The sequence below is a fragment of the Canis lupus genome, chromosome 27 (genome assembly GCF_048164855.1).
Source record: "Canis lupus baileyi chromosome 27, mCanLup2.hap1, whole genome shotgun sequence".
NCBI classification, from domain to species: Eukaryota; Metazoa; Chordata; class Mammalia; order Carnivora; family Canidae; genus Canis; species Canis lupus.
The window spans coordinates 7,322,396-7,607,584 of record NC_132864.1 but is presented as its reverse complement, the minus strand read 5'-3'; the positions used below and the strand labels follow the sequence as shown (position 1 = coordinate 7,607,584).

The 285,189-nt window shown below is 51.6% G+C and overlaps 2 protein-coding genes, 4 long non-coding RNA genes and 1 other non-coding gene across 12 annotated transcripts; 4 read left to right on the top strand and 3 right to left on the bottom strand.

Moving 5' to 3' along the window:
• Positions 1 to 6,736: 6,736 nt before the first annotated feature.
• LOC140619140 (uncharacterized) lies at positions 6,737 to 12,003 on the top strand. The gene is made up of 4 exons (XR_012019073.1): positions 6,737 to 7,389; positions 9,230 to 9,430; positions 10,454 to 10,664; positions 10,928 to 12,003. It is a non-coding gene; the product is annotated as an uncharacterized lncRNA (long non-coding RNA).
• Positions 12,004 to 51,837: 39,834 nt separating this feature from the next.
• On the bottom strand, positions 51,838 to 55,675 carry LOC140619139 (uncharacterized). The gene is made up of 2 exons (XR_012019071.1): positions 52,287 to 55,675; positions 51,838 to 51,999 (listed from the first exon to the last, which is right to left on the bottom strand). It is a non-coding gene; the product is annotated as an uncharacterized lncRNA (long non-coding RNA).
• A 48,629-nt stretch (positions 55,676 to 104,304) lies between these two features.
• On the bottom strand, positions 104,305 to 115,641 carry LOC140619138 (uncharacterized). 2 transcript variants are annotated; one of them, XR_012019070.1, is made up of 3 exons: positions 115,368 to 115,641; positions 113,642 to 113,893; positions 104,305 to 104,723 (listed from the first exon to the last, which is right to left on the bottom strand). It is a non-coding gene; the product is annotated as an uncharacterized lncRNA (long non-coding RNA). The 2 variants fall into 2 exon arrangements; XR_012019069.1 differs by lacking the exon at positions 113,642 to 113,893.
• Positions 115,642 to 127,478: 11,837 nt separating this feature from the next.
• On the top strand, positions 127,479 to 127,583 carry LOC140619867 (U6 spliceosomal RNA). Its single transcript, XR_012019673.1, has one exon. It is a non-coding gene; the product is annotated as a U6 spliceosomal RNA (small nuclear RNA).
• Positions 127,584 to 158,883: 31,300 nt separating this feature from the next.
• LOC140619137 (uncharacterized) lies at positions 158,884 to 181,679 on the bottom strand. Its single transcript, XR_012019068.1, has 2 exons — positions 181,541 to 181,679; positions 158,884 to 159,101 (listed from the first exon to the last, which is right to left on the bottom strand). It is a non-coding gene; the product is annotated as an uncharacterized lncRNA (long non-coding RNA).
• On the top strand, positions 181,602 to 251,436 carry SFSWAP (splicing factor SWAP). Of its 3 annotated transcripts, none has more exons than XM_072802097.1 (18): positions 181,602 to 182,036; positions 184,520 to 184,689; positions 185,270 to 185,401; positions 189,494 to 189,579; positions 195,158 to 195,383; positions 196,347 to 196,453; positions 196,871 to 197,003; positions 211,845 to 212,082; positions 213,178 to 213,309; positions 214,093 to 214,186; positions 215,282 to 215,450; positions 221,069 to 221,299; positions 222,335 to 222,525; positions 232,384 to 232,649; positions 239,303 to 239,428; positions 249,672 to 249,836; positions 250,913 to 250,985; positions 251,123 to 251,436. In XM_072802097.1, the coding sequence occupies exons 1-18, from the start codon at positions 181,819 to 181,821 to the stop codon at positions 251,186 to 251,188; spliced, it is 2,823 nt and encodes a 940-aa protein (XP_072658198.1). In that variant the 5' UTR covers positions 181,602 to 181,818; the 3' UTR covers positions 251,189 to 251,436. The 3 variants fall into 3 exon arrangements, with proteins under 3 accessions (XP_072658198.1, XP_072658199.1, XP_072658200.1); XM_072802098.1 differs by having other exon boundaries at positions 251,066 to 251,436; XM_072802099.1 differs by having other exon boundaries at positions 181,680 to 182,036; positions 184,520 to 184,642.
• Positions 251,437 to 261,483: 10,047 nt separating this feature from the next.
• MMP17 (matrix metallopeptidase 17) lies at positions 261,484 to 280,211 on the top strand. Of its 3 annotated transcripts, XM_072802094.1 has the most exons (11): positions 261,484 to 261,648; positions 270,211 to 270,343; positions 271,132 to 271,261; positions 271,637 to 271,920; positions 272,485 to 272,661; positions 273,531 to 273,630; positions 274,168 to 274,250; positions 274,354 to 274,506; positions 274,938 to 275,064; positions 278,486 to 278,606; positions 279,214 to 280,211. In XM_072802094.1, the coding sequence occupies exons 1-11, from the start codon at positions 261,499 to 261,501 to the stop codon at positions 279,751 to 279,753; spliced, it is 1,998 nt and encodes a 665-aa protein (XP_072658195.1). In that variant the 5' UTR covers positions 261,484 to 261,498; the 3' UTR covers positions 279,754 to 280,211. The 3 variants fall into 3 exon arrangements, with proteins under 3 accessions (XP_072658195.1, XP_072658196.1, XP_072658197.1); XM_072802095.1 differs by lacking the exon at positions 274,938 to 275,064 and having other exon boundaries at positions 278,349 to 278,606; positions 279,214 to 279,682; XM_072802096.1 differs by lacking the exons at positions 274,938 to 275,064; positions 278,486 to 278,606; positions 279,214 to 280,211 and adding an exon at positions 276,395 to 276,881.
• Positions 280,212 to 285,189: the final 4,978 nt, after the last annotated feature.

Genomic DNA, 285,189 nt, shown 5'->3' with positions numbered 1-285,189 from the left:
GCTCATCAGGGCTTTGCTGACGGGCAAGTGCAGAGCAAATGCCCCCTCACTGGTCGGGCCGGATGCTCTGCCTCCATAGCCACCCCTGGCTTGGGGGAACGTGCCATCCTCTGACCAAGACGGCGGCCCAGCCTGGGGAGGGAAGGTCCACCGCGTGCAGGGCTGCCCCGCCCGGACCCAGACGCTGACCAGGCTGCGGGGGCTCAGGGGAGGGCAGCTCAGAGCAGAGGGAGCCCCCCCAAGCGGCATCCTCCTCTAAATGCACCCCCTCTAAATGCTGCCCTGTGCCCTGTTGATTCTTCAGAGCCCTCCCCCGGCGCCAGCCCCCCTGCCCCTCCCGCACCCTGGGAAGAGCTGGCCCCAGGTGACGGCCCCCCGCGGTGACGGCCACTCCACCCCTGACCTCTGGGCAGAAGTAAGTCAATCGGAGAAGGACAAACAGTGTATGTTCTCATTCATTTGGGGAATATAAATAATAGTGAAAGGGAATAGAAGGGAAGGGAGAAGAAATGTGTGGGAAATATCAGAAAGGGAGACAGAATGTAAAGACTGCTAACTCTGAGAAACGAACTGGGGGTGGTGGAAGGGGAGGAGGGTGGGGGGTGGGGGTGAATGGGTGATGGGCACTGAGGGGGGCACTTGATGGGATGAGCACTGGGTGTTATTCTGTATGTTGGCAAATTGAACACCAATAAAAAATAAATTTATTATTAAAAAAAGAAAAGAAAAGAAAAAAGAAAAAAGAAAATTGATGTGGGAAAAAAAAAAAAGAAGTCGGGCCTGGTCACAAAGGCCTCCCTCCGGCTTGACTCCATCTCCTGGGCAGGGCGTCCCAATGGAAACTCTGCCAGGAAAATGACTTTATTTAGACTTCCTCTCTCCTGCTGGGCGTCTGGTTTTACAAAGCTTTGTCCTGAAGTTGATGCGGCAGAGAAACGTCCCCTGGTTGTTGGGGGCAGCAGAGCGCACACGCGGGACAGAAAGTGATTTCAGAGCCTTGGGTTCACTGTGGGCTCCGCAGGGCAAGGCGCAGGGAGGGCAGAGGACGAAGGGCGGCCAAGGAGGAGGCCCGCCTGGTGTGTGACGGAGGAGGCGAGGTGTGTGCGCTGTGTGCGGAGCCCCCGCGACGGGGAAGTGCCCAGGCATCAGGACCAGGGATGTGTGAGGAAAGGTGAGAAAGGCCCATGGAACTTGAGAAAAGATGTCTCACCTTCCTAATAATCAGCAGGATCTGACCTTTCTGCCCTCCCAGTCCACACTGTTATAGTTGGAGTGTAGACAGGAGCCTGGGACACCAGACCCACCTCCCTTGCGGGGGCAGCTCCCGTGTCCCCCCAGAAATGCCCCAGGAGGTGGGCCTCTCCTGTGTCTGATGCTTGGAGGTTCTCCGTGTTCCTCTGGGCCCAGGGGGCTCTGCGGGACCACGGGGCAGCGACCTGCCCGCCCCTCTCTGAGCCCTCTGGCCCCTCCCCGCCCCCGCTGGCCCCTCTCCGCTGCGTCTGCCCTCCCGCCCCCTGCCCCCTCCCCTGCGCTGGACCCCCACAGCCCACTGGCCCCACCCCAAGCCTACTGCCCCTTCACCGCCCTCAGGCCCCTCCCCGCCCCCGCTGCCCCCCCTTCCCCCAGGTCTGAGCTGGAGCCAGAGAAGTGCACGGGAGTGTGATCTGAACGTTTCTAATGATCGCCCACCCAGAAAGCATCTTCGTCACTTCTCCCTGTTGCTCCAATTCCTCTATAGGGGCTTTAAAGGGAGGGAGGCACCTTGTCTTAAGTTTATGGGTTTTTGTATTTTCCCCAGAGCTGCTGGGAGCCGGAGCCGGCAGGAGGTGGACATGATGCCCCCACCCGGGGCGGGAGCCCCGTGCCCGGTTCCCCCGTCAGACCCCCTTTCCCCACTTTCTGAGGTAACTTGGGCCTCCTCCCTCTGCTTTCTGACCTGGGCAGCAGGCCTGAGGGACAGGTGCCCCCCCCCCTCCGCCCCAGGGCGACGACATCTGGGGTCTGGGCAAGAGAGTGGGGCTGTTACTGTAGAATTCCCCAGAGTGAAAACACCGATGAGGCCTCAGCCTCCTGCTCTGATCTGGCCCTGTCTGACCAGGGTCCACGCCTCCCGGGCGAAGGGGGTCAGCCCAGTCCACGTGGGGCCATCCTGGGTGGGTGGTGAGCTGCAGGCCTGCCTGGAGGGAATTATGCTGAGTGAAGCAAGTCAATCGGAGAAGGACAATCATCATGTGGTTTCACTCATACAGGGAATATAAGAAATAGTGAAAGGGATTATAGAAGGGAAAGGAGGGGAACTGAGTGGGAAAAATTAGAGAGGGAGACAAACCATGAGAGACACCTAACTCTGGGAAACGGACAAAGGGTAGTGGAAGGGGAGATGGGCAGGGGGTTGGGGTGACTGGGTGACGGGCACTGAGGGGGTCGCTTGATGGGTTGTGCACTGCGTGTTATCCTATATGTTGGCAAATTGAATTTAAACAAAAGTGACCGTCAAATGGTCCACGGATCTACATGTCTTAAATGTAAAAGTAAAATTCTTAAGAAAGAAAACGTGGGAGAAAGTTTTGTAATTGGTTAGGCAGGGCCTCAGGCACATTCATACCAGAGATACTGGCAAATTCACTTCATCAACATTGAAATCCTCTCTACAAATACGGTGCCGTACGAGCTGCCATGGGCTGGCAGTGAGCTCTGCCATTCAGAGACCTGGCAAGGTGCTTGCGTCTACAAGACATAAATAGCTCCTAAAGCTGCATAATAGCGAAACAAGGCACCCTATTTTTTAAAACTGGCAAAAGATCTACAGAGACATTGTAGCAAGGAAAGCACACAGTGACAAAGAAGCACAGGATGATGCCCAATGTCATGGGCCGCTAGGAAAATGCAAAGTAGACCACAGGAGACACCAGCGCACCCACTAGAATGGCCAAATATTACAAATATGTTCACAGGAAAAGGAAAAATGACAATGTCAAGTGTAGTTGGGGGTGTGGAGCCACAGGAGTTCAAATGCAGAGTGGCGCAGCCTCTGTGGCATAGAGCTGGGTGGTTTCCTACGCAGCGAAAGGCGCACTTAGGGAACGCCTGAGCCACCCCGGTCCTGGGTATCATTCAAGTGCAGCAGAAGCCTGTGTTTAGACAAACGCATGTGCGCCCACACCCGCGCGCGCACACACACAGACACACACACCCTGGACGTATGACACATCGTGTCACTGAACAAACTGGAAACAATCCAAGTGCCAGTGAGTGGACTGCAGACCGGGGGTCCCCATGCAGTGGACTATGCCACACACGAGAGCGTGGGACGAGTCTCAAGTGCGTTTGCTGTGTGGCCCCACTTACCTGAAGTTCTGGAGCTCCGGAGAGCTGTGAGCAGCTCCAGGAACCAGGGCTGAGAGGAGGTGTGCACACGGAGAAGCCAGGAGGGTCTGGGCAATTGATGAGACCCCCTGCCGGCGGTGCAGCGTCCCCGACACCCTGCGTGTGTTCAAACTCAGAAGGGCCCGGCACAGTGAGTGTGTGGATCAAAACATACTTCACGGTGCATGTCCTCCCCAGCCAAGCGGTTCCGGGGCCTGAGCCCCACAGAGCTGCCCACGTGTGCGCACACACTCATCACTGGAAAGGACTGAGTTCCGTGAAACATCTCCCAGTTGGGATGAGTTAAATGAGTTCTGCAGCATCCAGGCCGTGCAGCATACTATTCAGCTGCTAAAGAAGGAGGCTGATCTCTATTTACTGATAGGAAACACTTCCCAGTGTGTGTGGTTTTATGAGAAAGCAGGTGCAGGGAAGCATATATCATGCACTACCATTTGTATGGAGATAAGAGACGTATCTATGTACTTCCTTTGCAGACACAGAACTCTCCGGAAGGATAAGGAGCTGATTGATAAACTGATTGTCTGGGGAGAAACCGAGAGACGGAGGGACAGTGGAGGATGGGCGCTGCAGTGAGGGAGTCTGCGTCATGTGTTCAAACAGAAATGATTTTAAAGCTGCCACGGGGCATGTGAACAGTGAGGTCCTGTGAGACGTCTGGGGGCAATGTGGTCAAAGCAGGTCCTTCAGGGGCAGCGGGCAGGGGCCAGGCTGGGGCGGAGATGGAGGGGGGGCTGTCAGCAGGTGGCTCTGGAGGCTCGGGGGAGGGGCTGACCTGGGAGCCTGGTCTACCAGCGAGCGCATCAACATGCAGGACACCGTTTGCCTTGAATTTCAGATGAAGAGCACAGGACCCCTGGCATAGCTATGCCCCAGTGTTGCATGGGCTATACACATACAGAAGCTACTCTGGTTATCTGAAATTCGAGTGTACCTGGCCATCCTGTATTTTATCTGATAACCGCTGAGGAGAACACGTAAGGTGAGAAGAGACTGTGGGACTGAGCTCTAGGGAATTCAGGCAAGTGGGACCGGAGCTGACAATTCAGCCACACGGGTGGGGGTTGGGGACGCTCCCCCACCTTCTCCGCCTGAACCCCAGGACAGGATGGGGGCAAGGTGCCCCGAGGGGTATTTCTTAGGGTCCTAATCTTGGCACTCGGGACAGCAGCACAGAGCACAGGAGTCCCCGTGCCTCTGCAGATATGTTAAACACACGGGGATGTAAATACCTACATCACGTATGTCAGGACCTCATGCGCCGTATATACGGTTAGATCTATGTTCTATACTTCGTATACGATTTATGTACGATATAAATGCACACATTATACGAATATTTCATCTATTTATGTTGTTTTGAAGATGCGTCCGCTGAGACTGTGATTGTGACTCAATCGGGGAGAATGTTCTACCACTCGGAGCTTTTTAGACGCAGAATTTATTTCAGCGCCTCCCGTACACAGTCAGGGAGGACGGGGAGCAGTGGCTGAGGAGCCTGGAGCACCAGACACCGCCGGAGCAGGGGAGGCAGAAGGAGGGCTCAGAGGACAGGAGGGGAGGAAGAGCAGGTGGTCCTGCCACCTCCTGCCGCGGCTGGGGTTCAAGGGGGGGTCACTGAGGACAGGGAAGTCCCAGTTTCTTTGAGAAAGTCAGTGTTTGCAAGACCCAGAAGTAGATCAGCAGCAGGGTGTTTGCATTTGAAATCAAGTACTCCATCCGCGTGAGGGGCGGGTAGGGACGGAGTCTAGGAGAGGGGGTAGTTAACAGGGGGCACAGAGGACCCGGGGGGAGGGGAGGGGTGACAGAGAGGGGCGGGGAGGGCTCCGTGGAGGTGCAGGCCCCGCCCAGGGCAGCCAGCACCCCAGGGAGGTGCTGGGGGCAGCTGAGGACCAGGTCCTTTCTGCTACCTGGGAGGGGCAGGGGCATCCCAGGGTATCACCTCCTCCGGGAGCCCCCCACACCCCCCAGGAGGGGAAGGGCTGTCCTCATCCCCGTACCCACGGGGAGACTGAGGCTTGGGCCCACCTGGGGCCACAGGGCCCTGGGGAGCTGGGGTCCCCCGCTGCCTGGGCCCCCGCCCCTCAGCGAGCTGCAGGCAGGAGACAAGGAGCACAGGCTGCTCACAGGCACTCCGCACCCCGCTCTGCTCCTCCCTCGAAACAGCAGCGCTGCTGATGCTCCTGGCAGCTCCTGAACCAGATAAATTAACTTAATCTTCCCGAGATTCAGCGAACCTGCATTATCTCCGGTTTCCTCATAAAGTCTAACAGCTTCCATCCAATTAATTACCGGCACAAAACACAGACTCAGAAACAGGGTGGATTCCAAGACTTTGAGTTGCTCCCCACACCAGTTAACCCTTCCCCTCCTGCCGCACTTGGAAGTCTCGCCAGCAGCACAGCTTTGGCCCAGAAGCAGCTCATTACAGGGGAGTCTCCTCACTTCCAAGGGTCCTTGGGGCTGCGTCTGTCCTGCTGCCACTGGTGAGCAGAGCGGTCACTCAGATGGCAGCCCAGGTGACCTGCACAAAATGCACGGGCAGCCCGGATGGTGACGGGACAGGGTCCTTGCAGGTGGGTGAAGGCTGCTCAGCTCTGCCCCCCAGGGCGGGCGTCCATGAGGTCTGGCCTTGCCCCCTTGTCCTGGCATCTCCTTCATTAGGAACCTGCGGGCCCCCGAGGAGAGAAAGTCGCCGGCGTCTTGGGGGCTAAGAGGTGGCAGCCCCATTTCCGGAGACGAATTTAGACACCCAGTGTGACAGCTCCTGGGGACCCTGGAGGGCAGCTGAGTGAGCTGGTCCTTCTTCCTCAGGTAACAGCACCTGGTTTCCATCGGGGGGCTCTCCCCACACTGTCCGGGTGGTCTGGGTAGGGCTGATGGCACCCCCACCCCAGGTGCTCAGCCTCTGCAGACCAGAGCCTTCCGTTCCCAGGACAGGGTGATGGATGCAGGCGTGGCAGGTGGCTGCATCCGCTTGGAGAAGAGAATTTGTCTCGGTGGACGTGACACCGAGGAGATGCTGGTCTGGGACGACGTGGGCACAGGAAACGTGACCCACGAGATAGAGAGGTCAGGCCCTGCTGCCAGGGCTTGAGCTACTGGATCAAACTGCGCCTGAAGCTGCACCATCCTGAGCTTCTCATTACTTCCCCTTTGTGCCTGGGTCTGTTCTGTTTTTTTTTTTTTCTTTTTTCTTTTTTTTTCTTTTCTTTTCTTTCTTTCTTTCTTTCTTTCTTTCTTTCTTTCTTTCTTTCTTTCTTTCTTTCTTTCTTTCTTTCTTTTCTTTTCTTTCTTTTTTTTCATTCTGCTGGCTCACAAGCCCACCGGTGTGACATAGGACCCACTCCCCATTAGACATACACCTGGTCCCTGAAATCTCTAGGGGCTTTGGAACATTTCTCATGACTCATTAAGGGTCCTGCTGCTCTGAGCTGGCTCCGCCACAGCCCTGCAGACACCATGCTGGAGTCTGAGCCCCACAAACATCCTGCCCCTTCCTTTGCCACTCCCAGCCAAGGCCCCTGTCACCACTGGTCATGTCCCGCAGGGAGAGGCCCCTCCAGCCCGACCTCAGTGGCCCCCAAGCTCGGGGTGTGCAGAGGGTCCGAGGGGAAAAGCCCTGTTCAGCCTGTCGTGAGGAGGGGTCCGGCAAGCCTGCCCAGTGAAGGCAGAGGTGCCGTGGGCTCTGCCTCAGGGGCCTCGTCACAGCAGGTGGACAGGACACAGAGAAGCTCTCGGAGCAGGTGCAGCTGGGCACGGGGAGAAGGTGGCACCCACCCCCCGGTGTAAGAGGGTCTGCATCTGATCCCAGTCTTCAGAGGACGGGGGCCTGGGGGGTCAGGTCTGCGGTGACCCTGCGTCATGATGGGGGCTCATTTGCACCCCTCCTTCAGCCGCTCCCCAGCTGCGTGAGCACCTACCTCCTGCATCGACCCTGTACTACCGAAGCCTGAGCAACTTTGATCCCACACTGAGCCTGAGGCCGGCAGCAGCTGGACGGTCTGTGTGCACCGCGGTCCCGAGCTGGTGGTGGGGGGGTCTCAGTCTGCAGAGAGAACCTCTGTCCTGACCCATACTGACCCTGGCGAGAAGCCCTGGGCGCTCTGGGCCACCCCGTGCCGGCGGGGTCTTGGTGGGCCCCCGTGGTCACTGCCCCGACTGACCTCAGAGCAGCCCCTGAGGCTCTCTGCTGGGATTCCCAGTCCCACCTCACAGGCAGGGAAACTGAGGCCAGAGAAGCCTGGTGGACCCACCCGCTCCGGCCCCACACTGATCGGACCCATCAGGGCCGTGGACACCCCCACCTCCCCAGGGGCCAGGCTCCTTGACCAGCACCTTCCAGCGGGGAGGGCATGCGGTGCTCACCTCAGGCCTGGGGCCAGGTGTCACTGCGTACACCCCTGCGCCCGTCTCTGCTGAGTGGACTCTGTCCTGTCTTGCTGGGGGTGCCCGGGTTCAGACCGCGGTGCCCTGACCCTGCCTGTGGGGGGCTCCTGGCCTCACCAGGGGACAGAGGGAGGTGGGGGCACCGAGGGTGTGCATGCCAGGGACGACCTCGAGGAAGGAGGGGCCACGGGGAGCCGCGGAAGGTTGTAGGGGAAGGGCATCCTGCCCCCGGAGTCCCCAGGGAGCCTCTTCATTGGTGCTGAGGCCTTGGCCACGTCCACCCTCACAGCTGTGCCCCCCTGAGGTCGATGACCTCTGTGTCCCCTTAGCGAGGGGTCAGCTGCAGGAAGGCCATAGGGAGGGCGGATCCTGCTGCAAAGAGCTTCATTCAGTGCCCCAGTGTCGGGGGGAGCCGGGGCTGGAGCTAGAAATAGACCGGCAGTGGCCCCACGCGGTGCAGGGCACGGGACCGGGTCCCGGGGTCACCCTTCCTGCTTCTGTGGGAGGAAACCCCAGCCGGGGGAGGCTGTTCCCAACAAGGCCGCCTTGTGTGGCTCTCTGAGGACCTTTCACAGGGAAGCCCAGCTGCAGCCCCCTCCCCTCCAGCGACCCGGGGCCTTCCCTGTGGCCCAGGCCAGGAGGCCGGCAGACCCTGGGGGCCTGAGGAGGGCCTGGGAATGGGCCAGACCCACTGGGAGCCCCAGCGCCTCCTCCCAGGCAGAGACTTGGGGTGCTGACCCAGGGTTTCCCATGGCGCACACCAGGGGCTCCTCTGTCAGCCCACCAGGGCAGAGAAGTCCATCAGGGAAGAGTGGACCCTGCTGGTGGGCGAGTTGTGGGCGCACTGCTGGGGACACTCGGGATGCAGGGTGGGTGCAGATGCTCTTCCACCCAGATCCCACAGGGGACTGCGGTTCTGAGCACTCTGCCTGTGCAGGGGGACAGCCTGGATCCCCAGGCGAGCTCGTCCTCCCCGGGAGGGGCCCCTCTAGTGCTCCCCAGGGAGCCCAGGAGGCCGCAGACCCCAGGACCCAGCTGTCTCTCCAGTACCCCCTGCCCGCTCTCCCCGGGATCTGGAGAGCAGAGCTCTGTGGGCACCACGTCCCGTTGGGGCCGCACTCCACACCACCCTGCATGTCCTCACCAGACACACCCAGGGTCAAACGGACAGCAAGGCATTGACCCAATATTGACAGATTGATTGACTGAGTGACTGTGTGACCGGCGACAGGCTGGCCCAACTGTTGCTTGCTGTGAGCGTGGCCTGGAGCTCCCCAAGGAGGAGCAACTAGGGCACACATTGTAACTGTGCCCCCACGCGCCCCCAGAGCTTCCTTAGGTCATTACATCCCTTCCCGGGCCCGTCCAGCCTTATCGCCAGCATCAGCTGCCCCCAGGTCTGTGTCAAAGAAGGTTCCGGAACATCCCACTGAACCCTCCCTTTTCTGAAAAGGACGAGGACATATACTATGGCTGCAAATCTTCCGATTTTGGGAAAGGCAGGCTCCTGAATGTCTGAAGATGTGACCTGATGAGTTCTGGGTGACCGTGGGGAGCCCCTTCTCAGAGGCAGATGATCGGAGGTCTCCAGGATGGTGAGCTCTGCAGCTGTCCAGATGTTTGAGGGCGGATTCCTGCCCAGGAACCAGAGACGGTCAGCACCCAGAGGGCGGGCTTCTGCGAGGTTTGGGGCAGGTGGCAGATGTGGAAAAAGGCAGCGACAGGAGAAAGTCCTCTCACACAGGGTTATGCACATGGCACGGAGGTGGTGGTGTTTCCTGCACGGCCATGTGTGTGCCTGTGCGCATACGCATGTGTGAATGTCACTGTGCGCACCCATGCGTTCATGGGTGTGTGTGCATGCGTGTCATGTGCACATGCACATGCATGTGTGCATGGATGTGTATGTGTTCTGTGCGTGCATTCGCACGTGTATGTGGGTGTCTGTGCGTGTGCACATGCGTGTGTGTGCATGTGCTGGGGTGTGTATGCACGTGTGTGTCTGGGTCTGCTTGTGCACCCCTGAGCCAGGAGACAGCAGGTGGAGAGCTGGCTTGGGGGGAGTGCTCCGTTCTCTTTGTGGGCACTCTGCCCCACCCTGGCCTTGGGGTTGTCACACCAGTCCCTCCTGCGCCCAGATCCTCCCCATCTCCTCCCTGGGCCACATGCTGGAGCCGCACAGCAGGCCTGCTCTGAAGGAACCCTGAGCCCAGTGGATGCTGCAGTTTTGGGGCCCGGTCCTGAGACTGCCGGTCCCCCCGCCCCCCCCCCCCAGCCCTGATGAGGAAACAGCCTCGTGGACACAAATTAGTCCCCTGCGTGAGTCCCTGAGAACCTCTTCCTGGAGATGTTTTGTGTTCTCATGGGCTCTTCACAACCATCAGTGTGGAGACGAATCCTCCAGGGTCCAGAAGCAGCAGCATCCTCATTGTCCTCACTGGATCCTGATTGAGGAACGGGATGCGGACAGGGAGGGGAGTGGGAAAATGCTCCTGGGCCTTGGAGTGTACTGAGCCGTTTGCGGGGAGCCAGGCCTGCAGGAGGTGGAGCAGGATCCGGCTCTCCAGCTGGGCACACCCCTGTTCTGTTCTGTCAAGGTGGCGGGGGAGGCTGACCTGGCGGGGTCCCCACCTGGCGTCAGGCTAGAAGCCTCTAGAAGGCCTGGTTTGTGTTGCAGGTCCCACGTCCGAGCCCAGACTCTCAGGGAGACCCAGGCCCTTGTCTTTAACCGGCTCCCAGGTGACCCGTGTGGGTCCCACAGCGAGAGAAGCAGCGTGCTGGTGGGAGCGGACTGTGGCTGGCAGTTGAAGCGCCCAGCACCCGCTCACCCACCCACCCGCTCACTCAACAGCCTCTCTCGTGGGGACTCGCTGGCGCAGGGGCCTGTGGTGAGCGAGCGGACCCGGGCCCCGGGGGCATGGCCTTCACACTGAGCTGGGGGACATGGTGTGTGGCCGCGGGGGCCATGCGGGAAACGGTTGGCACCAAGGGGTTACCTGCAGAGGCCGAAAGGAAGGCCGAGGGCTGGAACCCAGGGCGCTCAGGCCAGACAGCAAAGCTCCGGCGGTCTGCGTGGGATGACTTTCGGGAATCCAGCAGCCACCAGGAGCTCCCGAGGCCTCAGTGACAGCACAACTGAATTGCTTTTCAGGCCACTGGTCCATGAACGCAAGATGCGGAGTGAAGCCTTGGAAGGCCTGGAAAGCCTAGAGGCTGTGTCTGCGCAGGAGACCGTTCTGAACGCCAAGTGCTGCCGCGTCAGCTGACACACCACAGTTATTAATTATGGATGCTGCTGGAATCTCTGCTGCACAGTTGGGACCATCAAATATACACAGCGGCACAAACCACCCAGCAAATGGGAGGCAACGGGGTAAAGGACCCGCCAAGAGGGGCGCACGGGACAAACTTGGTGCCAAGTGCCTGTGGGAAGAGCCACCCTTGCCGGTCCCTGTGACCTCCCCTCAGGATCCCAGGGGAGGAGATCCGTGTGTCGGTCACCCAGGGGACTCGCTGAGCGCCCGCTGTGTGCTAGGCCCCGTGCCAGGCCCAGGGGAACGGCAGTGCCAGGGCAGGCCCGCGTCCTAGAGCACCTGCGCTGGGCAGCAGGGGGCACTGGGGCATCTGGGAACAGTGGAGCGCCTGTGGCTGTGTCTTCCCTGCTGGGGCAGGCTCGGAGGAGACCTGCTGGGGATGGAGTCTTGAGTCTGCCTTGAGCTCAGTTTGCCGTCACTGGTCCCCACACAGGTTCGGCAGCTGTGGGTGGGTCCTTTGATGAGGCCCTGTGTCTTCTGGATGCAAAGCACTCGGGATTCCAGTCAGGTCCCCTCTGAATAATGCCGGGGGGTGGGGGCATAACATGTTCTAGGTCCTAGCTTCCGGGGAGCTGGGGGCTGCTGGGCGGAGCCCACAGAGTGCAGCTTCGAACCATCGTGTCATGATTCAGGGGGAAGAGAAGCGTGGGCAGAGCCTGGGCGGGGAGCCCCCTGTGCCCGGGCCACTGATGCTCAGAGGAGGGCCTGCCGCGGGTTGGCCCCCTACCTGTTTCTCTGAGGGCCAGCTCCAGAGCAGGTGCTGCCGGGGGCTTCCTCTCGGGGTCTGGAGCCCAGGAGATGCTCAGCAGCCCTGGGGAGGGAGGTGTTTATGGCTCCATTCACTTGCCCACCAGGAAGAGCCTGGCCTCCCAGAAAACCTGACAGTCCCATGTCTGCCCGCTTGCTTGTCCAGGAGAGGCTTGTTGGTTAAGAATAAGACAGGGTTGGGATCCCTGGGTGGCGCAGCGGTTTGGCGCCTGCCTTTGGCCCAGGGCGCGATCCTGGAGACCCGGGATCGAATCCCACGTCGGGCTCCCGGTGCATGGAGCCTGCTTCTCCCTCTGCCTGTGTCTCTGCCTCTCTCTCTCTCTCTCTCTCTCTGTGACTATCATAAATAAATAAATAAAATTAAAAAAAAAAAAAAGAATAAGACAGGGTTGTCCTCTGGTGCAGAAGGAGGAAACAACCAGAAACACCATCCTCTTCTCTGCTGTTGCTGGGTGTAAATGCCAATGAATCCCCTCTCGGAGGACAGTGCTGAGTAGAAGACCTGGAGGAAATTTCTTTTAATTTTTTGAATCCTGGGGAAACTCTGTGGCTAACCTGGAGTGCTCACACTAAATAGATGAAAGGGCTTTTCCTGCTCTCCTTCTTTACACAGAAATCACAAAGCAGTCGTGTTTTCATCCCTGGTACTAATTAGCTCAGTGTGCACACTCAGACAACAGTATGGCCATGGGATTTCCCTGCTTTGTGGGTCTGGAGTCTGCAGTCTGCGGGTGTGCAGTTCTGAGGTCTGTCGTCTGCGGGTCTGGGGTCTGCAGGACCCTTACTCCTCCCCTTTCCTGCTCTGCACTCAGGACATATGCCCCCTGGGCATGCCTTCTGCCTCTACTGTTAAGTTCTATGGCTCTTTCCAATAGTGTCCTATCCTGTTGCGGAGACAGGACCTCCTTCACCTCCCAGGGACATGAAGAGCCATGCTTTGGAAATTCCCTTCTTGTTCATTTGTGGTCTCTGCCTTCCTTCTGCATGTCTCTCTGTCAGGTGGGCCCACTGCCACCCTGCTGCTGGGGGAGCTGGCATGAGCCTGTGCTGGCACCATGTAAGGCCTCCACGATGGGGCAGAGGGAGCCCCCCCTGAGGGCACCTGGTCAGTCTCTCAGAGAGGGAAGGCTCCTCCGTCTCACCAGCAAGGTTTCCACTCCCAAGTGGGTCTGCTGGCTACTGTGCCTATGAACACCAGTCACCTGGAATGTGCTGTCTTCCCCACTTGGGTAACGCCTCTCCTGCTGTCCTCACTTTCTGGTGGGTGTCTAAGGGGACCCGAGGGCAGTGTGTTCAACCTGCATCTTCAACTGGGAGTTCTGACTCTTGAGAGATGGCGGTGTAGACCTTCACAGCTCACACCAGTGTCAGGAGGGAACAGGGGTGCCTGGCCGCTGGGTGGTGGTGCTCCTCAGCCTTGGGTCTTCATGTGAGTCCCCGGACCTTTTGGCAACTCAGCTGGACCAGTAGGTCCAGGGCGGCCTGAGGTTCTGCATTCCCCTAGGCCCCAGCCATGTTGCTGCTGCAGGCCCACAGACTGTGCTTCAGTACCAGGGACCTAAGAGATAGTGCCCAGGCCACAGCAGGCAGAGACTATCGGGCCGCACCATCAGGCTCAAGGTGGCTGCATGTCCTGGGCCTGGCACACATTTCTAAACAGTTCCCTCAGGCACCACTCAGGCCTCCCTTAGGGGCCACTCAGCTGTCATTCAGGCCTCACTCAGCCATTACTCAGGCATCCACACTCCTTCGCCTGCAGGAGTAGCTACACTAGCCTTCTCATCCATGTGCATAAGTGTCACATGGCTGGGTGGAGGCCATGCTGGTCATGGGCCTGGAGGACCTGCAGCCCCGTGCCCACTGCCCAGTGCCCAGGGCCTGTCCTCCTTACTTGCTCCACCCTTCCTGAGGGGCTTGTCACACCCACCACTGCTGATGACTCCCTGTGTACATATCGTCTGGAGCTGGAGCTCTGGTGCCTGTACCCAGCAGGAAGCAGAGGGAAGGAGCCTGGGCAGTACAAGCCACAGGTCAGCCTCAGCTGTCACAGTGCATACCTGGCAGCCTCTGGTGGGAGGTCACAGAGGGGTGCAGGAGAGGGGTGGGGAAACATTCCTTCAGAGTTCAGTGTGTTCATCATCAGGTTTAACTGACAATGAGGCTTTCTGGAGTCTGCCCAACAAGGTGGGACGTTTGGCAACACTGAACCGGCCTTTCCGTGTGGTCATCAGCAGCTGGAGGCCTTGGCAGCTGCCCCTGGAGAAGCCACGAGGTCTCTGACCCCACAGCCCACAGGAGGACTTCCTGTGGATGTGACATGCCTGCCTATGGCACGTGGCTGTATGACCTTGGCATTGGCATCTGTGTTATCAGCGCACCATGGATGAGCCATGTGGCCCTGAGCGTAATGAAAACATTTTCCCTCAAACAGGTGTGGTTGGTCTCTGCTCAAGTAGTGAGGGAGAAAACCTAAAGTGCTCCTGCCAGCAGTAAAGTAATAAGAAATAGAGACTGGAGCCCAGAGCAGGAAGTGCAGAGACAGGTGGTGTACATTCGGGCCTATGTGTCGATAGGACCTCGAGATATAGATATTTAATTTCTGCTACACCTTTGTCAAAGGCCTCTGTGAGGGGAGTATCAGATCAGATCCCAAAATGAGCAATTAGAGAAATTGCCTTTTAAGTGAAGAGCCTATAGCAAAGTAATTTAATTTTGGAAAATATAATTCAAGAGTCAGGCAGGAGGCAGGAGAGAATCAGTGGCCTCCTCTCCACAGTGGGGGAGGGGACGGTGGAGGCAGGACCTCTGGCAGTCAGGCCATCGGGGTGGAGCAGAGACAGGGCAGGTACACCGTCCCAGAGGATGATCCAGGGTTCCAGTGGCCCCTCAGTCCCCCCTCGGGTCCAGGAACACATGCTTTGGGTTTCTAGCAGGACTGGAGGACCACTTGGTTAGCCCAGAGCAGGGAGCATGTGGGACTGTGAGCAGACAACCCACATACAGGGCAGGTGGTGCTGACACCGGGTGGCCATGCCGAGGAGGACACGGGTCTGCAGCCCACATGGGGCCTTCTGGGACAGAAGCAGTAGCCACCACCTGCTGGGCTGACATATCAGCACCAAGGGTCCTTCGTGGGCTCAGCTTGCATTAGACGGCCATGGCCACATGGCCACATGCAGGCTGGACTTCTGTCTACATGTGCCCGGGCCTGGCCTACAGAGCACCCCTGATGGGGATCTGGTCTGGAAGACCCCCACCCAGCCCAGAGTCCCCAGCACAGCACAGCCCGGATAATGCAAGGAGTGGGCAGTGTACACTGAGCCAGCAGCCCCTCGGCCGGCTCTGCTGAGCCCCACACATCCAGACTTGCAGAAAACAGGCTCTTTTAGACAGCCCAGGGCACCAGACTTCTGTTGGCCACAGAGGAACTGAAACCCAGAATTACTCTTGGTGTGCACAACTGAAGAGGGGGCATTGTCGCTGTCCCCCACACTTCACACCCCTGTCCAGTCACGGCCCAACCCACTCCCTATGCAGCTCCCTAATGGTCTCCCCGGCCCACCATGACCCCTCCAGCCCTCTGCCTGTGTCCCCAGGAAGCTGCCTGTCTCTACACGAGCGTCGCGGGGCAGGGCCTGCGCTCATCCGGGGCCTGGGCCCCCACTTCTCTGTATGCCTGCAGGGGAGTCTCCCTTTCAGAAGAGACTAGAGACCTCTCCGCACCCTGTCCTGGGCAACCCCCTGTGGAGCTGGGCACTGGGATGGGCCGGACCTCTCCATAGGCTGAGCACCCTTCTGAGAGGGACACATGGTAGCAGATCGCGGGGACGCCCAGCCCTCGGTCTTCACGGTTCCAGAAAGCCTCAGGAGACCAGCTCAATCACCGAGGCTCACGGCCATGTGACTGTGCCAGCGGCCACCCCAGCTTGGGAGCCTGCAGCCCACAGCTCTCCCCACGAGGACAGCCACCCTAGGGTCAAATGAGTGGCCAGAAGGGCCACCCCAAGTGTGCGCAGCGGGAGAAGGCTGGAGTCACAGTTCTTCCTCAGACTAGACAATTTAGCTGTTACTTCAGTACTTGGGACTCCAAAGAGGGTCTTCAGTGTGCAGGGCACTGGGGGAAGAGAGTGAGCTGTTGGGAACTCATGGCAAGTGACTCACACAGGGCAGACACAGCCAGCAACAGTGTGACCCAAGCAGGGTGGGCGGGAGGCCCCAGGATGCAGCCCAGTGTGGCCTGATCCTGCTCCCATGTTGTGCACAGGGCAAAGGTGGGGGATGGGGTTCCCGGGGTGGCCTGTGGAAGATGAGGGGGACTGGGCCACATGGCAGAGGTGGCCCACTTGGGAAGGGCTCTAGAAGCACACTCATGGGTTCCGTGTTGGCTTAGAACCAAAGGTTTGTGTCCTGAGAAGGGAGGCAGGTGATGGTACTTGTGAGCTGGGAACACACCTAGAAGGGCAGGGGGTGAGGCAAGTGGATGCAAGGCTTCAGGGAGGAAGGAAGGGAGGGAGACGGAAGAAAGGAAGTTAGAGAGTCTGCATGAAGATGGGGCTGCACAGCAGGGAGTGAACTGACAGCTGGCACTGTGGAGCGTGGGTGCCCAAGAGGTGCTCAGTGTGAGCAGTGTGTGGGTGACATCCTGGTGGGGACACGGGAAGCCACTGGATGAACAGGGTGGGGGTCTGGGAAGGGAATGTCCTACACGTGGCTACGAGGAGCGCTGCACGCAGAGGGAACGGGGGGCCCAGGGCTGAGGCTTGAGGACCCTCTGCATTGGGATGTTGTTTAAAGAAGGAGGAGTAACATTGACATTTTCACAATATTAATTCTGCCAATCCATGAGCATGGGATATTTTTCCATCTCTTTGTGTCTTCCTCAATTTCTTTCAGAAGTTTTCTACGGTTTTTAGGGTATAGATCCTTTACCTCTTTGGTTAGGTTTATTCCTAGGTATCTTATGCTTTTGGGTGCAATTGTAAATGGGATTGACTCCTTAATTTCACTTTCTTCAGTCTCATTGTTAGTGTATAGAAATGCCACTGATTTCTGGGCATTGAGTTTGTATCCTGCCACGTTGTACTACAAAGTTGTGGTCATCAAGACAGTGTGGTACTGGCACAAAAACAGACACATAGATCGATGGAACAGAATAGAGAACCCAGAAGTGGACCCTCAACTTTATGGTCAACTAATATTCGATAAAGGAGGAAAGACTATCCACTGGAAGAAAGACTGTCTCTTCAATAGATGGTGCTGGGAAAATTGGACATCCACATGCAGAAGAATGAAACTAGACCACTCTCTTGCACCAGACACAAAGATAAACTCAAAATGGATGAAAGATCTAAATGTGAGACAAGATTCCATCAAAATCCTAGAGGAGAACACAGGCAACACCCTTTTTGAACTTGGCCACAGCAACTTCTTGCAAGATACATCCACGAAGGCAAAAGAAACAAAAGCAAAAATGAACTATTGGGACTTCATCAAGATAAGAAGCTTTTGCACAGCAAAGGATACAGTCAACAAAACTAAAAGACAACCTACAGAATGGGAGAAGATATTTGCAAATGATGTATCAGATAAAGGGCTAGTTTCCAAGATCTATAAAGAACTTCTTAAACTCAACACCAAAGAAACAAACAATCCAATCATGAAATGGGCAAAAGACATGAACAGAAATCTCACAGAGGAAGACATAGACATGGCCACCATGCATATGAGAAAATGCTCTGCATCACTTGCCATCAGGGAAATACAAATCAAAACCATCATGAGATACCACCTCACACCAGTGAGAATGGGGAAAATTAACAAGGCAGGAAACCACAAATGCTGGAGAGGATGCGGAGAAAAGGGAACCCTCTTACACTGTTGGTGGGAATGTGAACTGGTGCAGCCAGTCTGGAAAACTGTGTGGAGGTTCCTCAAAGAGTTAAAAATAGACCTGCCCTACGACCCAGCAATTGCACTGCTGGGGATTTACCCCAAAGATACAGATGCAATGAAACACCGGGACACCTGCACCCCGATGTTTCTAGCAGCAATGTCCACAATAGCCAAACTGTGGAAGGAGCCTCGGTGTCCATCGAAAGATGAATGGATAAAGAAGATGTGGTTTATGTATACAATGGAATATTCCTCAGCCATTAGAAACGACAAATACCCACCATTTGCTTCAATGTGGATGGAACTGGAGGGTATTACGCTGAGTGAAGTAAGTCAATCGGAGAAGGACAAACATTATATGTTCTCATTCATTTGGGGAATATAAATAATAGTGAAAGGGAATATAAGGGAAGGGAGAAGAAATGTGTGTGGGAAATATCAGAAAGGGAGACAGAACATAAAGACTCCTAACTCTGGGAAACGAACTAGGGGTGGTGGAAGGGGGGGGTGAATGGGTGACGGGCACTGACGGGGGCACTTGACGGGATGAGCCCTGGGTGTTATTCTGTATGTTGGCAAATTGAACACCAATAAAAAATAAATTTATTATAAAAAAAAAGATGGAGGAGGGAGGGATGACTTGGTGGCTCAGTGGTTGAGCATCTGCCTTTGGCTCAGGCATGATCCCAGGGACCAGGGATTGGGTCCCTCTTTGGGTTCCCCGCAGGGAGCCTGCTTCTCCCTCTGCCTGTGTCTCTGCCTCTCTGTGTTTCTCATGAATAAATAAATAAAATCTTTATATATATATAAAAAAAAGAAGGAGGAGGGAGAGCTGCCCAGGGGGTCACAGAAGACGGTCCAGAGACCGGGCACAAAACCAGGACAGTCTGATGATAAGGAAGTCAGAAGATGGAGGGTCCCGGGAAGAGAAGGGGCAGCTCACTCCTGCTTTTCTACACAGTTGCTCATTGCTGTTGGCTGCTGACCAGACTTCTCCAAGATCCCATCTGTGGACAGAAGACCCCACTCCCCAAGCCCACCCACCACACACATTGGCCTTGCGGTCAGACATCTCCTCCATCCGAGAAGCAGGTTAGTCTGAGGAAAGAATCTCTTGGCTCCAGGGCCAGTTCCCCGGGGAAGGGACTCAGGTTGGGCCAGGTTGTGTCGGGTGCCACCAAAGCCCTGATCAACTGCATCCTGGATGGTGGGGTCATGTCACAGACCCTTGACATCTGAGACATGCAGAGTGACTGCAGTTTCTGGCTCCTAACATCAAGCTACTCCGGCGACCAGATCCTCAGGCCCATGGTGGGGTGGAGGTGCAGGTCTTAAAGCCTAGATACGAAGCCTAGATGGAGACCCATTGTCTCCATCAATGGTGACACACTGTGGTTTTCTGCCTCAGGTCCCGCCGTCTTCCCTGGGAAGGAGAGCCACTGAGGCCACATAAAATACTGTTTATTTTTAACCACAGCCACTGAGGCCAACATAAAATACTGTGCCAACTTCCCCATGATGGAACTGCTATCTGAGTCCCTCTGTCAGACCCCACCCCCGTCCTGGTAACCTGTGCTACCCACACGGGGCCAAGGGGGAGGCTCAGGGCTGTCCCTGCCAGGCCCCACGGCCTGCCCCCCTCTCCAAGCATTCGAGCATGCTGGGCTGCAGCCTGCTGGGTCTCTGGCTTCAGTTTCTGTCCTCTGAGGCAACAGAGCCACCGTGTTGATGAGCTGCATTAACCCTGCTCAAACACGGTGCTGGTCATGCTGCTTTCTCTCTGGGGTCATTCTGAGCACAAACTGTTCAACCCCAACCTTGTCTGCCAGCACAGGGGATATCTTTAGCCGTTTGAATAAGAACAGACAGCTCCGACATCCCCTTGGAGACCAGTCATCGAAACTTGTATTTCTATTTGTGGCAAAGCCCCAAAATCCATGTGCCGATCGAACCCGGGGACCTCCAGCTCAGCTCATCCAAAGATTTTAAATGCAGAAGTTTCCAAAGCAAAACCTGCGCATCATCTACCATGGAACGTGGCCGGAAGGTTGCCTCCGCATCAGCTGCACGTGCTCTGTGCCAAACACAAAACAGCAGCAAGGAAGCATCTGCATACGTGAGGGCGATATCCAAAACGAGGCTTAAAAAGCAAATCACACATGATATTGCATTTTATCATAAATTATGTATGTTTCCTTAGAAACGACACAGAAATTAGAGGCAGTAAACAATGAACATGAAGTATGCATTTAATTCCATCATAAACAGACCCAGAACTATTCCCCGGATTGCTTAAAATGATCACACGGCAGAACAAATATCTCTAATCTGTTTTTATTTCTATCTCATTTGTCCACTGAACTGATTCCCTCTGAAATGCAAACAAAATAATTACAACAGAACCTGGATCATCCGCAGCTGAGGCAAGTAATAAGCTCAAGTCCCTGTGGTCTTTTAATTATGACGAGGGCATCTCAGATATGCAGTAAGGAAAAACCCACACCAGGACATTTATAGTTTACAGACACCTCCCCATCCATCGAGGTGGCCCACAAGCCTATTTAATATTAAATATTATCACAGCTTCTTACAACTGGCAGGAATCTCAGAGGACTGCTAACTCGACATGTCCAATAGTGTGTGACCGGTTGTCAGTGGATGGTGCCAACAGTCCTGCTTACCTTTGCTCCCAGGGGGCACCCACGTCCAAAAGATGGCTTGCCTGAGGACATCGCACAGCCCATGAGGAAGCCCAGGGCGAATCTGGATCCTGACACCAAGTTGGTGAGAAATGATGACTGGGAGCAACCTGATGAAGGAAGTTTGTGCAGGTGTAAGTGAGGGCACAAAGGTGCAGCTCCACAGCAGTGAGCTAGGCTGGTGCCACTGAGCTTCTGAGTCACAAATGCCCACAGGCCAGGAAATGTGAAACTAATCCCCTGAGTGCTTCCCAAAGCAGAGAGACCTATCGTGGCCCTGCAGGCATCCACCCCGAGAGACCTGGGGAAAGGCCTCAGGAAAAAAGGTAGGCAGTATTAGCTACATAAAGCTCCGAGAAAATTATGGAAAAAAGATATAACCCTGGAGATTACGGTGGTGGGGCAGAGAGAAGGAAGAGTGGTATGTTTGCAGGTAAGGGTTTTTACCATATTGTTAGCGGTGCTGGAAATTTGCTTTGTTGTAGACCTTTCACTCTTCCCCAAATCACAGAATGGGGGGAGGGGCAAACAGATAGAAACCGGGCTATAGGGCAGCCCTGGTGGCTCAGCGGGTTTAGCGCCCCCTTCGGCCCAGGGTGTGATCCTGGAGACCTGGGATCGAGTCCCGCGTCGGGCTCCCTGCATGGAGCCTGCTTCTCCCTCTGCCCGTGTCTCTGCCTCTCTCTTTCTCTCTCTGTGTCTCTATGAATAAATAAATAAAATGTTTTAAAAAAATCTTTAAAAAAAGAGTGGTCATCCTTGTTTAGAATCTTTTTTTTTTAATTTTTATTTATTTATGATAGTCACACACAGAGAAAGAGAGAGGCAGAGACACAGGCAGAGGGAGAAGCAGGCTCCATGCACCGGGAGCCCGACACGGGATTCGATCCCGGGTCTCCAGGATCGCGTCCTGGGCCAAAGGCAGGTGCCAAACCGCTGCGCCATCCAGGGATCCCGGTCACCCTTGTTTAAAAAAAAAAAAAAAAAGAAACCGGGCTATAGAGTTGGGGGTGGAGTGTAGGCATGAAAGGTGGGCTTCATGGGGGCTAGGAGGCATGGTGGGGGAGGGTTCATTGGGTGGGGTGGGGGGCTCACCCTCTCCTAACATTTAAAGCCCTGAGAGAGCACCAGTGACAAAACTCTGAGCCTTAAGCACAGAGGCTTCTGGTATTTTCTTCTGTGTACTAAGGATCCCTGAAGTGAGGGGAGCAGAGTTCCCAAGAAATCTAATCACAGCGCTGACTCTGAATATCTTCCCAGGCTGGAGCTGTGCACCCCGTTCCCCCCCACCCCCACCCGCCACCGCCTGCCCCAACAGAAGCAATTACACAGCAGTCTGGCTTGAGTGCAGCCAGCTCTGCCATGGACTCTGGAGCTTGCCTCCTGTCATTACCTAACTCCACAATTCATGTTTAAAATTTAATTTTTCTCCGTGGGCAGCAGCCTGTTTGGCCCGCACAGAATCTCACTTTGAATGGCATGAAAGGAATTCTTAAATGTAGCCGAGATATTTGGAAAATTTTTCTTCTCCAAATCTTGCTGAGAATTCTTTTCCTCAAAAATGTGCACCGGGAGCTGGGTTGGATCCCCACAGTGGGCAGTTTCTGAGCAGAGACGCGGGGGGAAGCACGGGGCTTTGCTATGGACACCGACTCTGCTGCACAGAGCTTGGAGCAGGAAGACCCGGGCCCACCAGGCAACCTCAGGCTCCCGCTGCAGAAACAGGTCAGGGACAGCTGAGCTGCCCAGCAGCGGTCTCTCCTGCAGTGCGGGGGTCCTGCCACCTTCTTCTCCTGTGCACGGGAGCTGGACTTGTAACGGTCTACAGTTGGTGCCGCCCTACTGCCAAAATGTCCCCAGAAGCTGTGCAGGACAAACCTGTCCTGGGCAGGACGGCAGAATGGCCCTCAGCTTCCCACTTCCCTGGGTACATGCCCTGCCACCTGTCCCCAAGTGGGGGAGAGACTTTGTATATGATAGAATTTCACTCCTGGAATTAGGTGACATTTTTTTGGCCAGAAGGGATTTTTCAGATATAATTAAGGTTGCAAATCAGTTGACTTGAGTTCACCACAGTGGAAGTTATCTGGGGTATGCTTGGTCTAATCAGGTGAGCTCTTTACAAGAGAATCCAATTCTTGTACTCTTGCCACTGAGCCTCCAGGCCATGTGGAGACCAAGGCCATAGGACAGGTCCATGTAGGTGCCTCACCCAACACACCAGCACTGACCACCAGACACCAGCCTGCAGAGGTCCCAGCACGGTCCTCACTCCAGCTGCTGTCTGACTACAACTGCATCAGAGGCTCAGGCCAGGAGCATCTGGCTGAGGCCAGGCAACCCGCAAGACCTTGGCAGGTGATACTAAATTAATAGTTGTCAGGGGAAAAAAAAGAAAAAAAGACAAACGGGTCCAGGCCTTCCCTAAATCAGAGCCTTGAGGCAATGGTCTCTTTCCACTGCCAGGTTTGAAAGGATGCTATGAAATCTACAGCCACAAGGAAATGAGCTCTGCCAATAACTGGAAGGGCCTTATCGGCAGCTCCATCCCCAGTTGAGTCTCCAGATGGGAGCAAGGCCAGGCAGCACTTTGGCTGCAGCCTTGTGAGACGCAGAGCAGCAGAGTGTCCAGAGCTGCAGAAACCAGATAATGTGTGTTGTTGCATGCCACTGAATCTTGACAACTTGTATAGGCACATGACCCTGACACAAAATCTGAGGCCTGGGCACAAAGAAATTTTGGAGTACTTTTATCACATATGAACTACACACGCCTTCCCCGAATGCAACAAGCCCTAAGCACTCACATTGTACTCCCTCCCCCAAGGCCCTTAGAGATGCTCTGTAATCTCTGCGGTGCACATTTTCTGGAGGACAGGAGATGCTGAGAGTACCGGGGACCCTCAACTCACATGAGATGACAAGGGCCTGGCACAGCCTTGACCCCTGGGTCAAGGGCAGGATGGACAATTCGGTGCAGAGGGCAACAGGGAACAATGGGTCATTAGATAACTGTCTCCTCACAACTAGTATGTGGACCCCACAAGATCAGACACCTTTGCTTTGCTCAATGCTGTCCTTCCAGCACATAGTAGGAATGCAAAAAGTATTTGATTGAGAGACTGAGCCATAAGCAAAGGAGAAACAGAAGCTTTATGCGTATTTCACATGGCTCTTCCAGAAGTGGTTCTTAACGTCCTACTCTCTTAATGTAAGCTCCGTGGGTCAAGTGTGACTGGCCTGAAATGACGTAATGTGTGGCACTCAGCTTTGATTGCAATCATGGACCTTGCTCCCAGTCAACAAGCCTAAACCTGCAGGCAGGGCAGTGAGAGAAGCTCCTGCAAACTCATTTTATTTTCTGCTAAAGCTGCCAAGTGTGTGTCTCCCAGGGAGAGATGAATTTGGCCCCAGAGCTACAGGTAGGATGTCTGACAAAGGCAAGACATGTCCTGGTAAATGTCAATTCTCTTTGGTCCCTCGGTTTCCAGACCACGGCAGGACCCCATGCTCCCATGCAGTGCTCTAGGTGGGCGTTTGCTCTTAAGGGGCTCAGGGAAAGACAGTGCCATGTGGTGGATGCCATGCTGGCCGTAAGCAAGAGGTGCCTGGCCATGTGTGAGGTCCAGCAAAGGCTTCCCGGAGGAGGACAGAGCCACCAGTGCCGAAGAGGACACAGCCCGGTGGAAGGAGGAATGGGCAGGTGGGAGGCCCCGGGGAGCAGGGCAGCAGGCACATACTAGCAGCTCTGAGCTGGGGAAGGCCAGGACACGAGCCAGCAGAACCCAGCTCCTCAGCACGTGGTCCCTGGACTGGCAGCACTGGTCTCACCAGGGTGATGCAAGCACGGCTCCTGGATAGCCCCCCACAGAGGTACCCAATCCCAGCCTGCACAGCACCAGCTCTCCGTTGACTCCTAAGTGCCTGGATGGGGAGAAGACACTAGCTGAGGCTGTCACAATGCTCGGGTCAGGGATGAGACTGGCTCTCCCCAAGGTGGTGGCAGGAGGGATGGACGAGAGGACAGAAAGAAATACCAGCACGTGGACCCATGGGACATGGTGTTAGATGGGGTGACTGTCAGATTTCTAGCCAGAGAACCCCATGGTCAAGCCTGAAAATTCCTGTTGGGTATAGGAATAAGGCAGCCCTGGGTGACTGTGCTTGAGGCGATCCAGGGCAAGGGGGCAGGCCAGGTAGGGTGCAGGAGGAAGCGCTCACAGGGCAGGGACACCACGAGGACATACCCCTTAAAGTAGCTGGGAGGTAAATAAGTATAGGGGGAGGAACAAGTGGGGGGCTACCCGATACGTGGCATCAGCGTGGGGACTCAGAGCGAGCTCAGGAAGCTCACACCTGACCAGGAAGGCTGGTGTGCAGGGAGTTGCTCACAGGAGGACAGATCTGTCCTCTGGTCTGGTCTCTCTGGGACATAGGGCCAGCCACCCACAGGGCCTGAGGTCAGGGAGGCTGGGGAAGCAGGGGGAGTAGGAGGTGCCCTCTATAACGGGTTAGGGGGAGCCACATTCCAGGTCAGGTTGAGGAGGCAGTGTTAACGAGCAGGAGAAAAACAAGCGCTAGATCCAAACCGCCAGGGTTTGGACTCCCACCCCCTGAGCATGTCAGCTGGGACCCTGGCCTTGCCTTGCTGATGAATCACACATACCGTATGCCGTGTAGAGCAGGGGTCAGTATCCCTGGTCTGGGACGGACACCCTCTGCAGATGGGTCTCGTGCCCCGATGCCACTGTAGTGCTACTTTTTTAATAGTGTTAAACACAAAAAATGAGGGGATTCCAGTTGAGAATCATGAATTTTTAGCTTTTCCTTGGAATAAGACAATGCGGTCTACAGGGTTTAGTCTTGTGTGGTAATGGGCTGAGTGCTTGCTGCCCCTCCTGTCAGCCATGTACCCTTCCACAGCCCGGTGGCCATGGAAACCACATCCTGGGATGTACCTTCCCTTGCTCCCTGTGCCCCAGGCTCTGAACCCTGGAACAAGGACATATTGAGTCCGGTCTGGTTTGTCAGTGCCATGCCTCGCCAAGCTGTCAAACATTTTGAGCATCACCTTTGCTTGGGGCATTTGAGTTGGTGCTTCTGTGTTAGGCGGCCAGGATTCTCTTTGAACTGCTCTTTGAGACTGTGGGATGTGGGTAAAATATAATTTCTGCACCTAAAGGAGGGAGGCAAGTCAGACCTATACCAGGTATTAGAACCCACCAAGGTTGATAGTGACCAAGTCTCTTAAGAAAGAGGTATCTGGGGGAGCCCTGGGTGGCTCAGTGGTTTAGCGCCTGCCTTTGGCCCCGGGCGCGATCCTGGAGTCCCGGAATCAAGTCCCGATCAGGCTCCCGGTGTGGAGCCTGCTACTCCTTCTGCCTGTGTCTCTGCCTCTCTCTATCTATCTATCTATCATGAATAAATAAATAAAGTCTTTGAAAAAAGAAAAAAAAAGAAAGAGGTATCTGCAGAGTATATGGATGGCTCAGTCGGTGAAGCGTCTGCCTTCAGCTCAGGTTGTGATCTCAGGGTCCTGCGATCAGCCCCACGTCAGGCTCCCTGCTCAGTGGGGAGTCTGCTTCTCCCTCTTCTGCTGCTCCCCTGCTTATGCTCTCTTTCTCGATGTCTTTCAAATAAATTAATAATAATAATAATAATAATAATAATAATAATAGAAAGATCTGCTTAAAAGTGGAAACAAGACTGCATGGAGAGTAGGTTCCACATCTCAGAATGGAGATCTTTGCTCTTTCCTAGCCCTAGCTGGAGTTGTGTGCTGATCACACAGAAATCCTCTAACTCCTCCAGTTTGTCTGAGAATCTATGTCCATGGGACCCTGAGCACCTCCAACCCAAGTGGCAAAGTGTCTCATGCCTACGGGGAGCCCAGCATCAACCTTGTGATAGGGTCTGAGCAGGATGAGACCAAGCATTATGAAGATGGAGCTTTTGGCAGATTCATCATCTGAGAACGGGCCCTGACTGTGACAAGGTCATGATGTACTTCACAGCTGCCATTGGTCAGTGGGCATGGCGGGGAGGGCTCAGGCCAGCTCTGCCCATCTCTGGAAGGGCAAGGCTCCTTCTGTCCACCTCCCTTACTAGCATTTCTCACTTCCCACTCTCCTGAGGTGGCCGTCTGTGCTGCAGGCTGCGAGGAATCCTAATGAACCTCATAAATACAGCCATTTCTCTAGAACACCTGTTCCCTAAGATAGAGGAACTGGCAACTTAGCAGAGACACACTGAGATGAATATTCTCTTGCTGATCATTATGGGGTTTTTGAGGTGTACATGATAGATGATTATAGAAAGTTTGGGGTAGCAATTACTCTGGGTTCATTAGTGCATTGAACAAATTTGATCAAGAATTTTATCACATGCCTCCTGCATGCCAGACTCTGCTGGGCTCTCTGAGAAGTGCAAGGACGCCCCCTTCCTGATCAGCACAGAGCGGTTGTTCAGAGCTGGGGCCGCCAGCAGGTGGCCCCAGATTCAGATCCCCCTGCTGTCAGGATAAGTTGTGAGATGGGAGACAGGATGTAAGAATTCACTCTTCACTTCTCCAGCTGTGAGTTCCCCCATCAGTGAGGTAGGCTTTAAAGGTGCCCAGTGCACGGGATCTACGAAACCAAACAGAACAGAGCACGTCAGGCCCCAACAGAGGCTCCCATGCTCAAGGAGGGCTTGTTGCTATCTGTTCATTCCTTCCACGTTCACATTTCCACTGTAATTTTGTTGGCACACAGTGAACATTCTCCTCTTGAAGACCTGCTATTGTTCATTAATTTCCACATGCAATCATCTGTCAGAAAGTCTTCTAAACAGTGGACATCCAGAACAACAAGAAAAGTGCAAGGCTAGGAGGTTAAAAGGTCTGGGTCCTGACCTTGATCCCTGGTTCTGACCTTGAGTCCCTCACTTGAGTCATGGCTCTTCTGATCTCAAGACAGAAAATCCATCTGCAGTAGGACTTAGGTAAGAAAGGAGGAGTAAGGGAGAAGTCACTTAGGGATGGCTCAATCCAGGGTTTCCAAAGACATGACCAAGGAGTCCTCACTTAGACTCTCCTTCTTTCCTGTGGGAGATCTCCCTTGTGGGTGTCAGAGTTACATCTCTACCTCTCTGACAACTTCCACACAAAGGTGGTCCCTTGTCTCCCGGGAGCCAACCACAGTGACTAGGAAGATAGAGGTGGGGGAAGGCATGTAGTAAGCTGACAGGCCTAAGCCAGGCTCACAAGCCACCTCCCTGCAATGGCAGCAGGGTCGGGCTCACCAAAATCATGTGAGACGGGACTCCAAGAAAACATCAATCCGGCTGGTCTCAAGGAAGAAACCAGTTTCATGCAGATGGAGAAAATGAAACGGCGTGTGTTCGTTATACCCTCTGATATTCCATCCTTAGCTTCCACTGTGAAAAGTGGCGTTGTCCTTCCACGGAAGCGACAGAAGGACTAGAGAGCCTGTCATGCAGGAGGGAAACTATCAATCTCCTGCATCTTATTGCCAAGGATTCCGAGTCGTTACTTTGAGAACAAAGATGCCATTTGTGTTTGTATTATCCAAAGCCCCACATAAATCCTGCCTTTCTTGGGCACCTGGGTGGCTAAGCTGGTTAAACATCACTCTTGATTTTGGCTCAGGTTATGATCTTAGGTCATGATCTCTGGGGCTGGGGGTGAGCGAGCCCCTAGTCGGCTCCTAACCAGCAGGGGGTCTGCCTGAGATTCTTACCCTCTCGCTATCTCTCCCCAGTGCTCATGCTCATGTGCTCCCTCTCTAAAATAAATAAATAAAATCTTTTTTTTAATCCCCCATTTCTGACAGTTCATTGTATTAATAACATTGGAAAGAGGTGCCGTGGTTTCTAGTAGCTGTCACAGCAAACCTTTGTCTGTAGGACATCTCTGAGCTCAGGACATCTCTGGGCTCAGCAGTGTGGAGCATCAGCTGCATGGAGCAGCACATCAGGGAGACTTCCGCCCTGCCCACCACCTAGGGAACAGTGACTGTGATGCTCTGGCAGGTTTGGGAGAGTTCTGTGAACTCTCGGGGGCCAGGGAGCACCCTACTAGGTGACTTTTGCCCGGAGTCCCAAACCTCCAAGGTTTACAGGCCTCAGAACTGGCCAAGTGGAACAGGATTGTCATGATGGATCAGCCAATCAAAAGCTAGGGGCAGGGCCAAGGCTGCCCCTATGTCAGCACTTCCTGTCTCCTCATAAGAAGTACTTCTGGAGCAGGTGTACAGTGAGAGGAATGTTCCAGAAGTCCCCATCCTGCCCCAGGGGCACCTCTGAGCCACACTATGAGGCCAAGCCCAGAACCACACCCTCCTGGTTTTGTGGTTCATTACCATGTGGACAGTGTCTCCTGTGGTCTGTGGAGACTGACGGAATGTAGTGATAGCCATTGGACCACAGAACCTAAGCTGCACATGAGGGGGTTGTGGAGAGTTGGGTGGAAGTGGGGACAGGACATGACAGGCAGGGGGATGGGGGAGGAGACTGGGCAGGACAGTTGGGGTGAGGGGGACAGGGGGACAGGGCAGGACAGATGGGATGGGGGGACAGGGGGATAGGCAGAGAGTGAGGGTGAGAATAGGGGGATAAGACAGGACAGAAGGGGTGAGGGGGAGGACAGGGGAACAGGGCAAGACAGGCAGGGACCAGGCAAATGCCAGATGTGTGTAGGACTCCACATGAAGCCAGGTGAGTGCAGGTATGCAGATGCTCACATGGCAGTGGCCACCCCGGAGGGTGGCGGGAGGCAGGACACCTCGTGCTGCCTCCTAGGAGGAGTGTCCCCCCCGGTGTCTGTGTTGGCGCTGGGGGTCCGAACGCAGAGTGCTTGGAAGCCCTTCATGTGTCCAACCTGCGAGCTCTCTCCCCTTTGTGGCTGCAGTGACAGCGCTGCCACCTTTCAGAGGCTCCACGCAGACGTCTGCTTCCCGCTGAGCAGGTTCCTTGTGGCCATGGGGGTGCCCTCCTTGCAGTGCCCCAGGTGTCCTGGCTCTGCCCACCATCCAGGGCTCCAGCCTCAGCTCGGGGCTGCGGGGTCAGGCCATGGCTGGGACCCACTCCTGACCCCGGTCTCCACATGGGTGGTCGGAGCATGGTAGCCTGGGGCTCACTCTGCAGCCCCCTTGGGTGACCTCTCTGGTCACTCCCCATTGGGGGAACAGGTGGTGACATCGCCCACATCCTGGGGCGGCTGTGAGGGCAGCCCAGGCCCGTAATGAACACACGGTGCGGCACGGTGCTGTATTTGAGAACCGGACCGTGGCGAGCACAGGCAGGGGTGTGTTTTGTGCAGCAGAAGCACGCAGCTGGCACAACTGGTAGGCAAGTTTGATTGTAGGTGTTTCTCTGGCCTTATTGAAGAAAGTGTCCCCATGCTAAGCTTGAACGAAGGGCAGACACAGTCACGGCGCCCCCCAGCCCCCTGCCGCAGCCTGCAGCCCCAGCCTGTGGGGAGCCCCAGGTCACCACCTGAGTCTGCTCTTCCAGAAGGGAGCAGCCATTCCCATCTGGGGGGGAACGGAGTGGAGGGCGGGGGGTCCGTAGCTGGGGAAAAGTGTCTCATGGTCGGGTTTCATCCTCGGCCCGTGTTTGGCGTGTATTAAACAGCTTTGGGGGCCTCCACTACTCCCAGGGTGCTCCCAGGCCAGGTGAGGGGCTTCATGTGCCCCCTGCCCTGGGTTCCGCCTGCCCCAGTCCAGTCCCGTCTCCTGACGACAGAGAGGCCCAGCAGGCTCCAGCTGTCCCCTCCAGGGAATGCCCCCACACCTCCTGGAGGCCTGCTCATGGTCCAGGCCGGGATGGTAGGAAGCTCTGAGATCTAGCCGGGGCAGGGGTGCATGTGGTGTGGGCCCTGACTCTGTGCCAGCAGTCTCCTGGGGCTGGCGCAGGGATCTGGCTGTCCCAGACCATTCTTTAGAGAAAGCCAGTTGGTGAAGGATGGAAACCCTGTGCCTTGTTCAGGGCCCCACCTCAGCCAGGGCGGGGGTCCTCACACAGTAATGGTGACAATGATGGGGAGCGGGGCATAGTCAGTGCTGTGCAGCACTGGAGGCACATGGGGCCCACATGAGAGAAGTAGGCAGAGGGCCCAGTGACCCGTGTGGGGCTTAAATGATTCCCTGTGGCAGGAACATGGTACAGTTATCATTTATTGAACACTTGCTGTATACAGAGTTGGTGCCAGCTCAATTCTGCGTCAAATCCCAGGGAGATAAATACTTTACTACCAGGCAGGGTGTTTTAATGGAGTTGTAAATGACACAAAGCCCAACCTGAAGTGCCCAAAGCAAAAGTAGAGTTATTTTTTGGCCCATGTACTCGGGAAGGCCCATGGAGCCACGAACTTTGGCAGCAGCCCCATTCAGTGTCCAGCTGACGTACTCTGCAAAGTCTTTCTGCTCTCCTGCCAGCCAGCTGGCTTCTCTATCTGTCCCCTCAGGTATGACAGCCACTCCCGGGGCCTCCTGCCTCAGGGCTGGTGTCCAGCAAAGAGAAGAGAGCCTCTGAACCAGCATTCCACCCAGAGCTTCTTGCACCTTCCTGGACATGACCAGGGCCTGGGCTTACCCCCAAACAATCACGGTGGCTCAGAAGGGCTGGGCAGTCTTACCCAGACCTGGACCACAGGGCTTGCTGCCGAGCCATGGATGGAGTCAACTTCAGATCACAGGGGCTGCATATGGGGAGGGGGCCATCCCCTGGAGGAAAGTGAGGGCCTTTCTTAGGAACTAGGGGCAGCCGGGTGGCTGGACAGCGGAGGTCCACTACAGTGGGTGAAATGGGCCACCTGCGCATGGGATCATGGTGGGCCGAGGGCTCGATGTGAAATTGTGAAGGAGCAGATACAAAGAGAAGCCCTCTGCCTGCGCCTGTTTACCCAAACTCAGGAGATGACTTGACAGAAGCGTCTTTCCTCCCTTTCCTATAAGAGGAGTAGGAGTGAGCCTCCAGAGACAAATGTGCATTGGGGCCTGCCGAGGCACAGCACCAGAGGCATGCACATGTCACATGTCACCAACAGGGCTTCGTCTTTCATTTCCCCCAGTGCATTTACCTTCCTGTGATTTGCCCACCCCAGAAATGCCAGCCTCTTCCTGTGTCTTGTCAGTTCTCTAAGCCCGACTACTAAGCGCCATTTGGAGGCATTCATCGCCGAGCACTCTGATAGACGGGTTCAAAGGCCCCTGTTCCTGGTTCTCCTGTTGATCTCTCTGGTCCCTCTAGGGCCGAAGGCCTAGCTGGTGAAGCTGAGAGGTGTAGGTGGGAAAAGATTTTTTATTCCTCCCCTGCACCACTCCATGACCATTTATCACACTACTTTATAATTAGGAAAATTAAAGCTCAGACATGGTAAGTAGCCCCCCACAGTCACAGCTGATGACAAGGGATGGCTGAGATTCTTGTCCCCGGTGGTATGGGCTTTGTGTAGTCTGACAGTGTCCTGGGCTATTCTGCTGGGCCTTCACTAAATCCTCTGTTATTTGTTGCCAAGGGATCATATTTCATCTTTTTCCATATCCTCTATAGGTGCCAGAATAGAGTCTTAAGTAGACTAGTATTCAATAATAGAATTGAAAATTTCACCCAAAAGGATCACTGGCTCAATAACTTCAAGTTTAATATTAAGTTTTAAACCCATTTTCTAGCTGAATGCCCTCCTTTGCCATTTTGTAATAATGTCCCTTTTATTTTCAAGGATTGCTGAGGCAGTGAATTTCAAAGACTGTGTGATGCCTGCAACTAGTTACCACGTTTCCCTGGAGGAGCCATTACCACCCACTCTCCCCGAGTTTATTAGGCAGCTCCCTCACCACCATCCATCTCGGGTGTGGATAGGTGACTTTCTTCTTTTTGATTTGGTTTCGCATTTAGGACAATTGCTTATCTGTGTGATCATGAGTCTTTGATGGTGGTGCTGGTGGGCTGAACCAGCATTCTTCTCCTCGAGGAGGTCCTTCCTTTTCTCTGTCTGTAGCATAAACATCCCCCCAGTGGCAACGAGGATTGATCTCCAGGCATGGATGTGGAGTAAAAGTCCTCTGAGGCCACATTGAAGATTGCATATAGTGGCACAACAACCAAGAACGTGTCTACAAAAGAAAGATATGTTTCAGGGGCAGGAGGCTGTGCTTTCAGGAGGAATGGGGACAAATTGGCCAGTTCTCGGTTATCTGGTCTGACGGTCCATGACTTCTGCTGGAGAGAAATGCTCTTGAGAGTGTAGAATAGACCAGTAAGATTTGCCCTGTTGCATCAAAGCTTTAATTCTCTTTTTTAATGGATGAAAATGCCCAAGTTATCAATAAAGCAGATGCAAACAGTGTGCTCACATTTTAAAAAGATTCCTCCTGATTTAGTGAGAAACATTCTCACAAAAATTATGTGATTAATATTTGCCGTCACTGTGACCGCAGCTCATGGGTGTTCATGAAATGCTTATTGACCCCAGGGTAGTGATCTTCCCAAAATAGTTACTGAGGGGAAGCCAAATATGTCTGGTAGATGTAAGAGAGGTTAAAGAAGAATCCTCGTAAGGACTTTCAATTCCATTCCATTCACACATTCATTCTATTCCATCTCACCCATTCTACCCACTCCACTCTCTCGCTCCATCCATTCCATGCCCTCCGTCCACTCCGCTCCATACATCCCACTTCATCTGCTCCATCCACTCCATTCCACCCACTCTACCCATTCCACTCCATCTACTCTATTCCATTCCACCCATTCCAACATTCCATCCCTTCTATGGGGGATGCCCCACTTTGTCTTTACAGTAGTTACCCATCTTTCCCCATCTCAAAGAAGATCACCGCCAATGATTTAGTCATGGATTGATGACCAAACTTGGGAAAGTGAGGACTGTCACTGTCACTGCAGTCTCCTGTCCAACCTCCCCAGGCCCATCCATACATGAGGGCCTTTCCTCCTCAGTATACTCATTTGAGCATAATTCCCTAGAGATACATCTAAATTTCTCCATATGTCAACAGTTCATTCCCTTTTATTGTTGCACAGTGTTCCACGGCATGGGCATACCACAGTTTGTTCAGCCATTCACCTATTGGAGGACAGCTGGGCTGTCTTGGGTTTTGGGCTTTTGTGAATAAAGCTACTAGAAACATCCACATGCAGGTTTTTGGAGGAACTTTTTTTTTTTTTTTTTTCTGGGATAAGTGCCCAAGAGCACAATTGCTGGATGGTATGGTTGTTGTATGTTTAGTTTTATGTGAAATTGCCAAACTATTTTCCATGGCAGCTGTATCATTGTATCTTCCCCCAGCAATGTATTAGTGATCAGTTTTCCCACCTTTTCCTAAGTATTTGTTCTTGTCACTTGCTATTTTTTATTTTAGCTACTCTGATAGGTGTGTGATTTTTATTTGAATTTTCCTGATGGTGGGATCCCTGGGTGGTGCAGCGGTTTAGTGCCTGCCTTTCGCCCAGGGCGCAATCCTGGAGACCCGGGATCGAATCCCACGTCGGGCTCCCAGTGCATGGAGCCTGCTTCTCCCTCTGCCTATGTCTCTGCCTCTCTCTCTCTCTCTCTCTCTGTGTGACTATCATAAATAAATAAAAATTTAAAAAAAATGAATTTTCCTGATGGCTGGTGATGTTGAACATCTTTTCATGGGTTTATTTGCCATCATATGTACTCTTTGGTGAAATGTCTTTTCATGTGGTTTGCCCATTCTCTAACTGGATTGTTCATATTTTTACTAGTTAATTCTGAGATTTTTAAAACATTTTTTGGATATTTTTCTTTGTTAGATCTATGGTTTTCCAGTATGTTTCTCCAGTCTGCAGCTTATTTTTCCATGCTCTTCACATGGGCTCATGCAGAGCTGAATTTTTCATTTGGGTGAGGTTCCCTCCTATACACATTGCTAACCTGAGAATTTGACCTCTAAAATGTCCCTGGACTCCAGTCATTTGCCTCCACCTCCATGTGTCTTTCCTAAAGCTGTGTGTTGTAGGCTACTCCTCCCACACTGGTGGGGGGGAGGGGACCTTCCCTTCCCTTCCCCACCCTGGAGGAAGTGGAACTTCCAGAGAGGAACTTCCTCGCAGACCCTCCCTGAAGGGCCCGCAGCCCGCCTAGTGCTCTCCACCAGGGATCAGACAAGGCATCTGATGGGTTCTGAAACAGACATGTCAGAGTGTGCCATTTGTGCTCAGTCACCAGTGGACTTTAGAATCTAGGCGTCATGTTGGTGTAACATTCGAAATTTCCGTTTTATTATCCTGAGTTTTATTTTATTTTATTTTATTTTATTTTATTTTTTTTTTATTTTTTTTATTTATGACAGTCACACACAGAGAGAGAGAGAGAGAGGCAGAGACACAGGCAGAGGGAGAAGCAGGCTCCATGCACCGGGAGCCTGATGTGGGATTCGATCCCGGGTCTCCAGGATCGCGCCCTGGGCCAAGGGCAGGCGCCAAACCGCTGCGCCACCCAGGGATCCCCTGAGTTTTATTTTAAAGGATGACAGGAAATTGTCTTGTTAATGTGAAATGAGTTTATTCAGTTCTTTTGGAGGGATGTACACATTCTAATATTTTAGTCTTATTTATTTTTCTTTTCTTTACTGGCAGTGGCAGGTAGAGTGAATTTATGAATTTACAAACCACTGCTTATTGGAGTGTATTTGTTAGCTTCTCAGTTCTCATTGTCCTGGAGCAGGAAACTTCACAATGAAATAGTGAGACTTTGCCATAGGTTAGAAATGTGGATCAGCCACTGGAACCACCAGCTTCCTTTGTTTGCAGATAACACAAACAGCCTGACCTGCACGGAGATCAGCCAGGTACTGTAAAGCCTCCAGGAGTTCACATAAGAAGTTAACAGAGTAGAACGCTAAGTAGGGTGCAATCTCCTGTTTCCACAACAGGAGATCTGGAGATGAGACGGCAATTTTTAAAAAAGATATATTTATTTATTTTAGAGCGAGAGTGCTTGTGAGCAGGAGGGGCAGAGGGAGAGGGAGCAGGGATCCCAAGTAGACTCCACATTCACTGCAGAGCCCTATATGGGGCCCAGCCCCACAACCCCAAGACCATGACCTGAGCCGAAACCAAGAGTGGATGCTTAACCAACTGAGCACCCTGGCACCCTAAGACAGCGATTATTAAAGAGACTTTTTAAAAATGACAAAAGCTTCTTTTCTCCTCATCAGAGTGGGAGATCCCAGGCTTCAGCATCAGAAATGTATTCAAACCCTCAATAGTGTGTTTGATACAAATGGGGCTAAACCAACCAGCTCCACCAAGTTCCATTTGGGTAACGAGCCATGAGCCTGCTCTTCCCACCAAGAACGGGATTTCAAACTTGACAGTTGATCAGAAAGAGATAAAAAATCCTATGTTTTTATATCTCCTCATCTCAGATGGTCTGAGTATCAGTTAGCACCCCAAAATTTTAAATCAGAATCTACTTGATCTACTTGATCTACTTGATCTGAATCTAAGACGAGTGGAGTGTGTTCGCAGATTTGGACGTGTTGCCTTGAGCTCTGCTTCCCTCACCATCTTCGGAGCACCATGGGAGGTGGGGTCTATAGGGACCATGACTTGCTCCACAGAGATGGGAAAGTTGTGTTTGAATTCGTGCCCCCATGGGATACAGCAGCTGCTACTGTAAGCTCTGGTGGGGTCTCGGTTACTGGAGGAGTCACAGTGATTTCACCCTCCCGTATTTCAGGAGTACTGCAGTGCCACAGGGACATGTTTCCTCTGGCGAGAAGATAGTTTTCCTGGGAGGACAGTGTGACTCGGGAAAATGCTCTCTCCTCCTGGCAGGTGCTGTGGAGCGGACAAATGTCCGCTGGACCTGCTGGAGCACGTGGCTCATGAGCCTGCTCAGTGTCAGTGACTTTGACATCCAGGATGTATTTCCAGGGATCCAGAAGAAGAGCACTCAGGGCTCTTTGGGGAAGGACTTACAAGAGTGGAATGTGAGTGAGGTGGGAGGTGGTCACGGACCATCCAGTGGGTCTCCCTGGTCTTGTGAAAGTCACACCTGGGTGCGGTGTATGGAGCAGTGACTCTGGCGCGGCAGCACGGAGAGCCCTGAGTGCCTCTTGCAGACCACGCAGAAACCTGGGTCCCGCCACTTCCCGTTCTCAGGGCTCTCACGGCAGCTGCTACGCAGTGGGGCCTGCTTGCAGGTAGGCATTTCTACTGAAGATCAGCTAAGAATGCAGGATTCTCAGCTTTAAAACAACAATAATGACAAACACTTTGTGGATTTGTCAGCATAGGGCCTGCGTTTCCATGGCCAGAGCTGCCTGCAGGGGCCACCCTGTTTGCACGAGGCATGTTTTCCTAGACCTGTGGCCCTGCCCGCTTCATTGTTATGTCACCTTCTGGACTGTGAGCCCCTTGAATTGGACCCTACTTCCAGGCAGTAGTGACCGCCCTCTCCAGTATGCCGTCCACCCCCTAGCCACCCCTGCCTGTTGCTGCACGTCCCCCAGAGCCAGGCCCTCCTCTCACATCCTGCCCCGTCAGAAGCATCTCCAGCTGCACACCCACTCCTTGCCAGCAGACCTGGCCCGTTTTGGTTCTTTCCCACACACAACGCTGACATTTCCTGCTCAGGCCACTGATGCCTGAGCATCACTAAGTCCGTCTTCCAGTGCAGCTGTGGTCGCCCCGCACACTTGACGCTGTTGCCGGCCACATCTTCTGTGCGCACCCTTCATACACGGCTTTGCAACAGTGTGCCAGCAGGGTTCCTCCTGCCACCTGCTCCTTCCCGGTCCTCTTGTCAGGCTCCCCTCCTCTGCCTGGGTGTGAGGTGTCCCACACGGATGGCCACAAGCTCTGGTCCCTGTGTTCATTCTTCAGCCCTCAAGACGGCCCATACATTGACAGATCCCGAATTTCTGTCTAGAATGTTCCTGTCTTCTAGCTCCCGACTCGTAATCCAGGTGTTTACTTGACGTCTGCATTTGGGTGGCTCATGGGAGGTGCAGTCAGCAAGCCAGGAAGAAGCTCCGTCCAGAACTCACTCTGTTTCTTTTTTAAATCTTTTTTTTTTAAATTTTATTTATTTATGATAGTCACACACAGAGAGAGAGAGAGAGGCAGAGACACAGGCAGAGGGAGAAGCAGGCTCCATGCACCGGGAGCCTGACGTGGGATTCGATCCCGGGTCTCCAGGATCGCGCCCTGGGCCAAAGGCAGGCGCCAAACCGCTGCGCCACCCAGGGATCCCTGTTTCTGACTTAATAAGTGGACCACAGGCCATCTACCTACTCATTCTTTGTATTCTGTCTCGCTCCTCATATCTGACCCAGCACTAGCCTGTTCATTTCATGTCCCCAATTCCCTAGATTCCCTGGAATCCATCTACTTTCCCCATCTCCACGGCCTCCACCCCAAGGGAACACAGCATCGTGCCTTGCCTGCTGCCTGTAGGCAAGGCCTGGTCCTGTGACTTCACAGATGGTCCTTGCCCCCTCTGACCTTCCTGTGGCGGATTGAATGCCCTTCTAAAGAAGCATGTGGGGTCCTCTGCCTCTGTTGCTGGGGACCTTCCCCTGCTCCCCTCACAGCAGGACAGAGAAAAAACCCCTCCCCATGGCCCTGCATGCCCTCTCAGCCTCCCTGTGCCACCCTCCCCGTCCACCCCTGTCCCAGCCGGCCACGGGTCTGTGCCTGTGCTGTTCCCTCTGCCTGGGGCCCCCTCCCTGCTGCCCTTCCTGACCATTTGCGGGGTGCCCCCCCGTCTCAGCTCTGCCCTCCAAGGGGCCCTTTTCCCTCTCCTTTTTGGACCAGGTGGGTATCACTGTTGTCTCCTTTTCCCTGGTGCCACTTACACACTTCATGTGCTCATTCAGTTCCTGTTTGTCTTTTCCACTAGACTGTCTGCTCGTGTGTTTTTATTCATCATGAAATGCACAGCACATGGTATAGAGGAGGAGCTCAGTTAATACGGAATGAATCAGTGAGTTACAGACAATAGTCTTGGTAACTGGAAATCAGAGGCTAGAAAAGGTGGACACTCCAACCCAGGTCTTTGCGACACCAGCATCCACTGCCTGGTCCTCACAGACCTGACCTTGTCTGTTCTCTCCATAGGCGGGTTCAGGGCCCATCTGCATCTCCTTGTGTGTTCTCATTGGCATTTGTGCCTCAGGAAGCAAATGTGGTGTGTTACTGAGTCAGGACTTGACACACACAGACCTCCAGTCATCACCCGGTGCTGGGTTCACTAAGAGATTTGGAGGTCAATCCCCGGCAAAGGTCAGGCACTTCAACTGCAGGACTGTTCTTCTATATTGGGAAAAGATCATACATCAAGTTTAACATAATTCACAATAGAAGCATGGAAACACACACTGCTTTGTCAAGAATTAAAATTGAACATAAATTCTCTGAGACAGTGCAGTGTAGATGAGAGTCTGATTCTCACAATCATTGTTAATGTGACCATAAGAGGCAGAATCACAAGTCCTACGGATGAAACCAGCTCACTAAATGTGCCCTCCAACTCTTCTGTCCTATTTTTGAAACCACAAAAGCCCATGTGGTGTGGCACAGCCTGGCGTCTAGCCTGCATGGGTCAGGCGGGCTGCGAGCACTCATCATCTGCGGGCTCCTGGTTGCTCCGTCACGTGGTTGGGGTCTGTCCTTCTGTGATTTTTTCCAGTTGTTGAGGTCTGTGTGGACAAGTGACCAGGCTCTTGGTGCTTCCACAGACTGGAAACCTTGCCTTCCATTTCCATGGGGCCAGGAGCCCCCTACTTGTGTCTGACAGGGCCAAGTCCCTGCCACAGCCACCAGCTCAGGGCCCAGGTGGTGTCAAAGGGAACCTGAGCATCCAGTCCTCGGCAAGGCCCAGTGGCCCGAACTGCTCCCTCTGCCTGCTCCTCCTGCCACCTGCTCTATGAAGTCAGGGGCCATCAACCAGCCACGGGTCATAGCACATTTCCATGTCTGTGTCCCCATCCGCCCCTGAACTCGGCTGCGGCCCGCACACCTTCTGTTGAGAGCAGGAGTGCTGTGTCCTCAGGGAGTTATTGCCCTGGTTCACATCACCATCACTGACGCTGGGGAGCCCAGGGATGGCTTCCAGGGCTCCTAGGGGTGATGGTGAGGTGGCGCCACATCACCAACCTCAGGTCACTCCTGCAGCAGGGACAGGCTTCCCCTGAGGATGCTGGTGGCAGGGGTGGCATCTACCCTTGCATTCTCCTCGTGTCTTCATCCATAAGGACTTGCTGAACATAAGTGGAGCACACTGACCCTAGCTTCTCTGTACAAAAGAGGAAACTGGCTCGTCTGACCTGGAAGGGCAGCTGGGCAGGACTGGTGACGCTTCATCAGAATCTCTCCCTGATGGCATGCCACTGCTATTGGGTGCTGAGGTATCCAGCAGCCACTAGGCTGCACCTGTCCCAGTGTCCTCTCTGCCCTGGTGGCATTGCTGCAGCTACAGAGAAGGTGCATGGTCCGGGGTGACAAGAGTCAGCTCCAGGGGAGGCAGGGCCCTTGAGGAAAATCAGGGCACAGGGAGCCAGGAAGTGGGTCCATGGGTGCTGAGAAGCCGTAACATTTTCCTGAGCCCAGGGCCAGGCGGATGTGGGCTGATAACGTGAGCTTCTGGGAGCCCCTTCCACAGAGCAGCTCATGGAGCACAACATGAAGCAGAGGAAGGGACAGATAGGGGAGTCAGTGTGTCCATGGGTCAGAGGCATGTGGCTCACGTGTTGGGACCTCCTGGGCAGCTCTGTGGTGCAGAATGCAGCTTCCTAGAAGCTGCTTTCCACGGTGAGTAGAAATGATCACTTTTTGTGGCAAATAAAATAGAAACATTTGGCATTATTCCTAACAGCCCTACAGCCAGGCTTTGCTCTAGATCGGCCTTTCACAGTGTTTTAAACCCATACTGGCTCTTACAGAAATGAAAATATTCAGAAATAAAAATATGACCTCCTTGGGTGGTGCTGCTATAGTCCCCTTGGGGGCCGTGTCTCTGGTTGAGGAGCTCATTGTCTACAAATCTTTCATCCAAGGAGATGTGCTAGGGAAGTTTGTATTAGTAAAACTGTATTTTTCCCAGGGGAAGACCATTTGAGAGACACAGAGAGAAAGACAGACAGAGATTACTTATAGTGATCATAAATAAACTCCTTTGGTCAGGCCTAGGCTATGAAGCAATTTAATAAATTAGAAAGGAGGTTTTCTTTTGACTGGAAAATCTGTGTCTTTGAGAAATGCCATTGCAAAACAAGAAGTGTTGGCACAATTAATGCAGGGAGCTCTGCTCACCCTTTACTGTGACAGAGGACTCAGTCATAAAGCCCTCTGCCCGCCAGCGGTCTCACTGGAGCCCCGGCTCTCTCCAACAAATCAGGAATGTGCGAGTAGAGGACACGGCATGGAAGGGCCAAAGGGTCACTTCGGAAGCTGGATGTGAAGCTCAGCTCCTTTCTTCTTACACTGAGATCAAATGACGTGTTAGAATGTGATCTGCAGAATGTCTGCATTGGAGAAATCCCACCCAGGGTGTCTGGGATAAGTGATTTATAACCCGTTTATCCCATGGGCAAGAAGCTCCTGCAGAGAACATTCCAGAAGGAGGTCCAGAGGCAATGACTGGGATACTTTTGATGTGGATGGAGGATGGAATCTGACCCAGGGCCTGGGAGGCCCCAGGACGGGTCCTAGGTGGGATGTCCGCTGTCCCAGGTCTCCTTCCAGATGGCACCTGAGTATTTGTTCTACAATACAACAAAAGTCCGTATCTCAGGAAGCAAACATGGTAGGCACTAATACCAGAGCCCAGGAAGGCAGGAGGCGAGGATGCGAGAGTTGGAGACATGATCTGGAGGGTTGGGGGGTGTGAGCTGCCCATGACTCAGGGTGGGCTGTCAGCTGGGGGTCGGATGTGAACACAGGAAAGAGATTACCCGGAATGAGGTTGCATTGCCCACGGCCATCAGTTCAGGGAAGCAGGATGACATCAGGAGGGGTGCTGTTGGGGCACCTGAACATGGGGCCTTTGAAGCTGAGCAAGCCACCTGGAGAAGGCCACGCGCTCCCTGCCCCCTATGGAACTGCTGCATCTGCCCCTGAGACCCCCTCCCCCAGCGGGGTGCAGGGAGAGCTCTGCTGTCTGCTGCAAGAGGACCAGATGCATCTGAGCTGACTTGCAGAGACAGAAAGCTTGGGACCGAGGGGTCGTGGCGGGTGCCTCAGTCCCTCGGCCGCTAGAGCAAAACTCCACAGAGAGAGTGAGGGTTAAGCGACACACATTTGTTCCTCAGGTTCTGGAGGCTCAAGTCCTAGATTAGGGTCCAGGGTGGTTGGGTGTTGGTGAGATGGCTGCTTTCATGTGTCTTTATGAGCCCTGGGGGTCTCTTCCATAATGGTGCAGTCCCATTGGTCTGCTTTGTTCTAGACCAGCCTTTCACAGTGTTTTAAACCCATACTGGCTCTTACAGAGAGTAAGAGCAGGAGTGCTGTGTCCTCAGGGAGGACTCCCCTCCCTCAGGCTCTGGTGATGCCTGAGCACTGTGCACATGCACCGTCCTTCCAGGGGACAGGGCACTGCATTTGGGAGGTGCGTCATGCCAGCTGGGAACTTCATCTCCCAGGAACCGTGCACCATTCTGACCAACAGGATGCAGGCAGAGGTGCGGACTCCCAGGCAACAGGTTCCTTTATGAAATGGGCTGGGTGCTCCCTGTTCTTCTGTCAGTAATGCAGCTGGTGCAGCCCTCTGGGAACCACCAAAGTAGCATGGAGTGCCTGAATCATGTGCCACGGCTGATCCTGAGGGCTCCTCGGGCGTCCACCACCATCGCCATCATTATCACTGCATTACCACAACCATCATCATCATCATCGTCACCTTGACCACCACCACCATCATCACCACCATCATTATCATCACCACATCATCACCATCATCACCATCATCCTCATCATCACTGTCACCATGACCACCACACCATCACCCACATCATCAACACCATCACCACCACCACCATCAACAGTCATCATGCTAATCATCATTGTCACCATGACCGTCATACCATCATCACACCATCATCTTTACCATCACCATCGCCACCATCATCATTCTCAACAGTTACAATCTCCTGGAAGCTTCCATTTACAAGGAGCTGAGCTACGAAGTTTGCACACATTCACGTACTGCATCTTCCCACCACTCACATGTTGAGTGAGCTCACTTATTCACCAACACTCAGTGGAGATCTTAATCACCTGGACTACTATACATCTGATGATAATCTTCCTCCTACTGCATTATCCTCCCAGTAGCACTCACTGAGTGCTTACTGTTTGCCAGGAATGATAAATTACTCATGCAGTTCTCACAGTGAGCACTCGCAGTAAGGACTGTTGTCATCCCCATTTTACAACCGAGGCAACTGAGCCTCATGGAGGTAAAGTTACTTGGCCAACACCAGCAAGCCATGGAGCAGCAGAGCCTGCATTTGAGCCAGAGAGTCTGGCCCCACAGCACAGATCAAAGAGGACCACTCCACTGCCTGCCAGACACACAGGCCACTACAGTGTGATCTGGTCCCTCCTCCTTACACAAACTATCTCCCAAGTCCCTGAAGACCCACCAGTAGGAGGGTAGAGGGGAAAACACATGGTCTTCAGATCCTAGCATGGGAGATTTTTCCACATATACGCAGTCGAGCTGGGAAAATGTGTCCAGGAAGCAGACGCTCTGACTCGGCACAAGGCTGGCTGCTATTCAGACCAGGGCGAGGCTTCCACTCCAGACATCTTAGCATCTTGCCAGGAGGCTCTGCTCCTCATTTCCCCTTCATTGCAATTCCAAGGTTTTGCTCAAGGTAGGACAGGTGAGAAACTGTCCCTACCACAAAGAGCAGACGGCGTTCTAGACAGAGCAATCAGGGGGAATGGATTCTAGGAAACGGTGCAGGTAAGACAGGCTGACCTGGGGGGAGGGCTGCATCCCCTGACTGATAAGCAGCTGCAAAGGGCGTGTGGCCCTGTCCCTCCCCAACTGGCCCCCAAGCCCAGATGTCTGCAAGTCTCCCCACGGTTCATCTCCAGAGAGGCAATCAGGCTCATTAGATCAGTGAATGCCCGGCATCAATACTCATCAAGAATGTATGCTGGCTAATCCTCCCTCTTCTGCTTTGCTCTGGAGACGGAGGTCTCAGCCCTCCCAGGGTCATTCACAGCATTTCCAGAACCCGTAGCTGGGCTGTATATGTGCATAGGATCCTGGAGTGTCCACTCGATGGAGCCCGGGGTTCTGTTCTCCCAGGACCGGGGTCAGGGATGCCAGTGTCCTCATGGAGAGGAACCTTGTGGGCCGCCCTCATTGCACCTGCTCAGGCACCAGCTCTGCACCGGGATCCAGGCTCTGCACAGTGTACGTGGCTGCGGATGGATGTCAGCTCAGGACCCTCTGCTGGGACTCCAGAGCCCCTCCCTGCAGGGGAGGAGACAGAGAGGTGCTGCGCTTGGGTGCCGATTGGACAGAGGCCCCGAGGACGCGCCACTTTCCCAGCAGCCAGAGTGGGTTGTTTTCAGAAACAGACTTGGAGTCAGAAGGGATTTACTTCAGGATTCACGTGTGTGTGTTTGTGTGTGCATGTGTGTGTGCGTGTGTGTGTGTGTGTGTGTGTGCTGGTGGAGGACGCTGTTTCCAATGCATGCCCTCCAAAACAAACTCCCAGGACAGCTGGGGTGGGAAGTGCTGTGTCTCTCCCTCCCTGTTGGAGATTCATAAACAGAGGAGCTCCAAAAGCCTCTAAGTGAACCAGTGTCCTCGGGAAAACAGAGAACGAGGTTCCCCATGGTCAGCCCAGAGCTCCCAAGGCTGTGTTTGAACGTAGGGCCCCTTTTTACAGAATGACTGAGAGCTCTGGGAAATGCTGATCCAGAGCAAGTTTTTCATTATTTTCACTTCATTATTAGTATGAGAGTTTCTTCCAACTCCCAATTCCCAAACAGGCCCTGACGTGGCATTGAAAACTATAAGGCAGATTTATTTTTGTCTTAACTCAGTCTCAAGTGGCGGAAACACAACGCAAAGCAGCTGTTGCAAAAACTAGAATTTACTGCCTCATATAACAAAAACATCTAGGGCGATGGCTTCAGGCATGGCTCGATCCAGGGGCTCACGTGACACTCTCAAGATTTTGTCTTCCTTTCCATCTCACAAATCTGATTCCTGCATTTGTGCTTAGGCTCTCCCCGTGCGCTATCAAGGTAGCTTCCTGGACCACAGTGTCACTAATATGTGCATCTTCTAGAAAGCTCAGCACTCTTCTTTCTCAATCATTTGAGTGAAAAATCGAGGGCTGAGTCTCACTGCTCCACCCAGTGCTCTCCGTCCCCCACTAGGTCAGACTCTGGCAGGGGAATCTGATGATGCAGTTAGCTGGGCTTGGGTCGCAGAGCCATGTTAGCTGAGCAGAGGAACCAGCCCTCTGACCACATAGAACGATTCAGGAGATGGCTCTCCAAGGAAAATGCAGGGCCAGTTACCAGAAGAAAGTGGACTGTGTGCAGATCCAGCCACACCAGCAAATGCCCATCATCCTTCACATTCCAGATCACCTGCGGGCCCCTGCCTTTCTACGGGTGCCTCCTCGGGGCAGGTCCCCATCTCCTGAGCCTGCAGGCCACACCTGGTCCACTCCGCTCACTGTCCTCACGGTGTGTGTGTGTGTGGTACCCGTTCAGTCAGACCAGCCCTGGGAGAAACGCATCTGAACTCACGCTTGCTCTGTGACCCCAGCTCTTAGCACACATGCCTGTGATTCTCAGGTGTTCAGGTGACGCCGCAGGACACAGGAACGAGTGACTGAACAGAAATTGGATCCGAGTCAAGGCGATTTCCTGCTCCGATCTGTGCAGGTCCTCCTCTCCGTCTTAGACAATATCATCTACCAGGATAGCCAGCTGGAGGCAATGAGCATGTGTGTGCAGACTAAGCCTCTGCCTGCAGTGACGGCCACGGGGCATCGTGTCGGGGTCTGAATGTCCAGGTTCAGTGTGATGCCTGGTTCCCGAGGCTGGAGGTCTGTGAGGCTGGTATGTGCAGGACCTGGGCAGTGAGGACCGGAAGGCTTGAGAAGCACCTCCAGCTCAGCTCTTCCCAGACACACAGATCTGCTCACTCGTGGAGACCAGTTTTGTGACCCTGGCGCCCACTCCTGGGGTGGGGGTGGGGGGCACGGTGTCACCACAGGGTCCAGTACACAATCACTAGTCAGTCGATTCCAGCCGAGGCTTGAGTCAAGTGCATGGGGTTCACTGCACTCCTGGCAGGTGTGCTGCAGAATTCCCACAGCGTGGGGAGTACGGGTGGGGGTCCGTGTGGTCCAGACCCCCATACTGAGTCGGGGAGGACATGGGATGGTGCTGGGGGCCCAGATGCGTTTCCAAGATCCGAGGAGATTATTCTCCTTACAAGAAAGTGAGAAGGGCTTTACTCGGTGTCCTTAAGAAGTCCCCCCTCCTCACCCCCAGGCTGAGGAACCACTGCCTGAAAACACAAAGGGAAGTCGTCCTCCAGAGCCTTCCAGAAGACAGAAGGAGTGAAGCTTCCAGACCCCCTTGGGATGAGATGACTGTTCTGGCGAGTCGCTAAACTGGGAGGAACCGGCCTCTTCTCTGTGCGGCCCAGCTGTTCTGGACATGAAGCATTTACAGGAAGCTTGTCTGCGAGCTCCTTGAAACAAGATGCTGGACAGAGCATTGTCTGCCCAGTCTCTTGGATCCTGGACACGCCCAGAAGGGGAAGCACTAGCTAAAAAGCAGAATGTTCTTGCCAGGCACATGTCCCGGCATCTCTTCCCTCCACCCGTCAGAGCCTAGGGGTGCGGGTGGGTGCCCAGGGTGCGTTTCAGCCCCAGGTACCCACGCACCTGCCTGCGGGCCTGCCAGCCCCAGCAGAGGTTCCCAGAGGACCGTTGGATCCTCCTCCGGGTAGGGGTCTGCAGGACAATGAGGGAAGCACACCACTCTGGGTGCAGTCACCCCTCTTTGGGAGCCCAGGTGGCTGTGCAGCTTGCAGAAGGGCCACTCAGGCTATCTGTGCATTTCCCGGAAACACTGCCTCCTCAGAGCAGGCGTCCTGCCCTGCTCTGGTCCTGCGGGTGTCAGGAGAGGAATGGAGGCACAGAGGCACCTGGGGCGTGGACCAGGGTCACCGGACCCCTCTGGGCCTCAGCTTCCTCATCTGGGGGCTGGAGGGCGCTGTAAGGTGGCCGGGGATGCAGACCTTGGGTGGTTGTGCTGGGGGCCGTGGGCTGCTCAGTGAGGGGTCACAGAGGCAGTGAGTGAGGCCACCCCGCGGGGACATCCATGCCCTACGTAGTGAGGACTGTGCCCTGCAACTGCCTGACCCGTCCAGTGGGCCCCCCCGGGGCTGTCCCCAGATCCCAGGGATCCATGTCGCCCTAAGCCTCCCACCAGGTTGTGTGAGGCCAGCCTCCGAGCAGCCCCGGCACGCGCGTGGTCATTATCACACCTTGTACTGGGAGACGGTCACAGAGCGGTCCGAATCAAAGTCGTGTCCCAGCCAGGGATAAGCACAGTTGGCTTGGCCTAGACCTGACCGGACTCCCCCTGCGGAGGGGGTCCCCAGACAGCCCAGACGCAGCATCTTTGCTCTCTGCTCAGGATGGGCCCAGCACCCCGTGGTCCAGAGCAGGACCCAGGGCTGGGTCGGCTCCTGAGTGCAGCCCCCTCGCCAGCTGTTCCTGCCTCCGTCGCCCATAAGGAGGCCTTTCTAAGGCCGTGGTGCGAGGTAAGGAGCTAGTAGCCTCACCCAGAGAACCGTCCACAACCTGGGGGCGTCCAGGCAGCATCCCGTCCCATGTGCTCGTGAGAAACACATGTTAACTACGCGTATATACTTTACCATTTACGTAGCATTTCCTGATACCTGCTGTTTGACTCCCGGTGGTTAGAACCGGGTGGTGCAGTGTCCAGGTATTTGGGGATTCTCCGGGTACTGACTTCTAGTTTAATTCCATGACATCTCAGAATGCACCGTGTCAGTATCAACTTGAGTTTCCTGTGGCCCAGATACAGCCTGACTTGGCGCCGTCTGTGTGTGCCCAGAATGATGGGCACTCTGCCGTCAGCGTGCAGAGTGTTCTGGAATGTCTGCTGAGTGCAGAGACTCGGGCGTGTGCTCCGGGGCATCACACCGGTGGTGACGTCCCGCCTGCTGGGTTCCCGACCTCCGAGGGGCAGCAGGGAAGCCTCTGCTCTAAGTGGGGCCGTGTGAGTCTTCCCCTGGGGGAGGCACGGCCGTGGAAGAGCGTGGACGTGTCCTGGAGAAGACACTGCCCGTCATTCTGTCCCGGCCAGCTCGGCCCTGCTCTCTGCCCTGCTCCGGAGCCCGCTTGGCCCGAAATCAGCAGGTTCCCTCGTGCTTTATGGTGTGGTGTGTGTGGTGCTCCTCCGTCCTCCTGTGCCAGCAGAGAAGGTGGCTTTCCATGGCCGGGGACAGCCGGCTCCCGCCAATCGCTGCCCCGAGGTGCAGGGTCTCTGGGGCCCGGCCGCGTGCAGCTGCTTCCGGGCAGCGCGGGACCACGACGGCGGTCCTGTCGCTTCTCTTCCCTGCGTGTGTTGTTTCTCTTCCCCGAGTCTTCCGGCGTCTCAGTTTAACTGCAGGTCCCAGGGTCCCCGTCCAGCGCCTCAGTGAACCTATGATTCAAACCTCGTTCTGAAACATTCGTCATGGTTGAAAGAGGATCTTGAAATCACGGGCGTCCACCTGCAGATGACGACAGCCTGTCACGGCGTGTGCGACCACGTGACCTGCACTCCTGGTGCCCTGCGCCCTCGGTCGGCCCGGCCCGCGGGCCTCTGCACCTCCCCACAGACCCCTCCTCAGGGCTGGTTACGTTTCTGCTCTGGCTTCGTGGCCGCCCTCCTCTGCGCTGCCCCGTCAGCCAGATGCCCAGTCACCCGCTTCTCTGCGGGATGCCCCGGCCTGCCGCGCCCTCAGCTCCCCACAGGCCGGGGCCGCCGCCAACTGGCTGCGATGCAGCTCCCTCCTCGGGACCCGGGGGGCCGCCGGCGCCTGCTCCCCACCTCCCTGCACTGAAACCACAACCGAGAACCGGGTCTTCAAAGTAGCCTCGGCGAGGGCACAGACGCGGAGAACACCATGGAGCTGAAAGCAGCGGGTCAGATGGAAATGGCACATTAATGCATATCCCATCCTCCCGAGGCGAGGCGCCTCCGTTTCCATCTGGAGCTGCCGTGGGACCTGTGAGCCGGCCTGCCAGCGATTTCCTCACGTCTGGTGTGGACGGAAGCCGGTGGGCAGGTAGCCGATGACCTGTCATCCCACCTTGCACAGCCTCATCCGGGCCCTTCGGATCGTCCATGGGACGGGGGTTAGCAGACCCCATTCTGTGTGGAATGTTCCTGAAGCATACGGGGTTTGGGGGCTCACGGCCGCCAGCTCCCCTGGACTGCACCCTGAGGCGGGACTGAGGCCCATCCCGCCACCTCGCCTCTGTCCCTGCAGAAAGGACCGTGCTACAGGGCCGGGCGTTCTCGCCCGAGGAAAACACACGGAGCCCAGCGGGGAGTGCAGGGCAGAGGGGAAAGGGGGCAGGATGTTCAGGTGAAGGGGCACGCTGCTGAACTGCAGCAGCCAGCACCGCCAGCAGCTTCCCCACTGCCGCCCCCTCCTTCTGGGTCCCGGTAGAGAGGCCAGGAGATGACAGGAAGCCTCTGTCCCTTATCACTCATGGACGCTCGCATTCACGTCTTCACAGCACTTCATCATCCTTCACTATCCTCTGAAATCGGTGTGGTCCGCGGACTTGGGGTCTGGGCTGGGGGGCCAAGGGCACGTTGCACTCCCTGTGGTTGTTACTCCTCCTCTGGCCTCACCTGTGCAGCTGGGCTTAGGGCGTGGCCAGTGTGAACTGGACTTCCCCTGGCTGGCAGGAGGCATCTCAGTCCCGTCTTTCTGGAAGTATCCTCAGCCGTGGAGAGCAGGAGCATGGATCCCGAGCTGAAAAATAAGCTCCTGGGACCCGGGGGCTTCCAGCTACAGTGACGGACGCCCAGGCCAACGTGCTGGGGTCCGCGTGCAGGTGGGGTCGGGCTGTGGCCCAGGCCTTGGGGCGGAAGGCAGAGTGCTAACCAGAGATGACCTGGTCACTAGGAAGGGAGCTGGGGCGAGGAAGGAGGTCTGCGGTTAGCCCACTGCATTCCTGGCTGTGGTCAGCAGGGTGGGCACAGGGTCTGGGGCTGCGGGGCGAGGGGGTGGGCAGGGACACAGAGCAGGTGGCGCGTTCTCGGGTCCCACCACGGATTCCTCCTGGACTCAGTCTCCTGGGAGGACAATTCTGCGTTTCCCCGCACCTGCTCATCCCCAGTTCCCACCTGTGCTTGCATCATCCCCGGGGATGCGCCTGAACCTCCTGCTTCCTCCCTCAGCAGGAGGGTGTGTGGCGTGCGGACCTGCAGTTCTCGGTGCCATGGCTCAGACTTCCCGGAGGTCACAGGAACCAGCGGTGGACGGTGGCACCCTGTGGCCCCTGGATGGGGAACCCCAGGAATGAAGGGAGCCCAGCCCCTGGGAGCACCAGGAACCTCGTGAGGGGAGGGTAGCCCTCAGGGACCCCTGTATCCTGATCCCTGACAACCGGAAAACAACAGTGGGTTGAATCTGACCCTTGTGTTAGGGGCCAAAGGGTTCACCTGGCGCCTGTCAGCTCAGTCTGTTCCAGGAGCATAACCACCCTCCTCACCACAAACACCAGTTGCTAAGGATTGCTAAAGACCGCATCACTGTGATTCCCCTTGTGCTTTCGGGCTCCGTGATCCTAGGTCCCGACCTCTGGTCACAGCTGCCCGCCCAGAGTCAGGGAGCTACAATCCACAGCGCTCTCCCGTGGGTGCTGGCCGAGTGGGGCTTCTCTGCCACGCCAGCTGAGCCAGCCTCCTGAACACTTACTTTGGGTAGACATCCCCTCCCCCTCCCCAGACCTCCCCACCCCCAGACCGGAGGAGACAGTGCTTAGAATCCTCTGTTTGCAAATAGGAAGACAAGGTGGTTCTGATTTTTCAAATGACCTCCTGACTCGTCCAGAGGGAAGAGAGGGTCCTGGTCACAGCGCAGCCCTGAATCCAGCTGTAGCAGCAGCAGGAAATCCGGGCTCTCACCTCCTTCCCCTTGCTGCCTCCTGCCTTGCCAGGCTCAGGTCAGGGCCCCGGAGAGCTGCCCGCGGGACCGACAGGCTGTGCCGGAGCCTCTGCAGAGATCCCCCTCAACCCCGACACCCAGCCCCACTGACAACCCCCCCAGCCTCCTGCAGATTCCCAGCCAGCCAGAAGGCACCACTGGGCAGACGAGTCCCCGGTGCTGTGGCCTCCGTGGGTGAGACAGCCCTAGGCCTGGGTGGGCCGGGGAGTGTAGGGAAACACACACACACACTCACCCTCAACCCTCTCCACAATCAGGGAAGAACTCCCTGAGGTGCCCCGGGGCTGGTCCTCCTGGGGAGGGGCTCCACCCGAGGGTCCCTGACCTCCTATCATGAGGGCTCCGCTGACTGCAGGTGACAGAAGAGCCAACACAAACTAGCTGAAGAAAAGGGGGGACTGATGCACACAGGTAGTCCCAGAGTCCAGGAGGGAGTCTAGAATTGCTTAGGCCAGGGGGCCCGGCTCCTCCTGCATCCTGCATCCCTGTGTGCCCTGTCGGCTTCATGCTCACATGGACCTGCCTCCTGGTGACCCGGGAACACCCTCCCTCCCACCTGTTTAGACAGAGGTCCGAGCCTGGAGGCCGGCGGCTCGCGTCGGGTCCCGGGCCTACCCCTGCACCAGTCACGCAGAATGCAAGTGACCAGTTCACCAGCGCCTGAGTCCCACGGTCCATCCTGGCTCTGGGGTGCACTCAGCACCCCCAAACCACAGGGCCAAGAAGGGGGGAGGTGGGTCCTCACAGGGCACCCGGAGGCTGTTGTGAACATTCAGGACAGGGACGCTCGTGGGCATGATAGCTGAGATGAGACCTTCCAGAATGGGGCGGGGGTGGGGGGAGGTATGTGGGATGTGGGAAGCCCAGCCTGCAGCTGAGGGACGGGAATGCACAGGGGACCTTTGCCCAGGAGCTGGGTGCGGGCAGAGAAGGGGCCTGAGTTGTGAGGACAGACTGGGGCACTGGGGGCACTGGTCCCACTGGGCTGAGATTTGGTCGTGGATGGTCATTTCCATGTTACAGAATTTAAAATATTTAAAACGCTAGCAACTTTTCAATTTCCCAAGCCCTAACATAATTAAAGTTACTTTAGTCACACTGTGTCTCTTCTGATCTGAGAGCAAAAGCAGTAAATATGCCACCAGCATATCGATAAGACAATTATTCTGTAATCCATTCCAAACACCGTGAACTGATCTGACAAGTGGCTATGGCCCTCTTAGGCTTTCTTGGCCTCCGGACACCTTCGAGGGCAGCCCATGGGGGCAGAAGGGCCTTCCGGGTCAGGGAGCGCATCCGTTCTTCTTCCCTGGTGTGAGGAGGCAGCACGGCCCTGTGAGCTGGCCTCCCCCCACCCGAGGTGGCCTGGCCAAGGAGGACCCTGTCCCTCCCTCACCACAGCCTAGCTCAGGGCCACCCAGTGTCCCCAGCCCCCGCCCCCAGCAGGAGGCCTGGCTCCCCTGTCTGAGCCCCCGCCCCTCACCCCCACAGCCGGATCTCACTGCCCAGAGCAGCCGTGAGCTCATCCCATACCCTGTGCCCGTCAGCTCCCATCACGGCCCCCGGGAAGCAGCCTCCCTCCCTCCACTGCTGCACCTCTGCTCCCCGCGAGGCTGGCACAGGGTCAGGGTCTCTCTCCGTGGTGGATGAGGTGCTTGCCCTTTGACTTGGAAACTTCAACATGGACTCTCCATGAGGAATTGACCGTTCGAATGCGGAAATAAACATTATTCTCTACGGAGGCCAGTAAAGCTCTTGCTTGTGGGACGTGGGCTCCACTGTTGGACATGGCTCTGCCCTCTGCGTGCATCCGGAGCAGTTTATTTTTTCGTGGTGGGGGTGGTCACCGCCTTTGAAACTGGTGGTTGAGGAGATGTATCCCCCACCTCCCAGCACCAACAGCCTGCACACAGGTGGACTCCTGCCGGCCGAGGGAGGGGCCGTGTCTGGATGTGCAGCCTGACAGTCGGCTTGGTCTGCCAAGCTCTACACTCTGGTTACTTCTTAGCTACAGGAGATGCTCCAGCAAAACTGATGTAGCCCGGTGGCACCTGCTTTATCTCAGCCATCTGCCAGGTAAGAGGGACGTGATTTACTGCCAAGATGCTCCATATTTGTCTTTGTGGCGGTCACCTCTAGAGCATGCATGACGCATTTCACCCCCGATACCTGTTTGCCGTGTGCGCAACTCTCGTGTGCCTTGGTGTTGGCGTTGATCATCTACAACCATTGATGCATGGCCCCGTCAACCACATTCTTCGTGGGATTTGTTTAAGGTATTTGAATGCCAAGGAGGGCCTTTGGAGAGGATTACCCGGCTGTCTCTTGTGAGAGAAAAGTACTCAGTGGCTGGAGACAGCTCTGCTTCTCAGCCAGTTGAGACTCAAGCAACACAGTTCTAGCTCTCCTGGTGCCACCAAATGTGGTCAGTGCCACCTATTCTGTTGATCCTTGGTTCGACCCAAGAGACTCCTGCACTTTGGTCTTCGATTGGATGTGGGTCCCACGGCCGATTTCAAGGATCAAAGAAGATCCCGAGATTTGGGACCTGGGTTCTGGGAGGATGGGGCTGCCTAGAATAAGATGGCAGGAGCTGGTACTGGGTGGTCAGATGACTGGCTGTGGCCTGAGCCTATCAGGGATGTCACATGGCAACTTCAGTGTAGATGGCGTTCTGGAGAAATTGGGGCTGGAGGACCAGAGATGGGAGTTATTCACACGATACTTGAACCATGGGGTTAAGTGGGATCCCACGGGAGAACTGACAAAGAAAAGGTGGCAAGTAATTGAGTCTTGGGGGAACATCTGCATTGACGGGTCCCGAGGAGAGAGACAACGATGGGGGCTGTAAGGAATCAGAGAGGCAGGAAAAAAATTGAGACCGTAGTGCCAGAGAAAACCATCCATGATGCATCGACAGGAACTGGCCAGTCATCAAAAACGTTTCAGGGAGAATGAAGAGAAAACCAAAGATGAGCCCCCAGTCACAGACCACTCCTTGCTGAGAGCAGAGTGAAGCAGCCTCATGGCCTTGGGGCTGGGGGTGGAGGGGCTGTGAGGGCCAGTCCCGGCGGGCCGCCACCTGCTGCCTTCCTGTCTCCCCGGCTCATGGGGGACTACCCCTCCCCACCGGCATCCTTTCAGGACAGTTAATCAAGAAGATTAACGGGCCTAATGGAGTCTGTCCCGATAAATGAGAGAGCGGCCTGACCCTGCATGCTGCGTGGCCTGCTCTCATAATTGGATATTCTGCAGCCTCCTCTGCCTCTATTAGGTTAACAAGCCGTGTTTGTCACATTGCAAACGGCTCTGTCCCTCTGTTCTCCTGGTGTTAGGGATCTCCCGGGTTTTGGGAGACTGCGCCTCAGTGGCCCACCTGTCTTCTCTCCCTGGTGAGTCCTCTCCATGGACCCTGGGTGGCCTCTCTGCCTGCGGGGGCGGGGCGCACGGGGCCCCCAGAAGGTCCCTGCCTGGCCCTGCCGGGAGGATGACCAAGCCCTCCCAGCGCTCCTCCCAGGATGCAGGCCGCGGCTGCCGGGGCTTCGCGTGAGGCTGCTCCCCAAGCTGGGGGGGGGTGGTGCTGCAGAATGTCGGGGGCGGGGCGGGGGGCACACAGGACGGCGACCTGCCTGTCCCGGGCAGCTGGAATGTAGATGTGGGCACTGGAGCTCACGCAGCCCCTGAACGCCAGGAGGAATCCGATATTGAGACATTCCTAGAGGCGGGATAGAGCAGCGTCCTCCCCTTACGCCCCTGAACTGAAGAGCCAGCCTGGACTACACTTCTCCCGCTCGGCTTGCGTGAGAGACAAGTCGCTTGCATCCTGTCTAAGCTCCCCTGCGTGGACTGTGGGGCCCGAGGCTCTCAGCCAACTGTGTCCCTGGTCCCTGCAGCCGGGCCGGGCGGGCGCATCCCGCCCCTCCGGGCGCGCCACTGCAGAAGGCGGCTGCCCTGCGCTGTGGCTCAGAGGGCAGCGGGCCGGGGCTGGCGCCACGGCGGAAGCCGACTCCTCGGCCTGGGCTGGGGCCGGGGATCCTGCATCCCAACAGGCTCCGGGCCCGTCGGGCTGCAGGGCCCCGACCACACCGGGGGCAGCAGGGGTCCCGGCCGGGCCTCCAGAAGAGTAAGGATCGATGGGTGCTGAGCCCTCCCGCCCCAGGGGCCGGGCTCCACATTCAGCCTGCCTGCTGGCTGCTGGGCTCCAGGGGCTGCTCCTGCGGGCAGCACGTGGACAGGAGGTGAGAAGGCCCACCTGCCCCCAGGTGAGCTGGCCGCGGCGCTTGCACGATTTCCTGATCCACGGCCCGCCCATGACGCTGCGCCTGCGCAGTGTCCGCGGCCCCGGCGCTCCCGCCGCGTGGACCTCACGTCTGCTGCGGACACGCTCGGCCCCGTGCGGTCGTCGCGTCCGGGATTCCCGGGGCCGCAGGAAGGCCGCGGAGGCCGGGGAGCCCGGGGCGGGTGGACGCCACGGAGGCACTGGCCAGCACAGGCCAGGGAGGCCAGGGAGCCTAGACGGGCCGGGGGCTGCGGAGGGCAGGGCGGTCACAGAGGCCGGGAGACTGGAGGCTGCGGGGGCGGCGCCCGCGGGATCGGGGAGCCCCTAGAGGCAGCAGAGGCCGAGGCGGCCGCAGAGGGCGGGAGGTCGCGGGCGGCGCCCCTCGGTCCCCACGGACCAGAACGCTGAGGCCCCGCAGGGGGAGCTCTGGCCCCGGCTGGAAGGAGCACGACCCCGACTGTCCCACCCACGGTGCGGCGGGTCCTCGGGCTCCAAGGGACAGGCCCCACCACGAGGCGCTCCTGCCCGGCGCACTCAGGCGCGGCTGGATCCAGGGCCCAGCGATGGCCTCAGGACTTCCCTCTCCAGTCTCTGACCTCGCGGGCGCGGCTCCCCAAACAGCCGCCGCCGGTGTCTGTCGCCTCACCCCTGCGCGGCGACGAGACAGCAGCTGCGCGTCCTCCCGTCCCCTGACCTGACCGCGGCTCCTCGCAGGCCCCGGAGCGCGACGCCCCCTCGTCAGACCGGGCCGGCCCCGCGCCCCGCGCCCCGCGCCCCGCGCCCCGCGGCAGGGCCTGAGCCAATCACGGCCTCCGGGGGGAAGGGCACACCGGACCGTCCCTCTGATTGGGTGGGACGGCGCCACGTGACCCCGCCTGGCCCAATCGCGGCAGGCCACGGGGCTTCCGGGCTCGCAGGTCGGCCTCGCGCTCCTGTCCTGACGAGCCCTGGGGAGACCCCGGGAGAGCGCTGGGTGCCCGCGGCCTCCGGGGGCGTCCTCCGCAGAATCCGGGTGCGCGCCCCAGACACCCCGCCCAGGCCCGGCCCGGCGCGATGCGGAGGAGGACACACAGCCTGCGGCCTTTGCTCCCAACCCCCGGCCGCGCCTCGGCCTTCCTGCCCTGCTTTCCTGGGCGCAGCCTGGACGGCAGCTCAGGCTCCGGCACCGTCCTGGCCGAGACCGGGCGCCCCCTGCGCCTGACCTGGTCCCGCAGATTCCCGCGGGGCTCCCCAGCCCGGCTCCGCCGACGCCTCCCGCCCCCTCTAGCTGCAGCCTCAGGAATGCCCTGCCTAGTGCATCTCTCTCCGGTTTAAACAGAAGTGACGTTGGAGCCGTAGAGCCAGGGAAGTCTGACCTTTGCTCCAGGAAGGTGAGATGATACCGGAGAAGCGGCAGCGGCAGGTGAGTCCTGCATTAACTCTGCGGAGCACTCAGTGATCCCCAGGGAACACGGAGCCCATAGCTGTTGGGGCCCGGGATGGAGGCACCTCCCAGGCCAGGTGAGTCACCCGGGGGGCTGACCTCCAGGGAGGATCTCAGGGACCACTCATGGGGCAGATCCGCTCCAGTGGTGGTTCCTCCATCTGTCTGCGGTAAGGAGAGCATGAGAAGGCTCTAAGCAGGCATCTCTCCGAGGCTCTGTAGCCCACGGGCGCGTTCTGCGTCAGCTGCTGCCGGCACAGACATGCCAGCTCCAAGAGCGAGTCACACGGTGACCCGGTGGTTCCGCAGCCATTCCTGACAGAGAGCACAGAGGCTCTGGCTGAGCGGACGTAGGGGCACGTTGCCTCTGGCCGGGTGGTACGTCATCGAGTTACCATAGAACGCACTTGCTCCGGAGCGTCCTCGCACAGCACATACTTTCCCACCAGACTCCCCTTCAGACCGAGGGTTCCCGGGCACCGAGCCAGTGTTGGACAGGAATGGTGTGATGAGAGAGCTCTTTGTCTCTGCACAAGGAGTGCTGGGGCTTGCCGTACCATCTCTGTGAGGAGGCGCACAGACCTGGACCTGGGCCGGGAATGCAGGTGCTCCCAGGAGCATATTCAGGAAGGGTCACACCCTTGCTGTTGGCCGCGCGAACAGCCTTCTCTCCTGGGTCAGCTTCCCTCCTGCTTCCTGTGGCCACTACTCCCGCCCAGCATGGCACAGCTGCCATGTGTCCAGTTGAAGGAGCTTCAGGGCTCTGTATGGCCTGCGGGTCACTCCCTGACCCTTGTCCAGGCCAGACCCTCAGGGACCTTGCATTGAGGCATCCGAGTCTCATGGAAGGAAGCTCCCCTTCCCAGGGAGAGGCTCCAGCGTGGCTGGGGGACCTGGGGAAGCAGAACTACCTGACCTCAAAGCCCCATCTGTGGAATCCGTTGATGCTGGAGTGGGGCACACTCAGCCACATGGCATCCCGTGGCCACTGTCTGCTTCTCTGTGCCCCAAGGACCACCCCAAGGCCTCACTCCTATAATAAGTGTCAGAGCCTGGACTGATGCCCAGGTAGGCAAGGTCTGGAGTTCCAGCTTTTAACCTCAACACCCTGGAGGTGCTGCCCTGACCTGGTCCCATTTATCTTTCCCTTGGAAATGAGGCCAGAGCCCCACTGCCCCTCTGGGATCCATTACCCAGACATTGGCCTTGACAGAGGGCATGGTGATCCTTCCGTTTCTCCCATTTTTCTCTTCAAAGGAGAAAGTTCTTGCTCTCCGGTGCATTTTACATGCAGCTTCTACGTCCTTGTGATCTTTTTTTTTTTCTCTTTGCCACAAAATCCGTCCGTTCTGCAGCAAAACAAAACTACCTCCATTTTCCTCTGGGTTCACACTTCTGTTCCTTTTCTCAGGATTCTGTTCCATCTCCTTTTCTCACTCCACTGTTCTGCACGGATAACCACTACTCATCTGTAAGATCCCGTCCAGGCATCACCCCATCAGGGGAGCCTCTGCCCAGCTGGGTGAGCAGCCTGCTCTCGGCAGTAGGTGCTTCTCCCCGTCACTCACGGACTCGTGCAATCAAGCAGTAAGCATTTGATGGGCGCTCACTGTACCAGGCACTGAGGATACAAACGTGACTGTATCCTAGTCGTGCCCCTGCCACATCCTATGAACATCTCACCGTGGACACATGAGCCAACCTTCATGGCCACCATTCGTTTATCCATAATGGGCACCGGACAGAAGCCAAGCCAATCAGAGTCCTTCCCTGAGATTTTCCAGGTGGAACAGACACAGTCTACGTTTCTCCAGTGGTCACGGCTCCATGACATGAGGCTTAGGGTCCGTAGACTCCCATGTTTCCTGCCTCCTGGAGATGCTGGTCCACCATGGGAGGGAATAAAGTTAGAGCAGAGAGTGAAGGGGACACAGTGGTGTTCAGTTGTCTGGTGTCTGCTGCTCCAGAAGCTCACGCCTGTCTGCTTCCTGTAGCGTGCTGGCTCACCTGACTCAGGTAGGCTCCAGGTGGGACCAGATGACACACCCTACCTGGAGGACTGAAGAGTCTAAATGATCCTCAGAGGTGCAGGCAAGTGAAGGGAACCCACAGGAAGAGCATCTCTGGGCCTCGCAAGAACGGGGAGTCTTTGCCCTGGGCTTGTCTGAATAACAAGGGAGGAAGCAAGTTTTCTCGGAGCCAGGGAGAGCTGTAGCCTGGGGGAGTGGCCTGTGGGCAGGAGAACTGCGGCCTCTGCCAGAGCCACAGGCCAGGAGGACGGAAGCGGAAATGCCCCAACCCCCCTCTCCTCCTGCCCTCCAGTCTCCTGCCAACTCCCCCAACTGGCTGAAGCCCACCAGGAGCTGACAGACTGCTTTCAGGCATGGTGGGGACGGGCCTCCCTGGGCACACCAGGGTGGGGAAGAACGAAGAGCAGCAGAGGAGGGGCACACACAGAACAACCAGCTCAGAAGCCTTCTTGATCCTTGACCAACACCCACCCCTTGACCTCTGGCATTTGGAATTGTGTTTCTGTGGCCAAAACCTGGGAGTTCTGACTGTTCAGTCTATTTCCATGACACTCTCCTGGACCACACAGTCTGATCAAGGACTGTACCTAACGGGATCCCTGGGTGGCTCAGCGTTTTAGCGCCTGCCTTTGGCCCAGGGCATGATCCTGGAGTCCTGGGATCGAGTCCCACATCGGGCTCCCTGCATGGGGCCTGCTTCTCCTTCTGCCTGTGTCTCTGCCTCTCTCTCTTTCTCTCTCTCTCTCTGTCTCTCTCACACACACATGAATGAATGAGGAAAATCTTTAAAAAAAAAAAAAAAAAAAAAAAGACTGTACCTAGCCCAGAGCCTGGTATACAGTAAGTGCTCAAGAACATGTATGGAATGACTGGTGGGTGGATAATAAAATCTAATGCAGATGCCACAGGGGAAGACTACTCTGATGGATAATGCCTGCCTGGGTTTATCACCTTCTACCGAGTACTTAGGTGAGAAAAGCATCTTTTCCTTTTTCTGCAGTCGCAGACCTAGGAGAAGGTTGGGTGAGCATCATAGAGCCTCTCTTTCCAGCAGGGCGCTGAGCTCTTTGTGGTTATTCAGTTACTATTTTACAAAAGAGAAGAAAGGGGCATAAGTGTCATGGGCTTCCATGTCAATTGGAAACCACAGGCGCCTCCTACAGAATTGTCATCCACGCTAGGACCTCAGAAGACAGCTTCTTGGGAGTGTCGTGACACTGGCACCTCATTCCGTGATCCCACTCATCGCTAACCAGTCTAGATGTGTAGACGTGAGACGGTCTCAGGCGTGGGCACCAGTCCCCTCTTAGCACAGCGGATAAACCCACCCCTTTGAACACAGGCTCAGCCTGGCTCTGCTCCTGCTAAAGCTGCAGTACTGGGTCCCTGTGTCCTGCTGGAGAAGCACTATGGGGAGCTGGAAAGTGAGAGACAGATCAATTGGGTTTCGGGGTGAAAGCTGAACAGGTGGCCCTGATTCTTGGGGAAAGTGTACACCTCTGTCCTGAAGGGAATATTGGTTGCTCTGATGGAGTCTGGAGTCTGGAGTGTGTGTCAGCTAGGCTTGAAGAGCCTAGGCCAATCTTCCGGGCAGTTCCTCTGGCAGAGTGAGTGAGTTTGCTGTGGAAAATTCTCCACCGCTGGTCAGCCTGTGACCCAGTCTCCCACCACACCCCCACCTCTGTGCAGGGGCAGCAGTGTTGTCGGCTCCATTCCCTCTGGCCTGAGCTCCTTGCATAGGTAGGATGCTTCTGCTGCAGAGGAAGAAACATGATTTATTCCCAGCCCGTTTCAGTGGGAACCCGCCCGGCCTGCCTCTCTACCTTTTGTGCATGAAGAAAGATGGTTTGAGGTCCTCACAGATCCCAAGCTGAGCTCAGCTCAGGCTGCCGAGTGCTGGGCAGCTCCCTGTGAGGACACGGGGTCAACCCGGCAGTGCTGCTGAAGTCGCAGATCCTAGGACTGCTCGCCCCACCCTGCTCTCCTCTGGACTGGGAGCTGGCCCAGGCAGGGTGCTGTGGGGAAAACACAGGGCGACATGGATGTAGCGCCTGGATAACTTTGGAATAAATCCTTCTAGGCTCCTCCAAGTGCAAGAGACAGAAAACCCAATGCAAACTGGCCTACAAAGGAGACTTCCTGACTCCTCTAACTGAGCAGAATGAACAAAATCAGGAGAAGGTAGATCTAGGACTTAGAAAGCCTGTCAAGATCCAGTTTTCTCCTTCCACCTTGAGGCCCTGGGGATCCGGGACTGGACTTGCGATCTGCAGCTGGGCTCTGACCTGTGGCGTAGGGGGCTCCGATTCCCGAGCAGCATCCTGATAGGGCTGACATCCAGCCCGTGCTGCAGGGAGGTTCCTCCGTGGAGCCCACTTCTCCTCCCAGGGCACAGCAGCTGGTCAGCAGGTGTCCTCTGCTCCCGAGGACTGTCCCTGGGCAGGTGTCCTGCTGCTATCGGGTCCAGGACCCAGTCCTGCCTTCGGTCCCTTTTCAGACAAACCTCTTTGGTCCCAGAAGGATGACGACATCGGCTACTTTGGGACGCGGGTCACTGGAGCTGCCAGCACGCAGAGGCAGCTGACCCAGGTATTGGCTGTCTCTGCGCTCCTGTCGTCTGCCTGGACACACATCCTCCCCAAGGAGCCTGCTGGTCCTTGGTCCTGGGTAGTGTCCTCACAAGGAGATCCACCAGCCACAGAGGAGGAGCCTGGAGCTCCCTCCAAGCCAACTGGACAGGCTCCTCCCACCACCACGCTTTTACCAGCTCTTCCTCCCTGAGGCCACACGCAGTCCCCGGAGCCCACAGCCCTGCCCTCTCCCAGGCCGTGGCCCCCATGTCACTCCTCTGCCACCCCGTGTACCTGGCTGTCTGCACGAGTGTTCTTGAGCTTTCCTGGTTGCTCTCTGCTTCATCTGCCTTTCAGGAAGGCCTCAGCCGGGACTCAGAGGGGGAGAGGATGAGTATTTCCTGCCCCACATGAGCAAGGAACAGCCCCGCCTCTTACCTGAGCCTTGGGCCAGGTGCCGGCCCTCCGCCCTCAGCTGCACTGTCCCCTGTCCACTGTCCTGTGATGGCAAGGCCACCTGGGCCCGAGCCGCTGAGCCCAGGCAGCAAGGCAAGAGCGCTCCTCATGAGCCCTGAGGATGGGTCTTTGGCCTCACCAGTCACTGCAGTGACCGGGCCCCTGAACCCCAACACCGAGCCTGACAGATGGGGAGTGAGTTGGGGTCAGTGGTCACTGAGAGGCCTGTGGAGTCCCAGATGTTCCTCCCTGCTTCTCAGGAGCAGCCAGGAGGGTTCAGGCCCTTCCCACATTTCAGGCCTCTGAGAACCCCCAGGTGAGATTCCCCAGGGGAGGTTCCCAGAAGCAGAGGCTCCCTCCATACACCACGCCCCCAGGTGAGGCCCCAGGAGAGCTGCCCTCGGGGGTCTGAGCCCCGATTTGATGGGGAGCAGGCCTGGGGCCCGAGGTCTCCTGGGAGGGAGGCTGATGTGTCCCCTGCTGTCACACTCAGACTATGTCTCTGCCTGCAGGAATGGCATCCAGCTGGTTTCTGATTCCAGAGCCCAGGTCAACCCCAGCCTCCTAATCCCTGTATCACATGCAGGGAAGGGGAGGGAGGAGGCCTAGGGAACCCTGTCCCTCGGGCAGCCCCCCCTCGGCCTCACACCTATGGCAGGACGGAGACCTGGGGGCAGGTATCTGGGCAGAGAATGGGCTTAGGTGCATAGGGCAGGTGCTCAGGAAGCTGACGCTGCTCCCTGTGCTGGCAGGTAGACAGACGCAGAGATGGCAGGACCCAGTCCAGGTCTCAGGAGGGGCCCCCAGACCAGCCTGCATGCCCTGCGGGGAGTCAATCCTGTTCCCCGGGGGTAGCCCATCCACCTGGAGGCCGAGGCAAGGAGGGAGCCCCAGATGCCTCCAGGAAGTGATCCCAGCACCCACTCCCGGCTGCTCACGGTGACCCCAGGGCAGCTTAGAGGCTGGGATGATCTGTGAGCTCTGTTGACCAGGCCAGGAGCGCTGCAGCTTGGAAGAGGCCCCACAGGGGTGGGGAGAAGGGGTCTGGGGAGGGTTCTCAGGTGAGGGCCCCAGAACATCCTTGGGGGCCTGCCTGGGAGCCCTCGAGGGTCACCTGATCTTCATGCCTCAGGAACCGACTCTCCTGGGGGGTGGGAACTGTGTCCCACCTGCCTCCTGCCCAGTGCTACCTGTGAGAGCCCCCACCCAGTTGAGGGGCTGGGGCGCTACACTTGGGGTTTGCAGAGAAGACCTCAGGTGGCTGAGCATCTTTATTTAAATAAGTCATTAGGAAGCATAAAAATCAAGCTGGACAGATTTCTGCTTAAGGACATTGCAGTCTTTAGACTTTAGATTATTTATTCCCTTAATTTCTCCTCTAATGCAATCATAAATCCATATTATTAGATTTTTAATGAATATTAATTTCTTTTTTTGAATATTAATTTCTAAAATGAAAGTCATGTTTCTGATTCTCTCTGAAAGGCCAAGGGAGGGAAGCAGGGTGCATTTCTCAGGCTCTGGAGGCCCCGATTCCAGAGGCAGGTCCTGGATACCCGAGCCCCTAGCAGGACCACCAGCTGTGTGTGTCTGGGGGTCTTTAGAGGAAGGAGGCCCATCCCCTGACCCTGAGAAGGAGATGGAGGCAGGAGGTCGCGGGGGATGGTGGCACAGACACCTCCACGGGTCACGTTGGTTCCACGGAGCAGGTTCACTTACGTGGAGGCTTGTACTGCGAGCCTCGGGGGCCAGCAGGGTTGCAGCGGGTCCCGAGCTGCAGGGTGAGCCGGGCCTGTGGGAGGCCAGTGTGCAGAGCAGGAGCCCAGTGGGGCTGGGGGCTCAAGAGGAGCACGATGAGCAGCCGGCTCCGTCTTCCGTCAGCTGGTGCAGAACTGCCAGGGTCCTCCTGTGACAGCGTCTCCCCCTGGCCCTGGGCCCCACCTCCCGCAGGCACCAACTCCCACAGCCTGGCTGGGCTGCTTCGCCAGAAGGGCTGAGGGCGGAGGGTGGAGGGTAGAGGGCACTGGCGTGTCCTGCCGTCCTGTCCGTCCCCTGATCATCAGGCACCTGGGGACGAGGTCGGGTCAGTTACCGCGTGCCTCCCTCCTGGGGCAGTGCAGCCCCTGACTGTAATGACCCTTTCACCCTGCAGATTCAGAGTCCCAACAAGGTCCACCTTGATGGGGATGGGGGTGAGGGGGTGCTGGAAGCCCTCACCTCCCTTTCCCCAGGGCCACCAGCCTCCCATCAGGACCTCAGGCTCCTTAGAGGTCCTGGGACATCTGTCTTGCAAAGCAGGGCTTCTCAAATACCGTGCCGTTGTGGGGGTCACGGCGGGGGTGGTGTGGGTGGGAGGGGAGTTTGTGGAAACAGAGACTGACTCAGGCAGGATGGAGGCAGGACCTCAGATTTCACATGTCTCCAGAGGTTCATCCACCCATCCTCTGTCCCCTGAATTCCTCATGGGTTTTGCAGGCTGTGAAAGGTCGCCCTGGCCTTGGCCAGTCTGGCTCAAGGCTTGTGTCATCAGGGGGACTGTGCCCGTTCAGACACAGCCAGGGAGAGGAAGGCCGGGGGGCCCTGCACGCATGGCCCTCCTGGGGAGGGGAGAGGCTGCTGTTGAGAATTTGGTTAGTGTTTCCAGGAGGTGACTTATAGAGGCAGAGGGACCCCCCCATGACCAGGCGTCCTGTTCAGTCTCCTTCAGACTCCTGATCACATGGCAGTCACCACTGGGGGCTGGCCTGGCCTTTGACATGTTTCAGCCTTCCTCCTTGCCGTCAGATGGGAGCCTGAGTCAGAGCCTTGGCGGTGGTTGTGTTTGTGTAGCTTTTAATAACAGGGCTGTTTGGAGGCATTTCACGTATTTAAATGAAAAGTGAGTCGTTATTTAAAAATAATTAAGTTTTTAAAAATCAGTTTTGGGTCTACGGCAAAGTCGAAAGGAAGGTACGGAGGTTCCCACGTCCTCCCTCCCCGGGCACAGCCTCCCCGTCGTCAGCATCCCCGCCATCAGGACATAGTTACCACTGCACCTACAAGGACAGGTCGCCCCCCAGAGCCCACGGTTTCCCGACATCCCGCGGGCGTGCTGGGACACCGGTGTGTACTAGAGGGGGTCCTTGATGATGGCCTCACAAGGAGCACTCGCGCCGCCCTGGAGACCCCGTTCATCGTCCACCCCCGGCAACAGAGACAGTCGCATCCTGTGGCTGCAGCCATGCGGTCGGGCTGCCCTCCCTGAGTGACCTGCTCCCACGTTCCTCCGCGTCTCTTCCTTTTCCAGTTTTAATGAGTCAGAATCACGTGCGAGGTGAAACACTTTGCTGGAAGGGTTCGCTTTCGCTTACATAGCCCAGTGTTCCCATTGACTGTGGGGGGGACCATGTACCATTTACTCTCTTCCAACCAACTCACAAGTTTATTATATAGTATTAACTATGATTTTGCTTCACCTCAGCTCCTTGGGCTGTCTTATAACTGGAAGGTTGCCCTTTTGACCAACTTCTCCCCGCATCCCAGCCCGGGAGCCCCTGGTAACCACCATTCTGCCTCTGAGTTCGCTGCTTCTGAGTTTTTGTTTCGTTTTGTTTTGTTTTTGGAGGGTGGATGGGGTTTAAGAGTCCACATATATGGGAGGTAATACAGTATTTGTCTTTCTCTGACTTATTTTATTTGCCGCAACGCCCTGCGTGTCCATCCGTGTGGTGGGAGTGGCATCGTTTTCTTTTTTTCTCAAGGCTGAATAACCTTCCATAGCACACATACCACATCTTGTCTCTCCATCATCCATCCGTGGACACAGGTGTCTCAGCTACTGGGAGTAATGCTTCATGAACGTGGGGGTGCAGATATCTCTTTGAGACCCTGTTTCATTTCCCCTGGAAACACGCCCAGAACTGGGATTGCTGGGCCATGTGGTAGTTCTATTGTTAATTTGTTGAGGACCCTCCATCATTTTCCACTGCGATGGTAGCAGTAGCGGTTTCAGCTCCCAGCAGGAGTACACCGGGGCCCCTCTTCACCCCATGGTCAACACACTTGCTATCCCCACCGGTTTTGACAGTGGCCATCCTAACAGGTGTGGGGGACATCTCATTGCATCCCCCTGATGATGAGCGATGTTGAGCATCTTCTCATGTGTCTGTTGGCCATCTGGATGTGGTCTTTGGAAAAGGGTTTATTGCTTCTTCTGCCCAATTTTTAGTTGGTTTTCTTTTTTTGGCAATGAGTTGTATGAGTTCTTTAGATATATTAACCCCCCATCAGATGTATGATTTGTAAATACTTTTTCCTGTTCTGTAGGTTGTCTTTGCACTTTGTGGATTTTCTTTTGCTGTACAGAGCTTTTTAGTTTGCTGTAATCCTGCTTTTTAATTTTCGCTTATCCAAAGCATCATCTCCAAGACCAATGTCAAAGAGCTTCTCTACTGTGTTCTCTTCTAGGAGTTCCTTGGCTTCAGGTATTATGCATCATTAAGGAAATTCAAGGTATTTGGTGAGTGGTATAAGCTGGGATCCAATTTCATGCTCCATGTGGCTGTCCAGCTCTCCCAGCACTGCTGAAGGGACCATCCTTTCCCTATTGAGCAGTCTTGGCTCCCTTTTCAAATATTGGTTGACTGTATATGTAAGGGTGTATTTCGGACTCTCTATTCTATTGGTGAATGTGTTGAATTTCATGTCAGGACCATGTTGTTTTGAGGACTACAGCTTTGTGTTATACATGAAATCGGGACGTGTGATGCTTCCAGCTCTGTTCTTTTCTCAGGATTGCTTTGGCTTTTAGGGGTCTTTTGTTGTTCCATACAAGTTTTAGGATTTTTTTTTTCTGTTTCTGTGAACAAATAACATGAAGTTTTTTTAGGGATGGCCTTCAATCTGTAGATTTTTTTTTTCTGTTTCTGTGAACAAATAACATGAAGTTTTTTTAGGGATGGCCTTCAATCTGTAGATGGCCCTGAGTTATGTGGCCATTTTAACAATATTCTTCTGACTCATGAACACAGAATGTCTTTCCATTTGTGCCTTCAATTTCCTTCAAGGTCTTATAGTTTTCACTGCACAGATCTTTCACTTCTTTGGTTAAATTTATTCCTATGTATATTCTTGGTTTTGGTACCATTGTGAATGGGAAAGTTCTCTTTATTTCTTTTTCAGATATTTCATTGGTACTGTATAGAAACACACTGATTTCTGTGGGTTGATTTTGTGTCCTGAAACTTTAGTGAATTCATTGATTAATTCCAACAGGTTTTTTTGTTGGAGTCCTTCAGATTTTCTATGTGTCAGATCATATCACCTGTAAAGACAATGTTATTTCTCTTTTCCAATTTGGATGCCTTTTGTTTCTTTTTCTTGCCAGATTGCTCTGGTTAGGACTTTCCAGTGTTGTGTTGAATAGAAGTGGTGAGAGTGAGCATTCTTGTCTCGTTCCTGACCACAGAGGAAAAGCTCTAACCTTTCACCATTGGATATGATATTAGCTGTCGACTTGTCATATATCACCTTTGCTTTGTTGAGGTATGTTCTATACCCAATTTGCTGAGGGTTTTTTATCATGAGGATATTATATTCTTGCCAAATTGTCTTCAGCATCTGTTGACATGATTGGGTGATTTTTATCTTCGCTCTCTTAATGTGCTGTATCATATTTATGGACTTGTATTTTTTTAACCATCCCTGGGATGAATCACAGTCGACCATGATGTATGATTCTTTGCTGTTGGATTTGGTTTGTTAACACTTTGTTGAGAAGTTTGTATCCGTGTTTATCAGGAATCTTGGTCTATAGTTTCCTTGTCCTGTCCTTGCCTGCATTTGGTGAGGGGAATGCCAGCCTTGTAAGATGGGTTTGGGAGTGTTTCCTCCTCTTGAATTTTTGGTAAGAATTTGAGAAAGATTGGTGTTAATTCCTCCTTAAATGTTTGGTAGAATTCACCAGTGAAGTCATCTGGTCCTGGGCTTCTCTGTGTTGAGAGGCTTTTGATCAGTGATTGCATCTCTTTACTTATTATTGATCTGTTCGTAGTTTTAAATTCTTTTTGAGTCAACCTTGGTAGGTTGTGTGTTTCTGGGAATTTATCCATTCTTCTGCGTTATCCAACTTGGTGGCCTTCATTATTTGTGATAGTCTCTGATGATCCTTTCTGTTGCTGAGGTGTCTAGTGTAATGTCTCCTCCTTCATTTCTGATTTTGAGTCTTCTCTTTTTTGTTAGTGTAGCTAAATATTTGTCAGTTTTGTTGATCTTTGTTAATTTTCATTATTGGAGGGGGACAAAACCTCTAAGGGGTGTCTTAGACCACCATGATGACATACGCTCGAGCTCATTTCTTTTTATCACTGAATAATATTCCATTTTCTGTATGTGCCTCAATTTGTCCAATCACTCACCGAAGAATGTCTTTGTTGCTTCTAAGTTTTGGCAATTATGAATAAAGCTCCTCTAAGCATCTGTGTGCAGGTTTTTGTGTAGACATAAGTTTTCAAATCCATATCGTAAGTACCAGGGAGCTTGCTGGATCTTATGGTAAGACTATATTTAATTTTTTAAGAAACCAGCAAACTGGGGCACCTAGGTGGCTCAGTAGTTTAAACGGCCAACTCTTGATTTTCAGTTCAGGTCAGGTCGTGATCTCAGGATTGTAAAATCAAGCCCCGTGTGGGGCTCTGCATCTGCTTCGAATTCCCTTTGCCCCTCCTCCTACTTGTGTGGGCACTCTCTCTTTATCTAGAAATAAATAAATCTTAAAAAAAATAAATGAAACCACCAAGCTCTTTTCCAGAGTGGCTGCACCATTCTGCATTCTTACCAGCCTTGAATGAGAGGTCTGGTTGCTCCAAGTCCTCTCCAGAAATTGGTGTTGTTAGTGTCCTGGACTTTCTGGACTTGGGCTATTCTGTAGGTGTGCAGTGATGCCTAGTCGTTTTAATTTGCATTTCTGGGACATATAACATGGAGCACTTCTTAATGTTTATTTGCTATTAGTCTATCTCCCTTGGTGAGGGGACTCTTCAGGTCAGTGGCCGGTTTTTTAATAGGGTTGTTTATTATTGTTGAGTTTCAAGAATTCTTTGCATATTTTGCATAACAAAATCCTATATCAGAAGTGGTTTGTTGGGGCACTGGGTGGCTCAGTCAGTCAAGAGTCCGATTCTTGATTTTGGCTCAGGTCATGATCTCAGGGTCGTAGTCTCAGGGTTGTGAGATCAAGCCCCGAGTTAGGCTCCATGCTCCTGGGAGGTCTGTTTGGGATTCTCTCTCCCTCCCACCTGCCCCTCCCCCAACTCTCACAGGTGCACTTGTGCTCTTTCTCACCAACAAACAAGCAACAAACAAACATCTTTTTAAAAGGTGGCTTGTCTTCTCAATCACTTGACAATGTCCTAAACACAACAAAAGCTTAAGAAGTTAATCAGGTCCAGCTTATCAATTATTTCCTTCAGGGATCCTGTCTTTGGTGTCATGGCTGAAATAGTGTCACCCCGCCCAAGGTCACCTGGGTTTTCTCCTGCATTATCTTCTAGAAAGTTTTGCACTTCAGGTGTTGATCCATCTTGAGTTAATTCTGTGTCTAGATTCAGTTTGTTTTTCTGTGAGAATGTCCAGGTGTTCCAGCACCATTTGTTGAAAAAGTTGTCTTTGCTCCATTGTTTGCTTTTTTCCCTGCATCAGAGATCGGTTGACTCTGTATTTCTGTGGGTCTATTGTTGGGTTCTCTTCTGTTCTGTCAATGTGTGTGGCTATTCTTTCACCAATGCCACACTGTGTGGGTACTGGAGCGTCCTAGTAAGTCTTGAAGTTAAGTAGGCAGTCGTCCTCCTCCTCTTCCTTCTCTCTCCTCCTCCCCCTTGTTTCTTCTTTCCTCCTCCTCCCCTTTCTCTTTCTCTCTCTTATTCTTTTTCTTTTTCTCTCTTCCCCCTCCTCTTCCTCCCTCACCTTTCTCCCCCTTCCCCCTCCCTCCTTCCTCTCCTCCCTCCTCCTCTGTTCTTCCCCCTCCCCCCTCCCCCTTTCTCCTCTCCCCTCCCCCTCCCGTCCCACTAGGAATCCACCAATGGATTTTAGCACACCCCATTGCTATTGCCTTTCCCCTCTGCCTCTTGCCCACGAGATGCCATCTAGTGGCACAGGTAAGATGCCGCCAACCAAAGGACTGGCAAGAGGGGAGAAGGAGAAGGGAAGAGAAGTGGAGGGGAGAGGGCCTCTCAAAGCTTCTGGTCTGAAGTAGTGCACGTGACTCCCTCCCACACTCAGTTGGCCAAAGCAAGGTCACTAGAGCAGCCAGAGCTGGGCAGGGTTGGGCTATAGAATCCGGTCCCAGGGAGGAGAAGCTGATCAGAACAGTAGGACCTGTCACAGTCCCTCTCCTAAAAGACTGTCCTAGATTGTCTCAGGGAATGACCTTTTGTCTCCCCTTCTGTTGAAGTTTAATTTACAAATCAGAGGTGCACAGCCCAGGAGATTTACACAAGGGCACATCAGGAGGCAAGGCTGCCCGCAGAACAGAGGACCCGCCGCCCTCTCGCTTAGGACCACCGTTCCTCCAAAACCCAGCAGGTGCGACCGTGTCCACAGAAACAGCTGCTAAACGTCTGAGGTTAGAAGTGGGAAAGGGACTGTAGGAACGGGATGGTTCCAGAGCAGAAGGAGGCCCAGAATTGTGCCTGGGGCCGGTCAGCTCCAAGGACAAATAGAGCAGAACTCTGTTCCCTTTGCCCCCCTTCCTGGGGATTTTGGCTTTGTTTACATTGCTTCCCGTCCCCCTTTATTCCCGAGCAGTCGGTCCACCAGAAAAATCTGTTAGAAACCGAAGGACATTAGAGGCGGTCACTGTTACCATGTGGGCATTTCCCAGCCCGGGGAGTAAACAGCCGAGAGTCCACTCGCATTAAAACTGAGCAAATGCTAGATACTCAGCGTCCTTTCCTGGGTGGATTTTGTGCTGTTCCTATGGAAATAGCAGCGTTCGCGCTAATGCCGCAACTTCCATGGTCGATGTGCCTTTGCCCCAGCTGTGGGCACTTGCACAAATGTCCCAACGCTCGCTCCTTCAGGGAAGGTTGTGCCTGGTGGAGGGAGTGTTGTTTTAAGGCAGGGGAACAGGTTGGCTTCAGGCCCCTCTGCACTTGGTCTCTGGGGGAGCAGAGGTGCCTTCCACTGTGGCTTTGCATCTTTGCAGTGAATAGGAGGAACAAGCTTCTCAATGGCCTGCCTCTAGGGGAGTTCAGGGGCTGTCCCAGTTCTCCTTCAGCCAGCAAGAAAAGCTCCGAATTCCAGCAGACAGTGGTGAACTCAGACAGTGTGTGATCAGAGACTGGAAAGAAAAATCCAAAGCAGACGCTGCCTGTTGAGCAGAGGGAGCCTACGAGATGCCTCTGAACGTCAATGTGCACTCTGTAGCCTCGAAAAGCAGAAACAGGCACCAGGGATGGAGCAGTGTGCAGTGACTGTCTGAGGATAGGGGGCCCCTGTGAGGCCTGTGCTGGGCAGTCCTGGCCTCCCCCAGCCCGTGTGGGTGGTGGAGGTCCCCTGGGGGGAGGTGGTGGCTGTGCCAGTACTGGTGATTGTGACAGAGTGGGGTCCATCAGAGGGAAGCTGGGGTGCTTGGGAGCAATGTGTGAGATGCAGGGAGGAACGTGCTTGTCCCTGGTCTGTCTCTGGCCCCGCACATCACTCGGTGAGGGTGCTGTGCTGAGCGTGTTTGCAGCACATAGAGATCCACGTCTGTCCTGCAACATGCCAGCTGCCCCCTCTTCTGATGCTCAGCTGGAGCAACAGGGACCAGGGCATGGCTGCAGGGCAAACCGTCCTTGGTGGGTACGGTGAGATGCCCTGTCCTCATGCTGTAACTCAGGAGTTCTGGAGACCCAGAGAAGTAGCTGCACAGGGGTGACAGCTCCCGTAAAGGGACAGAGACGGGAGACGTGGTGTTAGGTGGGGGTGGGTTCCCGTCTCAGCCCCACTGCATTCAAAATGACTATTCCTTCTTTGGAAATTACAAAACTTGAACATGCTGCTTTCACCTTTCTCCTCAGAGGAGTGTGTGACAGGCTGCTCCTCAGGACCCGTCACCCCATCCAGAGGGAGTCGGTGGCATATCCAAGGGGGTAAACTGAGAGGCACTGGTGAGCCTGGGGACAAAACCCTAAACCCTGTGTCACCTTCGTCAGAGGCCACTGGAGGTGGGTCCCTGACAGGAGAGGGAATGCAGGGACGGCCCCGCACACAAAAGTCCGTGTCATACAGCACACAGATGGCAGTAAGGGGATCGTCTCAACTGGGCCAGAAGAAGCATTTCACCAAATGCAGCCTTCTTTCACGATGAAAACACTTAGGCTTAGAATGCGGGGAGACCTCCTCAACATGCTCAAGGGCATATTGAACCCACAGCTAACACCCTTGCAGGTGAGAGAGTGAGAACTTTCCTCCAGGATCAGGAGCACGAGACCTGCTGCAGCTCCTTCTTTTCCACGTACTATTGTGATCCCTGGCCAGAGCAATTAGACAAGAAAAAGAAATAATAGGCAGAGAACCCGGGGAGAAAGAACCAAGGTCCCCTGTGTTCACAACAACATGGTCTTGCATGTACAGAACTCTAAAAACTCCAACAAAGGAAACAGCTGTTAGCGCTGACAGATTCAGGAAGGTGGCAGGACACAAATCAACCTGCAAAAATCACTTGTGGTTCAATACACTGATGACAAGCCTTCCAAAAGGAAGTTAAGAAAACACTTCCTTTTCAAATGACACCAAAAAGAATAAGATATTTAGAAATAAATTTGACCAAGGAGACAGAAGACTTGTGCATGATAACTACACAGTGTTGCAGAAAGAGAATGAAGAAGGTGTTAATACATGGACAGATGTCCTGTGTTCACCGGCTGGCTGACTTGACATTGCCAAGACAGCACCACTCCCCAGAGTGGTCTGCAGGTTGCATGCCATCACTACCACAGTCCTAAAAAACGTTTTTTTGTAGAGATAGAAAAATACATTCTAGATTTCAGATGGAATTTCAAGTGACCGTAATAGCCAAAATAATTTTGACAAGGAAAAACAAAGTTGGAGGGCTCACAGATTTGATTTCAAAATATATTGCAAAAATGCAGCAACAGAAATAATGTCGTTCTGGCACAAAACAGAAGGATAGGCCAATGGAAGGGAAGAGAAAACCCAGAATTAAGCCCTCATCTACTTGGTCAAATGATTTCGAGTGAAGTTGCTAAGACCATTCAATGGGGGAAAAGACAGGTTGTGGTTTGTGTGCGTGTGCATGCGTGTGTGTGTGTGTGTGTGTGTGTTTTAATGAAGAGTGTTGGGGAAACTGGATATCCACATGTCCACAAAAGAAGGACGCTGGACCCCTTTCATGACCCAAATCAATGAAAACTGGATCAAATATCTAAATGTAGGAGCTGAGCCTCTGAAACTCTTAGAAGGACACACAGGAGCAAAGATTCATGATGTTGCATTTGTCAGTGATTTATTGGCTATAACACTCAAAGCACAGGCAACTAGAAATCACAGATGATTTAGACTTCCACAAAATGAAAACTTTGGGGCATCAGAGGACTCATCAAGGGCATGAAAAGACAACCCACGGGACGGGAGAAAATATCTTCATATACCCGGTAAGGGATCAACACCCAGAATATATACAAACTCCTACAGCTTGGCAACAACAAAATGATCCAGTTAAAAAATGGGCAAAGACTCGGAATAGCCATGTCTTCAGAGAAGACACTCGATTGGCTAAGTGGCACGTGACACTCGACGTCCCTCCTCGTCAGGGGAACCACAGGACAGTCACCAGACACCACGGCTGTGAGGAGTGCTGTTGTCAGAACCCAGAGCACGCGAGGCCGTGGAAGCTGTGCATCCACCACAGACACAGCAGGAAGCCACGGGAAGACTCGGGCAGGAAATACCGTGTGACCCCGTGGTTCCAGTCCAGGGCTTTGCCCCCAAGGACCTTAGAGCAAGGGGTTTACGAGGCACGTGTACTCTGTGTGCAAAGCGGCTGCGAGCTGGCCGTGACCCCGCTACGGACTCCCCAGCATCTGCCCGCCCTGGGGGACACCAGGGCCACGTGCGCCTGGGCCTGGGGGTGGGGGTGACCTGTGGTGCCCTCTGACTCCATGCCCGCTCACAGGGTCAGCTCTGCAGCGGGGTCCCTTCCCTGACTCCGTCTGTCCCTGGGGGGCTGGCCTCCCACCCCTGGACAGCAGCCAAGCCCCAGATCTTGAGATCTGCACTTTCCAAAATTAAATTCCTCTCTAGACTAGAGGCTTTTCACTCAAACAGCAATCTCTTGTAATTGCTCATTTTGGGATATGAACAAATACTTCCTTCACAAAAGCCTGTGGATATAATGTTAAGGGAAAAAAAATCTATTGCATTTCTGGGCTCCTTTTGCCAACGGCACTAAACCCCATTTCTTATTAGTTTTCTGCGAGCAGATTGATTGTTGTTTCCCTCTTTATTGCTGGTGTCAGTGGAACCAGGATAGTGTGAGGACAGGGATTCTGATTCTCCACCTCTGCGCCCTGTGGCTCTTCAACGTGGTGCCAGAGCGGGGAGCCTGGACCGGAGTCACGGACTCAGATTGGGGCGTCAGGGGACACGAGAGAGGCATCCAGGAGGGGCTGTGAGGACAGGAGCTTGCGTGCGCCCCCTTGGAGGGGCGGCCGATCGTTGCCAGGCGGACACAGTCCAGAGTCACCAAGACTCCAACTGTTGAGGAGCATCAGGTTGTCTGCACTCAGGTGAGGCCTGGGGACGTCTAGGGGTGGCTCTTGTGCAGGACGGCCTCTCTGCCCTCCAGATCCAGGCTGCACCGCGTTCACCCCACACCATGACCTGGGCACCCCCCCACACACACACCTCCTGCCTGGTGTTCAGGTTCCACCAGTGGGAGCTCCCAGGAGTCGGGTGGGTGGGGAGAGGCTGGGGTCCTTCCTGCTGGGAGCTGCGTGGGGAGGGGGGGCAGGAGCCGTGATGTCCCCTGTGCCCTTTCTCGGAGACCCTGCAGCACATTGTCCCCTCCATGCCCTGCAGGCATTGGGGACCAGAGCACGAGATCACAGGGCACCATCCAGCACAACTGCAGCTTTTTAAAGCAAATCACAGATGTCCCATCATTTCACTCAGAAACACTTCAGTGTGCGTCTTAACAAAAGCGCTCCTCTTCCATAACTGCCATACTTTGTTACACTTTATTAAACAAACAAGAATTCTTTAATTTAATGCCAATCTATATGCATATTGCTTGTCTAAAAACTGTATTTATTAGTGGGTTTATGTGACCCAGGTCCTAACAAATTCTACATATCGTGTCTGAGTGCTGTGTTCCCCAGGTCCCTCCAGATCTGGACTAGGCCCCCCTCATACTGTGGGCTTCCAACCCTCATGTAAACTAGCAGGTGAAATCACATGGGCGTCTCTGTTGAAATGCCCCATATTCTGATTTTAGCTGGACCGCCACCTTTGTCGGTTCACAGGCTCTCCTGTCTCACACATTACTGCAGCTGGAAATTAAATCTAACTGCTGAGTCGATTTGGGTTGGTTTGTTTCAGCAAATACTTCATAGGGGAAGCTGAGTTCGTTGTGACACATCACGTCGAGGGCCATGTCCTGGCTGTGCAGCTCATTTGGTTTGATGCTGAGACTGATCAGTGATTTCAGGTTGTGACAATGTGCCCCCACGTGAGTTTCACTATCTTCTACCTAATAGCTTTAATACCCATTGAAATTATCAGAATTGATTTTTTAATAAGGTGCTAAATCTTGTAGTTCTCTCATTTTCTCTGAAATTGTTTCTTGAGTTCTTCTCTTTAAAAGAGCTGTTCCATATTAACGAGGACCATGGACTTACCAGGAAGCATAATTAATGTTGTAAAGGCAGGGTAAATGCTTAGTTTCTTTATCAGTTTTCAGTGATGAATCGGCATCCTAGCACCTATAGCAGACAGTGAGTTTCCTGGTGCGTGTTGTTCTGTCAGCCCTGCCTCCATTGTTTTTCTCATGGCTTTTATTTTAATTGAGGTGAAATTCTCATAACATAAAATTAGGCACTTTAAAGCATACAGTTCAAGGCACTTAGGACACTTATAGTTGTGCTACCATCACCTCCAAACGTTTTTGTCACCCCTCCTTCCCTCCAACCCAGCCCCTGGCAGTTGCTAGTCAACTTTCCACCTCTGTACATTTGTGCACTTTTAGCACTTCATATAAATAGAATCCTACAGAAGATGAGTTTCCCTTTCCAACCTCTTTGACTCAGGATGTTTTCAAGTTCCATCCATGGATTGGTGCTCAATTTGTTTTTATGGCTCAGCCATATCCTTTGTATGGGTGGACTACTTGTGAATCCACTCATTGGTTGACAAACATTGGGATTTTTTCAGACATTGGCTGTTGAGTATAGTGTTGCTATGAATATTCAGGTACAAGTATTAGAGTGGGAATTGCTGGATCATTTGGTAATTCTACATTTAACTTCTTGAGGAAATACTCGGCAGTTTGCCACAGTGGGTGTGCTGTTCTACATTCCCATCAGCAATGTTTGAGGTCCCCACTTTATTCACACCTTTGCCAACACTGTTATTTTCTGTTTTCAAAAATTATGATTATTGCCATCCTACTGGGTGTGCACTAGAACCTCACTGTTGGGTTGGCTTGCCTTTCCCAGTGGCTCCTGGGGCTGAGCACCTTTTCTTGTGCTTGTTGGCGATTGTGTATCTTCTGTGGAGAAATGTCTACTCCAGTCATTTGCCCAATTTTTAATTGGGTTGTTCATCTTTTGCTGTTGAGATGTAAGAGTTTTTGGTATATTCTGGTCACTCAACCCTTATGAGTTGCCCTGCGGGGCCTCAACCCTCATCTATAAGATTTATGATTTGTGCACCCTACTTCCATCATTCACAATGTCTTTTAATGCATTAATTTTCAATTTTGTTGAAAGCCAGTTTAGTTTTTTCTTTTGTTGCCTGTGCTTTTGGTGTCACATCTAAGAATTCATTTTTAAATCTGAGGTCACAAAAGTTTACCTCTCGGTTTTCCCCAGAGACATGTATGGTTTAGCTCTTAAATTTAGGTCTTTGCTCCATTTCAGTTAATTTTTGTATGTGGAGGGAGATAGAGTTCCAACTTTGTTCTTATACATATGGTCATCCAGCTGTCCCTGCACCATTTGTGGAAGACACTATTGTTTTCCCGTAGAATGAACTTGGAAGCTTGTCAATAACCTACTGACCACTGATGATATGGGTCTATTTCAGGACTCTCAATCCTATCCCATTTGTCTGTCATTCGGCTAATACCGCACTCTTTTGATTGCCATGCTTTGTATAAGCTTTGATATAAGGAAGTGTGAGTCTTCCAACTTGGTTCTTTTTCGAGATTGTTTTGGTATTTGGGATAACTTGCAATTCCACATGCATTTTAGAATCTGGTTTACCACTTTTGCCCAAAAAAAAAAAAATGGCCTTTGGGATTTTAGTAAAGATTGCATTGTATCTGTAGATTGCTTTGGATAGTTCTGACTTAACAATATTAAGTCTTCAATCAATGAACACAGGATGTATTTCCATTTATTTAGGTCTTTCAAAATTTCTTTTAGCCACGTTTTGCATACAAATTTTGCACCTCCTTGAAAAAATTAATTCCCATGTATTTTATTATTATATTATTATAAATAGAATAATATTCTTAATTTTTAAATAACTTACAACTAGTGTATGAAAATACAACTGATTTTGGTGTGTTGGTCTTGCCTCCTGCAAGTGCTAAATTCTTTCATTATCTCTGGCAGTTTGTCTCTGTGTATGGATTCTTTAGGATTTTCTATATATAAGATCAAGTCATCTATAAGTAGAAAAACTTTCCTTCTTCCTTTCCAATCTGTATATTTTTAATTGCTTTTTCTTCTTTATTTTTTTCTGATTAGCAATTCTGGTACAATGTTGAATAGAAGTGGCATAAACAGACATCCTTGTATTGTTCCTGAACTTAAGGGGAAAACTTTTAGTCTTTAACCATTGAGTATGATAGTGAATATGTTAGCCATAGCTTTTAAAAAATCATTGATTTTTAAAATTATGGTAAAATATGCATACCATAAAACTTACCATCTTAATAATTGTCAGTGTACAATTCAGTGATATTAAGTACATTCATATTGTTATTACCAGTATCCATCTCCAGACCTTTCTTCATCTTGCAAAACTGAATCTCTGTTCACATTAAACAATAACTCCCTATTATCTCTTCTCCAGCCCATGGCAGTCACCATTCTATTTTTTGTCTCTATGAATATTGCTACTCTAAGTCATCTGATATAAATGCAATATGTTTTTTAAAAATGCCTTTTGTCACATTGAGGATGTTTCATTCCATTAATAGTTTCTTGAATTTTTTTTAATCATGAAAGGCAAAAAAATAAATAAATAATCATGAAAGCCTGTTAGAATATGCCAAATGCTTTTTCTACTTTGATAGATAGGATCATGATTTTTAAATTCCAATAATTATCTGTATTACATTGACTGATTTTTTGTATGTTTAGCCATGCTTGCATTCCTGTGATAAATACCATTTGGTCATGGTGTATAATTCTTTTAATATGCTGCTGGTTAGGTTTTATAGTATTTTTTGAGGATTTTTACATCAATATTTGTAAGGGAAACTGGCCTGTAATTCCCCACCCCCACCCCATCAACTTTTATGAAGCTATAATTGATCTATAACATTGTGTGAGATTGAGGTGTACAACATGATCATTTGATACATCTGTGTACTGAGAAACATTTACCACAATAAGGTTAGCTAATGCATCCTTCACCTCTTTAATGAGGATCATTAGTTTCCATTTGCTATTGTTCTTATAGTAAGAACATTAAAACTCTACCACCATACAACTTTCTTTTTTTTTTCTTTTTTAAAAATATTTTATTTATTTAAGAGAGAGAGAGAGAACAAACATGAGCATGAGAGTGGGAGGTAGGGAGAGGTGGAGGGAGAAGCAAACTCCCTTCTGAGCAGCAAGTGCGACATAGAACTTGATCCCAGGACCCCGAGATCACTATCCAAGCCAAAGGCAGATGTTCAACTGGCTGAGCCTTCCAAACGCCCCATCATAGCAACTTTCAAGTGCACAATGCAGTATCATTAACTTTAGTCACATGCTATACATTAGCTCTCAGGAATTTACTCTTATAATTGTAAGTTTGTACCCTTTGATCAATGTCTTCCCTTTCTCTCACTCCCAGACCCGGCAACCATCATTTTCTACTCTATATTTGTATGAGTTTGATGTTTAAGATTCTGCATATAAGATTGTAGAGTATTTGTCTTTCTCTGACTTATTTCACTGACCTTAATGTACTCTGGGTCTATCCATCTTGTCACAAATGGCAAGATTTCCTTTTTATCCATTCACCCAACCATGAGCACTTAAGTTGTTTGCATGACTTGGTCTTTGTGAAAATGCTGCAGTGAACATGGGGTGCATATATCACTCCAAGATAGTGATTTCATTTTATTCAAATACATACCCAGAACTGGCATTGCTGGATCGTATTAGGTGGTTGTATGTTTTTATTTTTTTGAGGAGCCTCTGTACTATTTTTCCATAGTGGAGGCTCCAATTTACATTCCCACCAAGTACACAAGAGTTCCCTTTTCTCCAAATCTTTGCCATTTGTTCTCTCTTGTCTTTTTTGATAATAGCTATACTAACAGGTGAGGTGATATTTCATTGTAGCTTTGCTTAGCATCATTACTGATGATTAGTGGTGTCAAACAACTTTTCATGTCCTTGTTGCCTTTTTATATGTCTTCTTTGGAGAAATGTCTATTCAAGTCGTCTGCCTAGTTTTAAAGTCAGATTTTTTTTTCTACTGAGATGTATGAGTTCCTTGTACATTTTGATGTTAACTTCTTATCAGATACATAGTTTGTAATATTTTCTCCCATCCTCTAGGTTGCCTTTTATTTTGTTGATAATTCCTTTCGCTGTTTGGTATAGTCTCACTCCTTGCTTTTTGCTTTTGTTGATCATGCTTTGGGTATTATTTTTAAAAATCACTGCCAAGACCTATGTCAAGGCTCTTTTCCCATGCTTTTTATTAAGAATTTTATGGTTTTAGATATTATATTTAAGTCCTAAATCCATTTTAAGCTAATTTTTGTGAGAGTGGTAAGATAGGGGTCCAATTTCATTTTTTGCATGTGGAAATTCTTTCTAGTTCCTTGAGGTACAATGTTAGGTTATTTGTTGAAGATCTTTCTTTTTTCTTAATATAGGTTTTTATATTTATAAAATTCAATCTTAGTGTTGCTTTTGCTGTATTCCATACATTTTGATACATCGTGTTTCCTTTTTTGTCTCAATATATTTTTTATTTCCCTTTTGATTTCATTGTTTTTTCATTTCCACATATTTATACATTTTCCAGTTTTCCTTCTGTTGTTGATGTCTAGATCCATGTCACTGTGGTCAGAAAAGATAGTTGTTATAATTTAAATCTTTTAAAATATACTGAGACTTATTTTGTGACCTAACATGTGTTCTGTCCTGGAGAACATTCTATATATGTTTGAGAAGATGTGCATTCTGTTGTTAGGTGGAGCATTCTGTGTATTTATGTTAGGTCCATTAGTTCTAAAGTTCAAGTCCACTGTTTCCTTACTTATTTACTATCCAAGTAATCCAGCCATTGTTGAAAGCGGAGTATCGAGCCCCCTACTGTTATTATATTGTTTCTATTATTCCCTTCAGATCTGGGAGTACTTGCTTATATAATTGGGCACTCTGATGTTGGGTGTATATATATTTATAATTGTTATATCCCTTGATTAACTGACTCCTTTCTCATTGTTTAATGACCTTTGTTTCTTGTTACTGTTCTGGACTTAAAATCTATTTTGTCTAATAAAAGTAGAGCAATCTCTTCTCTTAGTTTCCATTTGTGCAGAATATATTTTTCTCTCCCTTTAATTTGAGCCTGTGTATGTCCTAGAAGTTGAAGTGAGTCTCTTACAGGCAGCATATTTGGGTCTTTTCTTTTTTTTTTTAACCTATATAGTCACTCTTTGACTTTTGATTGGAAAATCAAATCCATTTACTTTTAACATAGTTATTGATAGGTAAGGATTTACTATTGGCATTTTGTTAATTGTTTCCTGGCTGTTTTGGAGTTTCTTCATTACTTTTTCCCCCTCTTGCTGTTTTCTCTTCCTTTGTGAATTGATAATTTTCTGTAATGCTTTATGTTGATTCCCTTTTCTTTATCCTTTTTTGGAAATTTTTGTTAAGTAGGCTCTACTCCCAGCATGGAATTGAACCCATGATCCTGAGATCAAGGCCTGAGCTGGGATTGAGTTGGACACTTAACTGACAGAACCACCGAAATACCCTACCCTTCTCTTTATCTTGTGTGTGGCTACTATCTTATGTTTTTGTTTTGTGGCTACCTTGAGGCTTACTTGATACATCTTACAGATATGAGTCTATTTTACTTGGATAACTACATTGATTGCCCTAGTATTCCTCCCCCTTACATTTTATGTTTTTGATGTCACACTTTTTAATCTTTTTGTTGTGTATCTATTAACACATTATTGTAGCAAATAGCTATTTTTAATAGTTTTATTCTTTGACCTTTATACTAGAGTTAAGTGGTTAGCACACACCACCACACTGCATTCCTAGAGTATCCTAAATCTGACTATATACTTGCCTTTGCCAGTATGCTGTTTCTTTACATATTTTTCATATTACTAGTTAGCATCCTTTTGTTTCATATGAGAGGTTCCTTTCAGAATTTCTTGTTAGGCAGATCTAATGTTGATGAAGTCCCGAAGTTTTTCTTTGCTTGGCAAAGTCTGTCTTGACTTCATTTCTGAAGGACAGTGTTGCTGGTTTGAGTATTCTGTTTTGGAGCTCACTGATTTTTAATTCTGCTTGGTCCAAATGATTTTGAAGCTGTTTATTAAATTCTTCACTTCAGTCATGGTTTGATTGGTTGGTTCTTCTGTTTCCTTTTTTTTTCCTCTATTTCTTTGTTGAATTTTTTATTTTGTCCTTGCGTTGTTTTCCTGATTTCATCGTTTATCTGTATTTTCTTGGAGTTTTCTGAGCATCTTTAGAATAGAATAATTACTTTGAATTTGTCAGGCAATTTCTGGGCCTCTATTTCTTCAGGACAAGTTTAATGTATTCCTTTGGTGGAGTCATGTTTCCCTGATTCATCATGATCCCTATAGCCTTATGTGGTATCTGTATGTTTGAAGAAGCAGTCAGTGTTTCAGACTTTATAGATGGACTTCAGTAAGGAAAGACCTTCACTTGCAGAGAGGAACATGCTAAAATGTGCTTACCCTGAGTCTAGATGTGTAGGGTGCCTAATATGGAAGTGTAGTGGTGCCGATTTGGTGTGATGACTCATTTGCTTATGTCATTGGGGTCTGCAGCATCAACAGCTGCACGATTTTTGTTGGGTTATATGTCCACAGATGCTGTAAGGTCTGTAAGTCCTCAGTAGTGCCTTCAGGTCCATCAGCTAGGGACCAGGACAAGCAGGAGTAATAACTGGAGCCTGTGGTATATACACACTTGGCTGAAGAGGACAGCTAGAAGTGTGTGTATAGTGGTAGGGACCAGTTGCAAACTCATACTAGTGGTTAAGAGCTAATGTATGTAGCAAGTGCCAGGAATTGCTGTGGATACACTGGCAGCTATAGGGGCCCTAGCTGTCAATAGGCTTGTCCATGGCTGCACGGTCTCCCCCCAAGCATACACATTGCAGTGGAGGCCATGAAGGGCCTCAGGTTGGTGAGGTGCATGTTCACAGATGCACAGGCTAGTTCTGACTGCATGCACAGCAGTGGGCACCAGCCGCAGGGGTCTAGGCTGGTGTCTTGCACTGGTCGGTTGCAAAGGCCTGGGATGGCTTCTGCTGCTGATCCTGGGCTTTGGCTGGAGGGAGGGGAAAGAAGTGATGAGAGACTCAGGCAGCTAGGGTCAGAAGTACAAATACCTGTGTGGCAAAAGTTTGTGAAAGCCGCTGGGGTCATCTGTGGAGCAGATCAGTGGGCATTGCAACTACTTTTTAAACATGTAGTGTACTCATCAGTGAAGCCAGGCGGTCCTGGGCTTTTCTAGAGGTTTTTCATCACTGATTCAATCGCTTCACTTATTGTAGATCTCATCAGATTTTCTATTTCCTCTTGAGTCACTTGTGGTGGTTTGCGTGTTCTAGAAATTGCCTACTTCATGTAGTGTATCTATTTGTGTGTAGCTGTCCCTAGTATTCTCTCTTGGTCCTGTATCTTTGTAAGGTACATAGTAATGCCCACACATTCATTTCTGATTTTTAGGCTTGAATTTTCATATGCTTAATGACTCTCAATGCGTTAAAGTCATTTTCCTTTTGGTGTTTGAATTAACCCACCCTGTCCAGCGAGAGCCCCATGGCACTGGTTCCTGTGTTTTACTGACACAACTCCCCAACTCTTCATAGCTGCCTTGCCTTGTGAAACCTCAAGATGCCCCAGGCTTGGGGCACCTGGGTGGCTCAGTGGTTGAGCATCTGCCTTTGGCTCAGGTCATGATCCCAGGGTCCTGGGATCGAGTTCCACATCAGGCTCCCTGTAGGGAGCCTGCTTCTCCCTCTACCTATGTCTCTGCTTCTCTCTGTGTGTCTCTCATGAATAAATAAATAGAATCTTTTTCAAAAATACCCCAGGCTTGTCTTATACCTAAGGGTATGCACATAATGCCCAGACCTGGAGTCAGTTCTTTGGATCCAGAGCCACTATGTTTGCAGTTTCCTCTCCCTACCCTGCTCTCCTGTATTGCTTTTTGATTCAGTTGTCGTTTACCTTTTAAACGTCACTTCCTCAGGGACATCTGGATTAAATGTCACTTCCTTAGCGACATGTTCCCTACACCCCCAGATTTGGCCACACTTCTCACTTCAGTACTTTGGGATGTTTACCATGAGGTGACTGGCGGTCCTTTCAGTGGTGCCACGTGGAGCCTGACAATCGCTGCAATTTAGAAGGAGGCAGAGCCTGTGGCCCTCAAGATGTCTCAGAACCCTGACTGCAGCTGTGTTTGCTGTCAGTGCTCGGCCTTTCCAAGCACTTAATCACAAAAAAGAAAAAAAAAGAGAGAGAGAGAGAGTAGAGAAAAAAGATCCCTGTTTTCTTAAGTCAGCAAGAATCCGGTTTAAGTCTTGTAGCCAAGAGTCCAAGCTTATAAAATTACCTTCTCTCGTGGTCATCAAGACAGGGTGATACTGGCACAAAAACAGACACATAGATCAATGGAACAGAATAAGAACCCAGAAGTGGACCCTCGACTTTATGGTCAACTAATATTCGACAAAGGAGGAAAGACTATCCACTGGAAGAAAGACAGTCTCTTCAATAAATGGTGCTGGGAAAATTGGACATCCACATGCAGAAGAATGAAACTAGACCACTCTCTTTCACCATACACAAAGATAAACTCAAAACGGATGAAAGATCTAAATGTGAGACAAGAGTCCATCAAAATCCTAGAGGAGAACACAGGCAACACCCTTTTTGAACTCGGCCACAGTAACTTCTTGCAAGATACATCCACGAAGGCAAAAGAAACAAAAGCAAAAATGAACTATTGGGACTTCATCAAGATAAGAAGCTTTTGCACAGCAAAGGATACAGTCAACAAAACTAAAAGACAACCTACAGAATGGGAGAAGATATTTGCAAATGACGTATCAGATAAAGGGCTAGTTTCCAAGATCTATAAAGAACTTATTAAACTCAACAGCAAAGAAACAAACAATCCAAACATGAAGTGAGCAAAAGACATGAACAGAAATTTCACCAAAAATGACATAGACATGGCCAACACGCACATGAGAAAATGCTCCACATCACTTACCATCAGGGAAATAAAAACAAATCAAAACCACAATGAGATACCACCTCACACCAGTGAGAATGGGGAAAATTAACAAGGCAGGAAACCACAAATGCTGGAGAGGATGCGGAGAAAAGGGAACCCTCTTACACTGTTGGTGGGAATGTGAACTGGTGCAGCCACTCTGGAAAACTGTGTGGAGGTTCCTCAAACAGTTAAAAATAGACCTGCCCTACGACCCAGCAATTGCACTGTTGGGGATTTATCCCAAAGATTCAGATGCAATGAAACGCCGGGACACCTGCACCCCGATGTTTCTAGCAGCAATGGCCACAATAGCCAAACTGTGGAAGGAGCCCCGGTGTCCATCGAAAGATGAATGGATAAAGAAGCTGTGGTCTATGTATACAATGGTATGTTCCTCAGCCATTAGAAACGACAAATACCCACCATTTGCTTCAACGTGGATGGACCTGGAGGGTATCATGCTGAGTGAAGTAAGTCAATCGGGGAAGGACAAACATTATATGGTCTCATTCATTTGGGGAATATAAAAAATAGTGAAAGGGCTTAAAGGGGAAAGGAGAAAAAATAAGTGGGAAATATCAGAAAGGGAGACAGAACATGAAAGACTCCTAACTCGGGGAAACGAACTAGGGGTGGTGGAAGGGGAGGTGGGGTGGGGGTGGCTGGGTGGCAGGCATTGAGGTGGGCACTTGAAGGGATGAGCACTGGGTGTTATTCTGGACAAATTGAACACCAATAAAACATAAATTTATTTAAAAAAAATTACCTTCTCTCAGGATTTTTGTCCCCATCTGTTACCATGACAACCATACATAGTGAATGAGCTAGTACCATGAATAAAGGAGGTGAAGAGGTATTTGTCTCCCCCAAGCTTTAGCTGTTTCAGTGTTTTATGATTGGATATCCAGCCAGATGTTTCCCTGAAAAAGGACAGCCTGAGGGGAATTTAAGCCATAAACATATAGGGAGCAATGTGGGAGGAATCCAAACAAGCTTGTCAACACTGGCCTGGGGTATCTTTCTAACTTCCTAGATGTGTTTACTCTGATTTAGGATTTTCCCCTTGTTCCTGATTTGGGATGTCTATTAATTTCTGGCTCTGCCTACACTGGCCTTGTAGATCTCCCTTATTCCCAGTTTCTATAAAGCCTAAAAGCTTCTTTCCTGATTTTGGGTGTTTTTTTTTTTTAATTCTCCACTTTGTCTAAACTGACCAATGATGTTCCCCTCATTCCCCAGATGTGTCTACTCTGAACAGGTGACACCTCCTAATATCCAGGCAGGTCTACCATCTCCTAGGGTGTCTCCTATAGTCCTTAGGGGTGTCTTCCTGGACCTGGCATCCCTTATTCTCTAGGTATGTCTACCCTCACCTAGGATGTCACCCAATTCCCCCATGTGTATCTACCTGTACTTGGGATATCTCCCTAATTCCCCAGGTGTGTCTACTCTGATATGTTACTATACTCTTATTCTTCAGAAGTTTCTACCCTAATCTGGGAGGTGTCCCTAATACTCTGTGTCTACACTGACATAATGTCTCCCTTATATTCCCTGTGTATCATCACCGACCTGTGATATTTCCATCATACCCCAAGGATATCTCCTCAGACATGGGATATCTCTCTAGGTACTCAGGTTTGTCCCCCTTTGTTTGGCATGTCTCCTCAATTCCCATGCTGTGTCTACTCTGACATTGGATGTCTCCCTTATTCCTCACGTGTGTCCACTCTGGCCTGAGATGTTTCCCTCATTACTCAGGTGTGTCTATACTGACCTGGGATTTTCCCTTTATTTTCCAAGCATGTCATCTTTGACCAGTGATGTCTCCCTAATTCCCTAGATATGGCTCATTGACCTGGATGTGTCCCTAAATACCCTGGTGTGTCCAGTATGTCTTAGTATGTTTTTGTAACTACCCAGATATGTCTACCTTGACCTGAGTGCTTCCTTAATTCTCCAGATGTGTTTACCATGATCTGGGATGACTTCATACTTCCTCAGAATGTCTGCTCTGGTCATGAATGGTGTCCTAATTTCTTGTAGTTTCTCCTCTGTCATGAGAAGACACCCTAATTCCCCAGATGTGTCTACTGTGACCTGGGTGATGTAATATTCCTCCTATGTCTGTATTGATCTGGGATGTCTCCCAATGCATGATGTGTGTCTACACTGGCCTGGGATATGTTCTAAATGTACTTGATGTATATGTATCTGGCCTAGGATGTTTTTCCAGTTTCCAGTTGTGTTTACACTGACACATATGTCTAATTTCACAGGTTTGTCTACAGTGATTTGAGATCTCACTAATGACTTAGATGAGTCTACTCTGACCTGGGATGTCTTTCTAATCCCCCAGGTATGTCTATGCTCACCTGGGCTGTTTCAATAATTCTCCAAATGTGTACACTTTTCTAGAATGTCTTCCTGATTTCATGGTTTGTCTTTCCTGACCTGGTATGACTGTCTAATTCTCCAGTGTATCTGCTTTGACCTGAGATGTTTTCCTAGTTCCCTAGGTATGTGTTTCCTGAGCTTGGATGGCTCCATAATATTTCAAGTGTCAATACTGACCTGAGTTGTTTCCTTAGTTATCAAATGTGTCTACTGTGGCACAGGTTTTCTCTTTTATTCTCTGTTTTTCTACACTGACCAGGGATGTTTCTGATTATCAAGGTGTGGCTACACTAACCTGGGATGTATTCCTAATTCCCCAGGTTTGTATACTGTGTCCTGGGATCTTGTATTACTCAGTTTTGTCCCCCTTGAATTGGGATGATTCCTTAGTACCCCAGTTTGACTACGCTGACCTGGATAGCTCACAATTTCCATATGTATGGTCTAACCTTACCTGGGATGTACAGTCATAATTTAGATGTGTCTATAGTCCTGTCATTTTTCTATATATCCTTAATTATGTCTACACCACTTGTGATATTTTTCTAAATACCTAGTTGTATTACCCTGACCTGGGATAAATCCTCATTTTCTCAGATTTGTCTACCCTAACCTAAGGTTTCTCTGTAATTCCTGAATTGTGTCTACACTGACTTGGGAAATCTCACTAATTCTCCGTGTCAATTTCCCAAGGCATGTCTACTGTGACCAGGGATGTCTCTCAAATTCCACAGATGCTTCTATACTTTCCTAGTATGCCTCCCTAGTTCCCCATTTGTATATACACTGAAATGTGACATGTCTGTAATTGCACAGGTGTGCCATCTCTGTCTCCTTAATTCTGTAGATGTGTCTACTCTAACCTGGAATGTCTTTCTTATTCCAATGTGTATCTACCTTGAAGCTGGATGTCTCCCTAGTTCACTAGGTCTACACTGACCAAGGACGTCTCCCTCATTGCTCAGGCAGTCTACCCTCAATAAGGATGTCTCCCTAATTTCTCAGGTGCATCTACAATAGCCTGGGATATCTGCCTAATTCCACATATCTGTAAACTTGACTTGGGATGTTTTGTTAAATCCCAAGGTGTGTGTCCGACTTGAGATCTCCAATTCCATAGATGTGTCAACACTGACTTGGGGATATCTCCCTAATTCTCCAGGTGTGTCTACTCGGGGACAAGGGTTATTGATCTAATTCTTCAGTTTTGTCTACATTGAACTAGATGCCTTCCTAATTCCTTATGTGTTTACACTGACCCGTGACACATATCTAATTTCACAGGATTGTATATACTGGCTTTGGATGTCTCCATGATTACTCAGATGGGTCTACTCAGACCTGGAATGTCAATATAATAACCCAAGTATGTCCCCCACTAACTTGGGATGTTGGCATAAATCCCAAATTATTTGTCCCATGACCTGGGATATCTCCCTGGTTCCCAAGGTATGAAACTTAACCAGGGATGTTTCCCTAAATTCTCATGTGTGTAAACCCTGACCTGGCATGTCTCCATAATTCTCCTTATGTGTCTACCATGATGTGTGATGTCAAGATATTCCTCAACTATGTCTTCTTCAACCTCAGATATCTCCCTAATTGCCAGGTGTGTCTACCCAAACATGGATATCTACCCAGCTGTGTTAACCTTGACCTTGGATATTTCCATACTGCTTCAATTGTATCTACATTGGCTCAGGTTGTTTCACTCTTTCCCCACAAGTGTCTAACACAATCTGGTTGTCTGTTTAATTCACTGGGCTTGTCCACATGGATGAAGGATGTCTCTCTATTCCTCAGGTTTGATGACCCTGGCCTGGCTTATATCCCTTCTTTCCCATTTGTGTTTACCCTGCCCAGTGATGTCTTCCAAATTTTTCATGTGTGTCTACATCATGTGGAATGTCTCCTTAATTCCCCAAGTGTGTATTCACTGACCTGGGATGTCTCCTTTATTCCCCAATTGTGCCTACACTGAACTTTGATGACTCCTGAATTCCCCAAGAGTATTTATTTTAACCTGGGATGTCTATTGATATCCACCTAATATCTTAGATTGTCTACCTTGACTGGGTATGTCTCCATAATAAACCAGATGTGTCTACTCTGACCTAGGATGTATTTCTCTTGTCCCAGTTTGGTCAACTCTTACTTGGGATGTTTTCCTTGTTCCCTAGGTGTGTTGACCCTGACATTATATGTCTCCCCAAATCACTAGGTGCATCTTCTCTGACCTGGCATGATTTTCTATTTCCCAGTTGTTGTCTACACTGACATGAGAGGTCTCTCTTTTCCCCAAAATGTGTCTACTGTGACCTGAAATGTTATTTTAGGATGTCACCACCGGTTGATACATGAGCTAAATCCAGGCAATTAAAGGTTGAAGGCTCCTCATCCTCTCCCCTGTCACTGGAATGTGCATTCTGTTTGCCTTCTCTGCTCTGCTCCCAGAAGCTGCCTCAAGGACATAGCCTTAGATAGTGATGGTTGAGACCATCTTGATGGTAATATGTGACGGGATGCCGTGATGGCCTCTATATAAACTTTCAGGATTTGGCAAGTGGTGGTGCAGAGATCTACTCATCTAGCAACTATCCAATACAAGTCTTGAATGTAAGTTCCCTTACTTATTAAACCTGCCACCTCCCAACCTGGAGTGGTTTGCTGCCTTCCTTGGTCTCTCTCTGACCTCTATGTATAATGGCTGGTTTTGGATTTTACCTGGGAAGCTCCCAAGGTTGCAACCCTGACTCCCTAGGTGTGTCCATTGTGTCTAACTCTGACCCTGGATATCTCCCTAGTTCTCCAGTGAGTCTACTATGACACATAATAACTCTGAATTCCCCCAGGAGGATGTATAGTAATCTGAGTTGTCTCTACATCTCCCTAGTTGTGTCTACTCTAATATGGGATATCTACCTAGTTCCCCAGATCTGTCTTCTCTGATGTGGATGTTTCTCAAATTGCCCTGATCTGGGATGTCTTTCTAATTCCCCAAAAGTGTCTATCTTGACTCAGGATGGGTCCCTAATTCTCCATGTGTGTCTGTACTAACCTGGAATATCTCTCTAAATCCCCAGGTGTGTCAATTATGACCTATGATGTCTCTCATTCCCAGACAAGTCTACACTGTCCAGAATGCCCCCTTATTTTCTAGGTGTGTCTACTCTGACATGGTATATCTTCATAGATCCACAGGTATTTTTATCTTGAGTTGGGTGTTTCTCTATTTCTCGGGTGTGTTTACACTGACCTTAATGGTTCCCTAATTCCTCAGGTAAGCCTACCTTGATCTGGGCTATTTTCTCTGGTGTGCTCTCTCTGACCTAGTATATCCACATAGAACCCCAGGTGTTCTACTCTATTTTTTTCTTTCTTTCTCTGCTTATAAAGGTGTATCTAGCCTGATCGGGGATGGCTCTCTAGTATCCCAGGTATGTTTATCCTGGCCTGGGATGTCTACTTTCCCACCAGTGTCTACCCTGACCTGGGATATCTCCCTAGTTCCCAATTAATACTTAATTCGGTTGTCTACCCACTTTAGAATATCTCCCTAATTATCCAGGTATGTTTTCTCAAAAGATATCTCCTTAATTCTAATGATGTGTCTACTCAAACCTCATGTGTCTCCCTCCCTATTTTCTAATATGACCTGAAATATCTCCCTAATATCTCAGATATTTCTAAACTGGGTGTGGGATATATCTAATTCTTAGATGTGTTGACTCTTAAAATAGTTTGCCTTTCTAATTCTGCAGTAGTGTCTATCCTGACCCATTGATGTGTCTCTAGATGCTCATGTGTGTCTACACTGACTTGGGATAACTGTCTAATAGTGCAAGTATATCTAAACTGAAATGGGTTATCTTCTTAAGTCATTCCACAGGTATGTCCACTCTGACCTAAGATCTAATTCCCCAGGTGTATCTGCTCTGGCCTCTGTATGTACTCAGTTTCCCAGATGTGTCTACACTAACTCAGGAAATCTCATTAATTCCCAATTGTGTCATCTTTTACATGGTATGTCTTCCTAATTCCCCAAGTGTGTCTCCTCTGTCCTGAATTTTCCCCCAAGTGTTTTTACTCTGGCTAGAATAGCTCCCTAGTTCCCCAGGAGAGTCTGCACTAATCAGTAATGTCTCCCTAATTCCCCAGGAGTTAAACTAAACTTCCCTCAATGTCTTATTAATTCTATAAGTGTGACTACCCTGATATAGCTCTCTAATTCCCCAGGTGTGTCTACATTGACTTGGGACATCATGTTTATCTCCCAGAAATGTTTACCGTGATCTGGAATATCTGCCTAATTCCCTATTGTCTCACTCTGAACTTTGAATATTCTAACTCCTCAGGTATGTCTTCCGTGACTTTGGGTAGCCCCATAAATCCCCAGGTGTTCTACACTGACTTAGGATGTCTCACTAATTCCCCAGGATTATCCTTTTTAACCTGAGAAATCTAATTCCACAGGTGTGCTACTCTACCCAGGGATGTCTGTTTTCTTCAGGTGTATCTTAACTATCAGAGATGTACCCTAATACCCAAGGTATGTCCACACTGACATTGTGGATCTGGGATGTGCCTGATTTCCCTAGGTGTATCTCACCTGAATAGGATGTCAACATAATACCCTAGTTGTGTCTACCCTGAACTTGGATGTTTCCTTATTTCCTTGGTGTGTCCAACTTGTCCTGCAATGTATCTCTAAGTGCTCTGGTTTGATTCTCTTATGTGGCTGTCTCCCTAGTTCTCCAGAGGTGTCCACCCAGAAGTGAGTTGACTACCTTATTCTCCAAGAGTGTCTTCCATGAGTTGGTCTTCTCAACAGTGCCCTAGTTGTGGCACTGGGATACAGTGACCTAGATATATACCTAATTCCTTAATGAAGCTAAGCTGACCTGAGATATGGCCCTACCTCGCCAGGTGTGACTATTTTACTCTATTTCTCCAGAAGTGTATTCTCTGAATTGTGATGTCTCCCTAATTCCTCACATGATATATCTTTTGTTTTGCATAGGATGTCTGTTTCCCTAGGTATGTGGCCTTGATGGCCTCCATACTAACCTAGGCGTGTCTATATTAATTTTCCAGGTGGATCTCTGCTGGCTTTAGTTGACCTCCAATTCCCTAGTCATGTACACTGATTTTGCAAGTATACCTTTTTCTTCAGGAGTCTGCTATGATCTGGTATACTACCTAATTTCCCAGGGGCATCTCCCTTGACCTGGCATGTCTCCATAATTCCTTCAGTGTATCTACACCAACATGTAATGCCTCCATAATTTTCCAGGGATGTCTTCTCTGACTTTAAAGTATTCCTGTGTGTTTGCCTTCTCTTATCTGGGATGTCTTTCTTATTCACCAGGTGTCTCTACTGTAATATGGAATGTCCCCTAATTCAACAGGTGTATCTACCCTGACCTAGGATATTTACATAATTGCCTAAGTGTGTCTATACTAACCTTAAATAGTTCCCTAATTCTTTAGGTGTGTTTACCCTGATTTCTCAGGTGTGTCTGAACTGGACTGGGACATTCTCTAATTCCCCAGGCATGTCCATTCTGACCCAGGATATCTATTGTCTAGGTAGATCTACACTTAAGTGGGGTTCCTCCCTAATCCCCCATGTTTGTCTACTTGAACTTCATATGTCTCCCAAGTTCCCCAGGTGAGTCTATGCTGACCTAGAGTGTCCTTCAATTCCCAATTTTTGAGAATACTCACCTAGAATGTCCCCCTAATTCACAAGGTGCTTCTACTTTGACCTAGGATTGCTTTTAGTCATGAGGTGTGTGTGTCCTAAACTTAGATGGGCTCTAGTTGCCCGGGTATTTCCATAGCAACCTTGGATATCTCCCTAATTCCTCAGGTATGTCTAAGCTAACCTGTTTCCTCAATACCCAAGGTGAGTCTGTCCTGGCGTGGGGTACCACTGTAATTTCCAGATACCTCTTCACTGGAATGACTCTCTATTTCCCCAGATATGTCAACTCTGATCTGGCTGTCTCTCTACCTTGGTGTGTCTACACACATCTGGGATGTCTAACTATCTATTTGTATCTGTTCTAACCTAGAATGTCCCATTAATATTCCAAGTAGGTCTACACTGACAAGACTCCCTAATTCCCCAGGCGTTCCTACACTAACCTGATGTTTAATTCTACAGGTTTACACAGAACTGGAACTCATTATTTTCCAAGTGTGTCTTTCCTGACAAGGAATGTCTTTGTCCCCCTGAAATGTCAACCATGATCAGGAATGTCACCCTAACTCCCCAAGTATAACTGTTCTGAGCTGGATTTTATCCCTAATTCACAAAATGTGTCTACCCTTACCTGGCATGTATCTTTCTTTCTTTCTTTTTTTTAATTTTGGAATGACAGCTGGTGGGGGGTGGGAAGTGGCAGAGGGAGGAGAGGGAGAGAGAGAATCTTAAGCAGGCTCCATACCCAGTGCAGAGCCTAATGCAAGGCTTGATCTCTGCAAAGCCTGATGCAGGGCTTAATCTCATGACCTGAGTCAAAATCAAGAATCAGATGCTTAACTGACTGAGCCATCCAGGTACCTTTGGCATCTATCTTTATTTTCTCATATGCCTAGACTCTGATCTCATTGGTCTAAATAACCAGGTGTGTCTACACTAACCTGGGAGTCTTCCTCGGGTGTGTCTACACTGACCAGAGATGTCTCCTAGGTGGGTCTACTTGAATTAGCATATCTCCCTAGTACCTACATGGTTGTGGGATGTCTCCTTTATTCCCTATGAGTTTCTATCCTGATCTGTGATGTCTGACTTCCCAGGTATATCTACTCTGATCTTTGAGGTCTTACTAATTCTTCTGTCTTCTCAACTCTGACTTGGGATGTTTCCCTAATTCTCGTTATGTCTACTTTCATCTGAGTTGTCTCCCTAACTCCCTAGTTGTGCCTACTTGACTTTGGATGTCTAATTCCACAGGTTGTCACTTCTTACCTGGGATGTTTCCTTAGGTCTTCAGGGATGTCTACCTTAATGTAGGTTGTCGTCTTAGTTCTCCATGTGTCAGCACAGATCTGTGCTGTCTCCCTGCTCAATCTGGGGTGCCTACACTAACGTGCAATGTCTAATTTTGTAGGTGTGTCTACTAGAAAAATAAAATTCTGAGATCTTTACTTGAGATGAATATTTTATTGACCCAGAAACGAGCATTTTAAAAACAGGGATACATTCAAACTGAAAGTGGCTAAGAAATTCTGCTCTGGGAGATGGGGCAAGATGGCAGAGGAGTAGGGGTCCTCAACTCACCTGACCCCACCAACTCACCTAGATAACTTTCAAATAGTCCTGAACACCTACGAATTCGACCTGAGATTTAAAGAGAGAACAGCCAGAACGCTACAGAGAGAAGGGTTTTTGCTTCTAGCAAGGTAGGAAGGTAGAAAAAAAATAAAATAAAAAAGAATCAAGTTGGGGAGGGACACCACAAGGAGCTGGTCTAAAGCCGGCCCGGAGGGAAAAGTGCTTAGCAGGGAAATCGGGCAGAATCACAGGAGGGGCCACTGAAGCCTCCAGTTTCCTTGGAGTCACTAATAGAGGAAAAAGTGCGCGGGGGGTGGGGGGGAGCACAACACAAACTGTGGACCCATCTTGGAAAAGGGCTGGAGTGCGAACCTGGCAGGACATCTGGGAGAAGCCAGTCGGTTAGGTGGTGGCTCCAAACGGAGGTGTCTGTGCCCTGTTGCCTTCAGGAGCCTCGGCCCCCAAGGGGCACAGGTCTAGCAACACAGGCCCCGGATCCTAGGGCACTGAGCGGACACAGCCCATGATCCTACACTCCCTCCGGGACAGGCAGAAGCAGGGAGGGCCCAGGACAGTGAGGACTCTCCTGCCTCCGGGTGCCCCCAAGCTGTGCAGATCAGCGCCCCTGAGCTGCCCCAGGAGCATCCAAGCCAGTGTGGAGTGGGATCTGCAGTAGTTACTGCAAGCCGCTGACTCCAGAGCTGGAGACCTGGCTGCCACCTGGTCAGGTTCCTCCTAGTTTCACCTTGAACCTCGGAGAGGCAGGGCAGCCAGAGAACAGAGGCCTGACCGGGTAAACAGCTCCCACTGAGCCCTGCACCTGGCGGGGAATGGGCATCTCCCCCAGGTACACACCTGAGAATCAGCACAGCAGACCCTCCCCCAGAAGACCAGCTGGAAGGACAGGGGAAGAGCAATTTCTTGACCAAGCAGCACTGGAAAGCTCCAGGGGAAGTCAAGAGATTTAAGTATATAGAACTAGAGGGAACCCCTCCTTTTTTATCTCCCTTTTTCCAGTACAAGTCATTTTTATATCACACTAAAAATTTCCAATATGTTTTTCTCTTTTCCCACCTTAACTACAATATTTTACCACCTCTTCATTTTTAAGTTTCTTCCTTTTTTACTTTCATATTTCTACAATTACAAGTCTTAGATATATTTTCCACTTCTAGATGAAAGAGGAGAGATCACAACTAATACCAAGGAAATACAAACGATTTTTAAAACGTATTATGAGTGGCTATACGCCAATAAATTAGGCAATCTAGAAGAAATGGATGCATTTCTGGAAAACCACAAACTACCAAAACTGGAACAGGAAGAAATAGAAAACCTGAACAGGCTAATAACCAGGGAGGAAATTAAAGCAGTCATCAAAAACCTCCCAAGACACAAAAGTCCAGGACCAGACAGCTTCCCAGGAGAATTCTATCAAACATTTAAAGAAGAAATAATACCTATTCTACTAAAGCTGTTCCAAAGAATAGAAAGGAACAGAATACTTCCAAACTCGTTTTATGAAGCCAGCATCACCTTAATTCCAAAACCAGACAAAGACCCCACCAAAAAGGAGAATTATAGACCAATATCCCTGATGAACATAGGTGCAAAAATTCTCAACAAGATACTAGCCAATAGGACCCAACAGTACATTAAGAATATTATTCACCATGACTGAGTGGGATTTATCCCCAGGATGCAAGGTTGGTTCAACACTCATAAAACAATTAACATGATAGATCATATCAACAAGAGAGAAAAGAACCATATGATCCTCTCAATAGATGCAGAGAAGGCATTTGACAAAATACAGCATCCATTCCTGATCAAAACTCTTCAGAGTGTAGGGATAGAGGGAACATTCCTCAGCATCTTAAAAGCCATCTATGAAAAGCCCACAGCAAATATCATTCTCAATGAGGAAAAACTGAGATCTCCCCTAAGATCAGAAACATGACAGGGATGTCCACTCTCACCACTGCTATTCAACATAGTACTAGAAGTCCTAGCCTAAACAATCAGACAACAAAAAGAAATAAAAGACATTCAAATTGGCAAAGAAGAAGTCAAACTCTCCATCTTCACAGATGACATGATACTGTACATAGAAAACCCAAAAGACTCCACCCCAAGATTGCTAGAACTCATGCAGCAATTCGGCAATGTGGCAGGACACAAGATCAATGCCCAGAAATCAGTGGCATTTCTATACACTAACAATGAGACTGAAGAGAGAGAAATTAAGGAGTCAATCCCATTTACAATTGCACCAAAAGCATAAAATACCTAGGAATGAACCTAACCAAAGAGGTAAAGGACTTATACCCTAAAAACTATGGAAAACTTCTGAAAGAAATGGAGGAAGACACAAAGAGATGGAAAAATATTCTATGCTTATGGATTGGAAGAATTAATATTATGAAAATGTCAATGCTGCTCAGGGCAATTTACACATTCAATGCAATCTCTATCAAAATACCATGGACTTTCTTCAGAGAGTTGGAACAAGTAATCTTAAGATTTGTATGGAATCAGAAAAGACTCTGCATAGCCAGGGGAATATTGAAAAAGAAAACCAGAGCCGGGGGCATCACAATGCCGGATTTAAAGCTGTGATCATCAAGACAGTGTGGTACTGGCACAAAAACAGACACATAAATCAATGGAACAGAATAGAGAACCCAGAAATGGGTCCTCAACTCTATGGTCAACTAATATTCGACAAAGCAGGAAAGATTATCCACTGGAAAAAGGACAGTCTCTTCAATAAATGGTGCTGGGAAAGTTGGACAGCCACATGCAGAAGAATGAAACTAGACTATTCCCTTACACCAGACACAAAGATAAACTCAAAATAGATAAAAGATCTAAATGTGAGACAAGATTCCATCAAAATCCTAGAGGAGAGCACAGGCAACAGCCTTTTTGAACTTGGCCACAGCAACTTCTTGCAAGATACATCCATGAAGGCAGGGGAAACAAAAGCAAAAATGAATTACAGGGACTTTATCAAGATAAAAAGCTTCTGCACAGGAAAAGAAACAGTCAACAAAACTAAAAGCCAACCTACAGAATGGGAGGAGATATTTGCAAATGACATATCAGATAAAGGGCTAGTATCCAAAATCTATAAAGAAGTTATTAAACTCAACACCAAAGAAACAAACAATCCCATCATGAAATGGGCAAAAGACATGAAGAGAAATCTCACAGAGGAAGACATAGACATGGCCAACACGCATATGAGAAAATGTTCCACATCATTTGCCATCAGGGAAATACAAATCAAAACCACAATGAGATACCACCTCACACCAGTGAGAATGGGGAAAATTTATAAGACAGGAAATAACAAATGTTGGAGAGGATGCAGAGAAAGGGGAACCCTCTTACACTGTTGGTGGGAATGTGAACTGGTGCAGCCAGTCTGGAAAACTGTGTGGAGGTTCCTCAAAGAGTTAAAAATAGACCTGCCCTATGACCCAGCAATTGCACTGTTGGGGATTTACCCCAAAGATACAGATGCAGTGAAAGACCGAGACACCTGCACCCTGATGTTTCTAGCAGCAATGTCCACAATAGCCAAACTGTGGAAGGAGCCTCAGAGTCCAACAAAAGATGACTGGATAAAGAAGATGTGGTCTATGTATACAATGGAATATTACTCAGCCATTAGAAATGACAAATACCCACCATTTGCTTCAGCGTGGTTGGAACTGGAGGGTATTATGCTGAGTGAAATAAGTCAATCAGAGAAGGACAAACATTATATGGTCCCATTCATTTGGGGAATATAAAAAATAGTGAAGGGGCTTAAAGGGGAAAGGAGAGAAAATGAGTGGGAAATATCAGTGAGGGTGACAGAACATGAGAGACTCCTATCTCTGGGAACCGAACAAGGGGTGGTGGAAGGGAGGTGGGCAGGGGGGTGGGATGACAGTGACAGGCACTGGGGGGGCACTTGATGGGATGAGCATTGGGTGTTATGCTCTATGTTGGCAAATCTAACTCCAATTAAAAAATATACAAACAACAACAACAACAACAACCACACACACACAGCGCTAAACCCAGTACGTAAGAATCTTCTGATTTCCATCCAAGTTGAAAATCTTCCTGATATAAAGAAGCAAATTGAAGATAATACAATTGGATGAGTGGGTCAGGTTGAAACTCAATTCTTTGAGGAATTAAAATAACTGTCCTTGTTTTATAAACTGAGTCTTTACAGGTGCAGAAATGCAGCTCTAGAAGTAATTTGAAGCCCACCTATCCTTTTTACCAATCCTGAAACTTCATTTGTTCATCTCAGAAAGCTTGTAGATTTTGTAAAAGATCTGGATTCAGAAAACAAAAGTCCTTCCTGGAGAAATTTGCATTCTCTGTGTCTTTGAGATGTAAATGTTCTATCCAGAAGGAAGTAACCAAGAACTATCTTTTTGAAATGCCCAAACTTCAGGTAGATAATTATCAGAATGATACAAAAAAAAAGAGAAAGGCTATTTAGAAACTAGGAAAAATCTTAAAATCTTCTCCACAATTACTAGTGAAAACTTAAATAATCTGAATAGGTAATCCTAATTTGTCCTGTGTGTCAGAAACACAGTTGTATTCAACTATTCTTTTATAAACTAGAAGGGTTTTCATTATTGAAGCTGTCTCATGGCTAAAATTCTAAAACAAAATTTAAAGATGTATTTTTACATATATCTGTATGTTTATGTATTCCTGTATACATGCATGTAATTGACGTATGATATTTTTCTATTCCTAGATGGTATTGCCAATATTAATTTGTGAAGAGCTTCAATTGGCTTAAAAAAATAAGCACTTATAATAACAAGTATACTCTCAGAAAGATAAAAACTAATCCAAATGTTTTTCAAGTTCACATGACCTAGGATGACCTAAACCTTGGGTGCACATTTCACAACTGACATCTGGTCCTGTACTAACTTTGAAGACCTCAAAACCAGACTGACCAGGGAAAGAAGCTTCCAACATCACAAGATAGACTACTTTCTCCAGAGATGTTGAATCAAGACAGTTTCTTTCTGGATATTCACAGGTAAAAGAATGAAAATTGACCACTATCTTACAGTACTCATAAAAATTAACTTTAAATGGATTATAGACTTAAATGTAAGACCTGAAGTCATGAAAGTCCTAGAAGAATATATAGGAAAAAAGCTCCTTGGAGCATCTGGCTAGCTCAGCGGTTGAGCATCTGCCTTCAGCTCGGGGTGTGATCCCGCGGTCCCGGAATCGAGTCCCACTTCGGGCTCCCTACATGGAGCCTGCTTCTCCCTCTGCCTCTGTCTTTGCCTCTCTCTGTGTCTCTCATGTTGCACCAGCAACAAAATTCAAAAAACTATTGGGACTACATCAACCTAAAAAGCTTCTGCAAGGCAAAAGAAACCATCAACAAAGTGAAAAGAAACCTACAGAATGGGAAAAAATATTTGCAAACTATATATCAGGGGATTAATATCCAAAATATATGGAGAATTAATATAACTCAGCAACAAAAAACAAAGAATCCAATTTTTTAAATGGGCAAAAGAACTGAAAGACATTTTCCAAAGAAGATATACAAATGGGCAATAGTTACATGAAAAGTTGTTCAACATCACCAAATTAAAACCACAAGGAGATATCACTTCACACCTGTTAGAATGGCCATCATCAAAAAGCCAAGAGACAACAAATGGTGGCATGGATGTGGAGAAGAGGGAAGGGAAACTTGTCCACTGTTGGTGGGATTATAAATTGGTATAGCCACTATGGGATACAGTTACTCAAAAAATTAAAAATTAAAAAAAAATTAAAAATAGAACTACGATATGACCCAACAGTCCCACTTCTGAGAATATATCCAAAGGAAATGAAAATACTCAAAAAGCTCTCTGCACCTCCATGTTTATAGCAGCATTATTTACAAGAGTCAAGACACGGAGCCAGCCGATGTGTCCATGGAAGGATGTGTAGATAAAGAAGTCATGGTTTACATATACAATGGGATTATTACTCAGCCATAAACACACACACACACACACACACACACACACACACGTTGGCAACGGATGGACTTTGAAGGCATTGTGTTAAGTAAGTCAGACCAAGAAAGACAAAACTGTATGATCTCATCTATATGTGGAATTAATAAAAAACACACTAAACTCATAGAAAAAGAGATCAGATTTGTGGTTACCAGAAGGTGGGGAGAGGAAGCATTGGATGAAGGTGGTTGAAAATTAAACTTGCAGTTATAAGGTAAATTAGGACTAGGGACAACACAATGATACTGGTAACACTGCTGTGTGATAAATAGGATAGTTGTTATAAGAGTAGGTCCCAGGAGTTCAGTTCTCTTTCATAAAAAGAATTTTTCATTTTACGATATCTATATGAGATGGTACATGTTAACCAAACCTAGTGTGGTGATCATTTATTTTGCAACATATAAATCAAACCATGCTGTACACCTTAAACCCATACAAGATATACATCAATTATTTCTCATTAAAGCTGGAAAAATAAAGCTTCTTTCCATTCCTCATCTCTTTTTCCTAATTCTTACCTTAATTTTTACACTATGCGAAGGTCTTTATGATTCTTTTGTCCATCTTTGCCTTGCTCTGTTCCAGAAAGATGCCATTGTTCACATCTCTCAGGGCATCACAGACTTATCCCTGCTTTCCAGAGAAACAGCCTCTGCTTGCTCTCTGTTATTAGGGCCTCCCTTGTCTGCCCACTTCCTTGTCTTTGGTTAACAAACCTGGGAAACCTTACATCCAGGTTCTAGACAAAGAAAGAAAGACAAGGCAAGAGTAACCAAGACAAAGCCTCCCGTGAGGTCTCCAGGCCCTTACTCCCCAGCCCTGACCTCCAGGGCTGTCATCCTTCCAGTTCAAAGCCACTCTGACAGCTTCCACCATGGGAATACCTCTTTTGGCAGCATGGTCCAAGCTCCTCCTGGGTACATATTTATCTGCAGAGGGCTAGTGTCCTTATGCATGGGCAGCTCGGTGTCTAGAAGAAAGTGGGTAAAAGCTGTGGTCTGGGCTACCTGGTCACACCTCAGGCCACAACCAAACTGAGGCTTTACACTGTGCAGCACCTCTCAATACACATAATAGACTTAAACAGGGATGACCAGGAGGTATATGTGACTCAGGCTTTGCCTCCTTTGGCAGATCCTTATTACTGTGGTTGGGAGCCAGTGCCAACAGAGCCATGATTAGGAATCTATTGCTTATACTAGGGGAAATAGCAGTGTTCACTACCAAAGCCATAGCTGCCCAGCAAACACCTTTGCATTCACTTGCCAAAGCTGTCTTAGACAACAGGATAGCTCTTGACTATCTCCTTGCTGGGCATGAGGGTATTTATGCTGTAGCCAATACCTCTTGTTGTACTTGGATAAAGACTTCAGGAGAAGTCAACTCACCATTGCTTGAGATAGTTAAACAAGACAGTTGGCTAAAGCAGGTTAAACCTAACCCTGGGTCATTCTATGGCTGATTTCAGCTAGTTTGGGACCTGGGGACCTTGACTTCAGTGTACACTCTGAACTTTGGCTGCTATTCTTTCTATAATCATCACCAGTCTCCCTGGTGCACTGCATCCTCTCAAAAGTCTTGAATACATGTTCACAACCAACCACTGGCCAGCTGACAGATTCTCTCTCAGAAACTGGAACACCGGGATCCCTGGGTGGCGCAGCGGTTTGGCGCCTGCCTTTGGCCCAGGGCGCGATCCTGGAGACCCGGGATTGAATCCCACATCAGGCTCCCGGTGCATGGAGCCTGCTTCTCCCTCTGCCTATGTCTCTGCGCCTCTCTCTCTCTCTCTGTGACTATCATAAATAAATAAAAATTAAAAAAAAAAAAGAAAAGAAACTGGAACACCAAAAGAAAGAGAAAATGGCCATCTACAAGGATATGAGCCTAACCTCATGACCTGCAAATACTGTAGACACCAACACTCAGATGATTAGACATTCTAAGTCAGTATAAAAACACCAACAGAGACCATAAATGCAGTGACTGAGAGTAGTGCTTTAGCCTTAGATTTGGTCACACCTCTCAGTAAGTTGAGTCTGATCAAAAGGGAGAATTGCTTAAAGTAACTAGATTAGGCCCAAAATAATCTGTAATGTTAAGCCCCACTTAGCAAACCAAAATTTCATGGTCTATGCTCTGCTCTCCCAGAAAAGGTAGGTCTAGGTCAACCAATCACACAAGTTACCTGACCTACTCCAAGACTTTCCTGTGCCCTATATAAGAAGAGTAACCAAGCCTAACCAGTCAGCAAATGCCCAGTGTAACTTCATGTTCCTTCCCACCTGGTTTATAAAATTTTGTCTTGTTCAGGTCTTCAGTGCTCCTTTCTATCTGCTAAATTAGATATTGCCTGATATGTGAATCACTAAATAAAGTAAGTGAAGTATATTCCAGGTATGATTATACACATCTGGAAAATTAGAAATTGCATATCAGAATTGACATATCAAGGGTGACAACTCAGATCACAATAGACACACTTTGGATATTAGAAGTCCCTGATCAGTATAGACAAACATGGGAAATTAGGTAGACATCTAACACCGAAGTAGAAAACCTAGGTTAAATTTATTTTAAGTCAGTTAAACATCTGGGGATCTAGCAAGATACCCCATATTTGGGGTAGAAACAACTGGGGAATTTGGAGTCATCCCAGGTCAGAAGAGACACACCTTTTGAATTAAGATGATAGCCTAGTTTGGAGTGGAGACACCTGGCGAAATGGAAGACATCCAAAATCCCTGTAGACACTGCTAAGACTATCAAGACATCCCAGGTCATTGTAGGTAAACCTGTGGAATTAATGAGACATCCTAGGTCAGAGGATGTCACCTGGGAATTATGGAGAAAATCTAGACACACCTGAGTAATTAATGAGACACTCTAGCCGAGTAGACATTCAGATGATTAGACATTCTAGGTCAGTATAAAAACACACGGGATATCAGAGAGACACCTCAGATCATGGAATACACACTTGGGGAACATAGAAATCATCCCAAGTCAGTGTAAACTCAAATGGGTATATAGGGATACATCCCAAGTCCACTTAGGTTACTTGAGATATTAGGGAGACATTCCTGTTCAAGTAGACAAAACCTGGGCTATTAGGAAATCATCTCAAGCCAGTTCAACAGTTGGTAATTAGTTAGATCTCAGGTCATAGTAGACACACATGGAAATTGGGAAAAATGCAGTGTCATAGTAGATACATCTGGGGAACTAGGGAGACAGATCAGGTCAGGGTAGACACACTTTGGCAATTAGGGAGACATCCCACATTAGAATACGCATTGAGAATTGGATATCCTTGGTCTGTGTAAACCCTCCTGGGGAACTAGGCAGATATCCAAAATCAGAGTATACACATCTTAGTAATAAGGAAAACATCCTAGGTCATTATAGATACACCTGGAAATAAAAGAAACATCACGGTTCAGTGTATACACAATTCAGGGGAGTTGGAAGACAACTTAGGATCAGCTAGTCTCACTTGGGTTATGAGAGAAAATCTCTAGGTTGGTAGACACATGGGTGACACGGAGACTTCACAGAGTAGAAAATCCTATGGAAATAGAGTAATATCCATATCAGGGTAAATTCACAATATATACACCAGGAGAACTAGGGAATTGTCCCACATAAGTATAGACAACTGGGGAAATTAGAAATTCCATGTCAGTGTAGATAAATCTGGGGAAATAGGGATATAATTCAAGTCAGAGTAAATGCTCTTGGGCAAATAGGGAGATATACCAGGTCATTGTAGATTCACCTGGGGAATACAAGAGATATCCCAGGTCAGGGTAGACACAACTGGCAAATTAGGCATACATCTCATGTCACTTTACAGTCACCTTGGGAATTAGTTCTAGGTCAGTGTAGATAGACTTGGTACATAGAGAGGCATCCCAGATTATATTCTCTTACTTTGATAATTAGGAAGACTTCCCAAGTGAGTGTACAGACATCTGGGGATTAGAGAAATATCCCAAGTCAGCATAAACATCTAGGACATTACGGAGATATGCCAGATCAATGTAGACCACATGGGGAATAAGGGAGATATGGTATGCCACTGTAGCACATGGGGTGGGGTGGATGGGGAGACAACCATGTTCAGTGTAGATATATCTGGGGAATGAAGGAGACATTCCAAAAATGAGTAGACATTTATAGATATTTAATGAGACATCCCAAGATTGACTACACACTCCTGGAGAATTAGAGAGACATCCCAGGTTAGTGTAGACAAACATGAGAATTAGGGAAACATGCCAGTTCAGTGTCAACACTTTGGGGAATTATGGAGACATTTAACATCATAGTGTACACACTTGGGGCATTAGGGAGACACATTTCAGGTTAATAAGACACAAGGGACCTGGCAGGATCTCACCTACTGTACTTTGGGTAATAGGCAGGCAGACCACAGTACGCGCTTTGTAACTGGCAGGCCCCTATGAACTGGCTCCAGTCCCTCTTGCCTGTGGCCTGGGTGCACTTGGAGAATGCTGACTTGGGCAGACACCCATGGGCAAGACAGCCTTTGTAGAAAGCCAGGTTTCCAGAGGAGTTGAGCACTCTGTTGGGAAAAAATTATATATGAGATATATAGACATATGAGATATATATATAGAGAGAGAGAGAGCTTGAACACAATGGAGTGGGTAAAAGAAACCCTGCCAGGCCCCAACCCTCCCTCCAAAATGGCACAGCTCAGAGATGTAGGAGACAGCATCTCTTCTGCTGGAGAAATGGACAGTGGTGAGTACATGACTTCCCCAGCTATGCAGAATGCTGCTAAAGAAACCCATTTCTCTCTTGTGGGGCCAAGTATTAAAGGGGCTTCATGACTGGGGTAAGAAGATCATCAGGAAAGAAATAAGAATATCAGAGAGCATTAAAGAGATGCCGTTCCTATGACTGCATTCTGGACTCCAGCAGGAAGCCTGATCACAGCCACTGGGAAAACTTCTGAGGATCCCTCCACTGGACCAAGGGCATTCCCAAAGCCTACGTGTCAAACCCACCTCTCCCTCCCCACCCTGTGGCCAGCTGCTTATGCACACTCCTGGGGCAGCAGGAGAGTAAGCTTGGGTTGACAGGGAGTACCCACAGAAAACAGGCCAGGGTGTGGGAAAATCCACAGTCCTGAGCTGTAGCAACACCTTCAGGAAAGCAAGAGAGGTTTCCAACAATTGGTTTGGGGTGTTGTAATATCAAACAAGAGAAGACCTACAAGCTTAAGAATTCTGCCACAAGAGGGAGCAGGAAGCTTAGAACAGGTATATCCAAACAAGGTTGGAGAAAGCCACAGAATAAATATATAGCAGGGCCAAGAAAAAGTACTCTCACCTGAAGGCAGCTGGTAAAGATTAGAGGGGTGACTGCTACATCAAATGTAAAAGCAGCAACACAAAACTCAAAGGAAGATAAAGAAACAAGGAAATGTGACATCACCAAAAGATCCCAATTATCTTTCAGTAGCTGATCCCAAAGACATAGAGATCTGTAATTTACATGATGAGGAATTCAAAATAGCTCTTTTGAGGAGGCTAATGAGTTACAAGTAAACATAGACAATTCAATGAAATCAAGAAAAGAGAAATTTAACAAAGAGGTAGAATCAGGAGAGAGAACTAAACAAATTCTGGAGCTGAAGAAGTCAGTGAATGAAATGAGGGGTGCAATAGAGGGTATCCACACCAGAACAGATCAGAAAGCAGAAAGCCATCAGTGAGTCATAGGACAGGAGCTTTAAAACAGCCTAGTCAGAGAACAAAGAGAATGAAAAAAGCTAAGACAGCTTATATAATCTGTGGGACACCATCAAAAGAGCCACCAGTCATTGGAGTCCCAGAAGGGCAAGAGAGGAAGAAGGGGGAAGGCAGTTCATTTGGAGATATGATAGCTGGGAATCTCCCAGACCTGCAGAGAGATCTGGACATCCAGATTCATGAAGTGAATAGATCATCTCAATATTTCAAGCAATCTCCCCCAAAACATTATAATGAAACTGTCAAAGGCAAAGACAGAATCCTGAAAGCACAAGAGAAAAAAGAGAGAGTTATCTACAAAGGAACCCACACTGGTGATCAGTGGATTTCTCAGCAGAAACCTTACAGGCCAGTAGAGAGTGGGATGACACATTCAAAGTGTCAAAAGAAAAAAAAAAAAAAAAAGCCTGCCAAGAATACACTATCCAGTGAAGTCCTTTAAAATGAAGGCAAAATAAAAATTTCTCAAACAAATGCTTTGCAGAGTTCATCACACTAGATCTGCCTTATAAGAAATGCTGAAAAATGTTCTCGCCGGGCAGCCCAGGTGGCTCAGCGGTTTAGCGCCCCCTTCAGCCCAGGGCCTGATCCTGGAGACCAGGGATCGAGTCCCACGTCAGGCTCCCTACATGGAGCCTGCTTCTCCCTCTGCCTGTGTCTCTGCCTCTCTCTCTCTCTCTCTCTGTGTGTGTGTGTCTCATGAATAAATAAATAAAATCTTTTAAAAAAAGTGTTCTCGCTGAAGTCAGAGGATGCTAATCAATGACATGAAAACATATGAACATATCTAATGCAATGGAAATGGTAAACATGTAGTTGGATGAAAAAAACTCTAATTCTGTAATAGGATAGTGTGTTAACCTGTTAACTGTAGTATAAAGACTAAAGGATAAAAGTATAAAAAATATCCATACCTACTCTAATTTTTTAATGAATACACAATATAAAAAGAGGTAAACTGTGGCATTAAAACTATAAACAGAGGGAGCAAAGGGGGCAGAGTTAAGTTACTACCAGTGTAAAATGGACTGCTATGTCTAAGGGATGTTTTATATAATCCTCATAATAATCACAAAGCAAAAACCTAGAGTGGATTCACAAAAGATAAAGCAAAAGGAATTGGAACAATACTGCCAAAGAATATCACCAATCCACAGAGGTGGGGAAGAGAGAAAGAAAAATAACAAGGAACCACAAACAGCCAGAAAGCAATTGGTAAGATGGCACCAGTAAGTCCTTGCCTATCAGTGATTACTTTAAATGTAAATGGGTTGAATTCTTCAATAAATGTGCACAGTGTGGCTGAATTATAAACAAACAAGACCCAACTTCATGCTACCCACAAGAGACTCGCTTCAATTTTAATTATACACATAAGCTCAAAGGGAAGGGAAGGAGGAAGATGTTGTTTAAGCAGAGACCAAAAGAGAACAGAGTAGCTCTACTTATGTCAGACAAAATAAACTTTAAACCAAAAACAGTAAGACACAACAAAAATCATTATATAATGATAAAGGGGTCAACTCATCATGAAGATGTAACAATTATAAATGTATATGCACTTGTATTGGAGTACCTAAACGTATTAAGCAAAGCAGATACTAACAGATGTGAAGGGGGGGAAGATAATATAATAATAATAGAAGATTCTAACAACCATGTTCAGCTATGGATAGATCATCCAGACAGAAAATCAACAAGAAGACATTGGAGTTGAACCATACATTAGACCAAATGGACCTGACAGACATTTATTGAGCATTTTAACTACAGCAGCAGAATGCACATTCTTCTCAAATGTACACAAACATTCTCCAGGATGGATCATATGACAGGCCGCAAAACAAGTCTTAGCAAATTTAAGAAGACTGAATTCATACCGACTATATTTTCCAACCGCAGTGTTATGAAACTGGAAATCAGTAATAGAAGGAAAAGGGAAATATTTACAAACACGTGGAAACCAAACAAAAAAATCTTGAAATAATTGAAAATGGAACACAGTACATTAAATCCTATGGGATGCTGTAAAAGCTGTTCTGGGGGGCGGGGGGGTGCCTGGGTGGCTCAGTAGCTTAAGCATCTACCTTCGGCTCAGGTCATGATCTCAAGGTCTTAGGATTGAGCCCCTTGTCAGGCTCCCTGCTCAGCGGGGAGTCTGCTTCTCCCTCTGCCCCTCCTCCTCTTTCTCCCTCTGCCCCCTCTCCTTACTTGTTCTCTCTCTCTCTCTCAAATAAATATTTTTAAAAAGCTGTTCTGAGAGGGAAGGTTTAGTGATAAATGCATATTTTTTTAAAAAAAAGATCTCAAATGAACAACCTAATTTTACACCTCAAGGAATGAGGCAAAGAAGAAAAAACAAAGCCAAATTTATCAGAAGGAAGGAAATAGCAAAGATCAGAATGGAGATAAAATAGAGACTAGAGGGATCCCTGGGTGGCGCAGCGGTTTGGCGCCTGCCTTTGGCCCAGGGCGCGATCCTGGAGACCCGGGATCGAATCCCACATCGGGCTCCCGGTGCATGGAGCCTGCTTCTCCCTCTGCCTGTGTCTCTGCCTCTCTCTCTCTCTCTGTGACTATCATGAATAAATAAATAAAATCTTTAAAAAAAATAGAGACTAGAAAAAATAAAAATGATCAATGAAAGAACAAGCTGGTTTTTTTAAAAGATAAACAGAATTGATAAAACTTGATCTAGACTAAGAAAAAAAGGGGAGAATACTTAGAATCGGAAATAAGAGACATGAGAACTGATAGCGCAGAAATACAAAGGATCCTAACAAATTACTACAAGCAATTATACACCAACAAATTGGATAATCCAGAAGAAATGGATAAATTGCTAGAAATGTTCAACATACCAAGACAGAATCAGGAAGGAATAGAAAATATGAACAGACCAATAAGTGAGGAGATTGAATGAATAGTCAAAAGCATCCCAACAAACGAAAGCCCAGGACCAGGTGGCCCACTGGTGAATTCTACCAATCATTTAAAGAATTAATGCCAATACTTCTCAAACTTTCCCAAAAAAACTGAAGAGGAAAGAATATTCAAGTTCTGTTTATGAGGCCAGTATTACTCTGATCCCAAAGCCCACTAAGGACAGACACTATAAGAAAACTACTGGCCAATATCCTTGATGAATATAAACACAAAGATTCTCAACAAAGTATTAACAAACTGAATTCAATATTACATTAAAATGATCACACACCATGATCAAGTGGGATTTATCCCTGGGATGCTAAGAAGATCTCACATACGCAAATCATACACATGATACACCACATTAATAGAAGGAAAGATAAAGATCAGACCATTTCACTAGACTCAGAAAAAACATTTGAAAAAAATACAACATCCTTTCATGATAAAAGCTCTCAATACATTGGGTATAGAAGGAACGTACATCCTCACAAGGAAGCCCACACATGACAAGCCCACTGCTCACATGCTCAACTATGAACGGTTGAGAGCCTTTCCTCTAAGGTCGGAACAAGACAAGGATGTCCACTCCAGCCACTCCTATTCAACACAGCACTGGAAGTCCCAGCCAGAGCAATCAGGCATGACAAAGAAACAAAATATATCCAAATCAGAAAGGATGAAGTAAAACTATTGTTATTTGCAGATGATAGGACCTTATATATAGAAAATCCTAAAGATTCCAGTGAGAATCTGTTACAATTAATCAATGATGCAGTTATGTTGCAGGATACAAAATCAGCACATAGAAACCAGTTGCCCTTTTATACACAAACAATGAAACTTTAGAGGGAAAAAAATAAACATTCACAATAGCACCAAAAACAATAAGGTATTTGGGAATAAATCTAACCAAAAAAGTGAAAAATCTGTATACTAAAAATTACAAGACCTTGATGAGAGAAACTGAAGAAGACACAAATGGAAAGCTATCCCATGCCCATGGAATAGAAGAATAAATAGGTTTAAAATGTTCATACTACCCAAAGGCATCTATAGATTCAACATAATCTCTATCAAAATTCCAATGACATTGTTCACAGAAATAGAAGAAAAAATCCTAAAGTTTGTATGGAACCACAAAAGACCCTGGATGGTTAAAGAAATACTGAAAAGGAAGAAAGCTGGAGGCATCATACTTCCTGATTTGAAACTATATTAAAATTACAGTCAAAACAGTATGGTACTAGCTTAAAAACAGATACAGAACAGAATCAAAAGCCCAGAAGTGAACCCATCCATATAAGACTACAACAAACTTTTAAAGAAGCAGGCTACACCAAACTATAAAGCCTCTCCACAGCAAAGAAAACCATCCACAAAATGAAAAGGCAACGTACAGAACGGGAGAACATGTGTGCAAACCATCTATCTTGTAAGGGGTTAATAGCCAAAATACATCAGGAAGAAAGAGGGTGGAGGGAGAGAGAGACCACCAAAAAAATCCCAAACAAAACCCAAATAAATCCATTTTTAAAAATGGTCAGAGGACCTGAATAACATTTTCCAAAGAGAACATACAAATGGCCAACACATACATGAAAAGACACTCTACTAATTATCAAGAAAATGCAAATCAAAACCACAGTGAGACATCCCCTCACACCTGTCAGAATGGCTATCGTCCAAAAGACAAGAAATAACAGGTGTTGGCGAGGATGTGGAGAAAAAGAAACCCTCATGCACTGCTGGTGGGAATGCAAAGTGGTGCAGCCACTGTGGAAAACCTTATGGAGAGTCCTCAAAAAGATAAAAATGGAGACATCAATACAATTTGGCAATCCTTCTGGGTGTATATTTAATGGAAATGAAATCAGGATCTTGGTGTTCAGTTTACCATTATTCACATTAGGCAAGACATGGGAACAACATAAATGTCCATCTACAGAAGAAGGGACAAAGAGGTTGAGTATTCACAGACATACACACACACACACACACACACACACACACACACACATTATTCAGCCAGAAGAAAGAAGAAAAAGTGTCCATTGGAGACAACATGGATGCAACTTGAGTGCATGATGCTCAGTGAAGTAAGTTAGAGAAAAACACTGTGTGATCTCAGTTACAAGTAATCTAAAAAACCCAAACCCAGAAACAGAGGGTAGGATGGTGGTGGCCCAGGGCTGGGGGTAAACGGGAGCTGTTGGTCCAAGGGCACAAGCTTCTTGTCACAAGACCAATAAATTCTGGGGCTCTACCATACGGCATGGTGACCACAGTTCACAATGCTGTGTTGTGTACTTGAAAGTTGCTGAGAGAGATCTTAATTGTACAAAAAAGAAGAAACCAGTGATTATGTGACATGATGAAGGTGTTAACTAACCTAATTGTAATCATTTTGCAATATAGGCTTCTGTCAAATTACCACTTTGTACGTCTTAAATACACAGTGTTCAATGTCAGTTATAACTCAAACCTAGGTGGGAAACCAGAACATCTGTGTATTTCCTTTAAGAAATTAATATTTATTCAAAATAAAATAATATTGATTTATGGTTGCATTTGAAGAGAAACTAAGGGAATAAATAATCCATAAGTCTTTAAATGCATTGTCCTTAGGCAGAAACATCTGGTTTGATTTTCATGCTTCCTACTGAACTATTTAAATTAACTTTCTTGGGTTGTTAGGAAATGTACTTACTTATAACCATCTTAGCAATCTTTTTTATTAACATTAAATTTGTATGCAAAATATAAGAATTTAATGTTCTGCTGAAAGTTTAGTAAACTCTAGGCAAATGATATTTTTAAGTAACTTTTGAATGATATAGCAAAGCTGTATGTGAAATCACCAAATCTGACAGAGGGCAGAATAACAAATGCTTCTTCCCCAGCTGAGGGGTCCCTGGGACCTGCAGGTGCCTGGGCCCAGAGAGGGTGGGCAGATGGTGGTCTGAGGGCTGTGCACTTGGAACACCTTGGGACATTTACTGAAGTAGCAGACAGGGTGTTTGGGGCTTAAACCCCGGTTCCTAGTGGGGTCTGAGGAGCCGCCTGAGGTCTTCTCTGCAAACCCCAAGTCTAGCGCCCCAGCCCCTCAACTGGGTGGGGGCTCTCACAGGTAGCACTGGGCAGGAGGCAGGTGGGACACAGCTTCCACCCCCCCCCCCCAGGAGAGTCAGTTCCTGGGGCATGAAGCACAGGTGACCCTCGAGGGCTCCCAGGCAGGCCCCCAAGGGTGTTCTGGGGCCCCCACCTGAGAACTCTCCCCAGACCCCCTCTCCCCACCCCTGTGGGGCCTCTTCCAAGCTGGAGCGCTCCTGGCCTGGTCAACGGAGCTCACAGATCATCCCAGCCTCTATGCTGCCCTGGGGTCACCGTGAGCAGCCGGGAGTGGGTGCTGGGATCACTTCCTGGAGGCATCTGGGGCTCCCTCCTTGCCTCGGCCTCCAGGTGGATGGGCTCCCCCTGGGGAATAGGTTTGACTTCCCACATGGCATGCAGGGTCTGGGGGCCTCTCCTGAGACCTGGACTGGGTCCTGCCATCTCTGCGTCTGTCTACCTGCCAGCACAGGGAGCAGCGTCAGCTTCCTGAGCACCCGCCCTGTGCACCTGAGCACCTTCTCCGCCCAGATACCTGCCCCCAGGTCCCTGTCCTGCCTCGGGGGTGAGGCCGAGGGGGGGCTGCCCAAGGGACAGGGTTCTCTAGGCCTCCTCCCTCCCCTTCCCCACGTGTGCTACAGGGACTGGGGGGCCCGGTTGACCTGAGCTCTGGAATCAGAAACCAGCTGGATGCCGTCCCTGCCCAGGGGTGGGGTGCAGGATCCAGGACAGAGACAGAGACCCCTGCCCTCCCAGAGCCCTGCCTGCATGGAGCAGGGGCCTAGGCCTGGGGCTCTCAGACCCCGGAGCAGCTGCAGAGGCAGGGGGTCCTCCATCCCCATCCCAGACCCCGAGGCCACCTTGGCAGGGAGGGCCCAAAGCTTTCCAGGTGCCACTGCACACATTTCTCATCAGGGAAGCCTCATGGGGACCTGGTCGGGGCCAGCCTCTCCCCGAGGACCAGGCCTCTGACTGCAGGTCAATCAGCCATGTCTGCTCGGATCCTCCTGGTGACGGGGAGCTCACCACCCCTGGGGTAGCCTCCCACGGGACTGTGGGAAACACCTCCCTGCTGGCCCAACTCTGCAGACAGCACTGCTCCCTCTGCACCCCCTCTGCCTGCTTTCCTGAGTCTGGTCATCTCCAGGTGAGCCCCCACCCCAGCCGCCCCTGCTCCCAGAGACCCCCAGCCTTGAGCAGGCAGGTGCCCCAGGACTCCTGCTCCCCTCTACCTGTCCCCACAGAGCCCCTCCCCTCGCCCCTGCAGCCTCAGGGCAGAGCAAACTGCCCACCCCAGGCCCCAGGCAGGGCTCCAGAGGACAGATCAGAGGGAGGGGTGGGGCTGAGAGGGATCCCGCCAGGTGCCAGGCTGGCTCTCTGCCTGCTCCTGAGCTCTAACCTGCCGCCACCTCCCTGGTGGTTCATGACGCAAGGGAAGGACTGACCCTCAGCCTGGGGTCTGGGCTCTGCTGCCCCCGACGTGCAGCCCCCGGGGTGGGTCTAGGGAGCAGGTCACCCTGTGACTCCAATCTCAGGCTGGGCCCTGAGAAAGGAGACCTGCTCTACCCTCCTGAAACCTCAGAGCCCCACCCTACCAAGGAGCTCGATGAGCCCTCCTGACGTTCACCCTCCTCCGTCTGCTGCTCACACCTGCAGTTCAGGTCACAGAGCAGAGCACACATACCTGCCGAGCGTCCTCGGGCTGAGCCGCGGGTGTCACGTGGCCCCGACTCACACTCAGGGGCAGTTATTGCCAAGCCAGTCACCTGGGGTCTCAGGCAGTTGTGCATGAAGCCCAGGGACACACTTCCTGCCCCTTGGCCAGCCCTGAGTGCCCCAGGAGCAGAGGGCAGGGGCTTGGGGACCAGGTGTCCTCTGGGTGTTGAGCCACGGCTGGTACAAACCCCAGTCTCTGCCGTCCCACTCAGCCCCATTCCTGCAGGCAGAGACATAGTCTGAGTGTGACAGCAGGGGACACATCATCCTCCCTCCCAGGAGACCTCGGGCCCCAGGCCTGCTCCCCATCAAGTCCGTGGGCTCAGACCCCCAAGGGCAGCTCTCCTGGGGCCTCACCTGGGGACGTGGGGTGTGGGGGGAGCCTCTGCTTCTGAGAGCCTCCCCTGGGGGATCTCACCTGGGGGAAACTCATCCGGGGGTTCTCAGAGGCCTGGATTGTGGGAAGGGGCCTGAACCCTCCTGGCTGCTCCTGAGGTGCAGGGAGGAGCATCTGGAACTCCACAGGCCTCACACAGTGACCACTGACCCCAACTCACTCCCCATCTGTTGGGCTTGGTGTCAGGGTTCAGGCGCCTGGGCACCGCAGTTACCGGTGGGGCCAAAGACCCATCCTCAGGGCCCAGAAGGAACACTCCTCCCTCCAGGCCTTGCTGCCTGGGCTCAGCGGCTCGGGCCCAGGCGGCCTTGCGCTCACGGGACAGTGGACAGCAGACAGCGCAGCTGAGGGTGTGAGGGCCAGCACCTGGCCTAGGGCTCAGGTGGGAGGCGGGGCTGTTCCTTGTTCATGTGGGGCAGGAAATACTCCCCCTCTCCCCCTCTGAGTCCCGGCTGAGGCCCTCCTGAAAGGCAGATGAAGTAGAGAGCAACCAGGAAAGCTCAAGAACAGTCATGCGGACAGTGCAGCTGAGGGTGGGAGGGTTGGCACCTGGCCCAGGGCTCAGGTGGGAGTTTGTCCACCTGCTGACGAAGGACAGTTTGTCTGCAACGGATTCACAGGTGGGGAAGGAGTCCTGAACTGAGTCTCTAGACTGGAGCCAGTGCTCCTGGCTGAGAACCACGGGCCTGTGGGCAGGGAGGGGCCCAGAGCACCTGCTCCGGGTGGTTCATAGCAATCCCTGATGGAGTTGGGGCCAATGCAGGCCCAAGGGGCTCAGGAAACCAGTGAAAACACAGTGGGGGGCTGGGGACCACTGGGTCAATACAGACAGAGCAAGGAGAGGAGGAGACTACTGGGTTAGTATAGACAGAGCAGATCACTGTAGACAGAGTAGAGGATGGGGAGAGACCACTAAGTCAGTGTAGACATGGGAGGGGGGGAGGAGGATACCATCCGGTCAGTGTAGACACAGGAAGGGGGGGGCAGTATAAGTAAAATAGAGTTGGAAGGAAGATAACTAAGGTTGATGTAGACACTGAAGAGGAACCATGACATCCAAGGCCAGTGTAGACCCAATAGGAGTACTAAGGAGATGGCCCAGTGTAAGAAAGATCTCCAGTTCAGTATGGACACAGCAGGGGACTTGGGAGACACCCAGACCAGTGTAGATACACCTTGGGGTGTAGGGCCAAATCCCAGATCATCAACCCACCACGAAACTATGGAGACCTTCTTGGTCACTCACTCTAGATAAACTGGGGGAGCCAGGGATGTGGTCCTATTCCCTTTACCTGACCTGGGTAAACACAGCACCATCCTAGGTCCACATACATAAATCAGGGGGTCTCAGGTAATAATCCAGGCCCATGCAGACACAGTGAGGAAGCTACACAGCCTCAGTGTGAACACACTGGAGTAACTGGAGGGATATCCCAGATCAGTGTAGATACAGCAGAGGAATCAGAGAGGCATTCCTGATCAGTGTAGACACTGCAGGGCGTTAAGAGACATCTTGTTAGTGTAGACACAGGAGGGGGAGTAGGAAGACATCTCAGGTGGCCTGCGCTGTTCCGTAGGTGACCCGGAGGTATTCCCACACTGGGAGAGCCCTTTGTTAAGTCACAGATGAATTAAAGTGCCCACGGGCATCCTGGAGATACGGAGGAATCAAAGATGAAACCACTCGAGTCAGGTGGAGATATTAATTTCGACGTATCATCGAGCACTGTTAGGAGGACTCACTGGGGCTGAATAGGATTCAGAAGGTGGCTGCCAGGAGGGCCAGCAAGACCTGCCTGCAGAAGGGGGCGGGCATGGGGCCAGGCTGCGTCTGGTCTGTCCACAGAGCAGGAGACCAGCTGAGGCTGGGGAGGGGACCCGAGTCCAGGAGGAGCAGACGACCTTACCTGGGAGCCTCGCCCCACTGGTTAAACTCCAGGTCACTCCATCTCTGCCCCTCCCTGACTCAGCTCTCTCTTGGGGCAGGACAGATCAACCTGTAAGGGCTGTGGCTTAAAATGTCAGTGGTTCCTGATTTCCCACAGTTCTGAGGTCAGATTTCAGGTGGGCCCCAGCGGGTGGCTCTCTGCTCCACTTGGCCTGGCTGGGTCACCCCTTGGCTGCATCCAGCTGCTGGTTGGGTGGAGCTGGGAGGTTCCAGAAGGCTCTCTGGCACCTGCCACATTCTTTTCAGCAGGATTTCAAACAGCCCAGGAATCACCATTCAGGTGATAGTTTCCTTGGAGACACATTTCATTACCCAGAGGGGAATTGCTGAGAAGAATCTATCAAGTGAATGAAAGCTGTCCAGTGTGGATTCCTTCCCATCTGAGGGGGTTTCTGACTCACTGGGCCTACGGCTGTTTCTCCTTGGAATTTGGACAGCCAGGAGCTCAGGTGATGGATCACTCTGACCTGAACTTGACACTAATTAACCCTGTCAAATCTCTAGGCCCGGCTCCTTGCCTCCTCCACTGTCTTGATTTCTTGTTCTCAGCTGGGAAGAAGGGAGACTGGAGACATTCTGAAAGACAGTGTCAGATTCACAAATCCCCAAGAAGAGCCAGAGAAACTCACTTTTAGGGAATTTTGGAAGTGGGAAGTTTATCGTGCCCTGGATGGAGTGAGAGGTCTCCCCATGGGGGTGTCGGGAGGAGCTGCCCAGGGCCCTCCCCTCCCTGTGGCCCTGCAGAGACTCCTGCCTGCTCTCCTCCTGCTACCTCCTCTCTCCTGGCTGCTCATCAGCAAGAACACATGCAGAGGACGCCTCTGCATGCTGAAATCCATATTTTTCTGCCTTGCTCACCCCTCAACTGCAGGCTACTCTGTTCCCACTTACGGAGAATCTTCCAGAGAGACTAGAACCGCAGGAGAATGTTTCCATGGATGATCTGAGTACTTTTCCCTCTCAGTGTCGCCTGTCACTCTGTGGTCACCTCCACCCCACATAGGTGGTCTGCATTTGGGGGCTCAGGGAGCATCACAAGTAGTGGACCCCATCCATGAGCCCATGCCCTCCTAACAGACTCCATGTTTGGGAACACAGCACATGGGACCTACATAGACTAAACATGACCTGTCATTCATGTGAAATCAAAGCATAACAGGCATTGTGTATTGGTAGTCTCCACATAACCACCTGAAGTGACATGGGTGCATCCCCATTGTGTCCCTCTGAAGCATCAGCTGCACGTTTGGATGTGCACTTTGCACCCTGACCTGCGTGTGTGGGGTTTCCCCTATAACCCCCTATAACGAAGAGGTCTCTGTAATGAGAACTACTGCTCTGCAGCCAGGGTCTCCTCACAGCCTGGGGGCCTCTGGTTGGCAGCTGTGTAGGACCCTGAGGTCTGTGGAAGAGCAGGTGGTGCTGGGGGTGCATTGTCCTGTCCCAGGCGCCTGGGGACATGCGGACCCGGGCCCACAGGGACACGCAGCAGTGGCTGCCCTGAGTATGGCAGGAGATGGTGGCCTCCAGGGACAGTGCAGAGGGAGCGTGTGAGGGACGAGCCTTGGAGGACGATGCAGGTCTGAACGATGGAAGTCTCGTACACTGAGCAACAGGAGCCCAGGTCCCAAACACAATCACTTGTAAAAATAAAAGTCTCTTGCCAGGATGAAAGAGATCACACAGGGTCTTCTATTGTATTTAAAATATATGCGCACCAAACAGCAATGGACGTTCTGCAAGAACACTTTCAAATAAAGAGACAGTCATTAACCACAGTTCAAGGATTTCCTAAGAAGGAAGTGTTAGTCTCAAACACACTCAAATATATGATAAAAATTCAATAAAAATGAAAAAGATACTATTTAACAATTTTATGATTTCCTAAGAGTGGGCATGGAATGGGAAAAGGGCATTAAGGAACTAGCAAAGCCAGTGGAAGGCACCTTCTGGCCCGGAGGACGCTTGGGATGCAGCAGCCAGGCTAGCCCCATCCTTCTGACCACGCCCCTCCGCTCCAGCCCCGCCCACGAGACTCCACCCACTGGGGGGCTCCCTGCCTTGACCCCACCTTCCCTGCCTTGACCTTTGTACCAGCCCCGCCCACCGGCCTGGCCCCATCCCTAGCTCCCACCTGGGCTCAGAAGGCTGCCCAGCGGCTTGATAACCTCGCCTCTGTTGGGTGCAGCGGTCTCTGCCTCTGCACAAGCCGAGGGAGGGGGTCTGAACTCCCCATTGAGCCAACCCCGACCCTCCCGAGCTGGGTCGGTGCCCTGCTCTACCCCTGGCATCTGGTCCCAATTTCAGCCTCCCACTGCTGTCCTGGCTCCTGTACACCTGTATGAACCCCAGCAGGGGCAGCGTCCTCCTGTCCCCTGGAGGAGGGGGCTGCAGAAAGGAGGTCCCCGGAGTTCCCTCCCGATGTGCCCCACTCCAGCCGGGCCTTGGTGCAGGGAGGTTCCTGAACATCAGGACATTGACATTCTGTGCAGACAAGTCTAGAGAAACAGTAAAAGTGACGGATGGTGGCTGAAGCTATTTTGCCATCCACAGTTTCTTTCTGCATTTCTCATTTTTGTTTCATTTGACCTCAAATAGGAAGAGTCAAGACAGTGAGGCACCACATGCAGAGGTGGCCTTGAGAAAGGGCCTGGGGTCAGCAGGCACAGCCCCGGGCTACAGGTGGTTCCCCGTCCCAGTTATCAGGGCAGGTGGCTGAGGAGGGAGTGATGGGTTTCTGTCCTAACCTTTATTGAAGGTGTCTACCTCTATCCGTCTGCACTGCTGCCCGGTCCCATCCACCTTCACCTCTGCTGGGTTAACTGCATGCGATCTCCTGCTGGCTCCTGCCTCTGTTCACCACCCCTTATCTTCTGCTCTGTGTCAGCGGTCACCTCTAAAATCACCAATATATTCTGTGCCCCCTCTGTGGTTTCCCTTTGTACCCAAACCTCAAGTGCGGTGACACCAGCATCTAGACAGGAAAATGGGAAAGTGGTCACACAGATGGTGGCAGGGCTGGAAGGGCAGAGGGATGACCCACGCAGAGATAAGCAGAGGCAGGAGGAAGGTGGGCAGCGACCCCGGCCCCAGGAGGGGGACTGAGGGGTGTGAGCAGAGCCGGGGCATCCTGGACACTGGGCAGGGCAGGACCACCACCAGCTGCCCACAGCAGGACCCCTGTGTGGGACAGGACTGTGGGAGCCAGGCACCTGGGCAGGGCTACGATCCCTGGAGCGGGCTCTGCAGGGAAGCAGGGGAGCTGGAAGGACACGCCCTCTTCCAGAGGCCCCTCCCACCTGGGGCCCCCACCAGCATCCCTGGTGTCAGGACCTGTCAGGGTCCCACTCTGGGAGCCGGGGAGCATGTTTTACAGGGCAGAGCAGGGCTTGGGCTCTGAATTAGCAGGAGCTCCCTCCCCCCACAGGCTGACAGGGCCCTGGCCATCTGATCCCCACCCTGGATGCATCTCCCACCTCCCCAGAGTGGCTGAGTTCCAGATTCACTGGACCTGGTCAGTCCCAGGTCACCACACCCCTCCCTGCAAGGGCCCTGACCTCCTTCCCTCTGCCTGCAAGCCCTAGAGTCTCAGCTCCAAGCCCTGCCCAGGGAAGTGTTCCTGTCCCTGTCTCCTTAGGTCACCTCCCCTGGCCAGCCCCTTCCTTCACCTTCTCAGCACAGCCTACAAGGGCACATCTGGTGAAGACTTTCTACTTTCTTTTTTTTTTTTTTAAGAGTTTATTTTATTTACTCATGAGAGATACAGTGGTGGTTAATGGGCTCTCAGGGCTGGAAGTGACCCCTGGGAGAGGGATCTGGATCCAGCTGGCCCCCCCACAGCAGCCCCCACTCACCCTGGAAGGCTTCCCACAGGGAGCCAGCCCTGCCTCATGAGGAGCAGGTGGTAAGAAAGGCCCTGCCGCAGGATCCCAAAAGCAACCAGGAGCCCCGTGGATCGCGCTACAGAGAGAGGTATCCAAACCCTGAGAAGCCCCACAGGGCACCCGTGTCCAGCAGCTCAGGGGACCCCACCCTGGTGAACATGGTCAGGATGCTTCCCTTGTTGATGAGACTGGGGGCTGGCAGGAAGGGGGGTCAGGAGCTGGTGGCAGAAATGTTGGTCCCCCAAGGACAGGATGGGGCAGTGTTACCCACTGGGTAGGCTCCTTCACTCCTGGCCAGGAGGGGACAGTGATGAGCCCACAGGGTCGTCCTTAACACCCCGTTCAGTAGCATCCCATCCTGTCAGTGAGGTCTGATCCCCTCGCCCAGGTCCCGTCCTGCTGTGCTGCCCAGGCCACAACCTCTCCCACCTGGGCAACCCCAGTGGCCCTTCTCCTACTGGGTGAGACTGTCACACATCCACACTGAAGTTCTGAATTCAGACACGCGCACAACAGTGCTGTCAGGAGGACACATGTCAGGGGACACAGGTGCTGGTGGACATCCTGCCACCAGGGCCGAGGGAGAGCTGCTGGGGATCCAGCCTGTTTCTCTGCTCCCCCTGCCCAGGAACAGAGTCCTCCTTCCACGTGGGCTCATGCCTCCCAGTCGGCTGTGTCCCAAGCCCGGCTCAGGGGTGCTTGGGCTAAACCACCCTTACAAATGTGCCAGCTTGGGATCCCTGGGTGGCGCAGCGGTTTGGCGCCTGCCTTTGGCCCAGGGCGCGATCCTGGAGACCCAGGATCGAATCCCACATCGGGCTCCCGGTGCATGGAGCCTGCTTCTTCCTCTGCCTGTGTCTCTGCCTCTCTCTCTCTCACTGTGTGCCTATCATAAATAAATTTTAAAAAAAATTATTAAAAAAAAAACAAAAACAAATGTGCCAGCTCCCCCCTCACACACAGTACCCATGGCTTTGCAAAAAGCATGCAAAATGGATGCAAACAGTCCCAAAATACAAAATACATAAGAGTGGAACTGCGGAAAGGGCAAGAGCATTGCAGTGAGTTTCCTATTCAACGGGAATCACTTTTCTCACTGTCTTCTGGCAACATGCGTGTGTTGGAATTTTTTAGAACTGAATGGGGGTAGTTGCTGGATCTCAGTAGGGCCCAGGAGAACAGGTTCCACTTAATCCTGTGGGACAGTCTGAGCCTTGGCAGGTGCTTGCCCGCCATCAGCCACAGGAGACAATGAAGTGGTCCCTCGAGCTGGGCGTTCCATGGAGAAAGCCCCAGGGTCCCCAGGTCACATGACCCCCAAGGCAGGTTATCACCATCCTTGGTTTATGGGAAGAGAACAGTGAGATGCTGAGTAACCTGTTGTAGGTAACACAGTGAGGGAGGGATGGGGCAGGGCTCAGACCTCATAGCTGGATCAGGTCCCTGCTCTGGAATATCCCCACCTCTGTGCAGTTCCCAACCAGACCCTCCTGCGTGGTTTCTATCAGTAGTTCAGCTCTAAGTAAATACAGGTATGAGTAGCAGATAAATGAATGAATGACCCAACCAACACATGTGAATTGCCCTCCCTGGGGTGCCTGTAAGCTGAGCTCCCCCCACCAGGCCCTGGGTCCTTGGGAACACTCTGCTCAGAAATGTCTCTCCACGCAGCCAAGGACCCACCAAGTCTGTGGAAGCCTCTCTGCTAGGGCCTCCTCCCTCAGTGAAGCAGCTGATTTTCCTGAGTCTCAGACACAGAGGGCGATGGACAGGGAGTTCTCTCTGCGAGGTCCGCAGGACAGGTGGGAACTGCCCTGTCTCCTCTGTCATTTGGCTCCACGGAGTACTAGGTGCCCAGGATGGCCAAGGACCTAACCCTCTCTGAGGCCAGGTTTGCCCCTGACCTGAGCCCCATCCATCCCAGTGTCCTGCCCCCAGCACCCCGTCTGTCCTGGAACCTACACACCTTCCAAACTGTGCCCACTCCTATCAGTATGTTACCCCGCCCCCCTGCCTGGTGTCCTCTCATCATTGGGAATATTCTCCATGATTCCTGGATTCCACCTTGTGGCTGAGGGGCCAGAGGTGCTGCCCTCTGAGAGGTTCCAGTCCATCCTGCTGCCCAGGGCCCCAGGGCAATGCATGCCCATGGGTGGCCTGCTCATCATTTCGGGCTAATACACTGACCTGAGGGCACTGAAAGTAGGAGCTCCAGCACATCTTCCTGTGTCTGCTCACACCCAAGCTCTGCTCCCCTGACCTGTGTCCACGCAGCTGGCCCTGCTGGGTCCTCTGGGGTCCTGCCTGGGTTTAGCCAAGGGAGGCAGAGGCCAGGGAGAAGAGAACAGAGACCGGACAGTGGCACATTTCCCCTCCTTCTGCCTCTATGGCTGTCCAGTCCCCTGGGCTGTGCAGCACCACCTCTTCCTGGGCCTCTGCCCTGGGCCATCATGGTCTTTTGCTGTTACTCCTCTCTGGTGACACTCAGGCCTGGTTGGCCACACAGTGCCTCTGTCCCTGGTACCGGGGTGGATGGGCACTCAGGGGCCTTCCCTGCAGAAGTAATTTCAGCACGAGTATCCAGCCCCCAGTCCATGTGGGGACAGGAGGTCCCTGGGGTTCTGGGGAAGGAAGAGCTCACAGAAGATATGGTGCCTCTCCACGGGCTGGTCCTAATCTCACCTCGCAAAAGGAATCTCAGAACTTGGGGTAAAAGAACGACGTTCCTCTAACAGAAGTCAGATCGATGTCTCTAGCATTGCTTGGAGCCCAAGGTAAGGTAAGGAGTGAACACTGGCTTTTTTCTTGCTAAACTTTTAAGTTGAGACATATGTTCCGAAATAAAATTTGTGTATCTTAGGTCAACAGCCTCTTAAAGGCTGTTATTAACTTTTGGAAAGATGACAAATCAGCATGAGAGTGACAAATGCCACTGTCTGCACAGACTTAGAGCACATACTCTCCCTAACAGATCTGGGAGCCTGAGGAGGCCAATTATAGCAGTCAATTAACTAGGTTTTCAGAGTCGCTCAGAAAAATAAATAAGGTACTTTATGCTAGGTGTAGAAATAAATCCAAGTGAAAACCCGCAGTGGGAATAAATGACTGGCTGCCGATGTTCAGGCACTAAACCATTAATAGTTCCAACTCCATCCCAGTCCCCAGGAAACAGATCAACAGACATAAATGAACAGACAGGGTCTTGGGGCTGCCATCTTTCTCGTGATGGTTTCTTTTGGCTGTGAGGACCAAAGCCCGTGAGGACAGAACATTCCAGAACGTTCTGGCATCTGCACAAGGCTGACTGCATCTGTCTTCCATCTTCTGTGCAGAGGTGAGTCCCAGTGAGGGGCACATGTCAGAGCTCCCCAGAGGGTGTCCTGCTTGTCCCAGGAGGGGGTGGAGAGCGGGACCAGGAGGGTCTGAGCTGGTCACCCCTGCCCCCGGACCCCTCCTGAGGCCCTGTCCCCTCCCACCCACCTCCCATTGGTGCTGCAGGTGGGGATGCTCAGACGTGGGAGGGACAGACCTCCGGGAGTGACATTGAGGGCACGGGCACTTCTCTAGGCTCTCTCTGCAGTCAGGACAACTGGCTCCTAAAGCCTGTGGAATCCTGCCTCGCAGGCATGGGGTAGAATCTTTATGTGAAAACCATCATTTCCTCCTGCAGTTGAATTTTAATTTTCGAAGTATAGCCTCTGCTTGAAATATACACGTAATTAGATCCCTGCAATGATCTCCAGTGGTCCCATCTCAGCCACTGGATGATAACAGTGATTCCTCATCTGTCCTTTGCTCTCATATGAATGCCCCCATACCTTTTATAATTCTGCAGCAAACTGTGTATTTATGGTAGTGGGTGAATCTTTACTGATGCATCATTGCTGGTGAACACTTGTGAGGGGCCTGGGGCTCTGCTGGGAACCAAGACACCAAGGACAAGGAAGGGAACGCCTGCCTCCAAGGGGCTGGCCCAAGAGCAGCCAGAGGAGGTGGGTCCCACGTCAGGGAGCAGGCAGGGAGTGGGCACAGATGGCAGAAGGCTGGAGTGGCCGGCAAGGGTCAGATCAAGGAAGGTGGAGATGCACAGGGCTCGTGGCTTGTCAGACCAGAACAGAAGCTCTGGGGAGTGGTCTCCAGCTTTCAGGGGCAGTAGGTGACAGGATGCTCTAGAGGTTTCAGTGGACATGGCCTTCCCAAAACATCAGTCCACCGGCCTGGTGGGAAGGGGCCATGGTGGCTGCAATGCTCAGAACCCCACTCTCTGTAGCCCACTTATTTCTTTGTTCCACATGTTCTCATACTCAGGAGACTGAAGCTGGGTGGGACAGAGATAGGTCCTCAATTAGGACTCTATTTGTCAGTGACAGAACCAATTCCTAAATGGTTTTCAAAAGGGGGAGAGTTATTGGTCCACTTAAGTGAAAAGTGTGGACATTACCATCAGGCATGGCTGGATCCAGGTTCTCTGGTGATGCAGCCGGGATCTCCTATCTCCTTCAGTGACTGTATGTAAACAAGACTCTCCTGAAGAGCCAGCTCTGGGAGGTGGGAACAGGCATCTGAAACAGGCTGGGGCAGGCACCTCCATCATGGACAAGCAGTCCCTCCCTGTCCTGGAAACAGAAGACAGAGAATATGAGCAGCCATGAGAATATGATGACCCCAGAGCAGGTCAAGCCTCACCGTCCCCAAGCAGCAGAGCCCCTGACTACCTCGAGTCAGGTCTTCCATCCTGGTCCCCGTGTTTGGGGCTGTGGAAGGTGCTGACCAAGTGGGTGGCAGGCAGCAGGACTGAGCAGGCATTTCCCAACTTGGTGCAGTAAAGGAGAGCGTGCTCCTCCCTAGAAACAGGGACAAACATGGGAAATGTGATGCCGACCCAGAGGCTGTAGATCCAGAGGCCAAGAGAGACCTTATAGAGAAGGTCCCACCTTGTCCCCAGCCTGCGGCCTTGTCCTTTCTCTAGATTTCTCCCTAGTCTCTCTCTAGTCACTCTGACTCCTCAACCTTCTGCCCATGCAGCTGGGCTGTCAGGATTTCAAACCTGCTTCTGATGCAGATGTTTCCAAGCACACACTTGCTCCACAAAGAATGATAGCGACATGAGGCAGTTGTGTGTAATCCCCTAGCGTGGAGCGGCTTTAACTAAAGGAATCTCTCTCTCCCTCTCTCTCTATCTCTCTCTCTCTCTGTTTCTAAAATGCATAGAAAAAAAATCCCAACCCTTGCTTTGAAGAACATCGGAGTGTTTTATAATTGCTTTAAGAATTAGTGATTTTGAAACACTCAATGACAAATTAGCAGCTTGTAAGGTGTATTTATTGAAGTGGTTGGCTTTTATAATTTGAAAATCCCCCCACAGTTCCAAACTTCCTTTTGCCACTGAAATGACTGCCAAGGGCACCATCTTCACCCTTATGAAGTGGCCTGCTCTGCATGTCACAGAGCATTGCACAAGGTTCACCATCCTAAATTATGGCTCAAATTACAAACAGGCCTCTCTAATAAATTATCTCAAGTTCTAAGTGCATAATTATGGTGTTTTTTTTACTAATTACATAATCAAGATGAGTAATTATATCATTAAAATATGACACTTAATCTGTTCTGCTGCAGCTGTTTGTGGAGGGTCATGAACTTCGTGGCCTGGGATGTTAGCAGGGCTCTGCCTGGGACAACCTGAAACCAGACACGCGGGCCTTTACCGTCAAATGTTGGATGCTCTGGCTGGTCTGGGGAGGAGACGTTCTAGGAGAGTCAATGGCATAAACGCCTTTTCTCTTGGGAGTATGAAGACAAACACCCCTTTAACTCCATAGCTTGAATTATCCAACCTCTGCATCATCTTGTCCAACCACTGACCTCAGTGCCCCCACCCTGGTGGGCCATGTACTCAGGCCTGCCACAGGGGTCTTCTCGAGAGGTGCTCGTCCAGCCCTGTTTGCCAACCCGGCTCTGGCACCTGAGACCTGGTGGAGACACGGGCTTGTGCTACCTTCTCTGCAAGGGACCCACAGACTGCATGTGGAGCAAGGGTCCACACCCTTCATGGTTTCTGATTCCCTCCACATCCCAACTCCAGCAGGGGACAGGCCAACATGGTTCCTTCCTGGTCATGGACACCAGCTGGGGTCTCCAAGCCGGAGGTCCTCCCTGTGAGAGTTCATCTTTTTCTACCGTCCTGGGAAGCGGGAGCTGCACTAGGTGAGCCATCCAAGGGCCAGCGAGGGTCCCTCAGCTGACTCCGAGGCCCCGGGCTTGGTCGTCTCTTGCCCACCCTGCTCTGCTCACCTGTCCTGAGGCCACCAGCTGCCCTTCTGCTGCTCCCTAACAATTTCACAGTTTTGGAAGGACATAAAGCTTTAGGATATTAACTGCAATGCTGTGGGCTTGCATCACCTCTCCTTCTTTATTTAGCATGATGAAAATGTAATTATATCCTTCATGGGAAATCTCAGCCATTTTAATAACTGTCACTCACCACAATGTAAGAGTCACACGTTTTGGGCTGCACGTGTCCTTTCAATGTTGTTTTTACAGGAAAAACCTGGAGTGTGTGTGCTCAGGCCCATTTGACATCAACAACAGAGAGGTGAGGGCCCATGGACTCTCAGAAGATTGCAGTGCACACATGCTGCTCCCACCTGGTCCCCAGCAGCAGCCAGGCCTGGGCAGGGACCTGGAGCCAGAGAGGTGACAATAGGGACGAGGAGATGTGATGGGCAGTTCATTCATCAAGTCATTCATTTATCAAGAAAAGATATTTCCAGTAAGACTCATCTAACCAGGAATTTCCTGTTCAATGATGACAACAGATCATTAAGTTGGATTTCATTTCTGTTCACGTTTCTGTAAGTCCATGAGGTCCTGCTTCACGGATGGCCTACAGAAATGAGCCACAGGGGCTACTCTGGGGGTGCTTGTGCTTAAGGAGTTTACATGTTGGGGAAAGGGGCAGGTAGTCTTTGAATTCATGCTCCTGGATAGGGTACCTCTACTCATCCCTGCCCCTCTGTCAGTCATTGATAATTGGGAACCTGATTCTGAATATCTGTCAGTTCTAAAATAATAAATAATAATAATTCTCCTGCGGGGAAATAATTCATCCAAAGGGAATTAATTTATTCACAGGGGAAGTATAAATTATCTGGGGCAATTCACTCGGAGATTACTTTCGTCCGGGGATGAAAACGTGAGGCAGACTGGTGCACAGACAAGACCAGTGGAAAGTCACCTCGGGTGTAGACGACGGTTGTCCGGTCTGCCCACTATGGGGATCACCATCATGGGACCGTGGTGCCAGTGGGAGATACCGCACATGCATCTCACCAAGATGGGGATGTGCGGGGGCCACTCTCACCAAGACGTGTGCCCAGCGAGGAAGGTGCCAGCAGGCCAAGCCAATTGTTAAAGCTTCCCGTTTGCTTAGCTGCATAAGCAATGCATATTGATGGCACAGGAGAGGAGCCTGAGAGACGCAGGGGGTCAAAGAAGACATGGAACCACCCTCAGTCCCACCATCAGAACCCAATCACCGTTACCGGGTCACACCACATCTTTCCCTTATTTCTACGAGGTCTTAGATAAAAGCTCAGCTAGCGACCTGGAACCGTACAGAGGATTAGCACGGCCCTTGCTCAAGGATGACACGCACATTCCCAAGGCGCTCCCCAGTTCTCGGTCACGGAGGCAGAGCGCACAGCACAGGGACTACAGTCAGTTAAGAGTCTAAGAACGTTGTCTGGTGACGGGGCAATGACACCCACCTGTGCTAGTAATGCACAGAACTGCTGAATCTGTTGTACACTTCACAGTAACACACGTGTGCTAATTATGCTTCACGAGAAAGAGAGCACACACACGGTGCACGAATATATACAACCCTCGTTACACCTGAGTGGGACCATCCTGGAAATGACACCTCACCTCCTGCCCGCTGAGATCACTGTGTAGAGATACCACGGATCTGCAGGACCACCTGGTTTCTGCAGAATGTGCCATCGAACTCTGTCCCAAAATGCACTGGACGGTCTGGAGTTGGCCCCACAGGATTCCCCAGGGTTTTGATACCCTACACTGAGATGCAGTGAGGGACCTCAGGTCACACGCTCACCCTTCAGCATGACCCTGGCGGCGGCATGTGCGCTGTGCACGGTGACACCTATGACCTTGTCACCAGGCTGCCATTTCCATCCTGGGGCTGAGAGAGGCTCTGGAAAGCTCCCCCTACACCTTCCCTGCCACGGCGACCATCCTGACCTAGCGGTGGGGTTTAGGAGGGAGTCAGGACAGGGGGCCCAGGGAGGGTTCTCGGGCTGCAGGGATGAGGCCCCTCGGTCCCCCGGCTCCACCCCATACGCGTGTCAACTCTCCTCTCAGCAGGGGCAGCACGAGGATGGGGCCTTGGCAGCATGCCCTCCTTGGGCTCCAACAGGGGAGGCACAGCAGAAGTTGCTGCCCAAGCACCCAGACTCCAGTCGAGAGTCACGGCTGTATGCGTGGTGCTCGGGGATTGTTTTGCAAAGCTCCCACTACACCCTATGGCGCGTTACTTGGATCTGCCCTGAATTTCCTTAAAATCTGCTCAATTACGTTTTTCGCATCAGTCCTAACACTGGCTCCAGTTACGTTAAATAGAGAAATGTGCATCTGGGCTCACCCGAGTCTGTGGACTCAAGGTCCGGGCTGCCTGGCAGACTGTGGATCTTCTATCAACTGAGACACACTCTGTTTCCCTCCATCCCTCCCCAGATAGGCTTCCCTGTGCACAGCCCCCTAGATCTGCACCCAGAGTGGGATCTCGTCCCCAAGCACCTGTTCCTGGTTTGGGCCTACGAGGTCAATTCTGTCCAAGGACAAGAGACAGGAGGCGTTGTGTGTCCAACGCTCAGGGTTCTCCATTTGTGGACAGACTCACACAGGCCTCCTGCCAGATCCCAAGGGCCGCCCCCCATCTAACGATGAGCCAGCGTGGCTATGGCTCCTGCCTCAGGCTGAGGTCCCGGGTCACATCTGACGTCACCCAAGCCATCCATGCAACGTGGGGTGTGAGCGTGAAGGGACACGGGGCTGGGGTGCACGGTAGGCAGAGACTGCTCAGACAAAGGAGCCCCAGGAGGAGCTCTGGGAGGGTACGGAGGCGGGCTCTGCAAAGCCTGCTTGGAGGCAGCCACAGACCCCCTGTGCTCGCCTCCGCAAATCCCCTCTTCCCCCGCACCTCCACCACCTTGGGGGAGATGCCGTGACTACCCCTCCCTCACGCTCTGTCCTTTCTGCTTTCTCTGGCCAGGCCCCCGGTGCTCTGTTCTTTCTGGGTGAAAACCTATCCAACCTCCATGTCAGGTGATGCTGACATGGACCGACCACAGACCTGCGACCTTCCACAACGTAAAGCACACAAAGTGTGTTACTTCCGTGCAACTGTGCAGGATGGATGGTTAGCTTGACTGGATGATTCTCCTCCGCAGTCAGCCAGGGACCCTGAGTTCTGGCTGCCTGTCCGGCACCAGCTTGAGGCTGCTAAGGACATCAGCACCTCACTCAGAATGTGGGCAGGAGACTCCAGGGTCCAGTCCTGGACGGGGGCCCATCCCTTCTGCTCACGAACCACTGGACATAACAGGGTCACAGGAACATGTGAATGCTAGGGAGACTGGGAAATGTAGTCCCACTGGGTGTCTGAAGGCAGGGGGGAGTGGATTTCTCCGGATAGCTGGAGGGGTCAGCCACAGCGCCTTACAAAACTCTGCTGTCTGGGCTAGATGGTATAAACACACGCCCCTTGCTTCTCCCAGGAAATGCACCTACAAGCCTGGACTGAAGTGCGCCAAGCAGCTCTCTGAAAAGTCCGGGAGGTCCACAGTACAGGATGGAGGGGAAGAGAGCCAGAACTTCAAGTACAACCAGTTCAGGAGTAAGTTTCCTTTTTGCCTCTCTTGGTATCCAAGAGCCTCAACATACACAAGGAGTGAAAACGTGAACCACAAAGTACCATCACAATAGGCCCTAAAACACGCACAGGGTCTGTATTCTGAACACCGACCTCATCGATGGCACAAGTCAAAGAAGGTCTAAACAAATGGAGGGATATACCACCCTCATGGATTTAAGGATCAGGCGTAGTGATCTCTTCTTCCCAAACAGTCTAAGCGTGTAATACAATACAATACAATTCTCGCAGGATCCACGGGGAGGGAGTGACAAGCTGATTCCAAAACTCCTATGAAAAGGCAAATGAAGTAGAAGAGTCACAATGATTTTGAGGGAGAAAAAGAACTGGGGGAATGCCCTACCCAATTTTAGTAATTCATATAACGTCCCAGTAATCAACGGAGTATGTATTGACAAAAAGCAGAAACATGAGGGAACAAAAGATTCAATCCAGAAGGAGACCCGTAACACTATGGAAACTGACTTTTCACAAAGTTGAGGGTACGTCAGCAGAACGAGTCTAGTCATTAGAACTAATGGTGTTGGAAAGACTGGACAGTCACCTAAAAGATCAAACATCGACCAGAAACCCCGTACCTTATACAAAAATACCGCAAAAGTAGACCACAGATGAAATGTTCCACAATTGGATGGAATTTACTAAAAACCATTGAGTTGTAGGCTCCAATAAGTCAATGTGTGGTACGTAGTTGGTACGTCAGACAGCATGTAGAAGTACCACTGCGTACCTACGAGAATGGCCAACACTTCCGACCCACGATACAGGGTGCTGCCGTGCCGTGAGCTGCCCGGAGCTCTCATGCCCTGCTAGTGATCCTGAGAGACGGTACGATTCCAGAAAAGTACTGGTGGCCCGTCGAACAGGTACACACGTCCACGCGACCCAGCCAACTCGCCCCTAGATTCTCACCCAAGGAAAATGAAAGCAAACGCCTAAATAAAACCAGGTCCACAGATGTGCACGGCAGCTTCGTTCGGAACGAGCCACACCGGAAATGACTGAACATCCACCCACAGCTGCACAGATCTACAGGCTGCGGCGCGTCCATGTGCGGACTTGCACAGCCACGGGAAGGGTGAACCACTGACACACAACTACATGGATGAGGCCACAACCATTATTTTGAGGAAAAGAAGCCCAAGTGAGGACAGATCGCAGGCTTCTGTTTATTCAAAAAGAAATCCTAGGAAGTGGAAATGTGTAATAGCGACGGCACACAGAGCGCTCGTCGCCAGGCAGCGGGCAGGGGCAGAAAAGGGAACAAGGGAAGATGGAGGTGATGACGATGCTCATCCTGCTGGCTGCGGTGATGGTTTCACACCGAGTTATCAGCATGAGCTTTGTTTTCTGTCCGCGGTAACTCAACAGAGCTGCGAGAAATAGAGAACAGAGGCAACATGGAAGATTCAGGGCTTTTCCCAGAACAGCGAGTGCCAAAGTCCAGCCTGCGTGAACTGAAGAAGCCTGCGCTGGGCCCGGGCGTTCCGGCCGCTGAGCTCTCGGGAGACGCTGAGCGGGGAGGGCCCCGCCGCGGCACCCGGGCCTGCCTGAGCCGCGCCTTTCCCCCACGACTGGTGGGGGGCACTGATATCTTCCAGCGGCCAACAGCCCTTCCAGCCGGGAACAGGCTGCTGGGGGCTCGGCCTCTGCAGTGTGGACAGCTGGAGGGTCTGCCGGGCCTGAGCCTCTGCAGGTCGGATGAGCAAACCCATTGGTCGCACATCCGGTTCGTGCCCCTGTGGACTTTGCCGAGTGCCTACCCTCAGGAGAAAAGCCTCTGGAAGGGTGACTGGTTTCATCTCATGCGGGAGGCTTAGTCCACGTGTCTCATGCTGGAGAGCTGTCACTCAGGGCTTTCTCCCTGGCAGGGGGCAGCCGGTCCGGGCTTCCAGAGGAGGCCATCTCCGGCTCAGCCCTGACAGCTCATCATCCTGAAGGCAGGAGCTCTGAGCTGAGGGCAGGTGGCCCTCCAGGCCGTGGCCGCAGAGAAGTCATAGCTAGAGGGGCACAGCCTGATGCTCTCAGGGAGCTCAGCAGGGCGCACCCCGGTGAGGTGGGTGGGATGGACGTGGCTAAGCCAGGTGAGGCCCCTGGTGATCAAGGTGAGCACCTCCGTAGCCCGAAGGCCCGGGGTCAGCTCTGCACGTCTCCTGACCTCTTGGACCGGTGCGCGGCGGGCAGGCTCCTTTCACGGCTCATCAGAGAGTGTTTTCCTAGATGTGGTGACATCCTTCTGCAATGGTCCCAAACACATCGTGCCTCCGCCCAGTGTCAGGGGCAGCAGGGCACACTCCTGGCCGGCTGTGTCGGGGGAGGGGGACAGAATACTTGTGAATCCCTCCGAAGTCCTCTAGCCTCCTCCCTCATGCGCCATGTGTGGGCCTGGGGCCGCAGGCAGCACTCACAGCCCAGTCCTGCCTGTCCCCTCCGTGGCCTGGAGGCCCTGCCTCTCACCGCCCCTTTGAGGGGACGTGATGACTCCTGATCCCCTTAGGAGATTGTGCTGCTTCCTTCCTATGATGATCGGATAAGCACAAAGCATTTTTGCCAGCTCCTTACAACCTGCCACAGGCTCTGCTGCCTCAGGGGTCCCCGAATCAGTTCAGAGCTGGTGGTGAGGATTAGGAGTCTCTTCACCAGAAGCGGGGTGACTTCTCACACGTCTGACGTGTCACCAGCTTGATCAGATCATCCCACTGAGGACGGTTTTCTGGGTATGCCCTGCATCTGACCAGAAAGCTCGCTATACCCTGATCCCTCACGGAGGACATGCATCGCACATTACTGTTCAGGAGCCTGGGCTGGAGACTATTCTTTCCCACCAACTCCTGAGCACACAAGGTCTTTCCTATAACACAGTCACAAAACCTTCATAAGCATAATGATGTGTTTATTACAGGACTCGTAAATTAAGCGTCTGAAAAGCAGGGTAGCCCCTGCATGGCTGGTGTCCTGGGGAATGCAGCAGACACGAGGCTCCACCGACTGTCTCAGAGTTGCTGTCTCAGTGGGATGAGGGGCCCAGGTCCTTGCAGGACAGGCACGCCCATGTATTCCTGGGTGCCCAGACCGTGAGGGGGAACGTTGTTGCTCAGCTGTTGCCACAGAATGCTGGGTAACAAATCACCCTCAACCAGAGGCCTAAGCCAGCAGCCACGTGTCCTCACAGGTCGGGCGGCACACACAGATCTCACCTCACACCCAAGACAGCGGCGGGCTGCCTCTGGCCTGGCCTGGTCTGAACCTGCTCCGGAGTCTCCGTGCCACGAGTCTCCTGTCCCCTGGGACCGGCGAGCGAGCCCAGGTATGTCCTTCTCCTGACAAGAGCGGGCACGTGTGTGGGTCCAGGAAACATCAGTGGCTCTTCTGTCCGAAGCAGGGAGCCGGCCCCACCCCTTCAGACTCCGTGTCCTGGTCCAAGCACCACACATGTGCCAACTCAAAGTCCAGGCCCAGGTAGGACGCACAAGGGATGAAGATGAGGGGAGCACGAAACCTGCCATACACTCGACCCTGCACCTCCGACCTTTTCCCCAGATGGGCTGGTTCCTGTTACAAGGAACGGACAGGGCTGAAGGAGAGGAGGGCCATCACAGACGCAGATCACCCCAGCTATTCCGAGCCGCGCCGCCCACCCTGTGCTGGGAGTCGGGGTGTGCGAGCATGAGGTAAGATGCCTGCAGTTATCGTGTGTTTGAACCAACTATATCTTCATTCCACTTCTGAGGATGAATGACCCACAGGAGTCTTTGAGGGAAAGAAGGGGTTTTCTTTTTTGTTATTATTTACTACACGCAGAACAAGGGAGCAGTGTTTTCCCTACAGACAGAATCACACTGTCACACCTACAAAAGACGTTTAATGTCCTAATCCAGTGTGTTGTAATCCAGATTTCATTTTAATTTTCCCCGAATGTCGACAGAATTTTTCTGTGTTGGCGTCATACACAAGGCCCAGCCAGGCCCACCATTACTGTGAAAGCTGACGATTCAAGGGACAGGACTCCACCTGCACCTGTCCTCCCACACATGGCAGCAGAATGAAGCCACTGGGGGCGGAGGCGGGGGGGGGGGGGGGGGTTGGCGCGAATGGATGTCATTGTCTCACAGCCTCAATGGAACTGAATCCCTGAGCCAGGCCAGCTTTTCAACCACGGATGAGCCCACAGGTGGCCCTGAAAGGGCAATATTGCCTTCATGAAATCACAGACACCTCCGCTAGCCCCAGAGTGGACTCATCAGTTGTGTGAAGTTGTCCCACTTGGGAAATTTTGCTCATCAGATGAGGCTTCTCCCCAGGCCTGGCAACTTCTAGCACAGAAATCAGCAGCAAATCCACCAAAACTGGCAAGTATGAGGTGTGGCAGGTGTGGTTTATGGTTGTTAATTCTAAGCAAACAGACTCGGACCCGCAGAGCAGTTGAGCCACCCCCAACCTCCCACATGAGGGAGCTCCCACATGGGCTCCTCTGGCAGAAGCATCCTTCTCAGCAAGTGCTTCCCCAGGACACCCCCCTTCCCAGGCCTCACGGTGTCAGCCCCATCCCTGCCTAACCTGGAGACTCACAGGCCCCCCTGAGCAAGACCCAAATACAGATGCTGCACAGGTGAGAATATATTTATTGACCTGATCTCCAGAAGCAAAGGCCCGCAGAGGAGGGTGGACGGTAGAGGGACCACACTGGGTGGCAGGGAGCTCTCGCTGATGACTCGGGCCTCCCGCAGGACAGCTTCCCAGGGGAGGAGGACACAGTTCTTGAGGGATAGGTCTCCTGCCCCATGGGACTCCAGATGGGTCTGCAGCTGAGCAAAGGGCTCACCTGCAGCCAGGCCCTTTCTGACCTCAGGGAACATTCCAGCAGCCAGCACCTGATTTCTTGCAGAACTGCAGAGACAGAATCTGAGACCGGATGAGGGGCATTTGTTTCCTTGCTGTGTCCACGTGAGGCCCGCTCCCCCGTGAGTTTCTCCAGGGCAGATCTCACCACATGCCAAGCTCAGAGGCCCCGAGGGGAGCTGATCAGAGCCAGACTCAGCCCGACCCTTCAGGGGGATGAGCTGGAGCTTACTGGGCCCCTGATACGTGCCAGGGCCTCACGGGCACTTCAGGTGGGAGCCAGCAGGAAGCAGCCCGCCCCGAGACCAGGCAAACAGGAGTGACGTGAACAGCTGACAGGCACCCAGGAGTCAGCACGTAGTTACTAGAGCCCCATGTGGACCCAGCTTTGTGGGAAAAACAAGACCGAGGCCCAGATTGAAACATTCCGCAGATACACATTATGTTTCTAGGGCTGGTGGAGTCTGCAAGTGCTAGTTTATAAAGCAGCAACAAATAACCTCAGATCTCAGTAGTTTACAAAACAGGGGCTTCTTCCTCATGCTTCATGTCCATTTCTTCTTGGCTGTGGATTGATCCATATCATCACCACTCCACAACCCAGGCTGATGAGGCAGTGTCTATTTGAAAGACTGCTGCTCACTGTGCAGGCACAAAAAGAGATGTGGCAAATGACACACCGGCTCCTACAGCCTCTATGCTAAGGGACACCCACACTGCCTCTCACCTTTTCTGGAGCAAATCCAGGACAGAGGCAGGAGACTTCCTTGGGCCTGAAGCTAACAGAGTGCGAGGTCTGGAGACACTGCAGCCACTCTGCAGCCCTGAAGGGAGTCTGACAAATGGAGCTGATTCCAGACAGGAAATGAGACAGTGACACAGAGAAAGAGGTCAGGCCCGACAGTACCACTGCGTCTGAATCCAGCTTTGCAGAGGCCAATCTAGCCCTGGACTTCAGAGTTCTAGCTGCAGCCAACATTCAGGGATCTGCCTGGACAGTCTCCAGACACAGGACAGGCAAGTGAAGGAGTCTCTGATACAAGATGATCTCCTTACAGGCAGAGACTGTGGACCAGCACAAGGATTAGGGGCTCTGGTCTGGATTTAGTTGGCCTGGGGTGAAACCTGGTTTCTTCACTTGCTGCATGCAAACCTCCACCTCATGTTCTCTAAGCCAGAGTAATAATAGAGCAGACCTCACAGGACTGCTATAGGATGAAGGCGATCAGAGAGGTAAATGCCTTGTGCCTTTAAGTGCTCAGGAAAGGTCAGTTTGGCATGTTCCTGGGTCCCTAACACTCAGACCGGGGTCCAGAGTGAGTGGTTTCTAAAGAAATGTACAACAAGGCAGCAGGTCACTTACATGCTATGACCAACGTGAGGAGTGGGACCTCAGAGAACAGGTGAGCATGTCTCCTGGAAGAGGCAGATCAGGACCTGATGACCAAGAAACAGTGGGATTCAGATGGGAAAAGGGAGATGGGGCAGGGTCTTATCCCTTTGAGCAGTGATGAGGACAGATGGAAAGGCTTCCTGGGATCAGGTGTGAGAGCTCCATGTCACAAAGTACAGGTGGAAGGGTAAGAGCATGAACTATTTTGGCATCATTCAGTGGAAGAAGCTGGTTATGAAATACCATGTACTGTATTATCCTGTCTATTAGAAAAAAATGTTTTACCTATCTTTTCAAAAAACAAAAAGGAAACCATCTAAGTACTACTACTGAACATAAATTACTAGTTGTTTTATTCCACAAAATAATTAGTTTTATTTTCACAATATAAAGAGAGTTATTGCTGGCTCCCTTGTGACTCTATCTTGATCATCACAGCCATGTAGTTTCTGTGAGCTATGCCGTGGACATTGAGAGACCAGGAATTTCAGGTGATAGACACCTCCTGTGGCTTAAAGCCCACTGTCAGGGCCACTGCGGGACCAAAACAGGCTGTCTCCAGTTGTCCTAGAGAGATGCTCAGGACACTCAACTGAGAAAGTCTATCCAGCTGGAGACTCATCTCCTGGATCTTCAGGACTGTGCTTCAGGTGGTTCATGTCAAGATGAGACAGCAGCAGTGCTGTGAGCTGCTGGAGAGAGATGCTAGAAGGAGCTTCATGAGGTGAACAGGAAGGGAGCCTGAAGGATGAGTGTGTTGACAAAGGCCTGGGGGTGGGAGGTGGCATTCTAGGGATAGCCAGGTGACGATAGAACCCTAGTGACAAGGACCAGGGTTATCCATGGAGATCAGGGGTGTGCTGTGCATCAGAGAATGGCAAAGCACAAGGACTTGGGGCCAAGCTGTGGGCATGTGTCTAGGTTCTGCAGCTCACTACAGAGTGAGCTATGCAACATGGGGTGACCCTTTTAACCTCTCTTGCCTCAACTTCTTCATTCAAAGGGGACGGCAAAGGAAGAGATGCAAAACTGAATAGGAAAATTCAGTGAGGGAGACAATCCACGAGAGACCCTTGATTCTGGAAAACAAACTGAGGGTTGCCTGACGGGAAGGAAGTGGGGGGATGGGGTAACTAGATGATGGGCATTGGGAGGGCATGTGATGTGATTAGCACTGGGAGTTATACACAACTGATGAATTCCTGAAATCTACATCTGAAACTAATAATATATATTAGCTAACTGAATTTAAATTTTAAAAAATGGGGATGGCAGGGACATTATCTTATGGACCAATGATGACCACAAAGGAAAAATACACTGAAGCACTTAGAGCAGTGCCTGGGCCATGGTAAGCACCACTTCAGTGATGGCTGTGACAGTGCTGGTGATGTGCCAACACTGATTAGGAAGATAGTGATAGCAGTAATGATGGGGACTGTGATGATGACGATGGCAACATGACAATGACAGTAACACTGATGAAAGGTGTTACTGATCCAGGACAGATGTCCTCTCCTTCCAGAATCGCCCTCCAGAACAAACACTGAGACTCCCAGAGTCACCTAGAAGGCCCCGAGGGTGCTGCTTACTTCCAGATGCAACAAAACAAAAACAATCTCAATAAATAAGACAGATGTCTTTACAAAACAGTATTCCTTGTAAGGGCAACAGGAAATGTAGTTTAAAAACAGAATTTCTTTTAGTCTAGACAAAAATAATGAGATCCCACAGAATTATAATTTAAAGTGTATTACACAATTCTCTCAAACCTGACTTCCTTCCCTTGTAATTGACTCATAGGTTAGACTTGCCTGCGAATAAATAGTATTTATAGCTAATTATGAAAAAAACTAATGCCCCCACTAGCTCTGTCAGAACCCCCTGCTAATGGACAATAACACTGCCATATCACAAACCTAGGGTCACAGCACATGGCAGCCCACTCTGCCCGGAGGACAAACATGCCCACTGCCAGTACACAGTGCCCTGGGTTCAATGCTTGTCACACCAGCCCCAGCCAAAAACCCATTAGCATTCGATCCTTACTACAGGGCAGCCTGGGGAACTGGGCCCAGTGACCCTCCCAGGCAGAAGCAGCAGCTCCAGCATCCATCCGGCCTGGGGCAGTGACTGCTCATTACAGGGTCCTTCTCCCAAACCGGCCTCCACTGGCTGGAGGGTGTTTAATTCAGTTCAAAGGTTTCGTGCAGCAGAGAGACCAAAGTCGGGCAGGCTGGGTTCCTGTGTGCAGCTCCAGGGAAACTCGGGATCCAAGTCGCCCCGTCTCTGCCTCTGCAGGTGTGCGTGAATGAATGACTCTGATTTGCACGTGTGAGGCCCGTGTGTGCACCAGGGCCCAAGCGCGCAGGGTGTGCCCGGGCACTTGCTCGGGCCATGCGCGTGCTGGCGCAACCTCCTGACCACGGGTTTTCTCTGGACGGGTCCTGACCGCCCGCCCTCCCGGCCGCCCCTCTGAGCCAGCGGCAGGGGGACCCGCAGAGCATCTTCCGGCCCCGCTCCCCAGCAGTGCCTCCCGGGCCTCTGCGCCATCAGGTGCCGCCTGCACCGACCCGCCCGGGGCTGGGCCAGGGCACACAGCACGCGGCAGGCGCCCCCAGGCCAACGTGCACGCCCCGCCCCCGCGCCCGCGGCCCGCGGCCCCAGACGCACGGGGGCGGGGCGGGGCGGGGCGGGGCGGTCCGGGCATGCGCATTCGCAAGGCGCAAGGCGCTCCAGGAGGCCGCCCGGGCGGAGGTGTGCGCGTCCAGGCGCTGTGGGGCGCGTGGTGGGCGGGGACTCGCGCTCGGCGCTTTGGCCGGCCGCTCCGCCAGCCCCGAGCCGAGGCCTGCAGCGCCGGGGCCCTGCCGGGCTGCCTTCAGGCCTGGAGGCTCACAGGAGGCGTTGGCTGGCGGGGCTGGGTGCCGGGGAGGCCGGGACAGCAGCGGGAGCTCTCCCACCTGGTGCTCACTCAGCATCAGGGGCGTGTCCGCTGTCCACGTGGGAAGGGAGCCCCGGGAACGGGGCTGGGCCTCCTCCACGCGGGTCCTCCCACAGGCCGAGCTGGGGACAGGACCGGGGGCCCCGCCTTGCACCCAGCGCGCACCAGGCCCACCCACCTGCGTTTCTGGAGCATTCTGTCCCACATCTCCATCCCTGCCCAGCTCCGTGTCACACCCTCGGGGAGGCTCCGACGCGTCCCGAGCGGGCACCTCCAGCCCCCATGCCAGGACCCCTCACCAGGCCCTGAGCGCCGACCACACTGCACACGTGGGTCCCCCCTACCACTGCCCTGCCTCCTTCAACACAACAGCGGAGACAGGACGAGTCCTCCCTCACCCTGACCTCAGGACCCCAGCAGACCCCCCCAGATCCCCGCCTCGGAGGCTCGGGTGCACCTGGTGCATCTTCCGCACAGACCGCGGCTCCTCGGGGAAAGCTGTCCTGCGTTTCCCCAGCAGGTCCTGCCCGCAGGCTCCCGACTCAGAGCCTGGCCTCTCATGGCTGCCTTGGGGGGGGGGGGGGGGTGGCGGGCAGGGCCGGTGGTGATGGCAGCTGCGCAGACTGGTGACCGGTCCATGGCCTCTGACGGCAATAGAGCGTCCTCTGGAGACCGCTGGGGCAGCTAGTGATGCTTATGCTGGTTTGTCCCCAGGAAGGCCTGGGGCGGGGGGTCTCTGGCAGGACGTGTCCAGTGGGGGGTCGAGCCCGCTTCCTCCCTTGTGTGGGATGAGGGGGCAGCAAGGAGAGAGGATGGCGAGACACCTGCATCCTGGGGTGCTGGGAACATTGAAGCTTTTCACCTAGTTCAGCTCCTCGCCTTGGGGAGTTCCAGCATGTTCTATTGATCACCTGGTTCCCTTCTGAGCTTGGCGCGAAGGTGCTGCATCATCCAATTTCTCATCCACCTGAGCCACCTGAGACTGAGCTGCAGTCATTCCAGCAGCTGTAATAAATGGGCCTGGTGGAGGGTGGTTATAGGAGTGCACAGGGAGCCATAGGAAGCCCAAGGATGGTGAGCACGTTGCTATAAATAATAGTGCTTTCCACAGACCTTGTTTAGAAGGACAGATTTGCAGGGGTTTCCTGAGGTCTTCTAGAAAGTAATATTCTGAATTTACAAAATAAACCCTAAGGTGTTATCTGCATGTCACCTGCCAATGCGTGGGTTTATAGAATATGTCCTCTATGCAGGTCACCTGGGGCTCAGTCAGTTGCACATCCAACTCTTGGTGTAGGCTCAGGTCATGATCTCATGAGTTGTGAGATTGAGCCCCACCTCAGGCTCTGAACACAGCAGGAAATTTCCTTGAAAATTCTCTCCCTTGGCCCCTCCCCCCACTTGCTCACACATGCTCTAAGAAGAAAATAAATCTTTAAAAAATAAAGAATATGTCCTCTATGCAGGTCTATTTAGGCTGTGGGGTTTGATTGACTGATTACACACGGGAGTCATTAATCAAACTGCTAGGGTGCTGAATCCAGACCTCCAAACTGCTTTACTTGGACTCAGCATGGTCTGAACTCTTTTTTTTTGTAATTCACATGCTTTCAGGTGGGTCATGTGTTGCCCCCCCGCCCCCCACAGCCTATTCTCCTACACCTAGCCGTTTCACAGGTGTATGTGTCCTGCCTGGTCTCTGCGGACATGTGGGTTTGCAACCACTTACTAAGAGTCCTTGAGAGGGAAAATAGGGAGCCCTCATCTTCATAACTATGCCCCAACTGCTAAAAAAAAAAAAAAAAAAAACTGTTGTCCCTTCCTTGTCAAGAGCACATCTATTGCAAAAGAGAAGATTCACATTTTTTTTTGACCTGACAATTAATTGTGCAGCCTTTCCCACTTGTCTATTTTTTATTCAGGTATAATTAAGTGTTCTGTTTCAGGTGTGCCATGATTCAACAGTTCTCAGTTTGCATCACGGTAAGTGTTAAGGTTTTATGTGGGGTTTGTTTGTTTGTTTGTTTGTTTGAGAGAGAGTAAGAGGGATCCCTGGGTGGCGCAGCGGTTTGGCGCCTGCCTTTGGCCCAGGGCGCGATCCTGGAGACCCGGGATCGAATCCCACGTCGGGCTCCCGGTGCATGGAGCCTGCTTCTCCCTCTGCCTATGTCTCTGCCTCTCTCTCTCTCTCTCCCTGTGTGACTATCATAAATAAATAAAGAAAAAATATTTAAAAAAAAAAAAAAAAAAGAGAGAGAGTAAGAGCACGGGGAGAGGGGCAGAGGGAGAATCTCCAGCCGACTCCACTCTGAGCACAGAGCCCAACCTGGGGCTGAACTTCATGACCCTGAGATCATGACCTGAGATGAAATCAAGTCAGACTCTTACCTGACTGAGCCCCCCAGGTGCCCCCAATAAGTGTACTCTTAATCGCCGTCACCTAGTTCTCTATTTCAATAAAAGATATAAAAAGTTGAGTCTGTACTGCAGGATAGGGAGAACACAGTTTGCCAACTAGCATCCCTGTGGTGGCCCCTTCTTCAGGAACCCCCCAACACCCCCCACACACACACTTGCTCTCTAGCTGCCCCTGAAGTCCAACGTCTCCCTCTTCCACCCTCCAGGGGACTAATGAAGCCATGCACGGCAAGAAACTGGAAGTGGGGTGTATATTTTCCCTCCACTTCCTCTTCTAAGAAATTATATTTGCCAGCTCAAAGCACAAAACATTATCTTCATGTGCAATGAGAACCATGAATGTTAAATCAATTCAGAGAAACTCAGAAACGAGTATCAAATCTCTAGTGTCTGGTAGATGCCTTATGGCAAATGCAAGAACTCTAAGTGTCACCTACACAGCCTAACCCTCAGGCAGGAAACAGGACCTCATTTCACCAGAACTCCTCAGTGTGGACAAGAGCAAAGTTAAATAAACCAAGAGGTCTTTGCCACCATTGTCCGATGTTCCCTTCCTACTCTCCCCCAGGGTGCCAAGAAGGATTACGGATAAAGACATAGCCACCTACCCCCTTCTACCCCATCCCATCTCCACATGTCCCATCCCATCCCCCTACCCTCACCTGCCGATCCCCCACATGCCCCCTCCTATTCCCCTACCCCTACCTGCCCCCTCCCATCCCATCCCATCCCTCCTACCACCACCTGCCCCCTCCCATCCCTGCCCATCCCCGCCCACCCTCTACCCCCTCCCACCCCCACCTACCCCATCCTATCCCATAGTAGTAGCGGTGCTTGCTGTTCTCTGAACCAAAGACCTTGATCACCATGCTGTAGAGATGCAGCCCTTCCACCAGCATCCACGCAAAGGCACTCAGGAAGAAGTAGTGCAGGAGCATGGCCATCACCCGGCAGGGCACCTGGGATCAAAGACACAGAGGGGACACCTCCCTTGGGGTGAGCGGTGGGTGAGCAGTGGGTGGGCTGTGTGGGGCATCTCTGGTCTCTGTCCTCCTGCCCCACCCCCAGGGGAGGGGAGGGGTCCCCGCGGTTCAGGGAGGGCACGTGACTCCCACACACTGATGGGCTCAGGAGAGCGTGGGCAATGAGGCCTGGCCAGTCAGCATAAAGGCCCCTGCCCTCTGCAGCCGGGTTGGCTGGGGCTGGGCACTGAGCACAGCAGCCCAATGGGTGGGCTCTGGGGGAATGGGCGGAGCCTGGGCTCTGTGGACATGTGGGGGCAGCAGCTGCCCCAGGTCCCTAAGCTGGACCTGCTCCCAGTCTGGCGGCTCTCTGGCCATGTTCATATGGGGCCGGGAAGGGGGTGGGATAGAGGGAGGAAAAATAATAAGTTTAAATATCACCTTCAAAAATTACAGTAAAGAGGGGAAAATAAAAAGAATTAAAGACAGAGTCGGAGAGGGTGTGATATCTGTCGGGCACCCCAAGCTCTGCAGTCATGGTGGTACCGACATCAGCTCATTCTAGGGAAGGCATCGTGTCCCCGGCATCTGGCTTCCCAGACAGGGCAGAACGTCCCCAATCCGCCCCAGGTGTGCACAGAGGAGGCAGGTGTCACAGGTGCAGTGCTCGTCCCCATGGCCCCTTCCCGGGGGCGTCGCTCACCCACCCACCGCTCCGGGACCGACCCGGGGGTCACCCCCAGTCCACCGCGGGCTCATCCCACAGGCCTGTCCCTCCAGCAGGACCTCGGAGCCCTCCCCCGGGGCTTCAGACAGGCGGGCCAGGGGTGACAGGAGCCCGGAGCCCGCAGACCTGCTTCCCTTCCGTGACCTCGCCCCTCCCAGGGGGTGAGTGGGGGGCTTGCACAGGCAGCATTGGCGTCACTAGACGCCTGATCAAAATCCGCAATTCCAGGCCCCACCCAGAGCTACAAACCCAAACCTGTGTTCTAAGAAAATCCTGAGTGTTGACACCTCCAGAGAATGAGGCTGGTTCATGCCTGGTCCCCCTATGGCACCTGTGGGGCTTTTCAGCGGCCCCTCCGCTCCCCTAAACCTGCGAGGGAGGACCCCGAAGCCCAAAAGGGTGGAGCTCTCTTGCAGCAGCCACAGGACAGGCAGGAGATAGCCAAGGACCCTGCTGGGTCCCTGTGACAGGTGTGTGCCCTGACAGATGGTACCACAGGCAGGCAGAGGAGACAGAGCTGGGGCATCCTGGGCTAGCTCCCCAGGGGGCCCGTCCCTGTGGGAGATGGCCCCAGACCTCTGCCTAGAAGATAGCATGATGCCTGGGTACCACTCCCATCAGGCAGGAGCCCCAGTCAGCCTGATTTTACCAGAATCCAGGGCCTTCTGACCCCCTCTTGTGGGGAACAGCTAGTCTTGCCTAATAATTGTGTTCTGAGAAATTCTGAAGAAGGAATGGGGCCATCCCATTGAGTTTCCCATATATGTAATCCCATTAGTGAAGACACAGAGGGCAGGTGTATGGCTGCAGAAATGATTTTTTATTCCTCTTTCAAGTTAACTCCTGGGCCCCTTACTGAAAGGGATTTCAGGCAGCATCACATGGCTCTGTCTTTTCCAGCTCAATGAATCTACATCAACAAGCAGTTCAACCTTTCTAGAATCTTCCCTGACTTTCCAGCTTAAGGATTTTCATAACTGGCTCCTACCCTGGCTCTCTGTTCTTTTTGTTTTCCTCCCTCTCCTACTGGATTTCCTTTGGGAGAAAAGACCATTGTCCCTAGACATGGCTCAGAGGTGTTGTTCTTAATGTCCCCACCCCAAGCCAAGAGGTGGGCATGTGGCTCAGACTGTCGCTCACTCACATTACTGTTCATGAAATGTTCATTTTTAGCATGGATAACTTCAAACCACTTTCAAATCAACCTTTCCTGGCAATGAATAGATGTGATTTGCTGCCACAAAGACACCCACAGCGTGTCTAATTCTGGTGTCTTCTACATTGAGTGGTGACAGATTTGGGGGAAAAGATATATTTAATCATAAATACCTCTGCAACTTCATTTTTTTAAATTGATGGACTGAGCTGCCTCCCTTCCTCCCTCTCCCATACACTCACACACAGAACTACCTGCTGAACATTTTCCCCCTTTGCTTGTGCCACCACCCAGCAGATCCTCCCACATCACAGAGGAGTACAGCTTGAGTTTATTTCTCCATACCCAAGGGGCTGAGAGGAGGAAGCCCTGCTCACAGGCCATCCAGGGTCATGGCTGCTGTCATGCAAGGGCATAATGTTACCTGAGTGTTCAGGAGGTAAATGACATCACGCATGAGGGACCCGAAACATTCTGTAGTCACCAGCCCTCCAGATGAGTAACAGGAATGTTCCAGAATAACAGCTGCAGAACCTGACTGAAACTCAGTCTCTAGACATTATGTTGGTGCTAAGCCCGCACCTACACTCAGAGCCTGGCACTTTGTGGATGCTTACATCTCACAAGGGATGTGATAGAGGAGCCCCAGCCCTTTTCTAGAGTAAGACAGGGGTGGGCTCAGTCAGGTCACTACCAGAGTGGCCCTCTGTGTGGACGTGCCTGAGCCTTCCCAGGACTGGTTCCACCCATCCCTCAACAGCCTGGGAGTACCAAACAGTCACAGCAACTCAAAAACATCTTTCTAATGAGAGGCTCTGGTTGGGGCCTGGGCAACAGCTCCCCTCAAGCCTGGGAAGGGCGTCACTCAGAGGGATGCTCAGCCCATGACTCCTCATGGGGACAAGACCCACCCCCACCACACCCAGGGGCCCATTCTATCCTGTGTCTCCACCTGACAGGCCACCTGACAAGGAGCCAAGCCTGCCCCTGCCTATGGATATGGAGCATGGGGGGAGCCGTGGACCCCCACCCCCAGGAATGCTCAGCACCAGTGAGGGGTGAACACTGTTCCTTGTGACCTTGTGTGTGCCTTTCTGCACACAGCCCACATGGGCCCTAAGACCCACACTCCCTGGGTTGCTCACTTTTCCAGGGAAAACCATAAGCAGAGTTCCCCTAGGGCTCCAGGCAGGGTGTCACCTACACCCTGAATCCTCCCTGATATGTCTCTGCTCACGAATTCCGCCAGCTGCTCCCTGGGGGTGTCCCCCCTGGCCACCTCCTGCACTCTCCCTCTGTATAAAGCCTCATAGGCTGGGTGTGCAGCATGATATTAGGAGGGAGACTGATAGATGTTGTTTCAGCATAACCTGGGAGTAATGGAGAAGCAGTTCCATCGCTCCCTGCCCTCTCCTCCCTTCCCTGATGGAGTGCTCATGGAGGACAGCCTCCAGGATGAGTCTCTATTTCCCACACAAATAGGCCCTTGAAGGGAGCACACACTGGATGCTCAGCTCAGCCCTTGAGTCCTGCATACCCAGGGCAGACCATCCACACTCAGGTGCTCAGATGCCAAGTGGGCTCTGGACATTTGGACAGCAGTGGTGGGACAAGAAAACCCCATGTCTGACCCACTAAATGGAGTATCACAGTTCTAAAAAAAGGAAACCCAGAAAAATTCCTAAGTTGAACACAGTCACATGTGGACCATATGTGAGTGGTGGAGAGGTGGGCAGTGCGGGGACACTGAGAACACGCCTGCGTGCTGCGCTCACATGCACACAAGGTCCCCTTCACCCCAGGCTGCATCTGGACCACAGGCACCCTCATTCAAGGCATCAGGCAGGTCATCCAAGGACACACCCAAGGCCCTGACCCAGGCCCCCCACCCCTTCCCCATCCAAATGCTGCCTGAACCTCCACCTCCCCCAACCCTTCCAGGCCAGAGGCCCCTTTGAGCTGGACACATCTGGACACAGGTCTGTCCTGTCCAGGGACATGTCGGGAGCACACGATGCAGATGTGTGGTGCTTACAGGAGCTCATGTCTGTCTTCAGGTGACAGCCCAACCTCCCCACCTGCCTCTTCCATCCACCTGCAGCTGAGTGCGGCCTGGAGGTCAGCACGCACCATGGCCAGCCCGGACCAGGTCAGAGATGCTCACTGAGCCCTGGGAACCAGGGGCCATGGGAACGTGGGGCTCGCACGACTCCAAAAATGAGTTTCCCTGTTTTTTTCCACTGCCCTGTGGAATTCTGTGACACTCCAGAGGGAACTGAACTCCCAGTGCGATCCTGCAAGGCCTCCCCCATCCCCTGTCCCGAGGACTTGGGACCCCCGGTGGGGAGCTCACAGTCAGCACGTCTGCCGGCACCTGGGGGAGGGAGCGCACACGGGGGACGGTGCTGGCAAGTCCCACACGGTCTGCAGCCCACCTCGAGTCATCCCTGGCCCTGGTGACACCGAGTCCTGAAGCTTTCAGGGGAAAAGGCGCCGGACGGGGCCAGACGGGACCCTGTGTGCAGCATGGAGCAAACCAGGGGAGCCAAAGTGGGCAGGAACGCAGAGACGAAGGCAGCTGTGCATGCAATCTTGTGTCGGGGCGTGACCACCCCAGGGATAGCCACATCCCTGGACATGCTGTAAAACCTTTCATGGTGCCTTCTGCCAGCTCCTCCCCTGTTCAAAATAAATTCCGGGACCATCTTGAAGATACGGGACCATCATTTCAGGCACAGGTGTCCACTGCACTTGCTGCTCCCGCTGGTGGTGGCACTAGGGTCACTGTGATGTGGCCAGCGAACACCATGTGGGGACCTGCCAGCAGGAGAGAAGCCCTGGGTGTTCTCCACAGAGACAACAGGGAGACCTCACCCACCCTCAGCTGGCTGCAACCCCTCGTTTGGCCCCACCTCCTCTCATGGTGACCCTTGCCCCACGTCAGGTCACAGAACCCCTCCACTCCAGTTCTGCTCCTCCTGATGGTGCTGTCCGCCCACCTGCATGTCCGGGCCCTGGCCACAGTCCCCTGCCCATGCTCAGGCCCACTGTGACACTGGAGCACTTCTCAACCCCTGATGCTCCCATCACCCCGGTACCAAAGCCTGATTCTCCAGTAAGTCCCCATCCCAACTCACTATCACCCATGTGGATTTCCACATTAATTTTAGAATCAGCTTCTCTATTCCTGCAAAAAGGCAGCTGGAAGTTTAATAGACACTGCATTGAATTTGTAGATTACTTTGGGGATTGTTGCCGTCTTAACAATGGTAGATTCCAGAACAAAGCAGCCTTCTCTCTCTGGATACTAATAGCGGAAGAAATGTTCCAGCAGCAATGATATGGCCCTCACTTACAATAAAGAATGGGCCTTTTGGGAGGCCCAGGGATTTGTTTCCTGGAGAGAGTGCTTTATGCAGATGGCTAGGCATCTGGCTCTGAAGAATCTATATATTAAGGGGAACTTTAGGATTTAAAATAAACACAGACCTGAACCACCTTCCTTATACTCCCCAATCTTTCCTGCAGTTTTCTCCGGACAGACAATGGATCAGGTCTACAGTGTACTGAAGGGTGCAAAAACTAATAATCAGGAAGGAATGGAGTGCAGAGAGGTGATGGAGATGGGTTTCCACTCTAATGAGATGGCTCCTGTCTGGACTGTATTCAGTGAGGCACTGGCCCATCAGAACGGAGTAAGGCCAATCAGGTCATCTCTCAAGAACTCAGCACAGACAGAACAGTATGTCCAGCTGAGGATCTGTCATTGTGCCACAACTCCTGGCCACCCTGTTGATCCCTCCACCCCAAGAAGGTGGGTCAAGGAGCAGAGGTGCCTGGAGGTGTCAGTACCGCACCCACTTCTGCCTGCACGACTGGACACCCGCTTTGAGCCAGGGCTGCGTGGTGGTACAGGAGCCCAGGGATGCACTGCGTCTTTGCAGGAGTGTCAAGGCTTCCAAGTCAGCGTCTGTCCTCCTCTGACTGGGGTTTACTCTAGGACTAGCTGATGCTTCAGCCACAGAGTTATGCAGCTATGCCTGAAAGACCTGACCATATAAGTTGGGCGGTTAATTTTTTTTTAATTTTTATTTATTTATGATAGTCACACACAGGGAGAGAGAGAGGCAGAGACACAGGCAGAGGGAGAAGCAGGCTCCATGCACTGGGGGCCCGACGTGGGACTCGATCCCGGGTCTCCAGGGTCGCGCCCTGGGCCAAAAGCAGGCGCTAAACCGCTGCGCCACCCAGGGTTCCCGGGGGTTAATTTTTAATAGTCAATTGATGCTTATTGTAAAAGATGATCAGTTCTCACTGTTCACTATGTGTCTCATCCTTGAGATTTTGGAAAGAACATCATTTTAGTTACATATAGTATGAGTTTCCTGAAAACTTTGAGCTCTGTATTTAAGGTTGGCATCTGGGGATAAGTTTACAGCATTGCTTGCTGACTCCTGGCTGTATTGGGCTCCTTGCCCCGCTCTGGGTAAAGAACAGAATGGGGAGGGCCCCTGGGGAACGTCCTTCATGCCCTAAGCTGCTTTCAGGCTGACGTGGGGCTCAGAGCCCTGATGCATGCCCAGGACAGTGCAGCAAGTGGTCAGAGCCCTGCCGGACAGGTGGCGTCCCAAGGCTGGCGCTGGCACAAGAGCTGTGGTCCTCCAGTGGTCCTGGAGGTGTCCTCACTGCCAGAGCCGTGGCCTTCTTTTTTGTAAAGCAGGTGAACTGTCCGTTCTGGGGGGGACGGGGGGGTATATTCAACCATTCATCCACTTCCTATAATGGATCCGTGAGGTTCTGTCTCTAGCAGGTCGCAGACCACGCGGTTGGGGACCTCATCCCAGAGGCAGCGCACAAGGCCAGGCCCCAGCCAATCAGCGCCTTGCCTTCACCGGACTGATGATTGGCTGAGGCGCAGGGGCGTGGCTCCCTCAGGACCAATCAGGAGCGAAGACACTTTGCAGCTGAGTCCCTGATCCCTCTGTGCCTCCTGCTAGCTCTGCTCCCTCTGTCCTCCCAACCTCATCCCTGCTCCCCATCCTTTCCTCCTGCTCCCTGGACCCCTATATCTGTGAGGCCACCACTGCCCCCATGGCATCGGAGCCAGATGTCCCTGCCCTCTCTTTCTGGCCACCAGCCCCTCCCCATACCCACTTCAGTAATCCCGCATCCACTTTCGCGCGTGACCCTCCAAAGGAGCACAGCCCCCAACCTCGATGACCTGCTCGCAGCCACACACCAGGGTGAGTCCGCGGTCCTTCTCTGTTCCCCGCCTACCGAGCTCTGCTGTGCAAAGAAGAAATGCGCTTCCCAGGCCTTGCCACGAGCCGTGAGATGGCAAGTGGGTGCTGCTGCCAGTGCGGAGTGTGTGGAAGCTGTTGCATGCCCTGGAGCCTGAGCAGCTGCTGGGAAGAGAAGCAGGGATGTGGGAACTGTCCCTCTGCAGTTCACAGCCCATTGGCCAGAGCGGGTCACGTGGCACAGCCACTGGCTGGAGCCTGAAGCACATGATCCTGGCCTGCGGATTGGTTCCTTAGGCCCGGAGGGTTACTGTGGTCAGTGTTCAGCTGTGGTCCAGATCCTCCGTGTAGAGAGGCAAGGTTGGAATGTACACGGCCCGCATCCCCCAGATGGTCAGGACCAGGCCCTTTTTGCCCGACTGCCCCCCACTACTGCAGCCTGGTTGCTTGTCCTACAAGCTCCTGCACATCATGGCTCTCAGGGTTCCCTTTGAATTGCCATCCCCGCACAGTTAGAACCCAAAGCCATGACACTCTGCGTTCTCCTAATGGTAGATGAAATCTCCCCATGACCCTACAAGGGCACATTGCAACCTATCTCCACTCACGGAGGGAATTCCAGACTGTGCTTACCTGGGCCTCCATGGGCTCTCCCAGCTCCAGCCAGGCTCTGAACACCGGGGAGATTACCCAAGGGCAGTGGGGGTAGGCTCTGCTGGGGCCCAAGGAGAGGAGGCGCAAAAGGAGCAGGGAGAGCCCTGGGAGACTTCACAGATTCACTGGGATGGGTGGGGAAGCCCTGGGGAGGCCGCCAACGGAGGAGAGCGATCCCCTACTCCTGGCAGCAGATGTGAGTTCCTGCTCCAGCATCCACAGGACTCCCATTCTGCAGGTCCGGAAACTGAGACACAAAGAGGTTAAATATCCTCCTGAGGGCACCTAGGAAATAGGCAGAATGAGGATTTGAGCATGGAGCAGCCTCTTCAGGAGTTCCCACCCTCCCACTCACTGTGTTTGGAGTCACAGACTATGTGGAGGACAACTCAGAATGGAGGGGACAGGGTGCAATCCAGAGGATCAGGGTAGGGAGACGGGAGGGGGGAGAGGAGGAGAGACAATGCCGTGGCCACCTCACAGGTTATCTGTACTATCATCTGGGTGGCTGCACAACTCCCTTCCTTGTGTGTAAGGGAACATCGCTCTTCAGACACCCCTATGAGGATGCGGGGGCAGTTTACATGCACACATGGAAGTCCAGAGAGGTGCGGTGATGTGGTTGGTGCACAGGGCAGAAAGATGGACAGGGCCTACGTGGACACTGGGCTCTGTGACACTGAGCACTGGCCACTACATAAAATTACTTATAGTGAATGCTCCTCAGTTGCACTGCTGCATTTTAATTTCTCAGTAGCACACATGTCTGTGGCTACACTCTGGACAGCACAGTTATGTAGGGTAAGTTGAGATCCTGGGGAGTCTGAGCAGGGAGGGCTTGGGTGACATATGCTGGGAAGGGTCCCTTCAGACTGCTGCGGAGAAGCGGGAGCCGGTGTACCTCACACAGGACCCAAGGCTGGGCATGAGAGAAGTCCAAGGTAAGATTATTACTATCTTAATTGGATGAGTGATCAAATTTAATTTTTTATTTTAATGATATGTTAATTAATGAATCATCTGTGACAGTAAATAGACCCCCTTGATGGAGACTTCCCTAATGGCCATTAACCACCGGTGACTGGGGAGCCAGCAGCAGGGATGGGAGGAATCTCATGACAGGCATCATTTAATCACATCTCATTATAAATAATTCACTGGCTGGGGCCACTTCTCCAGGCTGGGGCAGAGTTACTTTTGCTACATGTAGAGTCTATTTACCGGGTGTGCTGGAGACACAGATGAAGCAGAAAAGCAGGAGCCAGGAGGAGCGGTGCAGGCATAAGGTCCTGCTGTCCAAGCTCTGTCTGCAGGCCGAGCCACACCCCTCTGACCATCCTAGGAGGATTGGGTGATCTTTTTAAACAGTTGGGCCCACATAGAGCTGGAAGTACATTCACTCCGTCTCCCCTTTGCTAAGCTGGGTGCATGCATTCGAGGCATGTCACTGCTTTTGCTATTATACAAATGTTGGCAACTAGCTATGGGGAATTCTAGGTGGTTTTGTTTTCAAAAGTAGTTAAACAAAATAAGTATATATTATGCTTGGCCCATGGCTAACTTTCTAATTAATAGACTGCAGTTGAATCATCAAAAGCAAATAAATAGATCAATAAATATGCATGCGCACATGTGTTCAGAGATGAAAAGCAGGAGCTGAGATGGGACCCAGCAGAGTGATTGCCAGCCAGGAAATGAGCACAGGGCCAAGGGTGCAGGTCCTAGAAGCAATGAGGATGCAGGAAGTGGAGCTAGGTTAATATTCCTGCCATGGCCCCCAGAAGGGCAGTGAACAGAGAGAGAGGTCTTGAGTTTTGTAGGAGGCAGGGGTTTGTCTCAGGCATTCCCTGCCCTACATTGGGAGGTAATGTTTCTTCTCTGTCCTCTTCAGGTTACAATGGGTCAGTGCACATTTAGGTCCATGCAGGGGGGCACGAGGGCAGAGGGAGGGAGCCCTATGGAGCCTGCCTATGAGCTGGCAGCAGGGCGGGAGGTGGCAGCGGCCTTGGAGAAATCTGCCCACATGACCTCAGCCAAGTTGTGCCCTGGGTAATCAGGGATGAGCCACCTAGAGTGTATGTTAGGTGAGGTTCCCCAGGTGGTGGCACTCAGCCACTTCTCCCTCCAGGACACTCTTGATCCTCCCAGCTCCCTCAGAAGTTTCTGCAGACCTCAGACCTATTTCCCTTTTGAGTCCCCAGATGGAATCTTCTCAGCAGCTCCCTCCCAGGCAGGTGGACCAGCAGAGTAGCTTCCAGGGCCAGGCTGGGCGTTTTGTGCTATCAAGGGTTCTGAAAGCCGCTGGGACACCAGGGTGGAGATGGTCCTCCCGACCCACAGTGAGCACATGCCCGGGATACGGTGGCAGAACCAGATGTCATTTTAGTGATTCCTTTCAAGAGCTTGAAAGTACACAACCAAGCGATTTTTCTCACTAAAAAGATGCTTCTGAGCTTAAGTGTGAGGAGATAGTACCTTTATCTTGAATGTCCTCAGAGGTGGTACAGATTCGGAGACACAGACTCACAAGGCTGTAAGATCAACAGCAGTGGAAATAATGTTAATAATGTTAATATAACTATGAGCCAACTCAGCAAATGTTTATCAGCCCCTCCCCATCATAACACTGTGCTGGGCATTCAAGGGCTTGTGAAGACATGTATGGTGAGGTGTTCGAAGGGTGATAGATAATAATGAGTCAACATTCAATATAGAATATGAAAGATAAGGTAATATGTATTACAATGCTGTCACCATCTAGCTGGTAAGTTTAGGAAGTAACTGGTCTTGTCAGAAACTGACTTTCTGAGAGCTCCCTGCCATCCCCTATCTAGGCGGAATTTGGGGTTGACAGGTATTAGCAGGACACCTTCGTGTTAGGCATAGTCTCCTATCATGATCCCACATCTCCACGAAGTTTAACCTAAGAGTTACTTTTGTTACTGGAGCTTTGGAAGAGAGTCGTCTGTGAGCAATATAAAACTCGAAGAAATGAAATTGTGTTATACCAGTTTTAGTTTCAAGTAGCAACCATTCTCTGTGTATGTGTCTCTCTGCCTCTGTCACATACATGCAATCTTCTCTTTCTTTCTTTATCCAAATTTCAGCATCTTCTACCTCACACTGGCTCTTCCCCATGAACCCCAGCCACTGACTTCCGTAGAGACTCATTCTTCCAACATAAGGCATAAACATCAAATAGGTAACATCTTTCCCTCTGGATCTGAGTTCAGAGTTCTCTATTTGGTCCAGTGGGTGTTGGCAGTCCCACTCTAGGTAATTACCACGGTGAGGAAAAGGAGTCTATTGAAAAGATAGAAACTACCTAAATAGGAGAAGCATCGTCCAGAATGAAATGATATGGTGCTTACTATTTCAGGGACACTGTATGGTAAACAGTGGCTGCGTGAGTGAGACATTGCTGAGTGCCCCATGTGGCCCCATCTCACTTGGCCCTGTCCTGGCAATTCTATGTGTGAGATGCTGTTTCATTCTTAAAACATCATTGCAGGGGAGCCCGGGTGGCTTAGTGGTTTAGCGCCACCTTCAGCCTAGGGCATGATCCTGGAGGCCCGGGATCAAGTCCCATGTCGGGCTCCCTGCTTGGAGCCTGCTTCTCCCTCTGCCTACATCTCTGCCTCTCTGTGTGTCTGTGTCTCTAATAAATAAATAGAATATTTTTTTAAAAAACATCATTGCAAGGTGCCCTAATTTGCAAGTGATTCTTATTCAGAGAGAAACAGTTGATTTTTCCATGCTGCTTCGCCTGCTACGTGGTGGGACTGAGATTCTCATCCAGGCCATCTGCCTGCTATGCCAGCAGGGATGACAGGCACGGTTATTAAACTTCTGCCTTTAATGGTCTTCCCAGGATGCTCACAAGTTCTTCTTCTCCATGACGACATCTCCTAACTGCACTCAAAGGTCTCTCTTAACACTTTTCACCTGTTTTCTCATGCACACTCATTATTGGCTTCAGATACTTCTACATGTTTTCATGGGCAGAGGAGGAGTAAACAGTGTCAGCCACCTCTAATGAACAGTGTATGTTCCTGTCACAAGGAGAAACAAAGTGTGACTCCTGACCTGGAGGAAAGATGAGCAAGCACACACATACACACTCACACCCAAACACATACATACCAACGCACACTCACACATGCACCCATGTGCACTCAACACACACATATACACTCACATGTATGCATGCATATGTGTGTACGTGCACACCGAGCACACTCAGACATGCACGCATACACTCCCACATGTACATATGTGCACGCATTTACATTCAGTGTGCATACTCACACATGCACACATAATCACTCACACAAATACACCATCAACTTTGAGGAGTCACCTGAGTATTTTAGGTTCCCCTTCCTTTTGAACACACATCTTCCTCCCCTTGTGTCTCATGCAGCCTGGGCTCAGGCACTATGTCACATTTCTTCCTGGAGGAAGGGAGCCAGTACACTCTGGCACACTGAGATGGACATGCTGCATGCTTTATTAATCAATGCTTAGCTCAAAGGAATGGCACCCTAATAGCCAAAGGCCACTAAATATATGAAAACAAGATAATATTGGTCAGGAACCAGGTCTTCTCCTGTCCAGCACCACTTACATTGGTGATGACTGTGTCCCCTATCTAGGGTTGGTCCTGTATACCTGATTACACTTTATTTTTTTTTGTTTTTTTTTTATTTATGATAGGCACGCAGTGAGAGAGAGAGAGAGGCAGAGACACAGGCAGAGGGAGAAGCAGGCTCCATGCACCAGGAGCCCGACGTGGGATTCGATCCCAGGTCTCCAGGATCGCGCCCTGGGCCAAAGGCAGGCGCCAAACCGCTGCGCCACCCAGGGATCCCCTGATGACACTTTAAAAGCAGCATGACATCCATGTGCATAATGTGAGTGAAGAGGAAATTCCAAGTTCTGCTAGCCCCCAGCTCTCCAGGACCAGGGGGTGGCCACTGATGAGTTGAGGGCTATGGCACCACACCATCCATCCACCCATCCATCCTTCCATCCATCCTTCCATCCATCCATATTAATCAAGCTCCCACTATGTGCAAGGAAACGCTCCATCCTGGTGTGCAAACAAGGATAAGAACCGGAGGTGTCATGGTCAGAGGCCAGACTGTTACAGGAACAGATCTTTGATTTATTTATAGCTCATGTGAATGTCATCAAGGTCATGCGTAGGGAGAAACCACTATGTTGAATGCTGCCAGCTGCTGTGCCAGAAGGAAAAGAGTCTCTAGGAGTCTTGCATGGCAATTCAGTGCTTTAACTAGATACAAGTGTCATTTCCATTCAAAACTCATTGGCCAGAACCAGTCACTGTCCCTGCCCAATCACAAGGGACTTGGAAGTGCAGTCCTTCTGTGTTAACAGAAGGTGAGAACCAGGCATACCTGGCAACTACCACTGCTATGCCACCTGGAGGAAGTGGGCTATTTTATCGTGGTTTCTGCTCTATGCTTTCCAGGGCTTGTACCTCACTCAGACCTGGAGCTCAGAGTATCTTTCTTTGCCAATAGTTTGGTCCCAGGGTTCTCTCAATGGAGAATGGGAGTCCTGCATTGCTACTTCCCTGTATGCGCAGTCCTGTAAGGACCAGAAATGAGTACTTATTGATGATCTATACCTATGGGCCACCCACTGTGATGAAGACTTTGACAATTCCTCGCCCCACAGTCCTGTGCTGGATGACTTCCCAAGATGCCCATGAGTGACATTTTTCCTGGGGGACACAGATGGTATGAGGTGACTAGGATGAATGTATGGAAAGGTCTTCCAATGACTGCGGACTTGCCTGAGACAGGCAGCTCATCTGCTGTGAGAGACTTGAATGTGGAATTATCTTTTTTTTAAGATTTTATTTATTTATTCATAGAGACACAGCTAGAGAGAGAGAGAGGCAGAGACACAGGCAGAGGGAGGAGCAGGCTCCATGCAGGGAGCCCAATGAGGGACTCGATCCCTGGTCTCCAGGATCACGCCCTGAGCTGCAGGTGGCGCTAAACCGCTGCGCCACCGGGGCTGCCCAGGAATTATCTTTAATTCAAATCCTAACACTTGGTTTCTTGTTTCTCTGAAACACTAGGTTGAAATGTGTCACTCACTGTTTCACAAAAGAGGAGGCAGACTTGTGATTGAATATCATGGAACCACCCTTCTGTCTTAAGTCTCTCCACTATTTTGGTGGAGATCTTTGGTCCTCAGGTTCAGTGTGGGGTCTCCTCCTGGGAGTGGGGGTGGCAAAGGAGCTTCTAAGCCCATGGCCTCTAGATGATATACTTTTCCTCTTGGCTGCAATTCCCAGGTATGAATGAATGAGCCAAATGAACTCTGTTTAGGGTTAATTATTTTATTTTATTCATAATGCCAATTTATTTTTCACAAATGCCATCAGTAGTTCACATTCCTCGCTGTCTATTACATTGCAGTGGGAAGAACCGCAATCCAGACAGGTATATGCCCCACCTCTAGATCTCACTGGCCAACTGTCTCACTCCTCTTGAGACTCAGGGACCTCCCCTGCTCAGTGACATCATCACACTTGGCTCTCAGGGCAGATATGAGGGTTAGAGAGGATGTCAGCTGATCAGTGTTGGGTGGATTTCCATTTGTGGCTCTAGCCTGAGAGTTATGGGGCCTCTAGAAACTCAAAGGTAACCCAGGGTGTCTTTAATTCATTTCCCCCAAGAGATAAGGTGTTCTTTACCTTCTTTACTTGCCCAGAGTGAGGAACATAGCTGGGATGCTTTGGGCAGCAACTCTGGTTGACTTTATTCCAATATCCTTTTAATCTGTTCAGAAATTGGATATATCATTTTTAAAACCTTTCACGACACTGACCAAGAATACTAACCAGGGTCTTATAAACTTGCAATATTCAAGTAGAAGCTCATTTTTTGCCATATTCATGAGAAGGATCAGAAGTGCCCACTGGGTGCGCCTGGGTGACTCAGTCAGTTAAGAGTCCAACTCTTGGTTTCAGCTCAGGTTGTGATCTCAGGGTCATGAGATCGAGCCCTGCATGAGGCTCTGCATTCAGCACAAAATCTCCTGAGAACCTCTTCCTCTCCCTCTGACCCTCCCCTCTGCTCTCTGTGTGTGTCTCTCTCTCAAATAAATAAATAAATTAATTAATTAATTAATAAAATCTTTTAAGGAAAGATGGAGCCATCCCACTGAAGTCAAGAACCTAGTAAAGATGCTTGATATCACTGTGATGAACAGAATTCATTGGAGACTGGGGATAACACATGAGATAAGAACAAAATGTGTAAATATTGAAAAAAGAGACATGATCATCCATATTTACAGAACATATGATTGTGTACATAGAAAACCCAATTAACCAACATCATAAATCATTAGAACTTAAAAGAAAAATCAAAATACTAAAATAAAATCTGCCTTCGTGATCAAAACTAACCAGTTAGACAATTCAACAGAAAAAGTAGGTTTCGCTTTCCAATAGCAGTGAGACCTTCAACATCCATCGGCAAGCCTGATGAACACATGAGAACTTTACAAAGGTGCCTGTAAAACAGCCCTGACAAAAGGATGCTGACATTTTCTGTGTTTCTAAGCAGAAAGCCTCAAAATTGTATCACTGACCGTTCTTCCCATTTTAATTTGCATCTCCAGTGCAACACCAATCAAAACCTCAAGACAAAGTTTCAGGGATGTTGACAAATGGATTCTAAAATAAAATGAAATTAGTCATCAACCTCACATCATTTCCAAAAGTAATTTAGATAGATTGAAGACCTAAATATAAAACAAAACTGTAAAAAAAATCATTGGACAAAAATATAAGAAAATGTAACTTAGAAAAAAAGAAAATGTAACTTAGACAAAAAAACATCGAACAAGAAAAAATGCAGAAAAAAACTCAACTCTAGGAAACAAACTGAGAGTCACTGGAGGGGAGGGAGGTGGAGGGGGTACCTAGGTGATGGGCATGAAAGAGGGCACGGCACATGATGTGATAAGCACTGGTGTTACACACCAGTGTTACACACTGATGAATCACTAAATTCTGCTTCTAATAATACAGCGTATGTTAATTAAATTGAACTTAAATTTTTAAAAATACAGAAAGGTAAAATAAAGAACATATAAACTTGACTACACTAGAATTCCACATTTCTGTATGACTGAAGATAAAGCTGGGAGATTAACCACAAACTAAGAGAAAACATTCACGCAACATGGAAGGAGGGGTTCATTCACATGTACAATGTGTAATCGCTTTCATAGAGTAATCTGAGGAAGATAAGCAGCCCAGCAGAAACTCCGGAAAGGACATATGCACACAATTCATGGGAAGGAAATTACAGACAGACATTTAAAGTGGTCAACTCAGGGGGCACCTGGATGGCTCAGTCGGTGAAGCATCTGCCTTCTCAGGTCATGATCTCAGGGTCCTGGGATCGAGCCCTGCGTCAGGCTCCCTGCTCAGTGGGGAGTCTGCTTCTCCCTCTCCCTCTGCCCACCCTAACCTCCCCTCATGCTCTTTCTCTCTCTCCACCTTTCGAATGAATAAATAAATAGGAAAATAGAAATAAAATGGTCGACTCAGTATTAATGACGGAAAACAAGTTAAAACAAAAAGTTTTTTTCACCTATTTGATTGGCAAAAACAGAAATAATAATATTATCAAGAATTTGAAAAGAAGTGTGGAAACAGGATTCTTTTATTGTCAGTGAGAACGTTTAAGGTTGAAGAGCCTTTCGTAGGGAGCGATCTGGCCATGTGTATTAGAATAGAAACCACAGGCGCCACGTGGTTCACCAATTCTGCTTCTCAGAATCCACCCTGGAGAAATGTTCACACGCAGGCAGAGGAGGCAAGAATTAGGGTATCCACAATGATGTTGACAGAAATAATGACAGCCTGGAGGGGAAAAAACAGAATTACACATCTTGCAAGGGTTCACCGCAAGATTTGGCTATAAGATGATGAGTCTGGGTAGATCACGTTCACGCTACGGGGACTAGATGGCCCTGGGAGCTCGGGGTCGCCCCACTGTGTGTGGGATGGTATGATCACAGAAGGAGGGACAGAGAGGAAGCTGCCCGCGTCACTACAGTGCTGCGGCTGGCTCGGGGTCAGTGAGTCCTTCCGTGATGTAGGGGGCTGAATCCCAGGAAAGCATTGCGCATCTTCCCCTGGCTCCGCCAGGACAGCACAGCAGGCAGCAACCTGACACCACTGTGTTGGCAGAGCTCCAATTGCTGTGGAACTAGCATTTCGGGTGGTCTGTCACATGTCAACGGGGATTGGCCGCCACTTGCGGGGATGAGTGGGGAAATGTAGGGCATCCTTTTCACTGTGGTTCCATCCTTCCCCATATTGTCTGCACACTGGAGGCATACAGTTCGTGCCCAGAATGCCACCTGGGCCCTCTGCCCGCATATTGGGCTCACTGTCTTCACATGCCCATGCTGAGACTCAGATTCATTCCCCACTGAAGTTTGAGGCAGAGGGATTGGGGAGGATTACCAGTTCCTCTCTTTGAGCACATTTGAAATTGTAATGAGCAGGCTTGGAGATGTATTGAGTGTATCTGATATCAACAAGAGAAATCACCCCTTTCCAAGCCAGCCCTGTACTTTCATAGCATGCATCAGATCAATGTCTGGAAAACAAACAGTCACCAGGAGACCCGAGAACCATCCTGGGGAGTGGGGAGCCACCAGGGGAAATGCTGTGCTAATTAGCTGACTGAATTGCACAGTTCTGTCCTCGGGGGTCAACCGGAAGGCTCTGCAGAGTACACTCGAGTACTGATGACTTACAGGACAAAATGGGAACCTCCCACAGCCTCAGCAGGTGCCCCCCACAGGAAAAGAACACAGTGATGTCTGAGCCCCTAGAACTTTCCTAAAAGACAGGGGTCTGTGGACCAGCAGCATCAAATCACCAGAAACTTGGAAGTGCAGAATCCAACCTCTTCCCTCCATATATAAACCTTGGGGATTAGAACCCCACTGGGGTCAGGGCATGTGGTTGACCAGAACAAGTCTTCATTTCCCGACCGCCATTGCTGGTGAAAATGTGACCAGTACTGGCTAATGCAGTGTGAGTAGAGGTCATGAGAGGAACTTCCAGGTCACACCCTGAAAGGACTCAGGTGAGCCCTCCCTCCCAGCATCATGATCAGTGGCATTCCTGTTATGCTTTATTAAGGTCCAGAATGGATGTCAGAGGGCAGACCCATATTAATTGTTCATGAGCCACTGCTGTTCCCACCTCCTGGGGCATTTCTGGGGGGGACACGGGAGCTGCCCCCGCAAGGGAGGTGGGTCTGGTGTCCCAGGCTCCTGTCTACACTCCAACTATAACAGTGTGGACTGGGAGGGCAGAAAGGTCAGAGCCTGCTGATTATTAGGAAGGTGAGGCATCTTTTCTCAAGTTCCATGGGCCTTTCTCACCTTTCCTCACACATCCCTGGTCCTGATGCCTGGGCACTTCCCCGTCGCGGGGGCTCCGCACACAGCGCACACACCTCGCCTCCTCCGTCACACACCAGGCGGGCCTCCTCCTTGGCCGCCCTTCGTCCTCTCCCCTCCCTGCGCCTTGCCCTGCGGAGCCCACAGTGAACCCAAGGCTCTGAAATCACTTTCTGTCCCGCGTGTGCGCTCTGCTGCCCCCAACAACCAGGGGACGTTTCTCTGCCGCATCAACTTCAGGACAAAGCTTTGTAAAACCAGACGCCCAGCAGGAGAGAGGAAGTCTAAATAAAGTCATTTTCCTGGCAGAGTTTCCATTGGGACGCCCTGCCCAGGAGATGGAGTCAAGCCGGAGGGAGGCCTTTGTGACCAGGCCCGACTTCTTTTTTTTTTTTCCCACATCAATTTTCTTTTTTCTTTTTTCTTTTCTTTTATTTTTTTAATAATAAATTTATTTTTTATTGGTGTTCAATTTGCCAACATACAGAATAACACCCAGTGCTCATCCCGTCAAGTGCCCCCCTCAGTGCCCATCACCCATTCACCCCTACCCTCCCCCCCGCCCTCCTCCCCTTCCATCACCCCTAGTTCGTTTCCCAGAGTTAGGAGTCTTTATGTTCTGTCTCCCTTTCTGATATTTCCCACACATTTCTTCTCCCTTCCCTTATATTCCCTTTCACTATTATTTATATTCCCCAAATGAATGAGAACATACACTGTTTGTCCTTCTCCGATTGACTTACTTCTGCCCAGAGGTCAGGGGTGGAGTGGCCGTCACCGCGGGGGGCCGTCACCTGGGGCCAGCTCTTCCCAGGGTGCGGGAGGGGCAGGGGGGCTGGCGCCGGGGGAGGGCTCTGAAGAATCAACAGGGCACAGGGCAGCATTTAGAGGGGGTGCATTTAGAGGAGGATGCCGCTTGGGGGGGCTCCCTCTGCTCTGAGCTGCCCTCCCCTGAGCCCCCGCAGCCTGGTCAGCGTCTGGGTCCGGGCGGGGCAGCCCTGCACGCGGTGGACCTTCCCTCCCCAGGCTGGGCCGCCGTCTTGGTCAGAGGATGGCACGTTCCCCCAAGCCAGGGGTGGCTATGGAGGCAGAGCATCCGGCCCGACCAGTGAGGGGGCATTTGCTCTGCACTTGCCCGTCAGCAAAGCCCTGATGAGCAGTGGGGAGCTGGGCTCCTGTGCCTGGTGCCCCACTCCCCAGAGGCCAGCTCTGCTGGCTGTGGTGGGAGCTCCTGTAGGTCACTGGGGGAAAGCTCTGCGGTTTGGGGCTCCTTCGACCCCCAGGGAGGTGAAGGGGCCTGAGAATGGGGGTGACTGGGGGTCTTGGGACATGGGGTGGGCACACCTGGGGCCCTTCCAGCACCCGCTCCTCGTGCCGAGGCCTTCGTGGGGCCCCAGGACTGCAGGCTGCGGACAGGTTCCCGCAGGAGGTTGGGGAGGCTCTAGGAGGTCCCCCGCCCGTGACACCCCCTCCCCAACAGCCCTTGGAGCCGAGGGCAGCGCTGAGCCCAGGTCTGTGGACACAGGCGAGCAGAGCAGCTGGGAGCCTGTCTGTCCAGGGCGGCACCTTCCCGCCCCACCCTCCGTCCCGCTCTCCTGTCCCCACCACGGCCACTCACGGACAAATTGGAATAATCACCACGGTTACTCTCACAGGGGCCACCCTCCCCCACCGTCGTGCTAATCACACACGGTTTGAAAACAAATTCTTGAATTAAAACATTTTGACAGGCTGGAGGAATGCACAACGCACGCAATGAATTAAAAAAGAAATGGGGGAAATGTATGCCTTATTTCATCCTGTGTCACAAAAATGAATGTGTTGCTCAGGCTCATAAATTTTGGGAAGGAGTTTTTGTAAAAATATTGCGAGCTTCAGCACGTTCTCTGCCTGCACAGCCGGACACCAGATCACAGCCCGCCTCAGACCCCGAGAAAGCCCTCTGGGCCCCTGGATGCAGGGACGTGCTCCCTGTGAAGTGAGCGGGACCCTCGGCGCTGGGTGTCCTGATGGGCCCGCGCTGGGACGCGTGGGACTCGAGACGTTTCCCAGCAGCCCGTGATTCAGGGAGGAGCTCGTCCCTTCTGGGAGAAGCTGACAGAAAGGGCACGAAGGATCGCAGTGCTGACGGATGGCGGAGAGGTATCATGCTCCAGGGGAGACGTCCAGAGAGGGTCGGAGGCAGGGGGCCGCGCCAGTCTCCCCTGTGAGTCCTTCCCACCCCCAGCACCTTCCGGGCCGTCCCCTGATCGGGACGCCCACCCTTGGGCCCACCCTTGGGCGGGGGTGGGGGCAACGTGCTTTACTGATTTCCACTGACGTCACAGGCAGCCTCATCCAGAAACAGCCACAGGAACATCGACCGCATGTCTGGGCACGCAGCCCAGCCAGGTCGACACGTGAACTGTCCACCAAGACCCTCGCCCGGGTTTGCAGAGGCCACCGTGTCTCAACTCTCTGCTGGGGAGTCCGTACCTGATGGGAAGCACAGGACCGGGAGTCCGGCAGGACGCAGAGGGCAGGGCTGCTCCCGGCTCAGGCTGCGGGCAAAGCCAGGTCCCGGCAGAGCCATGTCCCCGCGGAGGTCAGCCCCGTGTAGACACGGCTGGAGATGGTGGCCGGGAGCCATGTGGTCGTGTCCCCCTGTGGCAGCCCAGCCAGGGCCCTGCTCTCAGCTCAGGGCGGCCGTTGGGCCTGCATGTCCGCTCAAGCCCGGGGCACTCAGGTGTGAGCAGCGCGGGGGCTCCTCCTCCCCCACGAGGACGGCCTCGGGTGTGGGCAGGTGGCCCATCCGAGCCCATCGGATTCAGACAGTGTCCACACTGGCCCTGGGGCCCCGGCGAGGTCTCGCGCCCCCCCCCCCCCCCCCACGCACACACCAGAACCACCGGGACAGCTGTGGGCATCGCTGCTGGCTCCAGGATTCTTCAGACTCAGGACTCGAGCACAAGTACGTTGTTTCCTTGATGCTGACGATCAGCCCGAGGTCGTGAGAGCCCATGGCCTGGAGTAGAGACAGTGCCCCACTGTGGGGGGAAGCAGGGCAGCTGGGCAGTTTCCATTACCAGCCAGCGAACGCGCAAACGTCCCCGCGGGGGAGGCCTCAGCCCGGACCCAGAGCATTTCCCGCTGCTGCTGTTCACGGCACAGGGGAAACGCCCCGACCCCGGCTGTGGACGGGACCCCTGTGGGCTCTACCTGAGAATTTACACCCTCGCCTTCGCCACGGCACACCCGCCACGGGCTGGACACGGCGTGAGCCCGGCGCCTTCACGCAGCGACGTCCCGGTGCGCTGCGCCCTGAGACAAGTCAGCGGGCGCTGCACCACTCGCCTTGGAGAGACTCTGATCATGTTTAAGTAGGCGGAATCAGTGAAGAAATGAGGGGACCCCGCTTCCCCCCCCGTCACCCCGTGTCTCCCTCACAGCAGCGCTGATCTGAACAACTTACCCTCAGACCCACTGAGGATCCAGTCCAAACTCCTGCCTGAGACCAGTGAGTCAGGACACGCCTCCTCTCCCACCTCCTGACATCCTCCTCCTCCACGCCTCCCACCAAACTGGCCACTTGTGTCCCTGAGACACCCGTCTCTCTGCCTCAGGGCCTTTGCACGAGCTGTTCCCTCTGCCTGGGGCACTCTCGCTGTCTGGGCACTGAGGACACTGAGGCCCTGGCTCGTCCCGAGTCTGCTGGTGGCTGAGACGTGCAGTGCTGTGTGAGGAGCTGTCTGAGCGGGGAGGGCTGCCTGGAAGTGACATCCCCAGCTCTGTGTCATCCTGGCAGGACTACCCCACCACCACCCCCCCATTGCTGTGAGCCCAGGCCGGGGCCCTGGAAAATTACAAGGAGATCCTTCCTCAGACATGTGACTGCCACCTGCTGGGAAGCCACCCCTGTGAGGGCCTAACTCTAGGATGACAGCTGGGAATGTACTGCCGGACTTGGGCAGTGCACCACCTGGCCAACTGCACCTGGCAGGCCCACCTCCTCCTCCTCCGCACTCCCGGACTCTTCGTTCTGCCCCGGAGCTCCAGTCACCAGCCGACACCGCGTGTTGTATGAAATAAACGTCGCTCTCACGCCTGGAATATAACCTCCAGGAGGGCTGGGGTTTGGTCGGTCCCTTCACGGCTGTGCTTCCAGTGAGGACACGGTGCCGGCCCGAGGTAGGGAGTCAACAGATACAGATTCAGATGCTGAATAAGTGAGTGAATGACTGAAGGAACACGTTCTCCTTCCCGCACTGCCCTCCGGCCTGCCTCATGCTGGCGTCACTGGTTTGCGAGCCGCCCCAGCCAGAGCCAGCGCCGGGGGCGGGGTCCGGGGGGCCGGGCAGCAGGCTGCGGTCTGGCTGCCCTGGGCGCGAGGAGCCGCGGCGGGCCGGGCCGCCAGGTGCTCAGCTACCCTCGAGCGCGGCCCTACGCAAACGAGCCGAATTCCCTCATCTCGGAAATGTTCGCACAACTGCACAGGCGCCGAGGAGCCGCCAGTGAATATTCGAGCTCCGGAAACCGTCTGTGGCTCCTGCAGAGTCAAATGTTTGTGTCCAACACTGACTTTCCAGCACGCGTGGCCGGCAAGGGGCGGCGATGCCTGAGGCGGGTTCCCCGGCAGCGGCAGGAGCGCGCCCCCCGTGGGGGGGGCAGGTCCTGACACCCGGATGTCCACCGGGCGAGCCCGGGTCGCTCAGAGCCTCCCGGAGCCGTAGCAGCTGGTGCTTGTTGTAAAGTTTGTGCAACTGCCAGGCGGGTGGGAGCCCTGCAGGGTCAGCCCCAGTGCCCGAGGCCCGCGGCCCGCGGTCACGTGACTGGCAGGTGCAGGTGCCCTCTGCCGGCCCCGGCTCTGTCCCCGTGTCGGAGCCTCTCTCCCCCTCCTGCGCTGTCCTCATCCGGCTGGATGGTCCCTCCCGGTGCAAGTGTCCACTGACGGCGCAGGACGCACCTGCCCTCCCCGCCACCTTCCCCCGTCCCCGATCCTGGAATCCCATCTGCCAGGCCCACCTGGGAGGGTCCCCACCCTAGCCCCTCCTGTGACCAAGACATGGAGCACAGGGACTGGCCGGGTGTGGGGTCCCCTGGGGTCCTGGCTGCAGGCCTGGGTGTGCAGAGTCCAGCCCCAGCCCCCGAATGCCTGAGAGTCAGGTGGGAGGGGCTCCTCCCAGGGAGGAGGTGAACCCAGGGAGTCAGCAGATCGGGGGACGCCAGCTGCCCCCCAGCTCCCGGGCCAGCAAACAGGGCTGTGCATGGGGCCCCAGGCTGGCGGGAAGCAGAGCCAGTCCTCACAGGGCTGCCCGTCTGCCCGTCTGTCTGCCTGTCTGTCCGCCTGTCTGCCCGTCTGCCCAATTGCTCATCTGTCTGCCTGTCCACCTGTCTGGGTGTCTGGCTGTTTGCCTGTCTGTCTGCCTGTCTGTCCTCCTGTAGGCCCGTCTGCTCATCTGTCTGCCTGTCTTGCTGTCCGCCTGTCTGGCTGCCTGCCCGTCTGGCTGTCTGCCCATCTGTCTGCCCGCCAATCCAGCTGTCTGTCTCCCCGTCTGCCTGTCTGTCCATGTGTCTGTCCATCTGCCCATCTGCCCATCTGCCCACCTGCCCACATGCCCGTCAGCCATTCTGTCTGCCCAGCTGCCCGTCTGCCCGTCTGCCCAACTGCCCGCCTGTCCTTCTGCTCGTCTGCCCGTCTGCCCGTCTTTCTGTCCATCTGTCTTCTTGTCTGCCCATCTGCCCGTCTGCCCATCTGTCTGCCAGTCTGCCTGTCTGCCTGTCTGTCTGTAGGGCCCCCGTCCTCACCCCGTGGATGCACTGGCAGCAGCTGCTCCCCGCGGGGGCCCCGGTGTCCTACTTACTCACTGACACGGAGGCGAAAGTCCCGGTACCCTTGTGCGTGCCGGTGCCAGTGAGCACATCACACATCCTCCTGGAGCCGTGTCTGCAGCTCAGAGACGGTGGCTCCACCTCTGGCCCCGGGGGCAGCGGACGCTCGGCAGCGGACGCTCGGCGCCTGGGATGGTGTAGGGACCGAGGGCCCGTCCCTCTGTCCCAGCCGGCCCCCTCCCACCTCCCCGTCCCCTGTCCTCTCTGGGGAGCGTGCCCCGGGGGGACACGGTCGGGCAGGAAAGGTCCCAGCGTGAGGGAGTCGGGAAGCCAGAGCGTCTGGAAGCCCTGGATGCCGGGGGACGACGTGCCGACTGAGGACGGGGCGGGAAGGTAAAGGCACAGAGGAATTTCGGACCATACAACGCGCAACAGAACAGCTACACCAGCACTCACCGAAGGGGCGCCCCACGCGTCCACACTGCTCCCTGGGCGTCACCCAGGTCGTCAGGGCTACCCAGCGTGTGGCTGTGTCTGTGGCTCGGGGGGGGGGGGGGGGGGGGGGGGGTGCAGGCTGAGAGCCCAGCGCTGGCCTCGTTGCCCCGGGTCCCAGGGCCACCGACCCCTGAGCCTCGCTGTTGGCCTCCTCCTGCCCCAGGCCCGGGGAGGGAAAATGAGGGCCTGCCCCGCCTGCCGTCCCTCGGAATGGGCCCTGCGTGCCAGTGACACAGAAGCTCCGTCAGGAACCCGCCCAGGAGCCGCCCCTCCACCCCCACGTCCTCCTGCAGGAAAGGCCTCAGCTGTGGCTCGGGCACCAGGTAGACCAGGGCTCCCAGCCTTCTGCCAGGGCGCGCGCTGGAGGATGCTGTTCGCGGGCTCCCCACATTCTCTCCTGGGCCAGCGAGGGTCTCAGGAGCCCAGAGAGGCTGCGGGGGTGGGGTGCAGCAGGAGGCCCTGAGTGCCAGGCAGCCTCAGGAAATGTCACTCTCCACAGCTGGTATTTGAGCTCTTCCTTTTCAGCACTCCTGTCCCTTCTAGTGATAGCCTTCCGTTTGGGGGTGAACCCCTCCCTGCTGTGGGTCCCTCTGGTCTAGGTAGGGCCCTTGCTGTTTCCTACATGTGAATTTTGTGACCTGGATCACAGAATAATTCATAGCAGTCCTGACCACAGTATGGTTTGGGTTTGGGCACATGACCTAATGTGGACCAATCAGAGTCCTACTAGGGCACTGGCAGGAGCTACTGAAGATGTCAGTGCTTTTTCTTGAGAGCATGTGAGGTTGGAGGTCCTGCAGTACTGGTGAGGTCACAGTGCGGGGTGGGGGTGTGCGGGGAGGGGGGCCCTGTGTGGCCTGAGGCAGAGGCCCATGCAGAGGAGGGCGAAGCAAAGAAGGAGAGAGGGTAGCTTCCTGATGGCTCACCCAGGGCCAGCCAGAGCATGTAGATTCCTTCGCAGTGTGCAGCCAGTACCCTTCACATGCGGACAGGGAGCCAGCCCAACACACTATCCATGAAGTGCCAACCAGGAGCCTCAGGATGGTGGCACTCCCCACCCCCGCTCTGCTTCTGACCCCCACAGTCACCGCAGGAATGAAGTCACCAAGAGCAACTACCCCAGCAAATCCCCTCACTTGTCAAAAACCCAAAGTTCCCAAACTTTCCCACTTGGCGATTTATAAATAATTGCTCATGAGACCCCCACATTGGGTCTGAGCAGCAGGACAGAGCCAGGTCCATGTGGGCCTGCCCCTGCCCAGCACAGCCCACCTGTGGGAGGCAGCAGTGTCCCCAGGGGAAGGGCTGGCTCCGCCACAGGCTAAGTTTTGGGTGGGAGCATAAGTGAGAAGTCTCTTCCCTGAAGGAGGGGTCTTCCCTGGGAGGATCCTGTGCCACCTCCTCTGTCCTGCTGCCAATGACAAGAGGGAACTCCCTGGGGTGGTGGCGATGACATCACAGCCTGCAGGCAGAGGGGGCCGGGTTCCTGTGTGACCTGGCCGGGCCCTTCTTGTAGGTAGATGTGTGCCTCTGGTGTGCCAGTTGGCCTGTGCCCGTTTCTAGCACTTTTCACTGAGGAAGTTTGATGGATGCATCCGGGCTTAATCACCGGGAGGCAGGCCACATGCTCCTGCATGGAGACCACCGGGTAGGCAGCAGGAGGGTCACTGCGTGAGAGCACCAACAGGAACAGTTAAGTCCTCGGGTTCACTAAAACCCGCAAACTACATCTATCGACGTGGGTCATTGGGAAGGGAGTCTCCTCCCTCCCTGCAAAGGGGAACACAGGAAACCCCACACATGGGCGTGTCCTCCAGGTCCTTGCTGCCCGGTGAGCATGGAAGCCATGTTCACCTACAGTGCACTTGAAATAAAGCTTAGAATGTGTCCAATTGGGAAAATATTTACCCATGATCAAAGAAATGTCACATAAAAATCTGTTCAATCGCAGAAAATGGCTCTGTCCTTGGCACTGACCCCAGAAGGCAGGAGGGCCTGCCCAGAGCAATGGAGCTGTTAGTCTCCATCCTGCTCACTGGTCATTTATTGCTTCCTCTCCTGCCTTTGAGGTCATGTCCTGGTGGGTGGAGGGTGGGGGGGTGCTTCCTCCCCTCTGTGTAGAGTCCCTGCCAAGTGATGGCAGAGAGGAGCAGTTTGGGGAGGCGTGGCCACAGCCCTACTGGGACCCCATCCCCTTGAACATCAGCACACTGGCCACAGAGGACAGCACAGACAGGGTGGGCGTTCTCTGGAGGGACCTGACAGGGAAGGGTGGAGGGCGGGTCTGGGGACAAGTGGGGTATTTGGGGAGGAGGAGCCTTTCCCTCTGCCTATGCTCAGGCATTGAGCCACTCAGGAGAAGGCCCTGTGACCTTCCCGAGACGGCTCCCCCCTAGGCATGCTGTGACACCCAGAGGCTGGTCTGTGTCCACATCTCATGGTGAGCTAGACACCTCGATGCCCGCCCCACCGTGTCCAGAGGCTATGAGGCACCTCTCACTGGGAGCCCAGTCAGAGGACACAGAGAGGTACCTGTGGGAGGAGTGGGTGCTGTGGATCTCCCAGGACTCCAGGGAGGCCAGAGGGAACAAGAGGAGAGGTGGGAGGTGGAGCCTGGATGCCCGAAGCAACTGGGAATTAGGACAAGCCATCCCTGGAGGGAACTCAATCCAGAGTTTGAGATCTAAGGCTCATCTGATCTTCTATAAACTCATTAAACTTCCATTTTAGCCACATACAGCAAGTGGTGCTCATGGGCCAGCATGCTGTGTCCTAGTCCTCCTCCACATCGTCATGTGGCCTCACATCCACAAACCCACTCACAGGGGACAGAGCAGGGCTTGGCCTCAGTCTCTCCGACCCCAAAGTCACTGATGTGCCACTTCCCTCACGGGGCAGGAAGGAGGGACTGGACACATGTGTCCATCAGCCCATGAGGACAAGCATCCAGGGCTCCTGGAGAAATGGCCAACTTGAGGCCTGGGTGGGAAACAGGTGAGTGGGGTGTATCTTGTGGGCCTGGCCGGGCTGGTCGTATACCCAGGAGGTCAAGATGTGCTCACCCCATTATGTTTGTATGTTAGCTTATGTTGGGTTTACTTTCTCCCCAAGTTAAGTCTCCTGGTTATAAAGAGTCCAACGGGACTTGGAGCAGGGACTTTAGCCACCAACCAGCAGGGGTCTGAACATGAACACACTTACACATCCTCATGTGCATCTGCACATCGTGTTTCTCCAGACAGTTGCACGCTTCTAGACATTTCATAAACCTCTCAGTGCCCTTGCTACGGGGAGACAGCAGAGTCCCATTGCACAGATGCCCTACGATTCAGGTGCTTATTTATCAGCCTTTTGTTACAATAAATAAGCCTACGATGGATGTCCTTGCACAGATGTCCTTGTGCACATTTCAGCATTATTTGTTAAGCATGCTTGGAATGCTCTGAGAATATTGCACAACAATTTACTTAAAGGATCCCTATTTTTAAAAATTATCTCCAATTTTTCCACCATTATAAACAACATGGCTATGATCATAAATCTTGTACACACTCCTGATTACTTCCCTGGGATGAATTTCTAGAAGGAAGCCCTGGAGTGCTTTCAACCTGAAGCTGCTTCCAAACCATATCGCAAGGGATGAGTCAGGGCTGCCCTGCCTGGTAGCACAGGTTGTGCACTGCTCAGGATGTCCCAGGCAGGGGGGTGTGGTGAGGAGGAGCCCATGGCACCCTTGGCAGGTATCTAGGTCCCCTGGAGCAGGTCCTTTTCCTAGTCTGCATGGAGGTGCTGGCAGGGCCCAAGCTGAGTTGTCAGAGGCAGAGTCTGAGGTTACAGGACCCTTTGACAGAGACCACCCCCCTCGGGCACCAGAGAGCCAGGGGGTGGGTCAGCTCCAAGGACTGTCCAGTCTCATTCAGGTGAGTCTGTGCACTGCCCAGGGTGAGAGCAATGTCACCTCCCCTCTGTCACCATCCCCTGGACTGTCCCCCACCAGTCACCAGCTAACTCTTACGCTTCACCGTGAAGGCAGGGCCCATTGGTAGTGACAGTGGTCACCACGGGCCCACGGAGCAGGTCCTGGTGGGTGAAGACGGGCTTTAGGCAGGGGCTCTTCCAGGACGATGCTCTGGACCCAGGGGCTGCCCAGGCCGCGGGACCATGGACAAGGCGGTGGGGGCGTCCAGAGCCCTGGGCCCCTGTGTTTGGAGACTGGGCGTGCCAACCTCATGCAATCTCACAGCCCCGTTTGGGTCCGAGGTGGCTCTTTTGAGATGATGGGTTTTTAATGATCACCTTTGGCCCTAATGGCTCAGTGACTAAATCTATGAGCAAAAGAGAGACAGAGAGACAAAGACATGGAGAGAGACAGAGACAGACAAGAGAGAGACAGAGATAGAGATGGAGACAGAGAGAAGAGCCAGCACCAGGATTGTCCTCAGGAGGCTCAGGGGGACCTGCCAGTCCCTCTGGCCTGGGGAGGTGGGGCCTGGCAGGCAGATGATCTTGCATTTTCGTACTTCCTTCCTCTGCACAGAGACCAAGACCAAAGCCAGAGAGAAGGGAGGAGGGAGGGAGGAGAAGCCGCCAGGGGTCTGCTCTAGGGACTCTGAGGCCCTTGGACCAAATGAGGTCATCAGACCTGTGAGAGGCCAGAGTGAGAACCGCTGAGGGGGTAGGCCTGGGATGCAGTCTGCTACCCCTACCACCGATGCCCCCCACACCCAGCTTCCCCAGGGGCTCTGAGCTATCACAGTGGTTAGAGTATAAAGACCTGAAGTATGCCTCTAGCATTTGATAATGGGCACTGCCCCTTGCCCCCTAAGTGCCGTGCACCTGACCTCTCCTGGACTCCTCCACAGACCCCTCAGGACTTGGCCCAGCAATGCTGAGTGGGGTGACAGGGGGTTGGGGGTAGAGCTGCAGTGTCCACAGGGATAGCCACACCCCTGCCCAGAACAATATCTCCATGCCAGATTCCTATTCTTCAACATAAGTTTCCAAATACGTAAATATTGCTTCAGATTTTTTTTTTTAAATCCTGTATGGGCTTTGAGCCATCCTAGACTGAATGCAAAATTCAGGGAGTTTACAATTAGACATCTCTACTCTCAAATCCACCCATGTCCATGCCCACAAAATTCTGCAGACCTCCCTTAGAGCTTTGTCAGGTCCCTGGATCCACCAATTTTCTCTATTTACACATCAGGTACCCTGGAGGTTCTGGGTGGGCTGGGTGGAGCCCAGGCACATGAGGACCTGGACCAGGGAGTGCTCAGGTGGGTTTTGTCCCAGTAAATCCCCACTTGCTCAGATGACCCTAACACCCAGCTTATAGGGAGGCGGGCAGAGCCGTACCAGCCCCGGAGGGGAGGTTTACCCCCAGCATGTAGAAAAAAATGGGATCCAGAGAAGGCTCAACTCTCCATGAAGAGTGTTTCCTGGGTGCTGGTGCAGGAAACAACCCCTATCAGCCATCATTTACATGGTAATCAGCCTCTCAAAGGCGGACACTCTCGGTCCTGCCAGGACCACCCCCTGCACACCTGCGTCTAGTTCCAGTACACGAATCCTGCAGGCCCTTGGCAGCCAAATTTTCCTGATTCTAGCCCCGGCCCCATTGCCTCTTTATCTCTTAGGTGGGAGTTGGCCCGTGGTGGGGGATGGGACACCCCTCTTACCGTGGAGCACATCCCTGCAAGGACGCCCTTCTCAGGGGACACCCCAGGACAGTGAGAGGGGCAGGTGCTCAGGTTTTCCTTGGGGTCTGAGAAGTGCAGAGCTCCCCCAGGTCTCTCTGCCAGAGCCCCCACTCTGAAATGCTATTCTGTGGGCTCAACCCCCTTAAAGCACTCAGAGCAGAGGCTGCAAAGTGCTGGCCTGGGGGAAAGGTGCTTTATTTGGTCTACTTCTTCCAACTTAAAAAAAAGGTGGGGGGGTGTCACATAAAAACCAGACTTTCGGCTTCTCCCAGAGCTTATGGGCATGACGAGGGTCCTCTTCTAGAGGAAGGCACCATCCACTCCCAATCCCCCTTCCAGCACCAAGGTGACACCACGTTCATTGTAGGCCTGACCCCTGCAGGCCTCTCTGTTTAATACCCCTGACTGAGGGGAGAGGACAATTTGCTGGACTTTAAAAACAATCGAGTTGTTTCAGGAAGATGTAAGGACATAGAGCTTGTCCACAACTGGGCTGTCACACCTGCTCCCTACGGAAGGAAACCGTTCAAGTGTTGGGCTCAGTGTTTCAATGCTTTATTTGTCCCTGGTTTGGAGGAGGGTTTTTTGTGTAGTACGGGCTTGTCTGAGGATGCCCCCAAACACGTGCAGTTTGAGGCCACCAAAATTTCAACTGGTCCCCTTCAGGGTCCATTGACAGCAAAGATTGTAACCTGCTACCATGCCATTCTACAAATGTCTTGATTCCCCACACGCTGAGATGGTACTCTGTGGTCCTAAAGTAAATTCCCCAGCAGCATCTGAGGCCAGATGCTCTCTGCAATGGGGCTGCACCCAGAGTCAGCACCATCATCTCTACACCAACCCTGGGTCTCACCCCATCCCCGGTCCTAGTTTCTGATCTTGACACTTGCCTATGCCGCCACAGCTCCAAGATGACCATGCCAGCTGCCCTGTTCAGCAGCAGGGGCACCTGGGTGCAGCTCCCAACATGTGACTAGGAAGTGCCCAGTGACAGAACAACCGGTCCAGAACCATGGAAAAGTCTGGCGGTATCTATTCTAGCTGACCACCCTACAGCCCATCCATTCCATCTGGAGGTGAATACCAGTATAGCTCTGTGCACCAAAACGCAGGCATAAGCATGGCCATAGCAACAGTACCTGTAATAGCCCCCAAGCGAAAACCAATCAGATGCTCATAAACAGCACGGTGGATAAATAAAATGACTCTATTATCACAATCAGATATTATGCAGTGGTGAGAATGAATCAACTGGAAAGGAACCTGATATGGATGACCCACAAATGTTATAATGAACAAGACACCAGATACGGAAGAGCACATGCTATATAATTCCACTTATCTAAAGTATAAAAACAGGCAAAACTTCTCTACCATGAGAAAAACCATGGGAATAATTAACTTTAAGGAGGAAACAAATCAGTATACCATAGTATGTGGAAAATACCATATATTTTTTAAACGATTTTAATAAATACTTCACCAGACAATACATCTGGAGGCCTACAAAGCACAGAAAAGATGCTCAGCATCATTCGTCATCGAGGAAACACAAAACAAATCCACAGCACGATACACACCCACTAAAATGGCTAAAACCACCAGGACTGGCCACCGCGCCTGCCATGGGAACGGATGACAGTACAGCCATTTGGAAAGCAGTTTGGCAGTTCCCCAGAAAGTTAAGCATGGAGTTACCACACGGATTCATTTCCTAAGGCTGCTGTAACAAATGACCACAAACTCAGTGGCTTAATGCAACACAAATATATTTTCTTATAGTTCTGGAGACCAGAAGTCCAAAGTGAGTCCTAAAGGGGCTAAAATCCGGTGTAAGCAGGGCTAGTTCCATCAGGGCCTCTCCTTTTAGAGGCCACGGCATTACCCCAACCTGTTTGCATATTCCCAGGGTCTGCTCCCCTGACTTGGACATTCCCACCTTCCTCTTTTTTTTTTCTTAACAATTTTTTTTTATTTGAGAGAGAGAGAGAGTGCATGTACATGAGCATAAGCAGGGGGAGCAGCAGAGGGAGAAGACTTCCCACTGAGTAGGGAGCCCAACACGGGACGGGGCTCAATCCCAGGACCCTGGGATCATGACCTGAGCTGAAGGCAGACACCTCATCGACTGAGCCCCCCAGGTGCCCCTGCCTCCCTATTCTGAGGACCCTTGTGATCACATTGAGCCCACCCATATAATCCAGGCTCGTCTCCCCATCTCTAGACCTTAACTTCATCAAGTCTGCCAAGTCCCCTTGGTGGTCTGAGGCCATGGTCACAGCGCACATGTGCACACCAATACACCAGCATGTTTAACGGGAAAAGATGCAGCAGGAGCTCACAATAGAAGACATGGGGCAGTGATAACCAGGAATCTGTGGACCACACAGAGGTAACCTGAAGTTCCACAGGGCACCTCAGGCCCAGGTAACATCTGACCCCAAATTTATCACGATGGTTCAACTGAAATGCTGGCTCACAAACGATGCCTCAGGTTCAACCCAGATACAAGACCAACACCAACTGGTAGATGAAATGATGACTGGAACAATTTGGTGAGGAGTAAAATAGTCTCCTATCTTTAAACGGTGAATTTGTGCAGAAGGTGACCAAGGTCTCGGGCCTAACATGGCTGAGCCACACCAAGCCCCAGAGCCATCTACCTGCCACACACCCGAGCCAAGCGCCAGCCCAAGCAGGAAAGAATATGTTTCCTGATCCGCTTATCCACAATGGTCCAGAGACTCTCACTCCAAAGACTAGATTTCAGGAGAACAGAAATGCTAGATTAGGGGTACATTAGGGATGAAATGGGCCATTGCGGGGGAAATCGGAGCCTATGCTGCTGACCTTGTGGTGGTTTCTGAACTGAGCAAACAGTACTAGTGGAGAGAGAAAAACAGAAAAGAAGGGCGTGTGTTTGGACTTCGGGGTGTTGTCATTCTTGTTTTGAAAGAGTACTTATTCTTCCTGAGCTTTCAAAGCTTCTGGAAAGAACATGAAGGGAGAAGGCTGGGCAAGACAAGCATTGGTTATTAAGGGCTGAGCATGTGACACGTTCTTTGTCTTGACAACAAAACGTCACCAGCTGACACACACACTGCCGTATTGGGCACAACCCTATTCCATCTTCATTCTCGGTGGTTACAATACCTGCTTGAAGATGAGGCTGGATCACACCGTGACCAAGACTCTCCATGTCGCGGTCGTAATGACAGTTTCGGAAGGAGAAAACGTCCTCCGAGAAAGCCCTCCCTCTGCGGTGCGTGTCTCCCAGCTCCGTGCCTCCCAGACGGGGGGCCCCCTGCTCCCAGCGCCAAGCCTGGCAGCCAAGGCTCGCCACTGTGGGCAGGAGCAAGGCTCGGGGAGGCCGCCCGCAATCTGCAGTGGTGGATGCTCACGAACGCCATGTGGCACCTCCTTCATGAGGAGGCTGCTAACAAAATTCAACTGACCAAATTCTTAAAGTCTTTCTGGCTTTATTCAACGATCCATGAATCAGGCAGCATCCCTCCAGCAGACAGGAGCTCGGAGGAGCTTCCACAGGAGCAGGGAGCAGGAACAGGCCATTACACCACACAGAGAAGCGGGTTGGTGGGGCGCCTGGACACTCAGTGGGTTACGCATCTGACTCTTGATTTCAGTTCAGGTCATGATCTCCCCACCGCAGGCTGTGCACTCAGTGCAGTCTGCTGGGATTTTCTCTGCTACTCCCGCTCATGTACTCACTCTCTCTAAATAAGTAAAATTTTAAAAATATATAAAAATACAAATAAAAGTGGGTTGGCTATTGTGACGTCACTCCCCCTCAGGGGCAGGCAGGGGTCTGTGAGACAGATGACCTAACTACAGCCGACCAGATGGGGCCTGACTCACTGGTTGAAGATTCCATTTCTGGAGATCTGTCATTGTCCTGGTTTGGGGACCTGAGGCTTAGTGTACATGGCTGTACCCGAGGCCTGTCACCTTCTTTGTAACGGGGCCTCGTAACGACCAGCTGGGGGACACATGTGCGGGCAGTTAGTGGGGTGAGGATGCTGGGGGTGATGGTGGTGGTAGTGTGCCTACCTGCCTTGGGGTCAGGTTACAAAGGGTACTGCCTGAAGGCTGTCTCCAGGCCCCTATTCCAGCCAATGGAGGCCCTGCATGGGTGCCGGAGGGTGGGAGGGGGACTGGCTACCATGTCTCTCCCGCAGGTGTTGACCAGGTGACCAGCACCTCTGGGTCCCAGCATTCCGGAGCCCTCTCTCTCTGTGGTCCCAGCCTCGGGTCCCTGCTAGTGCCCCCACAGACCTGTTCCTCTCCCGCAGAGCGTGGCTGGGGCTCTGGGCTGCCTGGGCCAGCTGTTTGCCGCTCTCCCCAGGACTTTATTATTTGTTCAGGTTACTGACTTCTGCTTTCCCGATTGAAACCTGATTGACAAAGAGGCTCCTCAATAATAGGAGCCTCTATTTTTTTTAAAAGATTTTATTTATTTATTGGGGGGGGGGGGTGGGCAGAGAGAGAAGCAGGCTCCAAGCAGGGAGCCTGAGAGAGAGAGAGAGAGAGAGAGAGAGAGAGAGAGAGAGACAGGCAGAGGAAGAAGCAGGCTCCAAGCAGGGAGCCTAACATGGGACTAGATCCCAGGTCTCCAGGACCACGCCCTGGGCTGAAGGTGATGCTAAACCGCTAAGCCACTGGGACTGCCCAGGAGCCTATATTTTTAAACTGAGCATTTTCAGATTTGCAGATTTAATGCCCCTTTACAGTAATTCTATGTTTATGTGAGTTCTCCTCCCATTTGATTACATATTGAGCAGGAATAATGTAAAACATGGCTGCTATGGCTCGTTGGGCCTCCCAATACCCATTCTTTGTTAGTAAGAGAATCTTCCTTTTATTCAAGGAGGCAATGCATCTCACTAAAAACACAGCTCTCCTCCACTCTATCTGGCCCCTGGAGGATGCCATGTTTTTTGCTACTGAACAAAATTTCCAACTGACAAAGGGTCATTCATTCTTGTGGACGTTGGGATACAAATCCATGTTTTCTATTACCCAGGAGTTTGGTCCTGCAAAAGGCACCCATGAGCCTGACACATAGTGGGTGCTCAGGCAAGATGGAATGAGGGATTCACTTTTCATAACCCTGGATCCCAACTGGGACCCATTGCCCATCACCTTGATTTACTGCATTATTCACAGGAACTCTTAACAAATGTAGAGGATCAGATCACATTTAGTTGAAAAGAACAAAACTGCAAGAAAATGGACCTGGAAATCTAGACATATAGACCCGCTTCCTGTGACTATTCACTCCCTGCCTCTGCCTATCACTACAGGTGGTTTTAGGTCAGAGGCATGTGACTAGCTGGCACGCAGACAGGAACTCTACTACCTAGATTCTTAGTCCCACTTGACAGATGAGTAACTGGAGATCAAAGAGCTCATTTGACTGGACGGAGCCAACGTCCACAGCAATGAAAAGGGCTGCTATCCTTCTGCCATCACCTCTGCCAAAACCCACCCTCCCTGTATGACTCTGGGCCAAGCAACGTAGTCCTTGGTGGGTGGGAGGCAGACAGAGAAAATCTCAAGTAGATACCCTGCTAAACATAGGGCTCAATCTCACGACCCTGAGATCATGACCTGAGCCAAAACCAAGACTCTGACACTTAACAGAGCCACCCAGGTGCCCCTCATCCATTTTAAAATTATTTTTCTTATTGATTCGTACAAGCTCCTTAAATATTCTGCACTTCTCCCACTATCAACAACAAAGAATCCTAAACAAAATCTTAGCAAATCAAATCCAGCAATGTATATATAGAAAAAAATCTATGACCAAGGTGAGATGATCTGAGAAATCCAAGGTTATTTTAACATTAGAAAATCAATGTAGGGGTGCCTGGGTGGCTCAGTCAGTGAAGCATCTGCCTTGGCTAAAGTTGTGATTCCAGGGTCCTGGGATGGAGCCCTGCATTAGGCTCCCTGCTTAGCAGGGAGCCTGCTTCTCCCTCTCCCTTTGCTGCTTCCCCTACTAGTGAGCTCTGTGAAAGAACAAATAAATAAATTTTTTTTTGAAAAAGGGAAATCAATGTTAATTCACTTATCAGATTAAAAGAAAAATCAGGGATCCCTGGGTGGCTCAGCAGTTTAGCACCTGCCTTCGGCCCAGGGCGTGATCCTGGAGTCTCAGGATCAAGTCCCACATCAGGCTCCCTGCATGGAGCCTGCTTTTCCCTCTGCCTGTGTCTCTGCTTCTCTCTCTCTCTCTCTCTCTCTCTCTCTCTCTGTCTCTCATGAATAAATAAATAAAATCTTTTAAAAAATCAAATAATCATCTCAATGCAAAAAGGGCGTTTGATAAGATTCTACTTCCATGATTGTCTAGGTTAGAAATCCAAACCAAATAATAAGAAGAAATAATGAAGCTGGGATGCCTGAGTGGCTCAGCCATTGGACATCTGCCATTGGCTCAGGTTGTGATCCTGGAGTCCTGGGATCAAGTCCTGCATCAGGCTCCCCACAGGGTGCCTGCTTTTCTCTCTGCCTATGTCTCTGCCTCTCTGTGTATCTCATGAATAAAATCGAAAGAAAGAAAAGAAAGAAGAAAGAAAAGAAAAGAAAAGAAAAAAGAAAAGAAAAGAAAAGAAAGCCAGCCAAGCCAGGCAGCTGAACACAAAATCACGGTTTAAAGACGGTCTTCCCAGCAATAATCAATCTGCAAAGTGGGACTTAAAAGGGTAATGGCACCAAAAAGTGACCTATCTAGGAACATATCTAACATGCTTAAGATTGTTATGGAGAAAAGTGAACATGATGAGACTTTTAAATAGATTTGTGCCAGTAAACTAGAGGAGCAAACACTGCGATCCCAGCACCAATGTGTGAAGGCTTCTGGGAAGAAGTGGACAGGCCAACTCTAAGATTCACCTGGAAATGCAGAGAGCCAACTGAGATTTTTTCTTCCCGTTTTCATGCTGTCATGAGCCCCTAAACTGATCCCATAGGCAGCGGTGGACTGTAGCCCACAGTTCAAACACCACTGAGCCAGTTCAGCACCTGACACCCCCTCCCCCCAACACACAGATGCTTCAGTGCTTCCTTTGAAAACGGTTGAGGAGGAACGGACACCCTTGGGTATCAGCTCTAAGATATCCAGCAGCTTTCTGAAGGACAGAGTTGTCTCCCATCCCATCTCCATTTTACAGAGAAGAGAGGCTTGGAAAGGGATCAGGACTAGCTGAACCCAGAGTTAGGAGCACACCCCAGCTCTTCAAAACCCCATGCCCAGCTGAAAAAGTCATCTGCACAGGGTCTGGAGGTCCTTCCAGAATCCCTGTAAAGTCAGAGGAGCAGTGGAGTTGGGCTCCGAGTGTTAGGCCCTCCCAGATCCCTGAACCCCAGGAAAAGCTCCAAGCAAACCCAGCATCCCCCCCAGACCTGCATGTGCCTGGAGCAATCGGGTGGGGCTTTCCAAGCAGTGGAAGAGCTATGGCCCACCCCCTCAGTGGGAGCAGGGCAGCCCGCCAGAGCCACATAGCACAATGGCTTGGTCACGTTTATTCTTCAGATGCAAATCTATACGTAGCCAACTGTGTGCCAGGCACCATCCCAGGCACTGGGAATGCTCAGGTGAAGCCATGAAAACTCTGCTCTCCTGAAGCTAATACTGGGGCAGGGGAAGATGGTGCTACATATAGGACATGATGTCAGGTGGCGGGAGTGCTCCGAAGAAGGGCCAGGCAGTGCAGGAAATGCTACTTGGCACACACACCTCCAGCCAGGCCGACAAAGGGACAGCGCCGAGACCTGCGCGGGAAGCCTGTCACATAAAAACCCAGAGGGGCGACTCGGCCAAAGAAATCACAAGAGCACAGGTCCTCAGGTAGGAACTGCTTGTGGCTTCGTTTTTTATTTTCTATGATAGTCACAGAGGGAGGGAGAGAGAGAGAGAGGCGGAGACCCAGGCAGAGGGAGCAGCAGGCTCCATGCAGGGAGCCCGACGTGGGACTCGATCCCGGGTCTCCAGGATCGCGCCCGGGCCAAAGGCAGGCGCCAAACCGCTGCGCCCCCGGGGCCCCCTCGTTTGCACACCCTATTACCATTCTTACGCATCCCCTCACCTGACCCTTACTAGCAGAAAAGCCGGTATTCTATGAAGGGAAGGGCCGCAAACCGCAACTGCACTGCCAGTTGTCAGCCCAGTGCGGAGAGCTCGGGCCGCGAAGACCGTGCCTCCGCCCTCCAGCCACCAGACCGTCAGGCCGGAGCTCAGGTCGGGCGAGAAGGTGCCGCTGTCCTGCGGAAACACCGGAGGGAACCAAGGCCCGGGGCACGTATTGGGGTGCAGCCCCCCGCGTGCAGGGGGCCGGTCTGGGCCAGGCCCCTTCTCTCCCACGAGGCCCAGGACCCGGCGCCCGGGGGCCGCGCGGGCTTCACGGCTCGCTCGGCCCTTCCCTTTCTGCTAAGGGAACCTTCCGAGGTGGGCGGGGGGCGGCCCCCAGGACCCAAGTCACCGGGGCCCGGGGCCTCAGAGCCGTGAAGAGACTGCCCTGGGCAGGGCCTGGCCCTCCGACCTCGGAGGTCCCGGCCTCCGGCCCCAGAGCTCCTCAGCCCCACAGTCCCCTAGTCGCCCAGGCCCCCGCCCCAGGGCTCCCGGGTCCCGACCCCCGGGCCCGGGAAGGTCTCGCCCGGAGCACCGCACCCGCGCAGAGAGGAGGGGCCCCCGCGAGCCGCGCACTCGACCTGCGCAGCCCCCGCCCCCCGCCCGGCTGGCCCCGTGCAGGTAGCGCGCAATCCGGAGCCGCGCTTTCGCCACTGCTCTGGACAACCGTCTGAGAAAACGAACGCTACGCTTGCGCTGTCCTCTAATCACATCAGCTCCTACCGTGGCGACGCCTCCGAATGCAAAAAGCAAAACCCGAAATTCTTTCCGGCGACTCAAACAGCTCCGAGGAGTAGCGAATCCGCTGAACCTGTTCGCCGGAAGTAGGGCCGCCTCTCGCCGGAAGTTGCGCTTCCTCCATTTTGTTGCCCGCTATGGCGGCGATGTCGAGTTTGGGGCCGGGATTCGGCGCTTTTGACTGAGGGGGTAGGCCAGGCGGAGGCATTGGGGACATCCGCACGGCGCAGAAGAGGACCAGCCTGGACACCGGCGACGCTGTCATGTACGGCGCGAGCGGAGGCCGTGCCAAAACCGAGAGGAAAAGCGGCACGAAGGAGGAGGCCGGGCCCGGCGGCGCCGGTGGTGGGGGGAACAGAGTGGAGTTGCTTGTCTTCGGCTATGCCTGCAAGCTGTTCCGGGATGACGAGCGGGCCCTGGCCCAGGAACAGGGACAGCACCTCATCCCCTGGATGGGGGACCACAAGATCCTCATCGACAGGTCGGTTCCTCCCCCCACCCGTCGGTCCTCCCCTTCCCTCGCCCGCTTAATTTCGTCTGATGTTGACTTGATGGCCAGGACTAAAAAGGGGTACTGTGGAGCCAGCGGGGATCTGGGGGAGCCCTCCTCTGTCCTTACGTCCCCCTGGTTTTGGAGGGAGGGGGACGATGAAACCTGCCCTAAGGCACTGGCTGGAGTTGCGCGCCGCGCCTGTCGCCGGAGGGACCGTCTCTGCTCCTGCAGCCCCTCGCGACCCCTCACCCCTGTCGCTGGTTCCAGTTGGCCCCTCCACGCGGTGGAAGCTGCCCCTGCCCTGGCCTCTCCCGACCGGCGTTCCCACGACTCGTGTGGGGCACGCTGAGGCCGCGCCGCTGAGAAACCACTGGGACCCTGAGTGTGCCCCCGCGCCCTCCCCTGTGGAGCGCCTGTGTTTTGCCGGCTTGACCTTTGGTTCCGCCTGCCCTCCTCCCCCACCCGGGATAAGCTGACCGATCTGACTTGGTTCAGCCCCCGGGGTCAAGTTGCCAATCCATTGGAAGCCGGGAGACCTCAGGCAGATACCGGCTTTCTCTTAGAGGTAGTGTTCTTAGGGCTGGTTTCAATGTCTCTTAAAAACGAAGGGTGGAACGGGTCGCAGATGTGTTTCTTCTCAAATCAAACCTGCTTTAGGTAATCCCCCTGGAGGGTGTTTAGCCACTTTGGGCAGAAGGGTCCTGGAATTGGGGATTTCTAAAGACGTTTGATTTGAAAAGGATGGCATTACATGGTGTAGGTTGTTTGCTCCCCTCCCATATTTTCAGTTCCCCTTTTCTTCCCCTCCTTGGGGTTTTTCTTTGTTGGTTGGTTTGGTTTTTTGCCGGCTTGGCAACTCTACTTCTGGGGCCTGGACTGAAAAGCAAACGATGACCTGCCATTTATCTGTGGAATAGTCTCTCTGAGTGAAGGAAGCCTGCCATTTGATTAAAGCTGGATTCTACAAAGCCCTGGAACATGACCGTAGGGATAACCTCTGAGCTGGCCAGAATGGACATGTTAATGACCAAATAGGCCTTTTTACATCCCTGACATTTCTGTTTGGAGTTAGATCTAGACAACAGTGACTCTTGAAGGAAGGGTTGCCAGATCAGGCCTGGACCTGACACCCACGCTCTGCTCAAACATGCTGTGCCTTTAAGTCCTAACTTCCATTGACCGATGTTGCCTGTGTTGTCAGGCAGCTCGCTTTTCCAAAGTGTTACTTGTGATAGTTGCTATTATTAAAGTTTGGTAAGCAATGGAGTCTGAGCTTTTTATACAGTTTTCCATATCATTCTGTATGTGATTGGAGTTAGGTTTTCCAAAACTAACGGGGAGCAAACGCTACACATGTACATGTACAATATTTTCAAATAATGATCTACATTTGTAAGTTAAGGAGGTTTACATCAAAGTAGAAATAATTTTGAAATTTAATAAAGTGCAATAACTTGGCTACTCTGGAATTTTGGCCTTTTTTCTTTTAATGTCTTTTTTTTTTTTAGTTACTTTTTCAGCGTCATTACAAAAGTCAGCATTAAAAAAAATCAGGCAGACTTTTGTTTGTCTGTGTTTGTTTTTGTTTTCACAGCCTTAAAGTCTGAGTGTTTCTAACTCACTCATTTACTATTTGATACTGCACATTGACAGCAGCTTCACTGAATCTTTGTGTCAAAAGCATAACAAAAAGTGCTCTTCTTATTCCTAATTTGGCTAAAGTGCCTATTGGTCCATGCAAGTAAACATGGATGTGTCTTAACGTATGTTATTTCTGGGGGTATAAAGTTTAGAAGAAGATATTTATACTGCACCTTCTAATAGTTTTGCTCTGTTTCCAGTGAACCTCCTTAAACTGCATGTATATGTCACTGTTCCTTTGTATGTGTGTCTCTCTATCACATAACCCAGCACTTATTTCCTCAGCCAAGTGGCTAGGGGGCGAGCCTAGCCAAGATTTTACCTCCAATGGACGCAAGTTTCTTTGGTGAAGATCTCTCCTGAGAGTTCGGGACTAGCAGAAAGAAGCGAGGAAATTTCGACCGTTGGGTTCTTACGGATAGGTATTTATGTATTCGGTTTGTGTGAATGTAAGCTATGATATTTGACTTTTCAGAAATTTTTTTTTATTTTTTATTTTTTTGCAAATGGCATTGAATGGTTGACCAAACCATAAACGGTAAGCACTGCCAGTGAAGTGGGCACCATTTATGCTATTAAAGGATTGTTTACCTTTAATGATAAGTTTTATCATATTATACAAAGGAATTTAGACTTTGTTAAGATAACTTGAGATTAAAAGTAGGTGAGATATGACTAGCCAAATTAAATATAAATCTGAGAAGATTTTTTATGTTTGTTTTAATATTTTTATTTCTTTATTTTAATCGGTAAGTATGTATATAAAACATCACACACAAACCAACCTAGATGTTAACTTCTTTCCTTTGACCAGTGTGTTCATATTACAGATATGATGGGCGCGGTCACCTGCATGACCTTTCTGAGTACGATGCTGAGTATTCCACATGGAACCGAGATTACCAGCTCTCTGAAGAGGAGGCACGAATAGATGCCCTGTGTGATGAAGAGAGGTATTTAGCCTTGCATACGGACTTGCTTGAGGAGGAGGCAAGGCAAGGTACTGCTCAAGAAAAACTTACTTAAGCAACAAACTTTTTAAAATTTTTTAAGTATTTAAAATTTACTCCCATTCATTTTTTTATACTCACTCTTTCTGATATTATCTTGACAGTACCCAGTGGATTGGAAAAACAGGAGTCTTTGCGTTCTGAGAGGACCTCAGGATAGTTTATATATAGAGCCACAAAGAATTTTCCCAGCTTTTGAGGGCAGACTGGGATTTGAAAAAACAAAAACCAAACTCTTTAACTGTTCTTCTTTAACAGTATCGTATAAACTAAAATTGATGTTCTTGTCTTTGCCTTAACAATCTTTAATACAGTTCTTAATCCCCAAATTTCTCAGCAGGAAGAAATTTTCCACAAAAGATGTGTATTCTGCTATCTGTGGTAAACATGTACTGGCAAAAGTACATATTAATAGATGTGAGGTGTGAATTTTTAAAAAACATTTTTGCCTCAAAAAGAGGTTGAGAAAAGTGTGTTGTATGCTTTACTGATAGCTACAACTTTAGAAATATATAAAATTTTCTCAGTTAATTTCCATTTCTGTTAATAAAATTCTCATTTTTATTCAAGAGGAAGAATACAAGCGATTGAGCGAAGCACTGGCAGAGGATGGGAGCTATAATGCAGTGGGATTCACTTATGGTAGTGATTATTATGACCCCTCGGAACCAACAGAGGAGGAGGAGCCTTCTAAACAGAGAGGTAAGGGAGGAAAGCTGCCCAACAGTGACATACTGTTGGAGGTATACTGCATACATAACAGTGGCATCTTCAGATTATAAGTGTGGACATTAAGTAATTGTAATGTTGCTGTACACAGAGCATTAGCAATACTCCTTAGGGTAGAACAAAGCTGGATATTAGAAAACAAAGTGTTTGTGGAGGTGGAAATTGAATGCAGGCTGTTATCTGCCTTTCATTTATTTCTCTTTAACTTGGATAACTGGAAATTACTGTGGGTTCTTTGTTTCTTAGCTGGTAATATGTGCATTGATGTCTATGGTAATTTGTTCTTGGGGCATTGAGAAGATAGGTGTTAACTACCCTCGTGTGAACCTGATTCTTCACATCCTCTCCACAACTAAAATAAAGACAGGGCTCAGTAGAAGGACGCCTTTGGGGTCACCTGCTGCTCAACAGAAGAGCACAAGACGTCGTCCCACTTAGGCTTTGTAGGAGCTGTGACATGCACCGTGTCGTATGGTAATATTTATATAAAATTGAAGATTTTAAATTCTTCTCTGGATCGACTCTAGAAACCTTGAATGTGGAAAAAAAAAGTAGTGCTCCCAAAGTATCTGTGTAGTGCAGGAACGAATATTCTTAGTCACTTTGGTAAGCTCTGAGAGCACCATTATTATAACCTTGCATAATGATCAGACATTAACTATCAATAATGATAACACGAACCAAAAACTTCAAGGCTAGAGCACTACACTCAGGCATTCTGTTTAAGGGGAAGGAGAACTTTATGGGGCACCTGGTTGGCTCAATTGGTAGAGCACATAGTCATGTGATCTCAGTCTTGATCTCAGGGTCATGGGTTGTAGCTGTACGTTGGGTGTGGAGCTAACTTAAATAAAAATATTAAAGGGAAAGAGAACTTTAGAAACTATTCAGATGTTTAAAATATTAAACTAAAGTCACACATACAGGGATTTCATTTTAGAGCTAACACTCCGTTATTTGGGACTTAATTGGTTTCTCCTTAAGTTGCAGACTGGGCAGGTGTCACCTTGACAGGATGTAGGACAGTCTTGGCAGGGGCTTCCTTGTTGTCCTTCCCCTCCTCCTGCTCCTTAGGTCGTGGGCAGACATCCCTGCTGTGAAGCTCTGTCCCAGGAACTTGTGAAAAGACTTCTCAAATGTCATTGGAACTATGTTCAGTTAAAGCCTCGTTAAGGCATTTCACACCTTCAGAAGTTAGGACTCAGTGGAGATGTTCTTGCAGGTCCAGCCAGTAAGCACTCCTTCCTTTATCCACAGTGAGTCACCCATGTTAGGGTTCTGGATAGTTTAGAGTCTGTTGTCTAAACAACCACGTACATTATGTCTGTTTTATTTTATTTTTTTTATTTTTTTATTTTTTTAAAGATTTTATTTATTTATTCATGAGAGACAGAGAGAGAGAGAGAGAGAAGCAGAGACACAGGCAGAGGGAGAAGCAGGCTCCATGCAGGGAGCCCGATGTGGGACTCGATCCCAAGACTCCAGGACCATGCCCTGCGCGGAAGGCAGGCGCTAAACCGCTGAGCCACCCAGGGATTCCCCCATTATGTCTGTTTTAAATATGTAGTATTTTTGATCAGAAGGAAGGAATACATACTAGAACTTTGTACGTGAATCATTGAAATTTTTAAAGGCCAGATGTCTTTTGCAAGATAGAGTGATAATCTTTGGGAAAATCTTAGTATTAGTTTCTTAAGAATGTTAAGATAAGGGATCAGCAGACTACCACTGTAGGCCCAACCAGCAGGTTTTTGTAAATGAAGTTTCACAGATGCACAGCCACACTCATTTGTTCACACAGTGTCTGTGCAGCCTTTGTGGCTCAACAGCAGAATTGAATAGTTGGCCCAAAGGCATTGTGGCCAGAGATGCTTACCGTCTGGCCTTGTCCATTGTCCAGAAAGTTGCCAACTTGTTACATGTGTCACAGTGTCTCAGTGTAATTAAACTTTGTCATAATTACTGCACTTTAAGAATTTCAATGTGACTTAGTTTCTCTTTGAGGTTTTACTATGCTTTCTCTTTACCATAAAGTTCTCTTTAGTGTTTTGTAACTTTTCTCTTCCTATAATCACATTCTCAGTATTTGGCTTTATATGCTGATAAATTTTTTTTTGAAGATTTATTTATTTGAGAGAGAAAAAAACATGAGCAAGGGAAGGGGCAGGAGGAGAGGGAGGATCTGAAGCAGACTCCCTGCTGAGTGTGGAATCCCAAAGTGGGGGTGGATCCCAGGACTCTGACCTGAGCTGAAAAGAAGAGCAGGACATTCAACTGACTGAGCCACCCAGGTGCCCTGCTGATTAATTTTTTTTTTTTTTTTTTAATAAAAGTTGGGCCCATGTGAAACTATGTCTTGGCTCATAACAGTTTATGCAAACTTCGATGAAATGCCACGTATATGTGTAAAACACATGTACACACATGCTTAGTCTTAGAAGTCAGTTTGGTGCCTAGTACACTAACAATAAAGTTTTACTTCAGTGTTGCATTACTTTAAAAAAAAAAAAAAAAAAAAAAAGGTTTTTTTGTTTTCCAGGGCCATCAACAGGTCTAAGTATTCCTTAATTTTCAAAGTTACTCTACTGTCTTGGCATGTTTGTACATTTTAAGCTTTGTATTTCAAGCAGGCAGTATGGTGCCCCTGCATCTGTGAATCACCCCCTCTTCCTTTTGTATGTTAGAGTCTCTTGATTCTTTTTATCATTATTAAGTACCTTTTTTATGAAAAAAGAAAATTTGAATTTATATGAATTGCAGTGGTTGTATTTCGTTCTGTGCCACTAACAGCATCTTTTCTGTAAATTAAGGTGTGTGTAAGGATGGAGCAGCTGTGTATAACCCACCTGTTCCAAACAGCTCTTGATTTAGGCGCCTCTACTTCATGAGCAGCGTCACATTACAGAAAGGCTGTTTAAGAGAAAAATTGCCATCATTCTATCATTTTAGGGAGATACAATAAAGTCGTACTTTCATACATACACGTTTGGCCCCACGCCCAAAGAGACTGAAATTCGAAGTTGCTACTTGATGTATTGTAAACTGATGTCTCTGGTGTCCTCTAGTCACACCTTGGCATTTGGTCACTGGAGCTGGACATTGGGGCTGCTGATCACAGGAAGCTGTTAGGCCCTACTGGATCCCTGGTTCTTAGGGGAGAGTAAGGGTGCATAAGCAGAAACAGGTGGGGCAGGGTTGAGTAATTGTTACTTAGCAGTAATATATAATCTGCCTGTATCTCATCAGATGAGAATACCCAGGTTTTCAGGTACAGTGAAACTTGCTTAGAATTCCTTCTGGCTTCGTGCAAGAATTAGGTTTGGTAGGAACCTTGAAAATTGTTCATCAGGAAACTACATACTTGGTGGAAACATTTGATGATTTAATGTTTACTTAATGTCATTTTTTTAACAGAAAAACTTAAGTAGATCTTGAAATGCTAGTTTTTTTGTACATTTTACTATGTCCTTGTAAGTAGATAATGACCTGCGTGATTGCAAGGTGATGTGCAGGTCCTGTCTAACAGCCAGCAGACAAGGCGTGTGTGGAATGAAGTGTTTATAAATGGAAATGGGAAAGAAACGTCTGATTATTTGTGGTAGGGAGGTGTAGTTTGTATGAATGGAGGAGTCCTGGCAGATATACTTAAGGACCTGACAACTTAATGGTGAAATTAGCCCACCATCTGGGGATTGAGCACCCGAGCTGTGCCTCCCCGCTGGCGATCCTGCAGAAACAGCTTGAGAGGGTCTTTGTGCAGGTTAAACATACATGCAGATCAAAGAGCTGGGGGCTGGGCACTGCTCACCATGGTCTAAGTGCCTGCTAGCAGGGCACATTGTAGGGAGACGCCCACTGCCAGGTCTCCTTTTTGGCGGCAGGTGGTAAAATCACTCACCTGGCATGTGCTAGAGTAGAAGAAAAGATGGGAAAGTGTTTGTAATGATGGGAAGGTGAAGAACCAGGTAATGCCACTTGCTGCTGTCCCTCCGTTGTTGCTCACTATGGGTGGCTGCCTTCATTCCTGCTCATTGTTCTGAAGTTTTATCTTTTCTTTTTATACAGAAAAAAATGAGGCTGAAAACCTAGAGGAAAACGAGGAGCCTTTCATTGCCCCTTTGGGGCTGAATGTGCCGCCTGACGTGGAGCTGGTATGTATGCTTCCTGTTCACGGTATTGCTGTCGTTATCACTGGGTTGGGGCTCTACTTGTGCAAGAGCCCAGTCGTAGCTATGACAGCTTTGCAAGTTCGTAATGCTTTCAGATGATTTGTGGGGACAAAACCACACCTCACCCACTATTTTCCTCTTATGGGAGGAATTCCAGCAGAATCGGTAGACCAGAGCATCGGTGACTCAAGGATATGGCTCTCGGAGATCATAGGGTTGAGTGCCCACGTTTAGCAGCATGGAGAAACTGAATCCAAGTTAGCAGTGAGGACACTGTTAGCCACATTTAGGCATACAAACAGTCTTGATCAAGGCAGCATGGCTTTCAGGGCAATTGCTTTGTCCTGGTTTTGCCAGGGTGGCTTTTGTGGGCACCTACATTAAGTGTCTTAACCTTAGGTTTCCTTGGTAGTCTTTCACCGGGACTTCCTGGTCCTTGTGATTAAGGTCCAGCAGCATGTCCAGGCCACCCAGCACTCTGTGAAAACCTGGATGCGACTCCTCTTGGCCTGAGTGCTCTGCCACTAGAGCCTAGCATAGCTGAGTGGTTCATGCTCCCCTTGCACCAGTACTTGAGCTGCGTGAGGTTGAGGCTGAGTTCTGGGGGGGGAGGGGGGGGGTGCTGTCTCCTACACTCCCCCACTGCACTAGCTGCTCTGTATCTCCAGTGTCATGTAATGCCCACAGTCCCCATATGATAGCTGCTAGGACCATCCTCCTTTCACAGGCCAGAAGAAGGGAAGACAGTGGCTCTGTGGGTGGCAGGCCAAATTTGGCTCACGCCCGTGGCTGGGCCATTAAGCCTTCAGAGTCCCCGTGCTTCATGGAATGTTTGCATGTTTCTTGGGGACAAGTAGAGTATTTGTGTTGCACATGCACACTCAGGCAGGGGGAGATGTTGGCCCTTGGTGTGGTTCACCTGTGGTGTCTTCCTAACTGAATTTCCAGGGCCACGGATTGGGCGGGGGGGGGGGGGGGGGGGGAGGCACTCGTGGAAAGAGCCTCCACCCTGTTTGCATTTATACCCTCACACCTCTCCTTCCTTCACTTTCTCTTTGTGCAAGTACACGTAAGAATGTCTGGGTATTGCTGGAAATTATTTACTGCTTATATATGCTTCCCCATTTCTAGCATTCAGTTAAATCTGAGGGTGGCATCTGAGCATTTGATATTCTAAGACTTGTGCTAATATACTTTCAGTGTGTTGTTCAGAGTTATATTCCTACTTGTTCTGGAATGCGCGCGCTATTTAGTCTACATGAGAGACCCATTAAAATCGGGTTGCTCGGGGCAGCCCCGGTGGCGGTGGCGCAGCGGTTTAGCACCGCCTACAGCCCAGGGCGTGATCCTGGAGACCCTGGATTGAGTCCCACGTCAGGCTCTCTGTATGATGCCTGCTTCTCCCTCTGCCTGTGTCTCTGCCTCTCTCTCTGTCTCTATAAATAAATAAAATCTTAAAAAAAAATCGGGTTGCTCCCTTATCTATATTTAATGTTAAAAGTTTTTATTTAAGGTTAACTATATAGAATCTTATCTATTTTTATGTGAAAATTATTTTTAAACTTTTATGCAGATAAAAACATGGAAGTATAATAGACTTTATTGCATTGTTTACTTTCTATTAAAATATTTAATGGCTGTGTATTCTCAGCCAGAGAATCACTAGAGTGTTTAATGGTCTGCCGGAGCTAAAAATAGTCACTAACCATTGGAGAGCAAAATAGTAATTTGCTTTCTTAATGTTAAAGAGTTTCTTGTGATATTATTACAGAGCGGCCTCTTGAGTAGGAAATTGTCTGATTATGTGGAAACTGTCTGAATGCCTGTTGGGGCGCTGGTGTGCAGGCTTCTTTCCTTTGTGCTGTTGTCAGAGCTTGGGGGCAGCAGTTCCTTGTCTATGATTGACAGAGCGATGTCTGTTATGGTGGGGGTATAGAACACAGGGGTGCTTGCCTCAGGACTTTCATGTTGGTGATTAGATGCTGAAATTGCTGGCTTGTAGGTAGAGGGGGGATTGCTGCCTCCATGCGCAGGGGTTGCCCTCACTCGGTAAAGAAAGCAGGCACCTTAGGGAATTCTTGATGTTTAAACTAGGCTTTTGGCTTAGAGCCTGGTGATTACAGGTCTGTGGGGTTTGTGTGAAGAGTACAGAGTAGTTAGAAATCATGGCACTCGGGGAGGATGTTGGCAGGTGCTAGAGATGGGGCACCGCTGGTGCCGTCCTCCTCGATAAGACCCCAGCAGCTCTCCTGACTCCATATCCCACTGGACCCTTCAAGTAACCTCACAGCTTTGTTTTAGCTTTTCACAGTAATTCTGTGTATGTTTTCTTGTTTCACAAGAAGTAAGGACCTGTCCTCCCTGTGTAGCCTGGCATCATTTGTCCCAGCATTGTATTTTCAGCCATCTGTTCTCTTCTCAGGCACCTGGATGCCCGTCTTGGTCACCTCCTGAGTTCTACATACACATTTCTGAGTGTCCCATTTCTGGGTGTCCTGTGCTCTGTGCCAGTTTGTGTTATGTTGTATTGGCATCCTCACACCTGGTGCATACCTGGAGTACCACTAGGAAGGTGGAGGAAGTGTCACTCGGCCCCCAAGCCACCGCAGGTGCACCCTGTCTGGTCAGCCATGGGACTGGAAGTGCTGCTGCCCCATAGACCCTATTAGAAGTTTTTCTGAGGGAAACATGCTCATTTGAACACACTTGATGAACCAAAGGAAAAGCAGGGAAAGATTCAGTGTGTGATTGCCATCGTGGCAACATTTCTGTCTCTTGGATTAGTAACACCACACAGGTTTGCTGAATGAGTGCTGTGTACCAGGCCCTGTGCACGGTGCTCTGCTTCTGTTCTCGCTTAGTCCTCATAGTACCTAAGGGAGCAGGTGCCCTCCTTGAGGTTTAGAGAGGGCAGAGTAGTTGCCCAGGGTAAGCACGTGAGGCCTGCAGCTCCAGCCCGGGCCTGGCTCCAGAGCTCTAAGCCACAGAGTTAGGCCTGACTGATTGTTAATCAGATTAGAGTGTTATTTTCATCATAATTAAGAGGTTCTGTTGCCAGGGTTTGGAGGTGGGAAGCAAAAAGAAATGTGACTTATTTCTGCATTCCTATGGAGTTCTTGCCTCCTCTTTGGGGACTCGGAAGGACATCACCTGTGTGATGAGCATGTCCTGCGTGTGCCATGCATGCTTGTTCTCTAGACGCCTTGCCTTTTAACATCTCTTTGCTTGCAGGATGCAGATCATATTTATGGAGTCAACGTGTATCACTGTATCCCATTGTAGCACCAGGATTTTGAATTTTGTTTTGGAACTCCCTTCCCACCCCTAAGATTTTAAAAATATTTTCCTGTTTCCTACTGTTGTTTATTGTTGTTGTTTTTTTTTTCTTTCTTTCTTTACTATTGAATTGTGACTTGATGTGATATTTATTTTGGGCTGTGTGTGAAGTGGGTATTTAATCTCTCCTCCCCTGATCATGGTGGAGGAGAGGGCCGGCCCACCTACTCCAGTTGTTCCTCGCTCATTCACCCTGCGCCACCCTGTCCTGCCCCCTCCCGCCTCTGGGGTCTGAGCTCCAGCATTTTCCAGAGCTCTGAAGAGACCTTAGATTGGAGTGGGCTTTCTCACCTCCTACACTATTCTCCCATTTCCCAGCATCTACACAGGTTTTAGAGCTGTGTCAGTGTAATTTGGGAGGACCAAGGAGGCATTAGTCTGCCTTGGGCTCAGTCACTTTCTTAAACCAAGGTTTCCCTGTGTAAGTAAGCCAAGCGTTGCCCCCTTATCATCAGTCTTTCTAACACGTGTATATATGTATATGTCCTTGAAGTGTCACTTTATAGTGGGGATAAGCGTGATAGTAAATAGAAAAAAATCTATGTAAAAGTCGTGTGATTTAAAAAAAAAAAAAAAAAAAAGTCGTGTGATTAAGAGCAAACACTCTTTCCACAGCAGGTGCTTGTATGTTATCCACTTGCTCTGGGAGCAGGTCCAGAAGTATACTCGTCACGTGTTCTGTTTCTCCATGGTAACCAATGCTTTGGAGCTGCTTTTTAGCATTGATGTTGTATCATAAATAGGCCTCCTTTTAGATTTTAAACCAGCAGGTTAGTTTGGTCAGCAGAGAATGCCTGTCATGGAGTGATTTTAGTTTCCTTTTAAGGTCACTATTCTGAATTCACTGTTAATGATTGATGTGTGCCTAAACACAGTTTCAAAGATTAATCTTGCTCTTAGCCTGAGCCATTGAAAATCTGCCTCAGGATCCATACTCCAGGCACAGTGGGCCTTTGATGTAGAATCTAGTTTATTTTGGGATCAGTAAATTTTTGGAGCGGGGAGAGGGGAATCAGTAAATAACTTTAATTGTATGTACTTATCGTATTTTAGTGTGAAGGACTTTATTCAGGAATTAAATTTGAGAATTAAGGTGTTTATATTTTATGAGGGATATGGTTCTGGAATTACAGAAAGCATTGTGAATATTTAACCACCCATTTTTAATGAATAATTTCCCACTTTATTTGCCTGTAATTTCCAAGTGTTAATCACTTCGTTATTACTAAAGGCATTTTTCGGAGCATGGCTTCCAGTGTCTGGTCTGACAGGCTCGATTTGTGGGTGGGAAGTGCCAAGCATGTCATGTAGTGGAAGTAAGCAGCAGCATGGACAGGAAACCAGCAGGGTCTGATTCCTGTGGTAACCTCACTTGGAGCCAGTGCTATGATTCACTCTGTTCCTGTGAGCAAGCCCCTCCCTGTTCTGGCCAGACCACACCCACCTGGTGTGGAGGTGAGTTAGGGGGAGGAGCAGGTGAGAGCAGGTGGCTTTCCTCAGATGTCCAAAAAGGCTATTTTCCAAGCTATGAAAACTAGTCCCAGCTAAGAAGGAAAGAGGAATGATGTGTAGACCATTGAGAAACTAGGTGAACATGTACCCCCTCCCTAGAAAAATGCAGATGTACCTAATTTGCATACAGCTTCTGAGGGTTCACAGCCTCCAGCCACATCACAGAACCTTGTTAAGGACTCGTGTTAACATGGAGGTACAGTGACTTGGTGTAAAAAAGATTGCCTCAAGTCGGTTCTGCTCAAAGCTGCAGTGCCCGGCCTTGGTCCGTGAATTTTCTTGCCATAAAATACTGCAGAATCCAAAAATAGACCCAAGTGTCTTGGAACCAGGGGCTATCCCAAGGTCTGTTCAAACTGGGCTATTCTAATTGAAATGTTTCTCTCTCTTTCTCTCTTTTTTAAAGATTCTCCTCACTTATTTGAGAAAGAGAAAGCCCAGGTAGGTGGTGAGCAGAGGGAGAGACACAAACATAACTCCCCAGTGTGGGGGGCCCAACGCAGGGCTCAATCCCAGGACCCCTGAGATCATGACCTGAGCCAAAAATCGAGAGTCCACTGCTTAACCAACTGAGCCATTCAGGCAGGCACCCCTTGAAATGACTATTTCATATAGTCAACAGTAAAATCAGAATATTTTTCTGTGTTTTAAGTCATGTGGCCAGTGGAAAAGAGGAAAAATTGATCACGTGAATGTGTGTGTTTTTTCATAGCCACCAACAGCCAAAATGCATGCTATCATTGAGCGCACAGCCAATTTCGTGTGCAAACAGGGAGCACAGTTTGAAATAATGCTGAAAGCCAAGCAGGCCCGAAACTCTCAGTTCGACTTTCTACGTTTTGATCACTACCTCAACCCCTACTACAAATTCATCCAGAAAGCCATGAAAGAAGGACGCTATACGGTGCTGGCAGAAAACAGAAACGAAGAAAAAAAGAGTATGTGAGACTGTGTGTCCTGTGTGGACGCAGGGCCTGTGCGGGATAGCCTCGGGGAGGGGATAGCCTGCACTGCAGGACTTCCAGAATGCTCATGCAGCCCCATCACTACATCATGCTAATTAACCCTGCTGGTGCACCCAGAGGATGGGTAAAAGCTCTTCCTGAGTGAGTCTGGAAAGTACACCAGATTCTTAATTAATATTTCCAGAGAGAGTGAAATGGAATTAAATATTGATGGTATCAGAACATAATCCTCTGGCTTAGAAATTTTTCCTCTCATTTTGGCTGTTTACCATTTCCTGGAGAAAAGAATAATCTCCTGCTCCGTGGGATGGGTGCAGTGGTCCATGCATGTGGATTTAGGGCCAGGGTTAAATACATGTGCACAAAAATGGAACAGTTAATTTCTCTCTACCTCTTTTATTCATTTCTACATTCAGGTTGTTTTTATTAAATATCTAAATTTGGAATTCTTACTACAAAGGCCAGTGAATGATTTTGAATAATGTGCAGGGACGACAGTTTGCAGTACCTGCTGTTGATTTTTTTTCTTTTGAGCTGAAACCTGATTTTTCAAATCATTTGTACAAATCTTGCTTACAGATCTCATTTTCTCCATATGTTCGTTTTTTAAACTATGTGTTCTCATTGTCTACCTTTCATCAGTCAGGACTTTTGCCCTTTTTCTAAACAGTTAAAACACAGTGGTTCCGGACTAGGGGTGCCAGAAGGGTGTGCTGGTCGGGTGGAGGGCACGCGCGTTTTTGTGGCCCCTGCTTTCTGCTGAGCGCCTTGGGCCACTGTGCCCGGGAGCTGTTTTCCAGAGGTGCCTTTGGGGCAGATAACCACCAAGTGGTAATCTGCAGCCCTGCCTTTGTCTGCTTCTCAGTATTTACATCATGTATTTGTGCCCTCTCTCTCCCCCACACCAGAATCTTGAAACACGCTTTTGCTTTCCAGAGTCGGGGGTCAGCTCTGATGATGATGATGATGAAGAAGATGGAAGTTACCTGCACCCGTCTCTTTTTGCTTCCAAGAAGTGTAATCGCCTGGAGGAGCTGATGAAGGTTTTGATTCTCTGTGTTTTTTATGCTGTAACAAAACTTCTGCTAATCTAGTTTTGGGAAATCTTTAAGCAGCCATTCTTTTGTATCTTATCACTGACATCTGTTGTGCATTTTCGTTGTTGACTTGGTGACTGACACTTTTATTGGTGACAGTTTAGTCCTGCCCAGCCTTCCTTCCTTTCCTGAGTGGTTACTAGGAAGATGGAAGCCATCTATCTATTCACTCACTTCCTCTGGGAGTGGAGTACAGCACAGTAGTGCAGGCCTTTTGTGTGTGTGTGCCAAGGGTTTCCTGGAGCATGTCCACCGTGCCCTGATATACCATGTTCTGTGGTTGAGTTGAGCCTTCTTGGCCACAAGCATTCTCTGTGACTCAGAGAACGGGAATGGTGTGATCATGATACTCTCTGTCTGCAGCCTTTGAAGGTGGTGGACCCAGATCACCCCCTGGCCATGCTGGTCCGTAAAGCCCAGGCTGACAGCCCCGCTCCTACCCCTGCCACAGCAGACGGCACTGCGCAACCCTCCCAGGTGGAGTACGCCACGGACTGTGAGTACCTCTCTGTGCGTCTCCTGGCCTGCAACCAGCTGTAGAGCTCAGCCAGCCGGGCAGCGTGATGGGTATACATGCAGTGCGGGTCTGCTAGAGGTGCTGGGGGGACTCGATCCCTCAGGTCTTTGTGTTTAGTCATCTTTGGCGTGTGGCCTCATCCTTTAGCTTGTTACCTAATGTTGACAAATGGCTGCTCTGTCTCCAACACCAGCTGTGCCTTCCAGGAAGGATAAAGAAGGGCAAAGGCAGAAAGCAGACTGTGCTCATGACTTTGCCCTTCTTCGAAGGACTCCCCCTTCCCCCCACCCAAGAAGCTATGCCTGGTGCCTCCCTATAACCCTCACAGAAAGGATGGTGTTGTGTGGTCCACCTGGCCTGCACTGGGGACTGGAATTGGCCATGTTGCAGCCCTAACCAGAGTCAAGTTCTGTTAAGAAGCACAAGGAGAGCAGACTTTGGTTGGCTTGGGGTGCTGTCATGGTTGCTTTCCCGCAAAGGCCACAGCTCAAGCTAGCATGTGACATGCACCGTGGAATCACAACTGATTACACTCTTGCCTTTTCTGGTTGATTGCTAGCCTTTTGTATTTTTAATCACTGAAAGATTATGGACAGAAGGTAAATCTTGAGGTTCTAGTCAAGTAATCATTTGAAAGTATTTGATCTCAGTCTCGTTGTCCAGTCTTTTTTAAATTACTTAGAAGTTAAACACTGAGCAGGAGAACAGCCTCTAGGATGCCTGCAGGGATTTGTCTGTTGTCCTTCACCTGCAGACCCGATCAGATGATCCACCCATAAAGTCGTCACTGTCAGAAGGCAGAAAATCAGCCCGAAATTAATTCTTTTAGGACGTAGGCTGCTCATTATGGGAGTGTCTGTCAGAAATGGTGCCATGACTCCCCCACCTCTCTCCCAGTGCAGCATGCAGCAGCACATGACTCTGATGTGCTGAAGTCACATTTGCAGACTTTAAAAGTCAGCTACTTTAGTGAACTTAATGTGCATATCCTGAAAAAGCCTCTTAACAGACTTGGGGTTTGAAGTGCTCAGACAGGGAGTGCTGTGTGGATGCTCAGCTGCACAGGTGAATTGGGAGTCGTGAGGGAGCAGTGGAAGTTTGCTGAGTGGGATGTCCCTGAGCGTCCTTGTTTTCCTGTTTTAGACCTGTCGTTGAATTTTTGCATGTTTAGCACCTTGTCCGTGTGCATCCAATAGATCCGTGAAGCTATTACTGTCTTGCACGGGAGAGGAGAGGAAATTCAGGGGCAGGGTGACCATTACCCAATCATTCGCTCCGTTTATCATGGGTGCACATACCTTTAAACTCCAGGGCAGCAGCAATGAGGCGTGTCCCAGCCCCCACAGCACTGGGTGGGAGGGAGGTACGTACCTGCTCTGTGACTCAGGCTCTCTGCGGTGTCCAGAGCCCCATTTACACCAGTCCCTCCATGGACAGACATCAGGTGCACCAGGTTTGACTTCTACCTGGACCCCTGCCCACCTGCCCCCAGAAGTGCTCCGTCAGGGGGTGCCAGTTAGTGACAACTTCTCCTCCACATGCTGTTGTTTTGACAGCTCTCTGGTACCCCACATAGTGCAAGAGTGATAGGCAAGTGTGCTTGGTGTCACAGCCTCACAGCTGAACTGTCTAACCCAACAGAGACCAAAGAATCCGTGCTGACAGAACCCATGGCTGCATACTCATGGATTGCTACTGTGCCAGAGGCAGGGACCAGATTGCAGATTTTGCAGAGAAGCAAAACATGTAAAATGTTTAGGTGAAATATCTCAATTTACAAGTGTCAGCAATGAATTATTTGTATTTTGTAAAAATATAAGGCAGTCAAAGAAAGCACATGACAAAGTCAGTGCTGCTTGTAGGCATCCCCCTGCATCCAGCCTCTGCTGTGCATGTGGAAGGGGGCATGGGCGTGAGGGCAGTGAGGTAGAGGGGTGTCACATAGTTTTTCTGTGGAGACTGCTCAGCAGTGCTCAGTGCTGCCTAGAGGCTAGGGAAGGGGGCTGTGAGGTGTCCAGATTTCACATAGATACCTCGTTACCAGAAGTGAGCGCTGTTTCACGGACGTGGGGAAGACAGAGGCTGGACTGCAGTGGGGCAAGAAGGAAACAGGGTATGGAAATGGACGCCTGAGCGCAGACCCTCTGAAGCTTGGCTGTGCAGGGGAAGAGGGGCCATGCCTAATGAGGAGTGAATGTCCCCCTGAGAGCACCAGCCCTGGGGTCACTGCAGCAGCCACGTGTCCAGGGCTCATGGAGTGGGAGGCCTGGATGGTTAGACACATACTGATCCGGTTTCTAGGAAGAACCCCGAGCTTGAACTTTGAATCCAGATCAGAATAGTGCCTGGCCCAACAAGCGCATGAGAAAATGCTCTGCATCACTGACCATCAGGGAAATACAAATCAAAACCACAATGAGATACCACCTCACACCAGTGAGAATGGGGAAAATTAACAAGGCAGGGAACCACAAATGTTGGAGAGGATGCGGAGAAAAGGGAACCCTCTTACACTGTTGGTGGGAATGTGAACTGGTGCAGCCACTCTGGAAAACTGTGTGGAGGTTCCTCAAAGAGTTAAAAATAGACCTGCCCTACAACCCAGCAATTGCACTGCTGGGGATTTACCCCAAAGATACAGATGCAGTGAACTGCTGGGACACCTGCACCCTGATGTTTATAGCAACAGTGTCCACAATAGCCAAACTGTGGAAGGAGCCTCGGTGTCCATCGAAAGATGAATGGATAAAGAAGATGTGGTCTGTATATACAGTGGAATATTACTCAGCCATCAGAAACAACAAATATCCACCATTTGCTTCGACGTGGGTGGAACTGGAGGGTATTATGCTGAGTGAAATAAGTCAATCAGAGAAGGACAAACATTATATGGTCTCATTCATTTGGGGAATATAAAAATTAGTGAAAGGGGGGCAGCCTGGGTGGCTCAGCGGTTTAGCGCCGCCTTCGGTCCAGGGCCTGATCCTGGAGACCCGGGATTGAGTCCCACATCGGGCTCCCTGCATGGAGCCTGCTTCTCCCTCTGCCTGTGTCTCTGCCTCTCTCTCTGTGTCTCTTATGAATAAATAAATAAAATCTTTAAAAAAAAAATAGTGAAAGGGAATAAAGGGAAAAGAGAGAAAAAGTGAAAGTATCAATGAGGGTGACAAAACATGAGAGACACCTAACTCTGGGAAATGAACAAGGGGTAGTGGAAGGGGAGGTGGGTGGGGGGTTGGGGCGACTGGGTGATGGGCACTGAGGGGGGCACTTGGCGGAATGAGCACTGGGTGTTATGCTAAATGTTGGCAAATTGTACTCCAATTAAAAAAAAAAAAAAAAAAAGAATAGTGCCTGGCACAAATAGAGCAGAGCCCCTGTCTTCGCGTTTTCAGAGACGTTTGATTTCATCTGTGGGTACATTCTGTGGTTACCTAAGAAAAAGCAGCAAGGATGTGAAAAGTTTGAAAAGAAGGCACAGTAAAGGGAAATAAGCGGTAACAGGTAGTAAGTGAAATCTTAGAAGACATCCCAGGGCCTGACTAGTTTAGTTGGTGGTTTAAGCAAAATCCCTGGTAAGAACAGATCTGAAACATCTCGTAACTTAAACACAATGTGTGCTGTTGACTAGTCGCATAACGTGTCTTTACCCATCCTGTGCATCGTGCAAAGCTGCCTCTCTGCTCTGGGTGCTGTGCAGTCAGTAGAGTGCTGACGCTCCAGAGCAGACGTTGGGTTGCAGTCTGTGACTTCATGACTCTCACACCCACTTCCCCTCCTTGTTCCACACAGTCTTGTAAGCCGTTGACCTTTTGTCCATTTGCATAAAATTTAATTAAATATGTGATTACAGAAGTTTAATTGGAAAAAAACATTTCAGAGAAGAGATCTGCTGTAAGAGCAAACAGGCCCATCCTGCTGAAGAGGAGCCTCACTGCTGGCGCCCAGCAGGAAAACCAGGAGCATCTTTGGAGGGAATGTGAATGAGAGCCCTGAGGCAAAGGCACGTTTGGAAGTGGGTAGGAAAGGAAACATGGCAAAGTAGCAAGGAATGGAGACTCCAGGAAAGAGCCATGGATCTCAGGCCCTGGTAGAGCCTCGCCTTTTACCCTGCAGGACTGTGGCTTCCAGGCAGCGGTGCTGGATGGGGCAGCACTCAGCAAAGGAAGGAGACTTTAACTGGTGAAGAACTATCTCCTTTAAGCTCACAGACAACATTATATTCTGTTAATAGAAAAAAAATTTTTATCAAGCAGAAGAAATGCCTAACACACCAACAGCTTTTATAGTCAAATGGTGGTGTGGGGGAACCCCAGCAGAAACACAAGCTCTACACTGTGAATAATTCAGAAAGGTACAAATGGCCATGCAGTTTTTTTCAAAGGTTTCCCTTCACTGCTCACCCGAATGGCTTTTTATTTGCTGGCCTTACAGCCTGATTCCTGGAGAGTGCAGGCCAGTGTCGCAGCACACGTGTGAGGGTACACAAGACTGTGTCACAGTCGAGAGGCCCACCCTGGCTGGCACCAAGAACACTTGAGAATATTATTTTTAAATTTTTATTTTTTTAATTTTTTAAAAATATCTTAAATTTATTTATTCACGAGAGACACGGAGAGATAGGCAGAGGGAGGAGCAGGCTCCCTCGGGGAGCCCGACGCAGGACTTAATCCCAGGACACCAGGATCATGGCCTGAGCCAAAGGCAGGCACTCAACCACTGAGCCACCCATGTGCCCCACACTTGAGGATTTTAAATCTTGGGATAAAATCAAGGTTTCTGGATTGTTGAAAATGTTATTCATGTTTAGTTTTAATTCCTTGATAATTACAGAGGTTAAAGGAAAGCACAGGTGGAACCTACCGTGCTATGTGGTTTTCAGCTGTGTCACAGGCAGAGAGGGAGAAGGCTGAGAGGCATGCCCTTCCTGCTGGTGGGAGCGTGTGTGGCTGTCAGAACTCAGTATGCACGTGCCTATGGCCCAGGATTTCCTACTGTAATCTGCAAACACGTATGGAAGGAGCTACAGGAATACTCATCACAAGGGAGATTTCTAGTGCTGGTGGGAGACTGAGATCCCCTTGTGCCCTTAGGAGAGAGGACGGAGGGGACAGTGGGGACAGCTGTCCGTCCGCACAAGGCGGGACCAGTTGCAGAGGGGCAGGTGTCAGTGGAGACCTTCATGTTGGGTTCGGATGTGGAGGGATATGTCTCCGCCTGGTCACGTGAGAGAGCCTGCAGGAATGGGACTCTGTGGCAGGGGGGCCACTCCATCACCTGCCTGTCTGCGCCGCTTGGACCACGTATGTGGGTGACTAACTCTTTCCAGAAAAAGTGCAATCGATGCGATGCTTCTGATACTGCTCAAGTATTCTGAAGCGGCTCTTGGAGGGTTGTGATGTGAACACATGGTTTCAAGACCATCTGTTAGCTACCCCCATCCCAGCTCTTCCCCAAGAGAGCCTGGCACCCACTGGGGTCACCAAGCTTTTCCAGCTCTTTTTATTAGTGAGTGGTTAAGAATTACCTCAGGATGCACATGGCCATTCTTTGTGATTCTTTCTGATGAGAGATTTTCCTGGATAGGCAGCCTCAGAAGAAAAGCATGTGTTTAGTTTGAAAGAATTTTTTCTAAAATCTCCTTAAATGTAGATGTGTAAAACTAACAGTTTCTTCCTTTTATTAGCTTGACGGTGATTTTTTGTTGCTTGGTTGTCTCCTGCTGTTTGGCTCTAAATCTTTGCCGAAGAGGGTCATAAATGCAGTTAATTATGCAGGAAACCATAATACTGAAATACTGCCCACTGGTAGAGCATGCAGTTTTTTAAAAATAAAACGCCAACCCAGTTTTTAAAAATGTTTTATTCTATAAATAGCTGAAGTGAAATCAAATTGTGTTGTGTGGCTAGACTGGATATTTTCTGGCTTCTGCTCTGGTGTTTTTTAAAATGTGATTTTTGCTGCTGTTGTCATGGCATTCCTTTTTTTCTGCAAAATCATGACCTTCAAGTGCTTTGCTTACCTTCTAAACCGTTTTTTAAAAATGTCTTTATTGTAAGTGAAGTAGAAGGAAGAAAGTAAAATATTACCCAAGATTGCACCACCTAGAAACAGACATTTTTAGCACTGGGTGAGCATCCCTGACTCAGTGGGAATCACTGACATGATTGAGGAGGCAGTGGAGAGCAGGAAACTCCAGGCCAGGGGTAAGAGGTAGTGTTTATGCAGAATAGGGAGTAGAAGGTTGGGTGTACAGATGGAAATATTTGTGTAAAGCAGAAGTCAGCTTTTTAAATTTTACTTGAATTCAGCAGAAGAACCTATAATCAAAAATCAAAGAAAGGTAATTGCTGATCTTCAGATAAAAGTTTCTTCCATACTTCAGGAATTCAGTTCTATAGATTAGAATGTTAAAGATGTTGAGATGATTATTTTTTAAAGCTCTGTTTTTATCCTAGACACCATTAACTGAAACTGGAGGAAATTAAAAAACTCATAAGATGCCGCCAGTAACTCCTGATTTTTAGGAATTAGTATGTCTGTTGTAAGAGTGTGAGTGATACTGATGTTGGGTCTATCCCACGCCCCCCCCCCCCCCCCCAGCTAGCTGGCCTCCATCCTGGAGGTGAGGGCTATACCAGAGTGCCTCTGCTCCACTCTCGTGGACCTGTGTTGTGAGGCTTCTACTCATGCATCCTTGTGTGCTGGGAAGTGCCTGCCTTCCCCACTGTGCGGAAAGGGGTAAATCTTTCTCTGAGGTGTTTGTAAACTGCTGTCCAGCCTGGTCTCTCCTGTGCAAAGAAGCCTGGCTCGGCCGGCTGCTGCCCACAACCAGTTGTGTGGGGCTGCTTGGCTTTCGCTCATTGCTGTTAGGTGCTGTTCACTGAGCTCCCCCATGTGGGCAAGCACCCAGGTGAACGGTACTGTTAGGCGGTCGCATGCCAGGTTGAGTTCTGGACTTGGCGCTTGCTGTGAAGAGGAAGGGGCCACTTCACTTTCCCCGCCCCCACATTCAGGCAGGATGCCTGGTGACCTGGGGCGTTTCCCAGTCATCCTGGGGCATGTCCTGCACCCTTTCAGAAGTTCAGTTCTCGTTCTGGGAAACTTTCCTCATGTGCCTCTCGTTGCCAGTTCTCTTCTAGTTGTGAGCTTCTCTGCTTAAAAGATATCAGTGTCCTTTTGTTTCATTTTTTTCTTCTGTACCATTTTCTGTTTTGTTGTGCCCTGGTTCTCCTTGGTGTTTGGAGTGTGTCTGTCCATCTTCCGTGTCACTGCTTTCTTAGTCACATTTGTCCGCTGCAGTTTAAAGTGTGTTGGTTCCATAAAAGTGTGGTTTGGGGGCCTCTGTTCTCTCAGGGCTGCAGCGAGCTCTGCAGACTTGCTGGAAGTCTGGATGACCTGTCAACGCCTCTGCCATTGCAGCTGGACAGGTGTCTTGGACAGGTGGTCCCAAGGGGGTGTGGCCAGGCTGCACGAACACCGAAACTTGAATTTCCCAGAACGTTTATGTCATGAAATGTGTTGTTCCCTCCTGTATAAACATGTCAGACCCTCCCTGGGCTCTTCCGGACTGCACAGAGACAGGCATCAAGTGCAGTCACCACACAGCATAGCTCGGCCCCTTCTGTCTCAGTGGTGGCTTTCTTTCCTTTTCTTTGTGCTTGATAGAACTGTCTCACTCGGTTCATCTGTGGCTCCCAAAATTCAAGGTTGCTTGCATTCCGTTTCCATCCAGACTGCGGTCGTGGCTGCCTTGCCTGACTGTGGGGGCCTGCATGGCTCTGCGCCCTTTCCTGGTCATCTCCCAATCCTTTGCTCTGGCTGCTTCCTCCTTATCCCTGTTCCTGCTGCCTTGGAGATCCTAGAACCTGTGTTTATGTAACAGGCCTTCAAACCTAATACAGTACTAAAAACTTGAAACTTTTTACATGAGTCACTGATAAAGACTTTAAGTAATGGGTAGAGACAGGCCTTCTAAAAGAAGGTTTTATTTGCCAGAAAGAGAGCAATTGCTTTTAAACAGTGGGCTAGTGGGATACCTGGGTGGCTCAGCGGTTTAGAGCCTGCCTTTGGCCCAGGGCATGATCCTGGAGTCCCTGCATGGGCCTGCTTCTCCCTCTTCCTGTGTCTCTACCTCTCTCTCTCTCTCTCTCTCTCTCTCTCTCTCTCTGTGTGTCTCTCATGAATAACGAAATAAAATCTTTTAAAAATAAAAAAATAAACGCTGGACTTTAGCCAGCTGATTGGTTTGGGCAGTTTCCCAGCTTTACAGATGACATTCTGCATCACTGCAGAAGCTGTTCAGATTTTCCTAGTCTACTTTGGTGACTGAGACAAGGCTTCTTTTGTGGGAGATTTTTTTTTTTTTTTTTTAACACTGGGTTGTCTGGAGGTCATAGGGAGTAATTAAAAGGTGACTGGGAGGAGCTTTGTGGTAACAAGTAATGAGTTTGGACATATTCAGATACATTGTGAGATGATCCAAATAATAAATGCTTTCAAGTATTTGGGGAGATGGGCAGGGCATTAATACTCTTTTACTTAAAAACTGTCAACTTTGAATCACTGTTTTTTTTTTTTTTTTTTTAAAGATTTATGTATTTGAGAGAGAACACAAGCAGCGGGAGGGACAGAGGGGGAAATGCAGACTCCTCACTGAGCAGGGCTCCATCCCAGGATGCCAGAATCATGACCTGAGCCAAAGGCAGATGTTTAACTAACTGAGCCACCCAGGCACCCAAATCATTATGTTGTACACCTGAAATTAATTTTTAAAAAAATTTTTTACACCTGAAATTAATTTATGTTGTGTGTCAATTGTACTAAAAAAATTTTTTTTGCTTTAAAAACACAACTGTAGGGGAGGTGGGCAGGGGGTGGGGGTGACTGGGTGTAAAAACACAACTGTGAACTTAGCATAGTAGGGATTGTTGGCTTGACTGTGGTTTCCCCAGGACATGAGATTCTATATTCTGGAGAGCCAGCAGATCAGCACCCTGCCTGAAACACAGTGGTCAGAGGGGCCCTTCAGGAACTCGCACAGATGGTCCAAGTCCATGAGGCAAAGCTGGAAGTCTTGGGACTGGGGTGAGCAGTCATCGAGTGAATGAGAGGAATACAAACCTCAATAATATTAGAAATCACTGTTGAATTATGTTCTTGGGGCCTAGTGTTTGACTTCTCCTGGAGTAAAGGTCCTCAGTGTGAAGAGAGCATAGCTTTTTTAAGTGTGAGCAGAAAAAAGTCTCCAGTCAACTAGGCTGCCTGTGAGATTGATACTGACCAGGATCTGAATCTTTAGATGCTGATGAAAACCTTTTTTAAGGTTTATTTTCAGCAGAAGGGATAGTCTTACAGAGTCTTATGTTATATAGTGAAATCACCACGAAAGTGACTTATTCCACTGGTCTGTCAGCAGGTGACTACCCGGGAAGGGCTCTCTGGCTGTGGTCCTGCTGTGGTGGTGAAGAGTGGGGCGTTTACAGGGAAATCAGGCCCGCCCACCCCAGTGTTCGGGAATATGCATACCATCCACTCCATGGAATCCACCCATGTCAGAAATCTCTCATCATATGGTCACAGAAGGGAAGGGAATACAGGAAAGCCCACATAATGGTGGGGAGTGAGGACCGGTGTTACTCCTGTGACTTTTTCATAGGCTTGAAAATAGTTTTGAAGTTATTAAGCATTGAGGTTGTAAGAGCATCTCTAAACAGCCCTTCAGAAAAGTTTGACTTTTGGAAAACAGAAACATTCCAGTTTGTGGAGAGGAGGGGCTGGCATAGCTAGGGTGACCAGAAGCTGCCAGGTGGGCAGTGCATGGAGTGGGGGGGGGAGGGACACACTGCATTCTTCATGAAGAGTTCCATTCTTGCCATTCATATACTTGTATTCGTCTCCTCCCAAAAACCCACTCAGATATTTTTATTATATTTGAAATTTCATCCAAAATTCATTAAAAAATGTGTGGGAATTAGTTTTTTCTTATTCTCTGAGTATCTATATCATGCCCCCACAAAGAGTAGTAACATACTTACCGTCTGGCTCTTTTTGGAAACACCTGCAAGCCCCTGCTCTATCCCAGAGTTGGTGAGAGACTTTACTTGAATATGAATGTCCTCATTTCGTTTTTTTGTTTGTTTGTTTGTTTGTTTGTTTTATAGAAGCCCTACGGGCTTTAAAGTTATAGCAAAGACCAGTTTTGGTAAAATCCAGGTCTTAAATATGTTGTTGTTTGCATTCTTAGGAAATGTTCCCACATACTATCAATACAGATCTGCATCTATAGCCCCAGCCTCCCCGCCTACTTGACATCGCCCCTGGGCTATACGGTGCAGGTCTCAAATCCACACAAATATTTTAGTTCTAGAATGTTTGACAATGCCCTCATTCTGCTCTTGCATATGGTAGGTAGTTTGAACAGGCCTACAGTTGTGTACTGAATACTGTCCCTGGGCTTTGGAAGGTTTGGGCCACTAGGACATGGTGGCCCTTGCTGCTGCAGAGAAGCCTTCCACCATTCCACTTCTTATCCTTGTGCATGTAACTCATAGTCACTAGCAGATTGGCATTGTGCTTGTGCCATGCTGGGACAAGGCTTCTTCCATCATGGACATAGTCAGGGAGGCCCTCCAAGCCAGGGGCCTGAGGAGAATGGGACACAGGAGCAGTGGGACAGGAGGCAGGGAACTTGGCTTGGGCCCTGGGTGGGGAGAGATAAGAGGGTTCCAGGCAGGAGCAGCTCTGTCTGGTCCAGGCAGGGCTCCTGGAGCCTTAGAGCAGGGGTCTGGGAGGGAGTGTACAGTGCAGCTGACCCACCAGAAGGAGGCATGGCACAGCCACCTCCTGAGCCAGCAGGTGTGTGAGGAGGAGGCAGGGATCCTGATCTGGCCCGAGCCCATGTGAATCGTTTAGGAGATGGCCCAATGGGGGTGTGGAATGGTCAGTTCATTGTGGATAAGTTCAACTCAGCTAGAGATAGGACTTCTGGAATCCTCAAGCACAGAGAGGACTTAAAGCCATTAAGCTGACGGAAGGTCCCTCAGGTGCATGGGGAGGCCATTTGCTAGTCCGGTGGAGGCAGCCCAGAGGCCAGGTGCTCACCTGGGCTTGGACAGGTAGGGCAGCAACATGCAGGCCTGGCAGCTGTCTCATTCATGGCTGCCGCTCACAGACGCTCCATTGGTCACATTCCCTCGTTGTGACATCTTGTATGAATAAAATAGATCGATTTTTTAAGATAAATTGTTTGCTCCACAGCATTTGCTAAAGGCATTTTCTTTCTTTCTTTTTTTTTTTTTTTTTTAATTTATTTATGATAGTCACACAGAGAGAGAGAGGCAGAGACATAGGCAGAGGGAGAAGCAGGCTCCATGCACCGGGAGCCCGACGTGGGATTCGATCCCGGGTCTCCAGGATCGCGCCCTGGGCCAAAGGCAGGCGCTAAACCGCTGCGCCACCCAGGGATCCCCCTGCATTTTCGTTCTTAATACAGACACATATTTGTCTTCTCCAAACTGGCTCTTTACACAGAAGGGATTGCTCACCAGCCCCCCGATCTACAAGAACCCTTTAAGCACCAGGATTCCCTTCTTGGAGTTAAATTTATATGAGATTAAGATTGCATGAAATATCAGCAAATTGGCTCTGATTTTTGTGGAAAGCCAGTTGAATAGAAGGGGTTTGGACGGTAATTAGGCATGTTTATCTGACCTTGTGTTACGTCGCGCTGTATGTTTCTGAGCAGGTGCAGAACTGAGAAGGAGGTGCACTCGGATGTGCTTTACACTCTGAAGCAGCTTGATTTTTTTCATAACAGCTACATTTGCCCTTACAAAAACATAGATGCCTATTGGAACTTCCTTCTTGGATTCATCTGGAGTAGGTATTTGTGGTGCTCATGATGCCAGTAACGCCATTGGCATTCAACTTTCTTGTAAAACCCACTCATCTTTCAAAAATTCAACCTAAAATCCGGAGTACAGCAACCCTAGTAAGGTGTGTTATGTCACGGAAGCCCAGTGGTAAAGAGAGTGGGAGGAGCCCTTTGGGACTTTGCACCCTGTCATGAAAATGTGATGATGAGCTTAAGGAAGCACAAAACCTGGTGTTCGTGGGAATCTCTGAGTGACTGCACTCTGATGGTCATTTTAAAGGGTCTGTGGCTTCAAGTGCATTCACTCTATAATAAGAGTGATGAGTCAGTGAGCCCGCATATCTTAGCACAAGGGTATTTGGGAAGGCTCACAGGCCTTGCTGGCAGCTGGCTTCACTTACTAATGCTGGGCAACTGCCGGCCATACACTGGAAACCTCAGATGCTAGCAGTGCCGTGGCACTGCTGTTTGCAGGGAAGTGCCCTGTGCAAGCAGGGGCCCCTAGAATGGACAGACCTTAGGTGGGGGAGGTACTGGCAGTCAAACATAGGGAGCTGGAGGGGCAGGGGGAGGACACAGCATATAGAAGATACTGTGGATGTGCTGGCGTCAAAAGTGAGGGAGCAAGGTGACCCAGAGTGGGAGTGAAGCCCAGAGGCTCTGGGAAAGGCGAGGCATGGGTGACGGGCTGTGGTTCACCGTCAACTGTCACACCCGGGCCCCAGAGTAACCCATTGCATTCCATAGCAACAAGTCTGCTGGCCATTGAGCCTCCTCACGTCTCACTAGACAGTGACATTGGGTGGCTGTCAGCATTGTTTTTTAGATAAATGGAAATTGTGAAATTTCCTGTTTGCCTTTGTGGAGTGTGATGAAGACTCTGCTAGAAGCTCGCCGCATGTCTGTCTGAGAGGGTGGAGTGGGCTGCCTGTGCAGGCCTGCTGGGGATGCCAGGTCAGGGTCTCCCACTGCGTGCAACCTCCTACTGTGGTCCTGGGGCAGCCTAGGTCTGGGGTGCATTTAGGTTCAGGTGTGCAGTCTTATTTTCATACCTGGCAACAAAGCCTTCTGTTTTTGTAAGCTCAGCACTCAGAGTTTCTGCTCTGTCTTAGCCAGTGCCCCTCAGCCAGTATTCTGAGGGTGGATTCCTGAGATAATCTGCCATCTTGCCAGGAGTGCTGTCTTTAACACTGTTTTGATTTAGCATGATGGTCACTTCAGGAAAGTCCTATGAACTGATGGTTAATCTGCGTATGAATATATTCAAAGGGACAATGCTTGGTTTTGAAAACCATTTATTCTGTTACATGAAGAATGCGTTATATTGCAATTGCCTGACATACACTGTTAGTCAAAACCTCTAAGCTGTTTTGTTCTTGTGAGTTCACGTGACTCACTGGTTGTGACTGTGATTTAAAGTGTATTCTGGCTTGATATCAGACTGACTATCTGGACTGACAGGAGTGGAGTGTCCTTCCACGAGATGTGACACCCTGGGCTAGGCAGTAACAGGAGTCCCACCCCCTCTCCCAGAGACGCTGGACTACATACAGGTTGTTCTCCAAGGCAGGTCAGGGTTATGCTCTGTTCTCACCGAGGCCACATCGTCTCCCTATCTGTGGGGTGGCTCTGCCTAGGGACTGAGAAGAAGGACTCTGGTAGCCTGATTGCTTAAAGGCGGGTACATGGGAACTGCAGTTCCATTCCTACAAGGAGGATGCTGTACGTCACAGGCATAGGCTGTGTGTGAACGCCTCGCTTGGTGAGGAAAAGCTTCCATTGGAACCGGTGCATCCATCTGTCCATCCGACTAACGCTGCGTGCTACATGCTATAGAGCGAACATACCTTCCCTGCCATCCCCACTGCCTCAGCCTCTGCCTCCAGCCAGCGGTTTCAGGTGGTCCCCGCCCTCCTGCAGCAATGTGATTGAGAACTCTGTGGGGACCTTGTGTCTTACCATAAACTCTCAGGATGCCATTGTGAATATGTAGCCATGGCTGGTATGTGACATTGAGAGAGAACAAGCTGGGAGTTCACACATGCAGGTAACAAGGAGCGAGCTGTTAGCAGCTGTGGGTGGGCCTGCAGCCACTTCACTGGTCCCTGGTTCCACCCTCAGGTGGTAAGACTGGGGCCTCGCTGCTCATACTGCTGTCCCACTGCTGTTTGCCAGTGTAGCACACATTATTGGGAGCCAGGGTCAGGGTGAAGCATCTGCTCTTGCTAAATATTCTTGTTTTATTTTTTTTATTTTTTTTTTTTAATGTTCTTGTTTTAAAGTTAACTAATTGAAAATCAAAATAAAATTCATTAATTGGAAAGATTTTTTTCGTTCTCCAACAAAAAGGAAATTAAATCTCAATGTAGTCAGAACCATTTGCATATCCACAATTCTTAATTGGATCATTGGTTCTCCCATGATTTAGCTGGTTTTGAATTTTTCCAAAAAAAAGAAAAACAAATAAGCTTATAGGACTTTTAATTATTGAAACAGTGGGCTGCTGCCCTGCAGATACTTGCAGGGGCCCAAACTACACAGGAAGCTATTGTACATTGCTGTCTGTGACGGCAAAGCCACCCAATGGCCTGTGTCCGTGAGGATGTGGTAAATACACTGCCACGCATTGCGGGGCCAGGATGCTGGTTACAGATGCACGCACACAAGGGAAGTGTCACCCAAAGGAAGTGCAGCGCCCAGAAGATAACTGGGAAAGGAGCAGAGCACTATAGCTGCATGCGTGCTCATCAGCACGGTGGCCAGCTGCTGCTGGAGAAGACTTTTCTCCTGTCTGCATGTTTACTGCTATTGTCCCCAGGGGTGTCCCAACATTGCCTGGCTCCTCCACATCACGTGTCTGGTGGGCAGCCTTTCTTGTATCAGAAATATAGAACACAGTGTAGTTGCAGATGCACAGAAGTGACATTGCACGTGTCTTTCCACAGCGACCGTGGCTGCCATGTATTACAGCTACTACATGCTGCCAGATGGCACCTACTGCCTGGCACCCCCCCCACCGGGGGTCGACGTGGCCACTTACTACAGCACCCTGCCTGCTGGTGTGGCTGTGCCTAGCTCTGCTGGGGTGACGGCCACTGCCCCACCGCCCCCTGGGACCACACCCCCACCGCCGCCAACCACAGCAGAGACGAGTAGTGGGGTGACCTCCACCATCACCACAAGGTACGCTCACTTCTTCCCATTGCCTGGCACTTCTCTACTCTCATTCAGGGTCTTCAGTTTGCGTTTCGTGGAGGGTCTCTGTTTCCTGAGGGTTTAAGTATCCAGATACCCAAGTTACAGAGTTGATGGTGCAACTGAAATTGTCATGACATGAACACTTAGAAAATTAATTCCCAGTCAGCACCCCCATGTCACCCCCAACTCCTGCATCCTCAGCACCCCACTACCACCCATAACCCCCACATCTTACCGTCCTGCACCCCCCATAATCCCCATGTCCTTAGTGCCCCACAACCCCCATATAACCCCTGCATCCTTAGCACCCCATGCTGCCTGACCCCCCTACATCTGGGCTTTCTGACGTGCTGATGTCTCAGTTGGGCACTACTGGGTAAAATCAGGGTGAAATGAAGCTGCAGTTACTTGTAGGAAACGTAGAATTTTATAAAGTCCATAGAATTGACTCCCAGAAGCCATGGGCAGATGGGGACTGGCCACCAGACCAGCTGAATGTCAAACAAAAACCACAGTGGGGCAGGGTTGGGCCCCAGCATCCAGAGGTCTGTGGTGTAGGTATGTTGTCAGCACTTTGTTAGGGGCTCTGGGTGCCTGTGGTTGATATCTGACAGAACACATGGGTGTTCTGCATGGTGACCCACCTTCTGACCGTGCTGAGAAAGGGGACATGAGGTGAGGATGTTGAGCTGCACTGCCCACGTTCTCTGTTTTAACGTGAAAAAAAATCAACAAGTAACTTATTCTTGGTTGCTTCTAAGAATTGGCTTATAACTGGAGGGAAACATTAGGGGGAAAATAAACCTGTTTCCACGGTTTTAAGTCTCATTTTCCATGAAACCCCATTTTCACTGTTGGCAATGATATTTTGGCTTGTTCAAGGAACTGACTTTGATGAGCTGTTTGTAGTTGAAGACATGCTCAGAGCCTCCTTGCATGTGTGTGCGTGTATGTGTGCGCGCATGCGTGTTGGGGTGGCCTGGGACACCCAGAGCCCTCTTGTAGCGTGCTCCACTGGTGCACCTGCTGGCAGTCTCAGGAGGTCCCTGCCTGTGAGTGTGATGAAGCCCTTCTCTGCAGTGCACTTGCTCCCGTGGCGGCCATCATCCCCCCGCCCCCCGACATTCAGCCTGTGATTGACAAGCTCGCAGAATACGTGGCTCGGAATGGCCTTAAGTTTGAGACCAGCGTTCGCGCCAAAAATGACCAAAGGTGAGAACAGAATGTGGGTGTGTGGGTACGCATATGCATTGTACTAAGCTTGTTTGTAGTCTAGCTACGTAGTTCTTTATCATTTTTACTCCCTGTTTATGTCAGCACAGCTTATATGATGAATTGCTTACAGTTGTGTGGTGTGTTTTTGTTGGTTTTGTTTTGTTGAAGTAAGAACGATGAAGCTATCTAAAACAAGGCTTGGGTTCATGCTTTTCAAGAATCTGCCATTTGCGGGGGTGGGGACGGGTGAAGCAGGTGATGGGGATGAAGGCGTGCACCTGTTGTGACGAGCACTTGGTGGTATGTGGAAGTGTTCAATCATTACACTGTACTCCTGAAACTAAGATGACACTGTATGTTCACCAAATGAGCTGAAAATAAAAACTTAAATCTATATGATATATACGTCAGATAGAAAAATAGTTTAAAAAAATAGATACATGTTTATAAACAAACACAAAACAAGAAGCAAGGGGAGAAAAGTCTGCCATGTAATCAGCGCTCCATGCATCAGGTATAAGCCATTCAGCAGTTGCATGGATCCCTGTGACCACCAACAAACGGTTTAACCTCCCCATGCTTCAGTCTCCCTTGCCCAAGGAGTGGGTAGGATCCAGCCATCCTACTGCGCACACAGCTCTTGTGGTAACGGGCTTGAGTCTGTCATTGGAGAGTGTGTGTACGGTGTCTGCTTGCAGCAAGCTGTCAGTAGTAGCCCTGGTTGCTACTCTTGGCACATGCGTGTCTGCGTTAATGATTCGTCCTCATCTCTGCTCCTAGGTTCGAGTTCCTGCAGCCCTGGCACCAGTATAATGCCTACTATGAGTTCAAGAAGCAGTTCTTCCTCCAGAAGGAAGGGGGTGAGAGTGCACAGGTATCTGCAGGGATCTGGGAGACCAGGATCCTCAGTATTGGCTGGTGTATAGGTGTAAGAATAGTTTGTACTTATTCTCAGGACATAGCAAACAGTTCATTGGTTCTACTATGTCTTGGAGGGATGTGCCCAGCAGACGCTCTCTATAACTTTTCGCACCTCTCAGAGTTGAAGCCTGGTTTTGGGGTTTATTGAAAATTTTATCCCTATTCATAATTCATTGATGATCAGCATGTTCTAAACAAAGAATCCTATCTCTTTAAGCATTTGATGTTTCGGGGCTATTATTTTTGTCTTTAAATTATTTATTTATTCATGGGAGACACAGAGGCAGAGACATAGGCGGAAGGAGAAGCAGAAGCAGAATCCCTGCGAGGAGCCCGATAAGAGACTCAATCCCAGGATGCCAGGATCACAACCTGAGCCGAAGGCAGATGCTCATCCACTGAGCCACCCAGGCATCCCTGGTTGGCTAATTTTTAACAGCTTTTAGTGGAGGCCATGTACCATACTTCTTTTGCATTAAGATATACATCTGTACATAAAATAGAAGTGTGTGTGCTCACAACTAACACTGGCACCGCACAGCGCTGTCCATGGTGTGGCTTTTATCCTGGGGGCAGACCGCCGCCATGCAGCGCTACCATGTGGGACTCTTAACACCTGCTGGATGCTGCTCCTCCTGTCCTTGTAATACTTTCTCCTGCTCCACTCCCTTCAGGGGCCTGACATTTTGTTCAAACCTATTCTGGTAGATGTTGTAGGCCTTGCTTATCAGTGGCTTTCTTCAGATTGTTATCTGTAATTGCTCAGACTAAATAAAAATGATTCATGTGCAGGCGATGGGCATGATCTGATATTCTGAAAGGATTCTCAGGCATCTGTCTCCAAAGAAAAGACAGTGAGTGGTTGGTCCCCAAGACGGTGTTAGAGCCTTTAGAAGCATTCTGTCCTTCCAGAGGGGAAACCTCCTTGTGCTCCTCTCTGTTGTCTTATATCAGAAGGTGGCAAGCCTGAGTTTCAAAGTGAAGTCTGTCTGTGACAGACCCCATGCAGTTTCTAACAGAGCCATTGATAGTCACGTTTAATCTCTAGGCTGTGTCAGCACCAGAAGAGGCTCCTGCAGAATCTGCTCCCGAAAAGCCAAGTGACGGTGGGGAGGAAGGTGCGTGTGAAGATTCATCTGACGCAGGAAGAGGCGGCCCCACAGGGAAGAAGGAGGCGTCATCCAGTAAGACTGTCGCAGATGGGAAGCTGGTCAAAGGTACGCCATTGCCCATCTCATCCTCACAGATGTTATGTCAGGTCATGGAGGAGGGCGCCCCTAACCACAGGAAGTGGAGTTACCACTTCTGTGAGGTTGCTGTGATAAAGCTTCCCTCGTGATACTTTCCTAATTTGGAATTTGGGGCCATTTGGATATGAGCTCGTCGTATACCTTTGTTTCATGGTCTGTTCTACCAAGTTTAATGGAAACGTTCAACGCATTGCACAGGATGTTTCATACCTCCTGGGGTGCCTGAAGCCACAGTCATGTGCAGAGTCACCAGTGAGATAGTTGTCTTTCTGTGTCCTGAGGCCCTTGACCAGGCTGTGCTCTGCTGCCTCCACTTTGTCACCTTTTATGTTCTCTGAAGGGGTTTTTCATCTGTTAGGACAGGTATACACAGAAAGAGCCAATACAGTAAAAAAAAACGGTGGTGGGGGTAGGGGAGCTGGCATGGGGCACATTAGTGGGGAAGTCAGTTTGGGTCATACATATGAAGCTGCAGCGAGTCCCACATGGTGTGGATGAGAAACTATGGAGAGGAGGGGTGCGCGGTGGTATTGAGAGTGTCCCAGACACCCCAAGACAGGGCTGCGATCCCAGGCAGAGCCCACGCGGCCGGAGCTGCATGCAGGCTCACACAGGAAGTGTGGTCAGAGTAGTAGGGGGGTGGGGGCCTGCAGGGAACACCCTGGAAGGCAGCCAGGACCAGGTCGTGGGGCTCAGGGTCTTTGGTCCTCTTCAGGTGCCAGATCAGAGAAGTGACTGTATCCAGCTGGTGACTTTGTGAGGACACCCCACAGAGGACCACCTAGAGTTGTTGCTGGGACTGATGGGAGCACATAGAGCTGTAGGAGAAGGGAGGCAGAGGCAAACAAGTACGGGATAGGAGGAGGTAGCGACTGCAGAAGTGCCGGTGCTTTCCATCGAGGGGCCTTGCTTTGTAGGGTGGTGATGTGGAGTAACCAGACCAGCCCCATGGATGACTGACTTGGGAAACTCTTCAGATCAGAAGACCACAAAAGAATCTTTGAGCCTCCCATTCCAGGACTTACCTAAGCGCACCTATGAAACTCTCGCCCTTCCTGGACACTTGCAGACTCTCAATGAAATAAAGGAACATCATAAATAGAGAATAAAATCAGTTGCTGCAGATGTAAGGGAGGTACTTACAATCTGTGTTAGAGAAGAACAAGCAGCTCACCTGGAATTTCAGTTGTAGAGAAGAGAAGGACACTTTGGGACTCAGTGGTAGTGACCCCCAAACAGCAACAGAGGGACAGGTGGGAGTCCAGAGCAGCGGGAGCACCCAGAGGGCAGCATGTGGGTTGCTGCCCTTCAGCCAGGGCCGCCACCACACTGCCACAATCATCTGGCAACAACGGCAACTGAGACAACACAGCCACCTTCCCTCCTGCTCCGCTCAGAGCCTGAGATTTGGCAGCAGCATGCCATCTCGCCTGATCCGGCCCGTGGTTCTGGACAATTGCCACACCTGGGACAGTCCGGAGTTGAACCTCCAAGCACATGGGTGCCTGGGAAGCAGCGTGACTGAGTGCCAGGACCTGCAGCTGATAGTCTAACATGTACACAGGTTGCCTAGGAACAGTCTCCAGATGGTCAAATACAGCGAAAGCCTGAAAATCACACCAGATGAGGAGACAAGTTGAAGATTGCTCTCAGATTTCCAGGGGAGGAGATAGAGGTGACGGGGAAGCATCCAGGGAGAAAAATGGGCAGGTTGTCCCCCAGCTGGAGAAAAGGCAGATTGGCAAATCAGACCCACATTTGTAGCATAAAGTAGCTATCTATAGTAATAGATAATTAAGGTGTTTCTGAAATTCTGAATGAAAAGTACTCTGGATGCTCTGGGCACAGACATTTACGATGCATCAACATTCCAAAATAATTAGAAAAAGTGAGATTAATGAGTATTTCTCCTCCTCCTCTATTTTATTTTTAAGTAAGCTGTACATGCAACATGAGGTTCGAACTCAACCCTGAGGTCAAGAGTCACACACTTACCTGATTGGGCTGGCCTGACACTCCTAGTGAGAATATTTCACGTAAAAATTATCAAATGCAGTGAAAACAAACAAAAACTTACCTAGCCTTGTATGTTTATGTGTAAAATGAGTCTGAGGAACACAGGAGAGGGTGAACAGCGCATGTCAAAGCAGGAACCAGCAGGGATGTAGGAAGAGGCCTATGGCACATTCTGTTGTGCAGCCTGGATCCAGAAAGAAGCACAGGGAAATATATAGCATACAATGGGTGAGGAAAATCAGATTTTCCAAGTCCACGAGAACAATACACATAACCCTAAATTTGTATGAATTTGAAAATAACTGAAAAAATTGGGAAAGTATAAATTGATAAAACTATGTCAGGAAGAGGTAGCATGACAGATGTTAGGTCTGGAAGAACTTAGCATGCACTGCTCAGCGACATCCTGGGACACAGGCGGCAGGCAGGACTGTGTCGGGTCGAGGTTGTTCCTGAGAGAAAGAGGAGCCCGTGCCACCAAAGCCCCTTGGGAACACAAGGCAGCCTGGAGCCCCAGGCTTAGCAGCAGTCTTTGGGCACCACCCCTGGCAGGAGCAGACAAACCACCCGTCTCTCTAGCAGCGGACATCCAGCAGGCGCCAGTGTGTCCACAGCGTGAGTGGTGAAGCTTCTCCAGGGCAACAGTAACTGGCCCTCCCTTATGGAGGACAAATAAATTCGACTTCTACCTCACACCCGACAACAATAGTTCCAGACAGGTTATGTATTTAAATGTAAAAAGAAACATGAAGGGTCGCCTGGTCTCAGTCAGTTCAACATCCAGCTCGATTTCAGCTCGGGTTGTGATCTCAGGGTCCTGGGATTGAGCCCCACATGGGGCTCTGTGCTGAGTGCGTGGTCTGCTTGTCCTCCCCTCTGCTCCTCCCACTGCTCACGATCACTGGTGCGCGCTCAATCTCTCTCTCTCTCTCTCAGATAAATAAAATCTTTTTTTAAAAGCCCACAAAGTGGGGATCCCTGGGTGGCTCAACGATTTAGCGCCTGCCTTTGGCCCAGGGCGTGATCCTGGAGTCCCGGGATTGAGTCCTATGTCGGGCTCCCTGCATGGAGCCTGCTTCTCCCTCTCTCTGTCTCTCATGAATAAAATAAAATCTTTAAAAATAAAATAAAATAAAAAGACCACAAAGATAGAAGAAAATAAAGGTAATTTTTTTTGTAAGAATTGAAGCCATAAATCCTAAGGAAAGAGTAGGAGGTCTGACGGGGGCAGAATCTGAATGAAATTAAATGACGAATGTCAAAATGTTGGTGATTGCTCACATGCAGGAGGAGGGGGAGTGTCCACACTGTAGGAAGAGCTCACTGGCTGATGAAAAAAGACAGTGCAGCAGAAAATTAGTAGACCCAGGACACAGGAAGATCCCTAACAAAGGAAGAAAGTAAATACAGTTTTAAAATCTCTTCATTAACAAAATGCTGGGTTTTTGCCTCTCAACTTGGTGAAGTTCAACATAATGCTCAGTGAGGTAGAAGCTCAGGGCAGCAAGGACTCTCACTGTCTTTACAAGCATAGGACGCGGTCCCTAGAAGCCTGGCCACTACACGTGGATGCCCTCGCTCCCGGACCCATGTGGCCCAGCCCAGCGTCCAGTCCAGTACTCACCACAGGGCTCAAGGACTCCTAGAAATAAACCTTCAGCAATAGTCGTGGAAAACAAATAAATTGGAAGTTACTTGGCCTTGTAGCCTTGGTTCCCAGTCTGCAAGCAGGGAGCCTGACAGCATCCCTGGTGAGGCTGCAGGTTGGGTGAGGTGAGGCCCATGGGTTATCCTGTTAGTCCGTTCCATTACCAAATTGCTTTAGAGTCTGCATCATGTAACTGTTCTTTGGCTTTGTGTTTTGCATAATGCCAAATGTCCATATGGGTGTTGTGTTAGCACAGAACATGTTCAGAAGCTTTTGTTTTAAATGATGCATTTATTGATGGCTGATTTTTCCAATTTGGAGGAAGAGATGCTTTGAGAATGATTCAAGTTGTGTTGAGCTATAATACTGTAGCCCCAAACCCATGAGCTATTTTAATGAACATTTAAGTGAATTTTTTCACCTTTAAGTTCAGTTGATCCTGTGTTCATTAAAGAGTTCATATTACTATGAGCAATAAAGGGTTAATATTATTAATTCTTTTTCCTCATAGAAAATTTGAAAATGTGCAAAAGCAGTGTGCTGTCATGAGCACACTACCCCACTCCACCAGCCAGCCCCAGGACTGAGCTTGAGTCCACCCCCAGAGTCCCCAACCTTGTAGCATTTCATCCGTAGATGTTTTAGTGTATCTGCAGAAGATAGGACTGCTTTTAACATAAGCGCAGTACAGTGATTAATGTGGACTCTCCTGACTGTGTTGTGACCCTTGTGTGGTCTCTGAGCAGAGCTTGTTGTGCAGCAGCGCACAACACTGTGCAGGCAATACAGAGCTGATCTTCCATTTGACTTTCCAGCTCTGCCCTTCCCAGCATTTAGCATCTGGGTGTCCCAAGTTTGACCTGATTGTGGACAGACGTCATTGTATGTCAGAGGTCTGGAGTGGGGACCTACCACAAGGCTTGCATGGCTGTGGTGCCATACAGTGCTGATAGTAGGACCCTCGGGGGCCAGCTGGGCCATACCCCTCCCCACGTGTGGTCACCCACAGAGCTGCCATTCTTAGGGACAGTTTCAAGCATGTACAAAAACTGCGTCGTGTGATGAGCACACCTACCCAGAACCTACTTCCTACATTCTCAGAGTTAGCTGATTTGCGCCGCACTTTAAAATTTCTCTTCGCTATATTTTACTTGAATATCCTTCGTAAACAATAATTCATGGTTTTTAAAAGTAAAATATTGTAATATGATCAAATAGGTATCATTACCAACTACCTTTACCATAGTGTCTATAGGAGTGAGTGACTCAGGAGTGAGTGTTGAGCGGATGAAGGGTTGGGGAAGAAGATTGTTTCCCTTTGGGCCTTTGTATTTCTCTTAAAATTTCCAAGCATTCTTGAGAACATGGAACCACCTAAAAGTTTGTGACAGCCATAAAGTAGTCTGACACGATGCCCCACAGAAGTGGATGCCCCTTAAAATGTTTGCTGAATGAAGGAGTGGATCCTGTAACTTCTCCTTTGTTTGAAAAGAGTATTTACAGAGTTGGGATTTTTTAGAAATACCTTTTCATTAGTGGAGTTGCGTCATATGCCTGTTTGACCTATGCAAATTCAGCCATATGCTAAGCCCAGAAAAAGAAGGAAAACCCCAGTGAAAATTGACCCTTTACAAATGTAGCAACCCTGACTTGCACTCAGCACCTGCGTCCCTGGCAAGGCTTGCATGGGGTCCCTCAGTGAGCCAGCCCAGCCTCCCTGCATGCAGCGTGCATTTAAAACAGCCCACTTCGACAACACAGGTGTTGCTCACTTTCTCTAGAACCTCCTCTGCGTGACATGTGGCTCGTCTCAGGACATTACCTCGCCAACTGATGATCCTGTGTGTGGTGGGGCCTATGAGGGTTTCTGCTTTGTGCTTCCACATATTTAAAACTGTATCACCATTTTCACTCTTTTCAGCTTCATTTGCTCCAATAAGCTTTGCAATCAAGGCCAAAGAAAATGATCTGCTTCCCCTGGAAAAAAATCGTGTTAAGCTAGATGATGACAGTGATGATGATGAAGAAGGCAAAGAAGGCCAAGAAAGTTGTAGTAGTACTACAAACACTAACCTGGCAGTCGCCCCACCCTGTGTGGTAATTGAGGAGAAGCGGCCTCAACTTACCCAGGAGGAGCTGGAAGCAAAACAAGGTTTGTCAATACATTTTCACCTTCTTGAAAGAACAACAGAGCGTAAACACGAGATTAACACATTAAGCCAGCAGCACAGGGACTGAACTGGCCCCAGCCTTTGGACATCAGGACCATGGGGGTTCAGGCAAAGTTCTCTATTAGAGCAGCGAGCATTGCTCTTCCTTAAGCATCAGATGCAGTGACACTGGCACGTGGTTTCTACAGAAATGAGTCTGCCGAGAGTGCCTTTATCGAGGGTGGGGGGCCTTTGTACTCTGACAGCAGCCTTGGGGGGAGTGCTCAGCGTGTGTTCCTGGCTCAGATCCTGTACCAGACAAGGACATGCCCTTTTGTGAGCCATCAGACCCTGCAACGTAACACGGGCAGGAGCTGGTTTCCAGGCTGGGGCTCTCCTCATGGGTCCTGGCCAGCCCACCATTTTCCCCCAGCACCACCAGCGGTATGTGCACAGGCGCCCCATAGGCTCCCACCCCTCCCCCAGAACATATTCTGTTCTGCACTAAAATAGTTCATTAACTCCAGCCTCAGCCGCTCACATCTGTTCTTCCTGGGTCTGTATGCTCTTTCTGTATGTGCATGCATGAATGAAGCAGCATTTATAGACGGATGCCTTACTCAGGCCTGGCATTGTGCAGAGTTGCCCTCTCAGCAGGCTCAGCTCTGTGCATGAGTCTAAACTGAGCAATGTGTCGAATGATCTGGAGTTGACACTTGTAGCACAGCATTCCTTGTCAGAGAGGAGTACTTATGCTGCATGTTGATGAGCGCCACCCTGAGGTTTCCATGATTCCAGCTCTTCCTGGTATGGAATCCCATCAACCTTCTGACTGATTTTGAAGGTGAAATATTAAAAATACTAATAATATACATTTTGAACTAATTCTCTCAAATTTCACTTTGATTATCCTGAAATTTTAGAACAACTGCATCATATTTCATGACCCTTTTATGCCTGTGAAAATTAAGACAGCAAGGTGTTTATAAAATACCACGTGTTCTAAACCTCACTTTCTTCTGTGTTTATTCCTGAAGCAAAGCAAAAGCTGGAGGACCGACTCGCGGCTGCTGCCAGAGAGAAGCTAGCTCAGGCATCTAAGGAATCCAAGGAGAAACAGCTTCAGGCTGAACGTAAAAGGAAAGCAGCTTTATTTTTACAAACCTTAAAAAATCCTCTGCCAGAAGCAGAAATCGGAAAAGTTGAGGAAAATCCTTTCAATGTAGAGGTGAGTTGAAAATCCACATCAGCATTCCAGGTAAAAGCGAGTGAGGGTGGGTGCCTCTGGCCCAGGTGCAGGATGTTAGCAGGCCCTGCTCTTCCCCCATGGGGCTGGCACGCTTCTCTTGCCCCACGGCAGCCTCTGAGGGCTTCCCTGGAAGGAACGTGCATCCGCCTGGGGACATGCTCTGCCAGAGCACTGATATCTTGGGTCCGTATGAACATCAGTAATTAACTTAAATAGCAAAGTAAGATGTGTTCACAGGGAAAAAAATTTTATAAAAAATGTGTTCACGGCCACGTTCTCTGACAAGGAACCAGCCTTCCCAGCTCCTTACTGAGCAAGGGAGTCCACTTAGCCCCATACACGTTTCCTCCCGTACCCCTGGGCTCAGGACAAGGCCTCTCCACGGTCCCCAGCTTGCCCTGCAGTGGTCTTGCCCTGTAACATAGAAGGGGCTATGCTCTTTCACTTTGATCACAGTGATGATTCTGAGAGTCTGGGACCATCACTCATTGCGGATTCGGGCTGTAGGTGGCCACTAGGTCTGTTTGTTAGGTAGGAACCAGCACCCTGCATGCCGGGCTCCTGCCTCCTGCTGCAGGCCAAGCTTGCTGTCTCCCATCTCAGGTTGGTCTGGAGCTCCATCAGGAACAGGCAGAGTCAGACACACCTCCAAGGGAATGCTCATGGCTCCTGGGGGCAGGGGGGCTCTGAGTGGGTGTTGTGTGTCCCTGCACTATTCTGATGCCGTCTGTGCGCTGAGAGGTGTAGGTAGTGGACATCTGCATATGGACGTATGTAACCATTATATTATGTGGTCACATCTGTATTTCCTAACAGTGTTGTGTTTTGTTTTTTTAAAGATTTTTTTTATTTATTCATGATAGACACAGAGAAAGAAAGAGAGGCAGAGACACAGGCAGAGGGAGAAGCAGGCGCCATGCCAGGAGCCCGATGCGGGACTCGATCCCGGGACTCCAGGATCGCGCCCTGGGCCAAAGGCAGGCGCTAAACTGCTGAGCCACCCAAGGATCTCCAACAGTGTTGTGTTTGAATGAAAACTCGATCACAACCAGAATTGTTCATCGTTAATACGCAGTTTTCCCCAGTCTACTGTGTTACCCCTCACAGCTACCAGAATTATTTCCCTAAACATCAGATAGGCTGCAACTTCACTTTTTCCCTGTTGATACATAGATGGCACCTCCCGTCCTTGTTGGTTTTTTTTTTTTTTTAAGATTTTATTTATTTATGAGAGACACAGAGAGAGAGAGGCAGAGACATAGGCAGAGGGAGAAGCAGGCTCCATGTAGGGAGCCTGATGTGGGACTCAATCCTGAGACTCTGGGATCACGACCTGAGCCAAAGGCAAACGCTTAACCGCTGAACTACCCAGGCATCCCACTGTCTTTGTTTTCAGGCATGTGTTCTGAATCTGTAATATGTAGAAATGAGTGTGTATGCTTCTTGTTGAAGTCACTGGATCAGTCTTCTTGCATATCTAGTGGGAAAGATTGTAGCCCCTAAACTATTTCAACAAAAACACAATAGTAGTTAACAGATGGTAATAAATGTCTTTAATTGCTTTGAAACAAAAATACTTTTAATTACATTGGCAATTGTCATAAATGGGATTCAGCCTCCGAGTATTTTAGCCTAAAGCAGCTTCTGGAGACAGGTTACCCTGCCTTCGTGGAATGTTTTGTGCGCACTTCACTTGCGGGTGTTGAATTCTGGCATGCATGGGGCTGTGAGAGCTTTTGGGGCTTGGCCTCCACGTGCCCAGCATGAGGAAAAGGGGGTCAGTCAGCAAAAGTGGATGACACCCCAGGTCTGTGTGAGCAGCTGTATGTATGGAGGGCAGCGTGGGGACACACCTCAAAAGGCCTGGCCCAAATCCTGGCAGGACTTGCTGCAGTTCATCTGCCCCAGGGTGCAGCAGTATCTGCTTTCACTTCTGTTAATGCAGCGCATGCACATGATATAAAACGTTCACATGCGAGGGAGAGGCAGTTTTCCCTGCTTGTATGTTCTTGTTTTACAATTCCTATGGAAATACCGATATCTTACTTATTTTAGGGCTTTTTGTGTAAAATAAACATACGTACGCTTTATCACTTTAAGCCTTTTTAAGCACATAGTTCAGTGACACTGAATACACTCCCATCATGTGCAGCCACCACCATCCACCTCCAGGACATCTTCATCCTCCCAATGAGGTGCTGCCCCCTGAATTGCTGATGACCCAGCGCCTGGCGCCCACACCCATGCTATCCATCCGATCAGCCTGGCTGCTCTCAGGGCCCCGTGGATGAGGAGCCTGACCGTATTGGTTCCTCTGGGACCAGCTTACATCACTTCTCACTACATCCTTTAAGCTGAAGAATGCTCCATTGTATGTGAATGCTGCCTTTTATTTCTTGGGTATTCTCAAGGGAAAACCATCAGTTTCTATGGGTAGACTAAAATATCACAATAATAGGATCACATCCTGTGCGTTATTCTGGCATACGGGTCTTCTCACCTCTTACAGAGCCCATTCCTATCCATGGTGGGGTTGCGCTTGAGTGTTTATTGAGTAAGTAGCTGTCAGCCCTGTGCCAGCCAGTCTGTGGTAGGCATGCAAGCTGTTCATGGGTCTTACCACTAGAACCATGCTGCTTTAGTCTGTTCCTGTGTCCTGTGCACTCACTTCAGTGTGTGTGTCCATGTGGTAAATCCCTGACCGTGGAAATGCTTTTAAAATTTCATGCGCTGCTAAATTAGCCCCTAAAATGATTATAGAAGTTTTTGTCTGTCTCCGGGGGGCCATGAAACCCCTACCAGCCCCATTTGTCAGCAGCCTTTGATTCTTGTCGGTCTGACAGGTTGGGAAGTTTGGTGTTGCCTCTGTTTGTAGCTGTTGGTGACACTGACTGACTTCATGGGCTGCATGGCATTCTGGCCCCTGCCCCCCGAGGGCTACTCTCGTAGCCACCCTCATTTCCCCTGGCTGTCTACCTGACTCTCCTGTGACCAGTATCATAGAAGCTTTTCCTCTTTGTCTGTTGTGGCTTATCCCACTTGCAGCTAGTTCAGCTTGAGGAGCATGTACCAAACCACCTGATCCCTCACCTTTACCCTTGTATCAAAGGCTACCTGGCGAATACACCAGCCTCCACCTGCACCTTGACCCTTTCTGTCCCCTCTGCCCACTGTATGTGAGGAGAGGGCATCTTATAATCAGGCACAAGCTTATGTGACGCTTTAAAGCGTGTTCATCAACATGGACAGGTACTGACCATACGTTGTTAAGCAGTGTGTGAGATACAGAGAAGCATGTATGTGAGTACTACTTAGAAATCCGTGTACACATTGTGGTTTTGGTGTGTGTTCTTGATCCAAAATGAAGAGAAACCAGAGGTCTTAAATTTGAGCCCCTTTGAGTTACCATGTGGTCATTTGTACAGGAACAGCTCATTTAAAAAAAATAATAAAAATAAAATAAATAAATAATAAAAAGGAACAGCTCATTTCAGGACACCCTTTAAACACCAGCAGTTTGTTGAGGTTAACAATCCATAATGATGCCAAGTTTATAGGCCCAGCAAGAGTTCTCAAGGAAATGAGAACAAAGATCAATCTGGCTTCTATTGTACTTGAGGTGCCAGGACCCTTTGGAAGACAAATTAGAAGCCTGTTTCTTATCCAGTGACTACACGATCACATGTGTCCACCAGCATGGTCTTGCAGCACACACAGCAGCTGTGACTAGATGGGAGTGTGGGTGATGCCCTGGGGCCTTGGGAGGTGGAGAGGGGATCTGGGCGGGGCTTTGAGGAACCTTGATAATGCTGAGAGGTGACAAAGTAGAGGGGGCCCTCCAGGGCCAAGGACCTCTGATTGGTGGAGGTGGGCACAGCCCTGTACCCAGGTGTCTGGAGGAGAAGGCACAGTTGGCATGGTGATGCAGCAGCTGTCTGGTGGAACCAGAGTGGGACACAAATGAGGAAGAGCATTTCCATAGGAAGACTGCATTCTGTGTGGACATAGATGACTGGGTAAGACCAAGGTGCCCACCCACAGAACATGCAGCGTCGTCTTAGGAAAAGCATGGGCACTCTGCTCCTGGCTGTGGGCTCGTTTCAGAAGAGGAGCTGCCATGCAGGCAGGACACATTGCTGACGGGCAGTATTAGAGGATGCGCTTCAAAGTCTGAAATCTCAGACTTACAGTAAAATCTGGAGACCTATGCAGAACTGCCTCATTTTTGTAGTTAGTGTAGTGTCATTTCACAAATGAGATTGTGTTTTAAAGTACATGTTCATCTGCTTTGAGCAATTCATTTTCCCCCAGCAGGCCATAATAGTTGTCAGTTTTGTGCTAATTTGTTGGCAAATACTTCATTGTGATCAAAGGACTGACTAGTGTCATTTCCCAATATCCGTAAGTTAGGCAGAGTAAGTTTTTAAATACTCTCATAATTTTCCAAAATTTCACCTTTGATTTCTCCCAAACGCCACTCAGATCAAGTCTGTGTCCTCCCCTCTCCCGTGGTGGTTTGTACTTTGATCATTTTTGCTGGGATATTAATATCCCATCCCAGAAAGGCAGCTCTGCTCGTTTGGTGCTGGTCAGCATGCACGCCAGTGGCTATGCCTCCTGGAGGCATTTCCTTTATTTTGTTTTATTTTATTTTTATTTTATTTCATTTCATTTCATTTCATTTCATTTATAAGAGACGCAGAGAGAGAGACAGAGGGGCAGAGACACACGCAGAGGGAGAAGCAGGCTCCATGCTGGGAGCCTGATGTGGGACTCAGTCCCGGGACTCCAGGATCATGCCCTGGGCCAGAGGCCGGCACTAAACCACTGATCCCCCCAAAGACATTTCCATCAGCCTCTCATTGATGACATGTACAGAGGGTTCGGCCAGGTATCTTCAGACACCAGAGCAAGAGGTGTGGAGCCGCAGGCAAACTCTGTCTTCCAGGGTGCTTGTGTGTGCCATTCATGTTAGCAAGGCAATAAGGACTCTGGTGAAGCCAGAAATAGCATTTATGCGGAGTTGTTTTCAAGGTGCACTGTCCATTATGGTAGCCTCCAGCTACCCATGGTTAATTTAAATGTAACTTAATAAAGATTAAATAGGGGCGCCCGGGTGGCTCATTTGGTTAAATGCCTGCCTTCAGCTCAGGTCATGATATCGGGGTCCTAGGTTCAGCCCCGCATTGGATTGGGCTCCCTGCCCAGCGGGGAGTCTGCTTCTCCCTCTGCCTCTCCCACTCCAGCTTGTGCATGTGCATGCACACTCTTTCTCTCTCTCTAAAATAAATAGGTAAAATCTTTTTTCATTACATAAAATTCAAAATTCAGGTCCTTAGTCATACTAGCCACATTTCGGGTGCCCCAGGAGCCACTTGTGCCCAGTAGCTAACTACAGTGGACGGACAGCACAGGCACAGAATGCTTCCATTGTTGCCACAAAGTACAGAGTAAATAGTGAATTGGGTATTAATTTTATTTTCTAGTGCTTTGAAAGTCTGGATTGCTGTACTGGTCAGGCTTTAATTTCACAAGTCAGTTTCTGCCCCCACATGGCTTAAGGAAAACCAGTAGAGAGAGGGGCTTACATTCTGAGCTCTGAGGGTGGTATAGCTCACTCGGGGCTCAAAAGGTGTCTCAAGGATTCATCTCCAGGTACAGCTTCCCCTGGCCAGCTGTGTCCTCCCACTGTGCTGCCTGCAGCCCCTGACTCCCCTCATCACCCACTAAGAAGGAAGTCCTGAACAGCTTGCTTCTTCCTGAATGTGGCATGATGACCAGGGAGGTGACACACCCTGGTCTGTCTCCTGCTCAGATAGAGAGCACTTCCTCTGGAATTCATGGATTAAGGGGGCAGACAGGGCCATTGCCCCCACAGATAGTATTTACACAAGTAGGGAAGCAGGTTTCCAATGCACTTGTCCAAACATCTTATTTCCGTTAATAGTTTGGCAGCCCAGTTGTTATCATGGGTCCACAAGACATACTTCTCTCTATAGTCCTTGAATCCTGTCTTGCCGTGTAGCAGGAATCCCTCCAGGGTAGTTGGAGAGGCTGGTGATGCACTCTTGTCCCTTAGCAAGTGATAGGAGTACCTGCCCTTCTGTTCGCATGACTAGAGCCTCAGGCCTCTGCCTAGACCTTCCGAACCACCCCTTCATCACCATCATCCTGTTCATGCAGAACAGCCATGGCCCATAAATCTCTCGAGATGGTACATCTTTGAGCTTGGTACTAGCACTTGCTTGCAGGGGGAGGCATAACTATGGCTTAATTCAGCTCCTTCCCAGGCTGCTGGTGACCTGCATGAGGGTCATGACCAAGCCTACTCCTTCCCTGCAGAACACAGCTCATCACATGGTGATGGGGTTGTGGGAAGGTCAGGGCCTCTTTACCTTCCCAAGTACGTGGCAGCCACTCAGCTTCAAAAGTGGCAGAGGTGTGGAGGGAGGGCACCAGGTACTTGTGCCCTGGGACTAGCTGCTGGATGGCAGTAACTGGGCAGGTGGTATTTGTTACCTTTTGTTTTGTTTGTTAAGTCTAATTGCTGAATTTCTAAGTATTCTCTTGGTACTTTAAGCTGGGGTCATCACAACCCTTAGTTCATTTGGGGAAAGCCCTCCCCCCATTGTTGCTGATTTTCTCTTTAATGGTGAACAATAATCATCAGAATAAATAGATCCCATGACTCGATTACAATTTCTGTTTTGAAAATGTTGCTTTAGGGACACCTGGGTGGCTCAGTGGTTGAGCATTTGCCTTCAGCTCAGGTCATGAGTCCCGGAATTCCGGGATTGAGTCCCACATTGGGCTTCCTGCATGGAGCCTGCTTCTCCCTCTTCCTAAGTCTCTGCCTCTCTCTGCATGTCTCTCATGAATAAATAAATAAAATCTTAAAAAAAAAAAAAAAGTTGGTTTAATTACCCGTTGCCTCAAATGGAGTACTAAACTTCACCCACTGTGAAGCATCGCTAATGACAGGCAGTATGTTGAGATGAAGACAGAGAAGCAGTACTAAGTTCAGAGATGGGAGCTGCCAGGTTGGCAGTAAAAATGTAAATAGAAATTCAGCCCATGGGGCGCCTGGGTAGCTTCGTCGGTGAAGCCTCTGCCTTCAGCTCAGGTCATGATCCTGGGATCGAGTCCTGCATTTGGCTCCCTGCTCCCCTTCTCCCTCTGCCCCTCCCCCGCTTGTGCTTGCATGCACACACGCTCTGCCTCTCAAATAAGCGAATAAAATCTTGTTTAAAAAAAAGGAAAGAAACAAACTCATCTTGAGAGCCACGGCACACACTTTGTGCTTCAGGCTGCACTGCAGCCCTTTCCCTCATTCCAGTGGCCAATGGCCATGTCCCTAGTGAGTGCCATGGTTCTGTCCCGTAGAAGTACAGAGGGAGAGTCCTGAGAGAGATGCAGCCCTGGGTTTCCCTGGGAGTCCCAGGGCCTCCTTTGCTGGTCTCAGGAAGGACCAGAGGTGGCTCCACTGCACTCCTTCCTCTGCTTGTGGCGTCAACACTCATTTGGCTTTCACAGGGGGCTTGCATGCCATCTCTGGGTGCTGGGTTTGTCCCCAGCTTCAGTCTTGCCTTTCTTGCAACGTGAGTCCCTAATTCATTGGGAGTTTTTAAAACTACCCCAAGCTGATTTTCCTGCTGCGCAGCAGCTGAGTTCTCCCTCACTCTGCATACCTGTACCATGCCCACAGCACCAGGCGGGGGCTGGGTGGCCTCCCTTTCCTCAGCCTCTATAAAGCTGCAGAGCTTCCTGCACTGGGTTGGGGTGTCGTGTAATCTGTCACGGACAAGTCTTGACCAGTGCCTGAGCCCAACTGAGTGTTCTCAGACATGGAGGTCAATTTCCTGTCTAGGGTTGAGATGGGCACCCTGAGCCAGTTTAGGCCAAGCTTTAGAGACAAGCCCACAGTGCTGCTGCCATGGAAGGTGGGGAGTGAGGACCAGAACAGGTGCCATGCAAGGTCTTTGCCCTCTTCCTGCTGGCTTCCGTTACTGTGTTACCATGGGTGGAAGAAACTGCTTGGGACAGGGCACTTTGTGAACAGGACATGTTCTCGAGCATCTCAGTCTTGCTGGCTTGTACATATGCCCCCTTTGGGCCTCTGCTCACAGAAGGGCAGGTGGGAGAGAGTGACATGAACATCAGCAGGAAGTGGGGACATGGCCAAGGGGTGAGCACATCTCCATTTGATGAGCACCTTGCTTTTTTTTCTCAAAGCCAAAAAAAGTGTAGCTTTAGCAGGAAGCACTGTCCCCTCATCCAGCAGGCCTTGTCCACATGGACCACAGGAACCCAGGGAAAGGAAGGGAGCAGTTGCACAATCCCACAGACCCTGTCCCACAGGCACACCCCTCCCTCTAGTTCAGCACCAGCCTTGAGCTATTCCAAATGCAGAGTCTCAGTATGTCTTGCAGTGTGTAGTGTTTAATGGCTGCTGGTAAAGCTCACTTAAAGTGAATTGAGGAGTGACCTTCTCAGGGACAACAGGCAAACAGCATGTGGGATGGTGTTGGGGGTTCGGGTTTTGGTGGGGTTTGAGGTTTTTTGTTTTTTTGTAAACTCATTATTTTATAATGTGATGTGGGCAAATGTTAATGTCAGTGGAGGTCGGATTACCACCTCATTTTTAAAGGTTGAGCACTCTTTCACTGTCCAGATGCACCCTGTGAAACCGCCTTTGACGGTCATTTGGGTGGTTTGAAGGTCTTGGTCATTACAGAGTAGTGTAGCACAAGACCTCGGGCATGCATCCTGCACACTTTGGATGAGTGCTCTTTAGAAGAAATTCCTGAAACTGGCATTGCCCTGGATAATGCTCACAGCTGATCAGCTACCCACCTCTGAGTCTGTGTGCTGGAGTTCCCACTGTGGGGATTCAGGGTGAGCGGCCCCTCTGTGTGTTTCCTGTGGATGAAGGGGTTTATGGTGAACGATCATTGAGTGCAGAAGTGTGCAGTGTGCTAAATCAGCATGTGCAGACTGGGTCGTGGCCATGGACTCACCTAGTTAAGGACTGCCACGTGTGCATTGTTTTCCCTGACGTTACTGAGCTGTGACTGGCGCGCAGCACCATGTGCATGAGATCCACGACATGATTACTTCACTTAGGTGTATTGCAAAGAGATGACCACAGGGTTTAGTTAATATCCCTCAACTCACACAGGTACAGGAAGGAAAGAAGGAAGGTTTTTCCTTTTGACAAAGTTTTAAAAATCAAACAGGAGGGATCCCTGGGTGGCGCAGCGGTTTAGCGCCTGCCTTTGGCCCAGGACACGATCCTGGAGACCCAGGATCGAATCCCACGTCGGGCTCCCGGTGCATGGAGCCTGCTTCTCCCTCTGCCTGTGTCTCTGCCTCTCTCTCTCTCTCTCTCTCTCTGTGTGACTATCATAAATAAATAAAAATTAAAAAAAAAAAAAAACAGGAACCTCTTCTGGTTCAAGGCTTTTTTAAAAAATTATTTTCAGATTGATAGATTCATAAAAGCATAATGCTGGAGGTTTGAAAATGTCTCTATCCCTGGAAAGTCACAATTATTTTTGAAGGAACAAGCACGGCTTTTTTCCTGACACCGTGTCCCTGGTACCACATTCGCTTCATCAGGTCGAGCGCTGCCGGCGGGGGAAATCGTCATGTATACTCCTGGTATCTGCAAAGCCACCACTTCTGCAGAGATACGAGGGCAGTATTTTAGAGATGTGGTCCTAACACACGTTGGTGCATTAAAGTGTGTGAAGGCCCCAAAGTAGAAATTGTATGTATGTGCATTTTAAAATGTCCTATTTTCCCTCTTAACATTCAGATGTTTGCTTCTGTTCCCAGGAAGCCAGTGTTGTGCCCTGTCCTCTACTGGCTGGAGGCAGACCTCAGCCAGCTTCAGATGTTAAAGCCCCAGAAGGACCCTCCAGCAAAAGTAAAGACCCACCAAGAGAAGAGGAGAAAGAGAGAAAGAAAAAGAAGCATAAAAAGCGTTCTCGAACAAGGTCACGCTCCCCCAAGTACCACTCGTCATCCAAGTCCAGGCCCAGGTCCCACTCAAAAGCAAAGCACTGTCTCCCCAGCGCCTATCGGACAGCACGACGCTCCAGGTGGGTGCGCTGGGCGCCCGTGGTACAGGCCTGACGTGGGTGCTGGGCCCTCCTTCCCCGGCGAGGTGGGGGCAAGTGCAGACCTTGGGAATGCTTGCATGCAGATGCAGCTTGCAGACCCAAATGGCGTCTTTTCAGGTTGTTTTTTATTTTCATTTCATTTCCTTTTTTTCTTATTTATTTATTTATTCATTCATTCATTCATTCATTCATTCATTCATGAGAGACAGAGAGGCAGAGACATAGGCAGAGGGAGAAGCAGGCTCCCTGCGGGGAGCTGATGGAGGACTTGATCCCAGGACCCCCGATCACTCCCTGAACCAAAGGCAGATGCTCAACCACTGAGCCTCACAGGTGTCCCTATTTTCATTTCTAAGGCTCATCAACTATGGTCCAATTTTTTAAAAACAGAATATGTTTTAATAGATCTTGGAGGCAAGTCTAGCACATGTGTTCACTATCTGACTCACAAGGGTGGCATGTCCTGTCTTGTTGGAGTGGCCTTTCCCGTGCACATTCCCTTTACACGCATGCACATTGTGACAGAAGAAAGTGTGACCATGTGGGCTGTGCGCAGCTCCTCTGCACAGTGTCCATGGGAGCACCCACCTTTTCCCTCCATCGATTTCCCTATGGCCTCCCGTAGGAGGGCTGTTACTGGCCGCCTGAGAGAGCAGATGAAGACTTGAGGCCACAGATATAAACACATCCCCTAAAGGATCACAGAGTTCACTGCTCAGTGAGGCAATTCCATTTTGTTTCAGGTAACTGGCTTGCAGGAGGTTTGAAAAGTAAACATCTGGTTTTAAAACCTGCATCATGCATTGCGATCTATTACTAAGTATTGAGTGTACTCTGCCGGCTTTCTCTCTGGTGCATCACTTGGACTCCTGGGATCCCGTGTTTCTTCTGTAATTGGTGCTGGTTCCCCTTTCCCTGGGAAAGTGCAGATACCCTGCACTTTCTGTATTTAAAACGCATTCATCTATGAATATATCCTAAAAACAACAGGCTTTCCCTGTTTTTACCCAGACTGGACCTCAAAGGCTTTACAAGCATTGACACTTACCTATCAATAGTGAAATTGGATTTGCCTCCACGTAAAAACACTTGATCCTTGAGTGTCTGCAATTTTAACACTTTAGAAGTTCCATCATGACAGGCACACACCCCACACAGACACATACATGTGCACATACCGTACATATGCACATGCAGACACACACCCACACACCTTGCTGTTTTGTTTTGTTTTGTTTTTTAAGATTTTATTTATTTATTCATGAGAGACAGAGAGAGAGAGAGGCAGAGACACAGACAGAGGGAGAAGCAGGCTCCATGCAGGGAGCCCAATGTGGGACTCGATCCCAGGTCTCCAGGATCACACCCTGGGCTGAAGGCGTTGCTAAACTGCTGAGCCACCAGGGCTGCCCCACCTTGCTGTTTTTTAATTAAATGAACAACTTTGCTGATACAGTTTCAATTTTGGAAGCTCCCAGGAATTTATATATAAACATCAAAACATTTTAAAGTTTCTTTTTTGATAGTTTCTTACATTATCATGTAATGGACATAAGTAACATAGGCCCACATGAGCCCTCTGAGCAATAACGTGCACAGTAAACTCCAGCCAGCTGTCCTTCACTGCAGGACTCTAGCAAAAGAGACCATAATTCCCTCCTAATCCCTAGTCTGGGGCCTGGCAACGATGAAAGCGCCTCACCTCACATCTTCAGTGTGATAGGAGTTCTGTTCTGACATTGATGTTCAACAAGTACAGTGTGAAGTATGGCCCATCCCCAGGGGTGAGGAGGACAGCATACTGGCCACAAACATTTCCCCATATTGTTCTCTTTTCAAGTGGAATGCTCGTCTAACACTTGGAATTTTAAGATTCTAGGTTTTATGTTCTTTTTATTGACTATAACAGAGTAAGTCATTTTATATGTTATTTTAAGACTTTTTATATAATGGGGGGGGGTGTTTGTTTTTTAAGATTTTATTCATGAGAGACACAGAGAGAGAGGCAGATACACAGGCAGAGGGAGAAGCAGGCTCCCTGCAAGGGAGGATCCGGATCCCAGGATCATGTCCTGAGCCAAAGGCAGACGCTCAACCCCTGAGCTACCCAGGTGTCCCTTGTTTTTGTTTTTTGAGAGAGGAAGAGGAGGAACAGAGGGAGAGAGAAAGAGAATCCCAAGCAGCTCCGCACCCAGAGCAGGCCCCACAAGGGGCGTGACCTCACAACCCCCCCGCCCCCGCCATCATGACCTGGGCTGACTGAGCCACCCAGGCATCCCTAAATGTTTTAAAAAGATTCAGAGCTATGTATTTTATACACAAATAATATTTTATATTTTTCTGTATGTTTAGTACTGACAAATGCCAGAAGCAAAATCCTCATCTTTAGTGTGTAACCTTGAGTTACAAGAAGAAATTAAGTTTAAAATGTTCTGTGTATGAGTTCTGTGGTGGCAAACCTCCAGCTTCACCCTAATTTGACCTACAGTTAAAATTAGCTGTCCGGGAATGGGTGACAGGCACTGAGGGGGGCACTTGACAGGATGAGCACTGGGTGTTATTCTGTATGTTGGTAAATTGAACACCAATAAAAAATAAATTTATTATAAAAAAATAATAAAATGAAAAAAAAATTACCTGTCAGGAGAGCTGAGTTTATAACTCTCCGAGTGTTTCAGTCCCAGGGGCTGACTGTAGTTACGAAAGCTACTTCTCAGTTCAGTGGCAGTCAGATCTCCGGTATCCGATGTTGCCGTTCATGTTGGATATCAAGCCAAAGTGCAACTTCATCATAAGATAATAAAAATTATGACACAAACCTTCAAAGTGTTTGGTCTTCCATGATGTTTTGCCTTGAAAGCTCATATGTAGCGATGCTTTTTGAAGCCAGAGCCTGGGACTGAAAGGAGAAACCAGTTGGCCTTTGGCCCAGGGATGGCTCCTTCTACGGGTCGTGGCTCAGAACAGCATGTCTGCTTTGTTTGGTAACGCTGCGTGTTTTCCTAAGCAGCTGTAGACCTGCTTTCTCAGTCTAGGCTCTGCCAGTGCTGATAACTTCCTGGGCCCCAGGGGACTTACCCTGCAGCAGGTTCAAACCGAGAGTGGTTGGTATTCTCGGCAAATGAATAGTTGACATGTGAAAAATTTGGTTTTAAGCAAACATTGAAAACCTCAAAAAAAACATTGAGGTTGCTAATGATGCTGTTATAAATTTTTCTTTAACTCTGTCTTTTCAGATAGAATTACCCATTACAGACATAATATGTGCATAGGTCCTAATGAGATTTGTTTCTTAGGCCTGACACACAACTTAAATCAATTGTTTTAAAAAAAAAGATTCCTAAAAAAAAAAAAAAAAAAAAGATTCCTGCCAGCTCCAAGCAAAATGCACATTTGTTAATATTTGTACTTGTAGGGTTCTGTGTTTGAAATGTATATTCTTTTATGTGTTAAATTACTGAAGTGCCTTGTAGGATGTAGAAAGTTAGGGTTAGAACACCCTTTCCTAGCAGAAGTGATCTCTCTGTGAACATAGGTAATGTCTGCGTGTCTGCAGTCCAAGAAGCCAGTTTGTCCTAGGTGTAGGTTGGTGACTCTAGGTCTCCAGAGGTGACCTGGTCATAGAAGAACCTTCAGTTCTAGAAATCAGTATGGTGCTTCTCAGAAAGCACAGTGAGGGATCCCTGGGTGGCGCAGTGGTTTGGCGCCTGCCTTTGGCCCAGGGCGCGATCCTGGAGACCCGGGATCAAATCCCACGTCGGGCTCCCGGTGCATGGAGCCTGCTTCTCCCTCTGCCTGTGTCTCTGCCTCTCTCTCTTTCTCTCTGTATGACTATCATAAATAAATAAAAAATTAAAAAAAAAAAAGAAAGCACAGTGATTACCACACAGTGTTTAGTGTCTTTTAAACCAATATTAAAGTGTAAGACTTTTTTTCCTCTGGTTTTTTTTTTCTTTCTTTTTTTTTTTTTTTTTTGAAGATTAATTTATTAGAACGGACATGCAAGGCAGGGAGGGGCAGAGAGAGAGGGAGAGAAACTCTCACAGAGCCTGATGCAGGGCTCAATCTCATGACCCTGAGATCAGGACTTAAACCAAAATCAAGAATTGAACGTTCAACCTACTGAGCCACCCCAGGGCCCCACTCTGTGTTTTATGTTTATATCTCACTAGGTTCTGTGCCATAAATGGAATGAAGAAGTATTTATGCCGTTCATTATCACCTAAAAATTCAGCTTTAATAGTTCAGGTCTTTTTAAAATCTTGTAAGACTAAAGCTTGAAATTAGGTTTCCTTTAAGAATATTTTATAAGGTTGCGGGCAGCCCCAGTGGCGCAGCAGTTTGGCGCCGCCTGCAGCCTGGAGTGTGATCCTGGAGACCTGGGATCGAGTCCCACGTTGGGCTCTCTGTATGATGCCTGCTCCTCCCTCTGCCTGTGTCTCTGCCTCTCTCTCTCTCTGTGTGTCTATGAATAAATAAAATCTTTAAAAAAAAAAAAGAATATTTTATAAGGTCGCCTTTGATGTTTGTTTCATTGGCTAGCCAGTGTTTAAGGGGTGTCAAAATGGAGGGAGATTCCAGAACAGCTTAAGCCAGCAAAATTGGGGTAATGACCATCATTAATCTCCTCATCCTACATTAGATTCCCAAGAGGTGATGCTGAGCACTTAGTGTGCTGGTGAGGGCCAACTGTTCTTGTTCTGTGGAGCTGACCCTAACCCAGCCCTGCTGCTGCATGCCCACCAGGTGCTACTCTGGAGTGATAGAGGGGCAGGGATGGAGGAAGTGGGGTGGCTCTGGTGGTTAAATGTTGGAAGGAAGAAGGCTCATTCTGCCTTTATTTGAAAGCAAACTGTTATGATTATTCAATAAAAAGTATCTGTCTCATCATACAGATGATTTACTTATAAAATGAAACTCCTGTTTCTTGCATATGTTGTGATAGCATTATTAACCACCTAATTAGCAGAATGAAAGCATTAGTGCTTCTTTAATTAAAATAAAACCTAAGTATTATTTGAAGCTTACAGCTGCCAAAAGTAGAATCAAGATGACCTCAGATCTACTGGTGACAGCCACTTCACCTCAGAGCCCTCTCATAGTCACTGCAGAGTAATGTTGCATCAGAATTATGAATTTACAGGCCCTAAAAACTTTCACTTTTCCTGATTATCAGATTTATTGTAGAACTCTCCGTGTAAGCATTCCACGGTGTAGAGGTCTGATTAAACAGAGCTTTCTCCCGGGCTCTGGGGACTCTGAGCTTGGAGCTCAGGCTGGGCCATTCACCAGGGGCAACAGAGTTGACTCCCAGAGCTCTTTGCTAAACGTCAAAGTGTCTGATTGACCTCACCCTTATAATTTGTCACATAAATCTTAGGAAAGACCTGGGAAAAAAACACACAGTTGTGCTAGAAAGGACTCTAAGCCGATGATGGTTTACCTGGAGCAGGTTCATTCTGTGGCTGATCTTTTTCAGGAGTGACTCAGGGTTTTTTCTCTGTGACGCAGAAGCATGGAATATAATGATAAGCTGATCTTTGGAATAACAATGTGTGTTATTTAGGAAGTTTATTATAATTAAAATGATTTGGTGTAGAATTTTTCATGGCAAAATCATACTGCTCTTTGTATTATTTTTGAGTGGGTTGTCATAGAAACAGAAGGAAAAGAAATTGTTTTTTTGTCCAGATTTCTGCTTATTCTACATCTTCCTGAAACAGTAATTTCACAGAGTGAACAAAAAAGAGGAATCCTTTTTTTTTTTAAAAGAGGAATCCTAAAGTCATCGTTATGGGACCCTCCTTGGAGGGCCTTAACCCCCAGTGACTGAGGGTCTCAGTTGGGTGGAGCTCTGAGCACTGGAAGCCCTGAATGGACTATATCACTGCATGGATAGAGTGAGGAGGGTCTCCAGGAACATGGAAGGGGAGAATAAAATATTTTAACAGATGGTTTTGCATCCAAAGAATCTCCTAAACTTAGATTCTCATGAGAGATAGCATGTTCTGAATTGAATTGCTACGGCTGGTTGGTCGTTCACACCAAGAATCTGTATGATTAGTATGAACAAGAGAGGCTTCCAGATAGCGCTCTGATTTCATTACGCTTTAGTTTCTTCCTGTCGCCAGCATTCAGAACAAATAGAAATAACTCACTTAGATTTCAGTGCTTTTCCTTATGTCATTTTTTTTTAAATTTTTTTTCCTTATGTCATTTTGATCAAGATGTCAGTGAGCTGAAAATCCTTGAGGGCAATAAAATGCACCGAGTGTAAGGATGGGAAGCTGCAGGCATGAGTTAACCGTAAATCACCTGGTCAGACCTGGAATCGGGGAGGATTGGTGCCGCTGACCATTTGGGCCAGCAACATGTAGCCTTAAGTGTGTTGTGCCCTAGGTAAGTTTAGCGTTGGTGTGACACGTGTTCCGAAGTGGGAGCAAAGTCTCTATCTCTGCCTCTGAGTCTGGATTCGATTCTGTGTCTAGAGTAGTAAAGCCGGAGGGACCTCCAAAAGGACAGATGTGACACCTGTCAGCCCACAGACACAGACCAGGCTGATCATTGCCCTAGCATGGAAGTGATAACCTGGCATCCAGATGGAGTAAAACCCCTCGTCTTCCTCTATCCAGGTCACGATCCCGGTCCCCTCGGAGAAGAGCACACTCTCCTGAGAGACGGAGGGAAGAAAGGAGTGTCCCCACTGCCTACCGGATGAGTAACAGCCCAGGCGTCAGCAGGAAGCGGACCCGGTCCAGGTAGGCATCTGTGAGTTCCTAGACACAGAGTCTGTGCTGTCAGGGAGTGTGAGGATTTGGCACACATATGTCTGAGGAGGGCTGGAGATAACCAGGGGAGCCACCCCCAGCAGATGCTCAGCCCTTAGCAGTTTTTCCATTACTCTTAGAACTGACAGCACAGGGAGTTCCATCTCAGAATCAGGATGGCATCAGGCAGTGCCCAGCACTAGCCCCTATGTCTGGCTACCCCACTGGACCCACACACACAGCTCCTTACTCTTTACCTGGTGACGGGGAAAGGAAAGGTAGTGATAGGAGACAAGAAGTCAGAAGTTTGAGTCTTGAGTGAATCTCTGCTACTGCCCTAGTGGCAGAGCCAGAGTCCTCATGGGGCCTAAGAGCAGAGACAGGCTCTGTCCTCTGACCCCTTGACTGCTGGGACAGACCTGTCTTGGTTGTGGAGAGCTAGAGAGACTGGCTCCCATGTTCATTAAAGTAGGCCTCTCAGCCATGACGCCTGGCCCCCAGGCCTCCCATTCCCAGCCAGCCAGTGTCCTCAGCTCTTCCAGGGAGAGAATGCCAAGGCACTCCACTAAAAGCACTAATACCACACCAACTTGATGGGACATGTCTGGGCCATCTGTGCCTCTCTCGGACCTGCTGGCACCCCTCACCAGGAGCATGGTGGTGGACAGGGCCACAGAAGGGTGTTTCCCTGACAGCTTTACATCACTTAGCTTCTTTGTTTCATTCTCCCCAAAAGGGAGGGGTTCTCATTTCATATGTTCTTGCATGGGAGTTAGCCCAAGCCCCGGCTCTGGTGGGTGGACAAGAAGCATTGTTCTCCCCGTGACTGAGGTGCCCAGAGGAGGCGGGTGGGGTTGTGCACATCTTAGCTTGGGTTTCATAACTGCTGCCGAGTGTGTGCAAGTCAGGACACTCGGGGTTCCTGAGCCTCCCAGATGACAGGCCGAAATGACAAGTGTTAGGGAACCAGCCATCACCTGGTCCTGGCTGTCTGCAGAGGACATGGGCTGAGCAGCCTCCTGGTGCCCTTCTCAGTGGTAGTTATAGCGGTAGCAGCTCTGGAAATACATTCCTAATGAGAACATGTTCCTGTAATCTGGCAAGTTCTGTGATAGCTCTATTCGTTGGTAAAACGTGATCTTTCTCCTAAAGCCACAGAGTCAGCAAAGGAGCTGTGAGGCTGGCAGAGTTGAGCAGATGCACTGGATGTGCAGGCTCACTCTGCTCGCGTGCAGTCTGTGCCTTGCCAATCCTGCCTGAAGTACCCGCCCCCGTGCCGGGATAGCATGATGGAAATCCAAGTCCATTTGAAATCGTATTCCTTTACCAAGAAATTATTTAACATTTGAAATTCATCTTCACCTTCGGCGTATGTAAAGGGCATGGTCTAAAATTAATTCCTTGTAGCAAAAGATCTCTCCCTACAGAAGCATTCTTGCTCTGCCCTCAAATTAACCTTGCATTAAAGAAGCTGTCTCTGGAGAAGATGGTGGTTCTATTAGGAATGGTGGGAATGAGCTTTAATGAGTCGTACAAAGCAAGTGAAGGCTCTACGGATACAGAGCTGTGCTACCTACCCGAGCGGCAGGATCACCCCAGGAGCCTGACTCTGGGTGTTGGGAGCTGTGCTACATCCAGTGGGGGCCCAAGGGAGGGCATGAGTGCAGGAACGTGGTCCAAGCATGTTAACCCAGCAATCAGCATGTCCCCTGCAGCCTTCCACTCAGAGCAAGTGTAGAGCCACTGCTGTAATGTGACGGCGGGTGGCTGGTTCTCCTGCCAAGTCCGAGTTGCCCTGATCCTGTCTGATCACCCAGGCCTAGGGAGGAACTGCCTCCCACCAGAGTTGGAGGATCATTTCTACAAGCTGGTCTTTGAGTGCCGCTTTCACTGACTTCTTGTTTTGACATTTTTTTAATTTGCTAGACAGTTCTGCACTTTTTTAAAGTCCAAGGAACACTCATATGCATGTAACCACTACCTGAGTTCAGCAGGATCAGCATGTTTCTATTTGGCTGTCTCTCTTCCCTCCCTCCCTCCCTCCCTCCTTCCCTCCTTCCCTCCTTCCCTCCTTCCCTCCTTCCTTTGCGTGTGTATTGGGTGACTGACAAGTCCAGGCCAACCGTGTTACAGAGGGTTAAGTTGTCTTAGCTTGTTCCCATGGCTGGGTTCGTGCTAAATATTTTGGCAGGAGTGCTGCACGGGTAGTGTGTGACTTACCTTTGTGTCACATGAAGCGTCTGTCATCACACAGTGTCCATCTGTCCCATTATCAGTGATGCTGCATTCGATGGTGTGGTCAAGGTTGCGTGCCCCTCACAGGTCATCTGTCTATGGTTCCGTGACACAGCACCAACATCCCACTGCTAGCTAGCCACACTCTCGTTGGCCTAATCATCCACTGATGCTGAATTGGTTCTTATATTGGTGATGGCAGTGTGGTGGCTTTCACATCCCATCCCTTGTTCGCTAAAGGAGACACACACACATACCCCTTTGTTTGGTGTCCCTGTGGACTTTAGGTTTTGGGGTTTTGTTTTTTCATCTGTTGTACACGAATCCATCAACAGTATTACTCTGATGGCAGCATCCATCTCACATTTGGCCTTGTTTTTCCCAAAGCACTTTGTTGCTTTTTAGCACAAGATATTTCAGGCTTTGCTGGTGCTTTCCCTGCCCCAGCACTAGGGCCAACTGTTTATCCAGCTCTTTATTTTGGAGATCAGGATATGGTTATATGGAACATTATTTGAAGAGTAGAATGCCTGCAAATGTTTGGCCATTTTGTACCACAGCGCACCTCAGCAGGATGTCCGGTTGTTTTGTTACAGTAAATAGTACATCATTGGTCAGAGGTGGTTTGCCATTGGACACTTTTGGCTCAGCACCATGCCGGGCACATCACAGGTGTCGTGTGAATGGATGGGGCTGTGCTGTTATTACAGGCTCTTACACATTAAGTGTTACTGATTCGCAGTAGACTTTGTCAGTGAAGCACACATGTCTTCATTCCCCAGGGCAGCCACTAAAAAGAAAAGGGAGGGGTGCCTGGGTGGCTCAGTGGTTAAGTGTCTGCCTTTGGCTCAAGGTGTGATCTTTTGGTCCTGGGATCGAGTCCCACATCAGGCTTCCACAGGGAACCTGCTTCTCCCTCTGCCTATGTCTCTTCTCCTCTCTCTGTGTCTCTCATGAATAAATAAATAAAATCTTTTTAAATAAGTAAATAAAAAGAAAAAGGAGGTAAGAGCCAACCAAGAGCAGACATAAGACAGAACCTTAAAAATGCTTCACTGGTTGAAAAGAAAGCAGAAATGTGAGGAAGGGGAAGAAAAAGAATGAAAAGACAACAGAAAACAAGAGGATTGTAGACTCAACACAACCCTCGCAAGTCTGTGTGTTAAGGGCAGCCCCGGTGGCCCAGCGGTTTGGCGCCACCTTTGACCTGGGGTGTGATCCTGGAGACCCGGGATCAAGTCCCATGTTGGGCTCCCTGCATGGAGCCTGCTTCTCCCTCTGCCTGTGTCTGCCGCCCCCCCCCCCCCCGCCGTCATGAATAAATAAATAAAACCTTTAAAAATAAACAAACAAATAAATAAATCTGTGTGTTAAATGCAAGCAGATGAAGGACTGATGATGAGGGAAAGGGTCTAGATAGCATTAAAAAGCAAAAGCTAGTGCTAACCTGCTTATAGAGAGGCTTTCAGTGCACAAGTCAGTTAACAATTAGATGGGAAAGGACGATCATGCAATGCTCTGAGCAAGAAGGCAGGTGGCTGCACTGACGGGAGGTGCCACAGAGGATGGCCAGCCTCCAGTGGACATGGCTTCTCCAGGTGGGCACCAGGGGAGAGCACTTTATAAGGTACTTGAAGCACGGGTGCCAGGGTGGCACAACAGGTTGGGCATCCAACTCTTGATTTTAGCTCAGGTCCTGATCTCAGGGTTATGGGATTGAGCCCCATGTTGGGCTCCCTGCTGGGCATAGAGTCTACTTGAGATTCTCCCTCTGCCCCTCCCCCAACTTGTGCACTCATGCGGCACTCTCTTTCTTAAAAAAAGAAGAAATACTTGAAGCAACATGGAGAGAGCTGGGAACAGGCAGACAACAAGACAGTGTGGATGTAGAAACTATACACCTCCACTGCACTAGCTCATCCACCTGCTGTTTGTATAAGGCTCCAGAAGTCCTGGAAGACTCAGATGATGCAGAGTATATCCCCTAACACATGGCAGCAAGTCTAGAAATCTATAAAAAGGTATCTGGAAATCTGCCAAATGTTGGGAAGTTTTTATCAAAGACAAAATCAAAAGGGAAAGTAGAAAATATTTTTAAATGAATGACAGTGAAAATGTAACATAGTCAAATCTGTAGTGTGTAGGTTTGCCTAGAAGGAAGTACTAGTAGCTTTAAATGTATCTGAGAAGAAGAAAGGTCTAAAAACAATGATCTAATCCTCTGTCTTAAGCTACAGAAAGAGCAAACTAAACCCAAAGTAAGTAGAAGCAAGGAAATAATAAAGGTAAGATCAGAAATCAAGAAAATAGAAAATGCAAATAATCTTTAAGTCTATATGGAACCACAAAATACCCTGAATAGCCAAAGCAATCTTGAAAAAGAAAACCAAAGCTGGAGGCATCACAATCCCAGACTTCAAGCTATATTACAAAGCTGTAATTATCAAAACACTATGGTACTGGCAGAAAAACAGACACAGAGATCAGTGAAACAGAAGAGAGAACCCAGAAATGGACCCTCAACTCTATGGTCAACTAATCTTTGACAAAGCAGGAAAGAATATCCAATGGAAAAAAGACAGTCTCTTCAACAAATAGTGCTGGAAAAACTGGACAGCCACATGCAGAAGAATGTAACTGGACCATTTTCTTATACCATACATAAAAATGACTCAAAATGGATGAAAGACCTAAATGTGAGACAGGAATCCATCAAAATCCTAGAGGAGAACACAGGCAGCAACCTTTGTGACCTCAGCTGCAGCAACTTCTAGGTAGACATGTCTCCAAAGGTAAGGGAAATAAAAGCAATAATGAACTATTGAGACTTAAAAAGCTTCTGCACAGCAAAGGAAACAGTCAACAAAACTAAAAGACAACCTACAGAATGGGAGAAGATATTCACAAATGACATATCAGATAAAGGGCTTGTATCCAAAATATATAAAGAATCTATCAAACTCAACACCCCAAAAAGAAATAATCAAGTTTAAAAATGGGCAGAAAGTATGCCTGGGTGGCTCAGTTAAACATCTGACGCTTGATCTCAGGGTCCTGAGTTCAAGCCCTGCATGGAGCCTACTTTAAAAAGAGGTGGGGAGAGAAGACAGGAACAGATGTTTTTCCAAAGAAGACATGGGGATAGCCAACAGACACATGAAAAGATGATCAACATCACTTATTATCAGAGAAATACAAATTGAAACCACCATGAGATACCACCTCACACCTGTCATAATGACTAAAATCAACATTTCAGGAAACAACAGGTATTGACGAGGATGTGGAGAAAGGAGAACCCTCCTGCATTATTGGTGAGAATGCAAACTGGTGCAGCCACTCTGGAGAACAGTATGGAAATTCCTCAAGAACTTAAATATAGAACAAAAACCTACAATCAGGTAATCACACTACTGGGTATTTGCCCAAAGAAAATGAAGATCCTGTTTGGAAAAGACACATGCATCCCATGTTTATTGCAGCATTATTTACAACAGCCAAACTGGAAATAGCCCCTATCAACAGATGACTAGCTAAAGATGTGGTCTGTATATATACACAGCCATCAGGAATGAATGAAATTTTGCCACTTGCAATGAAGTGGTTGGAACCAAAGGGTATTGTGCTGAGTTAAGTAAGTCAGAGAAAGACAACTATAGGCTTTTACTCATCTGTGGAACTGTAGAAATGAAACAGATGAACAAAGAACAGACCCACAGATACAGAGAAAGAACTGGTGGTTGCTGCCAGGGATGTAGGAGGTCATGGAATGAGGGAGTCCTGGGGACGAGAGGCCCAGAGTCCAGTCACTGGTGTCAGTAACAGATGGCAGCTGGGCCTGTGCGTCACTGTGATTCGCCTGAAACTAGTGTAACACCGTGTGCTATCTGTACTTCTGCTTTTTTTTTAAGAAAGGAGGGAATAAAATAGGAAACAGCCTAACGGTAAAACTAAAAGATGGTTCTTTGATCAAAAACTGATGTCTTTATTTAGATTTAGGAAGAATGAAAGAGCCTACAGACATAAAAAGAGAATTAGGAAAGAAGTCTTTTTCTAGTGAATTTGACAACTTGGGGGAAATAAATTCCTTGAAAAATACAAGTGACCATACTGACAGTGGAAGAAATAGAAAATCTAAATAACTTTGTCTGCCAAAGAATTTATTTATAACTTAAAACCACAAAACTCCAGGCCCAGATGGCTTTCATCATTGAATTCAAGCAAAGGTTCAAGGAAGAAGAGATACCAGTCTATAGACCATCTCAAAAGAACTTGGGGAGCACTCAGCAGCTCCTGAGGCACCATGGTTGTGGCTCCTGAACAAGACATAGGCTGGTGGGCGTGGGAATATCTGCATGTGTGCACACGGGAGGGGCACGTTTGGAGTGGTGTGTGCATGTGGACAGGGGCATGTGTGTTCTCAACCAGAATCGCTCAAAAACACGGGTGCACAGACCCTACAGAGTCCTGTGACCAGCAGCATATGCAAGGACATGCATCCCAACCAAGCAGACTGGCTCAGGACTGTGAGCGAGGTTCTTGCGTCTGGCAGCAACCCTTGTATTCACTGTATCCACGGAGTAAAGGAGGAACTCATAGGACATCCCAGCAGTTGCAGGAGAACCAACACGATCTCCACTGTTCACTAAAAGAAAAACACTTTTTTCTTTAAAAGAAAGAGACTAAGCCCTGAGCAAAGGGAGTAGAAGGAGGCGTCTGGTGGGGACTGGGGCACACTTACCACCTCCAAGACCAGCAGATGGGTGGTATTCGCTCTGCCACAGAATGCCTGGCCCAGACAACAAAGCAAGAGGAGGGAGAAAGGACATGTCTGCCTGCACCTGCCAGCCTGGGACAGTGGGGAGGGTGACGTGGAACATCGAGAAGTACGGAAAACAATCTCTCTGCACCAAGAGCCACAAACAACTGAGAGAAGAATGCTAAGAATCATCTGCACAGAGGCCCTGTGCTTGAGGCTGGGAGCTCAGTGTCACTCAGAGGTCTCTTGACCCCAAGGTGCTCTGTCCATGTGGTGCCACCCCAGCATATTCCACGGGTGTTTTATAGAAACCAGTGGACAAGAACTCTGCCGTCGGTGTGGAAACAACAAGGACTTAGAGTAGCCACAGCTACAGAGTAGGGGGCACTTACTGCCAATCCTGGACTCACCAGGTAGCCACCAGGTAAGACCGTGATTGGACACCCTCAAACAGTGCGATTACCAGGCGGTTCCAGAGGAGAGCTCTGCAGCGAAACTTGCTCCGACAGCTGGCTGTGCAGACAGAGGGAAGCAGCCTGTTCTGCAGGCACACAGCTTACCTCAGCCCGGGTCACAGACTCCCGGCAGAAGGTCCCTGAGCATGCAAAAACCCCACCAGAAGGGTGGAGAGTGCTGAGCGAAGTCTTGCTGAACTCCACTCAGGAGTCACAGCCAAGAGCATGAATAGGCAGGCCACACCCTGGGAACACTCGCGGTGTGTGTCTCCGACAAAGGCCCGTGTCCATTCCAGATGGAAACAGTGAGCGGGTAACTCAAAAGACCATCCATGAAAGAGTACACAGTTGTAGCCCATGGACACGCCTCCAAAGAGCAGCTGGGTGCGCTAGCCTCTGTCGGGTTCAGTGCAGGCTGACCGCCATGGGAGCCTCACATGACACCAAGCACCTGCTCTGCCACCCTGCTGCCCGTCCCACTGTTCACCCTCCAGGAGCATTTGACCACAAAGCCCCTGATTTGTAACTGCCTCAACTGGCAACAGCACACATGCCTGTTCCGGGAGAGAGCACAGACGTAGTGTAGTTTGCCCCCACTGATACTACAGCAGCAGGAAGAAGTACTCTGGGCACAGGCTCATTGTGGCGGAGCGACAGGAGCCAGACATGGAAGCGCAGTGCTGTGTGATTCTGCTTCTGTGAAGTGTCCATCAATGGTTCAGAAATCAGAGCACTGGTACCTATGAGGGTGGGGAAGGGGTGGCAGAGCAGGTGCTTAGTGTCATGTGAGGCTCCCACGGCGGTCAGCATGCGCTGAACCCCACATGACGGAGGCAGCAGGGTTGGAATTTTATAGAAAGATGGGTGGTTTCTGATTGTGAGACTAGTCTGAGTGTCCTGGTGTCTGCACTTGCCAACACGCATCCAACAACACTTAAGACCTTCGTGTTTCTCTGGATGTGAAGTGTACCTCAGTTTTTCTTTTAAAAAAAAAGGAATGAATGGGATGCCTGGGTGGCTCAGAAGTTAAACATCTGCCTTCTGCTCATGGCGTGATCCTGGAGTCCCGGGATCGACTCCCACATCGGGCTCCCTCCATGGAGCCTGCTTCTCCCTCTGCCTGTGTCTCTGCCTCTCTCTCTCTCTCTCTCTCTGTGTGTGTGTGTGTGTCTCTCATGAATAAATAAATAAGATCTTTAAAAAATAAATAAATACATAAATAAATACATAAGTAAATAATAAAATAAGTTTAAAAATGAAGAAGGAATGAATGATTTAATTCCTGAAGCAAATGCTGAGGCAGGTTTGCCATGTGACACAAGCTGTATTCAGACTGAACCTGATACACAGCCCGTGCTCCTTAATTCATGTGCATAACCACAGAGACCCAGCCAGATTGGGGGCTTAAACCATTTTGGACTTGTCACAGGCTGTGGAATATTTCATTTCTTTGTCTTTGCAGCTTGCTCTGAAATCCTAGCACATGTTTACAGACATAAAAACCACATGCAACTTTTGCAGTTGACAAACTAGGTGTGTGGTGTGGTTTCCATGTCCATGTGTCCAGTACTGAGGGCAGCCTCTCCATTTATAGACCTGTTTTCCTCTGTACTGGCTGTCAGGCCACCCGCCGAGACCCAAGCTCACCAGGGATGCTGCCGCTTGCAGCTGAGGGGCAGCTCCTCGTTAACACAGTGGAGTCCGAGTGCCCCGAGCTGTGCTGCACTGGCATATCCACTGGCTTCATCAGTGCACATGGGTGCCTTTGCATGAGAGCACTGTGGGGAGCCTGGGGGCAGGGCAAGCTCTCAGCCCAGTCCCCAGGGAGAGGAGGCATGTAGACAGGCCGTAGGGTGTCCCCAAGTGGGGAAGGGTCTGTGAGCCGACCTGTATCCCAGAGGTGCCGACAGAGTGGGCTGAGTGGGAATGGCCCAGTACATCATGCTCCCTGAAGACACACATGTTCCCACCATGGTGAGATCTCTTCACCCACAGGACTCAGATGGGCACACGTGATGGCTTCATGACAGCACTCACTACATACACTAAGAGTCTCCAGCAAGCACTTGGGTCACCCATAGGTCACCCATCAGTCATGTGTGATGGGATACAGTTTCCCAACAGCAGGTGACCATCATTTCTGGAGGAAGCAGAGGGGCCGAGAGCAGGGATGCCTGGCACCTGTCTGGGCCACAAGTCGCTCTCACCTCCTGCATGTGTTCTCCTTCTTAAGTGTTCTTTGAGGAGTCACAGGAGGGTCACAGGGTACAGTGTGCACTGGAGCTTTGCTTGCTGGGGGGTGAGGGTGGGCTGGGATCTGGATGGGGATAAGGTGTCGGATGGATGGTCCTGACAGGCAAGTTGGGCAGAGTCAGCTGCTGGGCGAGCAGGGATGGGCTCCACGGTTCCAGGAAGCCAGGTCAGAGAGCAGAAGCCGTTGTGCACATGGCACTTGGCTGTAATACTTCCTCATCTCCTGCTGGAGGTCCTCATCATGTAAGCGGACACACGGTGTGAACAGCACTTGGTTGCTCTCCTTGGGTTGTTTAAATGCAGATAAAGTGCCGACCGCATTTGAGATCCCATAGGCCTCTTGAAGTGGGGATAGGCATAGAGAGTGGCCTGCCTTCGCTTCTGTGTGACTTTTCCTGCATCTGCCAGTTGTGAGTTCAATAAGGAATTAGCATGTATGGACACCTAAACCTGCCAGCTGTCCCTTGAAAAACACTCGAAACTCCTCGTCCAGAGCCCTCTGTGTCTCTGTCTGAAACTACTTTCCTTGCAGAAGCCCCCACGAAAAAAAGAAGAAGAGGCGCTCACGGTCACGGACCGAGTCCAAGGCCGGGTCCCAGTCGGCGTCCCCAAGCAAGCAAGCCACACGTCGGCACACGGCCCACTCAGCCAGCATCTCTCCCGTGGAGAGTCGGGGCTCCAGTCAGGAGCGCTCCAGGTAAGCCCACCTTGACCCCACCCCAGGGCTCCCCACTCCCCACATGCTCCCCACGTCCTGCTCAGGCAGTGAGTAGGAGGTGGACACTGCAGCTGCTCAGAACTGGGGTCAGATCTTAGGTGTGCCAGCCCACCAACTCCCCCTGGGCCCCACCTCCGGCCAGAGAGAGACCTGGAAAGCCCGCCCTCTTGGTGGCTGTCCCTGGGCTGAACAGAAATGTGAGTAGGGGTGGGGTGGGCCAGCCACCTCCCTCAGGTGCCAACTAGAGGACTTCCCACCATCTGATCCACTGGAAAATCGTGCTTTAGCAGGATAGCAGCTGTTCTGTAACCACCCGACAGTGGTGCCTTTGTCCTCAGCAAGGGCTGTGTGCAGTGGGCATGATCGCAGGGGAGGCAGGCACGGGGGTCCACAATAAGTGCGACATAGACTTCCCCCACCCCCACTCCGGTCACACCACTCACCCCACGCCACAGAAGTTGGGTCAAACCAGCACTGCATGACTGGACAGGCCAGGTGACATCAGAGTGCACTGCTGTCACGTGAGTGGCCTGTGGGGCAGCACAGATGTATGTGTCCCCATTGCCCATGGCTGTTAGAGGGCTTTTTCCAGACACACACACACACACACACCCCGCTGCACACTCAGAGCCAGGGGTTCGGAATGAGGCTCACTCACTGGCTACAGACATGCTGTCTTCGTCCATGTGGGTCATAGGCCCGAAACTGTAGCACAGGCTCGTCAGTAGGACAACACATAGCTCACTGGAGGTGGGCAGAACCTAAGACGTAGCTTGTTTGAAGGTGCAGGTGAGCGATTGTGTGGCGGGGTCCCGGCTCGGTGAGGCTCCGGCTTTCTGCTTCCCCTGTCCTGTCCATACATGCACCTCCTGGGGTGCTCACAGGAAAACGTTTTCTGAATTAGGCTGCATTTTATAAAATACTTAAGGCATCTGTAACGTGACATGTAAAAGCAAAATAATATATTTATAATGATCTCTTTTTTAAAGACACTAGTAACAAATATGACTTAATGTCTATTTTTTAAGCCTGTGACCTCTCTTTATTCATATTAGGGGAGTTTCTCAGGAAAAAGACGGCCAGATCTCCTCAGCAATTGTCTCCTCTGTGCAGAGCAAAATAACTCAGGTAAAGCGATGGCCCCCTCCCCTCCTCCTCCTACCCGTAGGGCTACAAGGTCCCCACGGTGGGCCTTCCTGTGCCTGCAGGCCGCCTTCCAGGTCTGAGCGGGAAGCCACAGGGACCCCGTGCGTCTCTCTGTGCAGGACCTCATGGCCAAAGTGAGGGCGATGCTCGCTGCTTCCAAGAACATGCAGACCAGTGCCTCCTGAGATGCGGGGGTGCCACTGGCCCAGCGCCAGGCTGGGGGCCGGAGCGCCGAGCAGCTTCCACGCACAGACCATCGATCGCCGTCCATCCTCCTCCAGGGACTCCTCTGGGCAGTTGGTGGTTTTTGTAAATTAATTTTTGATGACATTTTCAGTTTAAGATTTTTGACCAGCAGTCTCTTACCTGTATATTTGTAAATAATATCATGTTTCTGTGAAAATGTATTATCAAATAAAATGGGAGGAAAACACCTTTTCTAGCCAGCGACTGTGGGCGGTTTCTTCCTTATTTGGCCTGTCAGTGTGTTTTTACCATTTGGCGTCTGTCATTGGATTCCCGTCACGTCCTTACATAGGCGGCGACCTGTGGACAATATCCCCCCACCCCCCAGGCAGCAGGAGGAACAGGCACCCGCGATCTGTGCCCTGTGTCCCCCAGAGTCACAGGGCTGGAGAGCACATCCCCCCTGAGCCCTGCCCAGCTCAGCCCCCTGCTTTCCTGGCACTGGACCAGCATCCCCCTCAGGCAGGAAAATGCAGACTTGCTGCCTTGCCCAGGATCTCAGGCCACCATGGGTGCCAGCAGCCCAGATCGCATGGACAGGCTGTTCCTGGCCTGGGTTTTAGTCAAAACACCTCACATGAGGACCTGCCGGCCCTGGCGGTGGTCTGAGGTTGGGAGCCCCATCTCTTCACCAGTCATGCGGCTGGCCCCATTGGAACATACCAGGATTCAACCCGCAACCCCAATGACAGGCCTGACCGGCAGAGCGCGTCCCCAGCAGCATGAGGACCGGCTGCACGAGCTTGGAGTTTGATGGCAAGACCTGCCACCAGACGGCTCTTCCCAGCTGGGTCTGTGCCCTGGGGCGCCCTCCCCAAGGTGGTGTGAGCACTGCTGTCTCTGCTACGTCATCTCTTTAATTAGGAGTGAGATGAGCAGCTTCTCTTATATGGAAACATCCATTTATATTGTTTTCTGGTGAGCGGACTGTGACCCTTGGCTGGCAGTGACTCTCGAGCATCTTTACCGTGTTGCAGTGCTTTGAATGTCCTGGTGAGCCCTTTTCGGCACAATTTATTTTTAAATAATTTTTTCCAATTTCTCCCTTACCTTTGGTTGTAGGTTTTTATGTGCAAATATTGCTTTTACAGGTAATTGTTTTTCTCACAGCCTTGGGCAGCCCCAGCTGTGCCTCCGGCAAATCCACTTTGTCCCTTGTTACTTGTTCCCGGCACTGTTTATGCAGGCCACATTTGGCTGTGTGTCATTTCCACCTGCAGGAGCCAGAAGTGAGTGTGGGCAGGGAGCCATGATGCTCAGCACGGGGCATGTGTGCCCAGCGGTGCCTGCAGTGGGACCCTGTCTGCATCTGTCTGATCTAGCGCCTGGGAACATGGCAGGGCCACCTTGCACCCCAGAGTATGCACAGCTTTGCACAGACACGAACACCCCAGAGAGCCCCCGCCCCACCCCAGAGAGGTACGTAAGGTGAGGTTTGTGCTGGGGGCTGCCACACAAGGAGAAGAGTGGAGGACCCCACAAAGGACCTTCCTGGCCCGTGGGATTCTGTGTTGGGCCAGGGAGGTGTCCTCTGGCTGCACAGACAGAGAAGGACACATACAGGACACCTTCCAGGTCTCTCAACCGAGCTCTGCACACTCACACTTGCTACAAGGGAAAATACTGGCAAACCTGACTTTCTGCAGTTTGTGCAGTGCATGTTTCTGTGTACATAATGCATCCGCCATTCCATGCCACAGTGCTGACCCTGAGTGCCAGCCCAGGCTGTTGTGATCTGTGATTACAGGAGAGGCTTTAGGGGTAACCACACCACCTCTACCCTCCCGATCTCAGCCGCTAAAATCCATGTGGGACAGCTTATATGCGGTCTGCCACAGAAGACACTGCCGGCGGCATCAGGTCAAGAGTTTTTCCCCTTTAGAAAGATTGTCTCATGATGAATTTGCAGTATTTTTACTGGATTATTTTTAAGTCTCTTAAATGGTAATGAAACTGTTCTCCAAAACCTTTTCCCCTGTTTGCAAGGCCAGCTGTTGTGCCTGGGGTCACAAGCTCTCCCTTGCAGCCTGTGTTGGGCCATCACACCACGTGCTCTGCCAGATTCCCAGAATGAGACCGGAGCTGCCGGGAGGGCCTTTCACCGAATACCAAATACACGGGCAGGCGGGCAGCGGCTCCAGCAGGCGCTTTTAAGTAACCTTTGGGCGTTGGCACAAGTGATCAGTTCACACAGTGAAGTATTATTCTCATGACTCCTGTGCGCCCTCCTGGCATCCTTTCCTCAGACGCGGGTGGACAGGAGGATCTGCTCTTGGCTGCGCAGCCCCCACCCAGCCTTCCTCGTGCACAAGGCGGCATGCCACTCACCAGCTTCCTTGCCTGCTGGCCGTTAACGTGAGCCTCTGAGCCGTTTCATACCTATACGTGGCAAACCCCTTTATTGTCTTAATAAACTTGGTAGAACAATTGTGGATCTGTGAAAAAATCAGGACCCCAGTACAAAGCCCTCTGCCATCAGGGCCCACCTGCAGCGTGGCACTGGTGTCAGGATGGAGGGCCAGAGCTGCTGTGTATTAGGAACTAAAGTCCACGCTGTTCACATGCCTTCCTTTCTACCTGCTCCCCACCTCCAGCGTCATCAGACCAGCAGGGAAAAGCCCGGGTGAAGCAGGTCTTCTCGAGATGGGCCCAGGGGACACCTGCCCCACTGCCCCCACTGGCCCAACCCAGCAGGCCGTGGCAGCTCCATAGGGCAGATGGGCGCCAGCAGCCGCGGGGAGGTGGATGTGGGCCCAGGGCAGCTCCAAGAGGCTTGGGAGCCAGCGGAGCTGGGGAGCTGCAGCCCTTCTTGGGCTTTCCCAACAGGTAGGACTCACACTCCAGCCCAGGCTCACACTGGGCACGGTGCCGCATGCTCCCCCAGCAGGAGAAGATGTAGCTGGTGGGCACAGGCCAGCCCCCACAACAAATCAGGTGCTGCTGCCCGAAAAAGGAGCAGAGGATGCAAGCCTCCAAAAATCAACGGTTTATCCCATCGTCTAAGGAACCAGAAGTTCTCCACAGCTTCTCTGACTTCACAGGGCTTGCCGATGGACGACCGACACCATCTTTCCATCACAAACAGTGTGTGGAGCTGGGGTAGTGTGGGCTTTTGTAGACAGGGTGGAGCAAGGGGGTATCTCTAAGCAGAGATACAGGAACGTGCTAGGATGCAGTAGGAGAGTGCGCCGCAGGGCTCTGGGCTGTGGGTGCAAAGGTCCCGAGGCAGGAATGTGCCTGAGTGACAGAGGGAGAAGGGGGAGGTCAGCAGCTTCAGCCATCTTAGGGGACAGAGGTGGGGACGAGGGGCCTGGGCAGGACCCACAGGCCCAGCCAGGAGCTGTGATCTGTCTCCCATGTGTAACAGGAGCCCCAGACCTGAGTAAGGCGGGTGGCCCCACCCCCATTCATGTGGGGAAGATGGTCCAGACTCTGATTTAGGGAACAGCCTCCCGCAAGGCAGGGTGTGCAGAGGCAGATAGGAGGTGTGAGGGTGTCCTGGGCAGCCATCCCAGACCGCAGGGGCTCATCATCTCAGTTCTGGGGTTTGAGGGCCGGGTGTGGCACGCGTGGTGGCTCCTGCTGCTCCAGCTGCGGGTGCTCCCAGCTGAGGGCTGCGTGGCTCCACCTCTGTCTCCCTCTGGTCTCCCTTCTCAGGACACAGTTCTGGATTCGGGGCCCACCCGGATAAGCCAGGACGGTCTCACCTTGAGATCCTTAACTGTGATCCGTCTGTAGCAGCCCTCTTCCCCAATAAGCTCACGTTCTCAGGTTTGGGTGGATGTGAATCTGGAGAAACACCATTTGCTGCACTTCAGGGGCCCTGGAGGGAAACTCCAATAGTGCAAATTGGCCGCGGGAGCTCCCAGGAGTGCTGGGCTGAGTGGGGTGCAATGAGAGAATTGCCCCCAGTCTGCTGCCTTCCCAGCCCGGCTGGGCTCCTCCAGGCACTGGCCAGGAAGAGGGTGTCCCATGGGCCTGGCTCCCCTGCCCCCAAGGGGACGCCCCCAGAACCCAGGTCCCCACCAACGGGATGCCCGCCTGAGGCTCTTCCTATCCGTGCACTCTGGGATAGTGATAAGATCTGTGTCTCTAGGTCTAGAAAAGCCCTTCCTGTAAGTTGGAAGCAAAGCGCGTCCTGGTTTGCTGGGCAGCACCTCCTCCAGGAAGCCCTAGGAAGTTCCGGCGCCCCTAGGTTCAACGGCGTACAGAAACTTGGCTTTTTTCAGCTTCGCAAGGAGCAGCTGCCAGTCACACAGGGTGTCAGAGTGCAGGGAGCAGAAGCTCTGGGGCCTGGAGCTACCCTGATCCCCTAGGGGTGAGCACAACTGAGTGGTGTCAGTAGCTTCATAGAAGAGCACCGCTATCACGACCATTCAATTCCAGAATATTCCACTTCTCTCAGATGAGCAGTTGCTCCCGACCCCTCCCCACCCCTAGCCCCTGGCTAGTCCACATGCGGCGCCTGGACGTGCCTGTTGTGCAGTTGCTGCTCGTGGACTCGTGCCGCACGGCCTGTCTCTCCAGCCTGCAGCAAGGGGCACCCCGACACCACCCGCTGTGCATGTGCCACCTCCTGGGCATCCATCCACCAGCCAGTGGTCACAAGGGGTGCTTGCACTTTGCGGCCGCTGTGAATGACACTGCGGGACACTCGCACCAAGCTAGCTCTGTGCCAACGTAGGTGTGCCGCTTCCATGCTGCTTCAACTGGGTGAGGCCGGGCACCCCGCACAGGGTGGCTGCGAGGACCTACCCACGGGGTCTGAGGCCCTGGGAGGACAGACCAGCCAGCGGCGGCGGGGAGGGGATGCTGAGCTCCTGGGGGTCATGGCCTGGGCGTAGGGACCAAGGTGCAGCGCAGGCTTGCGGAGCTGGGATCAGTCTCCAAGTGCAACGGGACACCATGGGGACCCTGACTCTCATGGCCACTTTGCCCACACGAGCCCCCCATGCCAGACCTTCCCATGACCTCTCACCCTCTGTCTGGGCTGAACTGTGTCCCCCTCAAACCCACACAGGGGGCCCTAAGCCCCACAATGCAGGATGTGACTGTGTGTGGAGGTGACAGGTGAAGTGGGGTCACGGGGTGGGCCTGTCCCACAGACTGAGTCCCCGCGGAGAACAGGGCAGGACGCAGGCGCGCGTGGGCCACGAACCCAGAGGACATGCGGGAAGACGGCTCCTACAGCCCAGGGACAGCCTGGAGAGGAGACAGCCTGCCGCCCTGGGACCAGGACCCCACACCACACCTGGACTGGGACCCCACGCTGCACCTGGACCCCACACCGCACCTGGACTCAGCGCCGCACCTGGATGGGACCCGGCGCCACACCTGGACTGGGACCAGGACCCTGTACCTCAGGAGGGGGGGGAGCACCCGGCCGTGGCGCTTGTCCTGCGGTTGCCGGCAGCTGACTGTGGTGGCGCGAGCCCCGCTCACGGACCGGATTGCCCCTGGGGCGCCACCATCCTGCAGGCTCTGCGCCCACTGCTTGGCACCCGAGCAGGACAGAGGCAGGCACTGGGACAGCCCCGGTCCTGGCACAGGTCCTGATGAATCTTGGTCCCAACCCCGTCCCCGCCCCTTCCCGGACTCCCTTCCTTCGGCCTCCCTCCCCCTCCTCCGTCCTTTCCTCCGTCCTCCCTCTACCCGCCCCTCTCCCTCCCCTCCCCTCCCCCTTCTATCCCTTCCTCCCTCTCCCTTCTTCCCCCTACCCTCCACCTGTCCCTCCCCCTCCCTTCCTCCCTTCCCCCCCCTTCCTTCCACCCCCACCCCTACTAAGAAATATCATCTCTCATGACTGAGCAGAGGGATCCAGCAAAGCCCAGTGGGGTCTTTGAAGGCAGCTCAGAAGTCACTGCATGAGTCCCTGGGCCCCATCTGTTCACGAAGGCGGACACAAAGGCATGCTCTGTCTCCAGGGGATGGGAGTCCCTCCCTGAGGGCGGAAGGGGGGGTTACAATTTAAGGATTTTTTTACTTTTTTATTAAAGATCTACGTATTTATTTGAGAGAAAGAGCGCACATGAATGCGGTGTGCACTTGTGCGCAAGCCAGGTGGGAGTGGGCGGTGCAGAGAGAGGGGCAGAGCATCCCAAGCAGTCTCCCCACTGAGCGCAGAGCCCGATGAGGGGCTGGACCCCACAACCTGAGATCATGACCTGAGCCTCTCAGGCACCCCTGCAAGGCATGTTTTAAAGTCACCTCCCCCTCTCATTCCACCCCATGGCCTAGAGACTGCCCCAGGGACCTGGCACTGGCCATCCTGCCTTTGCCAAAGTGACTGTCCCCACATAACGCTGCTGTCCTGCCTGTCCCCACTGGCACTCTGTCTGATATAATACAGGTATTCTTCTCTCACTGCTCCGGAAGCCAGAAGTCGGAAGTCAGCCTTGCTAGGGTGAAAGCGGGTGCTGGCAGGGCTGGTTCCTCTTGGGACTCCAGGGCAGGGGTGTGGTTCTGCTCACCCCTCCAGCTTTCAGAGGCACCCTGCACCAATGGGCCCCTGGCTGCATCACTCTGGCCACTGATTCCCTTGTCACAAGACCTGCTCCCCCCAGCTCTGAGCCTCCCCCTCCTGCTGTCTGATGACCCTGGGCCCACCAGACTGTCCAGGACCATCCCATCCAGGATCTTTAACCTGACCACATCTGCAAAGCCCCTTTTAGCCACATAAGGGAACATGCTCTCGGATTCCAGGGGTTAGGACTGGGTAACGCTGGCCGCTGTTCCTCACTGTGCATACTCAACCTGTCTACCCGCCTAGGGCAGCAGCCTCACAAGGGCAGGGGTTCAAGCAGGCAGCCTGAGCCCCGCCCTTCTAGAGTGAAGACACAGGGCCTGGTCTAAGGGCTGCCACCCCCTCGAAACCCTGGTCTCAGAGAAGGGACTGTATTTAAGCCAACCTTCTGTATGCAATACACATAATTATACTTCTTTTGTTCTCATTTTTATTGATTTTCAGTTACACAAGCCAAGTAGAAATAGCTGCTCCTGGTGGGAGTGTGAGACCGGCTGAGAGGCTGTCACCCCTGCCACATCCTGCGCCCGCCAGCCCTCACCCAGGTCCCTGGAGCAGACCCCAAGCAGAGGATCTCAGTGATGGTGACTGATGGTGAACCCCTCAGGGACCCACCCGGTGGGTGGACCCCCACCCCATCCCGGAACTTAGGGATGGGAAGGGCAAGAGGTGCCCGAGCCGGCATCCCTGGATAGCACAGATCACATCTTCCCTGCTTTGTCATGAGCCCGGGCTGCCCAGGGGTGGGTGTCCCGAAGCCTGAGCCCCCAGGACAAAGTGACAGGTGCAGGTGGCACAAGGGAGCACCCAGCAGAGGATGAGGTGATGTTCAGGCCCAAGGTTGCTCCCTGCACTCCTGCCTGAAGTCATCACCTGCACTTTAGTGGGTTCCTTCCAGTGCTTTCCCTCTGCTTTTATGCACGCACACATGCATGCACACACACAGCCCAGGAAAGCTGCAGCCCCCGTCCTGCCATCTCAGCAAGCCCAAGCCACAGTCCAGAGCTGTCCTTCATCACAGGATGGGGGCCGTGGGGCCGGCCCTGAGCCAGTCACGTGGCCGGAAGATGGTCAGGAGGGATGGGCCCATCCTGGCTTCTGTGTTCCAGGTGGCAGGGGCCCGCATCACAAACCCCTGGGCTGACAGGGTCAAAGGGGGATTTTCTAAAGGACGTTGGAGGTGCTGACACCAGATAAAGGAGCTGGATGGCAGGGCAAGGCTGGATCAAGAGCTCAGATATACATGCTTGTGTGTGTATACATGGCAAAGCTAAGCACATAGTTGTTTTGTGGGGTTTTTCTGATTTCTCACGATTTGTTTTTTTCACTCAACAATACATGTGCATGGCCCCACTGGTGTGTCTGGAATAGTCCTTTCTGACTTCCAGGTACTGTTCCATCTTTGGGGCGGTCAGTCCAGGGCACCACCAGCTTACACGGCACCTCACGGGTCTTTCTCCAGCAGGACACCCCCCCTCCCCACTCCAGGAATCACAGATCGGAGGGTGCCCGCCCCTGCCTCCCTGGCCACCACAGGCACAGCTGCCTGGGCACACGGCCCTGATTTAGCAGGTCAGCCCTGAGTGGACACTTGGGCACTTCTGATGGTGAACTGATATGTCCTGTGTTTGCCTCTCATGCAAAGATGGGAGCATTTTTCTAGACAGAACGCTAGCCAGAAAATGTACTTTTTAAATTTTAATAGCTGCTCCCTGATGGCCTTCCAGTAAGGCTGACCAGCTGGTACCCCCACCCAGGGGCAACAAAGTCCCCCCTTCCCACTTCCTGGGTGCATGATGATATATCACTTTTCCAACATCGCCCATCTGAGGGTAAAAAGTGGCCTCTCACCGGTGCTTGGATTCTGTCCACATTCAAATATCAGGATTCAGTGGCAGCCCTGAAGTGAAAGCAGCAGGTGTGGTGCAGTGGCCCTGGCATGAAGTCAGTGACAGCCCCCCCAAGTGCACCCTAGCCAAGCATCCTCAGTGCTCACCGTGGTCTCCAGCCACCATCTTGACCTGCCTGAGGAGAACCACAGTCTGGCCATGCCTATAGTTGTGCTGCTGAGGCCATACTCACAGCTACGTCTGTCCACCACCATCTGGAATTAGCCTCCCACAGCATCCTGCTCCAAACCCTCAGATGCAGGAAGAGCTCTTCCACAGGGGGGGACTGCTCCAGCCTCTCTCTGAACTCCTTGATCCAGCCCTGCCTGCCATCCATCTCCCTTACTCCGACTTCAGCACCTCCAGTGTCCTTTAGAAAACCCCCTCCTTGCCCAGGTCTACGCAGGCAGATCAGCTCATTGCCATCCTCTGGCCATATGCTTGGCTCAGAGACAAACACATAATCCACAGCACCCAGTGAAAGACAGCACAAGGTCTGTGGCTTCCTAAGTGTCAGGATGTTAGCTGTAGCTGCTCTGCACCGTTTTTGCTGCTGGAGAAATCTTGCCAGAGGATGAAGCCAACACAGAAATGGAGGGAGGAACTGAATTCTGATCTAGTCTTTTGCAACTTGATCTAGCCTTATCTGACATCAATATGCCCCAGGGTATCCCAGTCTAACAATCTTCTCAATGTCCTTTCCTTGACTAAAACCAGTTTAAGCTGGTTTCTGCCACTGGCAACCACGTTGTTCTGATGCAAAATTTGAGGATGTGCCCGTGAAGGGTCCCCGTGTGCCAGATGCCTGGTCCATCTGAGCTGTTCTGAAGGAGGTACAGAATCTCCTTGCTGCAAAGGGGGCCACTGAGGCTCCCACAGTAACAGGGAAGGATGGTGCCCAGCCCTTGCCACTCCACGGCCTCCACGGGTGACTGGATACAGCGAGGCGTCTGGGCCTCAGTTTCCCTGTCCGAAGGCAGCAGCAGCCGCGAGGAGCAGCGGGTGTAGGGGCGAGGCTGGGGGGCAGTTGCACACTAGCAGGATGAGAACTCAGGGGATCTGCATCTGAACCTCGCAGCCCCCCACCCCCAAACCGCAAGTTACTTCATTTCTCTGGGCCTCAGTGTCCTTGTTTGAGAAGTGAGAACAGTCGTTCCCTCTCATGAGATGCTGATAGAGGGGCAGCTGGACAGGGGCCCGCGCCACCGACCTCCCGCAGACGTCAGCCTGCACCTCCTGCTCCGGCGCCCAGGCCCGAGCCGTGCGCCCGCGCAGAATCCCGCCCGCGGCCCGCCCCCGCCCAGCCTCCACCCTGCTTTCGCGGCTCGCGGGCTCCACCAGGCGGCGGCCGGGCGCGCTGCGACTGCCGTTGGGGTGCCCAGCCGTGACCGCGAACCGGGGCGGAGGGTCGGGGTCAGTGCCCGGGGGGCAGCCGGCCCGCGCACCCTCCCGCCGCCCCCAGGCCGTCTCCCCAGGCCCCAGGGCGCGCGCGCGAGGCGTGGGGTGCGGGCGGGGTCCGGGCGCCCGCGCGGGACGCGGGGCCTTTAAGGCGGTGGGCGGGGCGAGCGGGCCGGCGTCATTAGCATACATTAGCATATGCCCCGCCCCGCGAATGGGAGGCGGGGGCCGGGCTGGCCGGGAGCGGCGCGCGGCGGCGGAGCGGGGCGCACGGCCGGTGGGCGCGGGGCGCGGGGCCGGAGCGGGGAGCCGGAGCGGGGAGCCGGAGCGGGGAGCCGGGCTGGAGCGGGGAGCCGGGCGCGGAGCCGGGCGCGGAGCCGCACGCAGGGGCGTGAGAGCGCGGGGGCCTGCACTGCTCGCCGACGGCCCCGCGAGCGGGATGGGGCGCCGCGCCGCCCCCGGCCCCGGCCCGCCGCCCCCCTGGCCCCGGCCCCGGCTTCCGCCGCTGCCGTGGCTGCTGCTGGCGCTGGCGACCCGCGGGGGCTGGGGCGCGCCCGCACCCCGCGCGGAGGACCTCAGCCTGGGAGTGGTGAGTGCGCGGCCGGCACGCGGGGTCCAGGGGGCGGGGAGGACTCCGCTGCGCTGGCGGGAGCTCGGGAGCCCTGAGCCCAGGCCTGGGAAGGGGCACCGTGTGCTTCCCCCGCGCCTGGCGCGCCGCGGCTTGGAACGGCCCCGGGACCTGGGCGGTGGGCGGCGGTCCGGCCTCTGGGGACAGTGCGCCCCGCGTGCGTCCCCAGGGGGAGGGGCGGGCGAGGGGCGGGGGAGGGGCGCGGCGGCCCAGGGACCGGTCTGGGTTGCGGAGCGTGGGCGCCCGGGAAGCCGGAGGCTCTCGAGTGTGCCGGCGTAGGGTGTTGGGGGCAGGAGAAGCGGCCCCAGCCCCCCGCGGGCATGAATCTCGGCCCCGTCCGCCGCCAGGGTGGCCAGCCTGGCTCTGCCTCCCCGTGGCCGAGTCTGAGCGCGGTGGGGTCCCCCTCCCATCCCGGCTCTGATGCAGCCCCGCCGCCTCCCCAGCGCCCCCTCCGGTGACACTAGCTGTCCTAGGGGTGGCGGCAGTGGCCTCTTCCCGCGCCTCTGGACCCGAGGGATGACATCAGACTTTATGGGTCTCGCCCCCAGCCCCCCCCCCCGCCCGGGTGGAAAGGCCAGGTGAGGGCGCAAGGGGCCGTGGGGTTGGGACGGTTTCTTCTGGGACCGCTGAGAACGGCGGGGGTGGGGGGGCCCACATCCAGCCGCGGTGCCCCGAGGGGTGCTGGCCATTGGCACTTGCAAGCTGCAGGTGGAGTTGAGCAGCGGAGGCGCCGGGATGGGGCGGGGGCAGCCGCAGCCCCTGATGAGTTGGCAGGGCTTGGCCACAGGTTCCGCAGAGAGACAGGCTAGGCCTCCCCCGCCCAGCTGGCCCAGCCTGGAAGCCATCTGGGAGGTGCAGCCACGGTCCCTGCTGGGGTGTCCAGACTCCTGCCGGGCCCCACGGTGGGCTCCCTCCCAGCCAAACGGCCCCTGAGATTGGGGCACCTCAGGCCACCCCCTCTGGGCCCCCTGTAGCAGGGGTTTCCTGGACCTCCCCCTCCGGAGGTACATGATCAGGAGCAGCGTGTGTCTGGGTCTGGGCAGATGGTGACAAGAGAACCCTGCTTCCTCTCCAGCTCAGAGAGGCCCTGCTCCCTCAGCTCTGCCAAGTTCCAGTCTCAGGCCTGGTGCAGTTCTGGTTTCTCTCCACATGCCCAGGGCTGGCAGGTTGGATCCAGTGCTCCCAGCTCAGGCCTGGCATCCCGTTCTCTTCCTCCTTAGACTCCCCAGAGTCCCCTGGGGTGTGCAGGGTTGGGGGAGGGCGGTCACTGCTGAACCCAGTGGCTTGCACTGGGGGGTGGGGGTGGGGCAGCTGGTCAGCCTGGAACCCCAGAGACAGCTAGGCTTTGGCATCTGGTCCAGTGGGAGGAAACAGAGGGTCCTGCCCCTGACCCAGGAGGTCTTGGAGCCAGGGAAGGCCAGGACCACCCCCCCCACCTCCTCCATGCTGAAGCCTCCCGGCCTCCTGCCCACGTTTGTGGGTAAAGGGCGGTCTCTGGTGGCCTTTTGCAGAACAACACCTCAGAGCACAGACTGGAGGTGCAGGAAGTCTTGGAGACAGGCAGGATTTAGGGGGTGGGGGTGCTCCTTCCCACCCTCGTGTCCACCGCCTGGGGCCCACTGACTCTGCATATTCAGCTCTGGGGTTGCCAGAGAGTAAAAGGGGCCCTTTGTCAGCGTGAGCCAGCTTCTGCCAGAGTGAGCCCAGCGCCTCCTGAGCCCAGCCCAGCTTTAACACGGGGACAAAGCCCTGGATTGAGTCCTGCTGTGCGCAGCCAGTGAAGGACTTTGAGGCCGCCTGCAGGACCTAAGAGTAGGCTGTGCCCTCCTGGTGTTGGTGCCTTGAGTCCTTCTGGACCTGAGCTTTTTTAAATTTTATTTCTGGGTAGGTAACACCCTTAGCAAGATATTCAGGCCATCAGGAAGGGTCTGAAGGAGAGATTCCACGTTCTCTCTCCTCCTGTCACTTTTCTGGAAACCTTCCAGGGTTGTCTGGCCACTCAAAGGGACGTGGGGACCTGGGCCTCTTGTCTTCATGGGTGACAGCCTGCATCCCGCTGCTCCTTGCCCTGCTGTTCTCATGTCCAAGTCTGTCCGAGCACGTTCCAAACGGGAATGTCAGGGGCTGCCTGGTGCTTGTGCTCACCCACTCGCTTCTGTGCCCGGACGTCACATCCTCCAGCCAACTCTGGGCACGGGGAAGGCGGGCTGCTAATATTTTGCTAAACCAGCAGTGGTGCCAGATACTCTGTAGCCGCAGGTGACCATGTGTGGCCTGGGGCCCTAGAGCCAGGAAGCCTGGTGACAGGCATGAATGGGTCGTGCTGGTGTTGGTAGACCTGCCCACCTGGCCCCTCAAGCTTCTGCTCAGGCTTCTACTTCCAGCAACAAAGTTCCCATGGCCCCAAACTACACCACACGCTGGTGGATCTTCTGATCTTTGACACCCAGACAGGTGACTTGCGTGTGGCTGAGATGGTATGCAAGGATGACCAAGAACAAGCCAGGCCCTCTCACAGCCTGGGGGCCCCCAGGGATGGGCAGCAGGAGGCCAGACAGTGGCAATGGTGGGTTCAAGCGCTATGTCTCCCTCCTGGGGCAGGGGCAGAGGCAGGCAGGGTGACAGTCACCATCCTCCCCTCGTCTCAACCGGTGGCCCGTGGGTCCCTGCTTCTCTGTGCCAGCACCCAAGGGAGCCTGTGTACCCTGCATGCCCTTGAGACTGATGCCACAGCCCAGGCCTGGGGCCTCGAGTATCCCTGGCATCAGGAAGCTGCAGATATCCAGGCCGGGGCCAGACCGCAAGCCCTCCTCCAGGACGCAGAGCAGGGAAAGGGGACCTGGGAGTGCGTGCTTTTGCCTTGAGCCTTGGCGAGGGAAGACTCCGGGGTCCCCTCCCAGTGTCTGTATGGGAGGCTGACTGTAAATGTGCCCCCACCCCTGAGGCACTTGGTGTACTGTGAGTCCTTGCCCTGGAGCACTCACTGCCTTTGGGGCTCCAGCCCCCTGAGAGAAGTGTTTATAGTGCTTTTGTTGTGAGAGCCAGTGTGGTGGGGGGAGGCCTGCACCGGGGCCCCCTGTGCTCTGAGCCCCGGAGTGTGCACTGGCTACACCAGCCAGCCGTGGGTCTGGGATGTGTTTCCCTCTCATGTGGGTCCTTGACACCGGTGCGGGGGGTGGGTGGTGTATACACCTGCCTGCGGGCCCCAGTCTCCTGTCTGTATAACAGGGCTGTCGGGATGTTCAGGTGAGGCCTCTGAGTCACTCGCAACAGTACCTGGCAGGAAGGTACTTCTCCCAGAGAAGGCTGGAGAGGGCTCAGGGTTTGGCAGGGGCTTCAGTGCAGCACCTTCCGAGGTTCAAGTGTGCTCTGAGTTTTGCCTCTTGATGGTGATCTGCGTTTCCATGAGATGCTCTGGGTGTAGAGTCTGTGCTTCGCTCACGGAGGGTAATGCGTCTGTCCCATGTAAGCTGATAGCCCGTCTAGCTCTCTGGAGGGATGGGACAGAGTGGTCTGGCAGGATGCACGGCCCAGCTGCCCCACTCGCAGGAAATCAGATCCCAGTCCGTACTGGCTGCCGGCTTCTGCGTACCTCCCTCCTATACTCTGTGGAACTCCTTTCTCTATGGAACATCCCAGGCTGCTTCCTGCCCCAGGGCCTTAGCATCTGCCATGCCCTGCCCACCTCTGTGACCTCTTGCAGGACTTGTCACCTGACCAGCTTCTCATCTTTCGGGTGCCAGTCTACCATCACCCCCAGGGACATTTTCCCTGACCACCACTTATTTATTCCCTGCACGCTGAAACTCACGTCCTCTCATAGCACAGAGGTTACGGGAATGGGCTCTGAATCCAGACACCCCAGGCACTGGTCCCAGCCCTGTTCCATGCTGGTGAAGTGACTGCGGATACATGTCCTAACCTCTCTGTGCTTTTCTGTCCCCATCTGTACGATGAAGATAACAGTGCCTGCCTCTTAAGATTAACTTAGCAGGTACTTAGTGTCCACTGCCAAGTGTGGGTTGAATTCTGTAGGCAGTGCACCCGGCCTCACAAGGCTTTGCCCTGGGGGTGTCATGAGCATGAAGCAAGCTGGTGAATGGAAGAGCACTCGCTAGTTGTTGGCTAGTTGTTCGCTGTTGTGCGTGAAGCGCTCACGGTCTGGGGTCACTTGGGTGTGTGGTCACTTGCTTATCCACGTTCTTTCCCGGAGCCCTGTCTGCAGAAGGGCTCGCCCAGGTCCTCATTGTCCCCAGGGTGCCCAGCACTGCGAGCACTCAGTCTGGGTGTGTTGGGTGGATGGACAGCGAATGACAGGCTGTCCAAGGGGGACCTAGGAACAGCCCCTGGGGAAGACATGGGGGCAGGGAGCCCTCCATGGTTGCCCACCACCAGCTCCCAGAGGAACACAGGCACAGGGGTCCTGCTCCGAGGATCCACCAGCTCATTTCCCTTCAGGGTCGTTAGCAGCCACCACTGGCTGTACACATAACTGCAGCCTCAGTTTCCTGAGCTGTGAATGGAGGTGCTGGTCACGTGACCCTAGAGGGGTGCCAAATGAAGGTATGCAGGGCAAGCAGTGAGCTGGTGCTGCGTGGGTACTAGCCTGGCTGTGCCATACTGACTAGTAGTGTTTAGGTCCTGAGAGGTGCTCTAAAGCCACCTCTAAAGCCTGCCAGCGCCACATCTCTTGAGCCACATCGTGGTGGCTGGGGTGACCGTCTGCACCCAGCATGGCCCCACTGCTACCTCTGAGCCTGGACTCCCTCCTCTGTGCAGAGGAGCACCTGCTCCCCTGCCCCTCATGAGGCTGGAGGAGTCCAGTGGGAGATGGACCGTGCAGAGGAAGGGACCACCCATGGCCGTGGCCCCCAGCATAGCGGGAGACACCAGGCCAGGGCCAGTCCCAAGGGATTGTGTGTCTCCTGGTCACCACAAGCTTTAGGCTGTTGCTTGCCACGTGTAAGTGGGGTCGACAGTGCCCATGCTGTGGGGCCGTGGAGAAGACGTCAGATCCTGCACACAGTAAGCACTTCTTGTGTGCCAGCTTGGTGAAAGCATACAACGCTGCAGCCCAGCCCCCTCCCTCCATGGGGGCCGCACCCCACTGCTGGGTCCTGTGCCCCCCTTGCTGGGGCTGGGGCTGCCCTTCCCCAGAACACAGGGGAAGGGAGGGGAGTTGCACCTGTTGGTACTGTGAATGGACACACCCGTATGAACCGGGATGAATGCACAGGGAAAGATAGGAGCCGGGAGGCCTGGGGCCTTCGTGGGCGAGCCTGGAAAGGCTGGCCAGATGTGCTGCACCGGGTCCTGCAGTGCTTGCCCTCAGTTTCCCCGTCTATGGTAACGGCAGCGCAGCGATCCCTGGGAAGAGGAAAAGCACCTCTTCTGGGGCAGTGGGGGCAGCAGGACTGGGGCACCCCTACACCTCTCCTCCTTTCCCCTCCCTCCCCTCCCTCCCTTCCCACTCTTCCCACCCCTCCCCATGGCCTTCTGGAAGGTTCACCTCCGCAGCTGCAGCCTGGTTGCCCTGGAGACGCAGTCGCTGTGGCGATGCGCAGGGCGGGTGGGGTGGGCGTGCAGGGAGGGGCCGGCCTGGCATGTGCCCCAAGGGCTCAGTGCTGGCTGGAGGGGGCGAGGGAAGGATACCCCTGGGGCAGGCTCTTGGAGGTGGGTGCCCTCCAGGAGGGCAGGGGAGCAACATCTGGCCCCTACTGTACCCTCAACTGAGGACCCCCTCCCGCCTTTCAGCCCGCAGCCACTGGACCCCTCGGCTGCCCTGGAAGCAAGGATGCCCGGCCATCAGGAAGTGTGCATGAGTCCTCCGGAGATGGGGATGAGCTCGCTGCAAACAGCGAGCACTGTCTTCTTAGCGCCCCCTCCCTGGATCCCCTCCCCCCTCCAGGGCCCACAGGCCCTCCCAGCGTGAACCAGGCCATCTGGTTCCAGGCAGGCCTGGGGAGGGGCCCATTCCCTTCCCCATGGCCACCCAAGGGCCAGCGGATGCCAGTGCCCCCCAAACCCAGCCAGGGAGCTTGTCCTGTGTCAGACTCCTCCTTAGCATTTCCCCTGCTGGCTGCTGGGGTGCTCTCCTCTCCCAGTCTGTACTGTCCAGGAATGAACCTGGGACCCCCCTAGGACTGCAGGGTCTCAGGGGAGGAGAGAGCCACGGGCTTGAGAGGGACAGCATTGTGATGATGTCCGGGCGAGTCCATGCTGGGAGCAGGTGGGAAGTGTGGAGATATGTTCCCCCAGCCCAGGCCTGCGGGTGGGGGCCCCCTGGCCAGCTGCTCAAGTCCGGCCCTCTTCTCAGGGTCTTGCACCTGGTGGGGGCTGCCAGCTGCTGTGTCCCGAGAGCCCAGGCAGCCAGGAGTGGCCACTGACCTGGGGGCAGTAGTGCATGTCCCCGTCCACAACTGCATTCAAGCTGCCCCTTGCTCTGCAAGTTCACACAGGCAGCCACTCAGACTGCGTGAAACCTCCTGCTTTTCAGTGATGGCAAACATTTCAAAACCACCTGGAGTGCTCTTGGGTTCAGGGGGCAGGGCTCCTTGGTGAACCCCACAGAGCCCTGTGAGTGGTGAGCGTGGGGCTGCTCAGTGCAGACACCCAGCTGCGACCCCCACCTGCAGACCAGACAGCCCTGGCAGGGTGGAGGGGTCCTCCCTCGAGTCTCATCCCCAGCCTGCCTGAAGCAGCTGACCTGGGTGGGGGAAGGCACCTGCTTGGACAGACCCTTCCCTAGAAGGTGGGGCTGGCATCCTTGTCTGGCATCCTGTGCATCTGAGGAAATTCCAGAGGGCTCCCTAGAGGAGGCAGCCTTGAGGTGCCGAGAGGCAGGGCTGTAATCTGTTTTTGACATTCAGAAAGAAAACCGCAAAATCACAACTTTCAAGAAAACTTTTCCCAAAAACGTGTGTAGCCTCAAGTATACATGCTTTGTACAGAATACTCACTTGAGTATCTGCAGTGCCCAGCCAGGGTCATGGGATGTTTCTCCTGTCCCTACACTTTATCGTGTTCCAAGTGATGTGAAAGGGGGGTCCTCCCAAAAGATGAGAGGTGCTCAGATGGCAAAGATCTTAACCCTGAGAAGGGCCTGTCCCAGCTGATGCCCACCTCATCTGAGCATAGGGCATCACTCCACAGGCCCTGCTAACCAGAGTGTTCCCTGGGAAGGTCTCTGGATTGCATCGAGGACCAAGTCACTTCCACTGCTATGCAGTCCTGTTCAACACCCTCAGAGGGCCCCAGTTCTACACACGCTCCCTGGGGGGTCTCCAGGCAGGACTGGGGGGTCTGGGCCAGTAAGGGTTTGAGGGGGGTAAAGGAAGAGAAACCCCAGGAAAGACTCTGTTTCCCCAGAAAGGGAGGAATCTAGCTGGTTCTCTGCAGGAGAATGCAAATTATATGTAAATCATCAAGGTGGCCCCTCCTGGTCAATTGAAGCTCCTAAGAATTCCAGGAGGATAGACCCCCTCCCACCAAGCACCTGCTGTGCCCCCTGTCGGGGCAGATCCCCCAGGGCAGGGGTCCTATGACAGGGGCTACAAACACAGAAGCTTCTGGGGGCCCTGTGGATGACATAAACGAACCAAGGAGTTTCTTAAATGTCCACTAAAAAACAAATAGGTCTGCAGGTTGCTACCTTTTTGGGAGCTAGGCCTGGGAGATAAGGGGCTCGTGGAATTCCTGCAACCTTGCCCCCCACTCACCTGCGGGTCCTCCCTCACTGCTGAGCCCAGCCACTGTCCACATGGCCTGGGGCTTTCATGGGACTGTCACACAGCCCAGGGAGTGGGCGTGAGCACTGACCATTTCGTGGTTGGAGAAAACAAAGCTAAGGCTGTCCCCAAAGAACGGTGTCAGCACTGCCGTCTGTCCTCGGGGCCCCCCCCCCCAGGGGAAAGGAGCTTGGGAAGGGTCATCTTTCAGTCCTCCTTCCTGGTTGGCTCAGGGGACCCCAGACGTCCCCTGACAACGTCACACATGCCTTCTAGAGCACCTGTGTCAGGTGCCAATGGGAGGGAGCATTGTCCACATTCTAACTCATGCTATCCTCGTACCCGCAGGCAAGGACATGGCCCAGAGGGGTGGAGGGACTGTGCTGTCCTGGTTGCACAGCAAGTAGGTGCCAAGTGGGATTGGCACCCAGGCAGGGCAGCTCAGGGCCTGAATTTGGCACTTGTCACATGTAATAATAACCTTTTTAAAATTTCACTTTCGCTCCTGGCTCAGGAGAAGTGAGGCAGGACAGGCTGCTGTGAGCACTTGTACAGATTGTACACTGCTTAAGCTTACCCCTTCTAAGGGACATCGGGTTTATTAAAATGGTTCTCCAGCACCTGCCTATAAAGTAGCTTAAAGAAGGGGGCACAAGGTGCCGTGTGGGCTACTGGGGGACTGGGGCTAGTGGTGACCAGAGCCAGAAGAGGCCTGCCCCTCACCTCAAGGGCAGGCAGCTCTTCTTGTAGGGCCGAGCCCCCCACCTGCACGCCTCACGCTGCTCTCTGCTTTCAGGAGTGGCTGAGCAGATTCGGCTACCTGCCCCCAGCAGACTCCACAACTGGGCAGCTGCAGACACAGGAGGAACTGTCCAAGGCCATTGCTGCCATGCAGCGGTTTGGAGGTCTGGAGGCCACCGGCATCCTGGGTCAGTCCTCCAGGTGGCAGGACATGGGTGCTCCCCACTCCACGACCAGGGAAACCTGGTATCCCCTAACTCCCCCACCCCCACCCTGACTGCCCTCTGGGGCCCTTTGCCCTATCCAGCTTGTTTGTGGGGATGGAGTGAAGGATAGGCCTGGTGTCCCTGGGGCCCAAGGGTTCCCGCCACATAGGGTCCCATCGGCATGCTCCCCAACCCAGAAGTGGGCACAGTGGGGGGTGGGGGGTGCCAGCTGTGCCCAGATCCATCTCCACACCATACAGCAGGGTCTCAAGCCTTTGTGCCCATGGAGGTCCTGGTTGATTCTTATCCCATGGAAGTGGCAGATCTGTGCCGCCAAAACCTACAGCTTTCCACTGGAAACCAGAAATCTGGGGTGTTTATGTGAGCACCCCACCTTTTACACATTGGCAACAAGTCCCAGGTTTGTAGAGACCTCCCTGTGGGCTGATGAAGCACGTCTGTCCCCAGGCCTTGGAAGAGTTGTGTGTCTTGTGAACTCCAGGAAGAATTGGCAGCGCTGGCTGCAGGTTGTGGCCCTGCTGCTCCCGGTGGCCAGGGCCCCACCCATGACCACTCTGGCCCAGGCCCTGCTGTAGTTAGTAAATGCTTTGAATGACCCTTGTCCTGATGGTGGCCATACCCATAGCAGTGAGGCCTGGCATGCCTGGAGCTCTGGGCCTGGTCTCCACCAGATCTGGGGTGGGGATGGGGCACAGGGCTAGAGCCTGGTGCCAGCTCTAGGGGACCTGACCACCCCCACACCCCTGTAGATGTGGCTACCCTGGCGCTGATGAAGACCCCTCGGTGTTCCCTCCCTGACCTCCCGGCTGCGGCCCCAGCTCGAAGGAGGCGCCAGGCTCCAGCTCCCACCACGTGGCACAAGAGGAGCTTGTCCTGGAGGTGGGTGGGCGGGCTGCACCTGCAGGCCAGAAGTTGCAGGTGCTGGCATTATGTGTCTGGCTTCTTCTCAGGCCAGAGTACACCTCCGGCCTCTGTGCTTGGAGTGCCACTGGCAGCCTCTGATCCACTGCTGCAGTCCCTGCGTCCACCCTCACATAGCCGCCTCTGTGTCCCCTACTGTGTCCTCCGAGGACACCTTACCCCACTCAGGAGGCCTCCTCTCAAACCTTAACTGCATCCCCCAAACCCCGTTTCCCAATAAGGCCCTTGAGGGAGACCCTGGGGAGGGATGTGCCCAGGAGCACAGGGCAGCCTGGGGCGGGGACACAGCCTGCGCCGGGTGGGCAGACCTCAGACTCTGACACCACTCCGTAGGGTCCGCACATTCCCTCGGGACTCACCCCTGGGCCCGGACACGGTGCGGGCACTCATGCACTACGCCCTCAAAGTCTGGAGTGACATCACGCCCCTCAACTTCCATGAGGTGGCAGGCAGTGCGGCGGATATCCAGATCGACTTCTCCAAGGCTGACCACAACGACGCCTACCCTTTCGATGGCCCAGGCGGCACGGTGGCCCATGCCTTCTTCCCTGGCGACCACCACACTGCGGGGGATGCCCACTTCGATGATGATGAGTCCTGGGCCTTCCGCTCGTCAGGTGCGTCGGCTGCTACGGAGTCACAGGGCCCCTCCAGCCCCGCAGGATGAAGAACCGCATGGCCTTGCCCGGGATGAGAGCTGCCATGGCTCCAGGTGTTCCCCCTGCAGGGCTGAGCCAGGCTCGTCCTTACCTGCTCCCGGGAGGCCTCTGCAGGCCTTCACACCCTCGCGCCCTCATTCACTGCTCACGAAGCCACGGCCCCTGGGCCCAAAGCATGGATGTGGGCCAGAGATGGGGGCCTGTGTGGGGTCACTCCACACTCCAGCCCGGGGAGCCCATTCCAGCCTGAGGAGCCAGCAGTGACCCCGCAGAGCCTCTAGGCACTTTGCCATGGGGGGACCCCAGGGTCCAAGAAGCTCTCGTAGACCCCACAGGGACCTTGGCAGGAAGTGGACAGCCCTGAGTGACCACACAGAATCCGTCTGTCTAGGACCAGGGCCTCCGAGGTGACCAGGGCAGTATACCCATACCCATCATACCTCCCTCCCTGTGGGTGCCCCAGCCTGTGTGCCTGACCAGCTGTGGTCCCTCCCTTGACCCATTGGCCCCCTGTGTTCCCAGATGCCCATGACATGGACCTGTTCGCAGTGGCCGTGCACGAGTTCGGCCATGCCATTGGGCTGAGCCACGTGGCAGCCACAAGCTCTATCATGCAGCCCTACTACCAGGGCCCAGTGGGCGATCCACTGCACTACAGGCTCCCCTATGAGGACAGGGTGCGCATCTGGCAGCTGTACGGTGAGTCTTTCCCCTCAAAGTCAGGCACAGGTCACCCTGAGGTTAGGGACAGATCCTGGGGGAAAAGGGCTTTTCCTGTCTTGTTCACCTTAGCGCTCAGCGTCTAGACCCTGCATGGCTCACCTTAGCTACCCCATAATGTGCGGGGTGAGTGAATAGGTGGTCTGTCCCAGGATCCCTGGATGCTGGCCCCGCAGGCCTTTTAGCAGATCTTGCCCCAGAGCCTCCAATCCCAGGCGGCCCCAGATAGCCTCAGGCTATGACCGCTGGTGTGGCATTTACCATATTCACAGTGCTGCCCATCTGCCACTTTCACCCGGTTCCAGAACATTCTTCTTCCCCACCCCATCCCCCAGCAGCCATCATCCACCTTTCTGTTTGTCTCCATGGTGTGCCTCTTTGGACTTGTCATGCAAATGGGATTGCACACCAAATGGCCTTTTGTGTCTGGCTTTTGTCACCAAGTGCCCTGTTCTGAGGCTGCCATGTCCTGCCCATGTCCCATGGCTGTTCTTCCTTCCTCTCTGTGGGAGCAATTTTATCTGCCTGCCCATCTGGTGGACACTGAGGGCATTCCACCTTTTGGCTGCTGTGAAGAGTCCTGTTCACAGTCACAGACAGGTTTTGGTTGGAACGCCTGTTTGGTTTTTTGGGGTTGGGGGAAGGGGGCAACCTCATTTAACGCCTGCAGGTCAAGGAGGGATCGGGGCCTGTGTCTCCTCCCTGTGCGGCAATGCTCTGGCTGTAGGACATGTGGACACCCTGGCACCCAGTGGCCATAGTTCCACGTTGGGGGTCCCAGGGAGGCTGGGGGGATTGGCTGGGGGGCCCGTCCACAAGCCCAGTGCAGCCTACCTCTGTCTCCACAGGTGTGCGGGAGTCTGTGTCCCCCACGGCGCAGCCGGACACCCCAGAGCCCAAGGAGCCCCCGCTCCTGCCAGAGCCCCCCAACAACCGTTCTAGCACCCTGTAAGCCACGGGCCCTGGTCTGCACGTGCCCCCCCCCCCCCCACAGTGGCTCAGAGCCTCCATGCTCTTCTGAGGAAGGCATGGCTCTGGGCTGAGCCTGAGTCTGACTTCCTTTACCCCCCACCCATCCAGGCCGCGGAGGGCCACCAGCTCCCCCGCCCCACCCAGGCTGTGGAGGGGCACCTGCTTCCCTGGCCCGGGCTGTGAAGCTATGGATTCCCCTCGTCCTTTGTCCCACACACCGCCGTGTGATGCTCCCTGACGCTCCACTCCCTCCACACTGCCTCGGCCACCCTGGGCTGTGGGAGAGGCACTCGGGCTTTTGATTTTTGTTCTGTAATAGAAGTAGGGTTGACTGACAGGAAGGGACTCCTAATTCACCTGCGTCCGTGGCCCTGCAGCTCTGAACTTGCAGGCAGGGACGTGGGGGCTCCTTCCGGGGTTTTGTGAAGCACAGCTCCTCACAGTGGCTTGTGGGGGGGTCCCTCCCAGCCCCCCGGGTCTCTGCCCCCAGCTTCCATCTCTCTCTGCCCCCAGGCCCAGGAAGGATGTGCCTCACCGATGCAGTACCGACTTCGACGCGGTGGCCCAGATCCGCGGCGAGGCCTTTTTTTTCAAAGGTAATGCCCACCCGGTCCAGCGAGCCACTAATGGCCGGAAGGGCAGCCCCCTCTGGGCCGCAGGCTGGCCCCCTGCAGCCGCACCCCCTCTCTGTTCCCCCAGGAAAGTACTTCTGGCGGCTGACCCGGGATGGGCACCTGGTGTCACTGCAGCCGGCACAGATGCACCGCTTCTGGCGGGGCCTGCCGCTGCAGCTGGACAGCGTGGACGCTGTGTACGAGCGCACCAGTGACCACAAGATCGTCTTCTTCAAAGGTGGGCAGGCCCCCCGGGCACTCCACCTGTATCGCTGATGGGGCCTCAGCCTACACACCCTGGGCCCCCTTCAGCATGCCTCTGCACTGGAGTCCAGTCTGTGGTTGCTCCAAGCCCAGAACACAGGGCAGCTCACTCAACTGTGTGCTCCACCAGCGTGTATTTATTGAGCACCTACTGTGTCCTTGAACCATGGTAGGCATTGTGGGTACACAGTGGGCAACATGAGCAAAAATTCCTGCCCTCATTCCCATAGGAGCCACGGCTCGCACTTGTGTGTAGTGAGGGAGTCGGTTTCAGAGCGAGCTGAGGGAGCAGTGTTTCAGACAGAGGGAACTGCCCGTGCAAAGGTGCTAGGCCAGTCAGGCATGCAGAGGGCCAAGAGCCTCAAGGAGGGCATGAGCTGGGTTTGACAGGTCTGTTGGTCACAGGGCATCATTCCACCCTCCACACCCTGCACTGTTCCTGCACTGGGCCAGAGGAGACACTTCCTGCTCTTGGGGAGCTGGCAGGATGCGGAGCCTGCAGCAGGAGACAGAGTGGCGCTGAGCCCTGCAGGTTTCAGGGGCCGTGAGCCTCCCCTCACTGTGTTTTGGGGTGACTGAGTCTTCAACTCCCCAGTGAAGCCACTGTCCTGCCCTGACTTGTGCGGGGTCTAGAGGCTGACCCCTTCTCACGGTGGGACCCCAGGAGCCACACACTGTGCCTCCTCCACCACTGCCTCCCAGGCCTGCTGCCCGAGGCTGTGGGCATGGGAGTGGGCCCTGCAAGGCAGGGTCTTCTAGATTTGGGTTCTTTCTCAACATTTGAAAACTGTAAGACCCCATGGCTCCAGCATGGAATTTGCAGAGGGCATGGTACTTGGGGCCTGTGCTGTTTGCACGCCAGGGGCTGCTGGAGCAGGTTGGGCCACCCCATCTCATGTCCCCAGAGCTGGAGCCTGGCAGCCCTTCCCGTGCCTATGTCCCATCAGGTGGGGAGAGAAGCTGGCATGAAACAGTGGGGTTTATTCTCTCTCAGCCTAGAGACCTGAGGCCCCAGACCCAGGGGCCACAGGGCTGCTTCCTTCTGAGCAAGGGAGACTGTCCCCCTGCCTCCAGCCAGCCTGTGACACCCCCCCCCCCGGGCTGCTTCCCTCTGTGTGTTTCAACATATGCGTGTCCTCGTCCTAATAAGGACCCCACTAGCGGATGTGGGGCCCACCCTGCTGCAGCATGATTTCTTAACCAATTTCATGTGCAAAGATCCTCTTTCTACATGAGTCCGACTCCAAGGTCCAAGTGGATGTGAGTCTGGGGCACATGTGTAACCCACCACAGCAGCTCTTTGAACCAACACAGTGGACCCTGTTTCTTTGAGGAGGTCAAGATTATTCCTTGTGTTTCTTGTGTTCATTCACGTCACCTGCCAGCCTCTGCTCAGGGTCAGGCACCTGTCCGCTGTGAGCTAGCGAGGTGACCAGTCATCACCACTGGTGCCAGTGGGTCTGGTCCCCGTCCCTGGGGCATCAGGAACCTGACACACGGGGGCTCCCCATACATGGCACCTGTTATTTCAACCTTCAAAAAAGCAAAACTAAAAGAATGGCACACATTCTGACAGATATTTTGTTTGGACTCTCATGCCGTGTGTGCTTGACATCGGCCTCCCCCAATGGGGCAGTGCATCTTGGAAAGAAGGTGTGCACAGGTGGGCCAGTACGCCCCTGCACTCAAGAGAGCTAGGAGCCAGTTCCAAGTCACGCATAAAGAGCTGCCTCCTTCCTCAAACCTTTATCCTGAAGAGTCATTTCTGACTCCCAGGAAAACTGCAAAAACCTGTCACCCAGCTTCACCCCTTGTTCACACTTTGCTACATTTGCTTCCTTCTTTCCCGTGGACGGTTCCAGGCCTGTGTCTTCCTCAACTGGCTCCGAGGCAGTGGCCACTGCCGGGACCCTTTGCCAGCATCTGGCCTCCCTGGGCGTGTTGGCAGCATCCAGGCCAGCACGCCTTGGGCAGGTGCCCCAGCGGCTTCTCCCGAGCGACTTCTGCTCTTGCACATTCAGCAGCAATGCCGAGGAGGGACGTGTCCCGAGCCGCCCTGCCCCGGGCAGGAGCTGTCTGGCACCGTTCCCTGTGCTCACCTGGGCAAGTGGACCTGCCAGATTTCTCAGGTTCTCACCATCGCGGGACAGGCTCAATACCTCCTGCTCTTTTGGTTCTGGGCACCACCAGCCTCCTCACCCTTGGCTGTTTGGGGGTCCCCTGTACGGGTGTGCTGCCGCTTGCTTCCCACCCACTCGGGCATTCCAGTCCTTTCCTGTCTCTGGCAAAGGATTTCTAACAATTATGTTTACTTTTAATTGTGGTTAAAAAAAAAAACAACATAAAAATTTGCTCTCTTAATCACTTCTCAGCCTGTAGTTCAGGGGCATAAAGCACATTCGCACTGTGTGCTGCTGCCACCTCCGTCTACCTCCAAGATGTGTCCATTGTTCCAAATGGAAACTGTCTCCAGTCAACACCGACCCCCCGGGCTGTGGCACCCACCATCTACTCTCTGTGGATTGGGCTGGGGGCCTCATAGACATGGAAACCTGCCGCACATGTCCTGTGATGGCTCAGTCTCCTTGACATCGCGTCCCGACATTCGTCCACGTTGTGACCAGCATCCCAGCGTCCTGCCCTCCAGAGACTGAATCCTCTCACATAGATGGACCCCATCCTGCCTGTGCACCGCCTGCCGGCAGACACCTGCTCGCTCCTGCCACTTGGCTGTTGTGAATGATGCTGCTGTGAATGCGGTGCTAGTAACCCTTTAAGACCTGCCTTCGGGTCTTCTGTGTGTCTGCCCACAAGTGGGTTCACTGGATCCTGTGTGTCTGGTATTTTCAGGACCATCCAGACTTTTCCACAGCAGCCACCCCGTTTTACATCCCCGCCTATGGAGATCTCCCCGTATCCTTGCCAACACTTGGTCTCATCGGGGGTTTTGATAGTGGCCGTTCTAGTGGGTGTGAGATGATATCTCATTGCGATTCCCTGATTAGGGACATTGAGCATCATGCATGTTGCCTGTTGGCCATTTGAGTGTCTTCTTGGAGAAATGTTTGTTCAATCCTTAGTCAGCAAAAGATCTTTAAGGTTTTCTGCCTCCTCTCCCCCTCCCTCCCTCCCTCCTCCTCCCCTTTCCCTCCCCCTTCCTCTCCCTCTCCTCCCCCTTCTACCCTCCCCTTCTCCCCACTGCCCCTCTCTCCCTCTCCACACCCCCCCCTCCCCTCTCTCTCCCAGTCCCCTGTCAGACCGGCTGCTCCTTGTCCCACCACAGGAGAGGATGTGATGCCACGTGCGGGAACTTATGTCGCAGATCAGTGTAGTGATGTTTGCCAGGCGCAGCCAAGGATAGACCTGAAAACTATCTTACCCCATTGTTTTTTTTTGTTTTTTTTTTACCTTACATACGAGTTTGATGTTCTTGTAATTTCTAAATATTTGCTTCTGTGTAAAAGCTGACAAAGGTGTGGATGTGCCTGTCACTTCAGGCCCTGGCGAGTGCCTTCCCTGCCTCCGCCTTGTGGCAGCAGTGGGTGAGGCAGAGCAGCACAGCGGCCTCCCGGGGGCCTGGCACCCACTCCCTGTCCGTGGAGCAGGTGCCTCATCGGAACATGGGTTCTCAGGCTGCTGGCTGAGGGCTGACCCCATGCCAGGCCCAGAGCAGGTGCTCAGTAAATACACGTGAGGCCCCGGGGTTCCGCGGGGCTGGGGTGACGGCACTGGGTGGCTGATGGAGAGGAATGGCTGGAGCCTCTGCCCTGCAGGGTGGGCTGAGCTCTGGCCCACGGCGCTCTCTCTCACCCCCAGGAGACAGATACTGGGTATTTAAGGACAATAACGTAGAGGAAGGATACCCGCGGCCCGTTTCAGACTTCGGCCTCCCGCCAGGCGGCGTCGACGCGGCCTTCTCCTGGTCCCACAATGACAAGACTTATTTCTTTAAGGACCAGCTGTACTGGCGCTTTGATGAGCACACACGGCGCATGGACCCCGGCCACCCCGCCCGCAGCCCCCCGTGGAGGGGCATCCCCAGCACGCTCGATGACGCCATGTGCTGGTCCGACGGTGAGCCCCACACCACCTGAGTCTCCCCACCTGTGGAATGGGGGTCAAAGCAGACTGATTGGGAGGACCCAGGAGCCGCTGTACACACCTGTGCCCCTCCCTGCCACTGACATGCCGGGGTCACCACTGTGTGTGGCCTCCTGCTGCCTCATGTGCCCGGGGCCTTTGCACCTGCCCTGCATCCCTCAGACACAGCCAGACATCTGCATGGCCCGTCCCTCACCTGCTTCAGGCCCAAATGGTGCAGCTCCACCTGGAAGAGGGAAGAATACGCCTCCCTCCCCCAGGGCAGCTGATGGGGGCCACATGTTTCTTTTCTGTTTTCAAAGCTCCGTCCCCAACTCTTAAAACAGCCTGGCACATAGTAGCCCCTCAGTAAATATCCTGTAATAGAGAAACCGAGAGGTCATCTCATCCAACCTCCAGCCTCCTGGCAGCCCCCCAAGCTTGCCCAGGACTGGGAGGCCCCGGGTGCCCACGGATGGCTCCCTGGGGCTGAGACAGACTGACTTTGGTATAAGCTGTTCTGCTTCCCTGCTGGCCCACACTGCTCCCTCATGCTCCTGCTAGCCAGCCTGCCCGCAGCTCATGCCCTCTTCTCTCCCAGGTGCTGCTTACTTCTTCCGCGGCAAGGAGTACTGGAAAGTGCTGGACAGCGAGCTGGAGGTGGCGCCCGGGTACCCACAGTCCACAGCGCGGGACTGGCTGGTCTGCAGAGACCTGCAGGCAGACCCAGAGGGTGCAGGCGGAGAAGCTGGGGCCCACGCCCGGCCGGGACAGCACAGCCAGAGCCGCCCAGAGGACAGTTTCGAGGTCTGCTCCTGCACTTCCCCTGCCTCTCCTCCCCCAAAGGCCTCAGGCCCGCTGCTGGCAGCCACACTGCTACTGCCCACGAGCACCCTGTGGACAGTGGCCTGGGCCCTGGTGCTCTGACAGCCGCTGGCATGTGAGGCCCACAGCTGGGGCCTCACAGGACAAGAACAAGTGTTCCTGCCCCTCCAGTGCCGTCGCCACTCCAGTGCGAGACCCAGGGTTCCTGCAGCAACACACCCAGCCTTGCAGAGGACACACTGCCATCTCTGAGCAGACTGCCTGGTCGTGCCCCCCGCAGGCTGGAGAGAGGCCAGCAGAGGACGCTGCCATCTAGCTGTTCAGCCACAGAGGAGCAGCCACCTGTCTTGTCTTTTCTGGTACCGAGGTGGCCTGACTGCCAGCTGTGAGCTGGGAAGACTTCAAGGCCCAGCTGGGGACAGGAGCTGTCCTTCCCGCCTGTGAGCAGCTGGATCACGCAGAACTCAACTGCTGAGCCAGCAAGGCAGGGCTGGGAGGGCGTCCGGTGGGCCACACTGCCCACAGCCTCGCGGCCCTGGGAATGACAGCCTGCACCGAGCCCACCAGCGGCACCATCAAGCCCATCTCATACCCACACTGCTGCCCCTGGTGCTTCCGCCCATCCCAGGGGCCTATGCCCCACCCCTACCTATGGGCCTGTGGTTGCCTTGCTCAGAGCAGCCTCTGACTCGCAGAGGAGTCCCCCAAGCTGGGGCCAAGGTCGGCCCCCCCATGATGTGTTTCAGACAAACATGACCTCTCCCTGCTTCCTAACGGCTCTGCCTGGGCTCACTGATGCACTGCAGGTGGCCCTGGGGGGAGGCGTGCCAACTGGCCCCAGGCCCTTCTCTACTTTGGAAGGCCTGTGTGGGGCTCACTCCCTCCCCTGGTCTCTGACACGTTCCTGTCCAGCACCTCCTGACCCTCCCTGTCCTCCTGTCCTTACACCCGTTTCCAGTTTCCTAGGTGGGGGAGCTGAGGCCCACCCTGGGAAACAAGACTGCTTCCTGCAGGTAGGGGCCAGGTGCTCTGACACATTTGCCCCGTGCTCACTGATGGTCCCTCCCTGCGTGCACACGCTTCTCCCGTGGCTGGTGCCCATTCTCAGTGAAGCAACTGGGACACCAGCTGCCAAAATCAGGGAACCACCCAACAGGAAGTACAGGAGGCAGCTGGACAGCCAGTCTAGGGACTGCCCTCTCACCTGGAGAAGCAGAGAGGAGCAACTGCACCCCTCATGCAGGAGAGATGCCGGTGGCTGCCCCCAGATGCTCCACCCTTCCTGATGGAAGCCCACTATGGCTCTAGATGTGAGGTCCTGCCCCAGCCCCAGGGGTTGAGGGGGTGGTGGTTCCTCTGATTCCAGAGATTCCCAGAGGCCCTAAGGTGAGTGCACAGACTGCCTGCAGGGGCCTTGTTAGAACAAGCGTCCCCCAACAGCATCGGCATCACCTGGACCTGGTAGCAATTCAGATTTTCAGCCCTGCCCTGCCAACGGAGCACAGTGGGGCCACCATGTGCGCTAGCCCCCACCTCTGTCAGTGTGATGCATGGCATCCAGAAAGGCTGCCCTGAGCAGGACAGGAACAAAGGGATGAGCTGGTCATGCAGTCAGACGTAAGAGGCAGGCCAGGGAGAGAGCAGCAGGGGTGGGGAGACCCAGAAGGGCCTGGCCAGCCCACAGGGGATTCTCTGCTGGTAAAACATTCATCCAGCCCCCACTTCCCTGCCACTGGCTCCAGGGAGAGGTGGAAGTGTTCCCAGAGGAGAGCACAGTCTCCTAGGACTTCATGCCCCATCCCTCCCTGACACCCAGACAGCAATGGCAGGTCCAGAGTCCACCCTGGATGTGGACATGTGTCTGCCGCCAGTGGGCGGGCAGGCTCCAGAGCCAGGCCGCATGCCCCGTCTGTCTGCCATCTGGTGCTCGGGGCTGGGAGGGGTCTCTGCCTATCAGACCTGACAAGACGGACAGGCCTCCCTGGGGGACAGGCTGCTTCCTGCCCACTAAGGATGCCCCTGTGTGGCCCCACTTCCTTCTGCAGCTTTGGAGAAGCCCACCCAAGACCCATGTGCAGTTGGGGAAATGGCCCAGAGAGCGTCTGCCAGTCCCCAGGGCGCACAGCTGGCAGGGACCAGGTCTGCAAGGACCAGGGCTCTGGATGTGGGTGGTGGTCGAGTGCTGTGTTCAAGCCAAATGCTCTTTCCTAAAACTTCCCGCCAGTTCTGTGCCATGTGAAGAAGAAAATGGCAGGAACGTCCCAGAATGATGCGACCCACACTGTCTTTCAATTTTAACTGAGTCACCCTTTAGACACGCAGACATTTTGAGTTCTGGATTTTCAGCCGACCTCCGCTGGCTCTGCTGGGAGAGGCTGTGCCCCCCGGGGGACCAGCAGCCATGGGGCAGAGCTAGAGATCCCACCCCCCGAGGGACGCCAGAGACAGGCCCACACCTGTGAGGACAAGGAGCCCACTTGCAGCACACACAAGGCCTAGGTGCTGGCTGCCTCCGCACCTCCCCGTGAGTGCACACGCACACCTCTGTGTGCTCGGGTAGCAGGTTTACAAAACACTCCCACACGGGGGGCCCCAGGTGAGAACGCAGCCACTCCGGCTCCCACCTTGCATGTGGGGAAACTGTCTCACAGGCTTAGCTCAGGCACTGGAGGCACCACAGAGGGGCCACACAGCAGACACTGCTCTGCAGCCTGAAGTCGGCCATCAGGTGCTGCTAAGCGTCAGTGCCGGTGAGAGCCGAGTCCCTGCTGTGTTCACACGGGAAATCGTGAGCTCTGATCTCCGCATGGGGACACAGGTCCCATGGGGGTCCCGCTCCCATGACCTCATCATATCTAACTGCCTAGAAGCCCCCCCAGTGCCATCCCACCAGGGTGGGGCCTCCATCTGCAGACTCAGGGGTGGGGGGTGGAAACACACCAAGCTTGGGGCACGGCGCCCCAAGACCAGACTCAGATCTCAGCCGCGCCCTGGCCTCTCCCGCCTCCACCCCTGGGAGCAGCTTGGGGGCTTGGGGGGCTCTGGGGCACTCATCACCCCAGGGAATCATCACAGTGATGCGGCTGTTCTGCACTTTACAAATACAAACTCTTGGATCCGCTCGATGTCATGAAGGAGGGGAATGTCACATCTGTTTTCCAGGTGAGGAAGCTTGGGCACCAAGAGGGGCAGTGAGCTGCCAAGGGTGGGCTCTGCGGGCACAGGGCCTGGGAGTGGAATCCAGGGGGCCAAACTCTTCTGTGGTTCTCCCCGTGTCCAGGTGGGTGTGAATATGGAGGCAGCCACCTGACGATGCACATGGGATCCCCAAAGATGGTGAGCGGGCATTCCTCCACACTCTGGGGACCGAACCAGCAGCAACATGGGTGACAGAGCCACAGCCATAGCCGGCCGGCTTCTCCCAGCAACGCACGGGAGTGGCCTGCAGCCACTGTCCCCAGATAGAAATCGGCCCCTGGCTGGCTCTGCCATCCCTCCCTGAGCCTACAAAGGGTGGCAGGACCATGGTACCTCTGGAGGAATGAGAGGAAGCCAAGGCACACAGACCATGGTGCCAACTGCCCGCTCTCCCTGGGCATCTGCCAGACACTGTGACAGGTCACCAAAGGCTTATGGCTTACAGCAGTGACAGTGATCTACTACTGTCCCGTGTCTGGGCTTTCCCAGGCTCGGCCACACGGCTCTCCCCTGGCAGCTGCCAGGACCTGCAGCCAGGTGGTAGCCTAGCCCAGGGGGTGGTGGTACTGGCTCTGGAGGGGCCTCACTCACATGCCTGGGTGTCCTCACGTGGCAGCCAGTGGGACAAACTGCACCGCTGCTGTGACCTCATCTCAGACACCAGGTGGGCCAGCTCCTGCCAAGGTCTTGGGCTGGCCTGAGCCACGGGAGGGGACAGACCCCACCTCTCCGGATGATGGAGCATCAGTCCACATTCCAAGAAAACCACACGAGATTTGAGGTCTTGTGGTGCCCGGCCTGGAAAATCTGACCGGCCACACAGCTCCAACTTCCTAAGGGAAAAAGCGGGCCCCTGAGGGCCCCCAGAGCTGCTTGTTCTGGGCACAGACTCCATGCCGCTGTCCACTTACTCCTTACTCCTCTCCCAGTCCCCGCCCCACCTTCCACACACACCCAGCAAGGCCCCATCAGCTCTGCCTGGAACATTCCAGCAGCCCTCCGACTGGTCCCCTGTACTACCCCAGAAGCCTCTGGGGTGATCTCCACGTGGCAGCCACAGGGTCCCATGGAATACCCCCCAGACCAGGCTCCTGCCCCGACCCCCGAGTCCTCACTGTGGCCCTGCCCTCCACACCCCCCTCGCTCCCCCATCTGTGTCCTCTGTGCACACAGGTCTGTCTCCACACCACCTGCTCAGCAATGGCCTTCACCCGCCGGACCCGCCAGTTTGTATAATCAGTCTGGGTTTTGCTGGTTGTCTCTCTTCCTCACTGGCGTCCAAAGATTTGGCCTCTTTCGTTCCGTGTTGTGGCCATAAAACCATGCCTGACTCAGCCAACGTTTGTTGATGAACGAACAGATAACAGAGGCCATGGGCACACTCAGCCACACACAGGCTTCTGGCCCAGGATGTGGCATCAGGGACTGCAACCACCTGATTAATTAATTGTTTGATTTATCGTCCAGACCGGGACACTTCTGGGAGGGAAAGCAGGTGTTGGGAATTCTGGGTGACCTCGCACTGGGGCGTTAAATGTGTCTCTGTTGACTGTGGCGGGAGAGGTCAGCGCCTGTAGTCAGGGAGGTGCAGGGGAGAGGCTGCAGCAGGGAGAGAGCAGAGCTCGGCACACGAACGGCCCCTGGGAGCCTGCTGTGTAGGGAGCTTCCTTTAGAGCGGTGTGGACGCCGCCAGACACAGCCGGGTGTGCTGGAGCCATGAGTCTGGCTGCTTCCCGTGAGCAGAGTCCCTGCCCCGAGACTGGGTGGCCACGGAATGGGGGACATGGCCTCTCCGCCCTCACCAAGGACCCTGGCGGGCACATGGATGAACCACACGGGTGCATATTTGTCATGGTGCTCTCTTCTGAAGCCAGGTGACCTGCAGGAATTAGGGTGGCAGTGGGGACTGTGAATAAACAGCGAAGGGAACAGCATGCTGATTGTGGCCAGAACCAGACCCTGGACATGTCCCAGAAGGAACAGAGCCCCCAGGGGTCTGCACAGGCGGCCAGGGCTGAGCGCTGTCTCAAGACGTTTGTGTGTCCATGGTCGTGGGGTCTGTGGCTCTGGGGCTGCCCCTTGTCGCTGCTGGGGAGGTGGCCAGTGTTAGGTCGCCACAGGAAGGAGCTCCAGGCCACAGCAATGTGGACCCCAAGGCGATCCCCTCCAGCCATGCCCCCAATGCCGTGCCCCTAGACAGCCTCAGCCTTCTTTCCTTGCCTCCCAAAGAGGCGTCCGCTGCATGCCCTCCGGCCAGGCCCCTGTTTGCATCAGCTTTTCACCAGGGGTGGCACGCTCCCCTGATTCTGTCCCCAGCCCCATGCAGCCCCTTCCTCCCTGTGCACCTGCTCAGTTTATGCACCTGCATCTTGGCTGTCATTTCGTGTCTGCCTTCTGCCCGACCCGTCTCCAAAGCTCCTGAATCTGAGCTTCGTTCCTTGTTGGGGCTGAGAACGACGCCCCTGGATGGCTGGGCCTCGTCCTGTTCATCCACACATCAGCGGGGTGTTCCTGCCTACTGGCCGCAGTGACTGTGAACACCCGCACTCGTTCT

Bases quoted from the DNA above. Each gene is read 5' to 3' on its own strand.
- MMP17 (XM_072802094.1), top strand. From the start codon at position 261,499: ATGGGGCGCCGCGCCGCCCCCGGCCCCGGCCCGCCGCCCCCCTGGCCC. The intron at 272,662-273,530 runs GTGAGTCTTTCC...CTGTCTCCACAG, and splicing joins GCGCATCTGGCAGCTGTACG to GTGTGCGGGAGTCTGTGTCC. The intron at 278,607-279,213 runs GTGAGCCCCACA...CTTCTCTCCCAG, and splicing joins CGCCATGTGCTGGTCCGACG to GTGCTGCTTACTTCTTCCGC.
- SFSWAP (XM_072802097.1), top strand. From the start codon at position 181,819: ATGTACGGCGCGAGCGGAGGCCGTGCCAAAACCGAGAGGAAAAGCGGC. The intron at 189,580-195,157 runs GTATGTATGCTT...GTTTTTTCATAG, and splicing joins TGCCGCCTGACGTGGAGCTG to CCACCAACAGCCAAAATGCA. The intron at 221,300-222,334 runs GTTTGTCAATAC...TTATTCCTGAAG, and splicing joins GGAGCTGGAAGCAAAACAAG to CAAAGCAAAAGCTGGAGGAC.